This window comes from Rhinolophus hipposideros, assembly GCF_964194185.1.
Source record: "Rhinolophus hipposideros genome assembly, chromosome: 16".
NCBI lineage: Eukaryota > Metazoa > Chordata > Mammalia > Chiroptera > Rhinolophidae > Rhinolophus > Rhinolophus hipposideros.
The window spans coordinates 59,035,210-59,318,006 of NC_138062.1; the positions used below are offsets into that span (position 1 = coordinate 59,035,210).

Below are 282,797 nucleotides of genomic sequence, written 5' to 3' on the forward strand. Positions count from 1 at the left end.
AGATTTTCCAAGCCTTTTTTTTTTTTTTTTTTTTTTAGTGATGGTTGGATTTGAAAAAAGGTGGGGGATGGGAGGTGTTTCTTTTCTCCCCAGGGTACCAGCTGAGGGTCTAGTTGAAATGAAAGGCCTGGGTTCTGTCCTACCAGACTCTCCCTAGGGTCTGCTCCCACCCATCACTCATTCATTCATTCATTCATTCATTCATTCATTCATTCATTCAACAAACATGTATTCATGATTACCATGCCTGCAACACTGAGGGGAGGATAGGGATAAATGGATCTGAACTAGGTCATAGGCCCTGGTCCACCCCGAAGGCCCCCGAGGCCAGCCGGACCTGCCACAAAGCCTCCACCATCCCCAGCCCCAGTCTCCAACACCCAACAGGAGAGCTGTCAAAGCCACCCCAATTCAGACTGTTCCCCGATCTGAGCCCAGGGCTGGGGCCACAGTCCTTGGGCACCTGCTCCCAGCATACCATCAGAGACAGAATCGGGTGGGAGGGAGGCAGGCAGGCCTCCCCAGCCCTCTGCCTCCCCCACTGGCTCGCAGGCCTCCCACGCCTCCCCTGTCCACCCCAGGACCTGACTGTACCAGATGGACGGTCCAGGCTCATCATCATTGGCCTCAGACCTCAACACATTGCTAACAGGCTTGGCCAGTTTTAACTTGAGCCAAAGGTGGAGGCAGGGAGCCGGAGGGCAGAGAAATGGAGGGGGCATGCTCATCCAAACAGAGAGGGTGGGCAGGGGGGAGGGCGAACGGTAGCATTTGAACCACCCAAGGCTGGCAGTGCCCCCAGCCTGGCTCAGCTCCCTGTGCCCCCCAACCCCTCCTGTTTTCTTTGTAGTTACCGATTAGCCTGGGGTCCTGGGCATCCGTGTGTCCCCCGAGGCCAGCCGGACCTGCCCCACCAGCCTGGCTTTGTGAAAATGACCAAAGCAATGGAGTCCAGAGGTGCAAAGTTCCCCGACGGGCCTGGGGAGGCCGAATGAATGGGGGGGGGGAGGGTGGCTTTCAGGCAGCTCCCCCAGCAAAGGGGCAGGAAAGAGGGGTGAGGGAGGGAGGAAGGGGTGGGGGTCTGGGGGAATAGAAGAGAGGAGAGAGAGAGAGAGAGAGAGAGAGAGAGAGAGAGAGAGAGAGAGAGAGAGAGAGAGAGAAGGATGTCAGGGGGGGAGAATGGGAGGTAAAGGGAGATGGGAGAGTAGAGAAAAGGAAAGAGAGAGAGAGGGAGAGAGGATGCCGGAAGGTGGGGAGGGAGGGAGAGGGGGCGGAGGAGGGGAGGGGGCCAGCTCAGATCTGTCAGCTGCACCCCCAGAGAGGGGAGGAGGGGTGGGTGGCAGGGGGGAGGAATGATGCTGTGGCAGAGGCAAGCAGCGGGAGGAGGTGAGGAGAGGAGGCTTGGGGGAGAGAAGATGCCGGAAGGTAGGGTGGGGAGGAGGGGAGGGGGGCGCCCACCTTTGTGCATGCCCGTGTAGGGGTCTTTGAGCACCGTGAGCTCATAGATGCGGCCGAACTGCTCGAAGAGCGGCTTAAGGTCCTTCTCGTCCAGGTTGCGTGGGATCTGGCCCACGAAGAGCTTGATGGCGTCCAGGTCCTTCATGCCGTCGGGCTGCCCCCCGGGGGGCTCCGGCCCACTGCTGCCCACAGGCGAGGGACGAGGCTGCAAGAGCTGCTGCTGCTGCCGGCGCGCCTCGCTCTCCGTCAGGCGGGCCATGGCGGGCGAAGGCGGGCGGCGGGCGAGGGACCGAGCCGGCGGCGGCGGGCGGCGGGCGGACTCGCAGCTGGAGCGACGGACGCCGCCTCCCGCCTCCCTCCCGCCCCGTCCCCGCGCCCTCCTCCCTCCTGAGTACGCCCGCTCGCTCCAGCATCAGGACCACAAAAGGACGGCTCCGCAGCGGCCCCTGGCGGCTGGCGCGCGCATCGCCATCCCGCCTCCCACCTCCCGCGCGCAGCCTCTTCTCCTCAGCCCTCAATCCACATCCGCGTCCTGGCGCCCAGTCCAGGCAGGGAAACTGAAGCCGGCGGGTCCGCACCCCCCGCCTTCTGGGTGAGTGACGGCGGAGCTTCAGGCAGGACAGACCTGGCTTCCCGGTGGCACTGGCTCCTCCCACTGATAACAACAGGAAAATTAATAAAAGCAGTGCAAAGTCCTGTAGGATGCGTAGAAGGCATTTACCGGGCTGCCCTTGGCACTTTTAAGTATACAGCTCATCAATAACAACAACAACAACAATAATAATAATAATAATAATAATAATAATAATTAAAAAAAACAATAATAATAGCAACAAGAAAGAACACTTTGATAATACTATGTGCCAGGCACTGAGCTCAGCACTTCTAAGTTTATAACTTACAGAATAGAAATAGAAATCATTGTGTTATAGCAACAGCAACCAGTAACACTATGTGCACACACTGTTCAAAATATTTCAAAGGATACTGACACATTTGGGCCAACTGCCCTATGAGTATCATATCGCCCCTGCATAAAACTCCAAAATTGTCCTAAAATTAAAGCTCTGTCCTCTGTGCAGTCTTCAAGGTCCTACACGACCTGCCCTCACCTCCTTCCTCTCTCCTCCTCGCTCACTCTGTCCTCACACTGCACGGGCCTCCTCACTGTTCCTCCAACACACCAGGCATGGTCCTGCCTCAGGGCCTTTGCACGGGCTGTGCCCTCTGCTCGGAATGCCCTCTCAAATGGTGCATGGCTCGTTCTCCAAGCCCCATCACTTTCTCTGTCCACCCTCTCTAAACTCGTTCAGCCACCATTACTACCTCCTTTCTCAGCCTTTCTTTTCCCTCCATAGCGTTTACACCCATTTTAATATAATTCTAATATGCTGTATATTCACGGATGACTGATAAAGCAGGGAAATCTTTCTAGGCGCCAGGATCTGTGCTAAGTGCTTGACTTACACAAACTCAACGCACACGACAAACTCCTGGGCTGATTACAAGTAAATAAACAAGATACTTTTAGACTATGATAAATGTAATGAAGGAAACAGAGCTCGGTGAGTGGAGGGAAGCCTTCAACAGGAAAATTCAGGGAAGGCTGCTTACAGAGGGAACTTTGAGCTGGTGAGAATGGAGCAGCAAGTGTACAGGCAGGAAGCGTCCTGGCAAGCTGGAGAAACAGTGAGGATACTAAATTAGGGAGAGGCCCGCACGGAGCGGTGGGGAGGAGCAATCTACCAATCCTGACTTTATCTTAATTTCTAATTTATTTTCTTTATTTTAAAACAAAGACAAAATCCATAACAATGCTGTGTTGACCAAAGAAAACCTCAGTAAGACTGAATTCTATTGAAAATGTTGACATTTTCCTCATCATGGATTTTTTGGCATTAATTTTAATTTAAAAAATGTTGCACTAAAGTATTCTTTATTGTGTTAATTTTAATTTTAAAAACGTATTGCAGTAAAATATTATTTGTCTTGATGACCGAGTTTTTTGGCGCCCCCTTAAACTTTGCTCCCCAGGAAAGCTCAGCCCGGTCCCTGGCCCTTCCTCAATCAACCATTAAGAGATAAGTCTGTTCCTATACTGTTTTGCAGAGGCGCAAACTGAGGCCCAAGTCACCTGTGTGAGTTCACACAGTGAGAGTTCTGGGATTTGAACCCAGCCAAGCCTGACTCTGGAGTCCACACACTTCCCAGCACCGCACACTGTCTTCCCCAATGCACCGCCTTCCACTTTAGGCAGCCAAGCCGCGGTTTCCTTATCTGTCAAGTGGGACTAAAGAGAGACTAGGGTGAAGCTTTCGGCATGGATCCAGTGAGATAATGGGTACCCTTAGCATAGTGCCTGGGACATCCTTAGCGGTCAATAAATGTCTATTGTCATGACTGTTACAGGCAGCCACCTGACTCCACCTCCAGACAGGGGCAGGGTATCAGGGTTAGGTGAGGAGCAGAGCCAGGGTGAGGGGTCATGGCCCCCCAACAGCGCTCCACCCCTGGTCCCTGGTTCTCAGCTAGCGGCCCCAGGCTGAGCTGGCAGAGCTGAGCCGGAGAAAGGCTCCGTCTCCATGGAGACCCAATCAGGATGCTCAAAGACTTGTGGGCTTTTGATGTGCTGGAGAGTCGTTAAAAAGAATAAAAATAAAAACCCACCAGCCCTCCTGTGAGCCAAAGATGAATTTCCTTAGCCTCTTTCTTCCACCCAAAACAAACTGGGGGAAAGGGGCAGGGAGGAGCCTAGTCTAGCTCAAGTGTGACCTCCAGGAACTTAAATTCAGCATCCTACCTCCTGAACAGTACTCATCTCTGGAGTTTATTCCCTGACCCAGCTGACACAACTCAGCAGTATCACGGAATGGGTCAGGGTAGAGAAAAGGGAGGCTGCGTGCCTGACAGTATTTGGAGCCCAGGAGGCCGATTCTCTGCATTATTATTAGCCAGAGAACACCTGGTCACGTCAGCATCATCGTAGGAGGTCCACAGTTTGAGCTGTTACTAAAGAAGCAGTGAGGGTAGGAGCAGAGCCTGTAGGGGGTGCCGGGTCAAAAATTGCTTGGCTCTCTGAACCCAGTTCCTCATTAAACTGCCCCAGGGCCCTTGCACCTCAGTGTTCATCTCCCAGAATGGGGTTTCTCAAAATACTTATAGAAACTTACATAATCTTAAAGGAAAACTGGACATTTGGGGGGTCCTATTGTTCTCTGTGGGGGCACCCTGGGCACTGTAGAGGTTGAGCTGTATCCCTGGCTCCACCTACTTGGTGCCAGGCGCAGCTCCAGCTGTGACAACCACAGATGTCCCCAGACATCGCCCAGTATCCCTTGAGGGGCAGAAGCACCCCAGGTAACAACTGCTGATGTGGACAGGTAAGGCGCTTACCTCAGCAGAGGGGCTGAGTTGGGGACAGGGGCAGGGTCCCCTTACACTTCTCACATATGCATGTGCCAGCCTGGGTATCCTGCTAAGAATGCAGAATCTGATCCAATAGGTCCAAGACTAGGACTTGGACTCTGCATTTTCTCACAAGCCTCCAGGCGACGAGCAGCAAAGTTCTGGGGAGATGTCTGCTGTGTCTCAATCCCAACTTTTCACAGCAAGACTCGTTTCATAGATTATGGGTGTGAAAAGGGCTGAGCCCCACATAGAGGAGTGAGAAATGGTTCCTGGTCCTTTCTGGGACCTCCCAAACCTTGTTCCCCTCTGCCAACACCCTGGCTTTCTGCTTGGGAGGGAGGTCGCAGGGTCAGCGGAGCTCAGGGTCATCTGGGGGGGCAGGGTCAACGGGTATAGGCCCAGCCTGGAGCTGCCCTTGCCGGGGCCTCTGCCCTCTGGGGGTCTCTGTACAGCCAGCCTGAGTGATGGTCACCCTCACCCTGTCCCCTCAACCCTTTAGCCTTGCTCCTTCTGTGCCCCCAAGTCCCTTGCTGCCCAGGCTTTCTACGGCTCTTCTAGCACGTTCCCAGGAGTTGAAGCACCCCCACCCTACCAGGGCCTAGGGGCTCAGGATGTGTCTCCTGGGAATACTACGTCGAAGTCCCTACCCATCCCAGAAGCCTCCTGTCCTCACACATCTACAGACAGAAAGCAGAGACCTCCAGTGGACACACCCCTAATTCTACTGCCTCCCCCCAACTCGGAAGGAGCTGCCTATTCACCCTCCTGCAGATTCTCCCAGGTTCCCAGCCCCACCATTTGGCTTCAGGGATGGGAAAGGATTCCTCATTGGGCCAAGCCCTCACCAGTCCCTCTCTCAACAAACTCCACTCCCTGGACACGGTGTGGGGGTATGAGGTCTGAGGCACAGCTTGGCCACCCCTAAGCCAGCCTGAGGGTTAGGAAAAGGAAGTGAGGGAGGGGATGGAAAGAGGAGAGGAGATCCAGCCCACACCCCTCCCCCAGGGGTCGCGGCCTCTTCTCCTTCCATCCCTCCTTTGACATGGCTCCGCCCCCCAGACCAGGAGTGGACCCCTGCCCTGAAGGGCTGATGAATGCTTTCCCTGGGAACAGAGGAGTGACACCTACTCTCTGTGGGGCTGAGTGTGCATCATATTGAACTTGGGGGGGGGGGGTTCGGTAGGTTTGTTTCCAAAGTTAGGGGGAGAAAGAAACACATTCTCGTTTCTAAGTGAGCCAGCCCTAGTGGGTTCCTGTAACGTGATCAAAGCTGCATGGGCTCATATATCGTATGATTCCATTCACATGAAAGGTCCAGAACAGGCAAATCGAGAGACAAGAAGTGGGTCAGTGGGTGCTGGGAGCTGGGGAGGCGAGGCGGATGGGGAGTGACTACTAATTGGGACGGGGCTTCTTTTTGGAGTGATGGAACTTGACAGACGTGACAGTTGCACAACTGTGAATAGCCTAAAAACCACTGAGTGGTACAACTAAAAGGGTTAATTTCACGGTATGGGAATATATCGCAACAAAGTTGTTTGGTATTTGTTTTTAACAAAAACACTGTGAATGACACTTCTGCCTCCCTTTTGCCACAAGACCTCAAGGCAAGATAGTTCACCTGTCTGAATTTCCCTTTCATCTTCTGTAAATTGGAAATAAAAGCAGGAGTGTAATCCCAATGAATAGATGTACAGGGAGGGATGGAATGAGAAAAACCCCCACGTGGTGACCTCCAGAGTGATCACGGATTCGGGCAGGACTCATTGGGGGGATGTGGAAAACATTGGGGGGATGTTTGAGGAGTAACAAAGTATCTGCCCACAATTTGCTTCTTAATCACCAGAGGAGAGAGCCGGGAGACACGTTCTCCACACAACCAGCGCTCACAGCCCAGGAATGCATACCGAGGACACATCATCACCACTTTCACTTCACTCTGTGATTTGCCCACCCCACCCCCAAATGCAAGCTGACCCCAATCCTATGGAAATACTAGGAAACCCAAAGTGCTGGGCATCCCAGAAAGCCTGCTCAGGACTCGTAACGAACGTCATGACAGTGAGACACGAAGACGGGGACCATTCAGGGTAAAGGCAGCTAGAGAGACAGGACGCGGGATGCAATGCATGATCCGGAGTGTTCTTCACTGTGAAGGATACTGTTGGGGACAAGAGCCAGCATTAAGGCCCGTAATCTGTTAACACTATTGAACTGGTGTCAATTTTCTGACCTGGGTGATTGTTCTATGAGGGAGAAGAATGCCCTGGATTTCAGAAAATACACTTTGGCGTTTTTAGGAGTGAAGGGGGTGGAGAGAGACAGAGACAGAGACAGAGACAGACAGACAGAAGGATAAAACAAAGGTGGTAAAATGTTAACATTTACAGGAGATATGAAGGGTTTAGGAAGTTCTGTGTACTATTCCTATTTCTGACATCGTGTCAAAATGAAAATTTAGAAAATAGAAATGTTGTTTGTGGAATGCTAGGCAATATACCCAATTTCTCCCTTTAAAGCCACACAGGTAAATTGGCCCACAGCCCACCCACCCAGCCCAGCTGTGGGCTGGCATCTGTCTTGGGCCCCAGCTGCAAAGCATCATGGTTGCTTCCCTCCTCCCGGGCAGGCACCAGGCGTGGATTAAGGATGCCACGTGACTTGGGCCAACGGTGAAGCTTGAGCAGCCCCTCGGAACCATATTTCTCTTAGCGCTCCACCCAGCGCTCCTGCTCAATTTGCTCTGGGCCTTTTGTAGGTGTTTAGGATGTTTAGGGTCATTAGTAACTCTCAGAACTGAGATTGAAATGTTTAAAGAAGTCACCAGTGTGTGTCCATTGCAAAATGGATCTGTTCTGCTGTCTGGTAGGGGCCAAAGCTTTTCCACTACGAAAGAAGAAAGAACAGCATAGAATTTTCCTGTAAACAGCGGCGGGTGTGTGTGGGGGTGCGTGTGTAAACATCTCAGGTTTGGTGGGACACACGGTCCCTGCTGCAGCTGCTCAGCTTTGCTCTTGCAGTGTGAAAGCAGCCGCAGAAGATACACAACAGTGGGCGTGGCCACGTGCCAATAAAATTTTATTTACAACAGGCAGCGGGCCGGACCAAGTCATGGGTGGCAGTTTGCTGACCTCTAGCCAAATCCACACTCCCTTCCAACGTGCCAAAAGGCACCTACAAGAGTTTGTGATGACGGAAAGTTGGGCACAAGCTGTGTCCCTCAGGAAGGATTGGACAGGTAACTCAAGGTATTCTCTGAGGAGGGTACTATACAGAAGTGAAAATGAAACAGAAAAGCAAGAGTTAACGCAAGGTAAAGACAGTGTGATGCTACCTACGTTTAAGCTGTACGGAAAAAATGCTGAATATTATCTATGTATAAAAGTATGTGTAAAAATTATTTATTTTAAAAAAATTTTTATTGGGGAACAGTGTGTTTCTCCAGGGCCCATCAGCTCCAAGTTATTGTCCCTCAGTCTAGTTGTGAAGGGTGCAGCTCCCTGGCCCATGCGGGAATCGAACCGGCAACCGTTGTTCAGAGCTTGCGCTCTAACCACCTGAGCCCTCTGAACGCCCCTCCCAATTATTTTAAAGAATGAAAAGGATACAAGTGGTTGATGCTGCCTCTGGGCAAGACGGGGAGAGACCAAGGTAGGTACAAGGGACAGCAGTTTTTGTGTTATTGCCTTCAAACAAAGGCCTCTCCCTAGGAGAGGTCAAAGCCACGGGATGGGACCCCTTTGGGGTCCTGGGGGCGGATGCACTACCCTTTAGAGGACGCCTTTGCCCAAACTGTTCCCTGCCACCCAGGGCTGATGGGGGCCTCAGGTGGTGCTCATGATCCCCGAGGGAGCCCACAGAACGAGCCCTCATGTGTCCGGCATGGGCAGCCTGATTTTATTTCATCTTCAGAATCATCTCTGCAGAGCCAGTGACCTTTCCAAATGCAAGTCAGGCCACATCCTCTTCTCCTTGGGCCACCCCTTGCCCAGTTACCCATCACATTAAGAATAAAATGCAAACAGCTCACCAAGGCCCCTTCAAGCGGCCTGACACCACCTCCCTCTCTCCCCCTCGTCACTCTGCTCCAGCCTCCTCACTGCTCCTTCACCATGACAGGCACCGTCCTGCCCCAGGGCCTTTGCACAGGCTGTGGCCCCTGCCTGGACCACTGTTCTGGATTCCGTGGCTTACTCCTTGTCATTCTGATTTCACTCAAAAGCCCATTCCCTGGGGAGCCATCACTGTCCACCCCCCAGCTATTTCAACTTATTTGTCTTCCCCAGTGGACTGGGAGCCCCAGGCTGGGACAGCATCTCTCATTTTCAGCACATCGCAGGGGGGCAAATATTGGTTGACTTCACAGTTGAATGCGACTAATCTGTAGTGGCACGATCAGCAGTTGCCTGGGGACAAGGACACAGGGAGAGGTTGCAAAGGGGAGTGAGGAAACGGTCACTACCTCGGTATGATGGCGGCTTCAGGGGTGCGCCACACTGCACGCCCCTCATGCCTACAAGGAGCTGTGTAAACAGAAATACTTTAAAAATGTTATGAGTCCTACTTTCAAAATGAGATTGCGTGTACATACATCCACATACACTGGGAAACAGGATGAAAACACTTGGACGCGTTGATGGCGCTGTCTTTGCCAGCTGGGTTCCTGGTAGCTTTTGTTTTCTTGGTTACAATCAATGGAACTTTTTGTGTAAAAAAGGGGCTATCAGCCTAGGTTAATATGAGAAGGCAGGCTGGCCTTTCCTCTGACACGTGGGGAGTTTTACCTGAGTCCATGCTGGGACCAAAGATGCCTTCCCGCCTTAGCTGGTGGGTGGGAGGTTAGGGGGTGGGGGAGGCAAGGCAGAGTAGAGAAGGGACAAGAGGGTGCCATGACCCTGGAACAGGCTAAGGAAACCCGGGAGCAGTCTCCCCTCTGGGTCCAGCCCACGTATGGGTTCCACAATCACCTTTCTAGCCCCGCCTCAGGGCTCTGGGAACCCAACCCCTGCCCTCAGTAATCTGCCCACTGCATCCCCCAAACCCTTCGCCTCCACCTGGTCCATGGGCCCCATCATCACACCTGTGCCAGCAGCCCCCTCCACCCTGCTCACCGGTCTCGTGCCGTGTCTTCCCCTCAGCAGCCACCAGGGGGCACCTATGAGCACCCATGAGGTGCTGTACCCCTCCCTGCCCACAGCCTTCCAGGGCTCTGCCCACACACCCAGGAGCCGCTGGACAGGACACGTGAAGCTGATTGTTCGATATGGCTTTATTTTCTGATCGTCCGACTGTGTCCCACAATCAGCCTGAGCCCTGAACAGTCAGTGGTCCTGACGGGCTGCTCTGGGGAGGGAAGATGCTCGCGCGGCAACCCCAGATGGCGCATCCACTGCTGTCACCCTCCCCAGTCCCTGTGGCATGAGGCCCCAGGGTTGGCCGAGCACTCTGTCAAGTTTCTGGGGGAGTCACCTGGCAAGGCGGAGACAGCCCCCAGAAGAGCCCAGTCCCTCCAGCTAGCTGGCTTCAGGGAGGGGATGGAAGCAGGCTGGGCAGGGGCTGGGAGGGTCAGTCCCCGTCCCTTCCGGCAGCTCGGTGTCCGGGCGCCTGGAGCCCCTTTCTCCTCCGTGCTGGCCCTCCCCTTAGCACGTGACACTTCACTCTTGTATTGCTCATGAATCGGTGCACCCGGGTCTCCCTGAGGCCCACCCAGCACTGGAGGCCTTCTCCCCCGTCTTGAGCTCACACCCCACAAGGCGTCTAGTTTGTGGCGCGACGGCTAGGTAAGGCCTCCGGAGCCCACATCGTCCCCCTCTGGGTCCCATAGTCGTCTCTCTCCAGCAAGCTCCCGCCTGATACCCCAACATGGATGTCGCGCCCCCAGGACACCTCCTCCTCCTCACAGATTAGGAAACAGGCCCAGGGAGCTGGGCTAAGAAGCAAGTGAACTGAGGCCAGTGGCGGGCCTCTCCTCCAGAGCCCCCTCTAGGGGCTTGGAAGCCCAGGGCAGACATCCTTGGGGAGATGCTGGCCATCCTGGGGGAGCAGCGAAAAGAAGCAGAGGAGCCAGAGGGTCCAGTGACGGGAAGCGACGCAGGGGCCGGATGGGAAGGCGGAGTGGGGGAGGCTGCTGGGTCTTCAGGGCACCAGCCATCCAACGGGGCTTCAGGGGAGACGCATCCCTGCAGCCTTGGCCTGAGTGGGGGACAGAGGCTTCCGAGGGAGAAGCTGCAACCCTGGGACCCAGAGGCTGGCGCTGCCCTCTTCAGACAAACAGGAAGAGTATCTGAGTCACCGAGGGGGATCGGACAGCGTGGAGGACAGACCCCAGGGCTGTGCCAGGTGAGTTGCCTTCCCTCCACACTGGCTTAGCACCCTGCGGGCTGCAGGGCTGACCCCTGGGCCAGGGGCTCATCCGTGGCTTGTTCCCAAGTCCGTGGCCTGGCCCTGGGGTGCCACCCAACGCTCCTCCAAGGGAGTTCGAAGGACATAGAACAAGAGTCCCCGAAATCCTCAAGAGCAACACAGAAAAGTTCTGTAATTCGGGATTTCGCTGCCAAGCGAGCACCGCCGGCCGTGCGTTGCGGGCAGCAGGCGGGGCCCCGGGTGCTGGCGGGGCCCCGTCACTGCGTCTTGGCCTTCAGGAGCAGTCTCTGAACTGTTCTGTACAGGAGGTTGAAGTGCTGGGAACAGTGGGAGGGTGCGAGTGAGGGGATGAGCGGCGCCGGGGAAAAGCCCACCGCGAAAGGCCCCCTGGCCAGCTGTGGGGTCCCCTGCATCTAGGCAGGACTCGTCTGGCCAGCCCCCTGCCCCTGAGCCCCGCCTGCTCACCTGGACCGCTGTGTAGGCCATCCCGAGGTAGGCGGTGATGCAGATGGCCAGGAGCAGGTCGAAAATGGCTGGCTTGACCCTGGTGGAGGGAAGGTCAGGGGTCAGGGGTCAGGGGAGGCCATAGGCTTTGGGGTTAGCCAGCAGAGGGGCTATGTCAGCCTCCCACTTGTGGACCACAGCAGCTCACCTGTAGGCATTCATCACCTGCTTCAGCTGGTCGTAGAAGACAAACTCGGGGTCCCTGGGGAGAGAGTGCATTCTCAGTGGGCTCGGCCTGACGCTGGGCCACGTCTGGCCCCCAGACACCAGGCCACCCGGAGGTCCCACCAGCCAGGGACATGGCAGGGAGCACCCCGTGTGTGTCTGTTCAAGGCTGCCACTGTCCCTCCTGCAGAAGGACTGTCCTTTTTTCTGAAATTAACTTCTTTCCTATTGTTTTGGGTGTTTAAAACATACTCTTTAAAAATAAAACAGTGACTAGAGATTTTACTGGTCTAGGAAACATTTCTATAGAGGGAAGGTGACCATGGCCTGGGAATCAGAGACCCAGGCTCCATGGCTGTGGGTCCACTCTGAGCCTCGGTTTCTTCTGTCTAAGCACTGTCTCCCAGGTGCACCACGAATTTGGAGGAAGGTGGAGGCCGAGCGAGGGCACCGAGCCAGACGCCCGCAGGCGCCCCTCCTACCACATGGAGCCCAACTGGGAGCTTGGGAGCTGTGAGCAGAAAAAAGACAAAACCCAGGGGGCCGGCGGTGGGGAGGAGCACCGGAGAATAGACAGGGACCTGGGCGACAAGTACCAGAGGGGCCCAGGGCTGCCAGATAAAACCCAGGCCGTCAGTGCTCTGAGGATTTCATACCAACAAGGAATAGGCTCTCAGTGCACCAAACATTGCATGGGACACACTTATACTAAAGGACAATTTGTTCCTTACCTGGAACTCAAATCTAACTGGGGACCTGCACTTTCTCGTGATCATTTTCCTTTCCGCCCAGTGCTGTGTATTTGCCCCGTCTGGCCCCCGGGGTGGGGGCAGCCCCCGAGAGCCCGCTCCGGTCCCGCCCGAGCCCGGCGGGGGACGCGTGCGCCTCACCGCTTGTCGGCCTTGATGTGGTGCTGCTTCACCTCCTTCAGGTAGCGGCTCAGGTAGTGCTCCAGGGTGCTGAGGAACGTGCCGTCCTTGTCCACCAGCTGGGCAGCACGGGGCTGGTGCGTGAGCCAGTCCATCACTGAGTCCAGCTGTTCCTGCTGGACCTGCTGCGAGGGACGCGGCCGTGGTCACAGGAGCCCTGCCCCCCACGACCCTGGGCCCCCTGCCCATCCGGCCCGGCCGTTACCATCTGTTCCGTGAAGACCGGCATGTCTGGGGGGGTCCCCTGCAGACAGAGGAAGGGACGGGTCCTGAGTCCAGGCCCACCTGGCTCACCAGGTCCCAGGGTCCTACCTCAGGATGGCCTACGCAGCCCAGGGCTGCGACCGCAGCGGGTGTCTCACCTTCTCGGTCAGGTTGTAGATGACTCGCGTCAGGGCCTCCGCGATGAGCCTCGTGTTGCGGGTCAGGGTTTTAGAGTCAACCCGGGACCTTCAAGGGCAGATGTGAAAGAAATCTATATGTATTTGGAGTCAGCATCACTTATAATCACCAAAGCAAGAGCAATCACACATCCAATAATGAAAACAAGAAACGCTGCAGCCTCCTCAGGCAGGGTGGGCACCTTTCTGTATCTCGGAGTCTGCTTTAAAATGGGGGCCCTGCCCTCCTCGGGGGTACGGGGAAGTGGGCCCGGCCCCTGTGAGAGTGACTGGGCCCCTCTAGGCCTCAGTTTCCTCATCCGGAACATGGGATGGGAATGGTCAGGGCACCTACCTCCCTGGGTTGTTGAGGGCAGTCAATGTAACACCCAGTAGTAGGGTGAATGTCCCCCAAATTCACACCCACCCAAACCTGGAAACGTAACCTGATTTGGAACTAATCAATCTTTGCAGATGTGATTAGTTAGGATGAGGTCACACTGGCGTAGGATGGCCCTAATCCAATGGCTTGGTGGTCTTATAAGGAGGAAATCTGGACAGAGATAATCATGTGACAACAGAGGCAGAGACTGAGGTGATACAGCCACACACCAGGGGACACTAAGGACTGCTGGCAACACACACCTAAAAGGAGAAACTTTGGGGGTAAAACATCACTGATCCAAGTGAGTGTGAGGTACTGGGGCCTCCTGGGTAGGGGTGAGTATGGGGGGTGGCTGGGCTCACTCTCTGGACCCTGTGCCTCCTTCTCACCGACTCTCCCTTGCTCTCAGATCCCTCTGACCTAGAATGCCCTTCTAGCTCAGGTACCTCAGCCGCACTGCCACCTCCTCCAAGAAGCCCTCCAGGAAGCCTCCCTGATGCCCCAGTACCAGCCAATGTCCCCCGATGTGCCGTTATCTCTCTAGACTGGGCCCCTCCAGGAAGCCTCCCTGATGCCCCAGTACCAGCCAATGTCCCCCGATGTGCCTGTTATCTCTCTAGACTGGGCCCCTCCAGGATCACCTTCTCACTCATCTCCCCAGCAGATGCATGTCCAGTAGCCAGGCCGATGCCCATGGTTGGCCAATGAGAGGGCACAGGCATACTGTCCCAGGCTCAGGCTTTGGTAGCTGACACCACCATAAAACCCCAGTCCCATGGCTGGGGCTATCATGCCACCAGTGCAGACCAAGGGGACGTGAGGTCCTAAAACAGCAGAGGCTAGAGACTCCCAGCATTACGTAGAGACAGTGAGGATGGAGTGGGTGGGGAGGGCTCCCAAGGAGGCACGAGGGTCCAGGGAGACGGCACAGCTCTCCAGGCCGCACACGGCCGTGCAAAGGCCTGGGAGCAGGAGCCACACGTGAACTGATGTGCTCAGGGTCTAGGGGTCATGAAAAGGGACCGGGGACCCCAGGCCACTTGCCATGTCCTCCCTTCCCCAGCACCCCTTGTTGAGCGAGCCCAAGTGAGCCACCCTTCTTTGTTTCTCAAGCTGCCAGGCTGGCTCCAACCCCTCCCCCACCAGCCACAGAGCGGCTTCATTGCCTCCAGGCGCCGTGCCCACCGCTAGCCCCCACTGTGGAAGAAACGATTTAGGACACGGCTTGTTCACAGGGCACAGCAGACGGGGAGACGGCTGCGGGCTGTGGGGGCCTCGGGGCCACACTCACCGCACATCCATGATGCTGCAGCGCTGGCCGTCGCGGTGGCTGTCCAGATGGGACAGGGTGAAAGCGGGCAGTCGGCGGATGGCAAAGCGCTCATGCTCCCAGGCCAGGATGTCCTCCGCCAGGTTGATCTTCTTGTGTACCATAGAGAAGCGCACCTCCGGGAACTGGTGAGCAGCCACCTGCGGAGGAAGGCGCAGTCAGAGCCCGCCCACTGCTATGGGGGCCAGGCCATACCCTGCCAGGCTGCAGAGGGTCCTCCTCCACCCAGCTCGCTCCACAGATGTCCACGCAGGGCCGAGAGCACAGAGGGTCCCAAGTCCCGCCCTGAACCACCGCATCTGGAAATGGGGAGAAACCCACTTGCCCCCTGGAAACCCAACCGAGGCTCACTGAAGCCCCTGGGGTTTGAAAAGCATCTGGTCTGACGCCTGGACGATGGTGAACACCAGCATACGGACACTGGGGCAGACGTCCCAGCACACCCCAAGTCCCAGAGCCTCAGGGGGCCCATCTGTGAAACGGGCATAGGCCTGGCACTGGGTCGAGCTGCTACCCAAAAGGCTCCCTCGTCCCCAGGAGCACCTACCATCTCCAGCTCCCGCAGGAAGGTGTGCTGCAGCGTCCCCTCCCTGGGCGGCTTGGACACGTGCAGGTGCAGGCTGTCCCCCCGGCCCACGGTGTCCAGGCAGAGGACGAAAGCCACATTGTCCTGGAGCAGGCTGGAATCTATGGGAGCAGCAGGAGCTGACAAGGGGAGGGCAAAAACCGGGGGCCCTCACCCCTCTGGGGCCCCTGACCCCGCGACCCAGGCCAGCTGGGGGCCACCAACCTGTGTGATCTAGGTTGTCTTCCAACCAGCGCTTGGTCCCCTGGTAGTTAAACTTTCCCCCACCAGAGGCAAAGAACAGGAGATTATACCTGGGGGGAGCAAAGGTGTCAGTGTTGGCGGGATGTCCAGGTCCCCGACAAAGAGGCGTGGTCTCCTTCAAGTACGAAATCGTGACCACCCCGTAGGACAGGGCTTCCTCACTGCCCCACCGTTTCCAACAGAACCGGTCACCTCTGTGGGGGCCATCCTGGGCACTGTGGGTGCTGAGCAGCCCCACGCACTCAATGCCAGGAGCTCCCCGAGTTGTGACAACCAAAGATGTCCCCAGACATCACCCTGGGGGCAAAGTCACCCCTGGATGACTGCTCCAGAGGCTTCTCTGAGCTCTCAAAATCGAGATGACCTGGTTTCAATCTACCGGGAAACAGACCCAGGAGGATCGAGAATTAAAGGAATTCAGACTGTTTCTGGGACCGAAGCCAGGGCTGTCACAAAGAATGAGACCTCTGGGCCTCCCCTACCCCCAAGCCCACCCATCCCACCAGGGCCACAGTGGTCCTTACAGGAGAAAAGAGTTAGAGAGAGGACCATGTGAGGAAGGAGGCAGACACTCAAGTGACACAAGGAACTGCGAGGGCTGCAGGTAGCCCCCAGAAGCTGAGGGAGGCAGGAGGGACCCTGCCCCAGAATCTTAGGGGGGACACCAGACCTGACACCTTGATCTTGGACTTCTGGCCTCCACAAGTGGGAGCAGAAATACCTGCTTTCAGCCACCCCGTGTCGGGGCTTGGTGACGCAGCTCTGGGAGCCCGACACTCATCCCAGGGCAGTGCGAGATGTGGAGGAACAAACCGAGAATGACCTGGCCCAGTGTCCACAGTGCCCAGATGGGGAAACTAGTTTAAGTGACTGTTTCTATTACTTGCAGCTGAAAGCATCCCAACCCTTCTCGGGACCAGCAGCATCAGGACCTCCAGGGTGGGGTTCCAGGGAGTGGATGTGGGAGAGGCCTGGCCCCCACAGCGCTCAACACACACACCCACACACCGTTATTCCTGGGGTTGGAACCGCCCCTGGGCCACAAGGCTCAAATGTAACTGGTGTGGCGCCATCAGCATGTGGCTCCTCCCTCCTGGCCATCACTTACGCGGCGTGAGTGCGTTTGTAGGTATACAGCCTAGAGAAGAGGCGGGCGAGCTCCAGCAGCACGGAGATGCCGCTCCCATTGGAGTCAGCGCCATGTGACAGCCACTGCAGGCGGGGAAGACAAAGCCAGCAGTCACCCCCGCGGCCACGCATAGCACCTCGCAATGCCCACCACAGCAGTAGCAGCACTCTGTCCCCAATCTTGTCCCCTGTCCACATTTAGAGCATGGCTGGGAATGCTGCCCTCCCCCTGCTCAGAACCCCAGACTAATGGCACCGCAATGTCCACAGGGCTGAGACCCTGGACACTCGAGGCCCTTCTGGGTCTCCTGGCTGACTCTGCCCTGTGCCCGGCAGTTAGCTGTGCCACCAGGGCAGCCAGCGTCCAGCCTCGGCATGTGCACGGGGACCCGCATGCCCCCACCGTGGGGGGTGTCAGCGCAGGCTCCCTCCACACAGACCACCAGCCTTTTGCGCCGTGAAAGCTCCCCATCTGGGTTCTGACTGGAAACAGTATTCCCAATGGGGCGACTGGTTCTTGGGGAAAGAAAAAAATCTTGGGTTCCATACTGGCTTGGGACCCTCCGAAGGTCACAGTCCACAGACTGACATATAGTGTATCGATGGCATTAAAAATCACAGGGAGGGGGTAATGTAACACTCAGTGAGAAGCCAAACACACAAGGCCACACAGTGATTCCGTTTATGTGAAATGTCCAGATCAGGCTAATCCAGAGACAGGAAGTGGGTTACTGGTTGCCAGGGGCTGGGGGAGGGAGGTGGGGTGGAGGTGACTGCTAATGGGGCCAGGGTTCTTTTTGGGGTGAAGGAACGTTGTGGAATTAATGATGATTATACAACCATGTGAGTATACCACATGGTTCTATAATCACCACGGAATTATATGCTTTAAAAGAGTGAATTCTATGTTATAGGAATTATATTTCAAAAAAAATTTTTTTAATTTCACAGACAGTAAGAAATAAGCCCAAAAAGGTCTAAAAAGGAAGAATGAACAATGGAGAAGTGTGTTCCAAGCTGACTGTTCAGGGCCTGTCTCTGGGCCCCAGCTGGGCCCGCCGTGCTCAAGGATGGCCTTGGCCTTCCAGGTGGTGTGGCCCAGTAACAGCTGTCACCCATTGGTGGCATGGCCAGGTGCTCATGCCAGGCTGCAGGTCCACCCACCATCAGCACCCTGTTTGGTTCAGCTGATTGTTCTTTCAAAGCAAGACTTTCTTGGAGGAGGAGCTGGATCTGCACTCCGGCGTGAGCCCCACCTCACTGGGCCGGGCGGCTGAGAGCACAGCCTCGGGAAGGCCTGCAGCCTGCAGCGGGGCTCAGCGGGCCTCCACTTCTATCCTCAGACAGGCCGCCTCGCAAGGCTGGCCCTCAGCAGTGTCTGGAACCGGACTCTGGGGGCTCCCCGTCCCTAAACGGCCTGTGTAAACACGTGGTTCACGCTGAGCACCCCCTCTCCTGAAGTCTGGGATTTCATATGTGCCAAGCAGAGGGTCCCACGTGACGGGCCCCCAGTGAGCACCCTGGGCACCGCCTGGGTCTATGTGAGCCTGCTGGGGACCTCACACGCTTTGTCACAACTCATTTTGGGGAAATTAAGTGCATCCTGTGGGACTCTGCCAAGAGGGGACAATGGAAGCTTGCCATGAGAATGACTACCGGCTGAGTCCTGGGGTCCTCCCGGCAAATTATCAACCAAGTATCTTGGAGACCCTAACAGACAGCCTGGGTCAATTCCTGGCCCAGCCACCTAGCTGCTGGCTATAACACCCACCCCAGCTTAGCCTGTCTCAGCTCCACGAGGACACCTACCCTGCAGGGTCCTCATGGAGACCTCAGAGGGGCTGCTGCTGTTCTGACCGCAGCCACTGTCCACACAGATGCTTCTGCCACTGCGCTGGGCCAGAGCAGTGTGGGCGGAAGCGTGCCCACCCCCCTTCTCCTACACAATCACATACGTACAGGGGCCACTCCGAAGGCGTCATAGTGGGCCACGATGACGATGGTGGGAAGGTCCTCTCCTCCCAGCCCTGTCAGCCGCCCCTGCGGAAAGACAGCCTGTGAAGCACCTGGGGGCTTGACCACCAGAAATAGCCCAGGCAGCCCCCTGGATGTCCCTGAGGTCCCTCTGAAGACGTGGGAGAAATTCTTTAAGGCAGGGATGGCATCCAGCACTAGGGGGAAGGGTGTACTTTTAGCTCTGCTAGCTCTACGGTCTGTCATGACTAGTCACTCGTGGACGATATGTGAACGAATGGGTGTGGCCATCTGCCAATAAAACTTTATTTCAGGTACAGGCCGAGGGCCGGCCTTGGCCAAGGACAGGTCTAGCTACCAGAATCTGCTCACTCTTCTTCCAGAGTGCTTCTCCCCCTGGAAAACAAACCCATCCTTCAAAGGCTGAGCTCCAAGCCACTATCTCGGAGGGCAGAACTCTGTTGGGGGGGAGAAATAGTGCAATCGGGAATGGGGCCCCAAGAGCACCATGGGGTCCAATCCCAGCACTGGCAGGGGAGCGTGGGAGGGAAGCCGAGCACCCCTACTTCATCCCTGGCCCCTGCTTCCGACGTGAATTACAGGGATGGCAGAGGGCTCACAGCAGCACAGACATTTCTAGAACCAAAGACCATGGTATCTGGGCTGACAGGTTGTAACAGACCCCCAAATGGTGAGAAGAGCCCACAAGACCCTTGCTGGCTCCGTCTGCTGTGACCCCTTGGGAAACCAGACCAATTGCTGCTGAACCCAACTTCTGGAAGCCTGATAACAGGGACTCTGGCTAGTGTGGGTTTTCTCTGCCCAATCACTACGATCTTTTATGCAGTCTTAAAAGATGTATTCATCTGATTATCGTTATCGATTGCTCAGAGGCTACAGTGGCTTCCCCTGAATGTGAATCAACCTGCCCGGCCTGTCTTCTCCGCCTGGTCTCTGCAGGGCAGCCCGCTCCACTCAGAGCCCTGGTCCCCGCCTCGCTGCCCCTGCACTCGGCTCCAAGCCTCTCAGCCTGGATGCCCTGAGGTCCCTCTGAACACGTGGGAGAAATTCTTTCAGGCAGGGATGGCATCTTGCTCACCACAGCCTCCTGCACACAGTGGGGGCTCAAAAAGTACTCATAGAAAAGCATGGGATTCTCGACTGACTCTGTGTAACAGCCCTGAGGCTGACTCACTTAGTATTGGAGGGGAAGGGACGGCTGACAATGTGGCTGCACCCCAACTTCTACCCGAGCCTGCAAGCTGACACGGGGCAGAGGGGGGCTGTGGAGCAGGTGTAGCCCCTGGAGGTCTGGGCCCGCAGGCGCCCCACTGATACTGCAGGCAGTGCCTGGCCCCAGCACAGGGCGGGACGAGCATGCTCGGCTGTAGGTTCTTACTGACGGCCTCTGGGCAGCAGGACGACAGTGGTCTCGGCACTCACCTCCACGCTGGTGATCAGCCAGTCGCTCACGGCCTTGCTCTGGACCCCACTGGTGACCATCTGGAAGCCATTGGCAGTGGCTGTGTGCAGCAGCACTGGGGACAGGAGCGGAGGGGGGTCAGCCCGGGAGTTCTCCGACCAGAGCCAGCACCCCGGACCCTAGGGGTTCAGTCCACACAAAGCCATGTGCAGAACTGACCACGAGGGCTAGAAAGCAAGGCGATGACTGGACACAGGAAAGAACCTGGTATCCACGATGAGAGCTGGTGAGACAGTCACCCTGGGCAGGCAGGGACTGCAGGGGGTGCCCTTAGGGCTCCATTGCAGAATTACACAGGCATGTGCGTGCCCTCTGACCTAGCCTCCCAAGGACCGACTCCGCATCCACCAGACCGTCATCCCAGAGGTGATGCAGAAACAGGATTTTCCCATCGGATGGGCCACGATCCACCAGCGCAGCCCCAAAGGCCAAAACAGCGTGGGCACCCAAAGGTTTGTAACCCACTTGTGACCAGGCAGGAGGCAGAGCCCCCCTCGCTCAGTGCAAGCAGACAGACCACTGTGGATGCCACTTTGTCATTTGGGGACAGGGACTTTTAAAAATGCCTGTGAGTTCTCGGTGTCTTGAGTCCATTTTTGTTCTTTCCACACTTAAAGACACCATTGTAAGGGCTACGTAAGATATTACCATCGGAGGAAGCTGCGAGGAAGCGTGCCCCTCAGGAACGGTAATAGTTTTGCAACTTCTACGTTTTACTCCAAAATAGACAAGTTGTTTCTAAGTGATGATCAACATTTACGATTTTATATCCTGTTTTTTCCACTTACCGACGTACAATAAGCATTATCCCACACTGCTCAAAATTCTACCCCCATGTCATTTTTAATGGCTTTATGATATCCCACGAAGTGGAAGACTGCTCCTCTCTCCTGCTCTAACTGGAAATTTAGGTCTTTCCAAAACCTCACAAGGCAGATGGCTGTTGTCACGACTTTGACCTAGACCAGGGGTTGACAAACTTTTTCTGTGAAGGACCAGAGGGTCTGCCACCACCACTCACCAGTGCTGCTGTAGCATGAAAGCTGCCACAGACAACAGGTAAGTGAATGGACACAGTCGTGTGCCAATAAAACTTTATTAACAACCATAGCTCAGGGCTATAGTTTGCCAACCCCAAACCTAGCGTCCCATGCAGCTAACCACCGAGCCAAGAGGATCGAATCTCTGTCTACAGCGGAAACACGTACCGCCAAACTGTTTCCCCAAGGAGCTGGGCTCAGTCTACCAGTGTGGACAAGCCTGCCTGCCTAATCCACTCGGGTCCGCTCTGAATATTTAATTCCTGTCACATCTGCCGTTTCTATAGGTGAGAACACAGCACTGGGTGGTTCCTTTAGGCTGTAATTCTTTAATTTTGCTATCTAACTTTTGACAGTGACCCACTCCTGCTCCCAGCTCACTACGGCGACCCCAGTCTGTGGGGTGGCAGGAAACAGGTTTTCTCCTCTCCCCAAGAACTCTGCTGACCGCCCCCCGCCCCATCCTAGCATGCAGCAGGTAAAATGGACAGAGAACACCACGTTTTCCATAAACAGCCAAGGGCTGAAGACAGGAAATACCTCCCTCCAAATCAGTGGTTCTCAAGCTTTTGTTTGCCTGGAAATCAGCGGTGGGGCAGGGTGGGGCCGTAAAGTGCAGAGTCCTGTGACACAGCAGGTCCAGGGCAGGGCCAGAGCGCACCTTCGGCGGCGGAGGCAGAGCCCTGGGAGGCGGAGGCGGCCTGTGTCTGCTCATAGATGGAGAGCAGGGCCTCGTCTTCCACAGCGAAGTACACAGGGACAATGGTCTCCATGGCCAGCATCTCAGGCTCAATCTCCATGAATTGCTGTGGAACAGACGCACATTAAGGTGGCATGGGGGGGGGGGATGCCCAACGGCTGTCCCTGGAGGGCAGGGAGGCCAGAACCTGAAAGCACACCTCCCCTGAGGCAGCTAATAAGGCTAAGATTTTGCTGAAGAGGACAAGGCAGAAGGGGGATGGGGAACGGAGGGACAGGTGAGGTGTGGCGATGCCCGGGGCCACCCCGGACGATACGCAGCAGAGAGGAAGTGGGCTGGGAACAGGCACTGGAGCCGGCCACGCTGGGGCAAGGTGTGGCGACACTGTGGGCCAGTCCTGTGCCCACTGGCCATCACATCCTCAGCTCGAAGTGGGCAGTGGGTACTGGCTTCCCAAGCTGGTGGCGCAGGTTGCCACACAGACAGAGGGCATGAACTGCCTGGCACAGCCAGCTTTCAGTAAGCATGGGCTCCCCACACTCTCTTCTCCACTACAAAACCATCTTCACTGCAGGATCTGAGGGGAGCCCATCAGACCCCCATTCATTCAAAGCCGATCTGTCCCCCTCAGCACTGGTGACATCGGGCAGGATCATTCCCTGTGGGGGGCCATTCAGGGCACTGTGGGGGGCTTGCCCCACCTACCTGATGCCAGAAGCACCCCCAGTCGTGACACCCACAGATGTCCCCAGATATCACCGTGTCCCCTGGGGGTGGAGTCACTGAGGCCCAGGGACCACTGACAAAGGGCAAGGGCTCAGGGAGGTGACATGACTGGCCGAAGGCCACACGGCTGACTCCAAACCCAGCGTTCTTTTTCCCACAGAAGCTTCTGGACCTAAGCCTGCGTGGTAAGTGGGGGCAGGGTCTCACCCGGATAACGTCCTGGGGTACGGCTGCTGTGGCCCGTGGCAGGATGATGACCACGGCGCCGGCTGACTGCCGCAGGGCCTTCTGGTACCGCTCGTAGGAGAAGTCCAGCAGTCTCATGAGCACGCAGCGGCGGCTCAGCACGTCCGCATCCATGGTGCGCGCCTCCGTGTTGAGCACGGCGTTCCGCGTGCCTGCGGGGGTGGGGTGGGCTTCCTTCAGAGGAGCAGCAGACCTCGTCCCACAGACCAACTCGGGAACCCCCAGGTCCCACCAGCCTACTGCCCAACGCCCCAACATGTGCCTGCCACGGCCAGCATCCCTCTGTCCACGAATGCAGGGCCCACTTGAACCCTGGACAGTCGCAGGGCCTTTTGAGAACCGAATGAAAGCGGAGACCCTTCCCCCTGGACAAATCCACAGGCTCCCACGGCTCTCAGCCTCCCTGGGGCAAACCCAAACGCTGGCCCCACTGACCTGAGTCCCATGGCCCTCCTGCCCAGGGACCCTCCCCCCCCCACCTCCACTGCTCCAATACGGCCTTCGTCATTTCCCCGGAGCCTCAGCACCACCAGGGATGTTTACAGCTATCTACTCCCCTAACTAAACTGGGGTTCCAGGGACAGGGACCTCGTTCACTGCAGTGTCAACCCAGCATCAACGGCCACTCCGGGCCCAACGGGCTCTTGATGAACGCCAGCCAGGAGAAGGAGTGAACGAATGCCAAGTGCCCAGTGACCCTGTGAAAGCTCCAGACAGGCCAGGGTCTGCCCCCTCAACAAGTGGACACTAGGGTCATGTCACTCTCTGGGGGGGGCTGTCCTGGGCACTGCGGGAGTTCGAGCAGCATCCCTGGTCCCTACCCTCTCAATACCAGGAGCACCCCGTCATGACAACCACAGATGTTCCCAGACATGACCCAGTGACCCTGGAGGCAGTCACCCCAGTGGGAACCACTGCTCTACACCCAAGTGCCATCCCTTGCCTCTCTTCTAAAAACTCGAGAAAGATCCAGAGACTCAGGGAGGGAACCAGAGGCTGGGCCTGGACCCCAGCCACTCACGAGCTTCCTTCAGACAACTGAACCCCTTACCCCCCACCTGACAAGAAGGGGTGCGTGGGAACCCGGATGGCGCAGAGAGCTCTTCTAAGGCCAGCAGGATTCCCTTGGGCACACAGCGCATGAACACTGCTGCCCCAAGGGTTCTGCTGGAGAAAGGCATCCCAAAGAAGCCTGTGGATGTTAAACGCAGAACCGTGAAGGGGCTAATGTAGACGTGTTTCCCACAGGTACATATGGCCACAGCAGCAAGCCCTCGGGGACCACCTGTCCCCACAGACGGGGGGCTCTGGCAGCCTCCCCCACCGCCAGGGCCACCAGCACTTTGCTGGAAAGCTGCCAGAAATCCTGATTTTTACATCAAATTGCCCCAATGGCAAAGGCAAGCAAGGAGACCAGAACACGTCACACGCTGCAGGCCGCAGAAAGCAAACAAATCCTAACCACGCTGGGGCTGGACGGGGCCCCCGGGCAGTGAGCATTCAAAATAAGGACACAGAGAAGCAAGGCTTCCCAAGGGGAGCCAGCCCTCACAGTCCTGCAGGTGGACGCTCAGGGGAAGCGACATCCAGGTACTCAGAAGCAGGCCTGTGCTAGGCTCCACTAAGCCTCAGGCCCAGGGCCAGGAGCCCAGGTCTCTGGCTCTGCTTTCCAGGAACTCACTCTCTGGGAAAGTGGACAGATGGGAGAAGGCTTGCTTCCAACAGAGTGCCCTAAGGAGCTGGTGGGGAGAGGCGGCGGCAGACAGGACACAGACGGGTCAGCGTCCCAGCTGGGAGTGGGGAAGGCTGTCTCTGGGCCAGGGGGCCTGTGACCCAGGAGTAAAGGTGGGCCCTGTGCCCTGGGCTGGGGCAGCTCTGCCTCCACCCGCAATCCTGCGGGGAACTCTGCGTTAGGCAGTCCTCTGCTGGAGCCCTGGCAGGGGGAGGGCAGCAAGGACCTTCAGGATGTCCTTGAAGCTCTTGGAATGCCAGGAAGGCTCCTCCCCCATGTCCCACCTATCTGGGCCCTCAGCCTCCTGAGGGTCCTCAAATGGGAATGTCACCTCAGGGAGGGACATGGAGGGTGGCCTGTGGAGCCTACTGTCTGCATCTTTTCACTGGGCCTGGAGCTCCTGCAGGGCAGGAATCATGACCCCCACTTTCCAGGGGGTGGACGCAAGGCCAGAGTGGGAAGGAGGGGTAAGAGCAAAGTCAGGTGGACGCCAGCACCTTGGCCACCCCCAGACTCTGAGAGCCCTAAGGGCAGAGACCGTGTTTGCTGACAGGAAGCTAAAGCCGCAGAGCCGCCCTCAGCCCTGCTCTACACGGGCAGAGGCCAGGCTTGGCGGGCAGCACTGGACACCTGGGGAGAAGTCCTGCTTCCCACAGTGGAACCAAACTTGAGCGGGGGCTGCAAACATTTCTATCGAGGGCCAGGGGATCAACGCTCTGGCCGGGCTGGCCACACCGGCTCTGTCATGACCACTCAGGGCTGCTGTCAGACACGGGAACCGTGGGCATGGCCGTGTGCACAACTTTATTTACAACAATGGTGAAGGGCCAGTCCCAGGTGAGAGAGCCCTGGCAAGTCTGCCCAGCATGGGCCCTGGGGTGCTAACACCCCCCTCTCTCTAGGGGATCAAATGAGATGGGCATGAGTGGGCCACGAACCACAGCACAAGGGCCCACGGCAAGTGCTGTTAAAGCAGCAGTCACCTCAGGAGGGCCAGAGTCCACCTGTGTGGGGGGTGGGGGGTGAGGCCACACCTGTGGCCCTTACCTGGTGTATTTCCCTCAGCCCAATTCACACCGCAACACAAACGGCACGCCTTTCCTTCCTGGGCAGCTGCCCAACCCTGTTTCTCAACAGGCATGAACAGGAAGTTAGGAAATGACAGCGAGGAGAGGCAGGTCACAGCAGAGATGGGGAGCCTGCGGCGTGCGCTCTGGGGCACAGTGTGAGACCCTGGGGAGACTGAACTCAGCAGGGACCTAGCCCAGCAGCTCTCACAGGCACCACCGGCCGGGAGAGACCCCGCTCCCTGGGACCACAGCAGGCCTTTCTGCGGCTGGAGAACGAGCAGCGATGCCTCAGACTCAGGAGGGGACTCCCCTGCGACAACCAACTCCTCCTCCACAGCAGCGACTATCCCGCCCGCTTCTCCCCAGGCGAGGGTCCACCCCAATCCGTGCTGGGGACATCGCCTGGTGGGACCAGCCTTGGGGGTGCAGACATGCAAGCCCCACCTGCAGGGCCTCGTCCAAGTTTCTCAAGCCAGCAGACAAGAAGCAATTGGCTAAGATAGGTGGGCACCCGCCAGGCTCCCTCTGATCACCCCCGGAGCCCACAGTCGCTACTGATGCCCTGTGTGGGCCAGACAGCATCTGGGTTTCTCACTAGGAGCAACAAAGATGGGGGGCCGGGAAAGAGGGCATGTTGGGGGAGGTGCCAAGTTGGAGAAAAGAATGGGAAGGAATCCCAGGATGGGGGGGGGGGCACAAGACTCAGAACAGAGGGAAGAGGAAAAGAAAGCTGAGGGAGAGGACGGAGAAGTCCGGGGAAAAAGAAGGTGCCCCAAGGATCTGCAATGGAGGAAGAGGGAGAGATCAGAAAGACAGGGCGAGGGCACCTGTCTGCTCGGCAAATTTAGCCAGCATTTCCTGGGCAGGTTTGGAGAGGAGAGGCCAGCCACATCACGTGCAACAGGACAGTGCTGAGTCGGTCAGGGGGCGTTCTGGGGGCATTCAGGCCATTGGATTACGGCTGCCCGCGGGGCCAGAGGGAAGCCGGGTGTGCTGGGGGGCAGGACAGGAGGCTTCTAGCAAGTCTCCCAGTGTGAGTCAGGACAGGTGGCGGGGTGAACGGAAGGAACCAAGACCCAGGATCTGGAGAAACTGGTTCTATCCAGTTCTAAGATCCGGGCCTTCTGGATTGTGGATTCCTCTGGAAACCAACGAAAACTCTAGACCAGGACGGCAGCCACCAGTCACATGTGGCAATTTGAGTTTACTACCATCAAATAATGCTAAAAATTCCTTTCCTGTTTCACGAGCCACGTGTCAAGTGCCCAGTGTGCACCTGTGGCTGGTGGCTCCTGTATCAGACAGTGAAAATACAGAACCCATCCACTGTCGCAGAAAGTCCCACTGGACAGTGATGGTAAACTGTCCAGAAGACCCTTCCCCCAGGAGAATGTCAAATAGCGCACAGAGACGTCCACAACGTTCAGGGCTCCTGGCCGTCCCTCCCAGCCCTCCAGAGCCGGGGCCGTGGGTTCAGAGCCCCTCAGCGCTGCTGCCACTGGGGCGGGATCATTCTCTGGGAGGGCCTCCTCGGCCCCCACCCAGTCAAAGCCAGGAGCACCCCCAGTTGTGACAACTATGAATCCATCACCCAATGACCCCCAGGTTGACAACCACTGCTCTGAACAGAAACAGCGTAACTCTGTGGTGAGCGATCTGAGGGGAGGTGTGGACATGTCTCCAGAGACGGGGGCGCTCCAAGAGCCTCACAGGGGTTGGGGGTCAAGGGGACACAGGTTGGGCCTGAGATGGACTAACAGGAGTGGCCACTCCTAGAGACGTGAGGCGGACCCTTCAGAGATGAGGGGACCAGAAGAACTGGAGAACGGGGGGCGGGGGGGCTCCCTTAGGAGGAAGTCAGGCCTTGGCTTCAGGGGACCTAAGGCACCAGGCTGGAGGAGAAACCAGTGGCCAGAAAGTTCTGGAACACCACATGCAGCTATATAGCCGGGAGGAGACGAGGGAATGTGGGACGACTTGGGCGCTGGAGTCAGACGAGGAAGCAGGGGTGGGGAGCAAGGAGCTATGCACCACCCAGGCCAGGGGTCAGACACAATCCAAAACCAAGTGGAGGTCCAGAAAGCTGGGGGTAAAGAAGCTGGGCCGAGGGGGCATGCACCAAAGGTGGGAACAAGACATGGGGTCCTGGGGACCCTCGGGAAGCTAAAGGCGCGGGGCTAAACCGGGGAGGGGAGGGAACCTGGCGTGGGAGAGGCTGGCCGAGGAGCCCTGCGGGCTCTGGCTCAGGAACTGGGACCGAGGGGAGTTGAGCCTGGGGAGAGGTGGGCCCTGACGCGGGGCCCAGCCCGGAGGGCGACCAGCGCTCCCGACGTGAGGCGGGCACACTGCGCGGCACAAACAGCACCGGGAACGCGGCGCGGGCTGCGCGGCCTGCAGACCCCCAGCAGGGGGACCCTCTGCACACCAAGCAGGGGGAGCTCCGCGCGCGGGGCCTGACCCAGGGAGTGGCGGCACCTGCGCGTCAGCGACGGGCGAAGTGGGGCTATGGGGCGCTGGGGGGCCTGGCGGAGGGTCCGGGGAGGGACGGGGCGCCCCGGCGCGGGGCGGCCGGACCCGGGGGAGGGCGGCAGGCGGCGGCCGGGCCAGCAGCCCGGAGAGGAGGCCAAAGGGACTGGCGGGGACCCGACGAGAGAGGCCGGAGAGCACGCACCGTAGGCTTGCCCCTGCAGGTCGTACTGCTGCATGCGGTAGACGGTGAACTCGTGCGCCGCGTCGGCGGCGGGCAGCGGCGGCGCCACCAGCAACAACACGGCGGGCAGGAAGACGATGAAGCCGAGCGGCAGGCACGACGCCTTCAGCATGTTCTCCAGCACCTCGCCCGCTTCCTCCAGCATCCTGGCTGGCGGCAAGGCCGCGCTGGGCGGCGGCAAGGACGGAACGACGGCGGCAGCTCCCGCGGACTCACCTCAGCATGGGTAGCCGGCGGGGTCCTCAAGACTCCGCGCGGGGCAGCCCGCGCCCACTCCGGGGTCCTGCGGGCACTGCTGCGGACCGCCCGCCCGCCCGCCGCGCTGCCTCCTGGGAAGCGTAGTTCGCACGGCGCGCGCGAAGCGACCTGGGAGTTGTTGACCCACATATTTATTCCCCAATGGAAGCCGCGGTGGGCTGTTGGGCTAACACTGCTGAAGTTTCACATAAACTCGAAGTCAGAAAATACGGAGACTTAAAAATAGAACTACTTGAAGTGAAACTTACTTAAACCTTGTCTTTGTTGCGCGAAGTGAGGAACCGCCTGCTGGTGCAGGATATGACCTTGCGACCAGGAAAAAAGTTGGGAATTGAAGATATGAGGGACCCGTTTAGTGTGCTTGGTCTTCTGGGGATTGTAGTCCAATTGAGCAAACACAAGGCCTCATGGGATTTGTAGTCTTCCTGGAAGAAGTTTGAGAAAATCGGCTTAAAACTCCCAAGGAATGTAGATGTTAAACGCCATGAGGGCAAAGACTTTGGTCAGATTTGTGCGTTATGTATCCCCAGAACCTAACACAGGGTCTGACACATAGTGGGTGGGCTATACAATTTTTAGATGAATGAATGAAAGACGAAATCATGATAGAAGGTTCCTAAAAGGATGACGCAATGGATTATGGGACTTGTAGTCTGGAGCCTGAAGTTCATGCATAATTATGCTTATTCATTTGGGGGCATACTCAGTAAAAAATTATTTGTTGTTCATCAGAATTTTAACTTCAACTAGTGTCCCAAATTTGTATTTTCTAATCTGGCCACCCTAAGAACCCCATCTCAGAGCCAGGGATCTTGAGGGGCATAAGTAACTCACACCCTCTTGTATAGATGGGGAGACTGAGGCATCAGGGTGCAGAGCACAGCAGCCCTGGTCCTCAGCGAGTTGGCATCCCAGGCTCCAATATAGTGGCATTTGTGCTGATTAACAGCACTGAGTCAAGTCTCAGCCCCTCCACTTCCCAGCTGTGTGATTTTAGGCTAGTCACTTCACCTCTCTGAAGATGAAGATTCCTCACCTGCCAAATATGATAAATAATCAAACACGGGGCCTGCCTGGTGGCTCAGCTCCATGCTCCTAACTCTGAAGGCTGCCGGTTCGATTCCCACATGGGCCAGTGGGCTCTCAACCACAAGGTTGCCAGTTCAATGCCTCGACTCCCGCAAGGGATGGTGGGCAGCGCCCCCTGCAACTAACAAAGGCAACTGGACCTGGAGCTGAGCTGCGCCCTCCACAACTAAGATTGAAAGGGCAACAACTTCACTTGGAAAAAGTCCTGGAAGCACACAGTGTTCCCAAATAAAGTCCCCTTCCCCAATAAAATCTTTAAATACATACATACATACATACATACATACATACATACATACATACATAAAATAATCAAACACTCTCCCCCTCCCCTCAGGGGTGTATAAGGATTCAATCAGATAACCCACATGAACTGGCTCAGAAAGAGGAAGGCACACGTGAAGCACTCCTTAGGTGTAGATGTGAAAATACACCCATTTGCTCAGCCTCAGGGCTGTTGTATCTGCTCTGGCTGCAGCACACTCTCCCCCACCTTTCTGCGTGGCTAGGTCCTTACTGAAATGATGCTGGGCATTTCTTGTCTTGGTGTTTGTCACCCCCACCAGAGTGGGACCTTTATGAGGACAGAAACCAGGTTGTTTATAGCTGGAACCTCAGTGCCCAGAATAGAGCCTGACACACAGTGTTTAAGTGAGCACACCAGCCCACCCCTCCCAACTATGTCCCCTGCTTCTGGCCATTCCTCAGGCCTCTCCAGGAGGGTTCTAGGCCCGAGGGGTCAGAAGCAGCCTGGCAGGGCAGGGGAGAGATGAGAACTCATTCTGGTCCACGTACTCTCCATCACCAAACATTTATTACCTGCATCTCCCACCTGCTCCCCATTTTCTCAGGCCAGGCTATGAACATGTAAGACACACACACACTCTCCCGGAGACAGGTCAAGATAAGGGCCTAAACTTGGCTCAGACAGCGACGCTTGGACCCTGGAGCTGCCTATGCCCCTCCTCTCCCAAGCCTTGGTTTTTCTGTCTGCGAAATGAGGAGGTTCAACTAATCCTGCTCTGTGGAGATGAAACCACAGGCAGCCCAAAGAATGAAATGGAACATTTGTTCTGAGTTTTCCAAGGAGGAAAAGAACTGGTTCATTCATTCATTCATTCGAGAGGTAGTAACAAGCAGGGATCAAGAAGCCACTTGCCTGGGTGTGAATCCCAGCTCTGCTGCTTCCCATTGTGTGACTTTGAGTAAGTTACCTAATTTCTCTGGATCTCAGTTTCTCCATCTGTAAAACGGAGTTAATGGAGAAGTTTTGTGGGCATCAAATGAGTTAATACAAAGGTGACTGCAATGCCAGGCACCACGTGATATATAAGCCTTTGTTATTATTATTCATTTAAAAGTATACACATAATAGTTTAAGGGTTTTTCTATGCCTTGCTTTATGAACATCCCAGGAGGGCAGGGCCTATCAATATGCTCATTTGACAGATAAGGAAGCTGAGGTCTGTGGTGTCCAGCACAGCTGGGGAACAGTAACGGGTTACAGAAGCCTGAGCCATCTACCAAGCAGAAGTCAGGATTTTGGGGGGGACAATTCCACCACTGTCAAGGAGGGCTGAGACTCAGTGGAGGAAATGCTGCTGGGTCCAGTGTTTCCAGAGCTCTAGGTCACTGAGCACCTACTGTGTGCTGGGCCCTGTACTGGGTGCTGGGGATACAGCAATGACCCAGACATTGCAACAATCTCCACTATCACAGAGCTTACAGTCCAAAGGAGGAGACAGATGGGTAACCAAGGGTGATCGGAGCTGCACTGGGACACATAGGCAGCTGTGGGAGTCCGGAGGAGGTCTAGGGAGGAGGAGAAATCAGGGGAGACTTCCTGGAGGAGGTGATGCTAAAGCTGAGACCCAAAGAATGGGCAGGGCAGATGGGGCTGTCCAGCGGAACACAGGCCCAGAACACAGGCTGAGAGTTTTGGGGCACCCCAAGCTCCACTCACCCCAAATTCCACCAACTCTTCTCCCCCACCTACTGCCATCCCAGATAAACACACCTGGAACAGGCATCATGAAAACATAAGAAGTATTCCAGCTTATTATGCACCCATATACATGCCAGGAACTCTATCCAGCCGTGTCTGTATCTACAGTGTCCAGAACAGTAGCCACAAGCCACATGTCATCAGTGAGTACTTCCAATATGGTGGCTGGACTGCTATGGGTTGAATATATATAGGTTGAAATCCTAACTCCCCGGATGTCCAAATTGTAAAATGGGGTCATAGATGTAGTGAGTTAAGATGAGGTCATACAGGAGTAGGGTGACCCTGATCCAATGACTGGTGTCCTTATAAAAAGGTGAAATTAGGACACAGACAGGCACACAGGGAGAACGTCATGTGAACATGAAGGCAGAAATGGGGCTGATGCGTCTACAAGCCAAGGGACACTAAAGATTGCCAGCAGCCCTACCATCTAGGAGCAGACGCTCCCTCACGGCCTCGGGAGGAGCCAACCCTGCCGGCACCTGATGTCAGACTTCTGGCCTCCAGAACCAGCAGAGAATAAATGTCTGCTGTTTAAGCCCCGTCGTCTGTGGTACCTTGATGCAGCAGCTCCAGCCAACCGAGACACTAAAAAACTGAATTTTTAAATTTCATTTCATTTTGGTTCATTATAAGTAGCTGCACGTTGCTAGTGGCTGCTATACTAGATGGTGCAGTAAATGGTTTCCAGTCACCACAACCCCCTTCATGCAGACCAAGACCAGAGGTAGGGTGCTGCCCCAAGAACTTGGCAAGATGGAGGCAGAAAGACCCGCAGACAATGGTTCGGTCCTGGGAGGATCAAGTGAGAGAATGTTCTATTAGCCAAAGATGGCCGTGTATTGAGGGTGAGTACCTGCACTGTCCAATACGGCTGTCTCGAGTCCCAAGGGCTATTTAAATGGAAACCAATTCAAAATTCAGTTCTTCAGTTGCCCTGGCCACTTATCAAGCTCTCAGTAGCCATGTACAAGCCTGGACAGATGTAGAGCCTTCAGCCAATGTTGGATGTTTTGTCGGGCACACTGGATGCCATGCACCATGGCAAGCACTGAGCATGTACCAACAACCTTGTGCTGTGGGTTCTGCCTGTTACCAGCCCATTTTACAGATGGGGAAAGGCAAGGCAGTTAGTGCCAAAGGGAACTCTAGAGGAGTGAGTTTCCTGAGGCCAGCAGGACCAGACCTCTGCTGGCTCCCAGACAGGGTTCTCAAGAGATGCAGAGCTCAGACGTGGAGGAGGAAGGCTGCTGGATGGCCCAAGATGACAGATGGGGTAGGGAAAGGGGAAGTGAACAAGAAAGCGCGGGTGTCAACTGTCGCTGCCTGTCCCCCCCCACCTGGCAGCCTTGTAACGCTCACACACTTTGGGCGGAGTGGTCTGGTCACAGACAGGTGTGCACACACATAACCTCAGACACACACAGAGGCCTGCCACACACAGAGATGTCTGTGCACACATAGACATGCCAGCACTTGCACACAGGCACAACCCATTGTGCCCTCACAACCACACCCTCCCAAGCACACAGCCAAGGCCCTCCCTGGCCACAGACATGCCTCCTTGCACCATCCCAGCAAACGCACAGCCCCCATGCCATCGTTCCTCTACACACACATGAATAAGAGGGAGGCTGAGACATCTCATACTATCATTAAACTTCCATGTTGCCAGGGCAGCGACCCCACAGCCTGCCCCTTGCCACCTGGGAGCCCCATTGAGGCCCAGAGAGGGGCCGGGATTTCCCCAGAATTACACAGGAGTCAGGGGCATATGTAGCAACCCCATGTGTCCCCACTCCAGGGCACTCTCTGTTCCAATAAGCGGTCGCCTCCTTCTCTGAGGAGACCATGAAACACCCACTTGGTGTTAGCAGACCTGGGGGCTCCGGGAAGCACCACAGGGCCTTGGGACACCTGTCTGGTTACCCTATTCCCTCCTCTCCATCCCAGCCGCCTGCTGCCTCCCTGCAGGCTCCCAGGCACCTGGCCACCCGTCCTGGGCCTCCTGCAGGCTGGGAGGAGGGCCTGCGTGGGCATGTACTGGCGGCTGGGCCACCCTCCGCAGCTGTGGCTCAGATACTCCTCACGCTGGAGATGCTGGTCAGGGGCTCCCGCATCCGAAAGCTGAACGACCGGGAGCCCCGAAAGCTGTCCCTGGGCCTCAGTGAGCTGTCGGTGGTAGAGGCCCCAGAGTGGGCTTCGGCGGCCTGGGCCAGGCAGTCCCCAGGCCCTCGCAGGCCCAGGCTGAGACACCCAGAGCAGAGGAAGCCCAGCACGGCCCGGCACACCTCCCGGCTACGGAAGGAGTAGATGAGCGGGTTGATGGCCGAGTTGAACACGGCCAGCATCAGGATCCAGTCCATGCCCCTCAGGTACTCCTGTGCCCAGATGTTGGAGCCAAAGATGTCGGCCAGCAGCAGGCCAAACAGTGGACCCCAGCAGACCACGAAGGCCACCAGGATCATGAGCACCGTGTTGAGCAGCCGGCGGGCATTGCGACGCAATGGGGCGCGTGAGGCCGTCTGCCTGTTGGCCCGGACCACCCGGAAGATGGCCCCATACAGCACCGTGATGGTGGCCAGGATACAGCCAAAGATGACCACACAGAAGAGGATGTAGGCCTTGGAGTAGAGCGGGAGCAGGCTCGAGCAGTTCTGGAAGGTACACGTGCAGTTCCAGCCGAGCAGGGGCAGCAGGCCCAGCAGGGCGGCCAGCAGCCAGCAGAGCCCGATGAAGCCCAGGACGCGGACCTTCTTGGTGTTCCCGCTCTCAGCCACTGGCCGCACCATGGTGGCGAAGCGCTCACCGGCGGTAAACAGCAGGCTGAAGGTGGAGGCGGCCAGAGCCATGAAGAGCACGCCCTCCCGCAGGAACCAGGTGGCCGGTGCCAGGTGGAAAGTTCGGGCCCCGGACAGCAGGACGTTGACCAGGTAGGCCAAGCCGGTGAGCAGGTCACTCAGCGTGATGTTGACCAGGCAGTAGTAGACCCAGCGCCGTGACCGCATGCGGGTCACGATGGCTATCAGCACCAGAAGGTTCTCCAGCACCACCAGGCAGCTTATGGCCACGAAGAGCCCCTGCAGAATCCCCAGGCCCCTGTCCTCAGACCCGGTCCGCCCCACCAGCCGGCCTGAGTGGTTGTAGTGCAGGATGATGAGCTGGCTGTGCCCGCCGGCTGCCAGCTGCTGGCAGGCCTCAAGGGCCTCCGCCAGGGACCCCGTGCTGTTCATGGCAGTCCCCCAGGGCAGAGTGAGGCCCAGAGTGGCTGGCCCCAAGCAGGGTGGAGCTGCACACTTGCCGGTCTTGGTTTCCTGTTATTTGAAATTTCCTGTTATGTTCAAGGTACCCCCAGGGTGAGGGTGAGGCCTGGGAGGGGAGGGGCATACCAACGGTCGGCTCCCACCCTGGCCCCAGGAGCGTGCTGCGGCCCCACCTGCTTCAGGACCCCCGCCTCTGTCCCCTCTGTTCCTCGAAAGAACCCCTGCAATTGCACCTGCCACGGCTCCTGGCTGGGCGACTCCCTCCAGGACCTGGCCGTTCCGTCACTGTCTCCCCAACTGCTCTAACTGTGCCTGGCACACAGTAGGTACTTAATAATGTGTGCCAAGTGACTACACACGTGATCCTGAGCGTCACCAGCTACCTTGTCAAAGGAGTGGATGCACACCATTTTATCCCTATGACAGAGCCAGGACACTTGCAGTACACCTGTCCACAGACGGGAAACTGAGGCCTGGAGAGGCAGTACCCACTGTCCAGGTCACACAACAGGAGGTGAACACCCACCTACAGACACACGTGGGTCCCTGGGGCCAGGACCCTCCTTACCAGACTTCAGTTGTCTCTCTTGCCTGCTGAGCTGGCCCTACTAGGAGCAGAGCTGGGGACTCCCACCCAGGGCAGCCTCTCACCTCTGGGGGAGAGGGGCTCACAGGAAAAGTGGGGGTTCATCCTACCCCCCATGTCCATCCTGACCTGGCTCAGGCTGACTCAACCTGAGATGGCTGAGGACTGAGGCGTGGGCTCCAGGTGGGGGTGGGAAGTGGGGGGAATTCATGGAGTAGAGTCGACCCTGGGGGGCCTACAAGGGGAGGCACAGCCCCATCCTGGGGCCTGGGGGGGGCGGACGCAGCCTCCCTCACCAGGCCTGCAAGGGGCACCAGTGTCCCCACGAGAGGAAGGGTAGGAAGAAGGCAGGAGGTCGGCCCCGGTGCCCACGGTCCCTGACCAGCACTCCTCCCTTTGTTCACTGTTCAGCTCTGGGAGAAGGACAGTTACAGGGAAGCTCCGATCGAGGTGCTGCTCAGGGAGGCAGTGGCATCTTGTCACTAGATGTGACCAAGCAGAAACATATCTGAAGGGGAGGTTGTAAGAGGAAGGGCTACACAGGAAGCTGCGTAGGTAGCTGGGGTTTGAGGCCAGGCGTAGGGTGGGAAACGCAGCCAAGTCTTTCCCATGTACCACTCCGCGAAGTAGCAGTAGTCCACCCTCATTGCCAGCCTCACAAGGGACCACCCGACGCAGATTTTATTAGGACAGGGACACACTGCATGTTCTGAGGCTAAGCCTGTGCCCTGGATGGAGACCTGATCCCAGGCTGAGCCCTGATCCTGAGTCCTGATCCCAGGCTGAGCCCTGACCCTAGCCTGAGCTTTGATCCCAGGATAAACCCTGACCCGGGCTGAGCCAATGATAAGCTGACCATGACACTGACCTATGACCCGGGCTGAGCCCCAGCCCTGGACTGAGCCCTGATCCCAAGCTGAGCCCCAACTTTAGTTGAGCCCCAACCCTGACTAAACCCTGATCCCAGCTGAGCCCCTGACCCCAGGTCTGGAAAGCAAATTCAGGACAAAAGTAAAATGCTGTGAGTGAGCAAAGTTTGACTAACGAGGTGGAGCTGTCCAACAGTGACCTCTCCCATCAAGAACCTGCTGCCCAGGAGGAAGGCTATCTGTGCCTCATACCTTATTTAATCTTACCATCAGCCCCAGGCTGCAGAAGAAAAGCCACCTCTAGAATCAGCCCCGGACACACAGCTCTAATAACACAAGCATACACACAGAAGGTTATTCATTGTTATTTGTAAATGCAAAATATTAGAAGCACCCCAAAAGTCTGTATACAGAGAGAAGCTGATAGTTTATGCTGTACCCAGAGTGTAGCACTAAGCAGCCGTGAAGAAGAACAAGGACGATCTCTGTGAATGGAGTGATTTCCAGGTCATACTGTTAAGTACAAAAGAGCACAGGTTGTGTGGTACCTTTTGTGCAATAAAGAAAGGGGGATAAAATATACACTTATCCACTCATTTTTGCAAAAAAAAAAAAAAAGAAAAGAAAGAAAGAAAAACCCACAGGAAAGATAAACCAGGAACCAATGAGATAGGTTACCTACAACAGATGGGTGGGATTGAAATTGAAAAGAGGAGGGAATGATACCTCAGAGTGTCCCTCTTTGCATTGTTTTTAAACTTTGTTAATGCTTCCTATCGTCAACAATAAAATCCAATCAACAAGGATGGAGAAAAAGAGCTTTAAGAATAGGAAACAAATGAACCTAATTGCATTTCAAATGAAAAACATGACTGCACAGACGTAGAAAAGAACCAACCTGGTGCAACTTTTGGACCCGAGCACTCGCTCTAAAGACAAAAGGAACTGCAGAGATTTGGAACTTTGTTTAGCAGACATGTTTTTGGGAGTGGTATGGAGTTAGTGATTCTGAAACTATCGTGTGAGTTATGGGACTGAGCACAGTATCAAGTGTATTGATAGTAAAAGCCAGGTCTTCATTGTAAGAGAAAGATGTAAATATGAAATGGGGAACCGGGGAAGACCCCCCCAGGACTAGAACAGGATGAAAGTGTCAGCGTGGACTCATAATTTAAACAAAAACCTATTTCCTGACTCTGTCCACTGAGACTCCCGAACAGCAATGAGCACATCAAACAGCTAGATCTTGGCTTCTCAGTATCACTCCCTTAAAAAAAAAAAAAAAAAAAAAAAAAGAGGGAGGGAGGGAATGGGGCAGGAAGAGTGCAAGATGAACAGGGTGCTAACACGTTAGTGGGTCAGAAAGGAAGGTAGTGCTCGGAAAAGGAGGGGGACCTGTCAGAGACATCCAAGGGACTCGGGCTGCTGGCCCAACCTGGAGTGATGAGAGTGTCAGCAAGGAATGATCTTAAATCCATAGAGACAGGAGCTGGGGGAATGGGGGGGAGGGGCAACGAAGGGGGAGAGGGGAAGGGGAGGCGGAGTTAGTGTTTAATGGCAACAGAGTTTCAGTTTCACAAAATGAAAAGTTCTCAGGTGGATGTGGGGACAGTTGCACAACAGTGTGAATGTACTTAATGTCATTGAGCTGTGCACTTAAAATGGTCAAGATGGTACATTTTATGTTGTGTGTATTTTACGGCAATAAAAAAAATTGGGGGGGGATCTTTCCATATGACCCAGCAATTGCACTCCTAATCATCTACCCAATAACAGAGTTAGAAAAAAATCACCCTTTTTGTAACCATCATGGCATTAGTTGATCTAGGCAAGAATCAACAATAAATGCTAAAATCATTGGGTGGAAGTTTGCTGGGGAGCAGGATATTTACATAATCTCAAAGTATCTTCCTACAGATTACATATTAATTACAAAGAGAAAAAGATCTTGAGAAACCAGGGGAATGTCCTCTTAACCAAGGGATCCAAGTAAACATCATCCGGAATGCTATAAATGAACATGGCACCCTGAGGACACATCCCTTCTAAGATATTCCCGCCAAAGTGCACAGCCTGCATCAGACCATAAGGAGCCATCAGACAAACCCAGTGAGGACATTCCACAGAATAATAGGCCTATGCTCTTCGAAAGAGTCAAGGTCATGAAAGACTAAAGGAGACCCTAGACTCATGAAACTAAAAGCTGTAAGTGGTCCCCAACTAGGTTCCGGAACAGTAGAAAAGTTTCTGTAAAAGACGATATTGGGACAACTGAGGAAATTTTTCTATGGGCTGTGTATGAGATGATATTACGGCACCAATGCTAGATTTCCTGAACTTGGCCATCGCCTTCTGCTTATATGTTATATAAGAAGGTGTTTTTCATAGGAAATACATGGTGTTTGGAGTAAAGGTTCATGAGGTCTCCAACTTTGAAATTATTTAGAAAAATTAAGAAAAAGAATGTGTATATTCTCTATAGAATATATAATATGCTTTTAGATTATGTTTATAGAGAAATACAAAGCAATAGGTTAACCATGGGCAGATGTAGCTCAGGGGTCAGCAAATCTTTTCTGCAAAGGGCCAAATAATTTTGGCTTTGAGGATCAGACAGTGTCTGTCACAACTCCGCCCTCCATAGAGAAAGCTGCCAGAGATGATATGTAAATGAATGGGTGTGGCTGTGTGCCAAAATTTTATTTACAAAAACAGGCAGAGAGCAGATGGTTTGCTGACCCCTGACCTACATAGGATAGACAAGAGTGCATTGTAATAATACTTTTGCAACTTCTGTAGGTTTGAAATATTTTCAAAATAAAAAGATGAGTGAAGAAAATGTGGATTTCCTAACTTTGTGGTCCGAGTGTCTCTCTAAATATCATCTTCCTTTAAAAGGAAGTAGTGCTCCTTGGAGAAATGGCCGAATGCAGAACTAGGGCTAGGAAAGTATAGGACAAGACAGAAGCATCTAACTTGTGCCAGAACTATGAACTCTTAAGACCACCGGGGTCATGTCAACAGGACTGAAGAACTGACTCGAATTGGTTTCCACGGGCCACCAGCCAAGGAACGCCTGGGGCTATCAGAAGCTGGAAGAGGCAGGAAGGATCCTGCTCTAGAGCCCTCAGAGGGAGTGTGGCCCCGCTGATACCTTGATCTCAGACCTCTGGCCTCCAGAATTGGGAGAAAGCTTTCTGTTGTTTTAAGCCACCCAGTCTGTGGTACTTTGTTACAGCAACACCAGGAAACTAATACAATACCTGACCAGCACTCTTCAAAACTGTCAATCATCAAAAACAGGGAAAGTCAGAGAAACCATCACAGCCAAGAGGAGCCTAAGAAGATATTGATGGCTAAGTGTCATGTGGGGTCCTGGATGGGCTTCTGGGACAAAAAAAGGATATTAGAGGAAAACTGAGGAAATATGAATAGAGTATAAACTTTAGTTAATAATGTGTAGTATAATTATAAATGTCTATTACAGTGTTTTGCACACATGAAACTAATAAAAAAATCATAGGGAAGAGAAAAAAAAAAGAAAACCAAATACCAAACAATGCTGAAACATTAGAAGTATTTCCATTTAAGACAGAAACAAGGTAATGTTACCTACTGTTAATTCTAATATTCAGTACAGGAGATCCAAGATTATGTAATATAGTAAGACAAAAAAATAAATGTAGGCATTGGAAAGGAAAAAATATCTTTATGAAAGAAAAAATACTTTCATTTGTTCTTTTAAATGCTGATGAGAGATCTATTTATAAATCTTATAAATTTCTTATAAATACAAGATCTATTTCTTTTTTATGCAAAATACTTGGTGATCATAGTCAAGTCAAAATACTCTCCATTTGTTCTTTTAAATGGTGATGAGAGTTCTTTTTTTATTTCACTCATATATGGGATCTAAAACTGAAAGCAACAAACAAACAAGACAAACAAACAAAAACTCATAGACACAGACAACAGTTTAGTGGTTGCCAGAGGGAAACAGGGAGGAGGGGAGGTAGAAAAAGGTGAAGGGGTGAAATACATGGTGACGGAAGATTGGACTTTGGATGAACATACAATGCAATATACAGATGATGTATTATAGAATTGTATACTTGAAACCTATATAATCTTATTAACCAATGTTAACCCCAGTAAATTCAATAAACAAAAATAAAAAATAATGTGTCAATGTTGGTTCATTAATTGTAAAAAAAAGTACCATATTAATGTAAGATGTTAATAATAGGGGAAAGTGGGTGTGGTTTTATAAGACAACTCTGTACTACCTTCACAATTTTTCTGTAAATCTGAGACTATTCTAAAAAGTAAAGGTTTTTAAGTTAAAAAAAAAAGTGTTGAATGAATGATAGAATCTTGACTCTGCCGTCCCCCTCTACATGTGTGACCTTAGTCAAATGACTGTTTCTCTGTGCCTCCGTTTTCTCAGCTGTAAAATGGGGCTTGTGATACATAGGGCTTCCCTGAGGATGGTGGGATACCACCATCTGGAGTAAGTGGAGCCATCATCTTCATCTTCATCACAGATGGGTGGAGGCTGCTGCTGGAATTTTGGGTCAGTAGCAACAGAGGGTGGGCTTAAATATGCCACCTGCCAGGGAGGGAGGTTGGACACCACCTTCTGCTCAAAGTGCACACCTCCCCGAATAGCTTTGGGTACTGTGCCCTGCACAGGGGGGTGGACAACAAGTAGAACTTTTCTCCTTCCTTCTCCATGTTTCTACCCCACTGGGGACAGGCGACCTGAGAATGGACTGCGGGGGGGATAAACAGGACACCCCTAAAAAATCATAAGTCTCCAGAATGTCATTTCTTTAATGTCCACCCCGCAGAATATGAGGGAATAAATACAGTAGGTTTTAAGATGCAGTGCGCCCGGCCCCCAGCCTAGGAAGGAGGGGCGTGCCTGTGGTCCTTGGTTTCCCTTGTCTGCAAACCAGAACAGGACACACTATGAGCCGCGAGGCTCTGAAAGGATCACTGTTTTCCAGGGTTCTCTACCCACCCCAAGAAAAGGGAAATCTCTGAGCTACCCAGACCTCAGGCTGGGAGATACCATCTCCTTCCGCCAGGAGGCGCCAGAGTCCGGTGCCTCGTCCTGAAAGTCCACTCCCCCATCCCCGGGGACGTGCATCAGCCCCAGGGGGTTCTAGACTGCTGCCCAGCAGGGGACGCACCCCAAGGTGAGGTTCCTGAGAGAGTCTCATCCACCCAAGTCCTACATCCTCTGCTCTCTTCAGCTTTCCTCCACCCTGGCATCCCAAATGGCCATTATGCTCCCTTTCTGAGGAGGTAAACTGAATAAAGGGAGGGGACCCCAAGGGCTGTCCTGGCACGGGGCAGAGAAGGGAGGGGGGGCGACTGGCCTTCCATTCCCGACTCACTCGTGGCGCTTCTGTCACCTGGGCCTGGAACGACAGGGGGCATCTGGGCTCTCTGAGCACCGCCCCCTCCCACGAGGCCCCGCCTGCCACGCACAGGTCTGAGCCCGGGGGTGGATGGCTAGGGTCTGGGTCACAGCAGGTTGATTTCATCCAGGTAGCGGGCCAGCACCGAATCCCGCACGTCCTTGAAGACCTTGCGGATGTTCTGTGTGTCCGTGGCGCACGTGTAGTGGCTGAAGAGGCGCCTGGAGCGCGAGCCCTTCTTGCCCCCGTCGGCGCCATCCGCACAGCCGGCGTACATGCGTGTGTACATGTCCAGGATGAACCTCTTGGCTGCCTCCGCGTCGCGCTTCGGGCCTGGGGAGCAGGGGTGGGGGTAGTCAAGGCACGAGGCTCCTGTGGCGGTCAGGTGACCCTCCCTCACCGGACCAAGGGGGACTCTGAAGACTCTCTTCCCGATATGGGCGACTTAGGGCTTCGGGGACCCCAGGGACGGCCACAATCTAGCACGCAGATCCCGTCTTTATCTTTTTTGCTGGTCGCATGCCTCAGGCCTAGCTAATGAAGCGTCAGGCTGGAGGTTGTCACATGACCTAGGATGGACCAACGAGCCTCAGCTCTGGGACTCTGGGTAGAACTGTGGTGATGGGAGACCCTCTCTCTTGGCTGGGCTTGGAGCTGGGGGGAATGGGATCCTGGAGCTGCAGAGACAAGCTGGTGCAAATGGGGAAACTGAGGTCAAGAGAAGTAGAGGAGATGGCCGCCCTGGTGAGACACATGGGCTGCTGTGTTGAAAGCACAGAGTGACTTACAGGCCCAATGCCTGGCTCCGCTACTTATTAGTTGGACTGCCTTATAGATTAATCTATGTAAGCTCTGTGAGCTCAGTTTCCTTGTTTGTAAAATGGGCATCAGACTAGTCCCAGGCCTCCCAGAGTTGTGAGGATTCAATGTAATCTTGTTGAGGGCGCTGGAATCAGCACTCAGAAGCCTTCCTGAGTGTGTGCTAGCGTCGTCCTTTCAGAAAGACAGGTTGCTTAGTGGTTAAGGCCTGCCGGCTCTGAAGCCAGAATGTCTGGGTTGGAATCCTGCCTCTGCCACTCACTGGCTGTGACTTTTAGCAAGTGGCACCTCTCTGTGCCTCAGTTTCACCATCTCTAGAGTGGTGAGAAGAATGAGTCTTACTACACAGGGTTTTTAAATGAGGATTAAACAAGTCAACATGCGAGCGTGCTTCCATCAGTGTTACATGTGTTAGTTGTTATTGGTTTATTATTATTATTTATTATTGCCACAAGTTTACTTAGTGTAGAGGAAGGAAGGGCTGAGAGCCAGACGTTGGCACAGGGTGTTCCAGCCTCTTTGGCTGGGAGAAAAGGATGGATCATGAGGGTTCCCCGTGACCTGAAGGGAAGCAAACAATCCTCAAAACTATCCACTTCATCCTTGTTCCCAAACTCTCCAAGCCATGGTCCCCTCCCAGGGCTGCTCAGCTCAGAAGCGGGTGAGGGGTGTCCAGGCCACCATTCTGAAACAAGTTGACATCTGTTGCCCAGACCCTGACTCTTGTGGTTATGATTGACTGGGATTGGTCATGTGGTCTCCGATGAGGTCAGGGAGTCACACCCATGATGACGTCACCACTAAGGGTTTCAGCACTGTTGTTGATTGTGTATTGGGATGAATAGTATTCCCCCAAATTCATGTCCACTCAGAACGTCAGACTATGACCTTATTTGGAAATAGGGTCTTTGCAGATATAATGAGTTAGGTTGAACTGAAGTCATTACTGAATTAGATTGGGCCCTAAATTCAATGACTTGTGTCCTTATAAAACGGGGGGGGGGGGGGGGTGCCGGTTGGCTCAGTTGGTTAGAGCGCAGTGCTTATAACACCAAGGTTGCTGGTTTAATTCTCATATGGGCCAGGTGAAAACAATGACTTGACTTGGAGCTGATGGGTCCTGGCAAAACACACTGTTGCCCAATATTCCCCAATTAAAAAAAAAAAAAGAAGAAGAAGAGACAACCAGAGACAGAGAGAAGGCCATGTGACAATGGAGGTAGAGATTGGCTGAAATCTCTACCAATCAAATTTCAGCCAATCTCTCATTGGCTGAAACCCTGAGACAGCTATGCTATGAGCAGGCCCTGGATTAAGAGATACTAGAGGGAGAGGGGGAGGGGGAGGGGGAGGGGGAGGGGGAGGGGGAGGGGGAGGGGAGGGGAGGGGGACGGAGGGAGAAAAGAAGGAGGAGAAGAGGGAGACAGGAGGAAGGGATGAGGAGGGAGAGGCCGAGGAGCACAGAACCACCAGATACATGATGCAAGAAGCCATCTTGGAAGTGTATCTCCGATCCCAGCCACCCTAGCTGATGCCACATGGATCACAGATGAGCTTTCCCACCTCAATCCTTCCCAAATTCCTGACCCACACAATCGTGAGCCAAACGAAATGGCTGGTCTACAGCCCCTAATTTTGGGGGGAGTTTGTTACTCAGCTGAGATACTTCTAGAAGCTCTCTTTATCCTCACAGTGGCACTCTGGGGAAAGTACTAGCTAATACACCCCTTCCCAGGACCAAAACTCTGTGTCCCTTCTGGAAGACACACGAAATGATGCCCAACACATACCGTACTAATTGGCCCTCGGGTTGCACCCAAAGTTTGTTCCCAAACATGTGGTACGCCTCATGATTAATATACACGAGACTACACAAATCTATCAGTTACAAATGCAACATGAAAGAGGGTTGTTGTAGTTATGAAACTGAGCCATGTGCTTTGGAAAGCCTTGTTCACAGGTCAGTCAAAGATTATTTTAAAAATCACTATCAACTATGAAAAATTAGAAAAAGAAAAGTTTCAAAAATCTAAGCAGATTCTGGAAATAGTTGTCAATGCCTTACGGGTATGGTTTATGTCCAGTAGAGCCACACTCCAAAGATCTATAGTCTCCAGCTTTTCAGAACCCCTTACTTTAAGCAATTGTGAGTATGGAGGCATCTGTTATTCTCTCCCAATTCTAAAGATGGAGAAACTGAGAACAGAGTGAGGTTGGGCAGTGGAATCTGGGTCTGGGACTCAGGTCTGTCCAATCATATTTAAAATTCCACTGACTCTGACCTGGACAAGCATCTCTCTTGGGAGCTGCTTTTAGGAGGTGAAGGGTATAGAAAGTTCTAAAATACTCACCCTGGAAACTGGGGAAGTAGGTAGCCAGGTGGGAGGTGGGGATCTTCTCCTCCAAGATGTCAGTTTTGTTGAGGAAGAGGATGACAGATGTGCTTTTGAACCAGGGCAGTTCCAGGATGGTGCCAAACAGGGCCAGACTCTCTTTCATTCGGTTCTGGGTTGGGAGACACAGGCAAGTCATTGCTCCAGGCGGCCAACTCAGCACAACACAGGAGCCCTCCCCCAACATGGAGATGGGGCTGTCAGCCCACCACCCAGTGTCTTGGGGTGCCCCCCTTTCTGCCCAGCTGAGTCTAAGGGGGTATGGCCAGCTGCCTGTGTGTGCCCACATGGTTTTGTGCCTCTAGTGGTTTGACTACTGTCCCCGTCCCACCCAAATTCATGTCCACCTGGAACTTCAGAATGTGACCTTATTTGGAAATAAGGTCTTTGAAGATGTAATTAGTTAAGAAGAGGTCATACTGGAGTTGGGTGGCCTTCAGTCCAATGACTGGTGTCTTTATAAAAATGGGAAATTAGGAAACAGACATGCAGACAGGGAGGAGGCCATGTGAAGATGGGGGCATAGATGGGGTGGTGTGCCCACAAGCCAAGGAACGCCAAGGACTGCCAGGAAACCACCAGAAGCTGAGAGAGCGTGGAACAGATGCCCTCTCAGTCTCAGAAGGAGCCAGCCCTGCCGACACCTTGATCTCGGACTTGCGGCCTCCAGAACCGAAAGAGAATAAATTTCTGTTGTCTCAGCCCTCAAGTTTGTGGTCATTTGTTACAGCTGCCTGAGCAAACTAGGACGTCTTGTGTGGCTCAATTCGAGCAAGAGCTGTGTCAGAATGACCTCAAACTCTCCTGTCTGATTCAGTCTGAAAGTCAAAATTATAACATCTCCCCCTCAGATGCCCGAAATATCTATGTGAAACTTTAACCACTGAAAGTGCACATGTCAGAGATGATAGTGTGCCCAATCACGTTGGGTGTTCATTAGAAGAGGTCACAAAAGAAGATAGATCCTCATCAGTATTTCTGAAGGAAAGTGTGATGTCATCCAAGCAGTGTGACAATATTCCCGGGATAGCTTGCGTTGTGCTTGCAGGGGGCTGTGTCTCGGGACATGGGTGTCCCTCTGTGTGTGCACATGTGTGTGTCACTGGCAATGCAAATATTTGTGGATCTGAGTCTTGGGGCTCAACGGTGTGATCATGAAAGAGTGAAAGGAGAGGCTCATAGCCACGCCAGACACACTCAGGCCCTCCCAAGAGTCGCACTGGGGCTTCCTGCTGAGCTGTGGGTCTGTGGGTCCCTGGGCCCATGGAGGGTGAAGAGCAGAGGAGACGGCGGCCCCTCACCTCTTGGTTGTTCTCCTCCAGGCACTGGTCATACTCGCTTAGTGAGGCCAGGTAGATGAGAGCGATCACATTCTCGAAGCAGTGGATCCACTTCTTTCGTTCTGACCTCTGCCCCCCGACGTCCACGATCCTACCGGAATTGTCCCCTTTCAGAGCTTAAACCTAATCAGGACCCCACAGTGTGGCACCCCAGACCCCAGTCACATCTGGGACATGCCAAGATCAATATGACTAACAGCAAGAATGGGGGCCCATGCCTCTTATGTGTTATTGCATTTCACCTCCACGGGGCAGGTATCTCCATGACGCCTGTTATACAGATGAAGAAACTGAGGTGCAGAGAAGAGAGGGGACTTTCCCGAGCTTCTACTTCACTGGGCTGCCTGATTTCTACTCCCATAAAGAAGAACAGAAGGTCAGACACATCTGGAGTCTGCCCTGGTTCTGGCTGGGTGGCCAGGGGGAAACTGCAGACCGTCTCCACAGCTCAGTTTCCCCATCAGTGAAATGGGGAAGCTGTATTCTGGCTGGCCAGGGGAGTGTCCAGTGGCCACACAAATGGGCAAATGCCATCCACTCTGTGTGTGACCCATGACAAGGGCCCTGCCTCCACCCTCACACACCACAAAAAAAGCCTGACCCCCTCCCGCCTTCCTGTGCTCTCGTCTAAGAAATGTGGGTCACTGATAAACCAGCCCTAGGGATATGACCGACTGTTACTCAGGCAGGAACAGGAAATGCCAAAAGCCTCAGAGCAAGAAGGGACTTGCCCCACTATACAGGAGGGGAAAGAGGCTGGGATCCCCGAGACCAATCCCTCATTGCGTCAGACTCCCTCAACCCCCCAGAGTGAGATGTGGATGCAGTGGTTGAGAGTGGGGTTCTGGAGAAGGAGACAGACGTGGGTGCACTACTTGCCAGTCTCCCTTCTCAGAGTCTCAGCTTCCTCTGAGCCCTCACTCCACTGATTAACCTCTCTGTCCTTGGCCTAAGAACCTACTCAAGTCTCCCACCTAAACATCCCCTCCCCAGCCCGGCCCTCCCTGTGAAAAGTCCCAGCCTCTACCTTCACTCTTAAACTTGTATCCACCCATCCACCCACACACCTGCACATCCACTGATGTATCCATGTACCTCCCCATCTACCCATCCATCCATCCATCCATCCATCCATCCATCCATCCATCCATCCGTCCGTCCATCCATTCACCCACCTGTCCTTCCATCCATCCACCCATCTATCCATCCATCCACCCATCCATCCACCCACCTGTCCTTCCATCCATCCACCCATCTATCCACCCACCTGTCTTTCCATCCATCCACCCATCTATCCATCCATCCATCCATCCACCCATCCATCCACCCACCTGTCTTTCCATCCATCCACCCATCTATCCATCCATCCATCCATCCATCCATCCATCCATCCATCCATCCATCCATCCATCCATCCCCCCACCCAACCACCCACCCATGCATTCACTCATCCATCCTTTCACCCACCTATTTATTCTCCCATCTTTCCAGCTATCCTCCCACATCTACCAACTTCCACCCTGGCCTTGATCTGATCATCACTTTGAGAAAGGAGCCTCAACCTCAGCCCTTAACCTTGTGGTGTTCTCCATCTAATGCAGGAGACCCACGGCAAACAGATAAATTATGAACCTTCCTGGAAAGGACTATTGCAGAGGCCAGAAAAACATGTTTAGGAATGGGGTGGGGCAGCCAGGGAAGTGAGAAACTCAACACGGTTGGGTTGTACACAACCCGTTTCTAGCCATCGCCCTGCACCCCCCACAGCTGCCTGCCATCAGCCCACAGACACGGAGCTGGCTAAGGTCACCAGTGACTGTGTAACTGCCAATCGCAAAGTCCCTCCTCTCACTGCGTTCTTCCTCACCTCTCCTTGGGCTCTGACTTTGCTCACCACTGTCTGGACACCGTCTTGCTGCTCAGTCTTCCAGCTCAGGCCTGTGTGCGTCCAGCCACCTCCCAGATGCCCCAGACCCCTCAGACTCAATGTGTTCAAGAACTTCGTCGTCTTATCTAAAACCCCCCACCTTACAATCTACCCATTCACCTTGATGGGAAACCTGGGAGTCCTTCTTGACTCCCTACTCTCATTCCCACACTCATCCAGTCCTGCCCATTCTACACCAGAAACGTTTATTGCATTATACCCTCATTTCTATCCCCAGAGCCACTGCGCTGACCCTTACTAATCCTTCCTGCTTGGACCATGGCCCTTGCCTCCTCCTGACCCCTAGTTTCACCCCCTCATTGACTACAGGGATCACTCTCTGAGCTTCCCCAACCCCAAATCCGTCCCTCTGGCACAGCTGTGACCACACAGTCTCTGTTTCCTCCTGCCCAGAAGCCCCTCAAGAGTCGGCACTAGTGAATTCCTACTCATCTTTCAATGTCGTAATGCCAATGTCCCCTCCTCTAGGAAGACCGCCCCTCCTGGAGCTCTGGTGCCTCACTCTGGGCTCTCCATGTCCTAGTCCAAACTGCACAGGGGGCTGGAGGTGTCTTTGTTCAGTTTTGCCTCCTTCAGCCTGGAAGCCCATTGAGGGCTAGGGCTAGGAGACTCCTACTTATCCCTCAAGGCCCCAGCTGCTTTGCCCATCTTCCTGGGAGCCCTCCCCACCACAGGGGCTGCACACTCACCGCAGGTTGGTTTTCTGCACGGAGAAGCAGTACTCATTGATGCCGGTGGTAGGCATACGGCTGCGAAGCACATCCTGGGCCGTGGGGACATAGCCCTCCTCAGTGATGCGGTCCAGGTGCGACAGGTAGCTGGGGAGCGAGGAGCCCTGAGCCCAGCCCTAAAGCCTCCCTTGGCTTCCAGACCCACCCCCCAGGGTCTGCTGGGGGAGGAGAACCCCCCCCCCAGGAGAGGCCAGGATATCTGGGGTCTGCGGGTGGCCCAGAGTACCACCCTGAGGCCATGAGAGCATTGGGGAGAAGCAGCTTCACTCCCCCATGATGGTGTAACCTCAAGAACAGCCTCATGGGGGAGGAGCTGTCACCCAGGAGGGCATTGCCCCCCTGAACAGTGATGGCTTGGGAGCAAACCACCCTGGATGGGTATTACTGTGTCATGATGAGCAGCATCACCCCAGAAATGGTGTCACTGGGGGCAGCATCAACCCAGGAGCTGTCACCCCAGGAATGACATCACCCCAAGAACAGGGTCACTGAGGAACAATGTCACCCAGGGTCAATGTCACTCCAGGAACAACCTCACCCTAGGGACATCACCCCAGGAACAATGTCACCCCAGGGACAAGATCACCCTGGAGCATGACTATTGCACAGCCAGCCTGAGATCCCCTCTGTCCATGTGTGATCCTGGGACTGGGTCTCCGATCACCGCATCTCAGCCTGCAGCTCAGCTCAGTGCTCGCCTGGCCCCCTGCCCCCGCCCCACCCCCCATGCCTGCCACCCACAGACCCAGACTCACTACACGGCTGAGTCAAGCAGGTGGAACTCGCGGCGGCGCTCATAGCAGGCCCGGATGCCAGCGTCCCTCCACAGCCACTGCATGGCCATCGCGTAGCGCTTTTCAAAAGTGGTCACTTTGTAGGGGTCCTGGCTCATGACCAGACTGGCATGGAGCTGCAGGGACAGACAGAGCTGGTCAGACGGCCTCCAGACAACCCAGCAAGCCCCCTTCCCCCCTTTCCCCGCTGCCTCACTTCTATCCCAGAGCCCAGTGGAGTCCGTGCACACCCCTGCACATTCTCACTTCCTCTGCTTCCTGTGATGTGCTCCGTCATTCATTCATGCATTTACCCACAGAGGAAGCACGGAGGGAAAGCACCAGCCCCACTATGAGGGGCAGCAGAGGGCGCAGCTTCTGGAGGACGACACAGGATAAAGACCATCACCCGTGTGCGCTGAGCGACTCCTATGTGTGGGGCACCCCTCCTGCTCTTTATAAACACGGTACCTTGACGCCCAGGAGGCAAGTCCCTACACGTGTCCCCATTTTACAGATTAGGCGACTGAGGCACGAGAAATTCAACAACTTGCCCAGGTCAGCGGGAATGGGTAATGCCTGGGTGTTTGTGAATAGCCCTGTGTAGGATCAATTAAAAAGTCTGCAGCCTGTTATGGGCTGAGTTGTGTCCACTACCCTTGCCCTCTGCAAATTCTGTGTTGAAGTCCTATCCCCCAGGACCTCAGGATGTGTCTGTATTTAGAGATGGGGGTCTTTACAGAGGTAATCAAGTTAATGAGGTCGTTAGGATGGACCCTCATCCAATATATGACTGGTGTCCTTATAAAAAGAGATTGGGGGCCGGCCTGGTGGCTCAGGCAGTTAGAGCTCTATGCTCCTAACTCCGAAGGCTGCCGGTTCGATTCCCACATGGGCCAGTGGGCTCTCAAACACAAGGTTGCCAGTTCAACTCCTCGAGTCTTGCAAGGGATGGTGGGCTGTGCCCCCTGCAACTAAGATTGAACACGGCACCTTGAGCTGAGCTGCCTCCTGGATGGCTCAGTTGGTTGGAGCGTGTCCTCTCAACCACAAGGTTGCTGCTTCAACTCCCGCAAGGGATGGTGGGCTGTGCCCCCTGCAACTAGAAAACAGCAACTGGACCTGGAGCTGAGCTGCGCCCTCCACAACTAAGACTGAAAGGACAACAACTCGAAGCTGAAAGGCACCCTCCACAGCTAAGATTGAAAGGACAACTTGACTTGGAAAAAAGTCCTGGAAGTACACACTGTTCCCCAATAAAGTCCTGTTCCCCTTCCCCAATAAGAGTGGGACAAAAACATGCACGGAGGGACAACCACATGAGGACACAGGGAGAAGACAGCATCTGCAAGCCAAGGAGCGAGGCCTCAGGAGGAACCAACCTTGCTGACACCTTCATCTCAGACTTCCAGCCTCCAGAATTGTGAAAAAATAAATTTCTGTTGTTTAAGCTCTCCAGACTGTGGCACTGGTTGTGGCAGCCTGAGTGAGCTCATACATAGCCTGAAAATGTATTGACTCCAAAGTTTTAAAAAACACAATCAAAATGAATAATAATTTTTAAAGCAAAAATTAAGAGATACATCCTTCTAAAAATTCAGAGTAAAAATTATATTCAGTGAAGGTCCTGAATAGACCTTAATGTGCTTTAAATGAAGTGAATGTGGGTTCTTTGCTCTTAAAAGACGGGAGACTGGAAATGAGACAAAGATGTCCACTCACGCCATTTCTTCCTCTTTTTTTTCCTCTCATGCCATTTCTAATTAACACTGCACTGAGGTCCCAGCCAGGGAAAAGAAATGAAAGGTGTCAGGTTTGGAAAGGAATAAATTACACTGTGGTTATTCACAGATGACATGACTATATGTAGAAAACCCAAACTAGTCTAGAGATAAACTATTAGAATAAACAAGTGAACTTAATAAAGTCCCCAAATGCAAAGTCAATAAACAAAAACCAAATGTATGTCTCTATAATAACCACTAACTGGTGGGAAACTTTTAAAATTTAAGTCCCATTTATAGTAGCATCAAAAGATAGCAAATACCTAGGGATAAATCTAACAATAGATGTGAAACAAAGAAAGCGCTCGTGTCCAAAATATACAAAGAATTTGCTACAAATCAGTAAAGAAAAAAAAACTGAGGAACTATACTTTTTTAAATGAACAAGAAACAAAAATTTAAATAATGGGCAAAGGATTTGGACAGTTGCTTCACAAAAAAAGAATATCCAAGTGTCCAACAAACATAAAAAAGTGTACAACCTCATTATTAATCAGGGAAATTCAAACAAAAACCACAATGAAATACCACCAAACACCCAAAAGAATGTCTCAAATGAAGTGACAGACAGCATCAAGTGTTAACAAAGATGTGGAGGAACTGGAACTCTGCATGTACTGCTGGTGGAACTGTGATTTGCTACAATTACTTGGAAAACAGGTTGGTGTCTCCTACTGAAGTTGATCGTACACGTCCCTTATCATCCAAATCTATTTCTAGGTAAATACCCAAGGGAAATGCATGTATTTGCATAAAATATATGTAGATAACCCAAATGTCAACAACATTAGAATGAATAAACAAATAAAACGTGGCATACTTTTATTGTGAAAATAAACAAATCACAACTATACCCCCCAAAATGGATGAATCACAGACATACCAGCACCAGATGCCAGACAGAAAAGAACATTCTGGAAAAGTCCAGAAAATTTGAGGTAAAAAAACAGGCAACCACGTATGGTGTTGGAAGATGGGATAGGGGTTATCCTTGGGGGAAGCCTCCTTCTCATCTATAAAATGAAGTAATAGCTGAAAGAGGTTATTGTGAAGATTAAATAATCATATCACCTGCTAACACTGGAATGAGGTTACATTCCAAGCACTGTTTTGAAAGCTTTGGGCACTTTTCATTTATTGTATTCTTATATCAGTTCCACGAGGTAGAAACCACCAACCCCTAATCGCTCTTCCAAAGTCCTTGCAAAGTCCTTCCAAAGCTCAGATTCACAAATCAGAAGCTTTCAGATTCTGATGGCTATTATAAGCTATTATTCTGATGGCTATTATAAGGAAGAAAACAAACAAAAAACAGCAAGTGTTGGTGAGCATGTAGGGAAATTGTGCACCGTTGGTGGAATTGCAAAATGGTACAGTGCTGTGGAAAACAGTATGGTGGTTCCTCAAAAAATTAAAAATAAAATCACCATATGATCCAGCAATACTACTTCTGGGTGTTTAATCAAAAAAAAATGAAATCAGGATCTGGAAAAGATATGAGTATTCCACACTCCTTGCAGCAGTATTCTCAACAGCCAAAAGGTAGAAACAACACAAATGTCCGTGGACAGGCGAACAGATAAAGAAAACATGGTCCATCTAGACAATGGAACAGTGTTAGGTCTCTAGAAAGAAGGAACTTCTATAATAGTCAACAATGTGGATGAACCCTGAGGACATCATGTTAAGTGAGACAAGCCAGAAACAGAAAGACAAATACCATGTGACCCCACTTACACCCAGAATAGGCAGAGCCCAGGGAACAGAGCAGAACATGCTGGGGGAGGACGGTTTCCCTTCCTTTGGGTAGATAGTTCTAGAACTCTGCTGCACAACATCCTGCCTCCAGTTAATAATATCGTATTATGCACTTAAAATTTAAGAGGGTAGATCTCATGTTGAATGTTCTCACCACAATAAAATAAAATTAAAAAAAAAATTACTGCAGCCCCTCCCAGCAGTAATCAGTGTTGATACCTCCACCAGGGAACAATCACTCACCCAGGACTCACACCCGCACTCAGTATCATGGAGTCCAAGCCTCAAGCCCTGGAAATGCATGGGGGGAGCTGTTCTTCACAAAGACTTAGGGGTCCAAGGGGACACAGCTGTGCCCTGGGGGTCTGAGGAAACATAGCCTAGACCTGAGCATCCTAAGGGACCCGAGCCCCCAGCGTGGCACCCACATGGCAGCCCTGGGACGCTCACCTTGTTCTCCGGCCTGCTGAAAGGGATCTGCAGCCGGTCCATGGCCTCGATCATGGCCCGCATGGACACGAAGATGTTCTGGTAGACCAGCGGCCGGAAGCCCTTGCGGTCCTCCTCTGAGTAGCCGGCCCCATGGATGATGCGCATCTGTTTGATGAACGTGCTCTTCCCGCTCTCGCCCGGGCCTGCAGGGTCACGCCATCACTCAGTCCCAACCCGGGCCTCCCAGGTTCAAGTCCCTGCTCAGCTAGGGCCACGCTCTGGGACCTTGGGCAAGGAAGTGCCTTCACCACCCTGTGCCTCAGTCTCCCCACCGGTAAACCGTGGATCGCGATAGGCCCTGTGCCTGCTAGATGGACGTGAGAGTGAATTCATCGTAAGGTGCTCCTAGTAGGGGTTCGCAAACTACTGCCCTACAAACAAATCCAGGCCGCTGCCTGTTTTTGCAGGGCCAGAGAGGTTTTACAATTTGTATGTTTTTTCCATTTCTAATACTTTTCATGGTTCCGGTTTTTACACTTTTAAATGGTTGAAAGAAATCAAAAGGAGATTGGTTTGTGACACATGAAAATTATATGAAATTCAGGTTTCAGTGTCTGTCAATAAAGTTTTATTGGCACACAGCCACACCCATTTGTGTACAATTGTCCACGACTGTTTTCTCATTACATGAGAAATGGCAGAGTTGAGTAGTCAGACAGAAACCCTCTGCACACAAAGCTGAAAATATTTACAATCTGGCCCTTTACAGGAAGTTTGTGGACCCTCGCTATAGAGCATGCCTAGACACAGTAAAACCTACATTAGTGGTCACTATTATTAGTAGTATTAGTGTTTGCCATAATTATAATTGCTATTATTGACTATAATAATTTCAGGTAGAAAAACTTTAATGAAGGAAATGAAACAGGACAAATAGATAATGAGAGTTTAGGTGACTACTATGGCTGAGTGTCAAGGAAGGCCCCTCGGTGGAGGTGATTTGTGGGGTTGAGATCTGAAGGCTGGGAAAGTTGCTCTCGCGCCAAGATTTGGAGAAAGGACACACCCTGCAGAGGGCACAGCCCATGCAAAGGTCCTGGGGCAGGATAGTGCCTGGTGTATTGGACAATGAGGAAGCCTATGTGGTTGGAGTAGAGTGAGTGAGGGAGAGGGAGGGAGAAGGTGAAGGCAGGGAGGGGATGGGGGCAGGTCGTGCAGGGTCTGTGCGGAGGACGGGAGGTGGGAGCCCTGGAGGGCTGTGGGCAGAGAAGGGGCTGGACCTGACTCGTGTGCTCACAGGCGCCCTCTGGTGACTGCTTCAGGGAGGACAGACGGGGTGGGGCAAGGGCAGAAGAGATTGCACTGATCCAGGCTGGAGACCATGTGGTGGACCCAAGAGCTGGCCAGATGGGGACATATTCGTGAGATATTTAGGAGACAGAGTCACCACCACTTTGCTGATGGACCAAAGCAGGGAGAGGGCTCCTTGCAGGGTCAGCTGCAGAACTGGCAGGGCCCAGTGCAACACGAAACCACAGGGCCCTTCTAAGGGAGGGGCACTGGGGGGCTGCCGGAGTCGCTAGCACACAAAGCCAGCCCTGGGTTCATGATAACAATTCTGGAATCTTCAAGAGTCTGGGACCAGAAGCTCAAAGACCAAGGCTCAGCTCCCTGCTGTCTGAGCTCTGAAATCTCTCTCTCTGTGCCTCTGTTTTCTGTCTGTAAAATGGGTGTGATAGCCTGGTGGGAAGTGAGGCCGGGAGACTCCTCCAACTTCTGGTCACCTGGCCTGGCTCCTGGGGGCATTGAGGGGGTTTTTCAGGGACAGGAGTGGGCATTGGTGCAGGAGGAACCGGAAAAGCCACAAAAAGGGAAGGGGTGGCCTGGTTGGAGTCCAGAAAGAGGAAATGGGAACAGGGGGAGAAGGAGTGGAGAGTGTAGGGAGCAAAGAGAAGGGGGTGCCATCTTGCATCACCCCCAGGGGCTCCCTGTACCCTGTCCACCCCCAGCACATCTGAGGGCAAGGAGGGCAGGTCTGGGTGGTTCCAGGTGTTATAAGTCCGCTGGAGTCAAGGTCCAAGAAACAGAGAGGCTTAGTGAAGGACATTAGTGAAGGAATGAAATTGGGAACACTGGTGGGAGGGGGTCAGGGGTGCCTGGGCGGACGGTATTCCTTCATGCTCATCACCTGCTTTTGGTCGCGGTCCTGGGGGGGAGGGTCTTTGATTTTTAGTGTCACTCAAACCCACAGAAGTGTTTAGGAGTAAAAGGCATCAGGTCTTCAATTTACTCGCAAACAGTTCAGAAAAAAATAAATATGTATGTATTAAATACATAAATGTATAGTAAATAAATTATTGCTATAATCATGCACTAAATAAAAGTATGTACATACATACTTACACATAACATATACGCGTGTGTATATTTAGTGGGGAGAAGAATAAAGGAAATATGGTAAAATGTTAACATTTGCAGAAGAATCCAGGTGCAACTTTTCTATAAATCTGAAAGTATTTCAAAATAAGCTAACAAAGTATTTCAGAAAAACAACTCTAACTGCAGTGTGAGATCCTGGATTGGATACTGGAACAGAAAAACAGCCTTCGTGAAAAAGATAGTGAAATCGTGAAATCCACTGTCTGGAGTTTAGTTAACTGTGATGTGACGGGAAGGATTCCGTGTTAATTTCTCAGCTGTGACAATCACACTGTGTGCTACAAGCTGTGGACATGAGGCGAAGCTGCTCAGGACTGGGGCGATTCCATGTACTATCTTTACAACTTGTCTGTGCGTCTAAAATTATTCCCAAATAAAAAGTTTCCTTAAAAAAAAAAAAAAGCACCCCATAGGTCCACAATCTGAAGCTCTCCAATGTGGGGCCATATGTGTCTTTGGTTCTGAAATTTCTTGGACTTTAGGAAGGGGACAGGTCGAGCTCACTGAATATTCCAGAAGTGAAACATCTGAATGGCAGTCACCAATATAAACCCACAGCTTCACTTCCCACTGACAAACCTGGGGAGACTGACCAAGCTTAGATGGTTTGGCCGTCGGGGGATAGCAGAGCTGGCTGAGCCTGCATGCCCTAGAGAGCTGAAAGTGTGAAGCACCATCTGAGCCAAGTCTCCGGGCGAGAGAGAAGGCTCTTGGCCCCACTTTTCAGGTGGGGAAACTGAGTCCCAGATCAGTTGAGGAGAGTGCCTTGGGTCATGCAGCTGGCGAGTGGCCAAGCTGGGACTCAAACCCAGTTCTGTCTGAGCCCAGAGCTCATGGGCTTTTTATTCGTCATATGGGGAAGTCCCCCATGTGCTGCCTAAACAATAGCAACAACAATGAAAATACCAATCGTTATCAGCAGCGGCACAGTAAGCCTGATTTAAACTCTTGGCATCAGCCAGGACTGGGGCCAAGGCACTCTGTGTGTGTCCTCGGTCAATCCTCATAAGATTCCTGCTGTTTTCCCATTTCCAGGGGACACATGGAACCTTAAGAGGTGGTGTGCCTTTGCCAGGGTCACATAGCTAGTGGGGACGCAAGGACTAAAGTCAAGCCCTATGGGTCCTTCACCCACAGAACGGGACATGGCCAGTCGGCTGGGTCAGGCGTATCTAAATATCCGTTAATGTGGTGTTTCTACAGATGCTCAGAAGCTGGATGGCGCCTCTGGGTGCTGCCACAGAAGGCGCTGAGACCTACAGCAGGAGACTGCACGCTTTGACCTTCCTCTTGGTGGCTTTCTAACTCTCAGACCTCTGGTCTTCCCAGAAGCATAGAGAACAAAGATCTCAGGAGGCAACAGTTAACTTTGTTGTAATGCACTGATTCTTTTTCTCTTCTGTTTTATTAAAGAAAAAACAATCCTGGCCTCATGAGTGGGTCACAACCTGAACTCTGAAAAACTCCTTGGGTGGAACCCCCTCTTTGTAGCCCAGGCCTGTCCTGAAACCACTAAGGAACCCGGAAACTCTGCAGCTTCCCGCCACCCCACTCCTGGTCTGCTTCAAGAACCACCACCACCACCCCACCCCGGCCCCTTATGGGGCAGGGGGCTGCTGCGGGGAGAGCTGTGTCCACTTGGCAGGGGCCTCACAGCCCAGACAGGAAGTGATACTTCCTCCTGGGGCGGGATGAGGAAGTGGAACCAGCAGAGCCAGGAGGAGCTGGGCCAAGCCCTGGGCATCACGAGACAGCGTGTGGCTTCTGCCACGGAGACAGCCGCCTCAGGCCCCCACCTACCTCAGGAAACAGGGCTTGTGGGGCCCAGGAGCCAGGCTGGGCAGCCAGGCACTGGAAGGCAGGAGGCTCATCTTCTATGCCCTGCTCTGTCTCAGACTGGCCACTGACCCAGACCACTTCTGTTGCTTCTTAGGCCTCAGTTTCCCCATCTGTCATGGGAGTTCTATGGTTTTTCTCTTCCGAGGCATGTTGACAGGTTGGTCAAGCACACAGGCTTGGAACTGGAATTCTAGGCTCCCATCCTGGCTGTGTGACTTTGAGCAAGTCTCTTCAGCTCTCTGGGCCTTGGTTTCCCCATCTGCAGTCACGAGCAGTCCCTACCTCAGGTGATATGGACAAAGCTGGCTTCATTCTGACTTTTTCCCCTCCCCAACATGGTAATCGCTTCCTGTCAGGTTCAGACACCCCTGGCCCCTTGGCCTCCTTTCTTAAAAGGATCAGCAAATCTCCAGGAAAAAAATTACTTTGCATTCAATTCCTGTTTTCAAGAAGGGAGGGAAGTGTGGAGGTGGCCCTTAGGGCTGGGATGGGGGTGATCGAAACCGTCAGTGCTTGGGTACACAGGCAACCTCCTCTCTCCCCTTCCCCTCCCCACACGAGCAGAACAGGCTTCCTGATTTGGGGCTGACTGTGCAGTGGTCAGAGTGGTGTGGGGCAAGGGACGTTCCCAGCTCCAGGAAGATATGGTACAGCTCTGGGGGAAATTGCCCCTGGATCAGGATTGAGTCATCCATTCATTCATAAAGCATGCACTGGGCATCTGATATCTGTTAGTTTCCTTGTACTCCTGGGCTAGATGCTGGGAACACAGGAGTGAATAAGACAGACGTGGCTCCCACCCTTGTATTGTTTGCTATATAAACAGAGTAAACTCTTAAGAGAGTATCAGTGAGTGAGTGCTATGAAGAAAAATTGAGCAGAGAACGAAGAAGGATGGGCCTGTCTTTGCAGGCACGGCATTCAGGGAAAACTCTGAGGAGGTGACACTTGAGCTGAGACCTGCCTTGAGTGAGAATGCCAGCCATGCAAAGGCTTGGGTGACAGTGAGAATTCTTGGCAGGGAGAATGGCAAGTGCAAAAGCACTGAGGCATGGATAAAGGAACATTAATGTGTAAGGAAAAATTACTAACATCGATAAAACCCTAGCCTGATGGATGAAGAAAAAGGACTGAAGACAAAGAATGGGAGAGGGGACATCACTACAGATCCTACAGATACAAAAAGAATGACAAGGGAACATTATAAACAACATTATGCCCATGAATTTGACAACTTCGAAGAAATGGACAAATTCTTTGAAAGACATCAATAACCAAAGCTCAATCAAGAAGAAATAGATAGCTTAAATTGGCCTATTTATTAAAAATAATAAGTGACATATTAACGTCACATATATTATTAATATAATAATAGCCTACCTATTAAAGAAATCAAATAGAGATAGCTATTAAAGCAATTAAATTCTTAATCAAAAAGCTTCCAGGCTCAGTTTCACTGATGACGTTACCAAACGTTTAAAAAAAAACATGAAATATTCAATGAGGAGCAAGGAAGCCAGGTGGTTGCCACTGAAAGATTACAGCCAGTAGAAGGAGCTGGGATCTAAGTAGTCAAGGGGGTGGCAGAGTTTGGATTTATGCCGTGCCAGATTTCCTTGGAGAAGTAAATGTGGGGAGGATTCTTTCACCTAATTCAGCAAGAGGGAGCGATGTTAGAGGTTGGAAGGGTCCTCAGTTAAGGTGCAGCTCCTGGGGGTCCTGTGCTCCCACTTTCTTATCTCTTTCCACTCCTCAGGGCTTTCCACCAAGCAAGGGAAGAGAGAGGTGACTAGACAGATGACTAGCTTCTCTGCCCTGGGCCAGGCAGATGTGACTTCAGGACACCTGGGACCTTCCCCAGCCCCCATTCAGGGCTCAGGGGGTGTGGGTGAGTTTCCAAGGTCAGCATCCCTGGAGCCATACACAGGGCAAAGTGGTTGGGGCCATGGACACATGTGGGCGATGACACCTGAGGTTTCAGAGGTCACAATCTCAGAGCATCACAATCCACACCATCCCCCTACTCCCTCACCCTGTTTAACTTTCTCCTCGATCTTCTGGCTGCCAGAAATTATTTTATCTGCTTTTAGTTTACAGGTTTAATGTCTGTCACCTTCTCCAGAAGAAGAGGAGGCAAGGACAACTTCCATCTCCTATGCTGCTGTGTCCCCAAGAGCTACTCCATACATCTTGAATGAATGAATGAATGAATGAATGAATGAATGAATGAATGAATCAGAGCCTGTTGGCAATGCTCTGCCCTCAGGATTCATGCTAATAAATCTCCAGAATCCATGTCAAGCCCTCCCTTGCTGGCCTGCCATGCAGGGAGAGGGACAGGAAGGCCGCCTGGAGATGGAGGGAGAGGGCAGGGCTCCTGAGCTCATAGTTCCCTTCCCATAACACACAGCCGGTAGGACGTGCTGGGCCTGCCAGGCAGGAGCTGGGCCACCGGGCCACCTCCATTCTTGCAGATGCCCTGCAACCTGGCCAGGCCCACTACGTGCCCCTTTGGACTAGGACTGGGCCTCTCTGCACTTCGGCCTTCTCATCTGGCAAATGGGTGCCCAGGCCGTCCGGACAGGTGGAGGCGAGGACCCCCTCCTCCAGCTCTCCTCCCGCTGCCCATCCAGCTGGACCCAGGGCTCACCCAGCAGCAGCAGCTTCAGCTCGCCGCGGTCCCGCTTCTTCTGTTCCAGGAGGGTCTTGTTGATCTCCTGGTCGATCCGAGCTGCCGTCTTCTCGTCCTCCGTCAGGCACCAGGGGCAGCAGCGCCAGGTCAGGGAGCGGGCCATGGTGTGCGGCTTCAGAGGGCACAAGGAGGCATGGCCCCGGCCCCCAGGGGAGGGCACCCCCACCCCGCCGGCTCCGGGGTGGGCTCCTGGCAGCCGGGCGTGAAGGGGCCTCCCTCTTCTTGGGGGTCACCCCCCCCAAACCCGGGGACCCCTGACTTCCCGGTCTGGGGCACCCGGGTGGCCCAGCTCGGCCTGAGTGCAGGGCACAGGACGGGCTCGTTCGTGGGGAGGAGGAGAGGGGTGCGGAGGCTCAGCGTTCCCCACCCATCTCCAGACCTGCCGGGCCCTGCCAAACAGGTTGATGGTGGCGGCGAGGAGAGGCGGGGAGGGGTGCCCCTGGGGAGGGCGGAGCGGCCTCGACGAAGGGCCCCAGCGCAGTCTGGGTCCCGGCAGCCTGCTGGGCCCTCCTTCCTCATTCTGGAGAATGGGTGTACGCCGTCCTCCCGGGGCCTCTGACCCCGCCCCGGGCTGTCCTCAGACCCACCCCCAGCCCCTCCCCGCCAGGCCTCAGAATACCAGCAGCGGAGGACCTACTGCGGCTCCTACTGTTTCAAGTGCATGCGAGTGTCGGCTTGTTTCACACACATCGCCCCAGAGTTACTGCGATCACCCCCATGTAGATGAGTAAACTGAGGCACACATCATGATGCGACTTGCCCCTGGGGCAAGGCTGGGACCAGACAGAGCCTGGAGCCGGATCTCACCCAATGTGCCCCAGGGTCTAAAAGCTGACCACGCAGCTTTGGGGAGGGGCCATTCATTCTCCCTGCAAACACCGATTGAGCACCTACTGTGTTCGAGGCATTCTAGGCACCGCAAGGAACTAAATGACAAAGTCCCTGACTCCTCTACCTAATATTCTAGTTAGAGAGACAGGTAAGGAAGACATTTTTAAAAATATTCAAGCTTGGTGGATGGTGACAAGTTCTGAGGGAAAAATGAAGTGGCTGCGCGAACTGCGAGATGTTGGGGTCTTGGGCTCTGACTTCACACAGGGAGTCACAGAAGGTCATGCTGACCAGATGACATTTGGGACCAGGAGGAGACAGGGAGCCTGGGCACAAGAGGACCCTGGGAGTTGAACCCGCTGGTCAAGGGCCCCTGCCCTGACCCCCTTAGCCCTCAGGACCCTCAAAGTTGGACAGGAACGCAGGGGGTGAACATGCTGTTTTCTAGACTCTCACAGCCAAAGAGGGGGTCACAAGTTGTCTCTAATCTAGCAGACCCGTGGCCGTGTCTGGGTGCAGAATCCCCTTCAAGAGGTTCTTGAAAGCTCTAGAAAGTTCTGGAACACCTCTCCCTCCTCTCCCCAGATATACATAATACAGGGCTCTGGACCCCTCACAGATAGCACTATCAAGGCTCAGAGAGGGTAAGTGAATGCCTGGGATCACACAGCAGCAACCGTCACCCTCCCCTACACCCCAGCCAGCACGTAGGTGCAGAGGTGCAGTTTTCTCTGCTGTTGAATCATGACCAATGGCAGATGGGAAGTTTGATAGGGGCTCATCAGGTCACTGGGGACAGCAGGCCCTGCCCTGCCCACCCATCTTCCGGCCTCCAACAGGATGGCCCTGAGGAGGTAGGGGTGACTTCCCACTGCTGGCAGGTGAAGAAAAGCAGAAATCAGTCTGGGCTAAGCAGGGCTGGGAGCACAGGGCAGAACAGAAATAACCAGCTTGGCAGAACCAAGCTGAGTCACAGAGCAGAGAGCAAAGGAAAGGAAGTGCAGAGGCCCGGGAACACACAGCCATCCCCTCCGGGCAGCTCCCTGATGCCATTCCCAAAAGGCACCAGTCGCAGCGTGTCACAACAGGACTGGGTGCAGGGCCTGGTCTAACACCTTCTGGGGCTCTCTCTGCTCAGAAAAATGCCCAGCCCCCTCGATCCCTGCCAGGGCCTGGCTTCTGTGGATTTCTCCAGCTTCAAAACAAATGTCCCTTCCAGTTCCTCACAAAAGGGAACTGGTTCTTTTTCACATGTAAGGTGCTCATGGGGACATTTGTCAAGTATTAGTTTATAGGGGAGTACCAGGGTGAATTTTTGTGCATATTTGAAATACACGCATACACACACACACACACACAAAACATGTAAAACATGAATATATAACCTAATAAAATCTTCTGTAACCAACACCCATATGATCCCCAGCCAGGCCAAGATGAAGGATATTGTCAATGCCATGAGGGTCCTCAGATACCCTTCCCAATAGGAACCTCCTCCTTCCACCCCGCAGTCAACACTGCTCTGACTTCCACGGTATTTCTGTTTGGGGTGGCCGGGTGGGTACTTTTTGGCAATAAGATTTATTTCATTTTTCAGTTTTAAATTTATGTGATGTTGTCTTCACTTCTTTGGTGTTCGGTTCTATGAGTTTTAACACATGGAGAGTCATATAAATTATCAGTGAAACAGTTGACAGAATATAGTGCCTTCCCCTGAAAAATCTCCCTCTCTTGTAATGTCAGACCATAGCCCCACCCATAGCCCCTGGAAACCACTGAGCCACTCTTTGTTGCTACGATTTTTTAATCTTTTTGAGGATGTCGTGTAAATGGAATCATACATGATGTGACTTTGGAAACTGGCTTCTTCCACTCAGCATATGAGATTCGTCTATGAAGCTGGGTGAGCCCATCCCTTGCGACTGCTGAGTAGTTTCCTGTTGGGTGCGTGCACCACCCTTCATCCACAGAAGGATGTTTGGATTGTCTGCAGTTTAGTGCTGCTGTAAACACACAAATTCAGGTCTCTAGGATAAATTCCTACAAGTGGGATCATTAGGTCCTAGAATAATTGTGTGATTAACTTGGTAAGAAACTGACAGGCTTGCCAAAGTGGCTGGACCATTTTGCATCGCCACCAGTGATATCTGAGCATTCCAGTTTCCGGCACTTGGTGTTGTCTATAGTTTTTATCTTAGCCATTTGACGGCATAGGTAATGGTATCTTATTGTGGGTTGAATCTACCTGTTTGACTAATGATGTTGACTGCCTTTTCGTGTGGTTTATGTGTCATCCATACCTTCATCAATGAAGCATCTGTCCAAATTTTACCGTTTCTTTAATGAGTTGTTTTCCTATTATTGTGTTTGGAGAATTCTTTATATATTCTGGATACAAGTCCTTTACTGGGTATGTGCTTTGCCAATATTCTGTCCCAGTCATCCTCACTACTGTGTACTTTGTGGAGCCAAAAATTTTAATTTTGATGATGTTCAATTTCTCGATTTTTTTTTTTATGAGTCATGCTTTTAGTGCTGTATCTAGTAACTCTTTGCCAAACCCAAGGCCAGAAAGATGTTTTCTTCTAGGAGTTTTATTGTTTTATATTTTACATTTTTAGATCTGTGATCCATTTGGAGTTAATTTTTTTAGAAGTTTCTTCCTTCCCTTCCTTCCTTCCTTCCTTCCTTCCTTCCTTCCTTCCTTCCTTCCTTCCTTCCCTCTTTTCTTCCTTTCTTTCTTTCTTTCCGCATGTGGATATCCAGTTGTTCCAGCACCCTTTGTTGAAAAGACTGTCCTCCTTTCTGCATTGAATTTTGCCCAAAATAATTTCATTGTATTTGTGTATTTGGTTAATGGTGTTGTCTGTATTCTAGCTAATATTCTGTATGCTCATCCTATCGATTGCTGAGAGGGGTGTTGAAAGATAATTGTACATTTGCCTATTTCTCCTTTCAGTCGTATCATATTTTGCTTCATCTATTTCGTGCACTTGTTATGTCTTCTTGGTGAATTGATTCTCTTATGTAATGTACCTCTTTACTTCCTTGCTTTTCTTTATAAATTTACAACTGAATTAAGCAACCCTAACACTCATATTTAATTTTTGTGGGTTTTGAACTTGCTATAAATGGAATTGCACAAGATAAATTCTGGTGTGTCTGGTTTCTGTCTATTACTCATTATGTTTGTGCAGTAAATCCGCATTGGTGCATGTGGTTGTATTTCTCTAATTCTCATTGCCACAGATGATTCCATTGGTGACCATCCCATCATCGAATCACCCACTCTTTGTTTTTTTACCAGTATTTTCTATTTATTTTTTAAATGATTGACATGGTTTCAGGTGTACACAATAACTCGATATTTGTATATATTATGAAATAATCACCACAATAAATCTGGTTAACATTCAAGACCACACAGTTACAATTTTTTTCTTGTAATGAGAAATTTTAAGATCTACTCTCTTAGCAACTTTCCAAAGCACAGCACAGTATTATTACCTGTCATCGCCATGCTGTAATAGGCATCCATTCTGCTGTTGATGGGCACTTAGTTAAGTTTCATTTGGGGGCTGTAATGAGTAGGGCAGCTACGGACATTTGGTCCATGCCTTTTGATAACCATGTGTGAAATTCTGTGGATAAACACCCAATTGTGGAAGTGCTGGGTTATCAAGTATCCCCGGATATTAGCTACTTTTGCCAAAGTGCATGCACTAATTCACACCCCCACTGGCTCTGGGGAGTTTTTGAACAGCTAAATTTATTCCAACCCAAAGATTCTCCTTTATTCAGAAAAGGTGCACTCCTCAAAGCTTGTTATTAAAAATGGCCCTTCTCTTTAATGAGAAATAGGACATTTACATAGTGTCAAAGTACCTCCCACTCCTCAGTTGATGGAATTATTGGCCACTGAGAGCCACCGCTGCATGCCTCTCTGGACCTTGCCCTTACCCACACCCGAGATCACGCCCACACCACCCCTAGGCGGCACAAGCCTGGGATACAAAGTCCATCCCTCTCCTTTTATTTACTGATGAGTCATTTATTTGGATAAGACAAAAAAGTCTCTATTCAGCAATTCCACCTCTGGGTATCTATCTAAAAGAATGGAAAGCATGGACTCAGACAGGTATTTGTACACCCGTGTTCACAGCAGCACTGTTCACAATAGCCAAAATGTGGAAATAGCCCAAGGGTCCATCACCCGGCCATCAGGGCCAGCTTCGTGATCGTAGGACCCAAGCTCAGAAGGTTTTTCTGGTCTTAAAATTCTCCTAGGTCCCGCCGGGTGGCTCAGGTGGTTGGAGCTCCATGCTCCTAACTCCAAAGGCTGCCGGTTCGATTCCCACATGGGCCAGTGGGCTCTCAACCACAAGGTTGCCAGTTCAATGCCTCCAGTCCCACAAGGGATGGTGGGTAGCGCCCCCTGCAACTAAGATTGAACACAGCACCTTGAGCTGAGCTGCCTCCTCGCGGATGGCTCAGTTGGTTGGAGGCGGGCTCTCAACCACAAGGTTGCCAGTTCGATTGCTTGAGTCCGACTAAGGATGGTGGGCTACGCCCCCTGCAACTAACAATGGCAACTGGACCTGGAGCTGAGCTGCGCCCTTCACAACTAAGACTGAAAGGACAACAACTTGGCTTGGAAAAAAGTCCTGGAAGTACTCACTGTTCCCCAATAAGGTCCTGTTCCTCTTCCCCAATAAAAATCTTTTTAAAAAAATTCTCCTAATTTTGAAACAAGAGCCCTGCGTTTTCTTTTTGCACCTTCCCCCACCTGGCTGGTGACCCAACCGAGAAGCAGTGGCCTACCATCAGGGCAAGAACAGACCGCTCTTTGTCCCAATTTCCTATTTAGAACCGAGATGATGACAGGATCGCTCCCTCAAAGAAGCAAGGTAGAGCCTGCACGTGGATGGGACAGCGAGACAGCAAACTCGGGCTGCTCCAGGTGGACATGAAGGACATGGCATACAGGTGATAACCAGGTGCGTCTGCAGCCTCAATCAGGCTCCCTTCCCGCACCGACCTCCCAAATCCTGCTTCCCAACTCTGCCTTCATTTAGTCCAGTCCCATTAATTTCCACTTGGACCAGTGCAGTCCGCTCCACTCTTGGCCCCCAGCTCCCCCTCTCGCCACCCATAGTCTGTCCTCCTCGCAGTGGCCACCAGAGGGCGCGTGGGAGCGAGTCATGTCCACGTCATCCTTCCCCGCCTGTCCTCGCCGTAAGAATCACCAGAGGGCGCCTGTGAGCATCCAGTTCAGGACCTACATCGCCCTTCCTCAGTCCATCCTCCACGTAACGGTCACCAGAGGGCACCTGTGAGCACCTGACTCAGGTCCCATCCCTCCTGTGCCCACAGCTTTCTAGGGTGACCACCTCCCTGGTGACAAAACCCCAAGACCTCCCAGTGACCCACAAGGCCCTGCTTGACCTGCCCCCGTTCCCTTTGCCCTCACCTCTTCCCTGTCTCCCCCTAACTCACTCTGCTCCAGCCACACAGGCCTCCCAGCTGCTCCTTCAATTTGCCAGGTGGGCCCTGCATGGGCTGTACGCTCTGTCTGGAAAGCCCTTCCCTCAAATCACTGCATGGCCCCTTCTCTTCATGTCTTCCAGGATCCTACTCATAGGCCACCTCTCAGAAAGGCTCTTGCTGAAAAGTCTGCAGTGTCACTATTGCTCATCCCACTACCCTGCTCTGCTTTTCTTCACAGATTAAGTCATGGTGACAAATGCTGTCTACCCCAACCCCCCCACACTGTATCTGCAGTGCCTAGGACAGTGCCCGGCATACAGCGGGCCTTCAAGGCATATCCCGCTGATGAACAAATAAAACTGGAGGATGATGGGAAGCTGGAACTCTTGTGCACAGCTGGAGGAATGTGAAATGGTGTGGCCACTGTGGGAAATGGGATGGCAGTTCCTCATAAAGTTAACAGATTTCCTATGACGCCCAGCAATTCCAAATTTTAGTATTTATCCAATAGAATTGAAAACGGACTCAGAGATTATTTGTATACCTGTGTTCACAGGAGTATCACTCACAATGCACAAAAGGTGGAAACACAGCAAGTGTCCATGGACGGATGATGGATAAACACAATGTGGTCCATCCAAAAAGGGAATAGTATTCAGCCTTAAAAAGGGACATTCTGACACCTGCTATAACGTGGATGGACCCTAAGGAGGTTATGCTCAGTGAAATAAACCAGACACAGAAGGGTAAACACTGTGATTCCACTCACAGGAGGTCCCTAGAGGGGTCAGATTCATGGAGAGAGTAGATGGTGGGGGCCAGAGGCTGGGGGAGGGGAAGGGGACAGTGTCAGTTTAAGACAATGAGAAAGTTCTGGAGATGGATGGTGGGGATGGTCACACAACAGCGTCAACGTGCTTAATGCTGCTGAGCTGTGAATTTAGAAATGGTTAAGATGGTACACTTTATGTCTACTGACCATGATTAATATTTTTGTAAAAAAGGAAAAAAAGATTGCAGAGCCCACTGTCCAACATCCTGTTTACAGACAGGTGGGGCCTTGCCCTCATAGTAGCATCTCCAACAGCGAGTAGCACACCGGTACCCTGCCCCCAATAAGGAGGTGCTTATCTTGCAAGATGCTCCAGCCCTCAAGACAAGCGACTTTGAAGTCAGGGGCCTAGTAAGAGGACCTCAGAGCAGGGGTTCTGGTGTCACGGTCCCAGCCCAAGGGAAGGCGTGGCTCCGGGGAACTCAGACCCCAGCCTGAATGGATGGACTAGGCAACACCACGGGGGCCTTCATGGCTCCTCCGCTGCCCCCCACCCATCGCTGCAGCCAGCAACAAGAAATAAGCCAGAGGGGCCACAGTGTATAGGAACGAGATTTATTCCAATTTAAAACAATTCATTTCAGGAGAAAGATATGAAAAGTCAATTTCCATCAGGTATCTCTGGATTAAGGGGTCAGCGCCCCGACACGCTGAGCAGAACCTTCCATCCCACCCGCCTGGACGAGACAGCCTCGGCCACAGGAGGCTGGCGTCAAGCTAATCAGGCCCACCCCCTAGTGCATACGACAATACATGCATTTCAAATGACAAAAGGTTTAAAAACAGCATTTTATATAATATTCATGTTTTAAATAGGTTAAGGTTTAAATCGTCTGAAATCAGGACTGTGTAATATACAAGTATAACCAGACAGTGTCCACCCTGCCGGCAGGCACAGTTCCCACCCCACCGCTGGGGACATTGGCACTAACACGTCTCTCTCGGGGAGACAGGCACCCAGGGCATTGGCTGCACTGCTGGGCGACACAGTGGGAGGAGCTGGGACGTCAGCACGCGAGAGAAAGCACTAGGAGGGGAGTTCACCAGAGTGGGAAAAGTGACCAAGCTCACAGGGCCAGGGAGGGGCCGAGACCTCCCACCCCAGCTGGCACTGGCACAGAACAGGTCTCAGACCCACCGCGCACAGGGGTGGCCCTGCCTTCAGCTCCTGGGGTGGAGTCAAGCCTCTGGGGTTCCAGGAGGCTGGGCCACGGTGGTTTGGCACTCTAGACAGGCTTAGTCTGTGGGATGCTTGGCACGCTGCCCCCTCTTGGAGAAAAGCTAATACTTTGAGTGTCCCACCCATGCGCTCATGCCACCCCTACAGAGCCCAATCCAGTTCCCTTTTTGTGATCTGGGCCTTTGAGAGGTGCTAGGACGTCAAGATGCCCACCCTACAAGGACATCAAGTCCCTGTGGGCCCACTGCCAGCAGCGTCACCTGCTCCAACTGAAGACAGGAATGGGGGTTACGGTTCAACCCTCTCGAGACACATGGCACAAAAATGACCCTTTTTGGAAAACTGGCTGAAAAGCGAGCGATCCCCAGCCCATTCTGCACTCAGATGGGGCTGATCCCCAGGAATGTAGCCTCCCCCAACTTCTGCCTGCCTTCTACCCCCATCGCCGCGACACCCTCCTGGCTTTGTCCTGCAAGACACCAGCATGTCGTGCCTCCCGACCAGATAAGCTGGAGGGAGGCAGAAAAGAGGAAGCGAGGGCCGGGAGCCCAGGACTGGCTATCTGAGTGGGTTGGATTGATTTTTCAGTTGTTTCTTTTGTTTTTGTTAGAGGCCCCAAAAGCAGCAGCCCACAGACCGCTACCGTGGGGCCCAGGTGTAGTGGGTGGGGCCGAGGCATCGCTGGTGGTCCATTCCCCCTAAGTTTGTGCAAGAAAACCAAAATGAAACACTGTAGTATTCAGCCTACACCAGATGGAAAGCCATCTCCCTCCCCCAAAAAGGCCAGCCCCTGCTTGTTCCTGCCCTCAGAGTCCCTCTGACAGGGGACCCAGTCCCGCAGCTCTGGCTCAGTGCGTGGCCGTGGCTGTGGCCTGGAGGCTGACCGGGGCCGAGGTACCAGCTGCTGGCTCCCCCGTGACTTGACAGCTCCGGGCAAAGGGCACCTGCAGCCTGCCTGCTTCCCGGCGGCTCGGTGCAGAGGGTCAGCAGTACGTGCGACGGCGGCCACCACGCCCGGGAACCAGTGCAGGACACTCCATCAACCTCTCTCTGCCTCTTGGGGACAGACCTGAGAAGATTCTGAAAAAGTCCCCGGCACACTGTCAATGTTTCCAAATTGGTTGTGAACTGGAACAGAAGCAAAAGCGACTGCCATCCAAGTGGGCCCTCTCCCAGCTGCCAGGTGATATGGATGGACTCCCACAGGTGCTGTCTGGCATGGGCAGTGGACACGCCACCCTCTGCTGTGCAGGGACAGGGCCCTAGGGGAGCTCCTGGCAAGCAGATCGCCCTGGAGACACAGCCCAGAGGACCCCTGAAGCCGCCAGGGCTCTCACAGAGGCCGGTGGGGTCTACAGCCACCCAAGGCTGTGAGGCAGGGCCCAGGGCATCTCCTCCCCTGCAGGGGAAACAATATCCTTTTTGTTTTTCCTCAAAAAAAAAAAAAAAAAAAAAATGGTTAGGCACTTCCCAGGGTGGGCAACAGAGGGCGCCACCCACCCCCACTTCTTGGAGTCCAGAGAGCAAAACCACGGCAAAGTCGTGAAGATGTCAATAACTTAAAAAAAGAAGAAACAAAAGTCACAGTCTCCGTCTCTCCACGCCTTCCGTGATTGAGAACACAAGAAAGGACAGGATTGGCAAGTCTGAGGGACCAGGGACGGCAGGTGGCTGTCCCTCGTGGCCCGAAGGCGCCGCCTGGGGCTGAGGGAGGCTTGGAGGTGCCGGGGCAGGGCACTCGCGTGTCTCATCTCCGCTTGGATAATTTTGCTTTTTTTTCTTTCTTTTTTTTTTTTTTAGAAAAAGGCGAGCCACAGTTGAGGCCAGAAAAAGGCAGCCTGTGCCACTGACAAAAGGTGAGAAGGTGCACAAAGTGTAGAAAGAAAGATGTACATCCCCTGATAACTGTGAAATAAAAAACATTTGTTAAAAACAGGAAACAACTCAGCCCCTCGGCGGCAGAGCCGCTGTCACGTCATCCAGGAGGGTCTGTCCCGGGCCCGCAGGTCACACCAGGTTGTACTCCTTCAGGTTGAGCTGCAGGATGGTGTCCTTGACGGCGGCGAAGACAAAGCGGATGTTCTCCGTGTCGGTGGCGCACGTGAAGTGCGAATAGATGATCTTGTCGCTGTCGGGGTTCAGGTCCACGAACATCTTCAGGATGAACTCCCGGGCGGCCTGTGCGTCCCGCTGCGGGCCTGGGGGGGATGGGCGGGTGAGCCTGGCTGGGGCGGGGCAGCAGCGGGCAGGGCAGCCCCCCCACCGCCCACCCCAGTGATGCCCGTGGCCGACGCCTCGTATCCCGGCTGCGCTGTGGCCTCTGTGTGCGCCTGCTGATGTGCAAGGGTCCCTGCCCATCTCACCCATTGGGCTCCGGGCCCACCCAGCCCAGCCCACCCTCGCTGCACACGGGGTGAGGACCTCCAAACGGGCCAACCTTCCTTCCCAGCCTCACTTCACCCCACTCCATTCATGCCGCACTCCACACACATCCCCAATCCAAACAGGGGCACGTGTGCACACAGGTGCACCCCACGCACGCACAGCTGCCACCTCAGCCACTCTCCCACATGGCCTGCTGGCTGTCCATCTGTCTGCCCACACCCCTGCCCAGAGGCTCCCCCCCGACAGTGTCTGTCCTACCCGGCCCATGGTCTGCACTTGCCCTCAAGGGCTTGGTCCCCATCACCTCACTGCTCCCTCCCAGCGACGCTCCTGCTCTCCCCACCACCTGGAGCCCCTGCTTGCTCCGCCCAAGAGGCCTGAGGGCCGGGTGCAGAGCCCAGCACCCTAACCCCCAGGCCTCACTCTGGTCTTTAGAGTGGGAACCAACAGCCCAGATCATGAGGCCTCCCCACCCCCCACGGCCAGTCAGGCCAAGCCTGTCACCCCACACTCGCAGACTGGGCATAGTCTTCCACAGGCAGCACCCTTCCGTGGGGGCTCCCAGCCGGGACGCTCCTCCCCATCATGATCCCTGCTCCTATAAGGAGTGTGGACAGCGTAGGCACCAGCGTGGGCACCACCACCTGCTGTGGAGGGCATAGCCGGGTGCCCTTAGGGACCTGTGGGGCAGCCCCATGCTCACTGCGGGGACAGCTACAGCTCATGCACAACGGCGTGGGGTGGTCCACCCACGAGCTGTCTGCCTTCCATTAGGAGCTTGGGCTGATCCAGACGGGGGCAGGAGGGTAGTCTTGGGTCACCCTTTATTCCCGGCGCCACGCTCCTCCATATGGCCAGGCCACCAAGTGGGGGACTGGAGCCAAGTGTCCCATCACATCTGCTGCTGCCGTGCACCAACCACAGCCCCTCCCCCCAGGGACATGAGGCCTTCCCGCCCATCAGTGGCCTGGGAGGAGCCAGCAGTGCAGCGCCAGCCGGGGAAGCTCTGCTCTAACCGCTCGTGGGCCCCTGGAACCACCCTCCCAGCTGTCAGACGAGGACAGCAAGGCCCAGGGAGGGTAGGGACACGCTGGGGGCAGCCAGCTGGCCTCCCCAATAGAGCCGGGGAGGCTGGGCTCACCGTCAAACTCAGGGAAGTAGTCCACCAGGTGGGAATACAGGATCTTGTCCTCCAGCAGGTCCTTCTTGTTGAGGAAGAGGATGACGGACGAGTTCTGGAACCAGGGGTAGGTGATGATGGTCCGGAACAGGGCTTTGCTCTCCTCCATACGGTTCTGTGGAGGCAAAGCATCAGGGTCGCCAAGGCCTAGGGGTCAGGAGAGGGCTGCGGATGGGGGAGCACGCAGGCTGGGGTCTCACCTCATTGTCCGACTCCACCAGAACTTGGTCATATTCACTCAAGGCCACAAGGAACATGATGGACGTCACATTCTCAAAGCAGTGGATCCACTTCCTCCGCTCGGACCTCTGTCCTCCCACATCCACCATCCTGCAGGGACCAGAGCCCCACAGGGGCTCAGTGCCAGGCTCCACAGATAGCACTGCTTCCCCAGCAGGCCTTCCCCACTGCATGGCCATGTCTGCCAGAGCCATGAGAACCCCAATATGTGTTACAGCCATGGGCCCCCCGTATCTGTGGGAGCTAGTAGAACACCGCACAGGCCGCAGGTCTGGTCTCTGAGCATGACCAGTCCCTGCCCTCCAACGGGAGCCCTCAGCCTAAAGCGCAGTGACCAGCACTCATGAGTGTGAGGTGTGGACACAGGGGACCTGTGACGGGCCCACCCTCAGATCCCACATCGTACGTCTGGAAGCCCCCTCCTCTCATTGGCCAATGTGCAACACTGTCTCTAAAACACTGGCCCATCTTGGCCTCCCCCACAGGGAAACCCATATAAACTGAGAGGCACTCAGGCGACAAACACTGTGTCAGCCACTGTGAGGGAACGGCTGCAGAGAGCATGTCCTGTGACTGGGTGAACACAGCGGGCTGCAAAGTCTGCTATCTAGCGTGAGAAGCAGGTAGGAGACAATAGGCCCAGAAACTGGAGGGCTAGAAGGAGAAACTGGGACAGTGCCTGAGCAACAGGGTTAGTTATGGGGGCTTTCTTCTTTCTGCTAGGGAATTCCCTAACTTCAAACGTGAGGAAAGACACTATTTTTAAGAAGGCAGATAAAAGCGGTTGGTAAGAGAGCAGACCTCAGGGCTCCCAACCCATCCTGGAGAAGGCGGGGGTCGCCGCAGCTGCCTTCCCCCCAACTGCTACATGCAAGGCAGGCCTCAGACCAGAGAGACACAGCCCCAGGGCAACAGGGCGGGGCTGACCCCCAGGCTGTCTGCCTGGTGGAGGGTTTGCAGAGGAGACTCCAGCAAGCTCAGGTGGACAGTGGATGTGCTAAGGTGACTGTGAAGGGACAGGAGGGTGGTGACAGGCCAAGGGCCCTGTGCTCAGATGCCAGGCCATGCTGGCAGCTGCAGCCACTCTGGGGAGAGCCATCAGATCCAATGGCATTTGGAGCCACAGCCTTTCTGGAGCATGAGCCTCCCAGGTATGACCAGGCTGGAACCCAGGATCCCAGGGGCCAGGTCTCCACGTGAGGTCCCCACTTTGGGACCAGGCTCATCTCACTCATCGGGGCCATCAGGCCATTCAATGACACCCGAGCTCCAAATGGAGCCGGGCCATGAGCATGGTGCCAGGGCCCCTGGCCTGCCTTCTGTGAGCACACAACCAGAAAGGGGGCAACTGGAGAAGGGCAGAGCTGGACGCGGGGTCTCTACAACCTCTCCACTGCCCCACAGCACTCCTGCTCTGGCAGGAGCTCCAGACCACCCGCCCCTCCCACAAAAGCCAGCATCCTCCCTCACAGGCGGCCCCATCACGGAGGCCCCACCAGAAGGCCATCTCCCCTAGGCTGCCTCTGGCCAGCCCCCAATAACCACTGGGACATGGCTCTCTCTGAAATTTGGTGACAGTTACTTATTCATAAATCTAATCCCCCTTCCCGGATCAGAAGCTCCCTGAGGGCAAATACCAGCATCCAATGAGCCTTTTGCTGCCCCCACAATGGGAAGTCCAGGTCTCGGGACAAATGGCCCTCACAGCAGCCTCCCGAGCCCTCAGCCTCTCCAGAACGCCACCACCCTCGGGAAACCAGGACACAGGTACCTGAAGATGATGTTCTCCAGGTCAAAAGGGTACTCGATGATGCCAGTGGTGGGCACGCGGACCCGCAGCACGTCCTGCTGGGTGGGCAGGTAGCCCGCAGTGGCGATGCGGTCCACATCGGTTAGGTAGCTGCAGCAGAGCAGGGACAGGCTCTCAGGCCAGGCATCGTGGGGGGACATCCTAGCCACCATCAGTGCCCCAAGCAGCCGGGAGGGGCCCACAGGGGCCTCACCAGCACAGGCTGAAGCAGCCAGGCGGACTCGGGATAAGATGGGACAAAGCGACCCCCATCCCTGACCTGGTCAGGAAGGAGCAGGTCATTTGTTGGGTCTCATGGGACAGAAATGACACTGACTAGGGAAAGCCTTGGGAGGGACCCTTTAATAGAGCTGGCCCAGAATGGCTGCTCCGGAAGGAGAATGGGGACCAGCACTGGGGTTTCCAAGAGAGGCTACTGGGCTGGAGGGGTGACTTTTCAGAAATAAACTTAACTACTTTAGGATCACTTTAGATCTACAGGAAAGTTGCAGAGACAGAAATTTCTAGCACACACCCAGCTTCCCTGCCGTGAATGTGATTACTATTCTAGTGCACCTGTCACAACTAATCAGCCAACATTCAGTGTCATTAACTGAGCCCACCCTTTTTCCAGGTTGCCGCCATTTTCCTTAATGTCCTTCTCTGTCCCCAGACCCCGTCCAGATGCCCTCTGGAGGCCTGCAGCCTGGCCTCCAGTGGGGCGGGTGGCTGGTGCCCACTCACTATTTGGCAGAGTCGGAGAGCTGGTACTCCCGCCTCCGGTCGTAGCACTCCTGGATGCCGGGGTCGTTCCACAGGGTCTTGATGGCACTGACGTACCTGTGCTCGAAAGTCGTCACCTTCTCCACATCTACTTCCCGGATCAGGAGCGCGTTGGCCTGTAAGGGGAAGAGGGGGAGAGGCCATGGGCTCGCCAGGGGGCGCAGTCCTCATCCCGGCACCGGGCTGACCAGATTCAGAACCATCAACTCCAGTTTCAGGTGAATACGCGAGATAAAGAAGCAAGATGGAAGCAGCTCTCGGTACAGGGCCTGCCCTGCCTCCCCAGCCTGCGTTGGAGGGAGCTTTTGAAGGTGGGAGAGGCATGTGCGAATAAAGCTGTATTTACAGAAACAGGCTGCAGTATGACCTCTCTGTCCTAGAGGCCAATGGACACCTATGGTCCAAGTGTGAACTGGACGGGCACTCAGTTGGAAGAGATCCTACACACTAAGTCTCAACAGGCCGGAGACTCAGGCTGACCCCACACGTGGCCCCACAGCCAGGACTCAGGGCCAGTAGGGGTCCCTATCATCTGTGAATTGGGGGTAAAGGGAGGAATGACCCCATCAGGGACGTACCATAAATCTGGTTGACTGATCTTCTTAAGCTTTAAAGTAAATGGATTGATTTAAGCCATATTCAGACAGATTTGGACTCCATGCCATCTGTGTGAGAACCCCCCAAAACATCTACGAAAGCAAAGACAGGGAGGCCACCCGTGAGAGCCACTGGTTCATGGCTGGTGGGGCAGCTGCTGGGGAGAGTGGGCTGTCACCACGTGAGCCTGAATCTCTGCTCCTATGTACACACCCAGGAGAAATGAGAAAAGGTGTGCAAATAACAACTTGGTCACAAATGTCACAGCACCAAGGTTCACAATGGCCAAAGATTGGGAACAATCAAATGTCCATCGATGGGTGAATGGATAAATAAAATACACTGGAATGTTATGCAGCCATGAGGAGGGAGGCGCTGACACTCGCCACAGCGTGGATGGACCTGAACACACGGTGCTCACGAGAGAAGCCAGACACACAGGCCACACGGTGTGTGATTCTATTTACGGGAAATGTCCACAACAGGTACGTCCACAGACAGGAAGTGGGTTCTTGGTTGTCAGGGGCTGAAGGAGGGGGAGGGGAAGGAACTATTATGATTGTTCATGGGGACGGGGTTTCCTTTTGGGGTGATGAGAATGTTCTGGAATTAGAGGTGATAGGTTCACGACTCTGAAAATGTTAAAAGCAAGTGAGTTGCACACTCAGTGGGTGACTTGTATGGTATGTGAATTCCATCTCAACAAAGCTGTTAATAAAGAATACGAGAGGGAAGTGCCAACCCCGTGGGGTCACCCAGAGGGTCAGATATGGTGTGTGAAGCCCCAGTAAGACGCTGGGCCCTCCAAGGGGCTAGGAACCAGGAGCTCGCACTGCCCACCTCAGGGCAGCTCACCGGCCAGCCCGCTTCCTGTCCGTAGCATGGGGGCGCTCACAGCTACCTCATAGGGAAGTCTGGGGCTCAACCAGCATGTGCACAGAGGTGATCAGAGGCCTCCGCCCCCGCCTCCCCTCCTCACCTTGTTCTGCTCGTACTTATACAGGATCTTCAGGGTCTCCATGGCACGGATCATGGCCTGCATGGCGGTGAAGATGTTCTGGTAGACCAGCTTGGTGAAGCCCCGCTTATCCTCCTCCGAGTAGCCAGCCCCGTGGATGATGCGCATCTGCTTGATGAACGTGCTCTTCCCGCTCTCGCCCGTGCCTGCAGCGGAACAGCCCACTGAGATCGCAGGGACCGGACCCCACCCGGCACGTCAGGAGCCCAGGCGCTTAGACGCACGCTCCTGGCCCCAGGTGGCTGGTCAGCCCTCGAAGGGGGCACGGGAAACGCTCAGCCAGCAGGAGGCCAGACTTGGGCATCCCCGTTTTACCTCCGTCAGCCTCCCACGCGCACCCATCCTACACTAGAGGAAACTAAGGTTCAGAGAAAAGAAAGACGACATCTGCAGGGCACTTAGCTCTGACGCACATGACAAGTGGGTCTGTCCTCCCAAGCACCCTGCAGGGTCACAGTGGCAGGAAGTGAGGAGCGTCCTCAGATGAGGGCAGGAAGGCCCATGGAAGTTACATGTCACCACCAGACGCCACCACCGCCTTACCTACGTAGTGGGCCTGACCAGCTACCTTGCCCGTCCAGCCCACCTAATGCTTTCCCTTGCCCACCCTAAGCCCATCTAATCTGAAAATGTCTGCCCACCTCCCACTTCTTCCATGAATCTCTCCAGAGCAACGTCTCCTTTGGGGCAGGAGACTGGTATCTGCATCCAAGGCCACGATGGTGAGGGCCAAACTGAGTCACAGGGCACCGATCGTCACCCGCAACGTCCCCAGGAGCTCCTTTGTCATTCACCCTGAACGTGTAACTCAACCCAACATGACACCAGTCCGGCATACTCCCGTGACCATGGCGCTGTGCTCCACCTCCACCCAGAAGCTTGGGTGTCACCCCTCTGCCCACCACCAGCATGCCCTCTTTTATCTCTGTCCCACCATGCTGACAGGCACGTCACCAAACCCCCTTCGTGTCTCATTCCTTCCTCTACATAAGCATGAGGGGACGTAGCCACCTTACCAGGCTCTTCTAGGGTGAGTGTGCTGACCCCCACCTTGGAGAAGGGCGCTCCGAGGTTCTGTGTGCCTCGCGGGATCAAAAGGATCAGAAAGTCTGGACAACCATCTGAAAGGGACCACTCAGCCGGCGGTACCCTCACGCTAGCCTCGAGCTGCAGCCCTGGTCTCAACGCACACCGTGTGACCGTGGGTCCTCGCGCCTCTGATCCCTCCCAGCCCCACTCCAGCACGAGCACGGCCCCAGGTCCCTCTCCTGCTTCAGCCTATCACTGCCCTGGTCACTCCACTTTCATGTACCCCCACATGTGGGGACAGCAACTGCAGAGGTTTTAATGTGTCCACAAATCTCTGTCACGCCTCCCTCCCTCATTCTCTTCCCTGAGTGGGGCTAGACTCAGTGACACGCTTCTAACAGAACATGACGAATAATGGTGTGTCTCTGCCGAGACCAGTTTATAAAAGGCACGGGAGCTCCTCCTCGCTGTCTCAAACCACTGGGCAAGAGGAGCCAGCTGCCATGCTGTGAGGACGCTCAGGCAGCGCTGTGGCGGCCCCCATGGGGAGCTGAGGCCTCCCGCCAGCAGCCACACGAGGCAGCCTAGAAGGGCCCCTCCAGCCTGGGTCCCGCCTTCAGGTGAGGCGGCCCTGTCCACAGATTGACTGCAGTCTCCCGAGGGCCCCGACCCGGGACTACTCGGATTCCTGACCCTTACAATCTGTGGAGATAAGTGTTTGTGGCTTTCAGCTGCTACGTTTTGAGGTGATTTTATGACACAGCAAGAGAGAACTTCTAAATTCTAAGAATGCACTGTCTCAGACCCTTACTCCATAACCCAACACAAGTCCCCTCCCACGGACTCATCCCTGTGCCCCCTTTTAGGGGCTCAGCACATCCCAAACTCACCTCACCCCGCCCCTCGAGGCTCCTCTCGGCACTCTGTCTGGGACTTGCCCCGCGTCTGTCTGCCCACCTCTGTTCGCCCAAGCTGTGCCTCTGTCCATGGTGCTGCCCACTCACAGCCACCCGTGAGCTGACCTGCGCCCCAGGCAGGCAGCTCCCTCCCTGTACACTTGGAACCATTTCTGCCACCTGTGTGGGGAGTCTCTGCAGGGGTCTACTGCCGGCCTCCGTGACCGGGAGCTCCTGAAGGACACCCCATGGTGACCACACTGTCCTGCAGCCAAGAGGCCCTCAACCAGAGTCCGAGTAACTGACCACAGGCACCTGAGCTCACTCAGGGAGACCCGAGTCACAAATGCGACACGTCACAAAGCAGCGGCCTTGGCTGCAGCCACCTCCGTCTGGTACTTTTATCAACCACCTCACACCCTTTCTGGAATAAACATGACTTTGGTTCTGTCATCAAGTGGCAATTACCCTCACCCCACCCCACATTCGTCCTACTTCAGATAATCACCTCTGCCACAAAATGTACAAGAGGCCAAATATCCACTTGCCCCAAACCCACCTGAGTTCCAGGGGGCCGGAGAGGGTTGTGTGCAATGACCCTACATCTCCTCATGGGGACCCATGCTGCCCCCCGTCACCACACACTGGGGGAGGGGCAGGTGGTGTGCTAGGAAGGGGACTTCTAGTGCATCTCCTCTTGACCGCAGTAGAAACAGTCAAACAGGTGCAGGGATGAAGGCCAACACCCAGCACACCCAGACGCAGCGCTGCAGGGCACTGAGCTGAGCAGCTCCCCCACTCAGGCCACGCGAGGGTGCTGGGAGGGCAAGTGAGGAGTCTGAAAAGCAGATCACCAGCCAGGCAAGGAGGAACTGGCCTCACACTGGCTTTTTAATAATGGAGACAAAAATGACAATGAGAGCCCCCACGGAGCTCTCCAGAGGCAGTGCACGCACACTGGGGCACACACATGTAAACACATGCACACCACACACATACACGTACACACACGCACGGTGCCAATCAGAGATTGAGACAAAGCTTGGGCCCCAGGAGAAAACAGAGGTGTGGGGGTGTGTCCTGAATGCCTCTTCTCGATTGGCGAGCAGCCGGCTGGAGAAGACTGAGGGACAGCCCCAGAGGCTACAGGTCTGGGACCTTCCCTAAACTCGAGAAACAAGCAGCTGGGGGCTCAGGCACAGCATCAGCCCACGGAGGTGAGGTGTGTGGCCACGGTCACACAGGTCCCTCCAAACCCCGTGGCATCCAGTCCGTGAGTCTCCCCACGCTGCAAAGACAGTGGCCACGACCGACCTCCAGAAGAGGCAAAAGGCACAAGTGTGTGAGGCGGTGGATGAGCTAACTAACCTAACCGCGACCACCTCCTTGCAAATACGTACACGCATCAAACCATCATACTGCACCCCTTAAACTCACAGATTACATGTCAACTATATCTCAGTAAAGCCAGGGGACAGCAAAAGGGACAACCCAGGGCAGTGTGGCTTCGGACGTGGGATGGTCAGTGACCCTGGCCAGGGCGGCCAACACTGTGCGAGGAAGGACGGAGAAAGGAGGGTGTGGAGCTGGCGGCTGCAGAGAGGGCAAGCCCGCTGAGGAGGTCACCACGTGTCGCGTCACCTGTGTTCTGGGCCAACAGTGACTGAGCGAGGAGACGCCAGCGCCAGCTCCGAGCATCAGCCTGAGCCAGGAGCAGCGGCATGGGAGGCGGGAGCCAGCGGGGCCCTCTGCCCTGGAACCGGCCAGGCCCAGTTGGCCCGAGAGGTGTTCGGCCACCGCTACCCCCAGGAGGGAGGGAGGGACAGGCTCTGGGTGGTGTGGAGCCGGCCAAAGCCACCCAGGTTTGTTGTTGCAGATGCTTTGGCTGCAGCCTTCATTTTGAGCTGGCCTGTCTCCTGGCCAACTCAGCCACTGCCACATCTTGTCAGCACATGGCACCCGTAACAGAATCTCTGGCCCGGATCCCTCCGACGCCCGACCTGCCCAGAGAAGTCTCCGGGCACAAGGCCGGCCCGAATTTCACAGCCACTTGCCCACACCCACTGGTAGCCGCCACCCAGGTCCTGATCAGCTCTGCCCTCCTGGCCTCCCCGGCCCTCCGCCTCCTGCCTCTAACTCCCCCTGCACAGCGCTGTCATACTCCCCCTCGGAGATCTCGTCACATATGCCCTTCTGGCTCAAAAACCTTCCACGGCTACCCCCCTTGAAGAAAAGCAAGTCCCCTCTTTCAGCGAAAACATGCACGACACCGGTGATCAGGCCTCATTCTGTTCATGTGAACTGGTTGGTCTACAGTACCCACTGGGCCGCCAGCCACACAGGGGGCGGCTGCTCTGGACCCAGGAGCTCCTGCGGGGCGAGGCCTCATCCACTCAGACACCAGCACACGGCTTCCCAGGCAGCTTTTTCATAATGGCCAAAAAGCGTCATCGGCATGATGCCCTTCACTGGCTGGATGGTCACAAACTGCGGCCCATCTGCGCCACAGACCCTACTCAGGATGAAAAGGAAGCCCGTGGACACACACAGTGGCCAATGGACTCCATGGAACTATGGCAAGGGGGAAAAGCCCCAGGAGACTACACACCTTCTGGCTCCATTGAGGAAACATTTCTGAGACGACACAGCTATAGAGATGGAGGACAGAGGGGTGGCTGCTGGGGGGGCAAGAGGGGTAGAAAAGGGTGACATGCGGGTCCCTGCAGTGCTGGGAACACTCAGGACGCTGACGCAATGGTGGATTCAGGCGCCTGCACAGGTGGTCCTCCCTGCACAGAAGCCAAGCGGCTCTAGGCCCTGGCTGCGGTCAGACCTCAGGCTCATGTCCGTGGCCCCCTGTCCGCCCCCCTTGCTTCCTGGGTAACACCACAAGCCCAGCATTTGGAGAGGACGTCCAGCGGCACCTGCAGCTGTTTGGACCACTGCTAAATACAAACCACCCCCACGGGCCCTTTCCCTCCAACCCTACCAGGCTCCCTGAAGAAACCCGAATTCACGTTTTCCAATTAGTGCCTCGCACCCCGACACCCCAGCTGTTGCCGTTACTCAGCGTCTGTGAAGACTGTGCTCCCGGTCTTCCACGTGCTGGGAGCCCCTACCCCAGGGCGGAGCTCTGCCTGTGGCCTCCTGCCCCCAGCCCCTAGCACAGGCCACAGAAGGCACTGCACACATTTTCCCCGAATAAACCTGGCCCCAATCCACGGTGCTGGGTTTGTCACATGCCCCCACAGGTCCCCGAGTCCCCTGAGCCGGGCAAGCCAGACTTGACCTCTGGTTATTCCAAGGAAGGAGGAATACCTGGGGGCGCAACCCCAGCGCAGCTGAACTCCTGGAAGGCAGCTGTGGGACCTGCTCAGTGCCACCTTGGTGCACTGTCCTGAGCGCTGCCCCAGCTGAGACTAACTGGAGAAGAGGAAGGAAAAGAGAAGCCCCTGTGAGGGGAAGAGGCCGCCAACCCAGCTTCACTAGTCGGTGAAGATCTAGGACGGCAGGTCAGGAAGGAGGAGTCTGAGCCCCGAGAAAACGGGGGCTCAACCTCCACAGTGGCCACAGCCTGGAGAACAGGGACATGGTGCTTGTCTGCTATCACTGACGAACTCCAGTGTGCAGGCCATGTGCCCACGGCCGCAGGGGCAGGCGGGTGCAACCTGGCAACAAAACCTGAGTGTTGGAGTAATAATCTGGGGTCCAGGGCTGCTGCCGGGCTATCCACCTCTCTGGGATGTGGGTAGTGAAGCCAGGAACCCCCAAGACCACAGAGAGTACTGCCAGGGACCTGGACTCCTGGAAACGCAGCCTGGAAATGCAACATGGACCTCAGGCTGTGTCAATAGGTCCGAGGTCAAAGCCAACCTTATGCAGGGGGACACAGAAAATGCAAAACCCTCGCTCAGCTGAGGATGGTGATTACACACTCCCCTCGCCCCCACTCACTCATTCATTCACTCATTCAGCAGTGTAACTATCACCCCACCTCCCATTGGAAAGGTGAGGGAACTGAGGCTCAGAGAGGTTGAGCAGCTCTTCTGAGGTCACACAGCCTAGGTAACTGTGGGACCTCAACAGACTCAAGTCTTCTAGCTTCACAACAGCGTCTCTCCCCACGCCAGGACTTCCGTGTCTCCTGATCCACCACCACCACCACCACCCCAGGGAAGTGAGAAAACGCAAGCGTACTGGTGCCTTGGGGGCCAGCAGAGAGAAATCGCACTAGCAGGCACCAGCACTGATAGGGAACAGGAAGGAGAGCAGAAATCTGACAAGCCTTCAATGGCTGCACCCCTTAAAGAAAAGCAAGTCGCAGAGTGGTGGCCTGCTGGACTCATCACGTGTTATCTCCATGCCGAGGCGAAGTCCTGGGACAGGCATCTCCTGCCCTGGAGCCTCCAAGGCACCTCAACCAGAACATGCCGCCTGCTGTACTGAGGCCACTGTGCAACAGCCCCAGGGTGGCATTGGCAATTTTGGTGGGTGTCTCTGAGCCCCCAATTTTGTCCCCACGTGCTGGGTCTTTTTGCAGCCCTTTCCAAAGCCCCCAAGAGTTGGGTGACCTGGCATGAACCCCCCCGTCCTGCCCTACCCTGCGTCCAGGCCAACTGTGGGTGCGTGGGGCATGGGGAGCGGGGATGGACCCCACCCACCCAACCCAGATCAGCAACATCCACATGGCTCAGATGAGAGGACCAATGGGGCAGAGGTGAGGTGACACTCCCACCCACTGGGGCTCTCTGAAGGTGAGGGGTCTGGCCCTTCCGACTCTGCAGCCACTACAGGTCAGCGAGCAGGAACGAAGGCAGGGAGGAGAGCTGGGCCACTCCTCCCACCGTGCACAGCACCAGCCAGGGAGCTGTGGGCCAAAATGGAACCAAGACGGCCGAGCCTCAGGGCTGAGCTCCGGGGACTGCACTGTAGGGCAGGGAAGCCCCCCTCAGCGGCAGAGAGTGGACATCACAAATAAAAATCACACAGATGGTGCTCCCCAGTTTAATACCCATCATATCGCTTCGTCCTCATAACGATCCTAAAAAGTCAGTATGACTATTGTCATTTCACAGAAGGAAAAACCAGGGTTCATGAGTACACAGGGACAGAAATCGCACTCCGGCATTTCCAGCTCAGCCCTGGTATGGACACCCACCTCTCAGGGCTGTTCCAGCAGCTTTTAAATGGCAACTTATGCAAAGCACCCAGTGGGAAGGATAGTAATGACAGGACAAAGCTCCTTCTGCTTGCTGACCACCTACTGTGTGCCAAGAGCCAGGCTAGCATTGCATTTCATCCTACAACAGTGCTGTGGGGGCAGGGGCACCAGCCTCATCCGACTGGTAAAGAAACCAAGCCTGGGAAACAGGTGAGTTCCATGGTCTCCTCTAGCTAGTGTCTCTGCTGCTGCTCGGCGCCTGCTGGCACAGGTCCCCCAAAAAGCCAGGCCGCCTACAGGAAGCCTCAGAGAGGCAGCTGCAAGCTGTGCCCTGGAGTCCCTGTGTCCACACAGTAGAGCAAAGGGCCACAGGCAGGTGGGGCCTCACGACCAGGCAAGTTAGAGCATCAGGGGGGCCCGGTGACTCAGGACTGAATTCAATCACAAATCACAGCACACCTTTCTGAGGCCTGCAGGGCTATGCTCCACCCGTGGGGTGGCGATGGGCAGTGGAGTCACCGTGGCAGGGTGACGGGCCACAACCAGCCAGTTGCCCTAAGGCTGAGAGGCACGAGGAGCCTGCAGACCCAGGGGCACAGGAACTATGAGAAACGCGGGTTGGCTGCACACCCCTCCCACGAGCCAGCCAGCTGAGGTCTGGAGTCCTGGTTCTGTGAGCAGCTTGAGTTCCACCAAAAAAGAAGCCCACCTGTAGGCATGGAAAGAAGCCCATGGAGACGCCCTGACTCCCATCCGCTGCTCAGAGACACCAGGTGAGCAGGCTGCGGAGGCAGACTGTCCCCAGGGAACAGGCCGCAGCTGCCAGCTGGGAAAGGGGTGCCCCGCAGGGGACCAGAGATGGGGCTGTTCCTCCCACTGCTACCCAGCTCTGTTCACCTCATGGGGCTCAGTGTCCCAGACCAGTTGCACCCGCCCTAAGGCCAGACAAAGAAGGGACAAACGCTTCTCTGCCATGGGTCCTCATCTAAGCCTGGTTTCCTGCACGCCGCTCCAAAGGCCCAGGGCCGCAGGCAGCAGTGACCACAACGTGCTCTGGGGCTGCACTGAGGAGGGCTCCACCACAAGCAGCAGAAAGTGAAACCTTCTGTGGGTAAATGTCTGAGGCCAAGCACTTCCTCCAGTCTCACCACAGTGACCGGCACAGCTCGGCACACGCAGGCCGCGCCCGGAAGCACTGCAGTCCGCTCTGTAAATGGAGTTCAGGGCCGGCCCTGGCCCCAGAGCCTGGCAAGACACACCTGGTGAGGCCACGCTCCGAGCTCCCACAGTAACTGTCCTTTGCGGTAGGCGCCCCAGGGGCTCGGCCCTCCAGGCCCTGTAGGAAAGGGACAGAGTCTCGCCCAGGCACTGGTGTCCTCCCCAGACGTGCAAGGAAACCAAGGGACAGTTAGGTCCAAGAGCAGTCTGGGCTCCTGAGGCACTTCCAGGGACTGCACCCCGGAAAGCAGACCCTTCTCGCCAAAAACATTTCATTTTAATTTAGAGCACATAAAACATGCCCTGGAGTGGGTCAAGGTCCTTCCACAGCCCCAGTGGAACGGGGGGGGGCAGATGAGAGGCCACCGAAGGGCGCTTCCTGCTCTCCTGGTCTGCAGGAGACGCAGCCGGGCCTCTCTGCCAGGAGCCAGTGGCCACGCTCGCTCCCCGCCTCCAAGCACTGGGCGGCGCCCTTCCCGCTGGACCACCACACCCCACGCCTGGTTCCGGGCCTTTTCACCGCCCTGTGGGGGCCGGCACTGGCCAACAGGAAGCCTGTGGAACTGACCACCCTGCTTTATTTAGAAATCCCCAGAGCCGCTTGGCTCAGCCTGGCCAGGCCACTGGGACGGGGCTCCCATGGAAGGCCTCGTCTCAGACGGGAAGCTCGCCCGAAGGAACAGACAAGGGGCCCCCTCGGTGTTTTCTACCAAGTGCCAAACATCATGGCAAAGGGCAGCACAGAAGCCAGCAGGCCTGCCCAGGACCCCCACCCCAGGGCTCCCGATGGAGCCTCAGGGTTCTCGTCCGCATGATGGCAGTGACGCTATCCGGCGGCTGGTTGCGCAGACACGCTTGCCATCCGCTCCCGACCACAGACAGGCAGTAACAAGGACACAGCCGGGAACCCCAGATCTCTGACACTGAAGACCTGTATCCGTGCACTCATATGTATCTGCGTGTTGACACACACAAACACACACACACACACACACACACACACACACACACAGAGGGCTTTGGACCCTACAAACAAAAACACACACTTTTTAACCAGTCACAAAACATCTGATAAAACGACTTACACTGATTATACACCAGCTCTGCAACACACATTTTACACCGCGTACCTACCATGGGGCAGAGGTTCTCAAACAGGGCTGGTCCCGCATAGGGGACACCGGGCCATGCCTCGGACATCTGCGGTCACCAAATGGGTGGAACCAGGGAGGCTGCTCAACAACACCCCTTGGGGCCCAGGACGGCCCCTCACAGAGACTGGCCTGGCCCCAATGTCCCCAGAGCCGAGGAAGAGACCCTGCTATATGGAAAAGAGAGGCCTCTTTGAGGAGTTAAAATTCAACTTTAAAAAGGGGCATGAAGGGAGCACTGGGGACAGCACAGGGTGCCCACTGGGTGCCCCACGTCGAGGGCCAGAGCCCAGCTCTGGGAGCTCTACAGGTCGGTCACTCTCACCACCAGGACAGGGCGTTAACACCCACGCCAGGCTGGGAGGCCCCACAGGTCAGGTGCACACAGCCCCGGGAAGACAGGACATGGACGTGGCAAACTAGGCCAGCGCTGCTCCAGTGATGGTAACTCGCTCTGCCTGATTCCAAAACCAGGTGCCAAGGCGGGCACCACCAGAACCTCTCAGAAACAGGACTCACGCCCAATGCCACAGGCTGAGCAGCCCCTTAGCCCAGACCACAGGGGGCAGGGGTGGTGGCATTCCCATGCAGTAGAACCAGATGGCCTACAACTCCCACAGCTGGGAAAGCTGTCTGTCCCTTGATTTTCTCCCTACGAAACGGCGACAGTCCCCGTCCAGTGGCTGGCTTGCTAGGGGGTTGCAATGAGTCCTCCCAGCAGGTCAGGCAACAGGCAGAGGGCGCTCGGTAAGGACGCCCTCCCTGCACTCTCATACCCCACCCTGTCCTCTAGTCATCAAAGTCCTCCCAGCACGGTGTCCTCAACCTGGGAGGATAGGCTGCCTGGGGGGAAGTCTTCCCAGGGTTCCCAAAGTCCCAGGCCCAAAGCCCAAGGGATCACTTGTTCAGGCAGCACCTCAAGAGCAGCCCCTACCATGCACACCCCCTGGGCCTTCGCCCAGCACTGAGGGCTGCCCTCCTCAGGTCAGAACCCTTCACCTTGGACCTGAGAGCTCACATCCTGTCCTATCTGCTCTCCATGCCTAGGACGCAACCTCCGGAGACTGAGCCCAATACCCTTGTCGTCCAAACTGGCAGGGGGCAGACTGGATGCCTCTCCAGGGTTGCCCAGCAGGGGAGAAGTGGAACTGCAGACACAGGTGTCCCTGCAGCTGACTCCCCATGCTCTCTGGCGGGCACTGGCTGCTTCCAGATCCCCTACAGGGCTCTTGGGGGCCTCCCAGCCCAGGGAGACTGCAGACACACAGCAAGGCTGCAGGAGCTTGGGCCACTAACCTGTATGGCCCTGACCCACACATCAACCTGAAGACTGGACATACTCAGGAGAGGAGGCGGGGGCACGCCTGGAGGCTCACGCAGCCCCCAAGTGAGGCCGGCTGATAGTGTGACGATGCCCCTAATTTCTACCCCTCCTCCCAAAATAAGCTCTACAGCTCACTGCAAAAACTGTCCAGTGCCACGGGGTCCTCTCAAGTGCCACTCAGACCCCATTGCAAGTTTCCTCCAAACTTGATGCTTACTTTCCGCCTGTCTTTTCTGCAAAGATGGACTATTTTATAGACTTTAGGTAAATCAGAATACACGTTTGGAAAAAGAAAATAGAGAAGGGAGGGCGCAGGAGGACCCTGCAGGCAGGAAAAGCAATGTGTTCCAGCCAAAACCCACCATCTCCCAAAAGGCCCCCAATGCCACCATGTACCATCAGACTCAGCATCTCTACACCCTTCGCTCCTCCTCCAGCCCCAGGGCCATCAAAGCTACCTCTGAGCGGCTTTCATTTCCAACCCTCCCCACCGTGAAGGAATGAAAATGAAGCAGGGCTCAGGAGAGGGCACGGCCCAGGTTTCTGTTTTGTAAACGACCTCCTTGCCTTTGACGGCAGGTAAGTCCTTCAACAGCCCGTATTTGGGGTGACAACACTTTGCTGGTGGCTAGGCCAAGTCACTCCATGCCACAGGTGTGCCCTGAGAAGGGGACTCGAACAGGACTCTTCCCCCAAGAGGAGGGGGCCCCGGGAAGACGGGCTCCCACCCAGGCAGAAGGAAACGGTGTGCGGAGGGGAGGTGGCGGCTTCTGACGGCCACAACGGTCCTTCGGGCTTCCAGCCCCCCGTGGCCTTCAGCTACAACAGACTCTGGGGAGCGAGGAGAGGCTGGCTGCTCCCCCACGGGGTGCACCCCTCTCTGAGGGACACCGCGGGGCGGCCGGAGCGCAGGGCGCAGGGCTCCACCTGGCGGGGCAGGGGAGACGCGGTCCTGCGAGGAGAGGGGCGCGCCTGCGGAGTCCACCAAGGGTCTGGGCCTGAACGGAGGCTGGGGCCGCGAGGGGGGCACCGTGCGCGGCGGGGACCCAGGGCCGCCCGGCCTCAGACCCCGAGAAGCGCGGAACGTCCCGAGGCCGGGGCCGCGGAGGCCGGGGCCGCCCCTGGAGGGCCCCGGGGCCCGAGCCGGGCGGCAGCGCAGGGCCGACGCCACAGGAAGCGGGGTCTGCCAGGCAGACGGCCGCCGCGGAGGAGGCGGGGCGCCGGGCGCAGCCGCCCAGGGCCGGGCCGACCCCGCAGGTGCCCGGCGGCCCGCAGGTGGACGGCGCGGGCAGGCCGCCCCGGCGGCAGCGGGGCCCGCGGGCATCGGGGCCCCACGGAGGGCGGTGCGGCGCCGCGGGAGCAGGCCCGCAGCCCCGGCTTCCCCGCAAGCACGGCACGGGCGGGGGCTCCCTCCGAGGCCGCGGGCGCCCCGCGACAGCACGGCAGCCCGGACGCCACGGGCACGGCCGGCTCCGAGGCCCTGCCCCGCCGTGGGCAGCGCGGCCACACGCTTCCACCGGGCTCGGCGCGCCGCGTCGGCCGCCCGCAGGCCCCGCGCACTCACCGAGCAGCAGCAGCTTGAGCTCGCGCCGGGCGTCGCGCTTGTCCCGCCGCAGCTGCTTCTCGATCTCGGCGTTAATGCGCTTGGACTCCTTCACCTCATCGCTGAGGCAACACGCCATCATGGACTCCAGTGTCATCGTCCCGGCCCCGGCCCCCGCCGGCCGCCCCCGCCGCCGCCCCCCGCTCCGGCCCTCGCCCGGAGCCGCCCCGGCCGCACCCGCCTGGCCTTCGGCGCTGGCCCCGGGGGCCGACCGGTTCGCTCGACTGCCTACGAGCGCCGGTCCCGCTCCGCCGCGTACTCCCGCCCGACCACCCTCCGCCCGCGCCGCCGCCGCCGCCGCCGCCGCTAACCGCAGCCGCCGCCGCCAACCGCAGCCTCAGCGACCGAGAGACAGCACCGCACAACCTAACACGCGCGGGCACAGTGCCGACGGGCGGGCGGCGCGGCCAATGGGAGGGGGCGGTGGCCCGCGCGCCCGTCGCGGGGGCGGGACTAGCGGTCGGGGTGGGCGGGACGTCGCTCGGGCGGGGCGGGGCGGGGCGGGGCGAGGCGGGCGCGCCCGCGGGTTAGGTTGCGCCGACGTGGGAAGGGGGACGCGCAGCTGGGAGCCGGGCGGGACCGCCCGGGATTGTGGGAATGTGGCGGACTCGGCCGGCCGGCTCAGCGGCGCTCGGCACCGCTCGGCCCTGCTCGACCCCGCTCGGCCCGGCTCCGCCCCGCTCCGCTGAAGAACGGGAGGCAAGGACTGCGGCAACGTATGGTCGCGCCGCTGGGAGACCCCGGCCTAATGGTGGACCCTGGAGTCCTAGCCTTCACGGTTTACCGGGAAGCACCCTGGCATTGCCTAACCGGAAAGAACCTTCCATTCATCTGTTCTTGGAACAAGCATGAATAGAACGCCTCCTGTGTATTGGGCCCGGTGGGCCCCCCATTAATGCAGCGCCTGCTATATGCCACGTATGCAGCAAGCTTTAATGGAGTTCCTACTGTATACCGGGCATGGACCAAACATTAACGCAGCACCAAACATTAATACACCAGGTGTTGTCCAGGCATGAGTGTAGCACCTGCTATCTAGCTAGGCATGAACCAAACTTTAATGTAATGCCTGATACACACCAGACAGGGCAAAAACATTATGGAGTGCCTACTGTGAACCAGGCATTAATATAGTGCCTGCTATCTTCCAGGCAGCAAACATATTAATGAAGTGCCTACTGTATACCAAGCACTGCTTTAAGCCCTTTAAAGCATTCTTGATATTCTTGGGGTATCGCCTCGCCAGTGCATTTACGTATGTATAGAGCTTGGCTGCTTTCACCTTTCACCCACAGACTTGAGTAGTTGGGATAGCTTTAAAATATTTACTATCTGGCTTCTTACTGAAAGAGACCTAGGACGAGGCCCAAACACACAGGAGGTTGCATTCTGAAGAATGGGGGGGGGAATGAAAGCCTGACATGTTCCTAGTGCTGGAAGTCCGTTTTACGGTGGAGGAAACCAAGGCGCCATTAAGTACAGTTCCCTGACTATGGCACCTCTCTCAGCCCTGACCGGGCTGGAACACCCACAACATTCCCCCACCTGGCCCTGCCCAGATCCCTTCACACACCTTCCGAGCTGCACCTTAAAATGGTGTGCTCTCCTGTCTTGAGATAAGGGGTGAGGGGAGGGTCAAAGTCTCCGTTTGTTAGTTGAGAGTAGGAAGATTAGCTCCTTGAAACTATCACCTTGGGGCTTCTATCCCCACCTCAGCCAGGGCAGGAGGCTCCTGGGGTGTCCAACACCGTAAATAGAGGAAAGCTTCACTTGAACAAAGAACCTACAACCAAGGAAATAAAAATGTTGTCCCTCAGGCAGAACCCTCAGGCATTACTTGGGTTCTGGGGCCTCTCCCCTCCTCCAGCATCACTCCTGTGTGCCAGGTGCTAGACTGGATAGTGGAATCGGTCACCCATGTGTGTGAATTCCACGTGTGCAGGGAACTTGGTCTATCTTGGTCACTGTGGCATCCCCAGAGCCTGAAATAGCACCTGGCATACAGTAGGTGCTCGATAAATGTTTGTGAAATCAATGAAGGAACCCAGCTTTCCTGGATGCTTCTTTTCTTTCTCTGGAGTAAACAAATAATAATAATTGCACCTTCTTCCTTTCTTCCCTTCTCTGTTCCTGGTCTTTGCTGTTGTTGGCCTTTTCCTGACGAAGGTCTTAAATCTCAGGGTCGAATCTTGTTTTTGCTGCTTACTCTGGTGTGCACAGTAGACTAGCAACTTAACTTCTCTGGGCCTGTTTCCCCATCTGTAAAGTAGGCATAATATTAGTTATTTCTCAGCGAGCTGCTGTAAATATCCAAGGAGACAGTTCTTGTGAAGTAACCGTAGAAACTTAATGTTTGTTTATTATTTTTGTTAAAATTTATGAAAAGTGATTTTTTAATTATTATTAGTGTCAGGTGTACAAAACAATGTAATAGTTAGACATTTATACCCTTCACAAAGTGATAACCCACCTCCCCCCATACTACCCCTCTGACATTGTATATAGCTGTTGCAGTTCCACTGACTCTATTCCTCATGCTGTACTTTATCCACATCCTGTGACTGTATATATGTTAAATTATATTTGACGTTCAGTATTATTCAGCTTCAGCTTCAGGTGTACACTGCAACGGTCAGGCACCTACACTGTCCATGAAGTGGTCTCCCTAATGAGACAAGTGTCCATCTGACACCCTACAAAGCCTTTACAACATTATTGATTATATTCCCCAAACTGTCTTTCATATCCCCGTAGCAATATTGTAGTTACCAATTTACACTAATCCCTTCCCATTCTCCCTCATCCCCACCCCCTCCCATCTAGCAACCATCATTTTTTCCTGTATATCTGAGACTATTTCTATTTACTTTGCTCATTTATTCAGTTCTTTAGACTCCACATATAAGTGAGATCATATGGTATTTGTCTTTCTCCGTCTGACTTATTTCACTTAGCATAATGTTCTCTAGGTCCATCCATATCATTGCAAATGGTACAATTTCATTCTTCTTTATAGCTGAGTAATACTCCATTGCATAAATGTACCACAGTTTCTTAACCTAGTAGTCTACCGATGGGCATTTCGATTGTTTCCAAGTCTTGGCTATCGTGTATAGTGCTGCAATAAACATAGCAGTGCATAGATTTTTTCAAATTAGTGTTTTGGATTTCTCTGGAAAGATACCTAAGAGTGGACTTGCTGGGTCATAAGGTAGTTCCATTTCCAGTTTTTTGAGATACCTGATTTCCAAAGTGGCTGCACCAATCTGCAATTCCATCAAGAGTGCATCAGGGTTCCCTTTTCTCCACATGCTCTCCAGCACTTGTTTGTTGATTTATTGATGATACCCATTTTGACTGGAGTGAGGTGGTATCTCATTGTGGTTTTTCTGTTGTTGTTTTTTTAACTTTTATTTATTTTAAGTGTATCTTTCCAGGATCCATCAGCTCCAAGTCAAGTAGTTGTTTCATTCTAGTTGTGGAGGGTGCAGCTCACCGTGGCCCAAGTGGGGGTCGAACTGGCGACTTTGTTGTTCAGAGCACCGCACTCTAACCAACTGAGGTAACCAGATGCCCCTCATTGTGGTTTTTGTTTGCATTTCTCTAATGATTAGTGACGTTGAGCATTTTTTCATATGTCTGTTGGCCATTCCTCTTTAGAGAAATGTCTCTTCATGTCCTCTGCCCATTTTTTAATTGGGTTTGTTTTTTTGGTGTTGAGTTTTATAAATTTTGGATATTAACTCCTTATCAGATGTATCATTGACAAATATCTTCTACCATTCAGTGGGCTGCATTTTTGTTTTATTGATGGTCTTCTTTGCTGTGAAAACACTTTTAAGTTTAATGTAATCCCATATGTTTAATTTTTCTTTTACTTCCCCTTGCCTGAGGGGATATATAAGAAAAAATATTACTCAGGGTAATGTTTGCAAATTTATTCCCTATATTTTCTTCTAGGAATTTTATGGTTTCAGGTGTTACATTTAAGTCTTTAATCCATTATGAATTTGTAATGCTTGCTTAATTATTGAAATACTAGGGGACAGTGGTAAATAACTCATAGGATGGCCCCCAGTGAGCCCTGCTGCCCTGGTATTCATGGGCTGTGTACTTTGCCCTGTCTAGGATGTGGGTTGAATTTAGTGTTACACTTCGAACAAATAGGATATGGCAGATGTGACTTCAGAGATTAGGTTATGAAATGTCTTTGGCTTCTGCCTTGGGCTCCCTTTGCTCACTCTAATAGCTATCTTTACAGAAGTCTAGACCATCCTCCTGGACAGCCATGTGGAGTAGAGAGGCCTCCCACCAACAGCCTGTCAGGGAGCCATCCTGGAAGGGGCGCCTTCAGCCCCCCCCATGGAGCCATCAGATAAGACAGCCCCAGCCAGCAGCTTTACTGCAGACTCCTGAGAGACCCTAAACCAGAAAAATCCAGCTAAGTCACTCCCAAATTCCTGACTCTCAGAAACTGTGAGAGATAACCAAGTTTGGGGTGATTTGTTATACAGAAACTAATAGCTAATACATGCACCCAAGAGAAATAAAAGCACATGTCGACACAAGACTTATACACACAAATGTTCACAGCAGCTTTCATCAGTAACACTCGCAAACTGGGAACAACCCAAATAAACATCCACCAACAGGTCAGTGGATTAAGCAAACTGTGGTCCACCCAGACAGTGTAATATTATTCGGCCATGAAAAGGAAAAACCATACAACAACGTGAATGATTCTTAAAATGCCCCATGGGGCCGGCCCTGTGGCTCAAGCGGTTAGAGCTCCATGTTCCTAACTCTGAAGGTTGCTGGTTTGATTCCTACATGGGCCAGTGGGCTCTCAACCACAAGGTTGCCAGTTCGATTCCTTGAGTCCCGCAAGGGATGGTGGGCTCCGCCCCCTGCAACTAAGATTGAACAGGGCCCCTTGAGCTGAACTGCTGCTGAGCTCCCGGATGACTTAGTTGGTTAGAACGCGTCCTCTCAACCACAAGGTTGCTGGTTCGACTCCCACAAGGGATGGTGGGCTGTGCCCCCTGCAACTAGCAACAGCAACTGGACCTGGAGCTGAGCTGCGCCCTCCACAAAAGGACAACAACTTGACTTGGAAAAAAGTCCTGGAAGTACACACTGTTCCCCAATAAAGTCCTGTACCCCTTCCCCAATAAAAGTCTTTAAAAACAAAGATTTTTGTTTAATCTTTAAAAACAAAGATTTTGTTTCACCTCATGCTGAGTGAAAGAAGCCAGCCACAAAAAGGTTGTACTGTATTTGTATGATCCCATTTATATAAAATTCTGGAAAATGCCAGCTATGGAAATATATAGTGACTGAAAGTAGATTGCTGGTTACCTGGGGAGGAGAATGGATGTAAGGAGGGCTAAAGGAAACATTTTGGGGTGATGGAAATGTTAGTTCACTATCTCGATTGTACCCGTGGTTGCACAGGAGTAGGTGTATAACAAAACTCATCAAATTGTACATTTTAAGTGTGCACTTTGTTGCATGTCAATTAACAAAGCTGTAAAAAAATAAATGTTCCAGGGTGTGGTACTTGTAAAGTACATAGTAGGTACTTAATAAACACTTAAATGCTTAAAAGGATGCTGAAATGGGAGCAGGCAGGGTTGGGACTGCAGTTCAGGGCAGAGAAACAAATGAGATGGGAGGAGTTGGTGGGTTCACTCATTCCCCCAAGTATTTATTAAATGTCATCTGTGACAACCGCTTGTGGCAGCTCTGCCCTGGGCATTTGGTGAAGCACTGAGGGGAACAGTGGGGAACAGATTGGTAGCAGTGTCTTAAATCATTCTCGTTCATTCACTAAGGAGATGAGCGGGTGCTAGAGAGGCCCCTAGTGAGGAAGACAGGCAAACTGAGGCCCACTGAGAGATGGTAAACGGCCCCAGGCCCAGCAAGTTGCTACATGTTGCCTTCCCCACCCAGAGGCCCAGAAAGACAAAGTCCACCATGGCCACGCCTTGATGTCTGGGACGCCTGCCTTCCTGGCTTCCTGGGGCTCCTTGCCTCCTCCCAAGGACGTTGGCCGCCATGCCTTCAGGAGTTTGATTTTATGAGGGGGTCCATGGGCCAGGGAGCAAGGCTGTTTCCTGGCACGCAGCTGAGAGCAAAGGTGAGTGGGGCCCAGGGCTGGAAGCAGGCAGGGCAGAGGGGCACCTGAGGACAAAGTGCCAGCCCTGGAATCAGGTGATAGATTCCACTCAAGTTCCGACCCTTCTCCAGGCCTCAGGGCTGAAAATAGGGCTCTCACCACCTGCCCCTGTAAAGAAAATTGGCAATATCACATGGACACAGCATCGGAGAAACTGGAAAAGGGGCTCACACCCTGATCCTGTCTTACTCCCCCAGCACTGTCCCCAACCTGCAATCATAGAGGATATTCACTTCTTTCCTTTTAATTTTAGTTTTTCAAAGATGGTATGACCCAAGAAGACTTAGGGATTCTGGGTCTCTCTAGGTCATGGATCTGTTCTCAGCACCCAATCTTGGGTCTGGTCTATAGTAGATATGCATGAACATTTGTTGTACAGTTCCATAAATATAAGCTTTTACTCTTTACCAAAACAGGACATATAGATGGCCAAGAAGCACTTGGGAAAATGCAAACTGAAAGCCCAGTGAGATACGGTTAGACCAGAATGGCTAACATGAGAAAGTCTGACCATACTAAGTGCTGACAAGAATAGGGGGCAACAGGAACCCTCATGCCCAGCTGGTGGGAATGCAAAACAGTTCAGCCACTGTGGGAAACCATATGGCAGGTTCTTAAAAGGTTAAATAAACACCTACTATCAGATCTGGCCATTTCATTCTTAGATATTTATCCAATAGAAATGAAAACACACATCCATACAAAGATTTGCACCCAGATGCTCAAGGTAGTGCCATTTTGAGTGGCTAGTAGGTAAAAGTCAGGCTGTCTGGTTCTTATCACACATACACTTGCCCCCAAGTCTGTGTGACTTTCAGGAAGTGGCTGTCCCTCTCTGAGCTCCTGTTTCTTCATCTGTTAAAATGGGGTGATGATAAAAATTTCCACGTACAATGAGCACATGAAAAGATGCTCTGCACGTAGTAGATACCCAATAAATGTTGGTTTGTGTGACTTTTTTAAAAAATGACCAATATTATTAGTCATTAGGGAAATGCAAATCAGATCCACAGTGAGGTGCCATTTCACACCCACCAGGGTGGCCAGACTAACTAAGACAGACAATAACAAGTGTCGGTGAGGGCATGGAGGTTCAGGTGTTCAAACGAAAACCTGCACAGGAATGTTCAGAGCAAAATTATCCCTCAGAGCCAAACAGTGGGCACAACTAAAGTGTCCATCCATGTCTGGATGAATAAACACAACGTGGCCCATCCATGTACCAGAATACTACTCAGCCGCGAAAAGGAGGGAGGCGCTGACACTCGCCACGACGTGGATGGACGTGAACACACGGTGCTCGTGAGAGAAGCCGGACACACAGGCCACACAGTGTGTGATTCCATTTACGTGAAATGTCCAAACAGACAAATCCACAAAGACAGGAAGTGGGTTAGCGGTTGTCAGGGGCTGGGGAAGGGTATGGGGAGTGACTGCTAATAGGGACAGGGTTTCATTTTGGGGTGATGGAAAATACTGGAATTAGTGGTGATGGCAGCACAACATAGTAAATATACTAGAAACCACTGAGTTATACACTTTAAAATGGTGAAATTATGATATATGAACTATGACAAAGAAAACACGCCAATGATGAAGAGAAACAAAGAATTCCTACATAGCCTGGCACACAGAAGACATTCAATAAATGTTCAGAATTATCATTATAGTGGCCCAATGGACACAACAGTTTTTTATTCAACAAACATTTATTGAGCACCTACTGTGTGTCAGACATGGTTCTAGGTGCTGGGGACACAACAATGAGAAATCAGACAAAAATTCCTGCTTTCATGGGGCAGATGGGTGGCTCAGTTGGTTAGAGCGCAAGCTCTGGGCGATGGGGCTGCATGGGCCAGTGAGCTGCGCCCTCCGCAACTAGAACGAAGTCAATGAGCTGCCGCTCAGCTCCTGGGTGGCCAGATGGCTCAGTTGCTTGGAGCATGGGCTCTCAACCACAAGGTTGCTGGTTTGACTCCTGGACTCATGCAAGGGATGGTGAACTGTGCCCCCTGCAACTAACAATGGCAACTGGACCTTCACAACTAAGATTGAAAGGACAACAACTTGACATGGAAAAAGTCCTGGAATTACACACTGTTCCCCAATAAAGGAAAAAAAAATTCCTGCTTTCATAGAGCTGGCATTCTAAGTTTGGCAGACAGATAAACAAATACTCTAAAGAAGACATATAGGGTATTAGATAGGAGTAATGCTAAAGAGAAGAAAATAAAGCAGAGTGGGGGCTTGGGAAGGAGGTGGAATTTTAGATACAGGGATTAAGGAGGGACTCTCTGAGGAAGTGAGCAAGACTTTGGTATATCTACAAGAAGAGCAATCCAGACAGAGGGCACAGTCCATGCAAAGGTCTTGGCATGTTGGAGAAATAAGCAGGCTCGTGTGGCTGGAGCAGAGTGATTAAGAGGGAGATAGGGAGAAGGTGAGGGCAGGGAGGGGGCAGGGGCAGGTCATACAGGGCCTGTGGACCACCTAGAGGTCTGAGGCTTTTACAAAACCCAAGGGAGTTGGGAGCCCTGGAGGGCGGTGGACAGGGGCGGCACCTGACTCACATGCTCACAGGCGCCTTCTGGTGGCTTCTTCCGGGAGGACAGGCTATGGTGGGAGGGGCAGGGTGGGAGCTGGGGGACCAAGGCATTGGAGACCGCTGGTCCAGGCAGATGACCCGGGCTGGACCAGGGTAGAGGCTTTGTGGGAATGGCAAGAAGTGAGCTGGTCAATAACAACTCAGACTCTGCACCCACAATTTCTGGGTTCAAATCTCAGCTCCATAACCTTGAGCTGTGACCTTGAGAGTGATTCAACCTTTCTCCATTTTCTCTTTTGTAAAACAGAGATACCATATAACAGTTACCTACCTCAGAGGGTTTAATTTAAGCAAAGTGCTTAAAACAAGGCCTAGTACACAGCAAAGAGTCCTTGCGTGTTTTTTGTTATAATAGTAATAATGATTATTATCGTTTATATTCCAGTAGGGCAGTTGTCAACAGTGATTCACCCCTGAGTGTGATTATGCCCTACCAACAGACTGTCAGTAACGTTGGTGACATTTCTGGTTGTCAGGACTGGGGACGCGCCTGGCTTCGAGTGGAAGGGGCCTAGGGATGATGCTCAAGCCCCCACAGTGCCCAGGACACCCCTCCCCCACTCCACAGAGAGTGCCCTGACCCCAAAGTCCAGGTGCAGAGGGGGCATCCTGGGCTAGACTGTCTGGGGCTCTACGCAGTGCCCAGCACAGAGCTTGGCCACGGTGGGTGCTTCCCAAGGATGTGCAAGCTGAGCGATGCGGTTCCCTTAGCTCAGCCTCTGCCCGGGCGCTGGATCCTGGGACATGCTGCCCCCATGTGGACGGTCGTGGAACCGCGCCCACCGGCCGGGGAAGATCGTGCCGCCTGCAAAGCGTGAAGGGAAGGGTCTCCGCCAGCGCTGCCCACAAGCACTTTCTGCCAAGATGGCACTAGTCTAGCTCGGGGCTGTCCGACATGCCAGCAGACTGCGGCCACTGAGCCCTTGAGATGTGAGTGTCAGGGCAACTGAAGAGCTCAAATTTTCATTTCCTTTCAATTAACTTACATTTAAATGCAAATAGCCCTATGTGCCCTGTGGTGACCGGGCTGGACGTTTTTAGAGAAAAGCAGCCACTCGTCCTTGGGCAGCAGGAGTCCTAGTGTGTGTGCCTCTGGGTTGGTGGACGTGTTTCTTTTTATGACCACTTTTTAAAATTAGTATATATCAAGTGCTTACTGGCATCAGATCTTGTTCTGAGCACTTGACTCCCATCCACTAAAGTCTTTGACTCAAGCACTTCATACAGGTATATACTGACTTTACACCCATTTTATAGAAGAAGAAACGGAGGGTCAGAGCGGACAGTTGCCTAAGTGTTCTTACTCTATGCTAACTCCCAGCTAAAGGACCCTCATGTTTGATTTTATTCCATCTTCACAATTTTCTGGAACTGTTAGTACCCCCATTTTGCAGGCAAGGAAACTGAGGCTCAGACAGAGGCCGCACCTTGATCGCAGTCACTAAGTGAGTAGAGTAAGGATTCAAACCTATATCTGTCTATTAACCATGAGCCTAAACTGCTTCCTTAGAGTGGTTTGCAGGGAGGGCTGCAGGCTGGGGAAGGTTGGGGAGATAACGTGTGGGACTAAGAACTAGCCAGACTCGAGTCTGAATCTTACATCTGTCAATCCTGGCTGTGTGATCTTAGGGGGGTGTCTTGCCCTCTCTGAGCCTCTGGGGCTCCTTAGCTATAGCAACTTCCTCCTGGAGCTATTTTGAAGATTAAATTACATAACTCCTTGTCTTAGTCTGCTCAGGCTGCCATCACAAAATACCACAGACTGCGTGGCTTAAACAACAGAAATTTATTTCTTGCAGTTCTGGAGACTAGAAGTACAAGACCAAGGTGCCAGCAGGGTCAGTGCCTGGTGATGGCCCTCTTCCTGGCCTGCAAATGGCTGCCTTTTAGCTGTGTCCTCACAGAGTGGAGAGAGAGCTCTGGTCTCTTCCTGTTCTTATAAGGGCACTAATCCCAGACAGCAGAGGTTCAGAGAGGTCCAGACACTTGTACAGAGCCAAATAGCCTACCAGTTGCAAAGCTGCTGCAGGCACCTGGCTGTTGGGTGTCTCAGGAGAGGCAGCAAGAGCTTCTGGAAGGCAGGCCAGGTGGGCAGCCGTGCCTCCCTGTTCCCCACAGTCCCCAAATGTCCCTAGGTGACCCAGAGACAGCCTGCTGGAGGTGGCCTCCAAATCACCATGCCTAATTAGCACACAGCTCCAGGGAAATGCTGGGAATACCTTTTAAAGGCCTTTAAATACCCCAACAGCAGCTCCCAGCAGGGGTCCCAAGTGCACAGCTGGAAGCTCCCAGGAGAAGAAGAAGCAGAAAGACAAAACACATTCATTGTCAAGCACAGCCCTAGGTGGTGGGGTCAAGGTTTAGAGACGGGTTCGCAGCCCCTTCCAGGCTGGGGGTCCCCAGCCAGGCCACACTGTCCCTGAGCCTCTATTGTGCCCATTTGCAAAATGGGTTATGAATGAATGAATGAATACATAAAAAAGACTTAGAAAAGCTCATAGGAGATCCCATCAGCATCATCATTATTGCTGTTTGTTCATTTATGTGTCCCGGATTTTATGAGTTGTGGACAGAACATGCGACGGCTGTGGGAACAAAGCAGCTGCTTTCTCCACTGCAAGGCTGGACTAGAGAGAGAGACAAGTGAGGTGCTTACTTGGGGTTCAAAATTTAAGGGGGCTAATAACTAGTGCTGGTGAGGACATGAAGAATTCAGAACCCTCAGGCATTACTGATGGGAATAGAAAAACATGCAGCCGCTGCAGGAAAGCGTCTGGCAGTTTCTCAAAAAGGTAAACAGAGAGTTTTCATCTGACCCAGCAATTCCATCCCTAGGTATCCACCCAAGAGAAATGAAATCCTATGTTCACATGAAAACGTATACATGAATATTCATAGCAGCTTTATTTATAATAGGCAAAGGCGAGAAGAACCCAAATGTCCATCAGCTGATGAATGGATAAGTAAAATGATGTGTGTGTGTGTGTGTGTGTGTGTGTGTGTGTGTGTTGGAATATGAAAAGGAGGGAGGCGCTGACACGCTCCACAACGTGGATGGACCTTGAACACAGGGTACTCAATGAGAGAAGCCAGACACACAAGGCCACACAATGTGTCATTCCATTTATATGAAATGTCCACAATAGCAAGTCCACAGAGACAGGAAGTGAATTTGTGGGTGTTGGGCTGGAGAAGAGGGATGGGAAGTAACTGTTAATGACTGTTAATAGGATGGGGTTTCTTTTTGGAGTGCTGAATGTATGAAATAAGCCAGCCACAGGGGGATCAAATATATGGTGACGGAAGGAGAACTGACTCTGGGTGGTGAACACACAATGGGATTTATAGATGATGTAATACAGAATTGTACACCTGAAATTATGTAATTTCATTAACAATTGTCACCCCAATAAATTTTAAAAAGTGGGTAAAAAAAAGTCAAAAAAAAAAAAAAAAGAAAAAGAAAGAAGCCAGTCACACAAGGACAAACACTGTGTGATCCCACTCACAGGAGGTCCCCGAGGAGTCAGATTCACAGAGACAGAGAGTAGATGGTGGGGCCAGGGGCTGGGGGAGGGGAGGGCAGCGAGTGTTTAATGGGGACAGAGTGTCAGTTTGGGGAGCTGAGAAAGTTCTGGAGATGCATGGTGGGGACGGTCACACGACGGTGTGAATGTGCTTAATGCCACTGAGCTGTGCACTTAAAACTGGTTAAGATGGTGAATTGTGTTTCCCCATCATTCATTGATGGACACTTGTTTCCACTTTGGGCTGTTGTGAATAACACTGCTACCTACATTGGTGTACAAATATCTGTTGGAGTCCCTGCTTTTCATTCTCTGTGGTGGATACCTAGGAGTGAAATTGCTGGGCCAGATGGAAACTCTATGTACAACTTTTTGAGGAACTGCCATCCTGTTTCCCACGGCGCTGCCCCCTTTTCCACTCCCACTAGCCGTGTACAAGGGTTTTAACTTCCCCACGTCCTCACCAGTACTTGCTATTTTCCATGTTTTGATAATAACCATCCTCATGGGTGTGAAGCGGTATCTCATTGTGGCTTAGATTTGCATTTCCCTCATAATTAGTGATGTTGGGCATCTTTTCCTGTGCTTCTTGGCCACACGTATGGCATCTGTGGAGAACTGTCTGTTCAAGTCCTTTGCCCATTCTTGAATTGGGTGGTTTGTTTTGCTGCTGTTGTTGTGCAGGAGCAACTATTTTCTCCCATTCTGGGAGCTGTCATTTCATTCTCATGGATGGTGTCCTTTGATGCACACGTTCATTTCAGCGTCATCCACTGTATCTCCTTTTCCCCTCCTTGACATTTTTGTGGGTGTTTCACAGGGGTCTCAAACCCAGCTTCTCACACCCCCTCCTGGCCAGCTCCCTTGCCACCGCTCCCCCTTGCCATCCCCATCAATGCTGAATCTCGCTGGAATCTGGCCTTTCCCTCCCCGCCTAGCCCCCACCCTGGGCCAGCCCCCACCCCATTTCCACATCCTCTCTGCTCTCTTGAGCTTGTTCCTACCAGGGCCAATGTATCCACTGGGCACAGTGTCCAAGGCCCACCATATTTTGGGGGGCTCATGAACATGTTTTAATTTCCTTTAAACTGGAAGAAAACAGTGAATATAATAATCACAAATATATCATCATACATCCAGTCTGGATGATATCTGCTTGGATTCCAACACCATCGTAAAATATCTTAATATAGTTCAGAGAGAAAAGTACCCTTAAAAATCATAACACTGCCCTGCCTCCTGCAGTCAGAGGGAGGTTTTGAAAGCCAAATCAGACCGTGTGGCCCTCTTTTGACCCTCACAAACCTTCCGTGGCTCCCCACACCCTCCGAATGAACGCAGCGTCCAAGCAAGGCCTGCTGATCACCCACCTCACCTTTCCCGTCTCCGCCCCTCCCCTCCTTGCCCACTCCCCTCCATGCTCCCCCATCTTGGCAGCTTTGTCCCCTCTTCTGGGCTTTTGCGTGTGTAGTTTTCTCCAGCTGGATCGGGTGTCACCTAGGCAACCCCGACATTGCTCATTTCAGGGGAAGCCCTCCAGACCGAGCCTCCCGGCCCCTAGCCAAGGTCAGGTTCATTGCATCACGGTCCCTTCTTCCCACTACTGGTATTGGGGCCGGGTCACTCTCTGTGGACATCTATCCTGGGCACTGGGGGGTGTTGAGCTGCATACCTGGCCCCACCCACCTAATTCCTCAGGAGCATTGCCTCAGTGTGACAACCACAGATGTCCCCAGGTGTTGCCAAATGTCCCCTGGGGCAGAATTATCCCTGGTTGGGAACCGCATTAGAGTGGCAATCAGATAAATGCCTTCCTCCCCAGCTATGCGTATGCCAAGTGGAGCCAAGAGCCTGTCCTCCTTGGCCCTTCCTGAGTGGCCAGGGAAAACACTATGGGCAGAATAGACAGCACTAGTCAGTCATTTCCCAGGAAACTGCATCCGGCTGAAAGAGCAGATAGCAGTAGAGTTGTGCTAGGAACTGAATTGTGTCCCCCCAGTCTCTGTGTCGAAGCCCTAACCCTCAATGTGATTGTATCTGGATATGGGACCTTAGGAGGTAAAGCTTAAATGAGGTCATAGGGGTGGGGCCCTGATCTGATAGCACCAGTGTCCTTATAAGAAGAGAGGGAAATCTCTCCACGGGCACTCACTGTGGAAAAGCCACGGAGGACAGCGAGCAGGCGGCCGTCTACAAGCCAGGAAGAGAGGTCTCACTAGAAACCGAATCAGCTCACACCTTGATCTTGGACTTCCCAGCCTCCAGAGCTGTGGGAAATAAATGTTTATTGTTTAGAATCCACCTGGTCTGTGGTGTTTGGTTACAGCAGCCCGAAGTGACTCAGCCACATTCTGCTTTTCCTGGGCAGCCTAATCCTGACAAAGATGATTTTTATATCAACCAAGACTCATTGAGCACCTACTGTGTGACAAAGGCTGTGCAGGGAATGAAAAAGAGTAAATCCCTGCCTTGTGGAGCTGACACCAGTGGGGGTAATAAGCACATAAATGGAAATACAAAGACAGATATTATTATAAAGAAAAATAGAGAAGGGTGACTGACAAGGGTGTGGGCTATTTTAGGTAGGTCCATGGCCGCCTTTCTGAGGAGGTGACAGCTGAGCTGGAGGAAGTGAGGTGATAGTTAGAGAAAGATATTGCAAGACAAAGAGCACAGCTTGTGCAAAGGCCCTGGGGCAGGATAAGGCCTGGTCTGTTGGAGGATCTGTGAGGAGGCCCTTGTGCCTGAAGCAGAGTGAGCGAGGAGGAGAGACGACTGAGGTAAGGGTAGGCAGAGAATGGGGCAAGTCAGGGGGCGCCTTGTGGGGAGGACTTGGGCTTTTATCCCAGGGAGGTGGGAGCCCTGGAGGGCTGTGGGCAGAAAAGGGGCAGGATCTGAGTCAAGTTTTGAAAGCCTGTCAGCTCAGCAAAGGGAGGGATTTTGGTCCTCCCTAGTCACAGCTCTCAGTCTCCACTCAGAATCATGCCTGGCACACAGTAGGTGCAATAAATATTTACTGAGGGAATGAATGAATAATACCTCCATTTGAGAGTTGGGGGAGACCAAGAGTGGTAAAATCACACAGCCCCAGCTCACCCAGACAGATTATAACAGACCAGGGGCTGACCCCAGAGCTGGACAGCTGAGGTCCTGGCTCCGACAGGCCTATCAGAGGGAGTCCCCGTGCCCACACTGCGGCCACCTGTTTCCTCCCCTGCCTGTGATTAATGGCCACGCAGCCCCATCCATCACGCGCCAGCCAGCGACTGGCTCTGCCGGGAGGCCATGGGGCCCAGTGCTCATTTGTAAGCTGGCTGCGAGGCTGGTCTCAGCCGGTTGCTGACATGAGACAGATCCCCGCCTCAATTTGGCCTCAGATGTGGCCCTGAGAACCCCAGGGAAAGGCAAGACCAGGATGTGGACCCAAGGAGTTGAGGATGAGTGGGGGCTGAGGGGTGTGGAATGGCAGCTACCCAGAGAGTAAGATCTTGGAAAGCCCCAATTCCTCCCAAATTAATGACATAATGAAGACTGTTCCCTCCGGGGTTGCAGTGTTCCGCCCTGCCTTTCCCTTCCTGCCATGTTCTGTTCTTTCCACCCACCCATCCCCAAAAGCTCCCGGGGCAGTGGGCCCAGCCTAGCCTGCCCCTCTCCGGAAGCTCAGGTTGGACATCCCCCTGATCTATGGGCCTCCTGCCTTGCCTTCCCCCATTGCTACTACCAGCAAAACCTTCTATCCCCCGGCCCTGGCAGTCTCTCTCTGTTGCTCTAAGCCAGGGCTTCTCAGCTGGGGGGAGTTTTGCCCCACCCGCACCCCCACCCCCTGGGACATTCAGCAATTCTGCTTCTCAAGACTGGGTGGGAGGTGCCCCTGGCATGGAGTGGGTGAGGCCAGGGAGGCTGTTCAACAACCCACTGTGCCCAGGACGCCCCTCCCCCCAGAGAATGATGCAAGCCAGCATGTAAAGAGGGCAGACAGAAATCCTCCTCTAAACCCTCCCATGGCTCCCCAGTGCCCTCCAGGTAAAATCCTGTCTCCTCATCCAGAAGGCAGGCCCTGTATCATGCTGGCCCCCAAGCCCTCTCCAGCCAGTATCCCCCACACCCGCCTCAAGCCCCATCCGGAGGGGCAGTAATGCATACTGGTCTAGGGCCCAAGTACCTGGGTTCACATCCTAGCACTGCCACCTACCAGCTGTGTGATTTTGGGCAAGTCACTCAACCTCCCAGTGCCTTGATTTCTCCATCTTTAAATGTCATAATGGCAGTACCTAGGGTTAAAATGCTTAAGGTAGAGGCTGGCGCATAGTAAGCACATATACAGGTGGGTTCATTTACTTTATTCATAGGTTGGGTCACACTTCTGGGCTTTACCACATGCCAAAATTTCAGTAATTTTCCTGAAAATTACTTTTTTCCAATTACTCTCCTTCAAAGGCAAAGCCCTGAGTCCGCCACTGTGGCCTAGTCCTGACCCCACTGTGCTGGGGGTATCTGTGTACAGCTCTGGGGTCTGTTCACACAGGAGTTTTTGGTCACCGAGTGCCTGCCCAGGTGACAGTCAGATGCAGGTGGCCTCCCAGGAGAATGGGTGTCTGGTCCCTGTGGTATGTGTGTGGGGGAGGGATATTGGGGGCAGGGCCAACTTCACGGGCAGGTGACTCATGCACTCATAGCGGACCCCATGCTCTCCAAAGGAAGGACCCTGAGCTTGGTTTAACGCTCTGTTGCCACCATATTGAAATTCCTAATCATTTTTGAACAAGAAGCAATGCATTTTCATTTTGCCCTGAGCCTTGAAAATTCTGTAGCCTGTCCCAATTGGGGACTCTCGTGTGATGTGTGGGGCCTGCGCATTCCACAACTCTACAGGGATATTGAAGAGCTTTCCGAAGTTTGCTCCTTTTCTCTTACAGCGTCAAGACTGGAAAGGCCCTGCATTTTGGTTAACTCATCTCCAGCTCAGTCGGATCCTGTCTTTATTTAAAAGGCTGACATTTTGCTCATTATGCATTTTTATTAAATTTATTGGAGTAACATTGGTTAATAACATTAAAGGTGTACAACTCTATGTGTGATACCTGTATACTCTATGTGTGCTCACCACTTGAAGTCTAGTCTCCTTCCATCGTGACTTTTTTTGGCATCAATTTTTATTTATAAAAATAGTGCTTTAAAGTATTATCTTGAAGGGTATTTTTAATTTTGTTTTGTTTTTAGGGTGAAGGGGGTCTTTAAATTTTGTTTATTCATCTCACCTTCATCCTGGCCCCTCATCTGCCCAGGAAAAGTGACCAGGGTCCTAACTTTCCATTTTATAGATGGGAAAACCTAAGGATCAAAACAGGTACTCATCTGGAGGGGGCAAGCTGCATAGCTGATGTTGATATGAGAATTAAGAGGCTGTGTATTTAACACTTGCCAGGGGTTAATGTGCATTATTTCAACAGCTTCCTTGAGGCCTGAACTCCACATGGCAGCGAGAGAGAATCTATCAAAATCTGAGTCCGGTCCAGCCCCTCCGCTGCCTACAGCCCTCTGTGGCTCCCACCACCCTCTGGGTAAAATCTCAAGTCCTCCCTGTGGCCCACAAGGCCCTGCACCATCTACAGAATTTGCAGTCCCAATGCAAAATGAAACTTTGAGGCCCTCTTGATCAAAAATAATTAGGAATTTCCAGACCACAACTGTAGATCATGAACCCAAGCACAGGCCCTTCTGGGAGCCGGGCCCCAGTTTGAATGCTGGAAGCTGCTGGCCCTGCCTCCCTGCCCTCATTTCCTCCTAGGCTCCTCCGAGGAAAAAATGGGGCTGCCTCCAGGCCTTTGCATTTGGTGTTCCTGCCTCCTTGAATAAGCCACCATACCCCATACCTCTGTTGGCTCCCTCTGTCACCTTCAGGTCCTGTTTGCAGGCGAGGAGGCCCTCTCTGACACCATCTCTGTTTAAAATTGCACCTTCCTGGCCCTCCCCCCGGTCTATTTTCTCCACAGCTGCTACTACCCTCTGACCCGCCAGAGTTTTGGCTTGAGTATTTGTCTCTTGCCTGTCTCAAGTCTTCTCCACCAGGGTCGATACATTGTACATCCCAACCCCACCTCCACATCCTGGAGCAGGGCCTGGCACACAGTAGGCGCTCAATAATATGTTTTGGAGGAATGGCTCTCAGGAGGCCAGCTGTGTGACCCCCGCTGTTCTGCAGAAGAGGAAACCAAGGCTCAGAGAGCACAGCCAGAGAGCCAAGGTTACAGAGCATGTCCCTGGCACGCGTCCAGGTCGCGCCATGACAGTGCCGGCGGTTTAGATGGGGGCCGCCGGGCCCCTTTCTTTGACAGATAGGGAAACCGAGGCCCAGGCGGCCGCTAGGGCCACCCAGCCCGGAGGGGCGGCGTCCCGGCGCGCCAGGCGGGGGCTGAAGCCCCGGGCGGGGGCGCGCCGGGCCCAAGGTCACCGCGCCGGCGGCCCGCGGGAGGCGGGCTGGGTGGGGATCCGCAGGCCTCCCCGGGCGCGCGCCCCCCCCTCGGCGGCGCGCACGGGGCCCAGGCTGCAGCGGCAGCGGCAGCAGGTGGAGCCGGAGCTTCCGCGCAGCCGAGGCCGCAGCCACTGCCGGCGTTGCCGCCATTAGACAATAGGAGCGGCGGCCGGGCGTGCGGGGAGGCGGGCGGCGGGAGGGGCGGGGAGGGGCGCCGGGCGCGCAGGAAGCGGGGCCCGGGGCGCGCCGGGGCCGGGCGCGCAGGGAGGGGGCGCAGGAAGCGGGTGAGGCCGGGCGCGGGAGGCGGCGGCAGCAGCCCCGGGAGCTGCCGATCGGCGCCGGGACAAAGGCGCGACCGCCCGGCGCCCCGAGCCGCCCGAGCCTGGGCGCACAGCCGGGGCGCAGCCCGCGCCCCCCGCGGCGACTGACATGATGTTTCCACAAAGCAGGCATTCGGTAAGCGGGGACCGCGGCCCGGCGTCCCCCCCTCCAGGTCTGGGCCCTGCGCGTGCCCCAGCTCCTGGCCGGGCCATTTCCCCCCATCCGCTCTCGGCCCTGCGGCCCCCCAGATCCGCGCCTGGCACCCCCACTCCGGGTCCGAGCCCTGCGCCCCCCAGTTCCCGGGTCATCCTCCCCCCAGGTCCAAGCCCTGCTGTGCGCCCCCCCCAGGTCCCTCCTTGCTCGGCACCTCACCCCAACTCCAGGGCCCGGTCCCCTCCAGCTCCGGGCCCAGCGCTGCTCTCCCCCCCCCCACACCACCTCCCCAGATTTCCCCCCCACTGTAGCTCCTTGTACCCCTCCAGCTTCCAGGCCCGGAGTCCCCCAAGCTTCCAGGCGGGGTCCTCTCCAGCTCCCGGCCCGGACTCCCCCAGTCCCTGGGCCCTGCGGCCCGCCCCCCACCGAGCCAGGCTGGGCCTGGGCAGCCTTGGCCTCGGGCCTGGGGCGCCCCGGGAGCCCCACCAGGCACCTCTAACGCCGGGCTGCTTTCGGGGCCTGGGAGTGGGGGTAGATCCGAGGCGCATCTCTCCCGGAAGAGAGTGGCCTGTTGGGAGGGTACTGGGAATCTGGGATGGGACCCCCACGGAAAATTTCGGGCGCTGAGAGGGCCCTCTCTTAAAGGACTTTGCAGAGAAATCTCTCTACCCCCCAGTTGGGGAGGGGGACTCTCTAGGACACGTTGTCCCCTCCCCGAGGCACTTGGGGCGCTCGGATGTGCACCCCCCGGAGCTTTGGAGCGGCGGTAGAGGGCGCACCCTGCCCCCCACCAAGGGCGGGCCTTGAAACGCACCCCCACAGCCTGGGGGTGGCGAGGGACGGAGCAGCTCCGGGCGCACCCACCCCCTCCGCTTCCCCGGGAGAGGCGGGGGCAGGAAGCGAGGGCGGGGGCCGCGCCAGGGGCTGTAAACAGGGGCCCGGGAAATGGGGCGGTGTGGGGGGGCCCTGCCGCTGACCTGGCCGCTGCCTCCGGGCGCCCAAGAGGGAAGTGAACGGCCGACCCGGCGGCCCAGCCCTGACCCGGGACGCCCCCTCCTCGCAGGGCTCTTCGCACCTACCCCAGCAACTGAAATTCACCACCTCGGACTCCTGCGACCGCATCAAAGACGAGTTTCAGCTGCTGCAGGCTCAGTACCACAGGTGAGCTCGGGTCAGGGGTCTCTACCCCGTGGAAGGTGGAGCCCCCTGCGCAGTTGGCTGGAAGAGTGGAGGTGGCGGCCCCTGCTATGTATACAAGTACTTGAAAAAATATATTTAATTTTGTAATACAAATTGTATGGCAGGCACTGGCCTGAGCACTTTATCGGTATTAAAATCGTGTAGTCTTCCACACAGCCAATTTCACAGAGGAGAAAATGGAGGCACAAAATTAAATGATTTGCCTAAAGACTCAGCTGTATGGCTTCAGAGGGCCGCTTCCCACCCCCACCCCAAGCCCCACAGGATTAAAAACCTCCTAACAACTGGAGTTGGGAGATAGACCCCCATACCTACCAAAAAAAAAAATAATCGAAAAAAATTCCCGTTCTCTCTCTCTGCCCAGTTCTGGGGAAAGGGTTCCTGGTCCAACTATCTCAAGGATGGGTGTTGCAGAATTGAACCTTTCCAAAGGGCTTGCCATGTGCCCTGATCTAAGGGGAACAAACTGTTACTACCTACGTCTTATCCTTGGAGAAACTAAGCCCAGAGAGCTTAGGGATTCCTAGGGGGTGCACAGCAAGGAAGTGGCAGCAGACTTGAGATTTGCACCCAATTTCTGAGTTGAAGAATGCAAATTCTCAAAGGCTCTGCTTTGGAGAGGGGTTTGCCTGGGGATTAGTAGGGGTCCCTGGCCACCAATTTCAGGGAGGTCTTGGGCTGCCTGTGAACCTCAGTTTACCCATGTAAAAAGATCTTGGGTTTTCTCCAAGAAGAAAATGGGAGTAGGGGTATATATTCTTTTTTTTTTTTAACATCCAACCTCTTGGGGTACTTCCCATGCTCCCCAAGTGTTAAATACTGAACATTTTTTGGTTTAATCTTCCTTGCTGTCTTATTATTGTGCCCATTTCAAAGATGAGACAGAGACACTGATGGTGGAAGGGCAGGCCCAGGAACTTTGTTCTGGTCCTGTGATGTGGAGGGTTAGGGGCTTTGCCTGGCAGATCTGGCCTTTCTGAGCCCCTGCAGTGGGTCCTCCCCTTCCTGCCTGGCCCATGCTCACTTCACAGTGAGCACTGGGGCTGCCAATCCCTGCGATCATTGGTCAGAGTGTTGTTCTAGTGCTGTGTGTTCGGGTAGGCCAGCCCCCGCACCCCCCCCCCCCCCGAGCTTTGGGGTCTCCATCCATTGTGCCTGGGCTTCCTACTATACAATGAAGAGTCCTACCATGTTGGCACACAGGATCTGCCAGGCCCTCAAAAAAGGCCAGAAAGCCAGAGTTTGGGATGAAATTGCTTGTCTGTTCTTTCTAATGGCGGCAACAAATGCATATTTTTTAAAAATTAGAGAAAAAAACCTCAAGGGGGCCACATCAACCCCAGCTGTGACTCACCTGTGAATTGGGGTGTAGTTATGGTCAGTCTGGCCGAGTGAAACACCAGGTTCCGGGGTGACCATGAGCGCAACAAGAATTTATTGGGTGCTTACTATATGCCAGGCATTATTCAGAGAGGATTTCTGGTCTCAATTCATTTCATCCTCATCACCCGACCCCGGGAGGTTGGTACTTAACAGGCACAGAGACTGAGGCCAAGAGGGGTAGAAGGGTTTGCTCAGAGTCACACAGCATCAAAGTAGCAGGGCTGAACTTTGAACCCAGTCTGTGTCTCTTGAGTCTGTGCTGTCAGCTCTCTCTACCTGACCCCTCACAGAGGTCTTAGAAAAATGCCCGCAACTCTTCCTTGCTGGGGGAGTCCGAGAGGCTAGGGGGTCATCTATCACCCAACAGTGGAACTTTTATCCCCTAGTGAAATAAAAGCTCACAAGAGGGGCTGGGCCCCTTTGGAGATTCCTCGGTGAGTCCAACCAGAGCCGGACCACCTAGTTCCACCAGCCGTCTCCTGGGCCCCTTTGCAGCTTCTATTTGTCCTTCCCCCTTGGAGAGTTTTTCCCAGCGGTTTGACAGTATGATTGTGAAGCCAGCTTCTTGGCTGTGTGACCTTGAGCCATTTATTTAACCTCTCTGGGCGTCCATTGCATCATCTGTAAAATGAATGATGCTAACAGACTGACTTCATCGGGTTTCAGGATGGATAAAAGGTTCTTTGAATCCCTTGCTGACCCAGAGTCAGGGCATTTGCTGTGACTTACTTTTATTATTATCATCATTTTCTCCACCTACTAGATCTGCAAGGCTGGTTTCATAATCCCCATTTTAGTTAGGGAACCCGAGGCTCCCCCAACCTCATCTTCACAGAGGAGGTCTTATTTTCCCATCAAAGTTTGGGGCTCAGCCCAGTCCCTGCCCCTTCTCCCCTTGTTGTTCTTCAGCCTGAAGCTCGAATGTGACAAGCTGGCCAGTGAGAAGTCAGAGATGCAGCGTCATTACGTGATGGTGAGCCGACCCGGGTCCCACCAAACCCCAGCCACCTCCTTTGGCAAGTGTGAGGATGCAGGGTCTGCCTTGCTGGCCTGGCTGCCTGCCCAGGCGGTGGCAGAGGTGCCAAACCACCGGGTTGCAGCCTGGGCCTGCCAGGTCCCCTGGCTGTCCTTGGCAGCCAGCAGAGGAGGCAGCGACTGTGGAAGCCAGGAACTGACGTGGGGGGGCAGCAGGATCCCTCCCTGGCATCCCAGTGCTTAACCCCTCCTAGCCCAAGTTTGGGAAGAAGACTCTTGGGGTGGGGGGAGCAGCAGGAAGCTGACACCCTTTGAAGTTGGTGGGAGGGAGAGTGGTGACAAGGCATTATTTGGCCTGACATTTGAGACCCTGCCCATCCACACTGCCAGAATCACTTGCTCGGTTTTGTACATCAAAAATCCTTACCTTGGCCCAGCCCCTAATCCAGCTCTTTCAGGCTGTAGGGGTGACAGAGCCAGACGCTGACGCTCCCAGCCCCAGAGGGAGGGGGCTGAGGCAGAGAGGGACCCTACAGGGACTGGGGGACTTCAGAGGGGAGCCACTGCCTGAGGAAGGCTCCATGGAGCATGGGGCATTGCAGCTGGGGTCTTGAAGAATAAGTAGGAGCTTGTTAGTCAGGGTAGGGGGACCAAGCAAAGGCCTGGGAACCACTTAGCTTTGGGAGGGGTGATGGGGAGCCATGGGAGGGTATAGAGCACGGGAGGGGGCAGGGTCAGACCTGGGGCGCGGGAGGGGGGGCAGCTGCTGGCCCCAAAGCCAAACTCAGCAGGCTTTGTTTATCTTCCATTATTTATACCCAGGAAGGCAAACTTCCCTGGAGTCTGGGGCCACCCGCAGACAAGACACATAAAGATAAAAGATTAGGAGCCCTGGAATGTGTGTTGAGGGGAGCAGTAGAGCTCCATAATTATTCCAGAAGCCCAGGAGTGGGGCTGGGGCCCTAGAGCTCCCCCAGCTCCCAGCAGCCCGTCCAGGCACCTGGGCCCCTGTTCCTGCTGGGGGTGTCTTTCCCCCTCCTGTCTCTCTCCCATCTGTCCTTTTTCATCACTCCCTGCTCTGTGTCTCTCTTTTCCCCTTCTCTGCTCCTCCTCTTTGTCTCTCTCTGTTGCCCCCACCTCTTTGTCTCTTGACCCCCCCCATCCTTTGCCCGCCCCCAATTCTTTCTTCTGTGTCCCCCACTACAGTACTACGAGATGTCTTACGGCTTGAACATTGAAATGCACAAGCAGGTACGCCCCCTTCCCCTCCCCTGGGCACCCCAGGCAGGTAGGAGCCTGCCCCTTGGCTAAACAGTAAGGCTGCCCTGTGATCCTGTTCCCTCCCAAGTCCCCCCTTTTTTCTCAGGTGTCCTTGGGAGGTTGTTCTGCCTGAGGGAAAGGGGCAGAGGCCTTTCCTGGGACCTGCCACCCCCACCCTGTCATCTCCCCTTTGTGTCAGTGGGGGAGGGTGACGTGGGGAGGGTGATATGCCCACACATGGTGTGACCCTCAGGAGGCCACTATCAGGGATGTCACAGAATAATGATGCTACTGCCCCCATCCTCTCTCCCTCCCATGGAGTGCTCACTAGTGACCAGATGCTCTCTGGGTGTCTCTTCCCAGGGCCACCCAGACCCCGAGTGGCCCAGTCTGGATTTGGGCCTGTGTCTGCACTATTAGCTGCAGGCCTGAACACCCACCTCAGATCCTGCCTTTGCCACTGATTGGCTGCCCGTTGGCCCCTGTGTCGGTCCCACCCTGGAATGAGCTGGTAGATAGAACCCGTCTTAGATAGAACCCCAGGTCTCCTGGGCTGGGCTGCACCTGTCCCCTCCGCCTAGGGGGACTGAAGCGTCTGTGTGTGTTCTAGGCTGAAATCGTCAAGAGGCTGAATGGGATCTGTGCCCAGGTCCTCCCCTACCTTTCCCAAGAGGTGAGTGGTGTCCCCGACCCCATCCTGCAGAAGGCTGTGGGTAGGAGGGGGTAAATAGACCATGAACTTGCCCCCGGTCCTCCCCACTTCAGCTATCTGGGGCTGCAGCGTGCTGGGTTCCCCAGTGCACACGCCTCCCCTCTGTGGACCTCCCAGCTACTAGCCAGTGTGTGCAGAAGAGTCCCCAGACTGGAGAACCCCCAGAGGTTCAGGGCAGTGGAGGAAAGGGCCTCACCCTGCTGTGGAATTCCTGCCTGAGTGAGTCATATCATCTTAAAAATGTCAGCTACACCAAAGGCTGCACCAAGATTTTGTTTTCCCTGTTTTGCTTTCACCTTTCACCCTCCTGGGCATTCACCTGTGGGCTGCTTCGGGCCAGAAACAAGGGCGTATGTGGGGAGGGCACTCTGTACACAGATAAACATAAATGTAACACATGCACGTGGCACACACACGTACACACAGATACACATTTGTGCAAACATGTAGAGGCGCACAGATACACTGTGGACGCCGACACACACAACACCGCCGACAGCTTCGCAGAAGAGACACTTGACACAGGCACACATGGGCACATGCACACGTTCAGGGCAACCAGACGCCCAGCTCTTCCTCGTCTGCTCTTTCGGGTTCTCAGACTCTTGGTGTGAGGCCCACTCCACACACACCCCACACCTGCACCTCGCCAGCCCATGTAAGGCCCAGCTCCTGCTCTCTGTTAGGTTTACTGTTGGTAATTCATCATTTCCTCTTTAATCCCTACCCATATCTCCGGGTCCTTTGGGTGATGTGCGTTCCTAGGGACCACACCTGAAGGACAGCATGAAAGCCCCAGAGAAGAGGGTTCTGGGGACCCTGCAGGTGTAGACTTGTGCTTGCTTTTCACGACGGGCTTCCCAGTAGCCAAGGCAAAAAGGGAGATGGCAGAGTCTATCATCTGATGGCAGGAGAGACTGACTTTGAGGGAGGGCTGACTCTGTGGGAGCTAGACCCTGCACCTACACCATACCCCAGCCCTACCAGAATTCACTGGGCTTTCCCCAGCTGTGGAAGGACAGGAGCTTGGATTAGCAGATCTCACAGCACAGTCTGTGAGCTCTTGAAGGATCAGGACTTCCCTGTACAGTTGGCCAGGTTGTTCACTGTACTTTTGTTTGCACCTGGCCTAGGCTAGGTCATGATCCAGGGTTTCTCTCTGACTCATCTAAAGGCCTTTTCCTAAGTATCTGGCCCCAACTCTTTTGGGTCTTCTACGCATCTCTCTTTGTCCCCATTTTCCAGATGAAGCGATTGAAGCTTGGTGAAAGGAAGCAGCTAGAGAGAAAGGAGGCTTTCTGGTGGGGTGGGAAGCCATGGGGGTTGGGAGGTCGTGCTAGCAGGTCAGATGGGAGTAGGGCTTCTTCTGGGCTCTGCCACAAGCCACGTGTCCTCTCTCCTTCCAGCACCAGCAGCAGGTCTTGGGAGCCATTGAGAGGGCTAAGCAGGTCACAGCTCCTGAGCTGAACTCCATCATCCGAGTAAGTCTGGGATTTGAGTCTGGGGTGGATGGGAGGGGAGATAGGCGGCAAGTGGGCCCATGGCGGCTGACACCCCCCTCCCTCTGCCCTGCAGCAGCAGCTCCAGGCCCACCAGCTGTCCCAGCTGCAGGCTCTGGCCCTGCCCCTGACCCCACTGCCCGTGGGACTGCAGCCACCTTCACTGCCGGCAGTCAGCGCTGGCACCGGCCTCCTCTCGCTGTCGGCACTAGGCTCCCAGGCCCACCTCTCCAAGGAAGATAAGAATGGGCATGATGGTGACACCCACCAGGAGGATGATGGCGAGAAGTCGGATTAGCTGGGGGCCGGGACGGGGAGGGTGGGGGACCAAAGGGAGACATGCACAGAGAGGAATGTTCACCGTAAGACAGTATAGCTCGGGATTGGCTCAACTCCGGTATTATTTATGGTAGCGCCTGCTGGGGCCTTAGCCCTGCCTGTGTGCCACCCCATAGCTTTATCCCAGCTCCCGGTCTCCCTCCTCCTCTCCCCTATAGCCTGAATGGGTAAATACCTGCTCATAACACAGATAAGGCAAGCTGAGTCCTGGAGGCGCAAATGGGAGGCCAGGTTAGAAGAGAGCAAAACCTCGAAAAGTCCAACACCCCCTGTACTTCCCCATTTCGCACACGTGTAACTGACAGTCGCCCGCCGGGCCCCTCAGGGCACACCCCAGCCTCCCACCCTGGCACTGCATGCAAACACAATGCTAGCTGCCCCTTCCTGCCCTGGGCACCTCTGTCTCCCCCTCCACCTCCTGCCCACACTAACTTCCTCCACTAGTTCCAGACGCCCATGCCCCCCTGGTCCTCTCCTCGCCTACCGAGGGACATGAGCTTAGCCGGGGTGAGCAGGGTGGGGGTGGGCGACCCAAGATTTCCCTTCTCCCTTTCCCGAATAAAGATGAGGGTACTCGAGTTGTCTTGGTTTTTATTTTATTTTTTTCCTTTTTCCAGTATACTAGCTTGTCTTTTAAGAAGGGATATTAAAAAAAATGAAAAATGTTTAAAAAAAAAAGCAACACCCACACCTGTGTCTGTATATAGCCTTTTAGACTGTCAGCTTTTGTTGTGTTCAGTCGTTTGAACTCTGCAGAGAGAAGTGAAAATGCTGTATCGAGGGTGGGCTTAGCTGTGCCTTTCAAATAAAGACGTGAGAAGGTTGGCTGCTGTGTTCCTGCCTCTATGTTGCGGGTTGCCCATGGTGCCCCCCTTTCTGGGGAGGAGGGGACTTCATATCTGGGCTCCCTCTTTTACAGGACCTGATATTGAGAGTCCTAGGTAAGTCCATCTTGTAAGTTATCTCCTGAACTTGATGTGTAGTCCAGAGAGGGTCAGCTGGAGGCTCTAGGTCACACAGCATGGCCTAGGTGCTGGAGGTTTAGCAGAGCTGGTTTCTGAGCCCCAGGCCAGAGGGCCCCTAAGAGACATTCCTTTCCCTTAGAAACAGAAGACATTGAGGCTGCAGAATCTACCCTCACTGTGCGTGCCCATGGACCCTTTTTCCAGATCAGAGAATGCAGACCCCCAGTTGAACCTTGACCCTCCAAGGAAGATGTTGAAGGCCCCCTTCCCCACCACACCCAAGCTGGGCCACCCTGAGGGTAGCCACAAGGAAAGATTTCCCCAGTGTACCTGGCATGTAGGCTAAGAGGACCTCAGGCTGGACACCCAGGAGATGGGGTGGGGTGGGTAGGCACCCATCCTGACTAAGATCTTTGCAAGGGCTGCATGACACACAAATCTCACCCTCGGGGAACTGGAGCACCCAGGGAACTTGAAGTGCATGAAATTCTCACCTGCCTCCCAATTCAATGAGTTCCCATGGCGGAGGGAGCGGACATCCAAGGGCACAGAGAAGGGAGGGAGGGAAGGTTGGTGATGGCCAGCTGGCCTTAGGGAAAATGTCCCATGTCCCTAAGGAAAGGAGGCTGAAGACCTGTTAGTCATACCAGCCTCCTGCTGGGTCCCACCCCTCCCCCACTGCAGCCAAAGCACCTCTAAAAAACGCCAGTGTGATGGGTTCACTCCCTGCTTAATATTTATCCTTGTATTGAAAACTCAAATTCACCTACCCCACTGGGGATTGTAAATTGTTACATCTTCAGAAGGCTGTTTGGCACCAAGCAACTCCCTGCAATTCCCCTTCTGGATCCATCCCCCAGCAGACATGCCACTTGAGTCTGCCCAAAAGACAAGAGTGTTCAGAGACATAGTTTGTCATCATTGCCCCAAAAGAAACTACCAGCTGTCCAGTAACAGCAGATAAGTTGTGACCTGTGTTGTGGGACACTACAGGGCTATGAAAAAGGAGCCACTGTTAACAACACCATGCATGTCCCACACCTAACACTGAACCAAAAAAGCTGGGTACAAAAAGGTAAATATGGTGTGATTCCATCCATATAAACAACAAAACCAGGCCCAAGTGACCTAGAATGTCAGACATGTTGGGTTACCCTTGGGGGAGGGGGTGAAGGAGGCTTCTAATGGAGATGGTCATGTTTCATTTCTTGGGGGCTGATTACCTGCGTATGTTCACTTTGTGATAATTCATCAAATTGTTCACTTAACAATCTGTGTGCTCTTTTGTGTCTTATATTTAACAATTAAAAAATATATTTAAAAAATAGATTCTCTTTGGCCTCCATAGCCCTGGAAATACATTCTAAGTCCTTCACCTGGGCCCACCAGACCCTGCAGACCCTCCAATCATTCCTCCTCAGCAGGCTGCAGCCAGCTTGAAATTTCTTGCCCTTCCTTGCCTAGAGGCCTTAGCAGTTGTCTTTTTACCCCCTCCTCTGCTTCTAATCCTCCAAGACTCCCAGAAGTCACTTTTCCTTTTCCGAAGGCTTCCCCTGTCCCTCCACCAAAGGGACTGACACACACTGGGCCTTGGGAAGTGCTTAGAACAGAGGCTGGCACATCCATTCATTCATTTATTGAGACCCAACTCTGAGCCCCAGGGACACAGCAGGGAACAAAACTGACACAAATCCTTGCCCTCATGGGTGGGGTAAACAAATAAGGAAAATATAAAATGTATCAGCAGGCTTGTTGATAGAGAACAAGGCAGAGAAGGGATGGGGATGTCAATTGCATTTGTTATTTATTTTGAAATTTGCATGCAGAAGCAACTCAGTATGTGTTAGCAAATTTATCGAGGGCAGACGTGGGTTTGTACCCGGCTCCTGCCCTAAGTGGTGATTTGAGGCATGAAGTCACCTGTCTGATCTCAGTTTCTGGGAAACTGTTCTGAGAATTAGCAGAAAGCCTACAAGGGCTCACTAGCTGTCAGCTGATATTGTTATTATTACTGATGTTGCTGGCTGATGAAGGGTGCTGTGGGGGGGGGCGGGGGTCACAAATCCGACAGCCCCCACACAGAGGTCTTGGCCTAGGAAGGTGGGTTCCTGCCCAGCCAAGGTCTGTGACTTCGGGTGTCCCTCTGGGTCTCGGAGCCCCCATCCTGCCCGCGGGGCTGGGTCCCCCGGAGGTTTAGAGAGGGTCCCGGAGCCCACGGGAGGGTGACAAGAGAGTCCTGGGGGTACGAGTTCTCCGCCAGGAAGCCTGGCGGGCGGAGGTGCCATTTCCAGAGCCCCCTCCCTGCCGTGGCCTCCCGCGCTTAACGACGCGCCGCCAGCGACCTCGGCTAATTGATCCGCTAATGGGCCCCGCGCCGCGGCCGCGCCTAATGAGGCGGGAGGAAGGGGAGGGGGACGGTGGGAGAGATAGAGGGAGGAGGGGGGTTAGGGACGGGAGGAGAAGAGAGAGGGGGGAGGGGGAAAGAATGGAGGAGGAGGGCTAGAGCGGGGAGGGGGAGAAGGGAGGGCAGGAGGGGGAGGAGAAGAGAATGAAAGGGAGGAGGGGGTAGGGAGAAAAAGGGAGGAGGGGGAGGAGAGAAGAGGGGACATGGAGGGGGATGGGGAGAAGGAAGGGAGGGAGTTGGAGGAATAGAAGGAAGGGGGAAGAGGCAAGGGGGAGGGGTGGAGAAATTCGGGGAGGGGGCAATGGGAGGAGAAGGAGGGGGAGGAAAAGCGATGCTCCCAGCTCTTTGGGCACCGGACTTGATGGGAGGGGAGCAGCGGAGACTGGGGTGAACCCACCCCTTTCTGACTACTTCGACCCCCTCTCAGACCTCGTTCCTCGGGGAGTCCCTTCTCGAAGACCCCTTCTCTTCTCAGACGCCTCCCCTCTACCAGCCCCTTCCCTCTTTCCAAGGGTCTTTCCAGCATGGGGTCTGTATGCAAAAAGGGTGCCTCAATTTCTCCGTCTATACAATGGTTCTAATATCAACGTTGGAGAATCCCACAGGCCCCTGTGGCCTGAGACTGACCCAGCCCCTGTCCCCACACATCCATTCTGCACCCCCAGGGATGCTCCTGGGAATAGTGAGCACCCCAGAGTAAGGCCCACCTCCTGGGGTTTGGCCTCCAGGGCTCAGCAAGAGCTGGAGGACTTCTGGATTTCCCAGCCCAGGAGAAAAACACCCTTGGAAAATGAGCTATAACTAGAATGTGACACATTGAACATTCACAGTCCAGGCTGGCCAGGTACATCTGCTACCTGAAATATTTACGTGGCCTTCCTCCTTGGTGAGTCGTCTGGGTGTTTGCAGCTTGAACGTGGACTTGGAAGAGAAATGAAAAGGAGCTATGTTACAGTGACGGTGAAATCAGGGACCTCTAAATGATCTCACAATCTCCCCATTATGCAGAGGGGAAAACTGAGGCCTGAGGAACGGCAGGAAGTAGTCAAAGCCACAAAACAAGGCAGGGCACAGCTGGTCTCCTGCGCTCAACTGGCAGAGCTCTTGGCCCCACTCAGAGCAACCAGAAATAGTCAGGACAGGAAAGCAAGTCACCAGGATAACAAACAGCTGCGATCTGCCTAACACCTGTCACGCACCAGTCTTGGCGAAGGATTTCAACTGTCTCTCAATTCTTGAAAATGCTGGTGAAGGAAGTACCATGTCACAGATAAGGAAACTGAGGCTTGAAAGTCAATGTGACTTGCCCAAGGCACACAGCCATGGACTCTGGCTTCTGATGCATGAAGGTCCAAGTTATGGCGTCCAGGATCTTAGCCATTTTGTGGAAGAGAAAGAGAAACTTCTGGACCCAGTTCAGATGGAAAGATCTGTGCTGCCGACCCCTAATCCTCTCGAGGCCTTTACCCTAACCATTCCTGGCCTCTTTTCCATGCCTGAGTGTGACCAAGCCGTGCCCCGCTCAGGGCCTTTCCCTCTGCCTGGAACACACTGTGTCCAGAGCCACCTCACTCTCTGCTATCACCACCCCCTCTCTTTCCTGCTTGCTTCATTGTCACAGCATTGATCACTCTGCACAACTTAAGTCAACAAAGATTCCCTTGTTCTCTGATTTCCCCACTCTGATGTAAGTCTCTTCTGTGACAATAGGGATTTGGTCCCTTTTAGTCATTCTGTAATTCCCAGGGCTTAGTTTAGAATTGTCTGTGTTACACAGTAGGTGTTCAGGGAAGACTGAGGGAGAAAGGAAATAGCAGAGTAGCCAGTGAGATAGGTGGGTCTGGGCCTGCCCTGCAGGACCCTGGACATCAGGTGGGGGAGCTGGGGCCTCGGGGAGCCATGGGAGGTGTTTGAGCTGTGTTTGAGCCGAGAAGGGGTGCACGCAGAGGTGCAGTGAGCAAGATCTTCCCAGGAAGGAGGAGCCAGGCGGGAGGAGAGACAGGCAAGGGCTCAGGAGGAGGCCCGCGGGGGTACTTAGACATTTACTGACATTTGGAGCTACAGGAACGAGCTGCATGCACCCCAGCCCCTTGCTCATCACCAAGGACGCCCCTCTGAGGGTCTCTCCTGGCTCTCTGCCCCTCTGATTATCTCTCCAACCACTCTGCCTCTGGGGGTCTCTGATCTCTCTCTCTTCTTTCTCTGATCTTTCTCCCTCAGTCTTTCAAGGTCTTTCTGGATCTCTCCTCCCTCTATCTGTCCCTCCTACTCTCCGCGTCTGTCCCTGCTCTGTGCCCCCCTCCCTGCCATCCTCGCCTCTCAGCCGAACTCGCTGTTCTCCCCCCTTCTTCCCCCTACTAGATTCTCCAGCCACCCAGGCCCCCTGGGCCCGGTTGCTGGGCGCCTGCCAGGCCTGGAAACCCGCCCCTCTCACGCCCTTGACCCTCGAACCCCTCCGCCCTCTTCCCCTCCTCGCCCTCCCCCTCAGCCTCCTCCCGCTTGGCCCCCCGTTCCCCTCCCTTCTCGGCCCCCGGGGTCCCAACCCGGGGAGGGGCGGAGCCCGCGCGCCTTGTCCCCTGCTGAGTCTGAACCCGCCTGTTGTTGGGTAACGCACTGGGCCCGGCAGCTTGGGTAATGGGGGGTTGCCCCACAGCGGCTGCTGCAGGGGAAGAGGGTGCGAGCGACCTGGCTCTTTGCCCGGCCGGCCGGGCCTGGGACACGAGGAGGGGGTGGCCCCAGGGCCCCTGAATGGCAGCTGCCGATCGCCCACCCAGAACACAGGACTGTGTGACCTTGGACAGGTCCCTAGGCGTCTCTGAGTCTTTGTCCCTCCCCCCAGCCAGACCCCCAGGCAACCGGAATATATTGGGTACCTGCTGTGTGCTAGATACTGTGTTGAGTGCCTGGACACCCTGGCATAGCCCCTTTCGACCCTCCTGGAGCCCACTGGGTCTTGGGGGGACTGACAACAAATAAACTAGCAAAGATAATTTCAGAGAACAGTGGAGTGCTAGGAAGAAAAATCCAGCAGGGGAAGGAGACAGAATGACAGGAGATAGGAGGCCCCTCTGAGGAAGTGACATTTGAGCTGAGAACTGGATGACAGGAGGAGCCTGCCTCTCTGGAGGAGGTGGCTGCCTGGAGGGAGGGTGTTCCAGGCCAGGGAACCTGGAAGGCAAAAGCCTGGAGGCAGGACTGAGTATTCTGTTGTAGCTCCTCAGCCCCAACTTTGAGGCCAAGTGACAAGGTAAGTGGATAAACCAGCCAGCCAAGGAGTAACAACTGTGGCAGGCACCAAAATCACCTTTTCCAGACGAGCAAAACTGAGGCTCAGAGAGGCCTCAGCACAAACCAGAAGCTGTCCCACCTACACGTATGTATCACACAAGGAGGATTCCAGGACAAAGGGTACAGAGGTGAGGCCTGGACTTGGGATTGAGGGGGGGCATGGTGGTGTGGGGTCTGGGATAGAAGTGATTACCCAGAGACCATGGGGCTTTAAGAATAGCAGATACCTTTGGTGCCAGCTCCAGCCCTACTCCCCCCACCCACACACACACTCTCACACAAATCATAGCTAAAGCCAGTTCATCCACGGAGTTATGAAGATATTTCTATCACGACCCCCATTTTACAGAATCACAGTGACAGAGCCGTCAAGGTGGGATGTGAACCCAGGGCATCTGGATAGTGTGACCTCAGATTGCAGCAGAACCCTGCAGGCTGTGTTGGCATTGGGCAGGTTGCTAGGGGCCCTGAAGCCCTGCCCCACATGTTGGAGGATCTGGGCGAGGCTCTGGCCCTCTCTAGACTTACCACTTTATCCTCCCCACAAATATGTGGGGTAGGCATTGTGCTGGGCCTGGGCAGACCATAAACCCCAGAACAAATAACATAGCAACTGTTCAGCGTCACGAGGCTTCTGAAGGTAACGAAATGAGAGAAGCTAACCAGGCTAGGAGTGGTTTGATCCAAGACTGGAAGGAAGAGAAACCATGATCCAGGCAAAGGCAACAACAGCACATGCAAATGCCCTGAGGCAGAAGCTGATGTTTTGGAAGATCAGGGAGGAAGCCCAAGTGCCAAGCGCTACGGGGAGGGAGTGAAAGGGAGAGAGGGAGGGATCATGTAGACTGGGGTTGAGAGTTTGCATTTTATTCTGAGGGTAATGGGGAACTATGGAAGGTTCTTGAGAAGAGGAAAGGTTGGTATCTGATTCACATTTTAATGGGTGAGCAAAGATGTGGGAGGAATGGAGAAAGTGTATACCCCAGCTGTAGGGTGTGAGGTCAGGTGGGAGAGGAATGCTCTTCGGGGTATACTGGCACCCTTTGCTGAACCCTTACAATGAATTGTGTTAAGTATTTTATAGGCTTTAACTTATTTAAGATTCTATAATCAACCTAATTTCCGCCAGCCGAGGTCCACACCGGGCTCCTTGTCACCCTTTCTTTTCTCCCATGAGCTGCCCAGTTCTTACCCAGAGAGGTTGGAATGCCGCCTGACTCTGAGCCTATGTCTATGTCAACTTTACAGACCTCAATGTACGTAGGCAGAGGGGCCTACAGCCCATGCTGTCCACTTCCCCCCATTTCACAGCCAGGTAATGCTCAGAGGTCCATCAGCAAGGCCAGGAGTCAGAGTTCATGGCTCCTTAATCCCAAGGGAGGACTTAAGGTTGCCCCATCTTTTCTCTGTCTACTTTGAGTTAGGGTAACAGAAATACACTCCTTTAATGAGGTAACTCCTATGCATTCTGCAGAACTAGTTTAACCCCCCTCCACCCCACATCTAGAAAGCCTTCCCAACTTTCCAAGCAGGGACCTCACTCCTGGCTTGGCCCCCACCCCCACTCCCACCTTAGTTTCTCCCTCTTCCCCAGCCCTAACCATAGCGGGCTGAGCTGAGAGTGTTCTGCTTGGTCTCCCCCCATTTACCCAAACTTAGGGATCCTCCTTGAGTCCCCAGCATACGCTAGTCCTGGCTGCTCACACGTGGGACAGCAAAAAACACTGGTTGCATGAGTAAGTCTTGTCCAACCATCTCACTATACAGGTGAGTAAACTGAGACAGAGAGAGGCCCTCCAGAGTCTCAAGGGCACATGAGGCAGTGGGGGGCGCTAGAACACAGCGGGAGGGTTCCCAGTATTCCTGGGTGGAAGGAAACGTGTGTGTGATTTTTCCGGGGGGCTCACCGCCAACCGTGGCAGAGAACCGAGCCTCTGAGGTCACCCGCGAGCCCTGGCCTGCGGGAGGGGACAGGCCTGGCTGGTGGCCCAGCTGCTCTGCTGGGGGGGCGGTAGGCAGAGGTTGGAGATGTCGGAAGCCAAAGGCTTGGCCTCCCCGAGGGAGCCGCTTTCCCGGCCCGGGTCGGATCAATGGGCTGTAATTATACCGCACCGGGCCCGAAGCCGGCGGGGAGGGAGCGGGAGCTGGCAGAAGCTAGGCGGAGGGCGGGGGAGCCCGGGTCGGAGAGGAACCCACGTTACTTTGATTGACAGTTTGGGCGGGCGCCGCGCAGGAGCTTCTGGGGATCGTAGTCTTTCGGAGAAGCCCTGCTCTCATCTCCTCTTCCGTTCGCGCTCGAGGAAACTGAGGCACGGGCCCAGCACAGCCCCCCTTCCCGCCCACACATTGGCCTATTCTTCCCTCACTTGACTTGGGGACAAATATATCTGTGTTAGGAGCCTTCAGGCTCCGGTGAGAGTCTCAGCTTTTCCCAGAGGGGGTCTAGCGTGACTTCACATTTCTCTACCTCAGTTTAGCTACCGGTGAAATAGGGCGAAAGGCGCCCAGTCGGCCCCGCTTCCTGGGCGGGGTTTTGCAAGATAATCTGTTGGGCGAGGGGCTCTTGTTTTTAAGGGGAGACCTACCAGGCTCCCGGGGTGTCTCGCTCCTGTGTTTTATGGATAGTAATCGAGCTGGATCCCTCACTCTAACCTAGCCAGGCTGGGGCGTACACGAGGGTCTCAGCTTCTCTTAGGGAGGAAGAAGCTACACTCTGCATATCCCGCTGGGAGCGCCTCGCCGCCTTCCGATTGGCCTAGACGATCTTAGTGCCTCCCGTTATTGGTTGCCAGTTCCCTGACTCCCATTGGCCAGCGCCCATTGTGACGTCAAGGACCCATGTGGGAGCGCCGTGGGCGGATTGGCTGGCGCGTCCAGCCAACCACCACAGAGAAAGGAATTTCCACAGTAGCTGGGACTGCGGGGCTGATTTAAGGTGGTCTGAGCAATCCCAGGTCCCAGCGCTGCTTCTCAGCTTTTCCCTTTAAAATAAATAAATAAATAAATAAATAAACCACATCCACATCATAAAAACCCAGCCAGGAACCGGGGCTGAGTCTTTCTGTATAGTGGGAGGGGAGAGATCGGAAGCTAAGCCCCTTCCTCCATTTTGCAGTTTCCTGGATTTTGCAGATGGGGAAACTGAGGCCCAGAGAGATGGAGCTTGCAGCTAGCCTCCCACCACCAGCACCATGGGAAACGAGTTAGCTGGGGAATTGAGAAGGTTGTGCTAGACTGCCCAAGCTGTAACTCAGGCTTTGCTAGGCCTTTCCCTGCCTCCTGCTCTGGGTGAATGTGGGACTTCAGCGAGTTATGGACTAACAGGCTGCCTAGGGGTCCTCCTAGCTCACAGACTACCCTTAGCTGAGCCTTCCCAAATTCTCAGGTGCTCCCAAGCTGAGGTTGCTACTGCTTAGAGCAAACCATCTCTTCCTTTTTGGCAGATCACACACACCAAGAGATGGTGTGTGTGTGTGTGTGTGTGTGTGTGTGTGTGTGTGTGTGTGTGTGTGGTCTTGTGGCTTCTCAGGCAATCCACAAATCTGTATTTACCCTCCTCAGTGGAGTGTGCCTGGCTGAGAAATCTAAAGACTGGTAGGTAAAGGTCCCCTCCTCCAGGAAGCCTCCTGTTGACTCGCCAGGCAGAGACCCTGTTCCATCCAGCTCGGAGTGCTTCCGCCCTGGATCTGTCCCCCTGTTCTGGCATTGACTACGTGTGCCCTGGAGTGTGTCCTCAGTTCTGTCTTTCCCCATCCAGCTACCCTGGGGACCTTCCCAGCAAAGCCGGAGGCTGGGTCCTTTCTAAGGCCCCAGCGTCTTCCAGCATGAGAAGGTGGTTATTGAATAAATATCTACTTATCTACCAACTTTAGACAATCTGTATTCAATGTGTGTGTGGAGGGGAAGATGCCTTTTGGAGGAGATGCCTGGAGGAGGTGCCATTTGGGCTGGGCCCTGAGGGAAGGGATTTTGACCAGGCAGAAAAAGAGTTGAGGGAATTCCAGGAAGAGATAAGCAAAAGCCCAGAGGTGAGAAAGAACACAGATTAAATAATCCAGCTGGTGTGGCTGGAGCAGCGGGAGTGTTTGAACTGATAGAGGGAGGTGAAGCTGGGTCAGGCCAGGAGGTGAAGGGCATCCATGCTAACCTGAAGATCTGGGAATTTGTCCCAAGGGCAATAAGGAGCCATGGGAGGGCTTTGAGTGAGGGAGGGCCAGACTCAAAGGAAGGTGATGAGAGTGAAGGCTGCTCAGAGCAGTGAGGTGGCTTGAGATCAGATGGGAGAGGATGAAGGGCTGGTACAGGCAGGGGGCTGTTGGGAAGGGGAGCAGAGTTGCATGGCAGGTGAGGGGGAAAGAAGAAGCTAGGCTGATGCTCTATCTTGGGGGGCTCAGGGTGGGCTGTGGGGCCTAACAGGTCTGGGAAAGATGCTTTGTCTAACGGCCTGGGGATGTCCAGGGGAGATACCCATTTGGTGGCTGCACCCACAGGGCTGGGTCTCAGGGTAGGGGCCAGGGGTGGAGCCAGAGCGTGCAGCCATCCTCATGAGTGTTCAGGAGGGCATGGGGACAGGGGGAAGAAAAGCTGCCTGGAAAAAGTTTTTGAGGACTTCACACACCCTCTCCCCCCAGAACCAGAATAACAATCTCCTAACATTGTGGAATCCTGGAACTCCCTGCTTCTGAAAATTTCCCAGCAGGAGTGGGGCCAGTGATTACCACCTTTAGTTGCATCAGCTGTTTCTTCTCATCCCAAGGCCTATTTTTTTATTGAGCACTTACTGTGGGCCAGCTCTGCAGGGACCAAGACAGGCTCTGTCCCTACATAGCCTAGTACTAGGGGGAAACAAATAATGACTAGAACAACCCACGAAGCAACATAATCACGTCAAAAACAAAACCTCTGTTAGGACCTAGAAAGAAAGAATAGGATGCGGTGTTTAAAAATAACAAGGTACAGTGGGTGAACGCTGCTTCAATGGGTGGCCAGAAGGGGCCTTTATGAAGAGGTGACATTGGAGCTGAGATCTGAATGATGAGAAGCAAGGGGACCAGTGTTCCAGGTAGAGGGAACAGTCAGTTCAAAGGCTTTGAGGCAGGACTATGCCTGATGAGTTGGAGAAACAGAGAATGGCTGGAGCAGAATGAATGAGGGTGAAAGTGAAGGGAGTTAGGATCAAGGTGGGGAAGGTGGGGAGGGGGTTTGTGCAGGGCTTTGTGGGAAGAGGGAAGAGTCTGGATTTTATTTTGAAGGCAATAGGAAATCATTGAATTCTCCCTTCATCACACACACCGATAACACTCCCAGGATCTCTCTTTACCTCCCCTCCCATGGTTTCCTGTCTTTCTCTTTCAAGTCTCATGTCCAACATTAACCTCCTCAAAGAGGCCTTTCCCAGACACCCCAGATAAGTAGGTTCCCTCTTGTCAACCTTTTCCACTGCTCCCTAAACTCTTCTCTTGTGCACACAAATAATTCCATTGTTACCAAGCTGTGATCTTGTCTCCCAAACTGAGAGAAGGCAGGAATCCATTCTCCTTCATCCATCCTTGTATGCCTGGAAGGATGTGTGGCATATAGTAGGTACTCAATAAATGTGTTGACTGGAAAGTGATCCTTTTAAGTTTAAGGACATTTGTACACTTTCACTCACGCACCTACTGACATGGGTGTAGACATTAACAACTGGCAAGAGTTTTCCTCTGTTTTGTTCCCTGTTGAGAGCCCCAGTGCCTAGAGCAGGGTCTGGTCCAGAGTAGGCACCCAGTACGTATTTGTTGATTGCCTTGATGAATGACCCTGAGGTTTCTCACATGCAAGATGGGACTAAGAACATCCCATCTCCCAGGTGAATGTGAGGGACAGTAGCTGGATGTCTGAGGTCCATGGTGGGGGTTGGAGCCCCTGCCCTCAGAGAGGCGGCAGTCTGAAGGCAGAGATTCCATTCCCATTCTCACTGGGACTTCTGCCTTCTACCGTGTTTCCCCAAAAATAACACCTAGCCATGAGACTGAGTCTTATATTAATTTTTGCTCCAAAAGACACATTCGAGCTAATTGTCCAGCTAGGTCTTATTTTCAGGGAAACACAGAGTCTCCAGTCTGCTGGTTGTGGCAATTGGAACACCAACTCCCATACTGTTTGCCAGGCCAGGCTGAGGGCTGCACATGTACCATCTCGTAAAAAACAGCCCCTGCCTCTGCCATTTTCAGAGCATCCTGAGGTCCAGGGTGGGGGAGAGCCTGGCTCCGTCCTCCACCTCTTGCCCTCCTCTGGGCCTCTGCCCGGTGCTATTCCATTTCTCCTGGGGGAAGGCTTCCCTGCCAGCACTTGATAAGGCTGCTTCCTCCTTAGCCTTAAGTCTTAGCCCACATCCTCAGAAAGGCCATTTCTGACCACAAACTGCTCTCCTCCCCACCGTGGGCCGCCAGGTATTTGTTTCCTTGCTTTTTTCTCTCTGGGTCCCCCTGGGGAGGGAGGGAGTGAGCGAGGACCATGTTTGTGGGACTGGACTCAAGCTTCAGTTTCCCCACTGGGCACTGGTCGAAGGGACGGCTGGGCTCCCGGAGCTACCGCTCCAGGTTGGGGGGGAGCCGGGTGGGTGGCGGGCGGGCCGGGTGGGCGGGCCTGGGGGGCGGCTGCGCCACCTTAAGGCAGCTCTGCCCGCGGCTCCCGGCCGAGCCCCGCCGGAGGGAGGTGGCTCCGCGCGGGGCCCGCCGCCCGCGCCTCCGACACCCGGCCGCGGCTCGCCGACCTTCTGCGCCCACCGCCCAGCGCCCCTGCCCGGGGGAGGGGTCCTCGTTGTCCCTCTCCCTCCCCGCGACCCTGCGCGCGCGATTGGGGGACGTGGGGACTCCCGGGTCTTTTGCCCCACGCCGCCCGCCCCCCGTCTTCTTTCTCCGGGCAGACCCCCGCCCCCAGCCTCTTTCTCTCTCCCACTCCCTCGCCTCGACCCCCCCACATTGTCACACTCCGGCGCGAGGGGGGCTTCCCAGATCTGCAGGATGTACCCTCAGGGAAGGCACCCGGTGAGTGGGGGCCTGGGCTGCGGGGGTGGGGGACCCAGCGCCCGGGAACTCAGACCTCAGACGTCCCCCCCAGACCCCGCTTCAGTCCGGTCAGCCCTTCAAGTTCTCGATCTTGGAGATCTGCGACCGCATCAAAGAGGAATTTCAGTTCCTTCAGGCTCAGTATCACAGGTGAGGGGGGGGCGGGGCGCCCCTCCTGAGGCACCGGGAAGCTCACCTGCGAGCTCACCTGGGAGCTCAGGGAGAGGGGCGGGGCGCTTGGGACCGGGCCAGGCGGGGGCGGGGCCTCCAGGGTGCTGGGAGTAGGGCGGGCCCCCAGAGGTGAGGGGAGAGCTTCCAGGTGGAAGCGCAGGGTGAGGTAAATGGGGACAGTGGGTGCTTGGACATTTTGAGTCTGGGAAGGCGGGTTTGGGACCGGGACCGGGAGCGGGGGTAGGGGGTGGGGGGATAAAGAAGTGGGGAGGAGGAGTGTCAAACCCATCATTTTGGAAACTGGCCCAAATCGGGTATCCGTGGGGTGTCCCGGTTTCCCTGAGTCTCCCTCTGGGGGTCATGGAGAGTGGGGTACCCATGCCCTTTCTTCTTCCCAGCCTCAAGCTGGAATGTGAGAAGTTGGCCAGTGAAAAGACCGAAATGCAGCGACATTATGTCATGGTGAGGAGGTTAGCATGTCAGGGTGGGGGGAGTGGGGCACAGGGCTTGGCCAGGAGTGAAAACACGTGGGTTGTGAATCCCAACTCACTGGGCCACTCTGGGTAAGTCCCTGCCCCTCTTGGGGCTTCATTTTCTGTATCTGTAAAGTCTGCTGGGTGGGATTCCAGGCTGTTTCTCCCAGGACCCTCCCAGCTCTTAAGAACAATGAGACAAGGATGTCTCATCTCCTCATCTCTGGGCCAGGGTCTCGGCACCACCACCTGCCCCACCTCCTTGGAGAGAGTGGAACGGGGCGCTGCTTCTCCCTAGGGGGTCCCCATGGGTTCGGGATGATCTGTGCCCTGCGGTGACCTCCCCAGCCTGAGGGCTCCTGAAGACCCAGAGTCACCCAGCACAGGGCTGGACATCCATCGGCACAGTGGACGTTCCCAACCGGCTTTTCCTTTGCAGTACTATGAGATGTCCTATGGGCTCAACGTTGAAATGCATAAGCAGGTAACTGTTGGGGGTAAAAGTGTGCAGTAGGTAGGGTGGGGGTCTGGAAGCTGTCAGAGGGTCTCAACACTAGGGCAGTCTGGGGCAAGGCAGATCCAGGCAACAGGAGTCTAAACCTGAAATCTTTGGGACCAGCGGGGCCAGATTTCAGCCTCTGGATAGGAAAATGATTCTGAATTTCTAGAGACTTTATCCAGCAGAGGCGGGTGGTAGGCAGGGCCAAGCATCCCTGTCAGGGGTGGCTCATAGCAGAGGCTGGCAGCCAAGTCGGGGAGGCTGTGGAGGTGACTTCTGTCCTGGAAAGGGGCCAGATGAACAGTCTCGGAGGTCCCTTTGAGCCTGAGGGTCTGAGATGGCCCCAAGCTTCTGTCAACTGTTTTGCAAGGTCTGAGATTGACTCTAGTGCTTTGAGGTTCTGAGAGTCTCTTGTGCTTCTGAGTGTGGTCTCGAGGTACTGAGTTAGATTGGAAGGTTCTGAAATTGACTCCAATTGTCCAAGATTAATCCTGAGATCCTGAGACTGATGTCCAGATTCTCTGATCGCTTCTAATAGGATGGAGATTCTGAGATTAAGAGAATCTTAGGTTCTGTCCATCCGAATATTAGTCAATGCGTGGAGCCTAGTGTTGGGTCTTCCGGTGGGTGGGCTGGGAATGTAGTGTGCAGGGGGCATGCTCCCTGGCATGCTTTTCCATGTATGTGTGGGCTCTGCTGGCTCTGGGGGGGGGGCTGGGAAGGATGTGTCTTTCTGGAGCATGACATGGACTCATGGGTATATGAAATAGAACCCCTCATGGGGTGGCAGGTATGGGGTACGGCCTGGTCCTTGGGAGCCTGGTTCTGCCCTCCTGGTGGGAACTGCCCCCAACACACTGCACACAGCGTGCCTGTAACCCAGGCAGAGGCAAAAGGATAGGCTTCACTGCACACACATGCCTTTTCCCAACCAAAAGGCTTCTCCTATGTTCAGTCTCCATGGGGTACCCCCGGTCCAGACCTATCCGGGATGAAACCTACAAGTAAGCCACTCTGTTTCCATTTGCTATATACTTCCAACACTAAGTGTGGGTTTCCCCCACACCAACCAATTCTCCAACTCTTAACACCCGCCGGATGTCCTGCAATTCAGCTCCATTCTGACACTTCCTGCCCCAATTTAGTACAGACCCCACAGATTCAGGGCTCAGCCCCACCGGACTGTCCCCACTTCAGATGGGGACATTGCAAGTCTGGGCTTCCTGCAGTTTTGACGCACTGGCTATAAAATCAGGGGTTCTCATCACCCCTTCCTGGGCTCAATAATTTGCTAGAACGGCTCACAGAACTCAAGAAAGCTCTTGCTTACTATTACCTTTTCATTATAAAGGTTATAACTCAGAAACAGCTAGATGGAGCAGAGGGCAAGGTATGGGGAAGGGGTGCAGAGCTTCCATGCCCTCTCCAAGCACCACTCTCCCAGTACCTCTGTGTGTTCAACTACTCAGAAGCTCTCCAGACCCTGTATTTCAGAGAATTTTTTTAAAACGTCACAGTTATTTAATCTGCACATGTTCCAGAGAACCCCCTCCCTCCCTTTCAGCCCTCCACCGTCCTTGGGTCCCCAGATCAGCCCAGGGGGCTTTTAGGGACTGGAAGTGGCTGGGTCCTCAGGCAGAACACTAATCCCAGCCCGGGGCCAGGACCAAAGCAGTGATAGCAGCTGCCTCACCCTGATTAGCCCACTGTTAGTGGGGCCTGAGGGCTAGCAGCCCCGGGAGGAGGTGGCTCGGAGCCTCTGAGGTCATAGGGAGGGGCCTTGGTTGGCCCCTGGTGTGCCCTGCAGTGCAGGGCTGGGCTCTAGGGTAGTGGGATGAGGCAGACCCGAGAGGTGGGCCTGAGCTGAAGGTAGCTCCCACCATGTCATGGGGAGCAAGGTCTGGAGGGGCCTGTGGAGACACTAGGTACATGGCAAAAGCCAGGAGACTAGGGAGCAGAGTGACGCCGGCCAGATCCAGAGCAGCAGCCACAGCAGTCTGCCTATTTCCAGCCTGGAGGCTCCTGGCTTGGACCCTGGTGGGCAAGGGGTGTGTGGGAGACCAACTGGGGTGGACATGTGGCAGTGGAGAACACAGCTGGGAAGGAGGTGAAGGCTGCCTAGGGTCTGGGTGTTGTCTCCCAGCTGTCCCCTTTGGTAGATGAATTGTATTTGCTGCTCCCAGTCTGGAAGCTGGGTCCTTTTCAGGCAGCCAGTGGTGTTGTGGGGGCCAGACGCAGGTCACCTGCTCTGAATTGTTGAGGAATTTCAGCTATAGTACTAGGGGGTCCTGGCAGTGTCGCTGAGAGCCCTGTGCCAGGCTCTGGCTGTGCAGCCGGACTTCTGTGTCTCAGGCTGGGGGTCTCGGCTCCTGGGGCCTCCCTCTGACGTTGTCAGTGACTGCCATGGCTTTGCTGGGTTGTGCTGGTGTCAGGGTCCCTGAGGGCAGTGGGGCAGTGCCCTCCGAGGTGTGTGAGACCCAGGCGGGAGACAGCACCAGAATGCATGCAAGCATTCAGGGACGGTCGCTGCATCACTCACCCCTTCACTCAGGGCCATGGCCCCCGCCCTGCCTCTGCACTACTGGGCATAGGTTCCGACATCTCCACAGCAGGCCCTTGGCACTTCTGGGCAGGCGGAGGTGCCCACCCTTCTCCGCCGCCCAGAGATTGTTTCTATGGAGGCTCCCTTACATCGGCAGGATTAACACATTGGCGCTGGTGGCTTATTCAATTCCCAGTCCCCCTCCCCTCCCTGGAGTTCAGTGGATGGGGCGAAAAGTTCCAACCCTCTCATAAACTCAGGTGTGGGTGAAAGGGGCTTATAAATAACCAAAAATGCTCCCTCTACCGGTTCATTCAAAAATCCCAAATATATTTATCATATCACAGCACCCTTCCCCTGAGTGTGGTGTACTGGGACCTCTACCTGGCTGCGGCCCAGGAGGTCATGGGCCCAGCCAGGGCTCGTACCTGGGGCTCCCAGCAGAGGCTCCCCCTCCGAACCCCCTCCCGTTGTTTCCTGCCAGGCTGAGATTGTGAAGCGCCTCAGTGGCATCTGTGCTCAGATTATCCCATTCCTGACCCAGGAGGTGAGTAGGCCTGGTGGGGGCGGAGGGGAGCTGCAAGAAGATTGAAGGGGGGTGGGTAGGGCTGGATGCCACAAGTAGTGATTGTGATGGGTGGCCTGGGCACCTGGGCACTGGCTGGGGCAGGGGCTTCAGGGCTTCAGGGAGGTGGTGGCTGAGGGTTAGTAGTGGGGCTCAAGCTCTACAGCCAAGCTGTCTGGGTCCGAATCCTGGCTGTGTGGCTTTGGGCAAGTTGCTTGCCCTCTCTGTGTCTCTGTTGTGAAGTTTAGAAGAGCTGATACATACAGGGTGGTGAGGACGATGCTTGGGGCTTAGTAAGTACCCAATAAAAGTTAGCCCTTATATCATGCTCAGTGAAATAAGCCAGAGATAGGACAAATACACAGAAGGATATTCGTTTATAGGAGGTCCCTAGAGGAGTCAGATTCATAGAGACAGGAAGTAGATGGGCCACATTTCAAGTACTCAGTAGCCACACATGGCTAGTGCCTTCTGTATCCAACAGTGCAGATAGAGAATATTTTATCACTGTGGAAAGTTCTACAGCACTGAATGCCAAACACAGCACAGCCATCAGCTGCACCACGCGTGAGATGAAAACAATGTTGAGGGGAGGAAGCCAGACACAAAAGAACATAGGGATCAAGCCATAAAATGGTTCCAAATGGACAAATTTAGGCAGGTTTGGAAGGCAATGTAGGTGGTAACAACATACAGAAAAACAAAAGACTTCTTGTGCGAGGGTGAGGAAGGGAGGAGAGGAGGGCCCTAAGATGGGTGGAGTGTGAGGGGGCTTCAAGGGGCTGCCAGTTTATATTTTCTGACCTGGGTGGTTGGTACATGGGTGCTGATTACACGGTTCTTTATTGGGTGATTCTGCCCACAAGGGACACTGGGCCGTGTCTGGGGACACCTGTGGTTTTCACAACTGAGGATGCTCCTGGCATCGAGTGGGTGGGGCACGGGGATACTACTTAACCCCCCCAGTGCCCAGGATACCCCCACAGGTGTGACCCGGCCCGATGTCAGCAGTGCCGAGGTGGAGAGCCTGATTCATGAACCCCAATTTATAATCACTAGTGTTAACTGCATTTATATGCTAAGTTTCTTTTTCTCTGTTTCACAATTTAAAAAGGAAAAGGAGAGAGGGAGAGAAGGAAAAGAGAAATAGCAAGTTCCAGGGCAAGGATGAGGGTGGGAGAGGAGAGGGGGCCCCAGAGGGCATTGCCTGGGCAGATGGGGGCTCTGGGCAGACACGGAGCTCTCCCCTGAGCACCCTTTTCCATAACCCCACCTTCCAGCATCAACAACAGGTGCTACAGGCGGTGGAGCGTGCCAAGCAGGTGACCGTGGGGGAGCTGAACAGCCTTATTGGGGTGAGTCATCCTGCCCCTGCCCTGCCATCGGGGGACCCCACCCCCAGGTCCCTGCACCCAGTAGGTACTAAAACTGGGGGTGCTGGGTGGGCAGCTGGCCTGGGATCTGGCCACTCTGGAGACCCCAGGGGCGTCCCTCCGCCCAGACCCTGTCTCCACTCTCCACGGCCTCTTGGGCCAGGGGTACTGCTGGGCACCTGCCCCTTGCCCGCCCCTGGCTCACCCCTCCTCCTTTCTAGCAGCAGCAGCTCCAGCCACTATCCCACCATGCCCCCCCTGTGCCCCTCACCCCTCGTCCGGCTGGGCTCGTGGGTGGCAGTGCCACGGGGCTGCTGGCCCTGTCTGGAGCACTGGCCGCCCAGGCTCAGCTGGCTGCTGCTGCCAAGGAGGACCGAGCAGGCGTAGAAGCTGAGGCGTCCAGAGGTAAGTGGGCAGTGCAGGGTAGCATTGGCTGGGGGTGTGGTGTATGGCAGGAAAGGACTGGCAGGCTGCCCTGCCCGAAGCACCAAACTCACCTAAGTGTGAGGGAATGAATGAGGGGAGGCTGCAGGAACCCTTTACTCCCAGTTAGCTGTGTGGCTTTGGGCAGGTTACTAAACCTCTCTGGGCATTTATCTAAATGGTATGCAGAAGGGATAATCCATTCTTTGTGAGGGTGTTGGAAGAAGGGAGATTCTGAGCTGGGAAGAGGGCTTTATAAACTGTGGTGGACTGTGCCACATGTGGCACAGTGGGGGACGAAACCCTCATTCATTTTCTCTCTCTCTCTCTCCCAACCTGCCAGTAGAGAGAGCCCCGAGCAGGGTAAGTTGAGTGGCATCTGGGGACTTGCCCTCTTATATAAAACATTTGCCTTGTATTCCCATGTGGCTAACTTTGCTTGTTCTGAGCTGATAGGAGCCACAGAAAGAGGCCCACATCCAACTTCCAAACTGTGTCGCTTGGGAGAGGCCTATAGGCTAGTGTTTTATTTATTTAACATTTTCAATCTTCAGCTGTTTTTGCAATTAAATAAATGAATGCATGCTCATGGTAGTGTTCCATGCATTCTTCCATTCATTAATTTATCCATCATCCATTCGTTATCTACAAGAGAGCTGCCCAATAGAAATATTATATGAGCACTGTACGTAATTTTTTTTTAAAAATTAATTTTGACATAATTATAGATGCACAGGAAATGGCCAAGAAATGTACAGAGAGATCCCATGCACTCCTCACACAACTTCCCTCCGTGATAAAATCTTATAAAACTAAAAGTATCTAATCCAGGAAACTGACATAAGTACAAGGGAACTTACTTAGACTTCAGTTTTACCTGCCTTCCTTGGGTGTCCGTAGTTCTATTCAGCTGTATCACCTGTTTAGACTTGCATCAAATATTGCCACAATCTCCTATGCGATTGTACATTTCCTAGTAGCTACATTAAAAAAGTTAAACAGGCGGAATTCATTTCAATAATGTTTTATTTAACACAATCTTTCCAAAATGTTTCAACTTCTAATCAACATAAAAAACGAGGAGAAATAGTTAACATTCTTTCTATTGCACTAGGTCTCTAAGATCCAAATGCATTTTGCCCTTAGAGCTCATCTCAACTTGTACTAGTGCCCCCTAGGGGACCCTGGACGATGTCTGGAGACATTTGGAAGGTCCCATTTCCCAGAGGCTTAAGGCACAAGTCCCAATAATAGCAGTGGGGATGCTCAGTCTTGGTTGGGCCAAGATGCAGTCTCGGGGCCCAGGACGCTGACCCTTCTTTCCTCCTGGCCCCTGTCTTTCTACAGAGTGCATCCCCCTCACCCCCTGAGAGTGTGGTGGAAGACGAGGGAGCAGGTGGCCTGGGTGGCAACGGGAAGCAGCAAGCTGAGGAAAAGGATCTGTCCAGACCTTATGTGAGTGGGAGCAAGAGGAGGACTGGGGTGGGCAAACATGGCCTCGACCTGCCCCTGGCCCTGCCCCTCAGAGACTTCCAAAACCCAGCTCTGTCCATGACTCTCACTCCAGAGCCTTCCATAGCTCCCCGTTGCTCTTGGAGCTCTGGCCAATCAGAAGACATCCTGTAGCACCAGGCTTAACTCTTTAATTGCTTAAGTCCCTGTAGCCTCTGGACTATTTTCCCACCTCAAGGCTTTTGTTTGAGCTGTTCCCTCCCCTATAACCCTCTTCTCATTGCCTCTCAGAAACCAGTTTTTTCATCCATGCATAACCCCCCACCCCCAGGAAGTTATCCCTGACCCCCTCCTGAAGGGCTGGGACCTCATTGTCAGAGTAATTGCTGCTCCTGTTGTTTCAAACTCTAGTGCCCCAAGGGGCCAGGCTGAAAGTGGGGGTTGGGATTGTGGCCAGCTGGGGGAGCACTTGTTCCAGTTAGGGGGCAGCTTCAGCCAGGTCCCAGTTGAATAGTGGCCCCCAGTGTTGGCCAGTCCTGGTGTTTTTCAGAGAAGCCTTTAATCTTTAAAAAAATAATAAATAAACATAATAGCTTGTTTTATGTCAGCAGCTACCGTATTTTGCCATGTACAATGTACACTTTTTTGCCAAAATTTGTGAGGGAAAAATAAGGGTGTGCACAATATATGGGTAGTATTAATTCCATATCTATATAAATGTTTTTAGTTCTTTTATTTATGCTCATGCGTTAAAAATGTAACTGTAGAAATCAACAATGATATCCGTATGGAAAAATAATACCCGGGAATACATAATCAATTTTGTTGAACTTGTGACAAAGTTGCAACCACGAAGAGTTCTTAGCCTTCTATGATGTGTAAATATTGTAAATTTGTTACCGGTACATAAAATTTCTTGTACCTGGTATCTGTTCTTATGTTTTGTCATTATTTGTTACATAACATTTCTTGTATCATAATATGTCTAAAAATGAATGCTAAAATTCCTTTATAATACAAAAAATCAAATACCTAAATGTAAACAAATAAAAATTTGAATTAAAAAATTAAAACGAAAGAGTTTTCCCCCTGAAACTTTGGGCCAAAAATGTGGGTGTGCATTACATTCGGGAGCACATTATACATGGCAAAATACAGTAATTTTGTCTTAAAGAAGAAAACTGAAGATAAGGTCAAAGAAAACCCAGCCATCAGGTGGATATGGCCTCCGAGCTACAGGCAAACTTTGGTCTTCCTTTGGTTTCCAGCCAAACAGTTGAGCAGCCCAATGTGTGTTTCTCCCTTGGGCAATGGGGAGCTGTAGAAGGATATAGAACAGACATGGGGATAGGTCTTAGAAAAATCTCTCTGGGGGCAGCTTGGAGGGCTACCTGGAGGAGGCAAAGTAGCAGGCCAGGCTCCCAAGGACAGGATAAGGCTGTTCTGGGGGCATGGGGATGGGGTGGTGGGCAGACGGATGGGTGAGAAGGAGGTACCTAGCAAGTCTTGAACACTCAGCCCTGAGCCCTCCCTTGACTGAGCAAATGCGGCCTCCCTTCTGAACCACGTGAATGAGCTGCTGTAGCCCCAGAATCCCAATCTAACCTGAGACCTGCTGGGTGTATGCTCCCCCTCCCGTGAGGAGATGTAAGGGGGTGTGGAGGCAGGGGCCTGGTCAGGATGAGCTCTTTCCCCATGTCCCCCAGGAAAGCGACGAGGACAAGAGTGATTACAACCTGGTGGTGGATGAGGTAAGTTGGATTCCAGCTGCCTCGACCTCTGACCTCCCAGACTTAGAGGCAGGGAACTAGGTCTGCACACTGAGCAAGTGGTAGGTTTTCTGGAGTTTGAGGAACCCAGAGGGAGTGGGAGTCCTGGTCCCCTCTCTGGGATGGCTGGGGCCAGGGGAAGTAGAGGATACCAGTCACTTCAGGCCAACATCCTCTCCATAGGCCCAGGACACACTGGAGATGGGCAGCAGAAGTGGCTTCAAGCCCTGGCTCACTGTTTGACTTTGGGGGAGTGACTCCCTTTTCCCTGGCCTCACTTTTCCCCATCTGTCCAGTAGGGGAAAATAAAACCAAGCCCTTATAAGTAAGTCATTGCTGTGTGTGTGCTTATGGAATAGGTCCCATAATTAAATCCATTTTACTGATGAGTAAACTGAGGCACAGGGAGGTTTCATAATCCTCCCAAGGTGGGTCACAGGTTGGGGTTGTGTTCAGGGGGATATAGAGAGGGGTTCTCCTTCCTCTTACCTACTTCACCCCTACTCAACATTATCTCCTCGAACCCAGGACCAACCCTCAGAGCCTCCCAGCCCAGCTACCACCCCATGTGGAAAGACGCCCATCTGCATCCCCGCCCGTCGGGACCTTGTGGATAGTCCAGCCTCCTTGGCCTCCAGTCTCGGCTCACCGCTCCCCAGAGCCAAGGAACTCGTCCTGGTAGGGAGTAGGGGAGGCTTTGAAACTCAACTTTGTTCATCCTGGGGGCCTGGAAACAGATGGCACCCCATTTGACATGGGGCAATGAGAAATTAGCCAGGCTGTTGTGGTCCGCCTTTTTAACCCCCCCCCCTTACCCAATTCAGGTAATATTTCCTAATTCCATTCACTCTGGTTGCACCTGAATAAATATTAAAAGGCAACTTTGTAAGTAAAATTTGTAAATACACATTAAAAGGCAACTCACTAACTTATGGAGAAACCAAGTACTTACCTCTTGCAATAAATCCCCTGGAAATAAACAGGGGTGAAAATGTAGAATGGGCCACTCCCGAGGCAGACTCCAGCCCTGCAAGTGTTAAGACCTTTGGGAGGCATTGAAGACATACCAGCCGCAACCTGAGACGCTATCCTCACAAGGAACAAGGATTAATATCAGAACAACTTTCTCCCTGCCTCTCCCAAGGTTTAATGCCAGGTGTAGGAACCACTTAAGAGCACTGCCCTGGGGAATTCAAAATTCAGCTCCATTTGTCTCTCCCTGTCCCCCCAAATCTTCCCAGACACCTGCTCTAAATCTACCCTGGGAGCTTCCTGACAGTTTCTAGGCCTTCCCTCCCAGCCAGTTGCTATGGCAACCACTGAGTTTGGGGTTCACTTTGCCTCTCACGAGCCCTCCCACGCCCTCCTCCCACGCTGAGGAGACCGGAGAGGGGGAGGGACAGCTCTGTTCTAATGGAGAAGGCCTCCCTATCCCCATGGTGTCCCTGTCCACTCCCTCGTGGATATGTGAGTGTGGCTATCACAATACGTGTCACTGTGTGATGGAAAGGTAAGATGTAACCGACACAAAGCAAGGATGTGAAGTTTCTTGAAAGGTAAAGGAAGTGCTGGCAGAAAGCTGAGATGACACACACGCGCCTGTGTGGAGTCCAGTTTCCCCTCTCCTCCAGTGTCCTCCAGTGTCCCCATGGGGAGAGACAGCAGGAGTCTCCCCATTTGGAAGAAGGAGTCCACCAGAACTAGGTGCTGTTCCTTCTGCTGGGAGGACGCAGTGTGCTCTCCCGTCATCCCAGAGTTTCTTATTCCTTGTCCCCAAGGGATCTGATGGCCTCCAACTTTGCCTGTGACCTTCTGTGCCCCCCACTCCCTGCAGGGTATGCCCTTGCTGTGGGCCCATCTCACATCATCTTGTCTCCACCCGCGTTCCTGACCGGGTACCCGCACTACATACCTTAGCAGATGCATGTGCAGTTCTCGCCATAGATGTGCGAGTTGGTTCCCTTCATCGTGCATGTGTGTGCATGTGCCCAGGTGCCCACCCGGCTTTCCCAGGTGTGTAGACACATGTCTCCTGTGCCCAGAGGATCAGCCATGGGCTCCATTCCCCTGGTGTGTCGTGTCTGAAATTGCAGAGGCACACGGCTTCTGTGAGCCCATGGGCTCTGGCCCACCTCAGCTCTACCTGCTCCCTTCTCCCATCCATTTCTGACCAGGTCCTTGGGCTGCAAGGCACCAGGTGCCTGCTGGTGCTCAGTCCTGTCCTTTCTCCCCAGAACGATCTTTCCACCAGCACTCCTGCCTCCAAGTCCTGTGACTCCTCCCCACCCCAGGATATGTCCACCCCCGGGCCCAGCTCCGCCAGTCACCTCCGCCAGCTCGCTGCCAAACCAGCACCTTCCACGGACAGCATTGGTGAGCACCCACTGGTGCCTTCCAGAGCAGGTCTCTTCTTGGGGGGAGTTTCTAGAAAATGGTAATGGGATGGGGGAGGCAGGAGGTTTGGATTCCATCCCTGGCATTGCCTTGTTTTTTTCATGACTCTGAGCTGGATGCTGCATAATTCTGGGCCTTGGTTTCCTCATTGTCTTGGCTTGATGGGTGGGGAAACTGAGGCCCAGAGAGGGGAAGTGACTTCTCGGGGGCTTTTGTCTGGTATACTGGAAAGACAAGTTTTAGAGTCAGACAGGATTGGATTTGAGGCCAGCCTTGGACACTTGCCAGCGGTGTGACCTTGGGCAAGTGACCCAACCTCTCTAAGCCTCAGGTTCCCCATTAGTAATACAGGGGTGACATTAGTAATATGGGTGTGACACAGTGCTCTTCTTTCCTGTCTAATGACTAGGCTCTGTGTTGGTTATGGGGTCTCAGAAAGAAGTCAGCCCTGGAACTTCCCCTCAGGGAGCTCCCAGATGGTGGAGGAGAAGACACAGACCCCCAAACTCCTAGCCCTGTGTGATCACGACTGGGGTAGAGGGTGGGATCCAAGATGTGCAAGATTGGAGACTAGGGATAGAGTGGGGAAGCTCAAGGATGAGATGTTGCCAGACATTGTGTCTAGGTTTTGAGGGATGAGTAGGAAGTCAGAAACTGAAGAAGGAAAGGGAAAAGCATGTCAGCCAAAGGGAACATTTGTAAATGTCTGGAGATATGACAGGGTATGGTGAATGTTGAACCAGAGCATGGGAGCCCTGAATGATAGGCCAAGGCGTCAGAACCCTGCCCCTCAAGGCAGTGGGAGGCAGGATCTGGTCCAAGATGCCTGAGGACCCATTGTTGTCTCTTCTCATTTAGCCTTGAGGAGCCCTCTGACCCTGTCTAGTCCCTTCACCACGTCCTTCAGCCTGGGCTCCCACAGCGCTCTTAATGGGGACCTCTCTGTGCCCAGCTCCTATGTCAGCCTTCACCTGTCACCCCAGGTCAGCGGCTCTATGATGTATGGACGCTCCCCCATGGTGAGTCCTCAGGGTGGGAAATGCCAGGAGGTGTCAGCAGGGCCCAAGAGCTGGGGGCTAGAAGGAGAAACCAGTTACACAAGGAGAAACAAAGGAATGAGGAAAGGGCAGGGAGTCCTGGCTTGGCAAGTGTAAGTGGGAAGATGATCTGAGGGTCTCAGGAGCCCCACAAGCTTAATACAAATCTGCACCTGTTACTGTGGAAAAAGCAACTGTGATTATGCTAGGTTAAGAGGAATAAAGTGCCCCAGCCATGGGAGGTGAGGATCCCATTCAGCCTCCTGGCAGAAGCTGTACAGTTTTAGCCCTGATTTTTAATGGCCTACAACACTTCTGGCAGATTATAAAGGAAGGACTAGCTGAGGGAGAGGACTCCTTCAATTCCATGAGGAGGAATTGAAGGAATGGGCATGCGACTCCCTGAGCTGGGGCAGAGGGATCACACGGGCTGTGTGGGCTCCAGAGGCCAGTATGGGACAGATGGCTGATAGAGTGAGCTGTCCCAAAGTGGGTCAAGATGGAATAATTACTCCATAGAGAATTAAATGCCTGTCACTGGAGATACCCAGGCTTGAGGCTGGGTGGGCACTTCGAAGAGATGTCATAGAAAAGGGGTCAGCAAATGTTTTCTGCAAGGGGCCAGATAGTAACTATATTTTTGGCTTTGCAGACCAGTTGGTCTTTGTCACAACTACTCAACTCTGCCTTTATAGCTCAAAAGGCACCATAAACACATATAAATGAATGAGTGTGGTCATGTGCCAGTAAAACTTTATTTACAGAAACAAGCAGGGAGCCATAGTTTGCAGACTCCCGCTGAGCATTGGATGGAAGGTTGTTCAGGATCCTTGCAAGTCTGGGGCTCTAGGATTCCCCGGACAGAGACCTTGGGTTGGAGTTACCTCCTATGAAAGCCTCTGTTCTCCCATGTGTAGCATGGGAGAGGAGAGGACATCCATGCTTTCTTGGGGAGGGGCTAATAAACATATTGGAGTCCCTCTGATAAACAGAGGGATATGACGGGGAGCATGGGACAGAGCAGGTGCAAGTTTGAGTCACCTGCCCTGTTACACCCCCTTTGGCATTTTGGCAGATGACATTTGAGTCTCATCCACATCTCCGTGGGTCATCCATTTCTTCCTCCCTGCCCACCATCTCTGGGGGAAAGCCGTGAGTACCGGGTGGGGCTTCATGCCTTCTCAAAGGAGCTTACGTGGTGGGATGGGGATTGAGGTTCCCTGCTGCCTTTTCCCTTCTCTTCTCTGGAGAGAGAGTTAGGTAACCAGCAAAGGTTAAACCAGTGGTTCTCAACAGGGATAGATTTTGCCCTCCCCAGAACATTTGGTGGCATCTGGTGATATATTTGGTTATCACAACCAAATGCTTCCAGCCTAGTGGGTGGGGGCCAGGGATGCTGCTCAACACCCCACAGTGTCCAGGACGGCCCCCCACAGAGAATGTCCTGGCCCCAAGTGTCCACAGAACCATCTGCTATGAGGGGAACATTCTACATCTGCTGTTGGCCAATCGGATTGCTATAAGCTACTTGTGGCTTTTGAGCATTTGGAATGTGGTCAATGTGACTGAAAAACTGAAAATTTAAATTGATTTAAATTTAACTGGCCACCTGTGGCTGGTGGCCACTGTTGGATAGCATTCTCTGGAACTCTTAAGGCATTGTAATGGATAAGCATTTACCAGGTGCTTGTTGACCATGCGACACGCCACTCCCTGGGCGGACCCCTCCTGTTTTGTACCACGCTGACTGTCCCTTTGATCATGTGGTCCCCTTCCCTAAACACACAGGGCCACCAGACAGGGCGGAGGCACCCCGCCACCCTGGAGAGTGAGGGTGTGGAGGCGCCCCCATGCTTTCCCGGGCTCCCCCCCCCCCCATGCATCATGCCCACCTTCTGTCCAGGGCCTACTCTTTCCACGTGTCTGCCGACGGGCAGATGCAACCGGTGCCCTTCCCATCGGATGCGCTGGTGGGTGCGGGTATCCCGCGCCACGCACGGCAGCTGCACACGCTGGCGCATGGCGAGGTGGTCTGCGCTGTCACTATCAGTGGCTCCACACAGCACGTGTACACGGGCGGCAAGGGCTGCGTGAAGGTGTGGGACGTGGGCCAGCCCGGCGCCAAATCACCTGTGGCCCAGCTCGACTGCCTGGTGAGGCGGGGCGGGGCCTGCACACTCACGGAGGCGGGACTTGCAGGCCAACTGGGTAGGGCTTATAATCCAACAGGGGCGGGGCTTATCAGACAATGGTGGAGTGTATAGGCCAACCAGGGGCGGGGCTTATAGGCCAAGGGGGTTGGAACTTACAGTCCAATGGGGCAGGACTTCCAGGCTAACCAGGGGTGGGGGTGTGCTTATTTGACTGGGTTCCTAGAGGCAAGGCTTGGGGGCCAACCCCACACCTTGGTTTCTCTCCCCTCCCAGAACCGGGACAACTACATTCGCTCCTGCAAGCTACTGCCGGATGGCCGGAGTCTGATCGTGGGCGGTGAGGCCAGCACCTTGTCCATTTGGGACCTGGCAGCGCCCACCCCCCGCATCAAGGCTGAGCTGACCTCCTCGGCCCCTGCTTGCTACGCCCTGGCCGTCAGCCCCGACGCCAAGGTCTGCTTTTCCTGCTGCAGCGATGGCAACATCGTGGTCTGGGACCTGCAGAACCAGACCATGGTCAGGTAGGTGATGGGTGCCCTGGGATCTCAGGCAAGCCCTTGCCTCTTTCCCTTTTGTGCTGTAGGGGTGGAGGAGTGGTCTTGGAGGGTGCTGGAGCAGCACCAACTCCAGGATGGATGCCTGGGCCCTTTTCCCTCCAGGCAGTTCCAGGGCCACACGGATGGTGCCAGCTGTATTGACATTTCCGACTATGGCACTCGGCTCTGGACAGGGGGCCTGGACAACACCGTGCGCTGCTGGGACCTGCGGGAGGGCCGCCAGCTGCAGCAGCATGACTTCAGCTCCCAGGTGTCCCACGGGGTCCTGCTGGAGGGATTATAGAAGCTCCAGGAATCCTGTCTCCCTTCCTCTCCCCCTGAGGCACCTACTTCCAGATGCTGGGTGGGACCAAATACCTGCTATCTGTGTCCATCTTTCTTGTCCTTCAGACATAGGCCTTTCCCTTTGTTCTCCAAAGACAGACACAGGGAATCACAGAGTAGCTGATTCATATTATAAGCTGTGGGGCTGCTAAGACCCTCAGATCAGCTTCCCTGATGCTCTTGCCAAGTCATGTCCCTATTCCTTTGCTTCTCCTGTGTAGCTGGTTTCTCTACCCAGCCTTCAACCTTTGACCCTACTGAGCACTCCTGACAAGCCCGTACCCCAGGACTCACTTTGGGGAGCTGCTGACCTCAGAGGACAGGTAGAGGTTGAGATAGGAGGTCTCTGTTGAGGGCCCTGTGGGAATCCAGGCTGGAAGATGAAGGGGCTGGACTGAATCAGGGGCTTCTCAGGGCTAAACAAAGAGTCAAGGACAGGTTTTCAGATACCCTGGGCCGAGATTCTTTTTCCCCCCCTTTTACCTCCCCTCTCCCCTCTCCGGTTCAAGCCATTATTTCTCAGTCTAGTTGTGTAGGACACAGCTTCCTGGCCCATGCTCGTATTATGAGCTTTGCGCTCCCCCACTCCGCGTTCTCCCCCCCCCCCCCCGCTGAGGTCATCGGTCACCAGTCATTGATCAGTCACTCACGGCAGCTCTCGCCAGCTGCTGGCTGCTCATGCTGGCTGCCGGCCACTCACACTACACTGACCACCGACCACTCATGGCAGTGCAGGGCAGCACACACACAGCAGCCCATGGCAGTTCACGATGGTTGCTGGCCACTCATGCTGGCTGCCGTCCACTCGCGCCAGCTGCCAGCCACTCACACTGGCCACTGGCCACTCATGGTGGCACATGGTAGCCCACAGCAGCACTCAGCAGCCCACGGCACCTCATGGCAGGCAGCTCACGGCAACTCATGCCAACCACCTGCTGCTCAGGGCAGCCCAGCTCCAGGGAGAGCTGTTGTTCACAATCTTAGCTGTAGAGGGCGCAGCCCACTGGCCTGTGTGGGAACAGATCTGCTGACCTTGGTGTTAGGAGCACGGCGCTCCAACTACCTGAGCCACCCAGCCTACCCCACCCTCGGTCCAGATTCTGTCTCCCACAGCTTTAGGGGCAGAGTGCAAGCTCCTTGGCCTGTTATATAAGGCCTCCATGCTCTAGTCTCAAACATACTATGACCTGTGACACCTCTAGACCTGACCACCTATTCCCTCTGACTGACATGCCTTTCCCTTCCTTTCCAATTTGTAAACTCCTATTCATCCTTCAAACCCCATCGGATTTGCCCCTTCCTTTAAGCTTGGTGGGGAGCTAGCTCCCAAACTCTTTCTGTTCTTCCTTTTCTTTAGCTTGTAGTTTTCCTTGATAGGGAGATTGGGGTTGTAGGTGGATACAGTTGTCCATCCCCTGCTCCCGAAACTTAGATGGGTTGCGTACATATCAGGATTTCATGGTGAGTGTCTCCCATCCCACTGGGTTCCTGGTCCAGGAACACTTCTATATGGCCAGGAGAGAATATGTGAAACCTTCCAGTCTTCTCTGCTGTAAATTTATGGTTCTTTCCACACGTGTTATTTGTCAGTAAGACTTGGAGAGGTTTAGGATGGAAGAGGGCTTTATTCCTCTCTGTGCCTCTCTTGGGGTGGGCACAGAATGACGAGGCCATCAAGTCTTTTAAATGAAAGTAAAAAGAAGTGTTGGCACATGGGGAAAGTACCAAGCTGGGAGTCAGAAGTCCTGGTCCTTCACAGACTTGCTTCATGACCTTGAGCAAGACGTGGCCTCAGCTTCCCTTCCACCATCTGCTCAAGGGGAGCGACTGTCCTCGCTGTTGTGTGTTCCGAGCAGATAATGGATGTGAAGCCCCAGGGTTCCGTGTAATGCTGATTAATATTAATGATTTGACATGCAGTTGCCTGCTGCTTCCAGGCCTTGGGCCAGCTGCCTCCCCACGCGGGGCCACAGTGGGAGAGGACAGGACCTCTTACCTCCCCCCAACTCCTCTTCTGGGCATCCCCCACAATCACAAGGGGTTTTTGACCCCACCTTGTCCCTCTTCACCCCCAGTATTTTCCCTGGGCCATTGCCCCAACCAGGACTGGCTGGCCGTCGGCATGGAGAGCAGTAACGTCGAGATCTTGCACGTCCGCAAGCCAGAGAAATACCAGCTGCACCTTCATGAGAGCTGCGTGCTCTCCCTGAAATTTGCCTCTTGTGGTGTGTCTGCCCCGGGCTGGGTGGGACTACGGGCCACTGGAACAGGCTGCCAAAACACAAAACAAAAACCCCACACACAGGCAAAAAAACTCTTTGCCTCTTTAAATTTGAATCTTAGATAAACACTAAATAATGTGTTAGCGTAAGTATGTCCCAAATAAAGCATGGGACACACTTATACTAAAAAACAATGAATTTGTTCATACAATATATCCCAAATATTGCATGGGGGGCCAGCCCGGTGGCTCAAGCGGTTAGAGCTCCAAGTTCCTAACTCTGAAGGCCGCCGGTTCGGTTCCCAAAAAAAAAAAAAAAAAAAAAAAAAAAAAATATATATATATATATATATATATATATATATATATATTGCATGGGATATATATTGCATGGGATATACTAAAAAATGATTTTTGTAGTATAAGTATGTCCTAAGTATTTCACGAGATGTACATATACCAAAAAAAAAAAAAGAAAGAAATAATTGGGACACATCTACACTAAAGACTGAAATGTAACTGGGCACCCTGTATTTTATCTGGCCAGCTCTCTCCTAGAGGCTCCCCTTCTTGAAGGCCAGATGGAGTCCCTGGGGCCTTGACTTCACCATCTGGAAAATGAAAGGAAGGATCCTCAGTTCCCTAAGGGGCCTCTTGTCCTCCAAATGAGGGTAGAGGTGCCCAAAAGGGAAAGGCCAAAGCCGCCTGTCCCACCTCTGCCTGCAGCTCATAGCCCCAGGATTTCTTCAGACCCCTCCTCGAACTCTCCTTGTTCTCCTTCCCCAGGGCGCTGGTTTGTGAGCACCGGGAAGGACAACCTGCTCAATGCCTGGAGGACGCCATATGGCGCCAGCATTTTCCAGGTACTTGGTGGTCTGGAGCTCCCACACCGGCAGAATGCCATGTTCCCAGGGACCGCAGGTTGCCACACTGGTGGTGAAACAGGAGCCTTCCCCGGGGTCCTCCAAGCCTTTCGCCTGCCACTTGTTACTAAAGCAGGGTGGGCAAACGTCAGCCTGAGGGCCACATCTGGGCACAGCTTGTTTTGCTTTTAATTGTGGTAAAATACACATAACATTTGCCATCTTAACCATTTCTAAGTGCACAGCTCAGCGGCATTAAGCACGTTCACACTGTTGTGCAACCATCACTACCATCCATCTCCAGAACTTTCCATCTTCCCAAACTGAAACTCTGTCCCCATTAAACACTCCCCTCCCCTCCCCCAGCCCTTGGCTCCACATCTGCTTCCTGTCTCTATGGATTGGACTCCTCTAGGATCTCATATAAGTGGAATAACAGTGTTTGTCCTTCTGTGTCTGGCTTATTTCACTGAGCATCATGTCCTCCAGATTCATCCACGTTGTAGCAGGTGTCAGAATGTCCGTCCTTATTAAGGCTGAAGAATACTACAGTGTGTGGATGGACCACATTTTATCCATCATCTGTTGATGGACACCTGGGTTTTTTTCACCTTTCGGCAATTGTGAATCATGCTGCTGTGAATGTTCACATACAAGTTTTTGTGTGGACCCATTATCATTTCTCCAGAGCATATGCCTAGGAGTGGAATTGCTGGTAACTGTTTAATCTTTTGAGGAACTGCCAGACTATTTTCCAAATTTTTCATTCCCACCAGCACTGTTATCTTTTTTTTGTTTTTTAAATGTTGTTATGTCTTTTTTATTGTAGTCATCCAAGTGGGCGTGGAGTGGTTTTTATATTTTTGAAAGGTGATAAAAAAATATGTGATGTTGATTTATTTGGCCTCTGGACTTAATGGCTAAATACTTATTTGGACTTCAGGCAAGACCTGAAAATTTGCTGTTGGGCCCTTTATAGTAAGGTTTGCTGAGCCCTGGGGTAAGCTTAGCCTTCTACTGTGCTGTGTGGCCTTTTGCTTGGTGCACACCCTCTCTGAGCTTCCTAGTAAAGGGCAGTTCTCCAGTTCCATCTCTCTTGGTGTCAAGATAAAAGAGGTCCCTCCCTTCTCAGGAGCATCACACCTGTCCAGAAAGGCTCCTTTCCAAAGGGACTTTTTCTGTCTCACCCCCACCTTGACCATATGCTCATCCTTGGAGGCTGGCACAGGCCCCAGTGACCTTGTCTCTTCCCTCTGAACGTCATGCAGGTGGTCAGAAGCTTGCACCCACCAGTGCCAGCATTGGCCACACTTCACCTCAACTTTCTCTCCTTCTCCCATTGACAGTCTAAGGAGTCATCCTCTGTGCTGAGCTGTGACATCTCTGGGAATAATAAGTACATCGTGACAGGCTCGGGGGACAAGAAGGCCACTGTGTATGAGGTGGTCTACTGAGAGAACCCCCCCTTCTTGCAGCCCTACTCTGGGGGGAGGGGTGTTCAGGACAGAGATCCCAACACCCCCCTCTCCAGGTGTACCTGTGGGTACCAAATCTCATCTGCTTTTTGGTCGACCCCCTCATATCTTCCTCTGCCAGATGTGGGGCCAGCTGGGCAGGGGGACTTTGGGGAAATAAACATTATTTATCACAACTGTCTTTCTGTCTTGGGCTGGGGAATGGGGCACCATTTCTTTTCATGGGCAACTGTTATTGAGGGAAGGTCACTTTCTCGCTGTGTGACTGGGCGTAAATGGTTTTCCTTTTTCCTAATCTGGACAAATGAGGTCATTCATTTTGTATGAAATACTGTGGGGTCTACCACGAGAAATGAGTGTTGTATTGGGCATTGTGGCTATGCTACGTAACAAATAGCCCCCAGGTCTCGGTGGCTGAACATGATACATTTTTCCTGCACGCCCAATAGGCATACAGGGGTTGACTCCAGGTAGATGCTCAGGGATTCAGGATGGTGGAGGTTTCATGACCTCGATATGTAGCTTGATGGTCCAACATAGCAGGGAGACAATCACACATGGCTTTTAAATCCCTGGCCCAAAAGTTTCACATCTTTTAGTGCCAGCCCTTTGGACAAAATCATCCTCAGACACTGCCCCCGAACAAAGGATTGGGGATTATAGTGGAGCACATATGATGCCTGGCCCACTGTCATTGTCACAGCAAAAGTCTCAGTCCCAGGGGAGGAGGCGGCTGAGAGCTAAGGGAAGGGTCATGAAGACAGAGGGATCAGCATGTGTAAAGTCTCAGAGGTCCTTAAGGAGCTTGGCCAGATGAAGACCAGGAGGGCAGCAGCGGTTCCTCTTCAGCTACAACAGGAGAAAGGTCTCCAGATTAAGCACAGAGAAAGCCCATGGAATTGGGAGCCAGACTGGGATGACATAACCCTATGACAGTAGGGTGACATAACCACATCTGGTTTCTGGAAGCTCCCATGGGTTGCCATGAAGACCATGGGTTAGAAGGGCTGGGGGGCCCCAAGCAGAGATGCTGCTGGGACCTTCTGGAGGGAGATGGCAGTCGGGACCCCTGCTGGAAACAAGCCACACCCAGGTAAAGTTTCTGAAAGCCCCTTTTGGAGAAATAATTCTGGGGTTAAGGAAGCAACCCATTGATACCACCTGGGTCGCTTCTTATCCCTGGAGGAAAGGTGAGCAAATGGTAACCTCAGAGTCCTACTGAGGGTGGACCTGTCATGGCCTAAACAAATGGTGTTTTGGGAAGGACCGAGAACCCCATCCCTGGAATCGTGCAGGAAGTGGCTGGAAAACCTCTCTCCATGAGATGCGGAGATTTTAGCTCAGGACAGAAGGCAGAAGTGCCCCACATCCATTCCCTCTCCCAACAGTTGGGGTCAGTGGCTTTGATCAGATTCTCAGAGAACATAGACTTAAAAGGCTCAGAGACTCAAGTTGGACAAAGTCCTTACCAATCTCCATGAGACAGCCAGGGCACGATGGAAGACCAGATCACCTGTGTTTTCCCCCCAGTTGCTTTATTACACGTGACAAAGATCACCAGCCCCTCCACCACGCCCCTCCACCACTAGCCCCCTTCGTTGGGGGAAAGAGAGGAGGAGCCTGAGTTGGGATGACAGTGGTAAGGCCCTCAGTACGTGATCTGGTACACTGAGGCGTGGTCCCTGGACCCCGTGACGATCAGCCGGTTGTTAGAGGACACATCACAGCACATGACTGAAGAGGTCTCGGGTACCTGGGAGGGTTGGGCAGCACAGCAAGGGGGGGCTCACTTGCCCTTCCCCCTAAATCTGCCTGTCAGTTCAAATATGGTCCCTGTGGGGCCTCGGCACTGGGAGCCCTGGCCTCAGCAGCCCCTCGAGCACTGCCTGCCCCACCCGCGCCCACCCTGGTACCTGGAACACCATGGACCCAGTGGGCATGCTGTAGATGCTGACCAGGTTGTCCATGCCAACGCTCACCCACCACTGGCCTAGAAGGAGGCAGAGGGCCACACCCCTGGGAATCTGGGAGACAGGGAGTCCCCTCCTCCCTCATGCCCTGCGGGCAGCATCACTGAGGTTCCTGTTCATGAAGACTGTGGGAGGGGGCTCAGGAAGAGTTAGGAAGGGTTGGGCCCAGTTGACCTGAGGGGGGAGCCCTGTGGGAGGCTGAGGGCCACAGGGGACTCCCCCACCTGGTACTGCTGCCCACTCACCGAAGGGAGAGAATTTGAGAGCGAGGATGGTGCTGTCTTTACAGCCCACCAGGTGCTTCTGGCCCCCACGGGTGGGCTGCAGCCATTGCTGGCCATTGGCTGTGCCCACCAGAACCCAGTCCTCCCGAGGGCTGGGGGAGAGGCTTATTATCTGGGGGGTAGGTGGCAGGAAGGAACTTGGTCAAGGCCCAGCCTGGCCTGGGAGGTAGGCAGGAGCACAGGACCACCTGCCCATTTCCTGGTTACGAGTCCCCAACAAGCAACTTTACATCTCTGGACCTCAATTTGCTTGTCTATAGAATGGGTTGGTCCTCTACTTTGTGGGATCACAGAGACTAAATGATAAGACTATGAAAGTATCCAATGCTACTCCTCCCGGCAACACCAACACGTGGGGTGCCAATACCGCCCCCCCCCCCGCCCCAACCCTCGATGTCCACCTCCTTATCTAGCCCAAAGCCCAGCCACTACCTGGCTAAGCAGGCCCATCCCAGCCCCCACACCTGAGACTCAAATTGGTATTCCTGAGGCTCCCCAGCATTCCTCAGGTCCCAGCATCTCAGGCAGGCATCCAGACCACCCATCCAGATGTTCTGGCCTTTGACAGCAATACTCTTGGCTCCATTTGTGGGTCCTGGCAGGTCCCTGGCCGGGAGAGGCATCAGGAGAGGGTTGGGGCCAAGACTCTGAGCTTTGAGGCCCAGGACCACCACCCACCCAACCACACGTAGTTGACAGATAAGGAAGTTGAGGTAAACAAAAAGTACCAAGATGGGGCTTTGAGGAAACAGCCCAGTCAACATTTGAATCTGGGTCTTCAACTCTCTCAAATCTGAGTTCAAGCAGGCAAGAGGCTTTAACCTGGAGACTGCTGAACGCCAGCTCAGGGCACGAGGTTGGAAGGAACTCTCAGGGTCCCCCCGCCCATTCCAGGGCCACACCTGACCACACGCTGGTTCCGCAGGTCCCAGATCCTGATGGTGCCATCAGTGAAGCTAGCGAAGGCCAGCTTGTCCTCCAGCTTGGCAGCCAGGGCCTGGCAGGTGAGAGCTGCACAGGGTAGCTCATCTCGCACATAGAGGGAGGGTGCCGTCAGGTCCCACACACTCACCCCGGCCAGGTTGTGGCCTCCCGTCAGCAGGGTGGTGCTGTCTGAGGACAGCAGGCAGGTACGCAGGTAGGCCCCGTGGGTCTGGGGTGGGTAGAGGTGCAGGTAAGCTCCCTCCCCGGGAGGTAGCTCTTCCAGCTTGCACAAGTCCTGCCCCTGGAGGCAGTTCCAGCCTCACCTGTACACACAGGTGGCTCACAGGGAGCCTGTCCTCCACCACCTGGCCAACCAGACACCACACCTTGACACCACCCCTGCCACAGGTGAAAGCATGCCGCATGAAGCTGCTGACTGCTATGGACAGCACGGGCTCCCCATGTTTTAGTGTCCGCTTCTTCTCCATTCTGTATGGGGTGGCCAACTTCCTGGAATGCCGGGGCAAGAAATCCGGCCTCCAGGCATCTTTGAAGTCCTCAGGGTCCCAGCATCTTAGGAGGGGACACTTCGGGGTCACCAGCCTGCCTGTGAGCCCCTCTGCCCGGAGAGGGCATCCATCAAGCCCTAGAGGGGCTTTGTTCTTTTTCAGATGTGGGGGTTTCCCCATTACACTATACCTCCTCTAATCTCCTATCCACAGCCCTCCAAGTATTTTCCCTCTTCCATAACCCACCCCCCTCCACCAGCCCGGCTTCTACCTAGAAAACTCATACTCATCTTTCAAGGTCCTAACCATTAGGCCCCTTCCTCCAAGCTGTCTCTCTCTCCCCTGGGCTCCCCCAGCCTCAAACCATAAGGTTGGGAATACCTACATTGAGCTCTGACCTAGCGCCCCTCTCTCCCCATTCCACGTGAGTTCTTTCCCCCAATTCCTTGAGCCTGGGGTGGGAGGGGCAGTGAAGATCACTGCCTACCCACATCCCTACTCAGACCCCTCATCTCCATTTATGAGGACAGCACCGTGATGGTGATGGGGGACACACCTACACCTCTGGTTCCCTCTACCTCCTGGGGACCGCGGTAGAGAGAGGAGGGACAGTGCCTCCACTTACATGGGCTTCAGAAAGTGACAGTCTCTCCTAGCAGGCACCTGTGGGTGGACCAACATCACAGCTAAGACGTTTTGGCTCCCTCTGCCCCAGTCCCCGCAGACTTTCGGGGTGGGGTGCCAACTCAGACTGATCTCACCTGGGCCACACGGGAAAGCATCCCCCCTGCTGCCATGCCTGGCCTTGCGCGCCCTTCTTGGGAACCTACTGGGGAGCTGTGGGGGGGTTCTAGAGGGCTGAGGACTGGGCAGAGATAAGAATAGATAAGCAGCAGAATGCCCTCCCCACGCCCACTCTCGCTCCCGAGCAGGCCACCCCCCTGCCCACTGAGATTACCCAAAGCATCTTTAGTACACGGTTCCACTCCAGAGGAGTGTGGTCCTGGCTCCTGGCTTTCCTGCCCATGAGAAATAGGGCAATCTGGTCAGACCAGAGAACCTGCTTAGGGTCTGTCTTAGAACCAGAAAACCCTAGGGAGGCCCAGACAGTAAGGACAGGACTCGGGAAACTGCCGCTAGTCCCATCTTCCCATCTGGGTGGAGTTGTAGACAGTCTTGGGGAACAGTCCTGAGTCCTTGGAGGGCATGCAAGAGCTGGAGGTGGTGGACCAGTCCCATGGGAACTTGCCAGGATAACCCCCAGCGCACTTACTTACCAGGCCTGGCACCTGTTCTGTCACTGCCAACAGGAGGGGAAGAAAGTGATAGAGACAGCAGAAAGACAGGGTCAGCCTGTGCCGTCTTCCATGTGCTCTGGCAGGCCGCCCCCTTCCCACCCTCAGAAGACTCACGCCTGTGACTCGGCTGGTCCACCTCACAGTAGGTCCCAGCAAAAATCTGCCAGAGTTGCTCGGTCAGAACATCCTGCCAAAATAGGGGCTCCGAGTCCCAGGACCGCTGCGGGTCTAGCTGGCGGACTGGGGTTTCGTCCACTCTGGAGGGCTGCTGGAGCCAGTCGGATGACCTCATGGCCATGACGTCTTCAAAGTCCAGCCCCTGGAAACTGGAGGGCTGCGGGGGCTTGACCTCTGGGTGCCGGGAAGCCTTGGGGCTGGCCGGCCCCCAGGAGTCCTGGTCAGCCTGTTCACCAAGCGGGGGTTGGCTGCAGGTCTCCATGATCCGTAGGAAGTTTTCTGCCTGGAGGGGGGAGCATCATCCCAGCTAAGGCTTTGTGATTGGACAGCCCTGGGCACAAACCCCCTCCTACAAGCAGGTTTCCCCGTGTGTAAAACGGGGATATACCACCCACCTTGAACGTTTGGGGTGGTTCGCCATACCCAGAGGCCAGCCTTGGCAGCGGGTGATAAAATCTAATCCTAGAGGCCAGTGGCCATTATAATATGGTAGAAAGTGGAGATCTGGGTGTGTCTCCCAGCTGCTTTTCTCGGGATGTTTGAAAACTAAAACCCGAACACCACACTTTTGCTTAAAATGGCTCCAGAAAGCAAAGCAATATGTACATACGTCCCTTTGTGTGGGGCCGATATTTGAATCTTCTTAAACATTGGCAAGACACCAAGAAACTGATGGGTACCTCTTGGAGAGAAGGACCCACAGCAGGATAGTTAGGAGAGTCAGTGGGAGGGTCACTTACATTATTTTATATTTAAAATTGAGCGACATTCCAAATTTAAGTTCCAAGTTTCTATGGACACAGAAGGGACTGAATGATCTATCTCCAATTTTCCTTTTCTACCCGCCCACAGGCTACCCGTCTGCTCTTTCAGGGTGCGCTCCTCCCTACTACAAAGCCTGCTCCTTTCCTCTGTGGCACTGACCCGACACAGGCACTGAGTGCATTTTTAACCTCTCCTTCTACATGATTGTGCCGCCTCGCACAGTAACCCCCGGCCACCAATGGCTATTTAAACATAAAGTTAAGTACAATTAAAAATGACATTCTTCTAGTTCCAGCGGCCATATTTCAAGTGCTCAATAGCCCCACGGGGCCAGCAGCTGCCAAAGCGGACGGCACAGGCACCGAGAACCAAGGGCAGTGGTTCCTAGAACATGCCAGGCGTCCAGCTGAGGATACAGCAAACAAGGCTGGAACCTCCTGGCCAGTATTCCCAACAATTCGCAGTGGGGAGATCCACCTTCTTGGCACGATAAGGAACTCAGTGGGAATGGGCATTAAGTGCCGCTATATATAGTCCAGTGCCAGACTAAACATAGTGACAGGGAATTGCTCTAGAGCTGCCTAATGGGGTAGCAGCTAGTTTCACGTGGCTATCGAGCACCAGAAATGTGGTTGGTAACACTTGCTTAATGTCAACGTAAATAGCCGCATGTGTCCCATGGCTACTGTTTAGGATAGCATGAACTTGGTCTTTGGCTCTAGAGGCAGATGCACACTTCCCTCCATGGTAGATGCTTAGAAGCTCCCCAGAGTTGTCTGGCCCAGAGCAAACTCCAAAATCCTGTGAAAATGTTCTGATTCACAAAGAAAGATAATTGATAAAGAAATGCAGTATAAACGCCAAGGGTCATCAGTTCTGTTTAACAGGTACTACTGGCATTCCCATTTTGCAGATGAGAAAATGGAGGCCCAATTTCCAAAAGTCAATTTCCAAAAGTCAGAGGAAACATGGGGCCAGGCAGTGTTTACCTGTTTACCTGCCTCTAGGCACAGCCTGGTCCCTCTCCTGCCTGTTGGGCAAACAGGATGGTGGTGGGTGGGGCTGGGATGTGGGGACCCCCTCTGAGCCCTCAGCCTCTGGGCTGCTGTCTCCTGGGACAGTCAGTGATGGATTCCCCAGCTGGGCCTCCCAGCAGTGCTAAGCCCAGGAGAGCCTTCCCCAATTCGCCCTGGCTCGTTAATGCGCAATTTACTGGCACTTTAATGCACTCAGCATGAAAAGTGCTGCTCCCTCCTGTCTGCTAGCTGGCCCTCCCTGGGGAGAGCTGTGTGTAGGCAGGCAGCGGGGAGCAGGGGGGCTGCCTGCTGCTGTGGGTTGGGATTTTAAATGCACAGCAAGGAGGCTGGGAAAACAAGGAGGGGGAGGTGGTCTGTGTGGGACCACATGCCTTCAAGGCTGCTAGGGATCATCTCCTGGGTGGGGGTTGGGGGAACCCGCCTGGGTCGAGCAGCAACAGAAGTAGCCCATCTTGGGGCCTCATTCCCCACATCGTGATACTCAGCAAGAGCTGTCAGATTCCTCCCCAAAGCACGACCAAAGTCTGATCATTTCTCACCACTGAACTACTCTAAGTGACCAGCACCCCACAGCTGGACGGTCCTCAGTGGTCCCCAGGCTTCTGCTGACCCCCTACAGTCCATCCTCCCTGTAGCAGCTGGAGGGCGCCTGTGAGCACCTGAGTCAGGTCCCGTCCCTCCTCTGCCCACAGCCTTCCCTTGGCCCACAAGGCCCTGCATGACCAGCTCCCTCCCTCACGCTCACTCTGCTCCAGCTCACTCTGCTCACACACCAGGCACGGTCCTGCCTCAGGGCCTTTGCATATGCTGTTTTCCAGACACCCTCATGGCTCCCCTACCTCCCCTCCTTTGAGCTCTCTGCTCAAATGTCACCTTTTTAGTGAGTCCTGCCTGACCACCCTGAATTACAACTCACTCCCATCCTGGCCCCCCACATCCCCTTGGGGCTGCTCTATTCCACCCCCACCTTGCCTGGCCTTCACCATCTGACACTTCTGTTTACCAAGCTCCTCTCATCCCAAAGGCAGGGGTTTGTGTTCTCCTTTGCTATTTCCCTGGCGCCTACAACAGCACTTGGCAAGGTGATGGATAAATATCTGTTGAATGAATAACTGTTCTGGTTGCTTCCTGCCCCCCCTACAGCTCTGTCTCTCCCTGTTCCCAGAGCTGCCCACCCCAGCCCCTGCTAAATCGCAGACATGGCCCTGGCCCTCTGCCAGTCACATCTGGCACAGACAGCAAGGCCTGCCAGCTCCCAGGAGAAAGGGGCCAGGTGGCAGGAGGACAGGCAGGGGTGGAAGTCGTGCTTCAGCTTGGGCAAGGCGCCCTGTGCAGGGAGCCAGGGCCCCCGGTGCAGACCTGCCCCTGGCTCGCGTGAGCCGGGCCCTCGAGAACTCGCAGACACATGGAAGATGCAATCTGGGTGTGCCGGGCCCACAGAGCAAGCCCGTCAAAGCTGAAGCCACTGACCTACAAAGAACCGAAAGGCCCCAGCGTCACCTGAGCCACGCAGGGACCCAAGGAAAAGGCCAGAAGATGCACTCCCAAGATGTGGGGACATGCTGATATCCTGGGGGATTACAGGTCCTAGCTCTCCTCTGCCCACAACCCTTCAGGGTCCCCATCTCCATGGGGTCCTCCAGAGGCCCACAGGGCTTTCCTGCCCTCCCCTCCCCCACTTGTACCCTGCCTTTCGAGGGGCAGCCGTACCTGAGTCCCTGGTCACTCACTCACCTGTCTGTGATGTTCCTGCAGACTCTGCCGGACCTTCTGGAGCTGTGAAGTAACAACAGGGGTCACAGTGGGCAGTGCCAATGGAAGTGGGCAAGGGTCTGTCATTTGAATGCTGTGCATGTTTCTCCCCAGCTGTGTGACATTGGTAAAGTCACTCTATTTCACTGGTCCCTACTCTCATTAACAGGATACCACTTCATACACTCAGAGTGGGTGCTAATTAGGGAGACCCCTGGATTCCATTCTAGATGTGAATTGAACGTCAAGGGCCTCCCCAGAGACCCCTCCCCCTTGCTCACTCAGCTCCCACATGGGCCTCCTCATTGTTCCTCCAACACACCTGCCCCAGGTCCTTTGTACATACCCTGCCCTCTGCCTGAACACCATTCCCTGTTCTCTCTAGAGGTACCAGGAGCCCCTTCTCTTCTGCAAACATCACTTCCTCTGAGACCTTCCTGATTGCTCTAGCTCAAAATCTTTACTCATTTTTCATTTCATCACTTTCTATTTTCTTTATAATGCTTACATGTTTGTGAATCTTGTTTCTCAATTTATTTGTCTCTCTCCTCCCCTTAGAACTGCTCAGTCCAATGAGGTAGCCACTAGTCAAGTGTGGCTATTCAAATTTAAATCAGTTAAAAAACAGATGCTCAATTGTCACATGTGGCTAGCAGGTGTCTCATTGGACATTGTTGACATAGAACATTGGGAAAAGTTCTAGAAGATATCAGCACATTAGAACATACATCCCTCAAGGGCAGGGACTCTAGTCATGCTCTGTGAGCTGAATAAACAACTCCTTTAAATATGGGATTTCTAGTTTTCACAGCAAGGTTATTACAAAAAACTTGGGAGAATTTGAGATCTTGCTCCTGGGCATATGTCGTCAGTTTGGCTCAAATAAACGCATAAAAATTCTCAAAAAAAAAAAAAAAAAAAAAAAAGAAGGAAAGAAAGGAAGAAAAACTCACATGAAGCTGGGCCTCAATGGGTTAACTCACTTGCCCAAAGTTAGCAAAACAGAGAAGAGGGTGTCCCTGAAATCCTGCTCCTGGGGCCTAACAGAACCACCTTTCTAGGATGTTCTGGGAGGGGCTGCTTGGTTTGTGGCTCACCAAGTAGTAAATGCTCTCCATCTGTGCCGGCAACTGAGGGGGGAACCTGTGGGGGAAGAAAGACCAGCTGGAAGGGGAGGGATGCCCTCCTTCCCCAGAATGAACCTCTCCCCATGGTAGGGTGGGAATGAAGGTCCCCTTCAAAGGAGCCACATTTAAGGCAGCCTCAAGATGAACATGATTTTAATGCAGCATTTAAAAAAATATAATTGAATGCAAGCAAATGCACGCTGAACAACAAAAAATCAAACATTTAAATATAAAGCCAGGGTCGGTATTACTGGTTTGGTTTTCCTTCTGTTTCAGGCTCCCCCTATTATTAGTCCTGTCATTTGGGTCAGGGGCTTCTGAGCCAGCAAGAGACCTGAAATCTTTCCCTCAGTGGAATTTAGGGTCACAGCAGGACCCCTGTGAATCATCCTCACCTGGGGAACTGCTTCTTGAGCTGCTCCAGCATGCCCTGATAGTTCAAGGCTGGAAGGCTGGCCCCAGGATGAGCCTAGAAAAAGGTTCAAGAGGGTGAGGTAGGACTCCTAAAACCTGAAGGTAATTTGCCTTCTCTCTTGCTACTTAAGTACCCACAGAGTATCTTCTATTTTGCATCTTGCCTTAAAAATATAAACTATTCCCTCTCTGGTCCTTTACGGAAGAAATTTGCATCCCCCCCCCACCCCTAGCCTAAACTGTTAGCAATGGTCATATCTGGGAAGTAACGTCTGGAGGAGGGGGCAGTTTGCTTGTAACATATTAACAGATGATGTAGTCATGTTTTACACCTGAGTGTTAAGTAAGTTTAATTTAAAAAAGCAAGTGCCTTGGCACTAATCAGTAGGTATGTTGGGTTAGCCTAGCCAGCCCCTCCCAAGTCCTTCCATCAGAAGCAGGAGAATTAGCTATGAGCCCGGTCCCCAGGCTCTTCCCCCCTCCCCCAGAGGTTCATGGCCTCCTCACCAAAGTTCCTGGGGGCCTTACCATCTTTGGAGGTTGCCCCTGGGAGCTGAGATGGCCCCAAGAGCTCATCTTCAGGTAGTAATCACAAGGACTCTAAAAGCAACAAGGATATGGCAGGTCCTGAGGGCAGAAGGCTAGGCAGTGGCAGGGACAAAGCAGCCCCACCCCACCCCTGGGCCTTCTACACCCTACACCATGGTCTCCCCTCCAGAACCCAATCCTGGATCCCAAACCCCGACTGACCTCCAGCATCCCACTGCTTTCCCTACGGCCTATATTCATTCATCAAACACTCTGGTGCCTGCGGTAGTGCTGATTAATAGTGGGGACCCCCAGGGCGAACAGTCAGGGCTGGGGGAGTCCAGAGAAGGATGCCAAAGCTCAACCTTAGTTTTGAGACCAGTTTTCTAAAGCATGGGAGAACATCATTGGAAAAGGGTTTTGAAGGATGAGTAAGAGTTGTTGGCCAGGTGAATTAGGAGGAATTTCTCAGGCAGAAGAAAAGAGACCTCTTCATTACCACAATCACAATTGTGCCACCAAACTATATTCTTTGCTTGGCTTCTGCCTCTCAGCGCCCCTTCAGCCTCCTCCACCGCCCGGGGACCCTGGGATCCTCCAGCTGACCTGAGGCCTACCCACCTTCCGTAGAATAGAGGTTCAGAAGAAGCAAGGAGGTAGCCGCCCGGGTGGGCCAAGTTCAGGGAGAAAGAAGAGCCTCCCCTCACCTGGGGGCCATTTGACCAGTCGGGCCCCGCCCCGGCCCGCCCTGGTCCCGCCCCGGCCCGCCCCGGCCCCTCCTCACCGCCAGCTGCACCGCAAAGTCAATCAATGAACAGGCAGCAGCTGCACGTGGGCTCAAGCTTCGGGGACGGCAGACAGAGGCATTGGCCAATGGTGAAGCCGCTTGCCCACGTGGGCCGTGGCCACTGTCTCTGATTGGCTGAATCGCCCCAGCCGCCGCCGGGCTGTCAATCAGAGCACAGGGCGCTGCTGCTTAACCCTTGCGGTCCCGCAGCCGGGAAGGGCAGCTTGCAGGGCCGCAGGCAGTTTCGGGTGCTGGCGGGGTCGAGGATATTTACTTGGGCTTGGGGCTTGGGGTCACAGGGTGCAACCTGGGGAGGGGCCGAGCGGCGTGTAGTTGTATTGGTTGGAGAGAAGCTTGGTAATTTTTCTCCATGCTCTGGAGAGGTTTATGGCGTGGGATGGGAGGGTGGGGGGCTGGGACTTCGGGTGGAGATCTCTAGCACTCTCATTCTGATCCTTAGATATGGGCTAATAACATTTTATGATGTTAAATAACGTTCAATGAAATGAAGCTTCAAGCCCCCTTTCTGGGGAAAACTTACCATCTCCCTTTTAGCCATGCTGTCTATGAGCCAAGCCCCAGGCTACACATTTTATCAAGGTGAATTTTCCTAACTCCCCTCCAAGCCCAGGGAGAGAGGATGTTAGAACCTAAAGCTTCTAGGTACTGAAAAGGCCTGGAGGCTGGTACTTTTTTTCCAGGTTCAGGCAAATTTAGGATGGGGTGGTGGGTAATTCAGGCCTGGGAGGATGTCAGAGATAAGTGGGTGGGGGATTGTAGGGGGCTGTTGAGGGATTCAAGAGTTTCGTGTTTGCCCAGTTTGAAATGCCTACTCAAGTTGTGAAGTGGTCAATCTGGAATTTTGGAGTGACAGGCCAAGTTTCTGGCTACCCCAGGACCTTTGCACTAACTATTCTCTCCACCAGGGATATTCTCCCACCTGACAGTCACTGGCTTACTCCCTCACCTTCAGCTCTGGCTCAGAGGGACCTCCATTTTCCCTTTGTTATTTCATTTTCCTCCAAATGTGGTTTGAATTGGAGCTGATTTTGTTTTAATCTCAGTGGCTCAAAATTCATATAATGCTGATGGGATTCTAATACATTCTCACAGCTGGCCATAGGCTCCTGGGCCGGTGTCTGGCTTGGGACCCACACAAACCAGAGACCTCTTCATTTCCCCTGATCTGTGCTTTGTCACTGTGGGGTAACTGAGGGTTCGGATCTTGGGATGCGTAGCCCCCAGTGGTTCTGATGTAAATATGTAACTTGTATTTTGTGGCTGGTCCGTGGAGGAGAAAGTGAGGGCTGCTGTACATGAACCATAAAAAGAGGGTTTTCACCCATGATCCTTCAACTGGCCCTTAATTGAAATGTATTTTATTTATGATCCGGCCTGCTAATTGCCTCCCTCTGTGGACTTGGCTCTCCTCTCTGTGGTTGTAGACTTTCATCTGGGCGCACCAGTTCATCCAAGGTTGGCTTGTCTCGTCTGGTTTCTGCTAGATACTTGTGGCTCTTTACAACGAATTGAAATTAAATAAAATTTAAAACTCAGTTCTTCAGGCCCTCTGGCCAATTGTCAGTTGCTCAGTGGCCACATGTGGCTGGGGACTGTCTGCCCTGGACAGCACAGATCTAGAATGTTCCCATCATCACAGAAAGTTCCACAGGACGGGGCAGATCTGAGGTTCTTCAAAAAGAATTGTGGGTCCATGTGGAAATCAGAAGCATTTTATGGCAGCCATTCCATTCTCACTTTTTGAAAACTCCGGCATGGGGGGGGGGTTGGGTAATATTTGGTACTTTTGCTGGTATGTGCTCCCCACTGCTTCTTTCTTTTTCTGTCCCCTGCCTGCTCCAGCCTGGCCAGCAGGGACACAACCCCCTTGAGCCCTTGGAATGGGGATGGATGACACAGCAGATAGGAAAGGAGGAAGCACAGATTTCCTTCTTGGCTCCTGAGCAGTGCTTTACTTGGTGGAAATCCAAGGTCTGGATGAAAGTTTGAGAAAAAAGAGGTTTACATTTCCAAAGCTTTAGAATTCCCTGGGCCTGCCCTGGAGACCTCAGGCCGCTTCCCCAGGGGCCCCAGGGTCACCTGGGTTGGGTGTGGGCCAGGCAGAGGACTCAAGAGAAAGCCCAGAGTGGAAAGGGGGCTTTGGAGTGACCACAGGGAGGTAATAGTAGGGAGGTGGTGACAGGCTTCAACTGTCTCCTTTTCTCCCCCATCCCCAGAACTTCCCAGTGGCCCACAAAGCAAGAGACAATAGCCAAGTGTTAGAAATTAGGGAGGAGCTGCAGAAAGTCTGTAGGTACAGGGCATGCCCTGGTGTCTGGCAGAGGAATGAATGGCAAAGAGCAGCAGGACAAGGACCTTCTGATGTTGCTGGCCTGGCTGGGAGATACTCAGAGGTGGGCTGCTCCCCAACTGCCCCCACTTTTGAACGCCACATGACAGCCCTTGAACCTAGACCTGGCCCCAGGAAAAGTGAATTTATCGAATTACCTGGCATTGATTGAGGTTTGCTCTCTGCCACCTGGTGGAAAGTGGCTTGCATTCCTTTCCCCTGGGCCACTGTAACAAATGACCACAAACTGGGCGGCTTCAAACAACAGAAATCTATTCTTTCACATCTGGAGGCCGGAAGTCCAAAATCAAGGCGTTGGCAGGGCCAACTCCCTCCAAAGCCTCCAGGGGAGGGTACTTCCTGCCTCTCCCAGCTTCTGGTGGTGGCTGGCAGTCCGTGGCCCTCTGTGGCTTGTAGACACATCATTTTCATTGCTGTGTCTGTCTTCATGTGGCCTTCTCCCCTGTGTGTCTCTGCATCCGAATTTCACTCTTATAAGGACAGCAGTCATTGGATTAGGGTCATACTTCAGTATGACCTCATCTTAACTAACTACATCTGCAATAACCCTGTTTCCAAATGAGGTCACGTTTGCAGGTGGTGTGGTGGAGAGAGGAGGGAGTGGAGGGGAGGTGGGTTAGGATTTGAAGGAATCTTTCCGAAGGACACAATTCTACTCTGTACGAGGCTCAAAAGGGAAATTAAGTCCTACAGTGACCCACTCAATTGTCTACGAATCCTGATATCTCCATTTTATAGAGGAGAAAACAGAAGCCCAGAGAGGTCAACTGACTTGCCCAAATTCACAATTACTGAATGTCTAAAGTAGGATTTGAACCCGGGTCATCTTGTTTTAGGCTATAGCCTTATAACCCTTATAACATAACTCCCAGATCTAAACTAGGTTTCTTCCACTGAATTGCCCACATAGTGGCAATAGTTGGGCCACTCCCTGGACTCAAGCTTGGAGGAAGGCATATCCATTCCAGAGGTGGATTTTCGCTCTCGCTTCTGAAGAAATCCAGACGTATTAGCTAGTGTTACAGAACAAATTGCCCCCAAACTTGGTGGCTTGAAACAGTAAGCCTTTATCATCTCACAGTTTCTGGTGGGCAGGAATCTGGGGGTGGCTTTGGTGGTTCAACTTTGGGTCACCGATGAACACTGATCCACGTTACAGCCTTTCTTTCTCCTCTCTTCACAGTGAACACCTTCTGCCACCAGAACTCAATTGAAAAATCTCTTCTCAGAGAGGCTCGGTCACTTTCTCTTATGTGCCCCGAATCCTACTCACCACCCTGTGATATTTTTTGTTTTGTTTAATTCTTCCTTGTCTGTCATGTTCGTGTGTTACCAGAAGGATGACTGCAGGGACACATGTTCATGCACGTGGATTTGTGCGTGTGCTTTTTTGTGTGTGCTTATTTTCCTAGGATGCCTGTATCTCAGTTGGGGGTCCAGTGTGGCTTTGAACTCTCCAGGGGGTCTTGTATGTTTTTGACACTGTTCTCAATTGGGCCTGGGCAGGATGGGAGTACTGAGGTTTTTTGATGGTCAAGCTATGGCTGTTTTAGGCTGTTGAAAGCTTCCCAGCAAATTTGCAGTGGACCAATTGTTATTCTAAAGGCGTCAGTGAATAAAAGCAGTGGATTTATCCCAGTGAGACCGCCCTGCCCTCAGTATGGAGAGGCTGCAGAATCCTTTCTTGAGGGTCCAGTTCATTCGTTCCAGGAGGTCAGAGGACGGGAAGGAAGTCTACAAATCTGACATAATCCGGTAGGCTGGTTCTGATTTGAACTCATGGTCTCTGGCCCCCTCTTCTGGTGAAACTTTTAATTACAGCTTCATTTAAGTATATTTTGCATAACAATGAAGTCATCCATTTTAAGAATAGTGCTCGATGATTTTTAGTACACTTGTCCAATTGTACAACCATCACCACAACCCGATTTTAGAACATTTCCATCGCCTCAGAAATGTCCCTCTTGTCCGTTTTGTCAATCCTTTCCTCCCATTCCTAGCTTTCTGTCTCTGTAGATGTGCCTTTTCTAGAAAAGTCATACAAAGACTCACAAAATATGTGGTCTTTTGTGCCTGGCTCCTTTCACTAAGCATAAGTTTTTGAGGTTCATTTACGTTTTTGTGTGTGTCAGTACTTCGTTCATTTTTATCCCCCATTGGTATTCCATCACACGGATGAACGGCATTTTGTTAATCCATTCTCCCCTGATGGACATTTGGGTTGTTTACAGTTTGGAGTAATCATGAATAAAGCTGTAATGAACATCCGTGTACAGCTCTGTGTGTTGGAATTTGCTTTTATTTCTTGGGTACACACCTATGAGTTGAATTGTTAGGTATGGTTATGATAATGTGTCTGTTTAACTTTTTCAGAAGCTGCCGGGCTGTTTCCCAAAGTGACTACATCATCTTCTATTCCCACCAGCAGTGTCTCAGGGCCCCAGTTGCTCCACATCCTCACAGTGGAATCACTTTTGAATTAAGGGATTCATGGTGGCTATAACTTTATAATACACACTGGGAACCAATTTTGGGGTAACTTTTTATTTTGATATAATTTCATACTTATAGACGAGTTGCAAGAATAGTACCAGTCCAGTTTCCCAATGTTAATATCTTGTCCCTTTTTTTAAAAAAAAAGATTTTATTGGGGAACAGTGTGTACTTCCAGGACTTTTTTCCAAGTCAAGGTGTTGTCCTTTCCGTCTTAGTTGTGGAGGGCGCAGCTCAGCTCCAGGGGGCACAGCCCACCATCCCTTGTGGGAGTGGAACCTGCAACCTTGTGGTTGAGATGACACACTCCAACCAACTGAGCCATCCGGGAGCTCAGTGGCAGCTCAGCTCAAGGTGCCGTGTTCAATTTTAATTGCAGGCACTGCCCATCATCCCTTGCGGGAGTTCAGGAGTTGAACCGGCAACCTTGTGGTTGAGAGCCCACTGGCCCATATGGGAATTGAACCGGCAGCCTTCGGAGTTAGGAGCATGGAGCTCTAAGCCACCGGGCCGGCCCTATCTTGTCCCTTTTGATCCATCATTCTTTGTGTATACATGTATATGCATATGTAAATTATAAATATTTCCCCCTGCATTTTGGGCACCTTTATCCCAAAAGTCAGTCGGTATTTCCAAAGAATAGCGAACTAGGAGGTTTTGAGAGTGACGAGGGGTTCTGTAGTCATGCTTTTTCTCACATTGAAATAATTTTTTATTCTGGATACAATGATTTTGTCAGTATGTGTTTCACAAATATTTTCTCCTTGCTGTCACTTGCTTTCTTGTTTTCTTCACAGTGCTTTTCAAAGAGCCAATATTAAACATTTTTAACGACCCACTCGATCTTTTCTTGGTGTGTATTTGTCACATTTTCTGTCTATCAAAGAAATCTTTGCCTAACCCAAGGTCACAAAGGTTTTTCTCCTGTGTTTCTTCTAGATTTTTATAGTTTTAGCTCTTCCATTCTGGTCTGTGATTCACTCTGAATTGATTTGTGTGCAGTATAGTATGATGAAGTTATTGATTCTGAATAGACAGACATGTCCGTAAAAGGAAGACCTGTAAGAATTTTCAATTGTCTTTCAATTGAGCCTGTTAACTTAATGCAATTCCAATCAGCTGTCCCAGTCCATCTCCCCAGCCATCCTCCACACCTGAGCTTCTCCAGGTCCCTGAGATGGCAGCTTCCAGCCAGGCGTTGCCCACGGAGTCCCAGACCTGCCCAGCCCCCTCTCAGTCACCCTGGGCCAGCACATCAGTATCAGAAGCATCTTGCCTAGAAACTGGAAAAAGCTGGGGCTGGGTCCCCAGGAGGGGATGTGGGGCATAGTAAGGGCATGTTAGAGGTTTCCTGTGGATGATGGAAATCAAACAGCTGTGCTGGGTTTGGGGCGACAGCAGAAGCGACCAGCGCTTGCAGCCGCTTCCCCGTTCACATTGTGATATGGTATATTTATCACATATGCTATTTATTAATATGGTTAATAGTTTTGGTCCCTCCCAACCAGAATCTTAGGATGAGAGCAAGGATTTTTGTGTTCATTATTGCTGTATCTCCCCCGTGCAGAGAACAGAGTAGAGAATATAGAAGATGCTTAATGAGAATGTGTTTGAGGAATCCACATTCATTTTCCCTGCATCTATCCAACGCACAAAAACAATATTCACAAATGTGAAAATATGAGCTACGTCGCCATCCAGTGGTCAGGACAGGATATCACAACGCATTTATTAGTAAGAAAAGCCACATGTAAGAGAAGCACAAAATATGACCCTATTTCTGGAAGAAATGAGATTTTCAAGGAAGAAACATTCCAACAATGGGAATATCTTTTTATAGGAGTGTGTTAGCACGAGGAAAATATTGGGGGAAATAGGCATTTATCGTTTATGTGAATTAATCGCTTCTCGGCCTTTTGGCTCAGAGCAAGCGTAGTATTGTTTATGTGAATTGTTACGTGTGTCAGGGTAACCTAGGCGCTCAAGGATTGCACGGTGACCACACCCCCAGCTTCACACCTGGTCCTTTTCAGGTCCTAGCCACGCCCCCGGGGCTGATCCAGGATAAGCCACGCCCACAGCGCTACTTTCTGCTTCAGAGACGCCCTAGAGGGGAGGATCCAGCCCCTGGGCCCAATCGCGTCCCAGCTCTGCTCAGCGATTGGAGGAGGCGGATCGCCCCGAGGCTCCACCAATCCCAAACTCAAGGCCCGCCTCCTCTTCCGCTTCCGGCAGTCCCGGAACCGGAAGAGAAAGCGCGGATAAGGGAACCTGCAGCCGCGGCAATCGCTTTCTCCGCGTTAGCACGGAATGAGAGCCGCTGGTGGGTACGCAGCGGAGGAAGGAAGAGTCCCTGCCTTACGGTGGGCATCCCCCTCCGTAGGACAGTGCCCACACCAAGAACCCTGTGTTTTTTTTTAACTTCAAAATAACTATAGTTTCTCGGAGGTTGTAGTACTAGTACCCTTGGCCCAGCGTCCCCCAGCGGTGACATCTTACAGGGCTGCAGCACAGTGTCAAAAGCCAGAGGGCGACCTTCGTACAGTCCAAAGGTCTTACTCAGATTTTGCCAGTTTTGCATGCACACGCGTATGTGTGTGTTTATGTGTGTGACATATTATGACATGTAGATTCGTGCGACTGCCACCCACATCAGGACACACAGATGTTTATTACCACGAAGATCCCTCCCGAAGCCATTGTTTTAGGGATGCTTGGAATCCCTGATGCATGTGGTTACGTTAAAGTTAAATTCCCTGTATGGGTTTGTCCCGGATGTGTATTTTCTAGTTGTTGGTTTAAGAGTTTTACTCATATGTAAGTATTAGCTCACGCTATGAGACAACCTGAAAAACATCCTTTTGTAAAAGAAAAACTAATTTTTGATTGCCGGAACTCTGTTACTCAGATTTGTGCCCCAATCTCCCATTTTGATTGAATCTTGCAGCTTCTCCTTTAATTCTTTTTTTTTTTTTTTTTGCTTACAATATTTTGAGGCCAAGTTACTAGGTGCATACAGATTTAGAAATTATATGTAGATCCACAGACCCTTGTCTGCAATTCCAGAAGTCTTAGAACGTATCCTTTTGGTAACTTGTTTTGCAAGAACGTAAGACCATATCCACATTCCTTTTGGGGGGAAAAGCTGACCCTGACTTCTGTGCAGCTCTTTGTAGTATTTAGTTACCTCACTTAGCGTGACTGTTTCTACCTTCCAGGGCAGAACTATTATGTTTGATTATGGGTTGCTACCCTGGACCCTGCTGGGGGGGTGCGGATGGGTAGTATGATAATTGCCTTGAGAGGTACCTTGTCATCTTTCAAAACAAGCCAAAATTTAAGGCTTGCATTGTTTCTATGAGTTCAGATGAGGGCTGGATGGCCTGTATCTTTGTATCGGTATGGTGGGTTATTCCTTTTCTCTCCGTACGGTGACAGTCTTTTCCCACTATTAATACCTTCTAATTCATTGACTCCACCCTTCGTGTGTTGAGAGTCCAATGGTGATAGATAATAGTCTCATCCTTCCAGTTGCTTACATTCTAGTGGACAGAGATGGTTGGTCCAAAGGAATAAACAAGTAACATCATGTATCTTGCCACGTGGGATACCATCTGTTTTAATCGCCTTCTTTCCACTCCATTGGTGAAGGAGTGATGCCTGCCCAGGGTGGACCGACACTCCACACCATTCCACACTGGACAGATAAAAAGGATAGCGGTTTATTTGTCACACAGACTCACAGCCTGAGGTAGGAGGACACTGCACACCCCACAGAGAAGTGAAATCTGTTTCTGGGGATAAACAGGAGCTGTATCTGTTCACCTGGGTAAGGATGGTTGTTTGGTGAGAGGACTTTTTTCTGCAGGAGTAGAGTTGGGGGGAGGGGAGTGATGAGGCCATTCAGGGCCCTCCTGCTTTTCCCAGATCAAGGCACATAATACTGAGCCTTAATTTTAGGCCTTACCCCACACCACCCTAGGATACAAACCTCCACATTGCACGTGAGACAGTCCTTTCATTTCATTCTTTTTCTTAAATAACAGCTTCACTAAGGTATAATTCACACACCGTGCAAGTCAGCCGTTTAAAGTGTAGTCTTAGTACATTCACAGTGTGTGCAACCATCACCACTATCAATTCCAGAACACTTCCTTTACCCCATAAAGAACCCTTGCCCCGTCCCCATTAGCAGTCACTCCCCATCCCTTCTTCAACCCCCTTTTTAAAACCACAAACCCACTTCCTGTCTGTGGACGTGCCTGTTCTGGACATTGCACATAGATGGAATCACACACTGTGTGGCCTTGTGTGTCTGGCTTCTCTCACTGAGTCCCGTGTGTTCAACGTCCGTCCATATTGTAACGAGTGTCGTGCTCCATTCCTTTTCATGGCCAAGTAATACTCCAGCGTGTGGATGGACCACACTTTATCCATTCATGGATTGACGGACACTTGAATTGTTCCCTGTGAACATGCTGCAGTGAACATTGATGCACCGTTATCTGGACACCCATTTTCAGTTCCTTTGGTTATATACCTAGGAAAGGGATTATTGGGCCATGTGGTAATTCTCTGTTCAACTTTTTGAGGAACCACCAAACATTTTCATAGTGGCTGTACCATTTTACATTCCCACCAGCAATGTACAAGAGTTAACATTGTCTCCACATCCTCAATACATCCACCATGAATTACTCATGCTTTTTATTTTCTTAATTTTGATGCATTGACATTTTGGTGCCTCAGTGATCCTGGAGGGAAGGTACCTTCCAGAGTGGCCAATTCCTTGAGACAGTAAACAGCTCACCTAAGAGCCTACTGCCTTTCAAAGGCAAATCAGTCAACCCAGAGCCTACTCCCCATCACCTCCCTCTCCAGGGGCTCTCACACTCCAGGTCACTGTCCCTCTGCCCTAATCACCCCAGGGCGAGGTGCCAGACTACAAGGGCCACCCCCTTGTCCCAGAGCCCCCTGGAATTTTTCAAAGCCTCCAGTCCTAAGCCTGCCTACCCTTCATCAGCCAAATAAAGGCTTTTGCCTACATTTCCCCCTTCATCCCTCTGCCTCCTGTCCAACTGTGGTGCTTCCTAGAGTGGCGTGGCCCTGTGTATGGCGGGTGTGCCTCTGGGGAGTTGTGAGTAACACAATACCTTTTCAGGGGCACTTGCCTTCTCTGTTGGCCTCAGCATACCTGGATAGTTAAAACCGACGTTTCAGAATAGCCAAGACTTGTTATTTTCCACTTTTTGTATTATGGCTTGATGAAATCTATTTTATCATTCTCCTCCTCCCCGCATTGTGGTGCATGCTTTCCGTGTCCTGTCCAATAAATCTTTGTCTAGCCCTAGATCTCAAAAATAGGCTCTAATGTTCTCAAAGCTTTCTGTTGTAGCTTTTACATTTAGATCTATAATCCATCTCAAAATAATTTTTGTTTATAGTGTGAAGTTGAGATTTGAGTTTATGTTTACATAGATTTCCAGGTGTTCCAGAATCATTTTCATCTTGAATTACCTTAGCCCCTTTTGGGAAAATTAATTGACCACATATGTGGGGTCTGTTTCTGGATTTTTAAAATCCTTTCCATTGAGCTGTTTGACAACCCGTACACCACTCCAGCACTGTCTTAATAACTGCGAATTCACTTGCTGGGGCCGCCGTGACAGAATAACAGACGGGTGGCTTAAACAGCAGAAACGTATGCTCTCACTGTTCTGGAGGCTGGAAGTCAGGCATGTTGTGAGCAGGGCTGGTTTATCCCGAAGCTTCTCTCCTTGGTTTGTAGGTGCCGTCTTCTCCATTTCCTCACATGGTCTTCTGTTTGTGCAAGTCTGTGTTTTAGTCTCTTTTTATAAGGACACCAGTCAAGATTGGATTAGGACCCACCTCAGTGACCTCATGTTACCTTAATTACCTCTGTAAAGATCTGTCTCCAAATACAATCACATTTTGAGGGGACGTGACTCAGCCCATAACACTATACTTATACTAAAATCCACAGAACTGCAAACCATGTGAATAGTCACTTTTACTCTATAATACTTTATTTTATTATTATTTTTTTGCTATTTATTTATTCCCCCTTCTTTCACCTCCCTCCCACTCCAGTTCAAGCCGTTGTTTCTCAGTGTAGTTGTGTAGGACACAGCTCTCTGGCCCATGCTGGTGTTATGAGCCTTGCACTCCCCCGGCTGAGGCAGTGGGTTCCCAGATGTAGGTCTGGCCACTGTCTGGTAGCACTCAGCAACATAAGGCAGCTCACTCCAACCTCCGCTGCTCACTGCTGCTCACTGCTGCTCACGGCAGCCCAGCTCCAGGGAGAGCTGTTGCTCACAATCGTAGCTGTAGAGGGCGCAGCTCACTGGCCCATGTGGGAATCGAACCGGTGACCTCAGCGTTAGGAGCCTGGTGCTCCAACCACCTGAGCCATTGGGCCGGCCTACTCTATAATACTTTAAAAAGAAGAGATGCAACACCAGGTTTGCATTGCATCTTGGTTAGGACAGCCAGCTCTGAAGAACATTTTGGGGATAAAAGAAATGTAGACATACTATTTCCCTGAAAATACGACCTAGCCGGACCATCAGCTCTAATGTGTCTTTTGGAGCAAAAATTCATGTAAGACCCAGTATTATGTTATAATATACCTATCTTATATTAAAATAAGACCGGGTCTTATATTAGTTTTTGCTCCAAAAGACGCACTAGAGCTGATGGTCCAGCTAGGTATTATTTTAGGACTAAGTATAAAGAAATATAACAAAGCACAGATGCGCACACTCTGGCGAAGGCTTGTCAGTATGATTCCAGTAATCCTCATTTTCTGAACTGGCAGAATTATACCAAACACCTAACCACAAGCTTCAGGGGGGTGATTAGGTCTATGGGCCGGAGGGTGCTGAGTCAGGGTGGGGCACCCCCGAGAGACGAAGCTGCCCCAGTCTGTTCATGAGTGTGGGTGCCCAGTCAATATTATTTCTTAAACTTATTATTATTTTTATGATTTCTTAATAATAAATAATTTCTTAAACTTAAACTTAACATAATTTTTTACTTAAAATTATTAAACATAAATATTTAGTGTAGTGTTTTCTGAGTATGACGTACTTTGCAGTTGAAATTTAAGCATGAAAAAATAGACAATTTTCAAATATTTATTTTACCATGTTATGTGACCACCTCCCAGTTTTGATATGAGTCTAAGTTCGGAACAAGTTCTCAAAGCGTTTATACTGGATCCCTTGAAATTTACCTTTTTTATAGATGCAAGGGCAAATCAAATTAAGAATAAGAGCCTTAATTCTCCCTGTCAAAAATAGATTTCTCCCTCCTTTTTGTTAGAGCATTTTCTTACCAGAACTTGTAGTGACTTCTCTGCCCTTTGAAATGTATGTAAACCTCTTTAAAAGCCAAATAAGGCTCTTGCCAGCTTTACCACCCAAGAGTCTTTCTGGAGGAGCTGGGGGCCATCTCTTTGAAATGCAGTCATCAGAGGAGATGGTACCCTTCTCCCAGTTTCTGTGGGAGGCTAGGAGCCTACCTTCTGCAAGTGCTTCTCTCTAGGTTGCAAAACAACCTGCTGTCATAAAGATATTAAATGTTTTCCTTTTTTTTTCTTTTAATTTTTTTTATTGGGGTGTGGTGTTTTTCTCCAGGGCCCATCAGCTCCAAGTCGTTGGACTTCAATCTAGTTGTGGAGGGCACAGCTCAGCTCCAAATCCAGTCACTGTTTTTCAATCTTTAGTTGCAGGGGGAGCAGCCCACCATCCTTTGCAGGAATTGAACCCCGCAACCCTGTTGTTCAGAGCTCTCACTCTAACCAACTGAGCCATCTGGCTGCCCTGGAAACGTTTTCCTTTTGATAAAGCCAATTAGCTAACAGAGATAATCACCCACCAGGAGCATTGATGACAAACTGTGTGACCCATGCTGTGGGCTGTCACTTGAGGACTGGTTATGTTGCATCTGCTTGGCTATAGAAGGGGCCAAGACTTCTTTGTCTTTGTGACACACAGACACCGTGCCAAAAAAATGTATACACATTTTAAGAAAGGAAAATTATGAAAGTTGTAATAATATATACCGATAACAAAAGATGAATACAAGTCACATTTGACTTCTGCAATTACAAGAGGTGCTCAAAGTGGTTACCATCAGCGTCCAGACACTTCTGATTACAGCGAACTACTGCTTGAGCAACGTTGACCAGTGTCCATTTGTCCCGTCCCAAGCAACAAGGGCAGTGAGGGTGCAAGAAGGGGTGGTTTGGGTTAAGTTTTTAAGCAAGAAACAGAGACTTCATGCAGTTAAATCTCTCCGAAGGCCAGGGGTCTCTCAGTCTCAGAGGGCTGGAGCCCAGAATAAAGCTGGCTGGAAGTTTTTATTGAGAGGTTTGCAACTACAAGAAAGCAACATTGTTTCTTACACGGTCTGTGAGGATCAGACTTCATAACAGAAAATGTTTATTTCAATCACCCTTTGTCTGTACACAGCGGAAGCACAAGGTCCCAGAATGTTTTGTACCTAAAGTATGTACCTTTTCAAGATCAAGTCTTTCATATTGTAACAACTCCGTTAAGAGAAGTGGAAACAGGTGCAAGGGGAAAGCCAGAGCCAGCAACAGACTTTCCCAAGCAGGGGGAAGGGGAGGCAAGGCCCCTTCCCATACCTGTCCAAGGCAGCTCGTTTGGGGTCCCCACTCGGTTCCGCCTGGCTTAGGTTGTATCTCCCGTGAGATATCTTACCCGTCTTTGGCTGCAAACCATCTTTTGGGGACCAGACAGAGAGAGATAAGGTGTAAACACAAGGATGGAACAGAGTCCCAGAAAGGCACAATCTCATAAACTCTTCTTTCCTTAAGGAAAGACATGAAGGGACAGTTGGCTAGGCTGTTGTATGACTACATCCATTTGTATACATTTTTTTGGCACCCTGGTATATAGTTTTTGTCTTTGCAGTTTCTTAGCAGATTACCTGTAATGCATGTCACATTCTGGTTTAGTGCTGATTTAGTAATAAAACTTTTTTTTAATGTTTCTGTCTTTGTGAAAGGTTTTCTGGATTGGCAGGTGGTTTTGTTTTCAATTACACTTCCCCAACATAGAGCAATATTTGAGTAGCAAAAGATTGGAAATAAGCCCAGTGTCTAAATATTGAGAGGAACTGGTTCATAAACTTGTATGGTCTTACACTCTTTATAAAGATTAAGGAAGACATCTATGGAGATGAAAGAGTAGTAGGATTTATTTTTCATTGAACTAAAAAAGCAAATTGTATTGCTGTGTGTACACCATGTTACTCTTTAATAACAAAGTTAAAGCAAAGCATTTAGATGAAATTGCCCCCTTTTACATAAATGCTGAGCAGATGTACAGGAAGTTCATGGAATTGGTAACTACGGGGGTCGGGGTAAGTGGACATGAGTGCTGAGGATCCTGCTATGGGCACGTCTTCGATTTTTAGTCTCAGGCTAGACTTGTCGAAATGCAGCATTGTTGATTCACAAAAAGAAAAGTATTAACCGTATTTTTATTAATAGTAAATAGTGTATACATCAAAATTAATTTATTTTTAATTGGAAGTATTTTCTACTTAGGAAACCAGTCTTAGATTTGTTCCCTTAAACACTAATTTTTATGAAAATGATTAAAACCTACTTTCAGACTTTGGAAAATGCATATTTATAATTATATTCATAAGTAAAATTGTTATGATATTGGAGTTTATACTTTGACTCTGTCCACAGCTGGAGGGTATTTTTGAAATGAGCAGGCATAGGAAATGTTCCAGGTGTTTTGGTCCAATTTAATCAGTGTATTAAGAGTTTTCAGGTGCAACCCAAATTTATTTAGGCTTTTTTAGTTTTTCCTTAAATCGGTTAATATAGGAGTACAATTGCTTTAGGGATACCACAGCCTTTTATATTCCAACATTATGTAGAGACACACTCAGTAACAGATTTAAAGGACATTTCATTGCAGTGTAATATGCACACCTGAGAACATCTGATCGTAACATCTGATCATAACACCTGATCATAACATCTCACACCTGAGGCTACGCTGAGACAAGTCCTGCGAGCAGGCTCAGGGGAGGAAAGGGCCCTGGGCGCTGGGTTGTAGACCCCAGACTTGGGGGTGGGACAGGAGAGCGGGTCTCCGTGTCAAAGGTCACACGGCGAACCCACCCCACCCTGCCTCGCACGAGATGACGTCACTTTTGAGTGTCTTTGTTCTTACACAGGGGCACAGACCTATGGTGACTTCGTCGCCGGACGACCCCGACCCCGGACATCACCGTGCCCTGCTGTCCTGTTCAGGCTCGGATCCAGGGGCAATTCGCAGAGAAACTGAGTCAGGACTTCACGGTCCAGGAAGAGGACGCCAGGCGGGCTGTGGAGCTCCGGAGCATTGTCCAATAAGTGCCTGGGGCGGGTTTCAGAGAACTGTCCATTCAGTGCGCGAGGTTCCCGAGCACCGTCCAATTAGCACTGGGGGCGGGAGCGCTCGCGAAGTGGACTTGGTTTTATGGTTCCTAGGCAGCGGGGCGGAGGGGAATTAGCCCAGGAGACGGGAATCCCCCTGGAAGATGGTGAGTGCGCGAGGCTGCGGCTGGAGCCGAGACAGGGAGGGGCTGGTTCGAACTGGCCCGGGCCCGCGCGCGTTCCCCCAACGCCCGCGTCCCTACCTGAGTTTCCTTTTTCTGCAGTGGAGTGGGGTCCCACGGGTCCCGACCAGAGTGTCCGCGCGGGGCCTTGGGTGGGCGTCCCAGCATTCTGTCTTCCCGTGCCCCTCATCGCCCAGGTCCAGAGCCTAGTCCTTTTCCAGGCAGGGGTCCGAGGGAAGACAGGACGACGATAGGCGTTGGCAGTCAGGGGTTCCTTGCGTGGGGGGCGGCCAGGTTGGGGAAACCGCCCTGGACCTAACCGAACAATCAAATCAGGACTTGATTAAGGACTTTATTCCTGTTAATAAAACAAAATCCAGCTGAGTCCATTTAAAGATTTAATTGGCTTTATTTAATGATTATTAAATGGGGAACAGCCAATCCGGCAGGTAGAAAGGAGCTCCAAGGAGCTTTAGACTTACAGGCAGAGGGGAGCAGGAACTAATACGGTAAGAAGTACTAGCAAAGAGCAGATTGTGCAAGGTCACTTTCCTTTAGGGGGAGGTGGGGCCTATCAGGCAGACAGCTCACTAGTGCTGACCCAGTAATCCTGATTGACAGGCGTAAGATTCCATTCCTGGGATGGGCTGAAACTAATTAAGTCTAGGTTTGGTGACTGGGTTTAGAGTAAGTGACCCCATTTGGAGTTTGTTGTCTTGTTTTTAACATTCCAAGACTATTGCAGTCGAACATCTGCAGCTCACATCTCAGAAAAAGGCTTTTCTGTGGAAGGAGGGGGAGCAGGAAGGCTGTGTGACAGGAAGGGCCTCCGTGTGGTCAGCACGCTGTGGGCTCCGGTCAGCAGGGCCTCGTCTGCATCTCAGTGCTTGTGCAGACGGGGTGGGGACAAGGTCTGTGGGGAGGACAGCAGCCTGAGTAAAGTTTGGGTGAAAAACATGCAATTGTGATCATTTGGTCCAGCCTGTGGAAAATAAAAATACAAATTTCCTAAGGAAAGACTTAGAAAGAAATACTGCAGGGGTGGGGAGAAAGGGCTGTGCAGAAGGGAGAGCGCTCTGACCATACCATCTATGAGCGGCTCAAGAGTTGGGCTTTCTGAGTGTTGGTTTTGTAGAGAGGGGTCAACAAAAGTAGGAAGTACCAGGTGTGGTTGGGATGGCAGGTCTCCATGCTAGCCTGTCCTCAGGAGGGCTGTCTGGGGACTCAGGCTGAGGATAGGTCAAAGTTCAGGGGTCTGGACCAAGGAGCGATGCTGGACCAAGTCTGGCCAACACGTATTTGCTCTGCTTGGTCAGTGTTCATGAGTTCATCTAATAATGATGAGGTACAGAGCAGGGATTTGGGGGTGGTGGGGGGTGGTGGTGTCTGTGTCCGGCCTTGTCCTGGATAAACAAGGGAGAGTGGAGTTCCTGTAGCATGTTCTTTTCCAGAACAAAAGACGGGGTGGGGGTGGGGGTGGGTTCCCTTTCACTGCCATCCGTGATGCCAGGAGCACAGGGCTCAGAGGATTCAGCATTGTCACCTGCCACCTGTGAGCAGCCTCCCCTGTGTCCAGCTCAGCACTGAGAGCTTTCCCTCATTCCAGACTCCAGTTTCCACTGATGTAAAATGACTGAGTTCTTTTTGTCTACTTTCTTCTTCATAGTGAGGGTGGTGTCTCAGGTCTTTGTCCTGCTGAATCCTGTTATTATGGGGCTGAACCAGAGATCCCACTGAGGAAAACTGACACAATACAGAAAATGTTTTCTTTTTCATTAAAATTATGTAGGAGATAAGCACAGTTCCACACCTTCATGTGAGGTGAGTGGAGGTATGGATTAAGCTACTCATAAAAATTGTAGTGACTTTTCGATTTAAGGTACAGAGTTTGTGACATTGTGTGATCCTGTCCTGCTTCCTGGTAACAGTTGATATCAAAGATTAATGCAGATTCTGAGAAATGTGATTTGTGAAACTGACATGTGTTCAATTCTGATTAGTTGGTTTCCAGTTTGTTATCCTGAGGTTAATAGTGAACTGACATCTGTTTTCTGAAAGAGCTAAGCAGTTTCCAGTTATTTAAACCATAGAAGTGCCCTAGAATTCCCTCCCCCACTTTATCCTTGAATACAGGTGGAAGCAGTGATTCTGCGGGTCCCATTTACACACGTCACGGGGTCCTTGTGTCATCTGAGTGACCCGCGGTGTTTGAAGCAGGTGCATCACCTGGGAGGGGACAAGCTGTGGCCAAAGCTGGTACTATGTGGTAAGTGAAGGCAGGTGCAGTGGGTCTTGCTGGGCACCTGGCGCTGCAGGTGGCCTCCAGCCCCCAGAGCCACCCAAGAGTTTGTGGTGCTGAGAGAGGTCACAGAGCCTGTGCAGGACACTCACCTGCACGTGGGCTGGGGCACTTTGTCCTCTGGGAGGTATATGGTGGTAGCCTTGGGGCGGTTTCCAAACCTTTGAAAGAGTGGAGTGTGGGGGATCCAGAGTCTGATTTCAGGGGGTTCAGAGTTCCATCACTCCTTTTAAAAGAACAGCCACCCTGGGCTACCTGTGAGCAGGGAGAGCCCGGCCCCCCACCTGGGAAGGGCTTTGACCTCTGACTTGGGTTCGCTTGTGCGCTGTGGGAAGCTGGCTGAGGGTCTGAGCTGGCGCACACTGGGCTGCTCTTCCCTCTTGTCCCCTGGACAGGATCTGGCTGCCATGTGACTGCAGTGACACTGTCGCATTCATTGAAGGTGTGTGAATTTTGTTTTCTTGGTTGGTTGTAAGATCCACCAGTGCTGCCCTCAGGGTGACCACTATCCCGGTTCTCACTGTTACTCTTTGCAGCTTACATCTGTTCATCATCACCCGGCAGGGTTTTGTTTGGTTTTCCTCTGCTGAATTTGCTGTAGTGACTGTTACCAGTAATATGATACCATCAAGGTCATACGGGGGCTTCTCGGGGCTTTTCAGCCTCAGTCTGTTTCACAGGAGCTGGTGTCTGTGTTCAGGTCACCCGCTGAACTCATCCACTGCAGTCGTTGTGGGCTGTGGGTCGTCTCAAGTTCATTTCTTGCTTTTGTCGGCAGTATTGCTACAGTCATTCTTGTTTTCGTCTGCAAGCGCAAATGCATCAAAAAAGTTTACACCTTGGAGAGAAGTTGAGGGGTTGCAGGTTTTGGACGTGTTCAGATTTTCCAGGAAGTGCCGATGGAGTGTGTCAATCGAGTCTGTCACTGTTGCATGTAAGTGTTTATACCCGTCCTTTCCAGCACTGGAATTACCTAACTGTCTGTCTTAAGGGTGTGACGTGGATCTCCTTGTGATTACATGTTGGTGTTTCCAGATCACCCTTGTGGATGAGCATTTCTCATTTGGTGTTTCATCTTCCATAAAGTAGTTTTCAGGCATTTTCTCACTGTGAATCATTTGTACGTTTATTTTTTTATTTTTATTTTTTTTAATTGGGGAAGGGGAACATGACTTTATAGGGGAACAGTGTGTACTTCCAGGACTTTTTTCCAAGTCAAATTGTTGTCCTTTTAATCTTAGTTGTGGAGGGTGCTGTTCAGCTTTAAGTTGTTGTCCTTTCAGTCTTAGTTGTGGAGGACGCAGCTCAGCTCCAGGTCCAGTTGCCGTTGCTAGTTGCAGGGGCGCTGCCCACCATCCCTTGCCAGACTCGAGGAATTGAACTGACAACCTTGTTATTGAGAGCCCACTGGCCCAGGTGGGAATCGAACCGGCAGCCTTCGGAGTTAGGAGCACGGAGCCCTAACCGCCTGAGCCACCGGGCCGGCCCGGGCCTGTTGTTTTTTTTTTAAAAAATCTTTATTCTACATTTTGATGGACACTTCTTAATGTTAATACACTTGAATTTTTCCATTTGTTCCTTTGCTCTTTTTTTTCTTATATAAGAAAACTCCCAGCTCTTAAGTTGTAAACATGTTTGCCTATAACTTCATCTCAGTGTGTCCTTCTGTCATCTGTCACAGTTCAACCTATAGTGAGTTGGTTATTGTACCTGAAATTGATAAGGACGGGACTCATTCCCGGTAGGTAACCAGTCATCACTGTCCCACGGGTCAAAATATCACCTTTCTACCACTGCCCCGGGGTAGATCCACTTGTATAGAACTGTAGGACTGTCACTCCACTCGTTTCTTTCCATTAGTGTAACTGTCCATCCCTCTGTTAAGGCCATTCTATCGTAATTACTACTCTTTAAAAGCTTTGATGTCTGTTTAGGAAAATCCCACCATGTTGTTATGTGGGGACTCTTGGCTATTCTTATTTTTGTCTTCCAATTCAGTTTTTAGAAATAGTTTTTGTGAAGTTAAAACAAAACAGAAATTAACCAAAAGCCCAAACAAACCTGGTTGTAGATTTCATGGAATTTGCTTTAAAGCTCTTGTCCTGTTTGGGAGAGCTGGCCTGGGGGTGACATTGAGTCCTTTTACTGAGAATACGCACCTGTAAGTTTTTCATTAAATTATTTTGTATCCTTCATTAGACATATTTTAGGAACCTAAAGAAAATTCATTTTAATAGCAATTAGTTTAAGAGGCTATTTTAAAAATTTACTTTTCAACTACTTATGTCTAATGATTCAAAATACAGAGTTATTTATTTTTATGAGTTGTCATTCTAGAAACTTACACAAAATCTGAGTCTATGTATGAGTATCTCCTATCTTTCTCTATGTTCCGTACACAATCATTTGAGCTATTAATAAAGGAGAAATGGTTTTTCTGTGACAATACATTCCTGGTGAAAGGACACGATTAGTTTCCTCTTTCATGATTTTTAAAAACCAAGGTTGTTCTGAGGATCCACATTAGAAAGATTTCTTTGTCTGTTGTTACCAAGAGCTCCCAATGAGAAGTACGTCTGAACACTTGAAAACACTCTGAAAAGAAGTGGGACATGAAATGTGGTTTTATGTTAGGCCACTTAGAAGACCTCAGTTATCATTGCACTGAAAACCCAGAGTAGAAGATAAAGGGGAATTTCTTGAACTCATGGTCACTGATCTGACGACACAGAAGTGACATGCTGATGCCTCTGTCACTCCCATCCTGGTCTGTGCAGCACAGGCCCAGGTTGTAAATAGGAACTGGTCCTTCTCCTCAGTGCTTTGGGCAGAGGTATTTTATATTCTCCTGCTCTACACGCTTTGGAAACTCTTAGGACCAAGCCTACAGAAAGGGATGAATACATTTGTTTGCTACAGCGGAGCCATTTATATTTGGAAAACAAATCAGAACCACAGAGGATTATGTACACATTTCTGGTGTTTAAATTTGTCTGAACTGAATTATGTTTTCATAATTAGGGGAAAGACCAGATGAAGACTCGATTTAAGATGAGATGTCCATTAAGGTGGATCATTGGTGGGATAACTGTTCTCTCAGTATTTTGCTCTCTTGGGATGAGTTTGAAAGGACGTTATATGTCTTTAAGAAATGTTACATTTATAAGAATAAGATCCTATAAATGAACACTGATTATTCTGCATGTTTGTCCATTTTCAAAGCTCAACAGGTTTCACAAAGTAAAGAGTGACATGTTCACCTTTTATTATGGCAGGTTTGTGAAAATTTAATACACCCACATTTCTTCACAAACTTGTCAGGTTACATTGTATTTTACCTAAGAAACGTACTGAAATTGTGTTTTATAAAGGCTACTTCCATAGCAGGAAAGTGTCTCGAGGATTTTGAATCCAGTTATTTTTTAAGAAAAGTTCTTTCCTCGTCTCAAATTCTGCACTCACTTCATCATTTTTGGAGCCAGTTTTATGAAGAGGCTTCATTCACCACATCCACCCACCCCGTGTGCCTCGGTGATCTCTTTTATCTGCCAGCTTATGATTCCGGGATTTTAAAGCCTGTTCTTTTTCTGATTTGGTGGACCATGTTAAGAGATTCACCAAGATTTAGCTGATGACTGTCACAAGATTAACGGGACAATTGTCCTGGAACTGTCCTTGGCAGAGTCACACGATACCCGGGTCATGGTGGTTCCAAGAGTAACTGCGCTGCTTCCTGGAAGCTGGCTGACATGCCCTGCATTACAGTGACACGGTGGTGTTGTCTGGGCTGTGTTTCTGTGCAGGTGGCTTGTGATCACCATTGTACCCTATATGAAAAGTTCCCACAAACTTTCACTTTAGAAATGGAACACAATGCCTCCAGTTCCATTGTTGGCGCTCATGGTGTCCTTGACAGTTGGAGAAGGCAGGTGGGGCACCCAAGCATCTGGGAAGAAGGAGACTAAATGGTTTCTTTCAAGATATCATTTTCTCCCTGTCACTGTACATGGAACTGAAATTAATTTTTGAATATTATACTTTAACCAGCACCCTTGCTATGATCAGTTATATATATATGCGTATTTCACAATTTGTCTGCAGGATTTGGGGCTTTCTAAATGCTAAATCTTATCGTCTGGTATGAATGAAGTTTAGTGTTTTGCTCTTTGTAAATCTTTTTCCACTTTCTTGTTTTCCACGGCTGTACTGGCAGACCTTCACAGGTGTAGACTGAGTCCATGCCCATGCTCACCTTGTTCCCTGTAACATTTCACCGTTAAAGAGGAAGTTGGCTCTGGGTTTTATGTAGACACCATTTCTTTCTGATATGCGTGTTCCCTTCTCGTCTTTAAGTTGTGTTGTCATTAATGAACAGTGACATAAGACAGGCGTGTCCTCAGCATCTGTGGCTCAGAAGCCTATGGTTTGTGTGTCTTTTTTCCATTAATGGAGGAAATTGTACTCATTGAACAACCAATATTTAATCCATCTTTCTGGAATGAAATGAACTTGGTTTTGACTTACGCATTTTATACGTTTATGTGTTTGATTGCCTTTTAAAAAAGCTTTTGCCTTTGTATCTGTGAATGTTGTCTTTGAATATGTTTTGAATTGTTCCTTTCTGGTCTTGGTAATATCCTGCAATTTCTTCCTACAATTTGGAATCACTGACTTTTGAATTTTGTTCCCTGGCCTAGGAACCTTTTGAGAACTGCATTTGTAGTGTGGAGGTATTTGAGTTGACTGATTGTGTTTCTGTAGTGACCATGGACATTCTCAGATGTTCTGTTTCCTTGCAGCATCCCAGCTATGTTTACCGATGTCTAGACAGTTACCCCATTACAGGTAATCTACAAAAATCTCTCCCCATTGTGATATCTCAGTTTGCTGAATCTCTGAATCATCTGTATTTGATTCCTTTTTCACATTTTCTTTTATTTGCCCAACTTGTATTCTTTTAAAATATATTCATAATTGCCCTTTTTTTTGAATTCTCGGCACTCACTTAATGATTTGAAGGCCCTGTTGGCTTGATAGTTCTTCAGGAATCAGGCACTTCTTTTAGCAGCGGGTATGCCAGGCCCTGGCCCTGGTCTGAGTCTGTGCCCACAGTGTCCCCCTCATCCTGGGAGGGGTTGTGTCTCTGTCTCCGTCAGATAGGAGGGGACTAGACCAGCTCCTCAATACTGATGACTTCCAAGGTCAAAGTTGTCAGCGCTCTGTTCACATCATCCTGACATTCTGGTTCCAGGTCTTGGAGCTGACAGGGAAGTTACTTCTGATTAAGCCAAGTACTCATTTCTTGTTATCCGAATGATGATTTCATTTTTTACTCTTTACCTTACCCCAGAATTGGCTCCATCTCAGGAAAAATCATTTTATAATTATTTGAGGAGAAATTTTTATCAGTTGTTGTTACACTGAGCTTCAAGGTTCCAAGCACTGACCATCCCTGAGTGTCCTACATGTGGTTTGCTTGCTTATTGTAATTTCCCATAAGGACGTGAGCTCAAGTGTCCTAGGAATTGAGTCCCGGTCCCTGATGGTTAGCCTCCCCCATCCTCCTGCACACATTGGAGAAAAGGAGCCTTGTTGAAATAGAACATGTGAACGTTTCAGGACACGGTGGTCTTTGTGGCTGTGGCTGTGAACTTCTCCCGGGAAGAGTGGGCTTTGCTGGATGGTGCTCAGAGGAAGCTCTACAGAGAAGTGATGCTGGAGACCTGCCGGCACCTGGCCTCAGTGGGTGAGGATGGCTTCATTCCTTCCCTTATTGTAGGGAAGGCATATTTCTTACGATTTTTATTTCTTATCGAGGCCAAGGAATAAAAATATGTTGAATAAAGGACACTATCCAAGCCTTCATGGACGCTACCGAGAGTCACCTGGCTTTTCCGTGATAACAGAGTTTCATGTATTAATCTGACTATTTATTACTCTTGATCAAAAGTCTGTGGTTGGTTCCCTATTTTTACGTGTGAGTGTTGTTCCTGTGTTACTTGGACCTGTGAGAGCAGATTTGTGGTTTCCACCCCTGACAACATTGCACTCTGGTTAATCCACGTTTGACAAGGTGATGTTGCTGCAGTTACACCCACACTTACCCAACATCACTGGCCTTGAAAATCATAGTATCGGCTTCTCATGGAATGTCGGTTGCCCTTTATCCTCCCCTTGAGGACCCTCCAGGAGCAGGGTAGCACCTCACCCACTATCCAGTGGCAACTGGGGCTGTGAGAAAGGCTGCAACTAGGGCCTCTGTGTCTGTGAACACCCCGACAGCAAGAACCCTCAGGAGGAATGGGTTCTGGGTAGGGGATGATATTTGTCCATGAGCATCAGAAATATGACTCAATCTCTGTTTGAGAAGGGTGATGTGTGTCATGTCCCTGGCCTCCCTGTTGGACTTGTCGTCCATCCTCACTCACTTGGGAAGACGTCCTTATGTCACCTCTTGTAAGGGGAACATTTGGGCACTTGCATTTTCCCCACTTCCTTCCTACTTTGCATTTGTATAATATTTATCTCAACATCAGGGTACATCTCTTTTGAAGTATTTCTTAGTGAACAGGCTGCCATTTTGACTCATTTTACCTGTTATTGAAAAGTCCCAAGTAGCTGAGGTCCTCGGAGATTTTGTTTGTTCATATGTCCAATCCTTCTTATAAAATTTGTTTACATTTGGGACCAATATGTGAGCAAAAGTCCACATAGAGTCTATTTACTTTCCTCTATCCCAGCATCTTGATCTCAAGAAATTAAATATGGTGCCATTGTTGCAGATTATTTCACACAGAAAACCAGTGGATCATGTCCTCAGAGAAACATTTTGGAGAATGAAATACCCAGTGAAGAGGAAACAATTAGATCCACAGGAAATGACTACTGGTCTGTTTTTAGAGAACACTGGGTATTTCATAACATTGGAGATCAGCACGAAAGGCAGGAGAGGCATCTGAGGTGAGTGACACTCCCACAAGGTGAAGGAGGGTCTCAGCAGCATGTTACACTTTGAAATTTATGAAAAAGTGTAAACCAGCTAATCAGTAGTGTACTGAGAGAATGCTCACCAGACAGTATTTTCATAAATGTGATGTAGATATTGAGCATCTGAAATGGAGTTCAGATGGAAACTGTGATCAGGAGAGCCCGGGTATAAGAAAGATGGAAAGATATTTCTTTGTGTGACCCCTCAGCGTGAGCCTTAAGCTTGTTCCATGTTATAACAATGCAGACAGTGCCGAAAACATATCCATGCCGCAAAAATGCAAAGACATCGTCAAAATAATCATTATTAATCAATTATTATCCAACACATCACTTTTAATCTTCAGTCCCTAACAGTGTGCTTCCCATTTGAACAGGAGTCATTGTGTGGAGAGTCCCTGGGAAGGTCATGGAGGTGATCGGTGTGCACACACCCTGACCCAGGTCACAGAGCTGCCTGTGCCTGAGCGACATCCGACTGGAGTTCATCCCTCTGACTGCACTGTGTGTGGAAAAGCCTGCACGGATTCTTCCTGAAGAATCAGCCCAGATCTCCCAGTGGACACAGCCCTCATGTGTGTGAGGAATGTGGGCGAGGCTGCATGTGTGTCTCGTGCCTGAGCTCTCATGTGGGAACAGACCTTGTGGGGAAACCCTGCACATGTCAGGATCCTGGGACAGCGCCTAAGAGACATGTGAGGACTCTCAGTAGTAAAAACTCTTGTGAGTGTAAGAAATGTGGAAAAGCTTTCATGTGTCCCTCATCGTTTTGGGAACGTTTGAGAGGTCACTGTGGACAGAAAATCCACGCATGCAAAGTATGTGGGAAAGCTTCTAGGTATTATTCCTACCTTACACGACATGTAAGAACTCACACTGGAGAGAAGCCCTACGGATGTAAGCATTGTGGGAAATCTTTCAGCTGTTACGCCTACCTATGAGAGCACATGAGGACACACACTGGGGAGAAACCGTATGAGTGTATAGAATGTGGGAAAGCCTTTGGTTGTCCCAAATACTTTAGAAGACACGTGAAAATGCATAGTGGAGTGAAACCCTATGAATGTATGGAATGTGGGAAAGCCTACACTTGTTCCCCCTCCCTTTGGGAACGTGAGATCACACAGTGGGGAGAGACCCTATGAATGGAAGGTGTGTGGCAAAGCGTTCAGGCCTTCTCGATATTTTCAAAGGCACGTGAGAATGCACAGTGAAGTGAAAGCGTATAAATGTAAGGAGTGTGGGAAAGCTTACAGTTGTTTTTCCTCCCTTCTTGAACATGTGAGAATGCACAATGGGGAGAGACCCTTTGAATGTGAGTGGTACGGGAAAACCTTCAGTCAGTCTTTGCTTCGGGGACATGTGAGAACACACAGTGGGGAGAAATATGAATGTACACAATGTGGGAAAGTCTTCAGTTGGTCCTTATCCTTACAAAAACACGAGAATGCACTATGAAGAGAAACCCTATGAATGTCAGCAATGTGGCAAAGCCTTCTGGTATCCTGCCAACCTGCGAGCACATGTGAGGATACAAACTGGGATGAAAGCCTGAATACAAGGATTACGATGCCCCTTCATTCGCCCTTAAAAGCTTGTTGTAAATGTGAGCAAACACATTGGAGAAAAACCTCATGACAGGAAAGAATGTGAAAACTTCAGATGTAGCACTTCACTTATTTTGTACATGCAAATTCAGGGCTGGACATATCTTCTAATTGTTATAAATATGGTTTTATCTGTGTAAGTGTGTGTGTGTTTCATGCTGTTGTGTTGGCTCCTTCTCTGGCGACTCCATGAATGAGGCACGTCCACAGTGCCTTGTCCTCAACAGCCCTGATCGGCTCCTGTATACTCATGTTTGTGGCTTCTTTTACTGAGTTAATCCATCCTCATGTTTGATCTCCCTCTTTTCCATTTTTCCCAGCATTACTGTGGTTTTCAAAGAACACTGCCTTCTCGTGCTCTGCCCGAAGTAGGACACTTGAGTTTTATCATTTTTGCCTGTTGTGACATTTCAGGCTTAATTTGCTCTAAGACCCACCTGTTCGTCTTTCTGGTGGTCCAGGGTATGCGTAGGGCTCTCCTCCCATGGCATATTTCAAATGAATCGATCGTTTCCCTATTGGCCTTCTCCACTGTCCAGCTTTTGCATCTCTACATAGTAACTGGGAATATGAGTGTGTGGATGGTCTCAGCTTTGGTCTCTAATGACACGTCTTTGCTGTTGGTGACCTTTCCTAATTCTTCCATGGCTGCCCTTCCAGGTCTCAACCTTCTCATGATTTCTTGGCTGCAGCCTCCATTTGAATTGATGATTGAACTAAGGTCAGCACAATCTTTAAAAATTTGTGTCTTCATTGGCTATGTTAAAGTTATTTATTCTATAGTCATGATTTTTGTCTTATTGATGTTCAAATGCAGTCCTGCTTGTCTCATTTTCCGTTACAATGTCTTTTGGACCCAGGGGTGTGTATCGATAAGTATTATTGATTGCTGTGCACAGACTTATTTTCAAGGCCTGATACGCAAGACACACCACCACAAGGCGGGATGAAGGGGTTAAAGAGTTTTATTACAGAGTGAAAGTAAGTAAGACAGGACAGAGATTAGGGGAATATATCATCATACCACTAACAAGCAAGGAGGCAATTCATCATGCCACCAGGGCCCAGTCAGTTAGAGTCGTAGAAACAGCAACGGCCTTTCATCAGCATGGCAAAATCCCAATCGAGTAAAGTTATCAGCACGGGCGAAACATGCGCAGAAACAGCACCGGTCGTTCATCAGCACGGGTGAAATACCTTGCAGTAGCCCAGGCGGCCGGAGAACAACAACTACTGCTGTGCCTGCCTCGGCTTTCTGGGGTTTTGAGGACTTCACTAACAACAGTGGCAAGGAGCCAATAAGCATACGTGTTAACAACACAAGGAACTGGTCTCGGATCTGGCTAGGAGCTGGGGCCAGTCCTTGGTACGAGATTAGATGTATCAGAGCTCGGCCCACCTGCACCAAGGCGAAAGCCAGGCTCCATATCCTGTAAATATTTTCTTGGTCCTTGGGAGGGTAGCCAATCCTTCCAAGGCCAAGCACGTATCCCAGCCACTGTGAGAGTTTACATCCCCAAATGTTCCCAGGCAGACCTTCATATATTCTATTCCTTACAGGGTGATAGTGTGTTTTGCTTTTTGTTTTCTGTGCAACTTGGTATAACTTTAGATGAAAAATTTCTGATTCCTACTTTCCGTTATGTTCTTAGTATGTGATCATGATTTAACACTTATATTGTTGAAATTTCTGGTCCACTGCTGCAGATACTGGAATTTTTTGACTTGATATATACCCTCCCTTCAGTCTTCATTACTGAGAGAAGTATCTTTCACATTGTTGTGAGTGGATGCCATACGTGTTCTGCACAGAAATTAGTACTTGTTGAAAGATTTTGGAAGAGGACAGTCTCATCTGATTATGTTCATGATTTTGCCTCTGCTCATTGTCCTTGATATTGGTTGGAAATTGGACACGATGCATTGAGTGTGTAGAGACCTTGTGAAATGAAGATAAAAGCTGGTGTCCAGAAGTTTCCATGAATAGTGTCATCAACTTTGGTGAGGTGGTAAACTGTATCCCATTGTCCTTCGTTTGTGGTTCTGAGGTAAAGGTCATGACAAGAGGAAGATGCATGAGGTTTGGAAGGCAGAAGTGAAGAAGCCATGACTCTCAGACCTTCTGTACCGACAAGAGACAGAGATGCGTGGGGATCCAGTGGGCCTGAGTTAAGCATATTCTTATGACGCCTGGCTCTGCCCGTCTGGAATGGCCACAACCAAACACACGTTTGACGTTAGTTCCCTCTTAGACAGCACAGTCCACAGACTATTCCAGAGCCTCTCCCATCATGGACCCTCTGTTTTTCAGGTTCACACAGATCCTTGCATTTTCTTGTAGCTCTGATGTCCAATCAGGTCACTTCTTCAGGTTATCAAACTGTGATCTCTCATTTTCTATCCCCCTTCTTCTCTGTTTTTGCTAATAACATTTCTGTAGGAAGCATCTTGTTCCTTTAATAGTAGACCTGTTTCCTGCCTCCACCTGGACACTTCTAACACTGTAGCCACAAATGCAGGGAACTTACTTTCCTGATTATGTGTTAAGAGGCTGTACCGACCCTGTGTTTCTCTTTTCTGAACACTTCTAGGGTTGAAATAAGCATTTGTTAACATATTCAGCAGTTTATGGGTTTTCTCTTACAGCTGAATTGTCTCTAAATGATAAACCCAGTATGTTTAATTTCCTTTTTTGTATGTGAATACCCAATGTTTCATTTTTTATGTGTTTCTAAACAATGTACTTTTTGGTCAAATACAGTTTTCTACATTATTTTATTTTTTTTTAATTTTTTAAAAAAATTTTTAAAGATTTTATTGGGGATGGGGAACAGGACTTTATTGGGAACAGTGTGTACTTCCGGGACTTTTTTCCAAGTCAAGTTGTTGTCCTTTCAGTCTTAGTTGTGGAGGGTGCAGCTCAGCTCCAGGTCCAGTTGCCGTCTTCTAGTTGCCGGCTTCTAGTTGCAGGGGGCACAGCCCACCATCCCTTGCGGGAGTCGAACCGGCAACCTTGTGTTTGAGAGCCCACTGACCCATGTGGGAATCGAACTGGCAGCCTTTGGAGTTAAGAGCATGGAGCTCTAACCGCCTTAGTCACTGGGCCGGCCCCTACATTCTTTCTTATGAAGATATTATTACTTAGGTTTTCAAATCAATTATATGCTAACATTATGTTTTATGTTTCATTAACTAAGGATATGTTAAAATGTCCCATTCTGGAGGATTAATTTATTCTTGTAATTATATCAATTATTTTGTTGATCTTACTGATTAAGATAACTCACCACAATAGCACATTTAAAAAAACTGTCTCAAATTATTTCAGTAAATGCAGAAAAAGCATTTTACACTATTCAACATTTCTTAGGAGTTTAGAAATAGATAAGAACTCTCACAACTTAATGAAGGGTGTCATAAAAAGAAATGTTTATGAAAGAACACATATATAAGTGGTCAACATTCACTTGTCCAATAAAATTATATACAAACAAGAATATCTATCACTTCAGTTCCACTTCAGCAGTAGACTAGGTATCCTAGCCAGCGCCATGAGAAGTAGGTGTAAGTTTTATAAAGGAAGAAAAAGTAACATATTGTTCAGGGTTGAAACAATTGCATTTTTAGAACTTCAAAAACTACATATGGATAACCATAGACAAAAGGTTATTGACAGCTTTTCATGTAAAGTGGAAATTTCATTACCTTAAAACTTCATTGTCTTTCACATTAAAAAATTATCTAGGGATGTGTGTTTTACCAGGAGCTTTCCAGTTCCAGGACTTGAACATGGCTCTTCTGAGAATCCCCACCCCGCAAGCAGGTTGTGCTGGGTAACCCAAGAGTGACAGAAACAGATAAATTTTTATGAACTCACATTTGGTAATGATTTCTTAAATATGACACTAAAAGCACAAGCAATACAAGAAAATATAGATAAATTGGACTTCATCAAAATTTAAATCTTTTGTGCATCAAAGGACACTATCAAGAGAGTGAAAAGACACCTCACAGAATGAACATATTTGTAAATTGTGTAGGTGATAAGGTTTTATTACCCAGAAAACCTAAAGAACCTTTCCATCTTGATAACAAAAATGTAAAGAACCCAGTTAAAAAAATGGGCAAAGGACTTGAATAGAAATTTCTTGAAAGATGAAATACAAATGGCAATAAACAGAAGATTCTCAACATCACTAATCACCAGGGAAGTGCAAATCAAATCCAAAAGATGATACCACTAATCCTCATTAGGATGTCTAGAATGAAACAATTCAGAAAAGAGTGTTGATGTGGAGAAATTGGAATCTGTGTATGCTTCAGGGAATGTGAAACGGTGCAACTGCTGTGGAAAAGAGCTTGGTTGTTCCTCAAAAAATTAAACTATTACAGTATGACCCTTCTATTTCCCTCCTACCTATGATGAATCATACTCAAATATGTTACATGAACGTTCCCTGTAGCACTATTCGAAATAGCCAAAAAGCGGACATATCCTAAATGTCCATCAATGGATCAATGTTACCAAACAGAATTTGTCCACCAGCGCTAGCAGAGCCAAATACTAAACACCGACAATCGCAGTGGAGAAAGATTGGCAGTTTTATTAGGAATGGTGCCACCCAGGAGAACTGAAGAAGCGAATGCTGAAAAGCCTGAACTGCTGGATGGCTTACGGACAAGGGGTTTTATAGAGCAATATCATGAGGCATCATGAATAAGGGGGCTGGGGTTGTGGGTCTTGCTGATTGGTTAAGAGTGAGGTAAGGGCAGTAAATCATAATTTCAGGTCTTGAGGTCAGCTTTGGAGTCCCTCAGTCTGGTTTCCTGAGGATGTGTTCAGGTTTGTTCTGCTTCAGGGCTCAGGAGCTGAAACACATTTGGGCTGTGTTGTTATCTTTTAGCTTAACAGAAACCCGTACTCAAGACCCTTAGTCAAGACCCTGTTTCTGGCTGCCTCAGGGTTAATGACTAGTAAGGGAAAGGGCTAAGGCTTAAAGGGAATTATGTGAAGAAAATGAATAGAGGGCTGGGTCTACATATCAAATCAAAGTCATACATTAAATCAGGACCCTTGGTTTCCGTTGGTCGTTAGTTTTGTGGGCTGTAAAACAACAATGCCTGTCACTAGGTTATGTTGATGTACAGGGATAGAAGCTGTACATCTTGTGACTCTTATTATATACTATTTGTGGGGAACTGATGCATAAAGAGTTAAACTAAATGAGTCAAGCACAACTTAGCAGTAGTAAATCCCAAGGGGAGCTTATCTAAACACAAGAAACAGATAGAAAACATCTGTTCCGGGGAGAAGGATTTGTCTAAAGGTGGGAGTACAGTCAGGGCCAAACATCAAAATACAACAAGGTTACTTTGTAGTTGCTGTATCAGCCTTCTACTGTAATCTTACTGTCTTTGTGACCATAAAAGAGAGCTGTAAAATAAAGCAGGCGCGGCAGTCTAATGAGAACTGCTTGTCCTCCCGATCCCATCTTTGTCTCTTGTCTTCTTTTTTCTCAATCCTCGCTCCCCACTTCAGGACTGTTCGTCTCGTCGGCAGGCTCCGACAACTATTATTTCTGCTCTCTTGGTGATTTTTTCTGGAGTTTACAAGCCCTAGACCAAGCAATTTCTATAATGGTTAATAGGGTGCTATGATAAAAGCGAACTGGCACTTTAAGGAAGTGGAGCAGGGAGTGGGGAGGTCTATGGCAGGAGCTGGGCTTCCTGTTACTCTCTAGTCCCGACTTCCTGTTGAACTTTATGGTTCTAACTTCCTGTGGGGAGGGCCTGTGCTTGGCCAGCCGGAAGGTGCATGTTCCTACACTGCTGGGGTGGTTTTGTTTTCTTTTCCCAAATAAACTCACTTTTTGATGAACTATCTAAAGGTTATTTTTGTCCAGTTAACAGCTAGTTGACTTCCTTCTTGTGGCTTAGTCCAAACTAGTATACAAACCTTTTTTTTTTTTTTTTTAGCTTTTATTTAAGTGTGTTTTTCCAGGACCCATCAGCTCCAAATCAAATAGTTGTTTCAATCTAGTTGTGGAGGGCGCAGCTCACAGTGGCGCATATGTGGGGATCGAACCGGCAACCCTGGTGTTATGAGCGTCTTGCTCTAACCAACTGAGCTGACTGACCGCCCCCATAATTTTCAATTAAAGATATTTTCTGATGAGGTCTTAACTCTTCAGTTTTATGAATGGATAAACCAAGTGTAGCATATACGTGGGATGGAATAGCACTGAGCCATGAAAAGGAAGGAAGCACTAACACGTGCTGCAACATGAAAGAGCCTTGAAAATATGCTGAAAGGAGCCAGACACAAAAGGCCACATAGTGTATGATTTGAATTATATCAAATATCCAAATAGGCAAATCCACAAAGTATTCGGTTGGTGCAAAAGTAATTGCGGTTTGAAAGGTCAAAAATAACTGCAAAAACTTCAATTACTTTTTCTCCAGCCTAATATCTTAGCTGGGCTAGGACGTAGGGTTATTGAGGCTATTATGGCCTTTACATTTGTTTTAAAAACTGGAAATGTAATTTATTCACATTTTTAAGTGTAAAACCCAGTGGCTTTTTGAACATTTGCAAAACTGAGCAATATCACAATACAGAGGGTGCCAAAAATGTACACATTTTAAGAAAGGAAAAAACTATTAAAATTGTAATATTCGGTATAAACCGACAACAAAAGATGACTACAAGTCACGTGTATACCTTTTTTTGGCACCCCCCAATATAAATAAGGAAATTGTCAACTGGAAAACAATATCGACTGTTTTTGTAACCAAAAAGGATTTATTCTGGGAAAAAAAGATTACAACCCAGTGCATGCAGACATGGCAAGCCAAGTGCACATACTGAACTCTGTGCTTCTAAAAGTGAACTGGCATCTTAAGATGATTAACCATAGAGCTGGAAAGACTATGCGTGGAGCTGGGCCCCTTGTTGACTCTCTAATCCTAACTTCCTGTTAAACTCTGTGGTAACTTCCGGGGAAGCGGTGCTAATAAAGAAGCCATTTTGGATTTGGGATGTTTGCGTGTGGGTGGCTGGTTGGAGCACCGGAAGTGTGCATTCACACACTTCTGGGGTGACCTTGTTTCTTTGTCTTTTCCCCAATAAATGGTTCTTTTGGTGGATTTTTGGAGAGTTATCTTTGGCCAGTTGACAGTGCCAAGTTGGAGACTACAGAGAGGAAAAAAGGAAGCTAAGCAGAGGGGCTGTTACTACTATAGAGCTTTATTGTAAGCATAGACTTTTTCCTGTTAAGTTCTCCCGGTGTCATAGTATGGGAGAACTTCAACACTGCAAGGAATCCCACAAGCCCTAGCTCCTCCCAACTGACTGTTCCTTTAAAGTCTCAATCTTTATCAAAATACAGCTTTTTAGATTTCAAAACTCACAGGAGCTAAAAGCCTGATCTCACACCTGTGGCTGTGCTGATGCGAGTCCTGCACAATGGCTGGGGCCACAGGGTCCAGTGGGGCAAAGGACTCAGGGCCAAAGGCAGCTGACTTAAAGTCCAATATGGGGACTGGGAGCTGGGCGGGGCCTCACGGTGTCAAAAGTCACACGTGGAAAACCTATCCAGACCTTGCCTGCACCAGGTCACGCCGAGCCTTTGTTCTTAAACAAAGGGCACAAATCTACGGTGTCCTCGCCACCACGCCAATTCCTGACCCTAGAAGTCACCAGGCTCTCCTGTTGGGACCTGTCTGCCCCCCCCCCCCGCCCCAACACACACATGAAAATCCACGGGAAAACTGAGTCAGGACTGCCCACTCCTTGAGGAGGACAAGGTGGTGCCCATGAATTGCGGGTCGAACCGGGGTCCACCTGCTGGGTGCGGATTCAGCTAGGAGTCCACATTCACCGCCGCCGAAGGACAGCTCAGCAGAAGATGGCTGGCAGGGAAACTCGGCAGCCGACAACACGCACTTGCGCCGCGTTCAGCCCCGCGACCTCCGCCTCCGCCCATCACTCAAGCTCCCTGGCCCAATGAGGAAAGATGGAGGCGGGGCCCAGAGCACAATCGGGACTGCAGGGGCGGGTCGAGGAACTGCCCAGTCACTGGATAGGATGAGGGTCTCAAAAACAGGGCAATCATGGCCTGGTGGCGTGACAGAGATTTGTCCAATCAGATTCTTTAGAACGGGAACGCCTGGAGTCCCGCCCAATCACGTCGCGGGTTCCTGAGGCATTGTCCAATCAGGGTGCGAGGGACCAAAGCATTGTTCGTTCACCGCGAGAGGCGGGCGCGCTCGCACACTGAGTTGCGGTCTCTCTCGGCCGGTGGAGGCGCTCTTGCGCACCTGCCGGAAGCGGCCTTAGGTGTCCTGTCACCTTCGCTCTCACCTTCTGGGGCTGCTGCAGAGCCGCGGGGAGGACACTCTGAGAACCTGGAGCGCGGCCGCGAGATGGTGCGTGCGCGGGGTGGGCTGAGACTGGGAGGGGCTGGTTTGAACCGCCCAGAACCGGCTGGAAGCGGCGCGCGGCCCGCGTCTCCCTGCGGGGTCCCGGCCGTAGTCTCCGTCCTCGGCCGCGGGGTTGGTCCCAGCGTCCTGTCTCGGCACTCGTGGGGGTTTGAACCCGAGTCCTTCGCCGGGCGGGGGGCGAAGGGAAGACGAGACGCCCACCGTCGCGGGCAGTCAGGGCTGGGGGCGGCGCGGGCGCGGGCGGGGACCCGCTCTTCCGGACCTGACAGATAACGTCCATGCGGACTTGGTAGGAGACTTCGTTCCAGAGTCTGGCGCAACAGGGACGAGACTCGGATCTCAGGGCTGTGCCGGCCTCTCACGTCCGACGGGAAAGGGCTTTTCTTTCCCGGGGAAGGAGGGGGAGCAGGAAGGCGGTGTGACGGGCCGGGCCTCCGCGGCCGCACCCCGGGCTCCGGTCAGCAGCGCCTCGTCTGCGTCTCAGGGCTCGTGCAGGCGGGGAGGGGACAGGGTCTGCGGGGAGGGCAGAGCCTGAGTAGGGTTTGCGTGGAAAACACGCCATTGTGGTCACTCGGCCCAGCCTGTGGAGAATAGAAAGTCAGAACTTCCCAAGGAGGGACTTTCGCTGAACGCAGTTACTGCTCTGGTCACGGGATCCCAGAGCGTCTGGAGAGTTGGGCAGAAAGTTTTGGCTTTAAAGAGAGGGGTTGTCTGCGGGCTCCGGCTGAGAGCGGGTTGAAGTTTTGGGGTCTGGGGGGAGGGGTGAGGCTGAACCAAGGTCGGGCCGACACACGTGCTCTGTCTGGACGAGCCGTAAAGCCGATCACGGAGCACTCAGCGAGTGGGGTCTGCGGTGTCTGCCGCTGACCTTGTCACAGTAAATACGGAGCACACCTGACAGTCTCATCTCTGTCACAGGATGAATTGGGCTTCTTGCCGCAGGCCCTGGTTGAGAACAAATTACAGGGGTGGGTGGGGTGGGGTCGTTGCTGTCACCGCCATCAGTGCTGCCAGGAGCACCGGGCTCAGAGGATTCAGCGTTGTCGCCTGTCGCCTGTGAGCTGCCTCCCGAGTCCAGCTGCACTGAGAGCTTTCCCTCAGTCCGCCTCCGGTCTCGGCTCATGTAAAACGACTGAGTTCTTTTTGCCTTGTGTCTTCTCCGCAGTGAGGGTGGTGAGTGTCTCAGGACTTTGTCCTGCTGACCTGTGTTATTCCAGAGTTTGTCCAGAGACGCTGCTGGGGAAAAGTGTTTCATATTCAGAAAATGTCCTCTCTTTTATTAGAATTGTAGGGAAAATGAGCACAGTGCCACACCTCCATGTGAGTTCAGTGGAGGCATGGATTACAAAGATTCGTAACAATCATAGTGACTCTCCCATGTAGGGTGCAGAGTTTGTGACACTGTGTGATGCTGTCCCACTTCCCGTTAATAGCTGATGGCAAAGATTAATGCAGATTTTGTGAACTGGGACCTGGGATGGTTGGTTTGGCATTATCCAGAGTTGTTGGGAGTTAAGTGTGATTTGTGCAAACGGAGTAAGCCTATGAAGGTCAGACTCAGGGAGTGAACATTTGGATTTTACTGTTGGAGGGAAACTGATGAATTTGAAAGTTATTTTGGGTCAGAATTAAACTGATTCTAGCTGTGTTTCCTCCTTATTGAGAATTGAGGCCCTGGAGGAGGGGTGTTTCCACACTGAAGTGATAGAGCAGGGTGTGTGGGGACCCAGAGTTCAGTTTCCTGGGATTTGGGGTCCCCTCACCCCTTTCCTGGGAGGGTCCAACCTGGGCGACCTGTCCACAGGGAGATCCTGTCCCCCCACCTGGGAAGGGCTTTGACCTCTGACTTGGGTTCCCTTGTGCGCTGTGGGAAGGTGGCAGAGGGTCTGAGCTGGCACACACTGGGCTGCTCTTCCCTCTTGTTCCCTGGACAGGATAGAAATTTCTATTAAGGCAACTTTGGGCTCACTGTTTTCATCCTATGTTGATAGGAAACCGGAAAATTCCCAGAAGCTTTAATTTCCTCTAGAAATAGAACACAGTGCCTCCGGTTCCATCTCCGGGTCCTTGTTGGCACTCATTGTGTCCTTGCACCCGGTACCTGGGAAGAAGGAGACTAAACGGTTTCTTTCAAAATGTCATTTGCTTCTTGTCACTGCACATGGAACTGAAATGAATTTTTTTTCTTTTTTTAAGGAGGGCGCAGCTCACAGTGGCCCATGCAGGACTGAACTGGCAACTTGGTGTTATTAGCACCATGCTCTAACCAATTGAGCTAACTGGCCACCCCTGAAATTAATTTTTGAATATTATACTTTAACCAGCACCCTATATATGTATATACACATACATATTTCACAATTTGTCTGCAGGATTTGGGGCTTCCTAAATGCTAAATCTTATCGTCTGGTACGAATGAAGTTTAGTGTTTTGCTCTTTGTAAATCTTTTTCCACTTTCTTGTTTTCCATGGCTGTACCTTCACAGGCGTAGACTGAGTCCATGCTCACCTTGTTCCCTGTCTCAGAGGGAACAGGTGTAACATTTTACCGTTAAAGAGGAAGTTGGCTCTGGGTTTTATGTAGACACCATTTCTTTCTGATAATGCGTGTTCCCTTCTCGTCTTTAAGTTGTGTTGTCATTAATGAACAGTGACATAAGACAGGCGTGTCCTCAGCATCTGTGGATCGGAAGCCTATGGTTTGTGTGTCTTTTTTCCATTAATGGAGGAAATTGTACTCATTGAACAACCAATATTTATTCCATCTTTCTGGAATGAAATGAACTTGGTTTTGACTTACGCATTTTATACATTTATGTGTTCGATTGCGTTTTAAAAAGGCTTTTGCCTTTGTATCTGTGAATGTTGTCTTTGAATATGTTTTGAATTGTTCCTTTCTGGTCTTGGTAATATCCTGCAATTTCTTCCTACAATTTGGAATCACTGACTTTTGAATTTTGTTCCCTGGCCTAGGAACCTTTTGAGAACTGCATTTGTAGTGTGGAGGTATTTGAGTTGACTGATTGTGTTTCTGTAGTGACCATGGACATTCTCAGATGTTCTGTTTCCTTGCAGCATCCCAGCTATGTTTACCGATGTCTAGACAGTTACCCCATTACAGCTAATCTACAAAAATCTCTCCCCATTGTGATATCTCAGTTTGCTTAATCTCTGAATCATCTGTATTTTGTTCCTTTTTTGTATTTTTATTTGTTCTAGTTCACTTGTGTTTAAATAAAAATGCCATTAATTTAAGAAAGACATATTTTTAGTTTGTCTGAATTTTTCAATATCAGATTTTATTGAGGTATAATTTACATACCATAAAGTTTACCTGTTTAAAGCATAAAATTCAGTGGTATCTGGTATATTTACAGAATTGTGTAGCTACCCTCATATTGTAGTTTTGGAACATTTTTATCACCCCAAACGACAACTTGTGTCTACTGCCTTCACCCTGCGTTTAGTCCCGCACCCCAGGCCTGGTTCCTGGCAATTTATTAATCTACTTTCTATCTCTATAGATTTGCTTCTTCTGTACATTTCATGTAATCAATTTCATACTCAGTGTGGTCTTTTGTGAAGCCTGGTAATGTCCTTAAGGTTCAGTAAGTTTGTGCCAGGAATCACTACGTCATTCCTCTTGTTGCCAAATAATGTTCCATTGTGTTAACATCCCGCATTTTGCTTATCCAATTCAGTTAATGGACTTTTAAATTGTTTTCACTTTTTAGATATTATGAATCACGCTGCTATGAATACATTTAAATAGTCATGTGCCACTTAAGCATGGATACATTCTGAGATATGCATCCTTAGGGGATTTCGTTGCCATGCAAACTGCTTAGAATGTGCTAACACAAACTACGTGGTATAGCCTAGTGCATGGTATACCTACATGGTACACCCTAGGCTATGGGATACAGCCTACTGTTCCTCAGCTACAAGCCTGGCATGTGCCACAAGGCTACAAGCCACTTGTGTGTGTGTGTGTGTGTGTGTGTGTGTGTAACATATATGTATATGTTACCTGTGTCACCTTTTTGCTGCAGAGATGCCATCTTGCTGTTGCCTAAGACTCTGCTTCTGTCTGTAAGATCCCTTAATAAACTTTTTGTTTAATGTTGGAGTTGTCAGTCTCTTTTTTGGTCTCTTGGGACCTTGGGGAGTTTTCCCAATGATAGTAAATACATAAAGCAGTGACATAGTCCTTTATTGTCATTATCAAGTATTATGCACATTATTGTATGTGCTGTACTTTTATATGACTGGTGACACAGTATGTTTGTTCACACCAGCATCACCACAAACGTGAGGAATGCGTGGTGCTATGACATTACGGTGGCTACAGTAGGAATTTTTCAGATCCATTATAGTCTATGGGACCACTTTCATATATGCGGTCCATCTTTGCCTGAAATGTTATTTGACACATGACTGTACTAGTGCTATGTTGATATTTGTTCGATTATCTTGGGTATATAGACACCTAGGAGTGGAATTGCTGTGTTATGTTGTCACCATGCTCACCATTTTGAGGACCCGCCAGGTTGTCTTCCAAAGTGGCCTTCCCATATTACTTCCCGTCAACTGTGTGTGAGGGTCTTATCGTCCTCATGTCCTCGCCAGCTTTTGTGTGTCTGCACAGCCATACTAGTGGTGTTAATGGGAATCTGCTTTGGTTTGATTTGCATTTTCCTGATGACTCATGTCTAGCATCTTTCATGTGCTTACTTGCCATTTATATTTCTTCTTTGGAGAAATGTCTGCTCAGAGTCTGTGCTCATTATTTAATCATATTATTTGTTACCTTTTATTTTTTATTGTTGTCATATGACTTTTTCTATATATAGAACACAAGTTTTGTGTCAGATGTGTGATTAGCAAATCCCAGTTGCAACCCTGGTTGAAGTAGTGTTGCTTTTTCTGTAGCCAATCTAGTTGGGATGTTTTCTTTTTGTGAGATTTTGAGAATATATATATTCTTTTAAAATCTCAATTTTTAAAATAATTGCCTTTTATTTCATTGGTGTGATGTCATCCATATTCTAAAATATGCATGATGTGGATTTTTCTTCTCTCAGTTAAAGTCACATTTGTCTCTTACCATTAGATTGCTCAGTGATTCTTCTTTGTGGGGCCATTTTCTTAAATTCCAGGCTCTTAGTTATTGATTTCAGAGGCCCTTCTTGCTTAACAGGTTCTTCAGGAACAGGCTCTCCTCTTACCCAACAGGTGCTCCAGTTCCCAGGCCCTGGCCTTTATCTATGTCCACAGTGTGCACCTCATACTGGGAGGGGTTGTTTCTCTGACTCTGTTGAATCTGAAGGGACTAGACCAGGCTCCTTGATGCTGACAGCTTCCAAGGTGAGAGGTGTCAGATCAGCAGCCTTGGAAATCTCAGTGTTCATGACATCCTGATATTCTGGTTCCAAGTCTTGGAGCTGACATGGAAATAAATTTTGAATAAGCCAAGTATCCAGTTCTGTATTACCTGAATGACAAGTTCATTTTTCAATCTTTACCTTACCCCAGAATCTGCTCTATCTCAGGAGAAATCATTTTATAATTATGTGAGGAGAAGTTTATATCAGTTGTTGTCACACTTTGCTTCAGGGTTCCAAGCACTGACCATCACCGAGGGTCTCTCACCTGGTTAGCTTGCTTTGTTATCATTTCCCATGAGAACATGAGCTCAGGCGTCCTAGGAATAGAGTCCAGGTCCCTGACTGTCGGCCTCCTCCACCCTCCCACATGCATTGGTGAACAACTGCCTTGTTGAAATAGAACATGTGGGATGTTTCAGGAAATGGTGGTCTTTGCGGATGTGGCTGTGAACTTCACCCGGGAAGAGTGGGCTTTGCTGGATGGTGCTCAGAGGAAGCTCTACAGAGAAGTGATGCTGGAGACCTGCCGGAACCTGGCCTCAGTGGGTGAGGACGGCTTCATCCCTTCCCTTAGTCTTTTAGGGAAAAAATTATGTTTACAATTGTCCTTTTTTATTAGGTTCAAGGAAGGACAATGTTACAAAAAAGACAGAGGCAATCCAAGCCTTCATGAAACCTACTTAGAGTCAAATATTTTTCTCATGGTAACAAAGTTTTATGTGTTAAATTGACTTATTTATCTTGAACAAAAGTGTGAGGATCCCTGATTTTTTAAGCATGAGCATGTCTCCAGTTCATTGTGGGGCAGCAAAAGCAGTTTTATGGCGTTTACTCTTGAGAAAGTTACATTGAGGTTAATACATATTTGACATGGTCATTTTTCTGCAATTAATCTCACACTGTACATTATCACTGTCCTTGAAGCCCTAGTATCGGCCCTTCTCATAGAATGTTTGTTGCCCTCCACCCTCCATCATGAACAGGGCAACACCACACATACTATCCAATCAGCCGGTGGCATCTGGGGACCGTGAGAAAGGCTCCATGTAGGGCCTGTGTGTCTGAGAACTACAGGAGAGTAACAACCCTCAGGGAGCAACAGGCTCTAGATAAGGGAATGACGTTCGTCTATGTGCATCAGAAACATGACTCAGTCTGTGTTTGAGAAGGGTGACGTTTGTGATGTCCCTGGCTTTCTTGTTGGACTTTTCTTCACTCATTTGGGAAGACTGTCTTTATTTCCTTTTGTAAAGGTAGAATTTGGGCATGTGCATTTTGCTTAGTTCCTCCTAGTTTGCTTTTTTTTTTTAAGATTTTTTTTTTAATTGGGTAAGGGGAACAGGACTTTATTGTGGAATAGTGTGTACTTCCAGGTCTTTTTTACAAGTCAAGTTGTTGTCCTTTCAATCTTCGTTGTGGAGGGTGCCGTTCAGCTTCAAGTTGTTGTCCTTTCAGTCTTTAGTTGTGGAGAGCGCATCTCAGCTCCAGGTCCAGTTGCCGTTTCTAGTTGCAGGGGGCAGAGCCCACCATCCCTTGCGGGAGTCGAACTGGCAACCTTGTGATTGAGAGGATGCACTCCAACCAACTGAGCCATTCGGGAGGCAGCTCAGCTCAAGGTGCCGTGTTCAATCTTAGTTGCAGGAGGCGGAGCCCACCGTCCTTGCGGGAGTCGAGGAATCGAACCGACAACCTTGTGGTTGAGAGCCCACTGGCCCATGTGGGAATCGAACCTACAGCCTTCAGAGTTAGGAACATGGAGCTCTAACCGCCTGAGCCACCGGGCCGGCCCCTAGTTTGCATTTTTGATACTATTCAATCTCCATCTTTTTTGAAATATTTCTTCAAAAAAAGCTGCCATTTTGACTCACTTTTCCTATTATTGCTGAAGCCTCAAATAGCAAAGGTCCTTAGAGTTTTTCTTTGTTCACAAATTTATCCTTCTTTATAAAATTTGTTTACACTTTTGGATCATTATATGAAAATCCACACATTGTTATTTTGTTTTTTTCCTTTACCCCACCATTTCTTTCCCAGAAAATTTAATTGAATTATGCTATCAATTGTTGCAGATTGTTTCACTCAAGTTAAAACCAGTGCATCATGTCCTCAGCAAGATAATTTGGAGAAGGAAATATCCAGTGAACAAAAAATAGTAAAGTTCACAAGAAATGATTTCTGCTCTGTTTTTAGAGAAAACTGGACAGTTTATAACATTGCAGATCAGCACCAAACCCAAGAGAGCCATTTGAGGTGAGTGGCACTCCCACAGTGGAATGGGGAATATCGGCAGAGTGTTAGATTAACTTGAAATTAAAGAAAAAGTATAAACCTAGCAATAGTGTATGCAGAGAATGCTCACCAGACACTATTTTCATATTTTCATAAATGTGATGTAGATATTAAATATCTGATACAGATAATGCATGATTGAAACAGAATTCAGTTAGAAATAGTGATCAGGAGACCATATAGATAAGAAACAAGGAAAGTTGTGGTTCTATTTGAGCCCAGCTAGAGCATTAAGCTTGTTCCAGGATGGAACAATGCAGACAGTGCTGAAAATATATCCATGACATGAAAATGGCAAAGACATCATCAAAATAATCATCATCAGTCAATCATTAACCAACACATCACTTTTAATCTTCAGTCCCTAACAGTGTGCTTCCCATTTGAACAGGAGTTATTGTGTGGAGAGTCCCTGGGAAGGTCATGGAGGTGATCGGTGTGCACACACCCTGACCCGGGTCACAGAGCTGCCTGTGCCTGAGCGACATCCGACTGGAGTTCAACCCTCTGACTGCACTGTGTGTGGAAAAGCCTGCACGGATTGTTGTTTCCTGAAGAATCAGCCCAGATCTCCCAGTGGACACAGCCCTCAAGTGTGTGAGGAATGTGGGCGAGCCTGTAGGTGTGTCTGTTGCCTAAGCTCTCATGTGGGAACAGACCTTGTGGGGAAACCCTGCACATGTCAGGATCCTGGGACAGCGCCTAAGAAACATGCGAGGACTCTCAGTAGTAAAAACTCTTGTGAGTGTAAGAAATGTGGAAAAGCTTTCACTTGCCCCTCATCATTTCGGGAACATCTGAGAGGTCATTGTGGACAGAAAATCCACGCATGCAAAGTATGTGGGAAAGCCTTTATGTATTACTTTTACCTTACAGGCCATGTGAGAACTCACAGTGGAGAGAAGTCCTATAAATGTAAGGCATGTGGGAAAGCTTTTGGTAGTCCAAAGTATTTTAGAAGACACCTGAGAACGCACAGTGGAGTGAAACCCTATGTGTGTAAGGAGTGTGGGAAAGCCTACAGGTATCTCACAAACCTGCAAGAACATACAAGAACACACAGTGGGGAGAGACCCTATGTATGTCAGCACTGTGGGAAAGCCTTTAGTCGTCATTCCTCCCTTCGAGGACATGTAAGGACACACAGTGGAGTGAAACCCTATGAATGTCGGCAGTGTGGGAAAGCCTTCAGGTATCTTGCAAACCTGCAAGTACATGTGAGGACACACACTGGAGAGAGGCCCTGCCAATGTCAGCACTGTGGGAAAGCATTTAGGTATGCTGCATCCCTGCGAGTACATGTTAGGACACACACTGGGGAGAGGCCCTACGAATGTCAGCAATGTGGCAAAGGCTTCAGTAGTCACTCTTACCTTCAGAAACATGTGAGAACACACAGTGGGGAGAAATCCTATGAATGTAAGGAGTGTGGGAAAGCTTTTAGGCAGCTTCAACATTTTCAAGGTCATATGAGAATACACAGTGGAGTGAAACCCTATGAATGTAAAGAATGTGGGAAAGCCTACAGTTTTCTCTCATCACTTCGAATACATGGGAGAACACACAGTGGGGAAAGACCCTTTGAATGTCAGCACTGTGGGAAAGCCTTCAGTCGTCTCTGTTCTCTTCGAGGACATATGAGATCACACAGTGGAGTGAAACCCTATGAATGTAAGGAGTGTGGAAAAACCTTCAGGTATCCTGACAACCTGCGAGTGCATGTGAGAACCCATACTGGGGAGAAACCTGATGAATGCCAGCACTGCGGGAAAGCCTTCCGGTATCCAACATCCCTGAGAAAACACATGAGAACGCATGGTGAAAAGAATACCTATGAATGTCAGCAGTGTGGGAAAGCCTTCAAGTATCTCGAATCTCTGCAAGCACATGTGAGGACACACGATGGACAGAAACCGTGAATATAAGGACAGTGGGAAGCCTTCATTCTTCCTTAAAATGTTATTGTAAATGTGTGCAAACACACTGGAGAGAAACTATGGATGGAAAGAATGTGGAAAGCCTTCATATGTAACACTTCACTTATTTTGTACATGGCACGAGCAGGACTGAAATCTATTTATTATAAATATGGTTTTTCCTTTGTAAATAGCTCATTCTTCATACTGATTTCCAGTGTGTTAATTTCTGTTTCATGTTGCTGATATGAAAACTTAAGATAATAAATATTTCTCTATGTCTCTTTATCTGGACTACATACATTTTATTACCTTGGACTTCAAAAGTACAGTTGTATAAAACTTGTCTCATTTCCATTACAATGTTTTTTGGACCCAGGGGTAATAAGTGGTTTTTGTTTTTCATGTGAAGCTTGATATAATTTCAGATGAAAAACTTTTTTGATTTTTACTTTCTATCATGTTCCTACTGTGTGGTCATGATATGAGATCTATATTGGCATTTCTGTTCTGTTACACTGCTACAGGTACTGGAATTTTATGACCTGATATCTACCCTTTAATCTTTATTATTGAAAGATGTGTGTTTCATGGATGCTACATCTGTGTTCCTTATAGAAGTTAGTAATTGGGTAAGGTCTTCTCTGACTATGTTCATAATTTGATCTCTGCTCAATTTTTTTTTTTAAAGATTTTATTGGGGAAGGGGAATAGTGTGTGAGTACTTCCAGTACTTTTTCCCAAGTCAAGTTGTTGTCCTTTCAGTCTTAGTTGTGGAGGGTGCAGGTCAGCTCCAGGTCCAGTTGCCTTTGCTAGTTGCAGGGGGCACAGACCACCATCCCTTGTGGGAGTCGAACCGCCAGCCTTGTGGTTGAGAAGATGCACTCCAACCATCTGAGCCATCCGGGAGCTCAACGGCAGCTCAGCTCAAGGTGCCGTGTTCAATCTTAGTTGCAGGGGGAGCTGCCCACCATCCTTTGCGGGAGTCAAGGAATCGAACTGGCAACCTTACGGTTGAGAGGATGCACTCCAACCAACTGAGCCATCCAGGAGGCAGCTCAGTTCAAGGTGCCGTGTTCAATCTTAATTGCAGGGGGCAGAGCCCACCATCCCTTGCAAGACTTGAGGAGTTGAACTGGCAACCTTGTGGTTGAGAGCCCACTGGCCCATGTGGGAATCGAACCGGCAGCCTTCGGAGTTAGAAGCATGGAGCTCTAACTGCCTGAGCCACCGGGCCGGCCCTGCTCCATGTTTTTGATCTTCGTTGAAAAATGGGCACGATGCATTGAGATGACAAAGAGTGACCTTTTGATATGACAATGAAAGTTGGTGTCTAGATGGTTACATGAATTGTGTTATCAGCATGAGTAAGGTGGGAAACTATATAGCCCAGAGTCCTTCTGGTTGTCATTGTGAGTTAAAGGTCATGAATAAGGAAGATGCATGACGTTTGGAAGGGAGAAGTAAAGAAGCCATGAATCTCAGACCTTCTGTATCGACAGAAGACAGAGATGCCTGGGGATCCAGTGGGCCTGAGTTACAGCATACTCTTCTGACGCCTGGCTCTGCCCAACCGGAATGGCCACAACCAAAAACACATTTGATGTTAGTTCCCTCTTAGACAGCACATTCCAGATTTCTCCAGGCACTCCCGTCATGGACCCTCTTTGGTTTTCAGGTTCATAGAAATCCTTGCATTTCCCTGTAGCTCTTTGATATTCAACAGGCCACTTCTTCAGGCTATTGAACTTAGTGATCTTCTCTTATTCTGTCACCTCCTTTATCTGCAATGTGTCCCCTGATTATGTGATTTTTATAGGAGGCATCTTGTTCCTCTATTGGTAGGTCTGTTTCCAGGCTCTACCTGGACAGATTGAATGCTGCAGCAAAATGCAGGAGGTCCTTCTCAGGTCGCCCTGTTGAGAGGCTGGACTGACCCTGCATTTCTTTTTTCTGGATAATTTCATGGTTGAAATAAGCATCAGTGAATACATTTGGCAGGCTGTGGAAGTTTTCTCTTATAGTTGAATGCTTTCTAAGTGATAAACCCAGTATGTTTAATTATGTTCAATTTTTACATGTGATTACTAAGTATTCTTTCATTTTTTAGATGTGATAGAAACAATGCATTTTTTTTCAAATGGACTTTTCTACATTGTTTCTCAGAAAGCTATTTTATTCAGGTTTTCAATGTATTGTATACTGACATGTGTCATTTTGTATTATGTTTCATTAACTGAAAGGATATGTTAAAATAACCTATTCTAAGGAATAACTTATTGTTACGATTTTCCATATGTATTCTGAGGTAATAGTATTAAATAAATACATCTTTTGAAAATTTTCTCTGGTATGTTTTTCCTTAATTTTTATGCAACTGACTTTTTTTAAAGTAAAAATTGGTTATTCCTAATACTGAAATTCATTCCTAACTATTGCTTATGTTAATGGTCTCCAATCAGAGATCACCAGGAGTTACGCTTCTGTAGCTCAACAATGTGGGAGTGAAGGCAGATATATATGCTCCCTAGTTGTCTGTGGACAACTGGGACAAACAGTGTTCTAGGTGAGGTGAGCACTTCACTGTCATGGGAATGAGGGTGGAGACAGAGCTTCCATTTATAGACATAACTGCCTTGAGTAAACTCTCCTAATATTTGGAAATGCTGCTTCTAAGTGTTTGTTTTCAAATAGTTCTTAGATGATTACTTAAAATCAATACCAGAACAGAAACATCTCCGACTTCTCATTGCTGGTAATTTTGCTGAATGTCTACAGGATGTTTCTTCCCATGATGGATGGTGATTGATAATGCCTACTGCCTACTGGTGGTCTTTTGTGTTATTTTTGAGGAAAAAATGGATTGTGCATTTCTTTTTTCATCAGACTGCTTATGGTTCAGTTGATCTGCCCTCAAGGAACAAAACTCAAGTTTCTGTCTCTGTGTCAGGTGGCCTCCAGTGATGCTTCTCTGCCCTTGTGCATGGTGCATGTATTGTCGTATTTCATGTGGACTTGGGTGGGACATTAGGTCTCAGGTGTCATGCAAGGTGACTAGTCCCTCAGGAACTTGAGAGAGGAAATGGTCACTAGATACCTGTACTACCTTTCCAGAGAGGAAGCTTGTAACTAAGCAATTCCAACCAGTGTCAGAATGGCCTTTGCTCTCCAGTATCATTGATTCGCCAATCAACATGTGCCATGTTTGTGGACACGGACACACTAATAAGGCTCACCATAGCTGCACTGACCTGTCACAGCATGGACGGTCTGTATCAGAAGCGCACTGTGAGATTCCAGCACCAGAGGAAGAGTTCACCCTTCACCTTTTTCATGGGAGTCCTGCCTTTTCACATCACGACCATGAAATTCCTGATTTCAAACCTTCTGTCCACATGGTTATCCCTTCTGCACACCCAGAGGGTGTTTTCCTCATGAAGATAGGGTTCGTTCACATCCACTGCTGTTTGGAGTGTGACTCTGAAGTTGTGGAGAGACGCCCACCGAGTGCCTGTGGGAGAATATGCGTCCACACCTGTTCTGTGTGCCTTTAGGGGACGGCCAGTCATGTGCACTGACACGAGGCGCCACGGGAGGGTTCAGGAGAACAGCTTATTATACTGAGGTTCTAGAGCAAATGTCACTGCATGCTGAGGGGGGTGACAGTGGGGGACCCGCATGTCTGAGGAACAAGGGAGGGGTTTGTGAATAGAGCATGAGGCTGCTTCCTGGAGCCTGGTTGTGGCGTCATGCCCAGACTCGGTGGACTTTAGTGTGATTTGTGCAACTGAATAAGTGTGAAGATCAGACGCAGGGAAGTCTCCTTGGGTTCAAGTGCTGTTGACAGCGTTTGTGCATTTGAGGGTTTCCAGGGGTCAGAACTTAACTCTGAGTGAATGTCATGCACACTTATAGGGGGTGATAACTGGACTAGCACCAAGGTAGTGGGCGCAACTGAGCAGGTGGGGGGCAGAGAGCGTGACCCGTGGGCAAGTGCCTGCAGTGCGTATGCTCATGTGGGCTGCGATCGTTGGTGTGGAGCCTAAAGTGTGACACGTGAGGGGTGCACAGCATTTAGCACTGACATCAGTGTGAGCTCTGAGGAAGACAGGCTCGCTTTCATCTTCATCCATATGACTCTTGTAGAGTTTTGGCCTCTGGGAAATTACCTGCAGTCATAAGTTTCAGTTGATTCATTGAAGGCAATTAAGTATCCATGCTATAAACTTTGTAGAAAGGGAACTGAATTTACTTATTTGAAAACTGAGTCACTTCATAGAAAACATTTACAATAGTTTCTGATCCATAGTAACAGATATGTCAATGTTTGCGACATAAATGGGAATGGCAAAGGCAGCCCCAGCAACTGGAAGCTGGCCTGGCAGTCACTGCTGTTTTTCTCATTTAATACAGAAACAATTTCATCCGAAGGTCATTAGATGAGTCAATTGCGTGACTGTGGTGGGTCCAGACAAGAGGAAGAACACATTATAATTATGTCTTTAAAAAGGCTAAGAATCTAAGTGTCAAATTGACCAAGATCACCACGCATTGCCACTTCTTGCTAATGTGACTACTGCATCTTCATGAATTAGTTTCAACTGCACTTCATTCTTTGCTTTCTAGATCAGAACGATTAATATATCCAACCATAGGGGCAGCTGGATGGCTCAGTTGGTTAGAACAGGGGCTCTCAATAACAGGGTTGCTGGTTCAATTCCCACACGGGATGGTGGGCTGCGCCCCCTGCAACTAAACATTGAACATGGCAACTGGATTTGGAGCCGAGCTGCGCCCTCCACAACTAGATTGAAGAACAACAACTTGGACCTGATGGGCCCTGGAGAAACAAACTGTTCCCCAATATCCAATAAAAATAAAAGAAATACACACACACACACACACACACACACACACACACACAAAACCATAAAGGTATGTTTGCTTCCTGACAGCATCAAATCCAGAGGAATGGTACACTTTGTGGAACAGTGAAGTCATCTAACATAAGTCTAAATGCTTGACATAATGTGCAAATGTGTCCTAACGTCATAGAGGTCACAATATGTCCCTCTTACTGACACCATGGCTCTGCATGAGTGCTCATCCCCAGTGCTCTCAACACCTTCCCAATACTCTGAATACCTTCTCTTTGAGCTACTAAAAGTGTGATCTGATGGTCTTCAGCTAGAGAGCATTTTATTTTTCTTTGATTTAATTATTTACTTTTTTAAATGAAAGTTTATTGGGGTGACAATTGTTAGTAGCTGCATAGATTTCAGGTGTGCAATTCTGTAATACATCATCTATATATCACATTGTGTGTTCACCACCCACTGGAGAGCGTTTTCAAAGCCATTAAAATATTTTATTGACAAAAGTTTTAAATATATTAGAATAAAGTAATTTATGGGAAAGAAAACTCCCCAAACTTGTAAGCACCTGATACTACTGATTAAGGATGTATAAGAGTATTGACTAAGAGTTCTCTGAATTTGAAAAATTGCAAGGCTGACTGACAGCCCATACTGTGACATCCAAAGCAGAAGCAGCAGAAGAAACAATACATGACACGGACTTCATCAAGTTAAAAGCCATTTGTACATCAGAGGACTCTGTGAGGATAGTGAAAGACACCCCTCAGAATGGGAGAACATATTTGTAGATCATATATGTGATAAGGTTAATTGTCCAGAATACAGACAGAGCACTTGCATCTCAATAGCTGAAATGCAAAGAACCCAGGTTAAAAATGGGAAAGGATCAGAATAGACAGGATAGAGGTTGTGGAGAAACTGAACCCTCATATACTTTTTGGAATATAAATATACTCATAGCTGTGGAGAAAAGCTCGGTGGTTCCTCACAGAGTTACCCATAGGGGTCCCTACGACCCAGCTATTCCACTCCCAGCTACACTGAAATCGCTACACTCAATATGTGCACAGGAATGTTCATTGTAGCAATATTATAAATAGCCCACAGGTGACACGTCTACAATGTCCACCCATGGCTGAATGGATAAACCAAGTGTACCATATACACAGGATGGGATATCGCTGAGTCATATAAAGGAAGGAAGCACTGACACGTGCTGCAACATGAAAGCCTTGAAATAAGCTGAGTGAAAGCAACTAGACAGAAGGCCACATAGTGTATGATTCCAATTATATGAAATATCCAGAATAGACAAATCCATGGCAACAGAAAGTATCTTAGTGCTGGCCAGGAATTTGGGGTATCATGGTATTGTGGCCTGTAATTTTTTTCCCCACATGATAGTTTTATTTTTATTTTTTTTATGTAACCTCCCTACTATTTTTTACAGTGGATGTGCCAATTTACACTCCCACCAACAGTGCATGAGGGTTCCCTTTTATCCACATCCTCGCCAAGGCTTGTTGTTGCTTGTCTTTTTTTTCTGTGGTTTTTTTTAATTATTAGTTTCAGGCATACAAAGCAATGAAATAGACATTTCCCCCCCCCTCACAAAGTGATAACCCCCCCAATCTCCTACCCCTCTGATGTTGTATATAGCTGTTAAAATACCATTCAGTATATTCCCTATGCTGTACTCCACATCCCATGTCCATATGTGTATTTAATTGTAGTTGACATTCAATATTACTCTACTTCACCATCAGGTGTCTAGCGTATTGGTCAGGCATCTACACAGTCTATGACGTGATCCCCCTGAGAAGTCCAGTGCCCACCTGGCACCCTACATACAATTTTACAACATTATTGATGATATTCCCCATACTGTATTTCATAGCCCCATGACTATATTGTGGCTACTAATTTCTACTTTCTTTTTTTTTAAATTTATTGGGGTGACATTTGTTAGTAAAATTACACAGATTTCAGGTGTACAATTCTGTATTATATCATCTATAAATCCCATTGTGTGTTCACCACCTAGAATCAGTTCTCCTTCCATCACTATATATTTGATCCCCCTTATAATTTCTACTTTCTAATCCCTTCATCTTCTCCCCCATCCCCACTTTCTCCTGTCTAGCAACCATCAGTCCCCCCCCCCATATCTCTGAGCCTATTTCTGCTTTGTTTGCTTGTTTATTCTGTTCTTTAGATTCTATATATAAGTGAGATCATAGGGTTTATGTCTTTCTCAGTCTGACTTATTTCACTTAGCATAATATTCTCTTGGTCCATCCATGTTGTTGCAAATGGTAAGATTTTGTCCTTTTCTATAGGCTGAGTAGTACTACATTGTATAAATATACCACAGTTTCTTAATGCACTCATCTATGAATAGGCATTTCAATTGTTTCCATATCTTGGCTATTGTGAATAGCACTGCAATAAACATAGGGGTGCATATATTTTTTCAAATTAGTATTTGGATTTCTTTGGATAGATACCCACCAGTAGAATTGCTGGATTGTAAGGTAGTTCCATTTTCAATTTTTTGAGATACCTCTTTTCTATAGTGGCTGTACCAATCTGCAATCTCACCAACAGTGCCCTGGGTTCTCTTTTCTCCACATCCTCGCCGACACTTGTTGTTTGTTGATTTATTGACGATAGCCATTCTGACAGGTGTGAAGTTGTATCTCATTATGGTTTTTGTTTGCATTTCTCTAATGATTAATGATGTTGAGCATTTTTTTCCTTTGTTGGCTATGTATATGTCCTCTTTAGAGAAATGTCCCTTCATCTCCTCTGCCCATTTTTTAATTGGGTTGTTTGGGATTTTTTTTTTTTTTTGGTGTTGAGTTGTATGAGTTTTTAAAATAAATTTTGGATATTAACCCCTTATCAGATGTATCATTGGCAAGCATCTTCTGTCATTCAGTAGGATTCCTTTTTCTTTATTGATGGTTTTCCTTGCTGTGAATAAAACTTTTTTCTATCTTTTGTTTATCTTTCCTTTGCTTCCCTTGCCCAAGGGGATATATCAGTAAAAATATGACTAAAGGTAGTGTCTGTGAATTTCCTATATTTTCTTCCAGGAGTTTTATGGTTTCGGGTTTTACATTTAAGTTAATCCATTTTGAATTTATTCTTGTATATGGCGTAAGAAGGTGGTCCACTTTCATTTTTTTGCATGTATCTGTCCAATTTTCCCAGCACCGTTTATTAAATAGACTGTCTTTACCCCAATGTAAATTCTTGCTCCCATTGTCATAGATTAAATCGCCATGTAGGCATGGATTTATTTCTTGCTTCCCTATTCTGTGTTGATCTATTTGTCTTTTTACGCCCATATCATGCTGTTTTGAATACTATACTCTTATAGAATGATTTGATGTCAGGTATCGTGATACCTCTCACTTTGTTTTGTTTGTTTGTTTTTTTTTATTTTTATTGGGGGATATCGGGGAACAGTGTGTTTTTCCAGGACCCACCAGCTCAAAGTCAAGTTGTTGTTTTCAATCTAGTTATGGAGGGTGCAGCTCACTGGCCCATGTGGGAATTGAACCAGCGACTTTGGTGTTATGAGCACTGCACTCTAACCAAATGAGCCAACCGGCTGTCCTCACTTTGTTCTTATTTCTCAAGATTGCCATGGCTATTCAGGGTCTTTTCTGGTTTCATGTAAATTTTAGGATTTTTTGTTCTAGATCTGTGACAAATGTCATTGGTAATTTGATAAGGATTACACTGAATTTATATATTGCCTAGGTAGTATGGACATTTTAACTATATTCTTCCTGTCCATGATCATGGTATGTTTCCATTTATTTGTATCTTCTTTAATTTCTCTGTTCAATGTCTTATAATTTTCTTTTTTGTTGCTTTTTGTATTTTTATTAAAGTTTATTGGGTGACAATTGTTAGTAAAGTTACATAGATTTCAGGTGTACAATTCTGTATTACATCATCTATATATCACATTGTGTGTTCATCACCCAGTCTTATAATTTTCTGAGTACAGGTCTTTACTTCCTTGGTTAAATTATTTTTAAATATTTTATTGTTTTTGAAACAATTGTAAATGAGATTGTTTTCTTAATTTCTCATTCTGACAGTTTGTTATTGGTGTATACAAATGCAACTGATTTCTGAATATTAATTTTGTATCTTGCCACTTTACTAAATTCGTTTATCTATTCTAATAGTTTTTCGGTGGAATCTTTGGGGTTCTGTCTATAGAGTATCATGTCATCTGCATATAATGACAATTTTACTTCCTCCTTTCCAATTTGGATGTCTTTTATTTCTTTTTCTTGTCTGATTGCTGTGGCTAGGACTTCCAGCACTATGTTGAATAAAAGTGGCAAGACTGGGCATCCTTGTCTTGTTCCTGATCTTAAGGAGAATGCTTTTAGCTTTTCCCCAATGAGTATGATGTTTACTGTGGGTTTATCATATATGGCCTTTATTATGTTGAGATATGGTCCCTCTATTCGTACTTTGCTAAGAGTTTTTATCATAAATGGCTGCTGGATTTTGTCAAATGCTTTTTCTGCATCTATTTATATGACCATATGATTTTTATCTTTTGTTAATATGGTGTATTACATTAATTGATTTGCAGATATTGAACCAACCTTACATATCAGGAATGAATCCCACTTGATCGTGGTGTATGATATTTTTTTAATGTATTGCTGAATTTGCTTTGCTAACATTTTGTTGAGGATTTTTGCATCTGTGTTTATTAGGGATATCAGCCTATTGTTTTCTTTTCTTGTAATGTCTTTGCATAGTTTTGAGATAATGGTAATAAGGGCCTCATAAAATGAGCTTGGGAGCCTTTCCTCCTTCTGGATTTTTTGGAATAGATTGAGAAAAGGTGATAATTCTTTTTTTTTTTTAAACAGGACTTTATTGGGGAACAGTTTGTTTTTCCAGGACTTTTTTTCCAAGTCAAGTTGTTGTCCTTTCAATCTTAGTTGTGGAGGGCGCAGCTCAGCTCCAGGTCCAGTTGCCGTTGCTAGTTGCAGGGGGCACAGCCCACGATCCCTTGCAGGAGTTGAATCAGCAACCTTGTGGTTGAGAGCCTGTGCTCCAACCAACTGAGCCATCTGGGAGGCAGCTCAGCTCAAGGTGCCATATTCAATCTTAGTTGCAGGGGGCGGAGCTCACCATCCCTTGCGGGATTCGAGGAGTTGAACCAGCAACCTTGTGGTTGAGAGCCCACTGGCCCATGTGGGAATCGAACCGGCAGCCTTCAGAGTTAGGAGCACGGAGCGCCAACCACCTGAGCCACCCAGCCAGACCGATAATTCTTTTTTGAATGTTTGGTAAAATTAATCTGTGAAGCCATCTGGTCCAGGACTTTGTTTGGAGCTTGATTACTGATTCAATTTCATTGGTAGTAATCCCTCTGTTCAGATTTTCTGTTTATTCTTGATTCAGCCTTGGAAGATTGTATGCTTCTCGGAAGTTATCCATTTTTTCCAGATTGTCTAATTTGTTGGTGCAAAGCTGCTCCCAGTGTTTTCTTAAATTTTTTTGTATTTGAGTGGTGTCTGTTGTCACCTCTCATCTTTCTTTTCTCACTTTATTAATATGGGTCCTCTCTCTCTTTTTCTTGATGAGTCTGGCTAAAGGTTTGTCAATTTTTTAAATCTTTACAAAAAAACCAGCTCTTGGTTTCATTGATCTTTTGTATTGTTCTTTTGGTCTCTATTTTATTTATTTCCACTCTGACGTTTACTATTTCCTTCCTTGTACTCACTTTGGGTTTATTTTACTGTTCTTTTTCCAATTCCCTTAGGTGTAAAGATATACTGTTGATTTGAGATTTTTCTTGGTTCCTTATGTAGGCTTGCATTGCTATGAATTTCCCTCTTAGGACTGCTTTTGCTGCATCCCATAGATTTTTGGTCATTGTTTTCATATTCATTTGTCTCAAGGTATCTTTTGATTTCTCCCTTGATCTCATTGTTGACCCGTTCATTATTTTGTAGCGTGTTATTTAGTCTCGATGTGTTTGCGTATTTTCCAGTTTTCTTTTTATAATTGATTTCTAGTTTCATAGTACTGTGCTCAGAGAAGACAATTGATATGATTTCAGTCTTCTTAAATTTATTGAGACTTATTTTGTGGCCTAACATGTTGTATAACTTGAAAAAATATACCATGTGCATTTCAAATGAATGTATATTCTGCTGCTTTGGGATGAAATGCTCTAAAAATATTCATTAAATCCAACTGGCCTAATGTGTCATTTAAGGCCACTGTTTTCATAATGATTTTCTGTCTGGAGGATCTGTCCATTGGTGTCAGTGGGGTGTTAAAGTCCTCTACTATAATTGTGTTACTGTTGATCTTTGTCTTTATGTCAGCCAATATCTGTTTTATATATTATAATATAGGATATTTATATCCTATATTGGGTACATAGATGTTTACTAGGGTTATATCCTCCTGTTGGATTGATTCCTTTATTAGCATGTAGTGCCTTTCTTTTTATTTATTTATTGATTGATTGATTGATTGCAGTTCTACTATTTTTTTGTTAGTTTCAGGTGTACAAAACAGTATAATAGACATTTACACCCCTCACAAAGTGATAACCTCCCTTCTCCCAATCTACTACCCCTCTGACATCATGTATAGCTGTTACAATTCCATTGATTCTATTCCCTATGCTGTACTCCACATCCTGTGACTATATGTATATATGTAAATTATAGTTGGCATTCAGTATTATTCAGCTTCAGATTCAGGTGTACAGTGCAGTGATCAGACACCTACACTGTCCATGAAGTGGTCTCACTAATAAGACAAGTGCCCATCTGACACCCTACAATTATAGTCTTTGATTTAAAGTCTATTTTGTCTGATATAAGTATTGCTACCCCAGATTTTTTCTCATTTCCGTTTGCATGAAATATGTTATTCCATCTTTTTACTTTCAGTCTGTGTGTGTCTTTTGATCTGAGGTGGGTCTCTTGTAAACGATTTATGCATGGGTCTTGTTTTCTTATCCACTTAGCTAGTCTGTGTCTTTTGATTGGAGTATTTAATCCATTTACATTTAAAGTGATTATTGATAGGTATGTAGTTATTGCCATTTTGTTATTTGTGTTTCTGGTCTTCATTAGTTAGATTGTTTTCATCTTTCTTCTGCTTAAAGACATTTTTTTAACATTTCCTGCAATGCTGGTTTGGTGGTAATGAATTCCTTTAGCTTATTCTTTTCTGGTAAGTTCTTTATCTCTCCTTCAAGTTTAAGTGATAGCCTTGCTGGATAAAGCAATCTAGGTGTAGGCCTTTATTTTTCATCATTTTGAATATTTCCTGCCATTTCCTCTGGCCTGCAAAGTTTGTGTAGAAAAGTCAGCTGATAGTCCTATCGGAGTTCCCTTAGTAAGTAAATAGCTGTCTTTCTCTTGCTGCTTTTAGGACTGTAAACTTCTTTTTTAAAATGGAAATACAATTAAAATATCCTAACTTTCATAGTTTTACATGTAAAACTCAGTGGTTTTGTACATTCCCCAAACTGTACACTGTACAATATGAATAAGGAAATACAGTCTTTCATATTTCAAAAATTCTCTGGGGACTGACTGAAATGTGACCTGACACATTTCCTTGCAGCAAAATGCACAAGTGAAGAATTCTAGCATCTCACACCTGTGGCTGTGCTGAGATGAGTCCTGCGCAGCCTGGGGTGAGGGGTGTCTGTCGCCAGAGGCTCACGGGGATGTCCAAGAGAATACTCAACTCAGAGCAGTGGTTACAGGATTCTTGTCTCTGCACAAGAAAGAATTCAAGAGTGAGGGAGATGCAGGAAAGTGGAAATGATTTATTGAAAAAGAAAGTACATACTGATAGGTTGGCCCGTAAAGGAACACGCATGGTCAGGCAAGTTAAAGTTTTTATTGTAAGAGAGCAAGAGTTTATCGGGCTGAACCAATGATGACTACAGCCCAGGCTGCATGTCTTAAGGAGACTTGCAGCCCCAAGGAAGGGGTGAGGAAGGTTTCATAGGGGCTGTGCTGACAGGGTAGTGTTGTTTGAATAGAAAATGCTGCCTTCCTGCAAGCCAGTAGCTGTTTTCTGGCATTTTGTATAATCACAAGTTTGGCTCTGTCTGCAGGTGGAGGCCAACAGACATTTTGTTGTTTTCTTGCAGACATAGCTCTGTCTGTAAGTCAAGGTCTCTGAGACCTAACATTCAGAGACCTAACATTATGTCAAGGTCTCTACCATTCAGAGACCTAACACATACTTAAGAGGAAAACGTGGGGGAACTCAGAGAATGATTCAGTGTGAGGAAGTCAGGATCAGGGATATTTATCTCTCCCAGGGCGGGAAGTGGTGATGTCCTAATTATATGGTTCATTCTTCTTCTCCCATGGTCGGGACCCTCCATTTCCCACTTTTTCTTCCTTATGTGGTTTTTGTGGAACTCTCATGGTGTCTGATGCATGATGGAGGTCATAGTGACCGCAATGCAAATGAGATTATCAGTATCATTTGCTACATTCAGGTCCCTGTCATAGGGATCAGCCTAGGTGGAAGAAACTGGTTCTTGTTTTTCTCCAGCTGCAGGTGCTGGATACATTCACTTTGTTACAGGTGTAAGCAGTGAAGCACCTCATGTGTATCCTGGAGAGGGTTGTCAATTTCCTAGACTACATGTCCTGCCTTGATTTACAAGATCCGCCCTGAGAGATTTTTGGAGCTATAATCATATGGGTTGTTGAGAGACTGGAGGTGAGACTTCTGTAGCTGCTTCAGGCTGAGATGGGGCATCAACCCTACTAGCCTGGAACCGAACATCTCTACCTGCCTGTCTAAGGGGTCAAGACCTCCCTCCACTGTGGTTTCTGTTGAGGGCACCGGCTGAAATCCTTGGAGAACCATCATCTTTATGTAGAACTGCTATAACCTGGAGGACACAAATTTGACAAGAAGGTTAAAAAGACGTGGTCTGAATAATAGTGGAAGTAGTTTAAAGGTCAATGGTCCTAGCAGGGGCAGAAACCAGGTTATAGAAGGCAAAACACTTTTACAGCCTACCAGATGGAGTCAGCTGTTGGGTTTCCCTTTGCAAAATCATGAAGTCATTTAGCTTGATCATGTATCTTTTTAACATCTTCCTTTTTCTCTCCACATCCTTCTAAATACATTTGCATTCTCAGTTCAGTCCAGACCTTCAGATTCCTGTCACTGGCCTCAGCTGAAATCCATCCCATTAGACTCTTCAACCTTTCAGTCTATATTGGTCATACTTGTTACTTCAATAAGATTCCCACACGGCACTCCCTCTTAACACCAGCTTTTATGTAGCTATTTTCTGTCCCTCTTTAATGTCCTTCCCTACTCACACCTTAATCAGCCTCCTTATGAATTTTGTTGTCACTGTGGGGACAAAGCCCCAAAAAACAGTTTCCAGGCTCTCGGCCTCACAATAGAAAGGTGCTGGCTTGGGTAGTAAATGGCCATCAACTGTGATCAGATGGCCAGCAGCTGTGGCTAGTTGGCCGTCAGCTGTAACCCGTAAGCCATTGGCCACTAATATAACGGTTGTGGCTACGCTAGCAGAAGGAATGGGGGCTAGCAAGAAGATGGTGGCTGGCAAGCGCGGACTGCTGTTAGGCAGATTATGTAGATCCTGCTTCTTGTGTCTCCAGCCCAGCTGCCAGCGAGAATATATTGGTTTGACTCCCCTATCTATGGCTCCGTGGGTGTTCCTTTTTGGCCTTACCGTGTCCTGCGTTCTTGGGCGGGGAGCGGGAGCTGAGACCCCACCTGCCACCCTGCATGACAAATGGCGCAGCGAGCAGGGTGCCCCGCGTGACAGTCACCCAGCTGAAATGGGACTTTAGGGAAACTGATCAGGCTGGGAAGTCTGTGGGAGGAGCTGAGGTCATGGAAGTTCATGAGCCCCCCCAGTCAAACTCTATGGGCCTAATTTCCTTTTCATAAAACTCTGGTTCTTACTTCCTGTCTCCTTGCCTTAGACATCCTCCATGTTAGCACACAAGGCCGTATGTGCACGTGTTCTGCCAGGTCTGCACGTACAGGTGCTGTGTTGCAGCCCTTTTTCCTTTTCGCGAAATACTTTTTGGTGATGGACTACCTGGTCAATGGTATTGTTCTGTCTACATTTTTTGTGCTCAGCTGGGATCCAGAGAAGAACAAACCCCAATGTCTTTGGAGCAGGTGAGCAACCAGCTGCTGGCGCCTCACATAGAGCCATTTTGGCTCATTGCTTCCTCTCCAATTTGGAAGCCTCGGGTGAGTTTTCTCCTGGATTCAAGCTAACGTTTCTTGTATTTGATGCTCTCTGGGCTTTATTCAGGAATTGTTTCTAGGTGTGTGTGTGTGTGTGTGTGTGTACATGTGTGTGTGTTAAAAAGTCTTTCTTGATTGTGATAATAACAAACACACTTTAAGAGAACTGATTCGTAAGTTGGGAGATCTATGGACCGAGCTGGGCTACGTGTTACTCTCTAGTCTTGACTTCATGTTAAAAGTCTATGGTTCTGGGGCAGCTGGATGGCTCAGGTGGTTAGAGCACGAGTTCTTAACAACAGGGTTGCCAGTTTGATTCCCACATGGGCCAGTGAGCTGCGCCCTCCACAATTAGATTGAAGGACGACTTGACTTGGAGCTGATGGCTCCTGGAAAAACACACTATTCCCCAATATTCTCCAATAAAAATAAATTAAAAAACAAAACAAAAAACCTCTATGGTTCTAACTTCCTGCTTGGGGAGGGGGGCAAATATATATAGAAGCCATCTTAGAAGGGGACAGAATGCTGTAGGTGGGAGGCTAGTAGAGGTATGAGTTTTCACACGACTGCAGTACTTTTGCTTTTTTCTTTTCCCGAATAAACCCTCTTTAGCAGACCCCCTGGAAATTATTTTTGTCCAGTCAACGTTTTGGGGGCTTGTTTGGGATCCAGAGAAGAAAAAAACCTGACACCTTTTGAACAGTGAGAAAACTTGCTTAGGTGCCTCACAGAGCCAATTGGGGTCGATGCTTTTTTGCTCCCTGTCTTAGAGGCCTTGGGTGAGTTCTCTCCTGGATTTGAGCCAACGCCTTTGCGCCAGACGCTCTCCAGGCTTTATTTGGGAATTGTTGAAAAAAATAATTGTGTGGGGCCGCCCGGTGGCTCAGGCGGTTAGAGCTCTATGCTCCTAACTCCAAAGGCTGCAGGTTCGATTCCCACATGGGCCAGTGGGCTCTCAACCACAAGGTTGCCAGTTCAATTCCTCAAGTCCCGCAAGGGATGGTGGGCTCCGCCCCCTGCAACTAGAAACGGCAACTGGACCTGGAGCTGAGCTGCTCCCTCCACAACTAAGACTGAAAGGACAACAACTTGACTTGGAAAAAAGGCCTGGAAGTACACACTGTTCCCAATGAAGTCCTGTTCCCCTTCGCTAATAAAATCTTAAAAAAAATATGTGTGTGTCTGTGTGAATGCATTAAAGGCCTGTTTGTGTATGTTGTCTGAGTATCCACTGTGGCACGTCGGCTTGAATTCTTCAGAAAGCAAGCTGTCCTTTGAGACAAAATCCGGCCTTCACCTCAACTCCTTTTGGAGGTAGAGATTATTTCAACTGAAATTGGACACTTTGGGCTGGTATTAGACTGTGCCGTCTCCTTGAGAAGCTGAGAAGAGTGTTACCCAGCTCAGCCTGTACCTTAACTCCCTGAGAGTTGGTTATTTCCCTGGAAATGGCTCTCAGCCTTTGGCCTGATTCTCAGTGATCGAACTGTTCCAGAGTGAGGTGAGCTGGAGAACTGCAGGTTGCTCGAGTTGTGAAGTGTTTAGGGCCCGGTATTGAAAATGGGATCTCCGCTGTCTGAGCCTCTAAAACTGTCTCTCCAACGGAGACATGGGCTGAATATATATTTAAAACCTGTGGGAGATTTTTATGCACCTATTTAACAGATCTCACTAAGAGTAATGTAGAAAATCAGGGGCTACTTTGGGGAACTTGGAAATTCCCAAACTTGATTTTCTTAAAACTAAATTGGATAATAACAGTGGTATAATTAAGAAAGAGAAATGGAATGCCTATTTTGAGTGGTACTCTGAGGCTTCCAAATAAGATTATGAATCTAAAGTTGCCCATTTACCAAATAAAGTCTCAACGTTCACAAGGGCTGCTAAAAATTCAAAAAGAGACAAAATGGCACCCGAAACCTCTTGCATGTCCTCTGGAGCACTGCCTTGCCCTTCCCCCACTGCTCCTTTATCTCAAGCTCCGCCTCCATCTCTTTCTGTCTCTCCTGCCTCTTCCACTTTCAGCTCATCCCCCAGAGGCAACTTCTTTTTTTTTTTTTTTTAAACATTTTCTTTTTAATCGAGGAAGGGTAACAGGACTTTATTGGGGAAGAGTGTGTACTTCCAGGACTTTTTCCAAGTCAAGTTTTTGTCCTTTCGATCTCAGTTGTGGAGGGCACCGTTCAGCTCCAGATCCAGTTGCCCTTGTTAATTGCAGGGGGCGCAGCCCACCATCCCTTACAGGAGTCCAACCGGCAACCTTGTGGTTGAGAGCCCACTGGTCCATGTGGGAATCGAACCAGCAGCCTTCGATGTTAGGAGCATGGAGCTCCAACCACCTGAGCCACTGGGCCGGCCCAAGGCACCTTCTCTTGAATCTTCTCCTTTTTCTCCTTCCTCAGAACGTATTAGCCCTTTCCCATTTAAAATTAAAGCCTCTGGAGATCCTAATGAGCCCCACATCTCCTATATTCCCTGGACTCAAGCTGAGTTAAACGAGCCAATGTAAAGAAATTCCCTAAGGTTACTGAGGACAGTAACAAATTTGCTGAGGAAATTGATATTACTATTCAGGCCCATCAGCCTGGGTTTTCGAATTTGTATCAACTAATCAATATGTTAGTTGGTGAGGGCCAAGCTTGACATTGGATGAAGATTACCAGATGGGAGTATCCTGATAGACATTTAAGAAAAGCAGACGTTCAATTATTGGGAGGAAGGCAATTATTGCTCCAATTAGTAGTAGTGCTTGAAAACTACATGAAGCAATTCCTGTCTCCCAATGCCCAAACCGAAGAACCAATTGCGACGTTTTCTTGGGCTAATAGGCTACTGCTGAAATTGGATGCCAGATCTCTCTAGTGGCAAAACCTTTGTATGTCCTACTAAAGAATGACAGTCCCGATGCAATTTCATGGAAAGGACAGGATGACAGCTTTTAAAGCCTTAAAGGAGAGTTTAATAAACTCACCTTCTCTTGGGCATCCTAACTATCAGATTCCCTTTGTCCTTTTTGTGAATGAAAAGGAAGGACATGCCCTTGGGGTGCTCATTCAAAAACATGGGATCAACATAGACCCCCAGCACACTAGAGTCAACAACTGGACCCTGTGGCTCGGGGATACCCCTCCCCCCTTTGCCTTAGAACCATTGCGGCTGCTGCCCTTTTGGTTAAAGCCACAGAGAAGGTGTCGGGGATCCCATCTAACCATGGTTGTCACTCATATATCACAAGCTTTCCTGTTTTCTCATCACACCCAGCATCTTTCAGTCCCTAACTTCCTATGAAATGAATCTGTATTTATAACCCTTTTATGTTGTAGTAACCTTACTCCAGCTACTTTTTTTCCTTCTTAGACTGAGGAAGCCCCTCAGGACTGCTGACACTCACAGGTCACGTCCTGACTCCTCGTGACGATTTGCAGGAGACTCCTCTAGGTAAAGCTGATCTTTCTTAGTTTACAGACGGTCCACACTTAACAAAATGAAAACGTAAGTAATGAGCTGCTTATTCTGTTGTATCTCCGTCTGAAGTCATCGAGGCAGCACCTTTGCCTCTGGCCCCTTCAGCACAGCAGGCTGGATGATATGCCCTCACTGGAGCTTGCATTTTAGCCAAGGGGAAAACTATCAGCATTTATACTGACAGGCCCCTTCAGCACAGCAGGCTGGATGATATGCCCTCACTGGAGCTTGCATTTTAGCCAAGGGGAAAACTATCAGCATTTATACTGACAGGAGATATGCCTTTGGAGTAGTTCATGACTTCATATATGGAAACTTTTCATGTATGGAACACTGTGCTTTCCTTCCCTGCAATGGAGACAAATTACTAATGATCCCCATGTTCAGGGATATTGGACACTATGGTTTTCTCTGATGCTTTAGCTGTTATTAAGATTCTAGGACATTCTAAACTTGACCCCTGGAAGCTAAAGGAAATCACTTTGCAGATATTTCTGCTAAGAAGGCATCAGCAGCTGTCACACCCCTGTCATGGTTCAAAGAGATGTTTCTCCAGTTGCTAACGTAGAAAAACTGGCCCAAAAAGCCCAATAATGGGCTTCAGAAGAAGAAACACAAGATTGGAAATCCAACAGTTGCTGCTTTGGTAAGGAAATAAGCTCTGGTTTGGACCAAATAACCCAATGCTACCAGAAACTCTTAAAATTCCCACTCCTAACTATATGCATTAAACCACTGGTCCCCTGACAAAATGGTAGCATTCATGGACCAATATGGTGGGGAGATATTAACAAGGATAAAAACAGTGCCCACCTTACGTGTCCCACCTGTCGAAAGTATAACCCAGGGAAGCCTGTTCACACTGCCCCTGGACAATTTCAATTGCTGAATGGGCCTTTTGAATTCTGGCAAATAGATTTCATAAAGTTCCCCCATCTCATGGTTACAAACACGTTTTTGTCATGATGTGTATGTATTCTCACTGGACTGAAGCTTTGCCTCGTAGACAAGCTAATGCAGCTACAGTGGCTAAAGTCCTGTTAGAGAAGATTATTCCCGCTTGGTGAACTCCTGTCCAAGACCACAGTGACTGAGCAACCCATTTCACTGGTCAGGTGCTAAAGCAAGTCTGTGCTGTTTGGCCAGTTCTACAACATTTTCACTGTGCTTTACCATCCTCAATCTTCAGGTTTAGTTGAATGAGCTAATGGTATTATTCAAATTCAATTGGCAAAAATTGTAGAAACTCTTCAAATACCTTGGCCGAAAGCACTGGCATGAGTCCTTTGAGATCTCAGGTCTACCCCTTTTCGGACTCCAGCTTTCACCTATTGAGATATTGCAGTACACCACATGCATTTGGCTCCTGGCTCTTATCATTCACAGTTGGTAAGAGAGACATACTTCGATATTGTCAAGGCTTAATTGCTTCTATTGACAATGATCATGATTTGGTACAACAATCTTTTTACACAGTGCACTTCAGGGAAATGAAACACTCACAATCCGCACTCCACAACCTGGAGATTTTCTTTACTGGAAAGACACCTCAAAAAAGTCTCCCTCCAGCCTCGCTGGAAGGGCCTTTACTAGATGTGGTTGTTGCACAGCAGCCTAACCGTTTGTCCCCTCCTGCCTTTCCCTAAGAAAGGAAGGATTGTGGAACTGTGCCTCTTTGGGATTAGAGTTTTATGACTCATGTCTCTCTGTCTGGTCTCCAGAAAGAAGGGTTCGCAGTCGAAAATGAGTAAGATTCCTTACGGAAGGAACAACTCAAGCCAGACGGGACCCCTTTGAGACCCTTGTTGAGCTTCTGTAAAATAAATGGAAAGGAGCCTTGTCTCCCTTCCCCCTTGCTTGAGAAAAGCAGCTGCTGACTCTTGCTGCTCCCTCTCACCTAATCGTGAGAGCGGTCCATTAGAGCGATAAGATCTCGCCCTTACTGCTCAGCTCATGGAATGGCTCATCACAAGAGACTTTCTCCCCTCCGGGAGGTGCATAGCACACCTTAGATATCATGGGACTATATGCATCCCTTGCTGTGGGACCTACAATTGGGCTCAAAAAGTATTTTTTAAATTTTGCAAGAGTTTCACAGGCCGTGCCTAAAATCATATGATTCCTTTGTTTGTAATCAATAAATACCCCAGTCGACCTTATTCGGTGCTCCAGTCTCTTGAGGCTGCGAGTCCCTTGGTCCTCTGTGGTTTAACTGTATTTGAGTCTCTGTCTCTTTATTATAGTTTAACCCTCGCCGTCTCCCTTGTCTTCCCACGGCTTGTGTTGTGCAGGTCGCAACAACTAGATATCCTTGACTAACTCCTGTGCCGCTAAACTGCAGGGAGTAACTCTTGGATATACTTGTCACCTAAAGAAGGCGGCACCTGACTGGAATTGCGCACTGTCTGATGGTCTGAATCCACACCTGTCAAAAATTAAAGCAGGTGGCCTCTGAAGAAAACAAATTGTCACACGACTGAACCACCCTGCACAGCTCTTCTTACTACTGATTCTTACTTTACCTTTCTGTTTTCCATGGAAGGAATGTGCAATCGTTTGCATTTACTCTGCTACTGTGAAAGAGGGGGAACCTTTATGATCGTTGAACCTGTTACCCAGAACTTTGATCTACTAAGATAATAATGGTCTTTGTTTCATTATCCACAGGCTTGAACGTCTGGGATAAATCTGTCAAATAGACTATGTTGTGTTGTTCTAATACTGTTTTTTAAATTCTTATTGTTATTAAGCTCTGTACCTGTTGTCTGTTAACCCTGGACACGAGCTGTTCCCCATCCATGCACTTTCCTTGTGATGTGAGAGATGACACCCAGAAGTCCTTCCTGACATCGAGGGATGAAAAGAGTGAAGACAGAAGAACCGACTGTTGATCAATGATGCTTTTGGAGAAAGATCTTCATCAGAAGGTGGGAATGAGAAAGATGAACTTGGAAATTACGGAAATTAATCAGGCTAGGAGGTGTGTGGACAGAGCTGGGCTCGTTGAATTGTATGGTCCTAACTTCCTATGCATAAAACTCTATGGCTCTAACTTCCTGTCTCCCTGCCATATATGTACGTATATATCCACCATCTTGGCGTGAGGCAGATGTGCACATGGCACGTCGGGTCTGCATGTTCTCCTGCTGCTGCAGTACTTTTTCCTTTTCCCTAAGAAATCCTTTTGGTGACGGACTACCTAGTCCACGTTATTGTTCAGTTGACAAGGCAAATCCATAGCAGGAGAAAGTATGTTAGTGATGGCCAGGAGGTAGGGGTATCATGGTATTCTGTCCTATAAATTTGTTTGTAAAAGTAGAAACACGCTTCACGTATTCTAACGTTCATAGTTTCACATGTGAAACTCAGTGGTGTTTGTATAGTCACAAAGCTGTAGAACAACACTACAATGTAAATAAGGAAAGACAGCCTGTCATATGTTGAAATTTTCTGGGCACTGACTGAAACATGATCTGACAAATTTCCTTGCAGCAAAATGCACCCCTGAGAATTCTCGCCTCTCACAACTGTGGCTGTGCTGAGAGGAGTCTCGTGCAGGCAGGGGCGAGGGTTCCCACTGTCCACAGAGCACCATGGATGGTTACCTTAAGCACCTTTGTGGGGGTATAGATGTAGGACTGATCCTCCAGACGTCAAAGATCATAGATTAACACCAAACCATCGTTACATGTAGTCAGGTCACTGTCGAATGTCTTGGCCTAGAATTAACCACTTGTCGTTCGAAGTGCGTGACAAGAATTCACGAGAATCTACAATGTTGGAGAGCAAGAGAGCTTTGTTGAAAAGTCAGGCAGAGAGAGTTCTGTTTGGAACTGTCAAAGGAGTTTTGCCAGAGAAGCGTGATAGAAAGAGCTGCTCAGACAGTAGGGTAAGAGAATACTGGCAGGAGAAATCTGCCAGGGCAAAGTCTCATGAAGATGGCTGTGGTGATGAGGAGTGTGGGGTTTTACATTTTTACATTCAGGATGTAGGGTGCTTGTCAGCTTGCAGGGGGGCTGCCGTTGCAATTGTCATATCCTGGGAACTGTCCTCTTTCCAATCTGTGATGGATGTCTGCTGCAGGGCATTGCTTTTGAAATTGGGAACTGTTCTGTTCCCACCTATGATGGATGTAAGATGCTGGCAGCCTGCAGGTGCAGTGCTAGCCAGGAGATTCAGAGCCAAGTGGTTAATTTTTAAGCTCCTTCCTGACAACTCACAAACTCGCTCCTGTTAACTCTTTACATGTCTCACCAGTGAATGTTTCTAAAGGGAACAGATCCACGGTGACCATACCACCAGCCCACACCTGACCTTGTACGTCACCAGGCCTCCTGTCCATTCGGTGAAAAGCTGTGATTTGTAGGAATACTACGTAGGGACTTCCTAGTTCAGGAGCAAGCCTCAGCAGGGACGACTGGCCTGTGGGTTGATGCCTGGTCAACCCTACACTAAGCTCGTTGTTTTCTGCACCCTCCTTACTGGTCTGTACTGGTCTGCAGAGAAGGTGGGGCAGGGAAAGGCTAACGATCAGAAAAGGATTTTCTGCAGGGTTCCTCCAAGTGGACTCGCTGTCTGCCCGTTATGCAGGCCCCTTGGGACTGCACCTGTGCTCAATCAGGTAACACTGGGTGGGGACCCGACACAAATCAGGAACACTGGGCGGGTTACCAGGCAACTACCAGCCCAAGTGTGCACGGAAGAAGCTGGAAATCTGTCCAATCAGGGCCCTGTGCGTGCCGAGCTCCTGTCCAATGAGACTCTCCGGCTGGGCGAGTGACTGGTCTAATCAGAGAGCGGGTTCTTAGCGCGCCGTCCAGTCACATTCGGGGGCGGGCGCCTCGTGCGCTCTGGTGGCGTTCCTCTCGGGGCCGCAGATCGCGTTCTTTCCTGTTCCCGCGCCGTCCCGAGTCTGCTCGCTGCGCCCTCAGCCCCGGGCCGGAGGGGCCGAGACTAGGGCGCGACAGTCTGGAGCGGGGCGGGGAGATGGTGAGTGCGCGCGGGCGGCCGTGGCCCCGATGGGGCCTGGCTGCTTTCCAAACGGGCCGGGGGCCGGCACGGCGGGCGCTCCCAGGGCCGCCGGGTCTGACCTGAGGCCCGGCTTCCACCTCAGGCTGGGGTCCCGTCCCCACGTGCGTGTCCAGGGGCCTCCGACCCGAGTCTCCTTGCGTGGCGAGGTGCCGCCGCGCCGTCCCGTGGCTCCTGGGAGTCGGGGGGGGCTGACCCACGTGTGGGCGCGGCCGTGGGTGGGCGGGGTGGTGGGACCCGAGGGATGCGCGGCCGGGGCGTGGGGGCGGTCTGCAGGGACGGGGCGCTGGCCTCAGAACTGTGTCGTGTCTGCATCGCGGAGGGAACCCGCCTCAGAGGAAGCCTACGAGAGTATTTGACCAAACTGACGATTGCTGGGGAAGAGAAATCTCAACGGATTGAGAAAATCTCTGCGAAGTGGTGGTTTGCAGCTTATTTAATGCATAGAATCGAAGGAGGAGGGTTACGTGAAATCCACTGGTGACAGATTAAGGGGGTGGGAGAGCGCAAAGCGGGAAATCTGTGGGGTTGGATACAAGTAGATTGGAGAGATTGGTACTTCTGTCACATCGGTGGTGTAGGATAGTGATATTCTCATAGGGACGTTAATCAAGGGACGAGATTAATGATGAGGGATTCTGTACTTTCCTGTTCTGGTGGGGGGGGGGGCGAAGGGATTACTGACTCCAAGGAGGTCAGTTGAGGTGCAGAAACACGATAGACAGGCCCGCTTCAAGGCACAGATTAACTTGATGAAGGGAGCTAAAGCTGTGACTTCCCTCCATGGCCCACTGAATTATGACATTTTGTATGCTCACGCCATCTTATGTGGTTATTTTCAGTCTCCTGAGCTTGTGGCCCCTTCATATTTTCGGTCCGCAGAGATCAGACAGAAAAGGGCTTTTCTGGGTAGCAGGGTCAGCAGGAAGGCGGTTGACAGGGACCGTCGTCTGTGTGCTGAGCAGGTTCTCACTCCGGTCGGCAGGCTCTGGTGCATCTCAGTGCTTGTTCAGACCTGGGGCTGGCGGGGAGGACGGAAGGCTGAGGACAGCTTAGATTTAAAACATGCGGGATTGTGGTCACTGGTCAAGCCCGTGGATTATGAAAATTCCAACTTCCGTGGGAGTTTCATTTAAAGGAATTACTGCAAGGGTCTCAAGAACTGGGCAAAAAGGTATTTCCTTTGATAGACAGGAGTCAACAAAACGGGAAGGACCGACCAGGTGGGGTTGGGATGGCAGGTCCCGAGGCCACCTTGTTCTCAGGGGCTGGGTGAACGTGGGCCAAAGTTCAGGACTGTGGGGTTAGGAAAGAAGCTGAAGCAACATTTGTTCAATAAGCATTTGCTCTGGTCACTGCAGTCGGGCAGTCACCTTACCAGAGAGGAAACTCAGGAGTGATGGGGGAGGGGCAGTGGGTGGGCCCTGGCCTTGTCCTGAGTAAACAGTGGGGCAGCTGTGAGTCTTACCTGACTTGAATGGGAAGCGGGGTACCTGCAGAGTTCCCTTTTCCAGATCAAAAGGGAGGAGCCTTTCCTTTCAGGGCCATCAATGATTCCAGGAGCACAGGGCTCAGAGGATTCAGCATTGTCACCTGACGCCTGTGAGCAGCCTCCCCTGTGTCCAGCTCCACTGAGAGCTTTCCCTCATTCCGGCCTCCGGTTTTGGCTCATGTAAAACGACTGAATTCTTTTTGTCTACTTCTTAGTGAGGGTGGTAATTGTTTTGGCTGTTCGCTCGCGGGTTGTGAAAGAAGGTAGGAAGATTTATTAAAGTAAGACGAGGGTTGGTTGGGCAGCCTGCTGGAAACTACTGCAAGTAATGCCTGGAATCTGCGTTTGGGCTCAAGTTTTATATTTTCTAACCAGGATGTAAATTGCTTCTGCCTCTGGTGGAATTTTCTGTTGTGTTCAGCTGTGTCCATTGGGGTGGCGGAAGGTGCAGTTCAAGTGGTTATTGCAACCTCTGGATGTGTTGTGTAGATTTAAGTTGGAGCCAGGAGTGGATGCCATGCAGATGCAAAGCTTGTCCCAAGTCACCTGACCAGCCCTGGGGTGAAGTAAGTACAAACTTTGAAGCCACTATGCACAGTAAACGTACAGCAAGCAGAGTCATTAAGGCCTGCCGTAAAGGAAGTGGAGAAAGAAAAGCTTTCAAAAAGTCTCAAGGTAAATTACACTTGTGAAATCAAATTATACCAGAGATCCAAATCTCAAAATAGAAGACATATAGTGCCCCCATTACAATCCCCCTGTCTTCACAGTAATGGTCCTGGGTCTTTACCCATTCTTCTCACTTTTGTTTTTCTGAGTAGTCTGAACCATAGATAGAGCTGGTGGAAAGTGTCTCAGGTACTGAAAATATCATATTTTCAATTAGAAATGTGGGGAAAATGCATGCAGTTCCACACTTTCATGGGAGGAGGGTTGAGTTTAGGATTAAAACATTGATAAAACCATAGTGACTCAGATGCAGGGCTCAGTGTGTGACCCTGTGATCCTGTCCCACTTCCTGCTAATAACTGGTCCTCTCAGGTTTATGCAAATTTCACTAAATGGGACTTGGGAAACTGACTTACGTTCAATTCTGATTAGTTGATTTACAGTTCCTTACCTGAAGTTAGTACTGAACGGACAACCGTTTTCTGAAAGAGCTAAGCAGTTTCCTATTCTTTTAAACCAAAAAAGTGCCCTAGAATGGCTTCCCCCACTTTATCCTTTGTGGACGGAAAAGGGGCCACATGTTAAACCTGACAAGCTCAACAGACTGAAAATAACTACATAAGATGGTATGAACATAACAATTCCTAACCAAGGTGGGCCATGGCAGGAAGTCACATCTTTAGTCTGTAGCTTCCTTGACAAAGGTCAGTCTATATCTTAAGTGAGCCTGTCTGTTGTCTTTTTGCATCTAGGATAACATTCCCTTGGAATGTCAGTAATCCCTTTTTCTGGACCAGAGCTGGAAGCTATAGAATTCCTTATCATTATTCTAGTCTCCTGATTACCGTCTCTGTGTGCTGTAAAATTGAATTATTAACTATCCTGTACCCAACTGTGTACGTGTCTGTCCAAACTACTTTTGTCCAATCCTAGAGATTTCCTAGCTTTTGCTTTCTCCCACCCCCTTAATCTACCACCAGTGGATTTCATGTTAACTCTCGTCCTTTGATTCTACATATAAAATAGGCTGCAATCAGCCATTTTGTGGAGCATTTTCTCAATCTGTTTAGATTTTGCTTCTTAGTAATTGTCAGTTTGGCTCAAATGAACTCTTGTAAGCTTTCTCATAGGCTGGATGTTTTTTCCTCAACACCTTGAACACAGTTGGAATTAGTGATTCTGCGAATCTCAATCTCATTTACATATGTGACGGGGGTCCTTGTGTCATCTAAGTGACAGCCTGTGCTTGAAGCAGGTGCAACACCTGGGAGGGGACAAGCTGCGTGCAAAGCTGGGCCTGTGGGAGGTGAATGCAGATGCAGTGGGGCCTTGCAGGTCACCTCCACCTATAGGCGCCCCCAAAATTACCCAGAAGGAGTTGGTTGATACTGAGAGACGCCACAGAGCTTGGAATGGGGGGACCCCCCCCCCCCGTACGTGGGCTGGGAGGTTTGTCCTGTCTGAGGTGTACAGTGTTTTCCTTGGGGCTGTTTCTAACCCGATGCTTGATTTTTGCATTCAGATTTAATAATAATAAAAATAATAATAATATGAACACGTGTGGCCTCACCGCCAAGGTGAACAGTGAGGCCCTGGGCGGTTGTTAGCACCTCCGTCTTCCAGGTGCTTCTGCCAGGTCTTGTTTCCCTCCCGTGGTCATGGTGACCACTGTCCTGCTCTTATTATTATTATTATTTTTCACTTTTTAAAGGGAACAGGAGTTTATTGGGGAACAGTATGTGTATCCGGGACTTTTTATTGAGGAGCAGTGTGTTTTTCCCAGGACCCATGAGCTTCATCCCAGTCAAGTTGTTGTCCTTTCAGTCTTAGCTGTGGAGGGCGCAGCTCAGCTCCAGGTCCAGTTGCCATAGCTAGTTGCAGGGGGCGCAGCCCATCATCCCTTGCGGGAGTCGAGCCGGCAACCTTGTGGTTGAGAGAACGCTCTCTAACCAACAACTGAGCCATCCGGCTGTCCCTGCTCTGTTATTCTTCATACCTTTGTCACTTCTCATTCATCGCCCAGCAGTGTGTGGTTTGATTTTGCCTCTTACATTTCCAGTGACTATTACCATCAGTACATCAGTAATGTCACACAGAGGCTTCTCTGTGATTCTCACTGTGTCACATGTGCTGGTGTCTCAGGCTCGTCCCCCTGCTTAGTCACTTATTACAGTGCTGTGTTTCCTGGGTGCTGTCAAGTGTGTTTCTCATTAGTCAGCAAGGCTACTACAGGGATTCTGGGGTTTGTCTCCAAGTGCAAATTGCATCTCAAGTTTTTGCAGGGTGGGCTGGGTGGTTCAGGTAGTTGGAGCGCCCAGCTCCTAACACCGAGGTCACCGATTCAATTCCCACATGGGCCAATGAGCTGCGCCCTCTACAGCTAAGATTGTGAACAACAGCTCTCCCTGGAGCTGGGCTGCCATAGCATCCGGAGGTTGGAGTGAGCTGCGGTGGGCTGCTATGCGTGGCCTACGACTAGGGACCCACTATTTCAGCGGGGGAGGACCCCCTCCCCCAACAAGGCTCATAACACCAGCATGGGCCAGGGAGCTGTGTCCTACACAACTAGACTGAGAAACCACAGATTGAACCAGAGTGGGGAGGGGAGAGGCGGGAGAAGGAGCGAATAAATAGGCAAATTGTGAGTTTGTAGATTATGGACAAATTTAAATTTACTAGGAAATGATGGTAAAGGGTGTGAATTGACTCCCCCCAACACCTTTTCTTCCTAGGTTTCATTCTTTCAAGTAAGTGCCCGCATCTAAATTACAAACTTTGTTTTTGTCTTTCTGATGTGTGACCCAGATCTCCTCTTGCTAACATGGTTTTTACTTATCACGACTGAGGCAGACCTTGTGATGTTTCATCTTCTGGGAAATAGTTTTCAGTCGTTTGGTCGCCTTTGATTCACCTGCATGTTCACTGATTTCTGTGCTCGGGCAGGAGTCCCTATTCATATGCAGACACCGTGCACGTTTTCTCTGCAGTGCGGTTATCTTTTCACTCTCTTTACTCTGTGCTGGTGCATGGACTCTTAATACTTTATCCGTCCTTGTCCTTTGTAGCTTATTCTTTTTTTCCTTATATAAGAAATCTCTGTAGTCGGAAGTCATAGAACACTTGACTCCAGCTGGTTCTGAAAGTTCTACATTTAAATCTGCATCAGGTTGGTTATTTTCCATGAAGTCGATGACAGGGACATTCACTGTCCCCTGTCGCTAACCGTTCCTCATCCCCCATGTGTTACAATGTTCCTTGTCCCCACCCCGGGGCAGTGCCTGCTCTGGCAGAGATTCAAGCCCCACAGAGGGTCCCATGTCACAGACTCCCATTCTTATCCGTGGGTCCCTCCTCCTGCTGTGCTGAGCTGTCCCAGTCACTCTTGTGACTTAGTGTCTTGATGAGACGTGGGGAAGTCCTTCCACCTGGTTCTGTAGAGAACGTGGCTATTCTTAGACATTTGCTTTCTGTTTATTTTTAAGTAGCATTTTTTCATAAATTGAAAATCAAATAACCCCGTGGTGGTTTTGAACATAATGTTATTCTATTAAAATTGTGCATTAATTGGGAGAGTTAATATCATGGTGGCGTTGAGCTTGCAGTCAGAGAACATGCGCCGTCTTTCTGTTTCTGTGTACTTGATGTCTTTCAATAAGGTTTTATGATTTTTTCATTGTGATCATTCTGTATCCTTCATTAGACATTGCATTGGAGAAACCTTGAATTCTCCTCCTGTGTTTTTCTCCTTTACTTTCATGAAGAAATTTTAGTTCTGACAGCTTTAGTTCTCAGATAATGGAGCGTTTCCTCACAGCAAGCAGTGCTGTGACACCAGCCAGGGGTCCTAGTATTTGTGTCAATGCTGACACTAGATAGTAGTAGAGGTCATCAGTGGGGTTAATTAATTATTAGGTTGGTGCAAATGAAATTGCGGTTTTTGCATTGTTGAAATTTGCCATTTGATATTGGAATACATTCTTAAATAAATGTGGTTATGTTATACATCATTTTAATGTACAGTTCTCGCTTTATGTTTTTTTGCTAATGACTTATTACTTGTTGTTTATTTTATATTTATTTTAGACTATGGAAATGATGTTAGACAAAAAGCAAATTCAAGCAATTTTCTTTTTTTTAATTAAAGTTTACTGGGGTGACAGTTGTTAATAAAGTTACATAGATTTCAGGTGTACAATTCTGTATTACATCATCTATAAATCTCATTGTGTGTTCACCACCCAGAGTCAGTTCTCCTTCCATCACCATATATTTGATCCCCCTTACCCTTATCTACCATCCCCTCCCGCCTTGTCCCCTGGTAACCACTGAACTATTGTCTGTGTCTATGAGTTTTTGTTTCTCATTTGTTTGTCTTGTTCTTTTGTTGTTTTCGGTTTATATCCCACATATCAGTGAAATCATATGATTCTCTGCTTTTTCTGTCTGACTTATTTCGTTTAGCATTATACTCTCAAGATCCATCCATGTTGTCACAAATGGTCCTATTTTATTTTTTCTTACCGCCGAATAGTATTCCATTGTGTATATATACCACAACTTCTTTATCCATTCATCTATCGAAGGACATTTTGGTTGTTTCCAAGTCTTGGCCACCATAAATAAAGCTGCAAGGAACATTAGTGCACATTGTCTTTATGGATAAATGTTATCAGATTTTTGGGATAGATACCCAGGAGAGGGATTGCTGTGTCATATGGTAATTCTATTCGTAATTTTTTGAGGAACCTCCACACTGCCTTCCATAACGACTGCACCAGTCTGCATTCCCCCCAACAGTGTATGAGGGTTCCTTTTTCTCCACAGCCTCTCCAACACTTGTTGCTATTTGTCTTGTTGATGATAGCCATTCTGATTGGGTTGAGGTGATATCTCATTGTGGTTTTTACTTCATTTCTCTGATGATTAGTGATGTTGAGCATTTTTCATATGTCTTTTTACCATTTACATGTCCTCTTTGGACAAATGTCTCTGCAGGTCCTCTGCCCATTTTTCAACTGGTTTGTTTTTTTGTTGTTGAGTTGTTTGAGTTCCCTGTGTATTTTGGATATTAGCCCCTCATCGGAGGCACTATTTGCAAAAATCTTCTCCCATTCAGTTGGTTGCCTCTTTATTTTATCGATGGTTTCTTTTGCTGTGCAGAAGCTTTTAAGTTAGATATAGTCCCATTCATTTATTTTAGCTTTTACTTTCCTTGCCTTTGGAGTCAAATTCATAAAATGCTCTTTGAACCCAAGGTCCATAAGTTTAGTACCTGTGTTTTCTTCTATGCAGTTTATTGTGTCAGGTCTTATGCTTAAGTCTTTCATCCATTTTGAATGAATTTTGGTACATGGTGACAGATAGCAGTCAGGTTTTATTCTTTTGCACGTGGCTTTCCAATTCTGCCAGCACCATTTATTGAAGAGGCTGTCTTTTCTCCATTGTATGTTTTTTGCTTCTTTGTCAAAAATTATCTGTCCATATTTACGTGGTTTTATTTCTGAGTTCTCAATTCTATTCCATTGGCCTACGTGTCTGTTTTTCTGCCAATACCATGCTGTTTTGATTATTGTAGCCCTGTAGTACAAGCTAAAGTCAGGGAGTGTGATACCTCCAGCGTCGTTCTTTTTTCTTAAGATTGCTTTGGCTGTTCGGGGTCTTTTGTGGTTCCAAACAAATCTGATGTTTTTTGTTCTATTTCTTTAAAAAATGCAATTTTTTTTGATGGGGATCGCATTAAATCTGTATATTGCTTTGGGTAATATGGTCATTTTAACTATGTTGATTCTTCCAATCCATGAGCACGGAATGTTTTTCTATTTCTTAGTGTCTTCTTCAATTTCTTTTAAAACTGTCTTGTAGTTTTCAGCATATAGGTCCTTCATATCCTTGGTTAAGTTTATTCCTAGGTATCTTACTCTTTTTGGTGCAATTGCAAAAGGAACTGTTTCTTGTATTTCTTTTTCTGAGATTTCATTGTTAATGTATAGGAGTGCAATGGACTTTTGTACGTTGCTTTTATAGCCGGCAAGTTTACTGTATTCGTTGATTGTTTCTAATAGCTTATTGGTGGAGTCTTTATGGTTTTCTATATATAGCATCATGTCATCTGCAAAGAGTGATAATTTAACTTCTTAATTCCCAATTTGGATGCCTTTTATTTCTTTCTCTTGCCTGATGGCTCTGGCAAGGACTTCCAACACTATGTTGAAAAGCGGAGGTGATAGGGGACAGCCCTGTCGTGTTCCTGAATGTAGAACAAAGGGCTTCAGTTTTTCATCATTAATTATGAGATTAGCTGAGGGTTTGTCATATATGGCCTTTATTACGTTAAAGTATTTTCCTTGTATACCTATTAAGTGTTTTAATCATAAATGGATGTTGTGTCTTGTCAAATGCTTTTTCTGCATCAATTGATATAATCATATGATTTTTGTCCTTTATTTTGTTTATATGATATATCACACTGATGGATTTGCGTATGTTGAACCATCCTTGTGCCCCTGGGATAAACCCACTTGGTTGTGGTGAATAATCTTTTAAATGCGTTGTTGCATTCTATTTGCTAGAATTTTGTTTAGGATTTTTGCATCTGTATTCATCAGAGATATTGGTCTGTAGTTTTCTTTTTTGTGTTGTCCTTACTAGGTTTTGGTATCAGGGTAAAGTTGGCCTCATAAAATGAGTTAGGGAGTACTGACTCTTCTTCAATTTTTTTGGAAGAGTTTGAGCAGGATTGGTATTAGATCCTGTTTGAAGGTTTGGTAGAATTCATTAGTGAAGACATCTGGTCCAGGACTTTTGCTTTTGGGAAGTTTTTGGATGACTGATTCAATTTCGTTACTGGTGATTGGTCTGTTTAGATTTTCCAGTCCTTCATGGTTCAGCCTAGGAAGGCTACATGTTTCTAAGAACTTGTCCATTTCTTCTAGGTTATTGAATTTGGTGGCATATAATCCTTCCTAGTATTCTTGGATGATCTTTTGTTTTTTTGTGGCATCGGTTATAACTTCCCCTTTTTCATTTCTGATTTTGTTAATTAGTGTCTTCTCTCTTTTTATATTAGTGAGCTTAGCCAAGCATTTGTCAATTTTGTTAATCTTTTCAAAGAACCAGCTCTTTGTCACGTTAATTTTTTTCTGTTGTCTTTTTATTCTCTATTTCATTTAGTTCTGCTCTGATTTTTATTATTTCCTTTCTTCTGTTGACGTTGGGTTTCATTTGTTCTTTCTGTAGTTCTTTAAGGTGTAACGTGAGGTTATTTATTTGGGATTTTTCTTGTTTCTTGAGATAGACCTGTAATGATATAAATTTCCCTCCTAAAACTGCTTTCGTTGAATCCCAAAAATTTTGGTAGGATGTATTTTCATTCTCATTTGTTTCTATATATTTTTTGATCTTTCCTCTAGTTTCTTCTTTGACCTGGTCGTTCTTTAAAAGTATGTTGTTTAATCTCCATTTATTTGTAGTTTTTCCTGCTTTCTTTTTGCAGTTGATCAAATCTGCTACTCTGCCTGTTTATTGGTGAGTTCAGTCCATTTACATTTAGGGTGATTATTGATATGTGAGGATTTCCTATCATTGAATCTTTAGTTTTCTGGTAAGATTGTGTCTCCATGGTTTCTTTGACTTTTTGTTGTTGTCTGTGATTTCTGTGTGGTGGTATTCTATGATGTATCCCTCTGTTTATTTTATTACAGTATATATTTCAGTGCTGGATTTTTTTGAGTGGTTGCCATTAAGTTTATGTAAAAGAAAGTTTGATATTTAGAGTGTTTCATTTTCTTCAGCATGCTTATTTTCTCCATTCCCATGTTCTGGTACAGGCCTTTACTCTCCCCCTTTTTATGTTTTGGTTGCCATAGATTGTCCCTGTTGATGGTGGTCAAATAGCCTCTTTTACTATTTCTTGTAGTGTAGGTCATGTGTTAGAAAATTCCCTCAGCTTCTGTATGTCTGGAAAGGTCTTTATTCCTCCTTCATATCTAAAGGATATTTTTGCGGGGTATATTATTCTTGGCTCATAATTTCTCTCTTCCTATAGTTTGAATATTTGGTTCCACTCCCTCCTGGCTTGTAGAGTTTCTGCTGAAAAATCTGATGATAATCTAATGGGCTTTCCTTTGTAGATTACTGTCTTCTTTTCTCTGGCTGCCTTGAGGATTCTTTTTAAGCAATTTTCTTATTCGAGTTCAAAATAGGTTGTAAAGCAGTGGAGACAACTTGCAACATCAACAATGCATTTGGCCCAGGAACTGCACATACAGTGCAGTGCTGGTTCAAGAAGTTCTGCAAAGATGATGAGAGCCTTGAAGATGAGGAGCGTAGTGGCCAGCCATGGGAAGTTGACAATGACCAATTGAGAGCAATCATCAAAGCTGATTGTCTTACAACTACACGAGAAGTTGCTGAAGAACTCAGTGTGGAGCATTCTACAGTCTTGGCATTGAAGGAAATTGGAAAGGTGAAAAAGCTTGATTGGTGGGTGCCTCGAGAGCTGACTGAAAATCAAGAAAATTGGCATTTTAAAGTGTCATCTTCTCTTATTCTACTTAGCAACATGAACCATTTCTCGATCGGATTGTGACTTGTGATGAACAGTAGATTTTATACCACAACTAGTGATGACCAGCTCAGTTGGACCAATAAGAAGCTCCAAAGCACTTCCTAAAGCCAAACTTGCACCAAGAAAAGGTCATGGTCACTGTTTGGTGGTTTGCTGCTAATCTGATGCACTATAGCTTTCTGAATCCGAGCAAAACCATTACATCTGAGAAGTATGCTCAGCAAATCGATGAGATGCACTGAAAACTGCAACACCTGCAGCCGGCATTGGTCAACAGCAAGGGCCTAATTCTTCTCTATAATAACACCCGACCGCATGTCGCATAACCAACACTTCAAAAGTTGAATGAATTGGGCTGCGAAGTTTTGCCTCATCCGCTATATTCACCTGACCTCTTGTCAACTGACTACCACTTCCTCAAGAATCTCGACATCTTTTGGCAGGGAAAACGCTTCCACAACCAGCAGGATGCAGAAAATGCTTTCCAAGAGTACGTGGAATCCTGAAGGATGGATTTTTATGCTACAGGAATAAACATAGTTATTTGTTGTTGGCAAAAATGTGTTGATTGTAATGGTTCTTATTTTGATTAATAAAGATGTGTTTGAGCCTAGTTATAATGATTTAAAATTTACTGTCCGAATATTAATATATATTAATATTAATAATAGCAATAGTAATAGCAATAGTAATATTAACCCATTTCCCACCCTGTGCCTTCCCTGGGGAATGTGATTAGGTCCAAACAGGCCACCCTTCTAATATTGTTTGGATTCTTCTGGTGACAGCCCTGCAGGAGCCACCCAGAGTCCCCTCATTAGAACAAAAAAATTACAGGGGTTTTAAGACCTTATGCCAAAATCCAAGGGCGGACACGTATAGTATTATATCAGAGATGTACAGTAAAACGAAATTTGTAATAACTATGAGGTTCTCATCAGAAATTGTTTTGGGGGCCGGCCCGGTGGCTCAGGTGGTTAGAGCTCCATGCTTCTAACTCCAAAGGCTGCTGGTTCTATTCCCATATGGACCAGTGGGCTCTCAACCACAAGGTTGCCAGTTTTATTCCTCGAGTCCTGCAAGGGATGGTGGGCTGTGCCCCCTGCAACTAGCAACAGTACTGGACCTGGAGCTGAGCTGTGCCCTCTACAACTAAGACTAAAAGGACAACAACTTGAAGCTGAATGGCGCCCTCCAAAACTAAGATTGAAAGGACAACAACTTGACTTGGAAAAAAGTCCTGGAAGTACACACTGTTTCCCAATAAAGTCCTGTTCCTCTTACCCAATAAAACCTTTTAAAAAATTGTTTTAATAGTAATGTTTAAAAATTTCTCAATTGTTGTGGGTAGTGATTGGAAATGAATTGTGATTTCTTTTTATATCGCCATAGCATTCTGGAAACTCCATGAAGATTTTAATCTGTGTTTCTTGTTCTTTATGGATCTTCCATAATATTTCCTTGAGGTATAAATATGGGCAACTTGTTTTTCTGCCACAATTCTTAGGCGTTTGTCTCCAGTGACTCTGGGTGGGGCTACGAGGAGAGAGGATTTGTCCTCTGTGATTTACCTACTGTGGGATTTTCATCAGTGAACATGTCTTTCTCACGTGTCCTTTCTCAGACTCTGCAGGGTCCCACCCATTCCTCACCTGCTAAAGGATGTTGTGGGGACGCCCATGGACTAGGACTCATTTGTTTTTTATTTATTCAGGTGTTGTGATGTTTTCCCTTTAAGGTGGTATTGTGATAAATTTAACTGGTTTTATTGTGTTTAACTGCATAATACAGTGTATGTAGAAAATGCAGAAGCTAATGCACGACCACCTACACAACCTGAAGTGACCGTCCTTTAAGGACAGCCAGGCCAGGACTGGACCAGGCCTCACACCAGACACCCCACTTGAAGTGACTCCCCGGACAGGCTTCCCCTGGTGGATCACGTGTGTGCTCCCCAAAATCAATGGATTTGTTCCTGCATGTTTTCTTTTGAGTGCATGTGGCATGACATCGGATGTCCGATTGTGTGTCAGTTTTCTGTGGTTCACAGCTCTGTACCTTCCCACGGAATGGTGGCTTATTCACTTGTGTTGTTCCCTAGTTATTGATTCTATTGTTACTGTCCACATGGGTGGCTTCAAGTTTCACTAATACAAATGCTTTTAAGCACAATATTGCGTATCTCGTGCATTTGGGTGTCCTAGGCTCATCTCAACATTTCTCACACTGGACCCCGTCCTCCCCCAAAGCCATGTTGCATGTGTGCCCTTGTGTTCTGTGGTTGTCCTTTGTGCCTGCATCCACCCCTGATCCTCAGAAAATGGGTTTGGACGAGACGACGATGCCACAGGAACCAAGAGGATAAGAAAACAGTCCTCAATCTGTGGAGATCAAGGCAGCTGTGAGTTCTTGCAGGAGGCCCAGGGAGAGTGGGAGGGACTCTGTTGTGCCTGGTGATGGGGTGTGAGCTTTGACCTTCCCGACCCCGGGATCACATGACGTGTGTCACCTGTGGGCTTGTTACCAGTTTGCCTGAAGTGGCCCAAGTAGGATAGTGGGAGGGGATCTGAGACTGTTCCCAGTCAGAGCACAGATCACATCACAGATGGAGCCAGTCTCTTCATGAGAACTCACTGTGATGTTGGCCTGAGGCCTGGCATAGGTATCCTCTCCCGTCACTTAATATGAATTTGTCTGGGTGTGGATTTTGAAAGCCACGTGTCCTCAGGACGTATCTTAGGACCAGCAGGTGTTGGAACCTGCTCTCCCAGGGTTTCGGAGAGAAGCAGGAAATATGTCAGGAGTCCGGCCTCTGCTCTAATGTTTCAGCACCTATTACCAGGTGTAATGTGTAAGCTGCGTCACGGCTGAGGTTTGTGCAGCCCTGTCATTGTCCCCTCCAGTGGTGGGAGAGATTGGATATAAATAAAGAGGAGAAGTTGGAGCTCAGGGTTACTGATGAATAAATGGTTATGCGATGAGGGGACCCTACTGTTACACTAACACCTGGAGAGAGCCTCAGAGCAAGCGTAACGTTTTAGCTCAGTTACACCAGATGCCGGAAAGGGTGCAGTTGTGTGTTGCTGGAACTACAGCTGCTTCTGGAACTTGACAAGATCAGGAGACACCTGCAAATCTGAGTGTTGTCACCCTGGGAGACATTTCCATGTGATGTGACGACAGACTGGATAGTTATTCATGACTGATTGAGATTCTAGAAATGTCAGTATCTTTCCACTGTGTGATTGTTTTCCTGTAAGGACTTTGTGTTCGAATACCTGTTGGGGCCTGTGATATTGTGGTATAAGAAATATATATATTTCATCATTCAGATAACACAATGTATTTCCTGTGTTTGGGCTTGATCCACAGTTCTGGCTCACAGCTCCCCAAACCCTTGGAATCTCCTAGTGTTGACTGTACTGAAGGATCCTTTGTTATGGTAATGAGGTGACTTTTCCAAAGCCCCTGAGGATGGGGCTGGTGGTCAGCAGAGTCAACCTGTGTTTAGAGGGTTGGACCTTTCAGTCCCACCCTCTGAGCTTCAGGGAGGAGAGAGAGGGGAGAGATTGAGTTCAGTTACCGATGAGCAATGATGTAAACAATTGTGACAACGTCATGGAACCTCCATAAAAATCCAAAGCACAATGCAGGGACAGTGGATGGGAAGGGGCTTGGAGCTTCCATACCCTCGGCGGTGCCCGTCTCCCCACTTCTGCACGAGTTCTCCGACCCTGGAAGCTGTCCAGACTCCTCCTTATCCCTTGTCTCCGCATCTTTTCCATGTCCTGTTTCTGAGTTATAACCTCTTATACTAAACGGGTGACCTAGTGAGTAATGCGTTTCCCTCAGTTCTGTGAGCCTGTCCAGCAAACTAACCAAATGCAAGGAGAGTGTGTCCTGAGAACTTCTGCTTTAGCGGTCAGACGTACAGGTGACAACCTGTCCTTGAGACGGGCCTCTGAAGTGGGGGTGGGATGTGTGTGCTGTCTGCTAGTACTGAACCCTCAACGTGTGGTGTCTAATGCTGTCGTAGATTGTGAGAATAGAGTTGAATTCTTGACACTGAGCTCTGTTCTGACAATTGCCTGGTAGAGGTGTGCTTTCCACCCCCACAGTCAAAATTGAGTGTCAGTACAGTTTATATCTAATCTAAAAAGGGTCTTCTCTCAAGTTTGTAAAATCTCAACATGCTTAATCTCTGAAATATGTAATTTTGTTTGTTTTTTTTACACTGTCTCTACTTGTACAAGATCTATTTTTTTTTTAATAAACTAGCTATTTAAGAGGGGTATATCTACTGAGTTTATTTTTCTACTGAGTTTATTTTTCTATTTTTCAGCAGCTTTAATTGAGGTGTAATTTAAATATCCCAAAATTTACTTATTTGAAGTATAAAACTTAGTGTATTTGCAGCATTGTGCCCCCATCCTCATGTTCTCATGTTAAAACATTTTCATCCTCCCACAGAATCTTATATGCACTGGCACTCACTCCTCGCCCAGTGTGCCTTTCCTTGGGTTCTAGGTTTTCTGTCGATCGACTTTGTACAGATTGGCTTTTTCTGGGCATTTCATGTAAATAATAGTACACTACTTGTGGTTGTTGTGAAGCCTGGTAATGTCCTTAAGGTTCATTAATTTCATGTCACGATCGTCATTTCATTCCTGTTATTGCCATATATATATTATTTCATGAATATCCCATGTTTTACTTACCCAAAGGCATTGGACTTTTGAGTTATTTCTGCTTTTTGTCTGATGAATCACGCTGCTGTGTGCGTCTCTGCATTAGTTTTTGTGTCGGTGTTAGCTTGCTGCCCCTGGGTACGTGGACACATATGAGTGGAATTGCTGTGTTACGTGGTCACCATGCTCACCATTTTGAGGATCCGCCAGGCTGTCTTCCAAAGTGGCTTCCCCACATTACTTCCCGTCGTGTATGTGTCTGTGTTCTGCCGTCCTCACGTCCTTGCCAGCACTTGTGTGTCTGTCTGCACAGCCATCCTAGTGGTGTGAACAGAAATCTGCTTTTGTTTGATTTGCATTTTCTTGATGATTCATGTCTAGCGTCTTTCACGTGTTTATTAACCGTTTGTATTTTTGAGAAACGTACACTCACATTCTGTGCCCATTATTCAATTACATTATGTGCCTTTATATTGTAGTCTTTTAGTTTTATTGTCCTTATAAGCTTCCCAAATGTATTTAGAATAAAAGTTTGTAGCCATTATGTGCTTATTAAACTGCTGTTGGCAACCACTGTTGAAGTAGCATTGTGTCTGTAGCCGTGTTGACTTTTTTTCTGTAGATTTTAAGAACACATTTTTGTTTAAAAAAGCTCTTTGTTTTTCTGGGCGGGTTGCCACCCCATATTGCTCTAGATAGTGATTAGCTATGTTTTCTCTTTGTTATCGTCACATTCGTCTCTATTACCAGTAGATCTTTCAGCAATTTTACTTTGTGGAGCCATTTTCTGAAATTCTGGGCCCTCAGTTTTGTAACAGAGTCCCTACTGGCTTCACAGATTTTTCAGGAATCAGCTATTTTTTTTTACCAACAGGTGTGCCAGGCCCAGGCCCTGGCCTGTGTCTGTACCCACACTGTCCCTCTCATCTTGGGATTGGTTGTGTCTCTATCTTTTGTGCGTGTGGGGACTCGACTAGGTTCCTTGACCCTGATGACTTCCAAGGCAAGAGGTGTCAGGTCAGCAGCCCTGGAAATCTCAGTGTTCATGATATCCTGACCTTCTGGTTCCCAGTCTTGGATTTGATATGGAAATAGCTTCTGAGTCAGCCAAGAACCCATTCCGTGTTACATGAATCATGAATTCATTTTTCAGTCTTTACGTTACCCCAGAATCTGCTGCACCTGAGGAAACATCATTTTCTAATGATGTGAGGAGAAGTAGATGTCAGTTAACAAACTTTGCAGGTTCTAAACACTGACCATCACTGAGTATCCCAAATGTGGTTTGCTTGCTCGTTGTAATTTTCCATGAGAACATGAGCTCAGATGTCCTAGGAATTGAGTCCGGGTCCCTGACTGGCGGCCTCCCCCATCCTCCTCACACATTGGTGAAGAGCAGCAGCCTTGTTGAAATAGAACCTATGGGATGTTTCAGGACATGGTGGTCTTTGCGGATGTGGCTGTGAACTTCACCCGGGAAGAGTGGGCTTTGCTGGATGGTGCTCAGAGGAAGCTCTACAGAGAAGTGATGCTGGAGACCTGCCGGCACCTGGTCTCAGTGGGTGAGGATGTCTATCTCTTTCATTAGCTTTCAGAGAACAAATCTTTTCTACAATTATAATTGTTCTTTCTTCTGAAGACTGTGTAATGAGAATATTTGAACAAGGGCATACACACTATGAGCATTCATGAGACAACCTAGAGTCAGATTTCCCATGAAAGCATGGTTTCATGTATCAAACTGACTGTTTATTAATCTCCATCAAACGTCTGAGGCTTCAGACTTTTACATCTCCAGTTCTTGTGGAGCTGTGAGAGCAGCTTGGTTTCCACCCCTGAGAAAGTTACACTGTGGTTAATACACAGTTCAAGTGGACATTTTCCTGCAATTAATCACACATGTGACCAACATGAATGATTCTTAGAGACCTAAGTAATGACTCATCTCATGGGATGTTTGTTCCCCTCCTTCCTCCATGAGGACCTTTACTTCAGGAGCAGGGAAGCACCACACACACTATCCACTCAGCCAGTGGCAATTGGGAGTGTGAGAAAGGCTCCATGTAGGATCTGTGTATCTGAGAACTGCAGGAGAGTGACAACCCTCAGGGAACAACAAGTTCTAGATAAGGGAATGACATTTGTCCATGCACATCAGAAGCATGACTCAGTCTGTTTGAGGAGGGTGACGTTTGTCATGTCTCTGGCTGTCTTGTTGGACCTGTCATCCATCCTACAACACTTGGAAAGACTTTCTGTGAGTCCTCTTCTACAGGGAGCACTTCGGCTCATGGGTTGTGCCCATTTCCTTCCTACTTTGTCTTCTGTGATAATATTTATCTGAACATCAGTCTCCCTCTGTTTTCAAGTATTTACTAAAAAAACAGGTTACAATTTTGTCTCATTTTATCTGTTTCTGCCACAGTCTCCAATTGCTGAGGTCATCAGTTTTCTTATTGCCCTGCATGTTGCTTCATTCGTACATTTGTTTATATTCTATATCAATATACGAGAGTACACAGAATATCTCTTTTCTTATGTCCACCATTTCATATCCATGAAAATAAGTTATCCTCCCAATTGTTGCAGATTATTATGGTCAAGTTGAAACCAGTAAGTCACGTTCTCAGAGGAATATTTTGGACGACAACTTATCCAGTGAAGGGAAGACAGTGAGATTTATAATTGATTCTCAGTCATTTATTGGAGAAAACCAGTCGATGAATAATAATGGAGATCGGCACCTAACCCAGGAGACTCCTTTTCGGTGAGTGACCCTCATTCAGGAACAAAGGGCATATTTGCATAGTGGTAATGAATGGAAAAATTATAAAAAGCATATAAATTTTCCCAAACAATGGAGTAGCCAGAGATTTTTCATAAGAGAATGTTTTCATAAACGTGATGTAGACATTGAGTCTCTTTAAATGATTCAGTGGAAACGATGACGAAACCCCAGTTGTAAGAAACACTGAACGTTGTGTTCCCATTTCCACCCTTGGCCACAAATTTAAGCGTTTTTCACAGTGTAACAATGCAGACGTTGCCAAAAACAAACCCATTCATTGAAAATGCAAATATTATTCAATGTAATGACTTATGTCATCAATCAATTAATAAAGAAGTCACTTATAATCATTAATCCCTAATTGTATGTTTAATGTTTTAAACAGAAGTCCTGTGCCGGAGAGTCTCTGTGAAGCTAATGAAGGTGATCAATGTGGATTCACCCTGAACGAGGTTACATCTCTTTCTGTGCATGAGAGATGCCTAACTAGAGTTAAACCCTTTTCCACTAAGTGTGGAAATGACCTGGAATGTTCTTTCCTTCAGAATCAGGAAAGATGTCAAAGTGGATACACACTTCATCCGTGTGAAAAACATGGGCAAACCGGCGGGTGTGTGTCATGCCTAAGCTCTCATGTGGGAACAGACCTTGTGGAAAAACCCTGTTTAATTCAGGGTAGTGAGAGAGTGTGCAAGAAATATGTGAAGAACCTCAGTGATAAGAAATCTTTTTTCCAGTGTAGCAAATGTGGAAAAGCTTTCAGTTGTTCCTCCTCCCTTCGAGCACATGTGAAGATGCACGTTGGAGACAAACCCTATGAATGTGACCACTGTGGCAAAGCCTTTAGGTTTCCTTCAGTCCTGCGCGAACATGTTAGAATCCACACCGGAGAGAAGCCGTATGTGTGTAAAGAGTGTGGAAAAGGATTCAAGATTTTTAGAGTATTGCAAGACCATATGAAAACGCACAGTGGGGAGAACCCCTACAAATGTAAGGAGTGTGGGAAAGTCTTCAGCCTTTCATATTGTCTTCGAAGGCATTTGATAACACACAGTGGGGTGAAATCCTATAAATGTAAGGCGTGTGGAAAGGCCTTCAGTTTTCAGTCCACCCTTCGAAGACATGAAATAACACACTCTGGGGAGAAACCATATGAATGTGAGCAGTGCGGGAAAACCTTCAGTAAGCTATGCAGCCTTCAGTCACATTTGTGGACATACACTGGCGAGAAGCCCTATGAATGTAAGGTGTGTGGGAAAGCATTCAGTTTTTTATGTTCTCTTAGAAGCCATGTGAGAATTCACAGTGGGGAGAAACTCTATGAATGTAAGGAGTGTGGAAAGACCTTCAGTTATCAATATACCCTTCAAAGACATGAAATAACACACACTGGGGAGAAACCCTATGAATGTGAGCAGTGCGGGAAAGCCTTCAGTCAGCAATGGATTCTTAAATCACATTTGAGAACACACACTGGGGAGAAACCCTATGAATGTGAGCAGTGTGGGAAAGCCTTTAGTCAGCGCTGTGGCCTTAAGTCGCATTTGCGGACACACACCGGCGAGAAGCCTTATGAATGTAAGGAATGTGGGAAAGCATTCAGTTTTTCATGTTCTCTTAAAAGCCACGTGAGATTTCACAGTGGTGAGAAACCCTATGATTGTAAGGAGTGTGGAAAGGCATTTGGTTACTTATCCATACTTCAAAACCATGCAAGAACACACACTGGGGAGAAACCCTATGAATGTGAGCAGTGCGGGAAAGCCTTCAGTCAGAGATGCAGCCTTAAAACACATTCGAGAATACACACTGGGGAGAAACCCTATGAATGTCAGCAATGTGACAAAGCCTTCTGTGCGCTATCATCCCTTTATAGACATGTGGGAAAGCACAGTAGGGAGACCGCTATGAACGTCAGCAATGTCGTCACAGTGTCAGCTTTCACTACTCCCTTAAAGAACATGTGAGAACACACAGTGTGGAGAGAATGTGGGAATGTCGGCAGTGTGGGAAAGCTTTAAATTGTCAGTCTTCCCTCAAACTACATGTGAGAATGCATAATTGGGAGAAACCTTATAAATATAGGAAACGGGAAATTCTTCAGTCATTTCTCCCTTCAAAAACATACAGGAACACACCACAGGGAGAGGCTTATGAATGTCATCAAGGAGGAAAAGCTTTAGGTATTCCACAACTTGCACTCGCAGGAGGACACATAACAGCAAATGTCGGAACACAAGAATTGGGAAATTTCAGTCTCCCTTAAAACATTGTCAACTTTTGGAGATAACTGAGAGATACCCATAAATATAAAGAATTTGGGAAGTTTTTTGCTTACGTGGTACCTGATAGCTAAGAGCAGGATGGACATTATACACGTTACAAATTTGGTTTGGTTTGTGTAATGTCTCATTTTTGTGTAATGTGTCAGTAGTGATCACAGTATACTAATTTCTAGTTCATGTTCTGATATGAACACTTGAGGTCATAAATATCCTTCTATGTTCCCTTCATCTCTGCTACACATTTTAGTATCTCAGATTTGAAGTAATTGTACAGTTATATAAAACTTGTCCCGGGCCAGCCCGGTGGCTCAGGCGGTTAGAGCTCCATGCTCCAAACTCCGAAGACTGCCGGTTCGATTCCCACATGGGCCAGTGGGCTCTCAACCACAAGGTTGCTGGTTGGACTCTTTGACTCCTGCAAGGGATGGTGGGCAGTGCCCCCTGCAACAAAGATTGAACATGGCACCATGAGCTGAGCTGCCGCTGAGCTGCTGCTGAGCTCCCAGGTGGCTCAGTTGGTTGGAGCACGTCCTCAACCACAAGGTTGCTGGTTCGACTCCCTCAAGGGATGGTGGGCTGTGCCCCCTGCAACTAGCAACAGCAACTGGACCTGGAGCTGAGCTGTACCCTCCACAACTAAGACTGAAAGGACAACAACTTGAAGCTGAACTGCACCCTCCACACTAAGATTGAAATGACAATACTTTGACTTGGAAAAAAGGCCTGGAAGGATACACTGTTCCCCAATAAAGTTCTGTTCCCCTTACCCAATAAAATCTTAAAAAAAAAAAAAAAAAGAAAAAAGGAAAAAAACTTGTCTTGTTTCCTTTACAGTGTGTTTTCAAATCATGGGTAATAAGTCGGAGTTTTTTTTTTAATGTGAAACGTGATATAATTTATATGAAAAGTTGTGTGACTGTTTCTTTTTATTATGTTCTTCATTGGTGATCATGGTAGAGACCTGAATTTTTGAAATACTTCTTTTGATCCAGTGTCTTCCATAGTGGAATTTTCTAACTAGATATATACCTTTCCCTTCTGTCTTTTCTATTGAAAGATGTAAATTCTATATTCATTTGTTTTTAGTGTATATCATACTGTGTTCCTCACTGGCTGGAAAGGGGATGTGATGTATTGAGTTACAATTAGAGATTTTGTGGCGTGATGATGAAAGCTTGTATCCAAGTTTTTCCAGTAAATTGTGCTGTCAGCATTGGTGAGGTTGGAATTTTTATCCCAGAGTCCTTGTGATTATGCTTCTTCTGAGGTTTTGAGAATAGGAAGATGCATGAGGTTGCAAGGTGAAGTGAAGAAGCCATGAGTCTCAATTCTTAACTGTCGGGAGACAGAGATGCGTGGAAACCCAGTCGACCTGAGTCACAGAACATTCTTCTGACTGCTTGCTCTGTCTGTCTGGAACATTTGAAACCAAATACATATTTGATGTTAGTTCCCTGTGAGGCAGCAGATTCCTCAGACTTTTCCATGAGTTCTTCCATCATGGAGTCTCTTTCAGGATCACTACATTTTCTTGTAGGACATTGGTGTCCATCATGTCACTTCGGTATGGTATTGCTCTGAGGGACCTTCTGTCATGCTGTCATCCCCCATGTCCAACACTTCTAAGTACGTGATTTCTTTAGGAAGCATCTTGTTCCTTTATAGGTAGGTCTTTTCTCGGCCTCCACCCGGACACATTTAATGCTGCAGCAAAATGCAGGAAACTACCTATGCAGGTTGCACTGTGGAGAGGCTGCACTGACCCTGTGTCACTTGGTGTGGATTTGTCCATGAGTAAAATAAACTTTTATGAATATATTTGTCAGTTTCTGTAAATTTTCTTTTATAGGTGACTGCTTTCAAGGCATGAACCCAGTATTTTAAATTACATTTAATTTTGATGTGATTACTTAGTGTTTTATTCTCTTTTTTATGTGGTTAGAACCATGTATTTTAGTCAATATCATTCTCTACTTTGTTTTTATAGGAATATGTTTATGTTCTCACCACAGTTGTATAATTGAAAGATTATTGTGTTTTACATTTCATTAATGAGAGGATATGTTAAAATATCCTTTTCTGGAGGAATAATTTATTCATGAATTCGTGTCATTATTTTCTATACATTCTGAGGTTATAGTAATAATATCAAGCACATTTTGACATTTTTCATTCTGGTGTGTTCTGTAATTTTTATTCAGTTCCCATCCTTTTTTCATGACAGTGTTTGAGAGTAGAGGTGATACTGATTCTTTTGACAATTCTCTCAGCAGGAGGAGGATGTTTGAAGGGAAAGCACGTACCCTAGAAAATTCTGAGTACTTGACTTGGGCAATCTTGCTTTTCTGTCTCCAGACTGCATAGTTCTGCCTATCGTAAAAATAAGGAGCGCTCTCTTGTAAAGGGAATTTTGAAAGTGACTTCTTAGTACTTTCTTTTAAAGATGAGAGACATGCCTTTCACATCCTCTTTAGCTACTAAGGTTGGAAACTAATAAACTTTCATTTTGTTTTGCCATATGCCATTGACTGTCACATTTCACAAGTTAGGAGACATGTTCTTCATTTAGCCGGTGTTTAGTATTCTTGGGATAGAAATTGTATATGTAAGTTTGAGTGGAAACGATTTAATCTGTTTCTCTTGGTGTCTCTAGACTCAACCTAACTCCCGTTTCCTTTTTCCTCGTTGGTGAGCAGGAGAATATGTTCCAGATTCAGGAAACTACAGATTTCTCAGCATATCATGTTAAAGACTTTCCAATGTAGAAGGAAGTTGCCCTAGAAATTTTACCTCTTGCTTCACTCTTGTTTGGAATTTGCTCTCTCAATACAATTACTCAACTCTAAAGGAGCCATTGACCTTGTGCTTTGGACGTTTCCATCATTGCAATCATACTGTGCCTGCAGGTCTCTTGTTACCTTCTACATATCAAACATCCACCTCCTTATAACACAGGTTACACTGGATGTGTGCATTGTGCACCTGAGGTTGACGGTTCAGGCAAATCCTTAGACTGTTTCTCTCCCCAAGTAATTTGCCTGATTTTATGGGTTGTTTTCTGGTCAATAATGGAGGTCAATTGGGGCCTAGAGGTTGTGTTAAAGAAGAGGAAATCGGTGGACCAACTGGATGCTTTACTGGTGAGTCACTGGTGTTTTTATGAAGACATTTACATTTTGTCTCATATAGTGTAAGGAAGTCTAGATGCTGTGTTTTAGGTCCATTTAAATTATTTTTATCTTCAGGCTGCCGTAATTCATGGATTATACCCTATATTTTGGCCAATTTATACCCTGTATTTCAGCCAATTATATATAAATATCCCATGTAGGTATATATTGATTAGTACATATATTTATTTTGTTTTTTAATTTTTATTGAGGGGTATTGAGGAACTATTTTTCCAGGACCCATCAGCTCCAAGTCAAGTCATTGTCAATCTAGTGGAGGGTGCAGCTCAGCTCCAAGCCTAGTCGCCATTTTCATTCTAGTTCCGGGGAGAGGAGGGAGTAGCCCACCATCCCGTATGGGAATTGAACCAGCTAATTTGTTGAGAGATCACGCTCTAACCAACTGAGTCAGCCAGCCGCCCACTGGCAGCTCAGCCGCAGCTCGTTGTCTTCAATGTAGTTGTGGAGGGCACAACTTACTGGCCCATGTGGGAATTGAACTGGCAACCCTCTTAAGACCTCGTGCTGTAACCAGCTGAGCCATCAGTTGCCCAGCATATACATTTCTGATCACTAATAATTAAATGCATTAAAGTCTTCACTAGCTGTCTTCTAATTATCTGGCGCCATTCCCCCCTTTTCCAAAGCTTCACTTCCCAATCAGCATCCCATGGAGCGTTCATTCTGGAGGAGGATAGTGAGTTACCAAAAAGGTGTTGGGGGCTCCCTGTTCAAATATATTTGGAGAAAGCTAGATGAAACCAAGTCAAGCCTTTGTTCTGTCAAATGTATCTTTATTTTCCAAATGACTCCATTTTTCCCACACTTATGGGATCAGGCAGGTCTGATCATCTCCTGAGACTAATGAACCTTGGAGTCCAACTAGGCAGGTACGTTTTTGGAACTACATACCCAGTGTCAACATTCCTTTGATTTCATCCTTACATTCGGACCTCTCTTCTTTCTAGAAGGTCTATGAGCTGCCCCTGCAGGGTTTCTCAAGACATGCAGGACATCAGTAAGGCAGAAGTACAGTCCCCTGATTCATAACCTCATAAATGCTCACCAGGAATTTGCTTCTCTTTGTATCCCACTAAATTCTCCTGGACTTCCTCTACAAGCATGAAATGATGGGGGCACAGTCTGGTACGTAAGGATTTGCGGACATTTTAACCCTCACTACTTATACCATTGAATCTAAATTAGTATATTGCAGCATTTTGGTGAAATCCAGTTCTTTGTCTCACTGATACGTCATGGCCAACTGAAGGAACAAAATCAGTTCTGAGATCTGCAAATATTTTGGTTCTAGTCTCCCGCATAGTGTGGTGATGGATACTTGAGAGTATTGTCATAGAGTGAACTCAAATCAATCCTCACTGAGAATTTCTTACATGACCTGAATTGAGATAGGTAGTGGGGAAAAGACAAAAATATATGACATGATTTCTGCCCTCAAAGATAAGACTAATGCATCAATGCCTGGTGTTCAGTATAAGATGGTATGTTGTTAAAACCAAGCTGACTAGAGAGTAGACTCTAGACATTTAAAAGGGATTAGTCCAGAGATGTGGTGGAACCCCCGATGTGTACAATTTTTTCAAAGTAAGTGAATGAGGGCAGCAACACTGAGTGAATGCTGATTAAAGGTTTTGCTCACTCACCAGGTAACGGGGGTTCCTTCACAAGAGCCCTGCTGAGCTCCAGCTCAGAATGTCTGCCGCAGCCAAATGACCAGGAATCTGAACTGGACATTTTGAAAAACTAGCAAATAGTCTAACCAGGACATTAACTATGTGAATGCCTGTGTCTACTGCAATTGTGTGGACACATATCTTATGCATAATAGATACATATTATGCATGGCTTAGAAATTGGGAAGGTCATTTTGAGGTAGAAGTATCTGGCTATATTAATCAAAAATGGAAGTCAAAACAGACTGTAAAATATTAGTAGAATTAGGAATTCAGCACAAGAATATTCCAGAAGATTGAAAGGAAATGCGGTAGATCTGAAACCTATCATAGGCTAGCAGTGGGCGTCCAGAAAGCACTTACAGTATCACAGGTAATCCATGTCCTCTCAAACTGGAGGCCCTCCTCTGACCTCAGACAATTATAGTGAGTCTTTTTGTCAATTACAGCTCATCTCCCAATGTCTGCATCCCATCTGCCAATTGAAAATCTGTCACTTCGTCCAATGCTCCATATAGATATGCAGATTGCACTCTGCACAAACATGTCATGTCTAAGGGAACAACTCTCATAGTTAACACAACAGATTGGTAAAATTACTGTGACACTTCTGCAGATGGCAGAACAATCAATGTATAGTCCTTTTTATAGTGTATTTATACACTGTAAAATTATAGTATATTTACAGTGCAAATACTGTTCTTTTCTGAGCCATGGAAATAAGGCATCTTGAAGGAAGAGGTCATTTTCTAATGTTCACAGAAGTACTCCATGGGCAGTTGGCAATGTCTGTTGTGTTGAGCGGTCAGAATCATGTTCGGGGTGGGGAGCTGTAGTCTGGACTCTCCAGGTTTGTCAGACAACGTGAAAGAGGGAGAGCAGCCTTTTGCCTTTATTTACAGGGTGAGACTATTTGCCAGCTTTTGTGTTCTTCATAAAAAAGCTTGGAAGGTCAAGCAAGCATCTTGTATAATCATCTGTATAAACCACCTATCTCATAGATAAGTAATTCTGTATTATGCATTATTTTCACACTTTACAAGTTTATCTAAATGTACATCTTTTCTTTTAAATTTACTACAGCTTTGGCATTGTTTATTCTTTGTTTAGATGACATTGAAACCTCATAGAGAGAGTGGCTTCTAAAACTCAGTAGTATTTTGTTGCTCATACACCTTCAAATGAGCCATTGCTCGTCTCCCACCCCACCCTATGCCAGCCAGTTCTGTTCGTCACAGCCGTCCAGTGCATTTGAGGACCACAAAGCAGGCTTCAGGTCCATTTCTGAAAAGCAGATTCTCTAAATGACCAATCTCTCCAATTACCAAAGTTACCAAAAACTCAGACAAATACCCAAAACCAGGTCTAAAAGAGTCAGCCAGGCCATTCGGCCACAGGCATTTAGCAAAGACCAGCCAAAGTTTAGTCTAGCCGATACCGTCCTGTTCCTCTGGCCCTCTGAATTTTCAGAATGAAAGCTTTTGTATTCTGAATTTGGGCAATGTGAGTGTTGTGAGTCCAGATTTATAAAAATGACTGCATGAGGTTTCTTCTGAAGCCTTTTTGGAGTCCAGTGTATTGCATTTTCATCTCAATTCAGTGAGTTGTTAAACTAACTTGATTAAATGTGTGTGGAATTCAAATTTCAGAAGTCTAAACCATTCAGACAAAAGGGATATCGATGCCTTTTAAATGCAGTGCTATGTTAATTTGCATCCTTTTTGTGTGTGTGTGGTCTTGATTTCCTTCCCAAATGGTGGCTTTATGTGCTTGTTAATTTTCACCAATCTATGACAATTTTCCTAGTTGCTGAAACTAAAACTTAAAAAAAATCCTCAAAGCCTTGTAGAAATCATTTTACGCAATATGAGTTCTGCAAACTTTACAATTTGATGAGTGGATTGTTCAGAATTGTTCATTTAGCACATTGGTCTGTTTCCCATGGAGCAGTTAGTTGTCCAGAGAGCTTCCCAGCTCTTCGATCCCAATGCACACACATTCTCCTGCCCTCGTATGAAAACAAGACCCTTCCTGATAAGGGTTGTGTTGTGTGGGACTGGGACCACAGCAGGATCTGGGCTGTGCCACTTCTGTTGCTGCTACATGGGTCACTTTTTAATTTTTATTTTAGATTTGTTATTGGGGAAGGGAACAGGACTTTATTGGGGAACAGCGTGTACTTCCAGGAGCTTTTCCAAGTCAAGTTGTCCTTTCAACCTTAGTCGTGGAGGGCGCAGCTCAGCTCCAGGTCCAGTTGCCGTTGCTAGTTGCAGGGGGCACAGCCCACCATCCCTTGCGGGTGTCGAGGAATTGAACTGGCAACCTTGTGGTTGAGAGCCCACTGGCCCATGTGGGAATTGAATCTGCAGCCTTTGGCATTGGGAGCATGGAGCTCTAACCGCCTGAGCCACCGGGCCAGCCCCTACATGGGTCACTTTCTGTGTTGTCACTGAGGCTCACCACTAATGTCCCCAACATCGCTGACACAGGTCCACTCTCTTTGCTCTGCTTTCTTCTATCACTTCTAGCACTGGGCACAGCTCAGGTGCTGCTTTGTTCCCAAAGTCAGTGACCTCTGTGCTTGTCAGACCTCCTGAATGTCACTTCAGTGAACTGCTGCGTAGTGGTGCTTCGAGGGAGATTCCTGCTGTGTCCATTAAAAGTCTTTTTTTACTGCTGATCGTCCAAGAGCTGAGCTTGCTTTTGACGTTTGTTTCTTGTCAACTTTGGAGTTTGCAGCTGTAACAAAGTAGCAAAGGAGTCCTAGTAAGGTTGTCTCTATGCCAGCTCAAGAATGGAATGTGCAATAAAGCCTCTGATACCTGGTGGAATTGGAGTCATGCTCATTAATCTAGAATTCTGGCCATTATATAGTCACCATAACCATTATATATGGATTATCATTTTTCAAAGGCATAAAGAGACGTCATTTCCTGTAAAAGTAGATAAAATAATTGCACCTTTGATAGTCCAGAATGTACTTTGAGAATTTATGAGACTTCAAAGTCCTTTTTACTTCCATCATTTTTGAGTTTGCCATGAAAGTATGGACATTTTTAAGAGTTTTAACTAATAGGATAATGAATGATAGAGATTTGTGATATGCTGATTTTCCTAAAGGTATCTGATTCTTTAAGATCTCAGATCTCTGCTCTGTTTTGCTTGGGGGGAAGGTTGAATTGGGGTAGAAAGGAAGAAATGTACCTCACCAGAGCATAAACATGGTTATAGTTTAAGGGCCTTTGCTTTGCCTATTTTGGTCACATTCATAAGGGCAGTTATTTCTGCCAAGTGGAGCTACTTTTATCTTCTCAAGGGGAAACAAATGCAGCCATCTTTCTGGAGGAAAAACCTGAGTTGAAAGACATGCCTGAGACCCTCTGGAAGAAGCTCACACTGGGCAGGGCTTAGCAATTAGCTCTTGGCTTATTTGACCACGAGTGGATTTCCCTTTCCAGAAACTGAACTTGCCTGACCATTGACAGAAACCTCAAGACCTTCTCCCCGGCCTTTTGGTGTGTTTCCAGCAAAGTTCAGGGCGCCTGTATCTGCCAATTGGCAATCTAGGCTGTGTTGCTGTCAGAAATGGCTCAGAGGAAGGTGGGGGTGTGATTAGTTCTAAATGAAGTTCTAAACCACTGGTACATTAAATGAAACTCTTTTTTTTCTCTTCTTCCCCGTTCTTTAACCTGAGCTGCTGACGTACGTGCCTCTAATTTACCTTCTCTGAGAAAGCAAAGCAAAATAAAAGGAGGAATGACAGAAAGATCCCTTTACGAAGTGTAGTGCTTCTGCTCCTGATGGAAAGGAGTCATTTGCAGCTTTCATGGTGTCCATTTTAATTTTTAAGAAGTTGAAGCCACTGCTAATTTATTTACAAAATAATCTTGCCCAGGAGGCGGGCCTACCAAATACCCGCTCTGGGTTTGATAACTATTCTTAGGGAAAGAGGCGGTGGTCAGTCTTCTGCAGCTGCTTCAGGCTGGTTAGAGATGTGGAATGACAGCCGCGGAAAACCCAGGCAGCCTCATGTATTCCATCCAAGGACCAAAGGTGGTTATACAGTTGCTCGGCATGGGCTGGAAGCCTTGTATAAGAGCCATCTGTAGCTTAATGGACTCCATTCTGGAAGAGATCAACTTGAAAAGCAGGTTATAAAGGCAAGGTCCAAATCAGAGGAGCCCAAGGATAATGAGAAGAGGAACCAGTAAAGGTGAGAGAAAAGTCCACTGCCAGGACCCCCAAGAAAGAGGGACACCTGGTATTAGCTGATCCCGTAGTAGGTCTAGATAAGAAAGGCCTCCCACAGAGGAGTTCACAGGGGCTCAGGTGAGCGTCTGAGTGGGGACTGACCCTGAGACTAGGAGTGCTAAAGGTGAAAGCTGGGTCCAGGATGATTGGAGTTCCTGGGTGAGATCAGTGAGATGTTTCTTGAGACGCCCATTAGCTCTGTCTACGTTTCCCAAGGACTGGGGATGCCAGACAGAGTGTGGGGACAGAGCCCCAGAGAGCAGTTTCCAGGCTCTCGGCCTCACGTGGAAAGGTGCTGGCTCAGGTAGTAAACGGCCATCAACCGTGATCGGATGGCCATCAGCTGTGGCTAGTTGGCCGTCAGCTGTAACCAGTGAGCCATTGGCCACTAATATAACTGCTGTGGCTGAGCTAGAAGAAAAATGGGGACCAGCAAGAACCGATTGCAGAGCGGCGGATGCCGCCGGCGAGAATATAGTCATATGACTCCCCTACCTATGGCTCCGTGGGTGTTCCTTTTTGGCCTCATCGTATCCTGCGTTCTTATGTGGGGAGCGGGAGCTGAGACCCCGCAGGCCGCCCCGTGTGACACAGAGTGTACATGGTAAGTAATCTGAAGGGCTTCACAGACTTGCTGAGTAAGCTGAGAGCAAAAAGCAGGCCTCTCGTCACTCTCCAAGGAGCGAGGCAGGCCAAAGAGGCATTATTTCCTCGAGTGGGGCTGGGGGAACTTCTGAGGCCTTCTTGGTCTTAGTGGGGTAGGCCTCTATCCATCCGGTAAAGGTGCCGACAAAAACGAGAAGATACTGATATCCTTTGCAGGGGGGCATACCAGTAAAGTCTATTTGCCAGTCCTCCCCCAGGGACTGCCCTCTCCTTTGAACCGCCTCTAAGAGTGAAAGGGGCCGAAGGTGTCCCTCTAGATTAGCCTTGAGGAAAACAGAGAACGTCTTAGAAATGCTTTGGAGTTCCGAGAGGATATTGTGCCCTGTACAGTGGCGCTTAACAATCTCAAGTAAAGCCATAGCGCCTAGGTGAGTAGAATGATGTTAATTGTAAAGAAGCTTCTGCTGAGAGACTCGGATTGAGTTTTCCTTGGGGGTCTGTGCGCCATCCCTGAGGGTTAGGGGCAGGGGTATACCCTTCCCTTTTTGCCTTTTGTCTTTCCTTAGGGGTATAGACAGGTTGGGAAGTAAGGTTTATGGGTAAAAAGGGACAGAGCCTGTGAGGGCACTCTAAGGAATATGGCCTAGGAGAGTCGAGAAGAGTGTCCGGCTCCCCTGTTTTGATTTCATAACCTTCTGTACAAAAAGCAGCTGACTTAGCCATACAGTCAGAAAAATTATTTCCTTGAGGTATTTTGTCGCTACCTGATTGGTGGCCCCAGCAGTGAATGACAGACAGCGACTTTAGTAGGAGCCTGGACTGCCGCAAGTAACTGTGAAATCTCTTCTTTGTGCCTCAAGGGGCTATTCTGGGCAGTCAGATGGCTGCCAGATGGCTGCATGGGCATGTAGGACATGATGGGCATACTTTGAATCTATAAATGATGTCTCTTAGGTCCTTAGCTAGGAGTAAGGCACTGGTTAATGCTATTAATTCAGCCTTTTGAGCTGAAGTATGGGTAGGGAGAGCCCCATCTCTATTACCATAGTGGAAGAAACAACAGCATATCCTGCTCTTTTCTGCCCTTGGGATATAAAGCAAGTCCCATCTCTGAACCAGATTACATCAGGGTCTGGAAAGGGAGTGTCTTCTAAATCCTCCTGAGCAGCACGGGAAAAGTGTTGGGTTGGGGAGGAGGGATCTGGCACAAGGTAGAGGGGTTCCCGGTATTGCAGGGCTCGACAGTTAGGTCTGGGGAGTCTAAAAACAAGATTTGATATTGGGCAAGCCTGTTGTTTGACAGCCAGTGTGATGCCTTGTAATTAAGAACATCTGTGGCCTGATGTGGGGTAAAAACAGAAGCTGATTCAAGGTGAACTTCAGAGCCTGCTTTAATAGGAAGGCTAAAGCTGCAAGAACTCTGAGGCAGGATGCCAGCCTTTTGCCACTGTGTCTAAGGTCTTAGGGAGATAAGCATTGTGTTTGGGATCAGAGCCCAGATCCTGGATGAGGAACCCTAAGGCAATTCCACTCCTCTCCAAGATACAGAGTGAGAAGGGCTTGGAGCGATCTGGGAGAGCTAAAGCAGCAGCTTCAGTGAGAGCCTTCTGAAGGACATGACATATGCATTTGAAGTCTGCAATTCAGTCTCAGGGCTCTTGCTCTAGACCCTGAGGGCCTCATCCAGAGGCTTTGCTACAACCCCTGAATTGAGGAACGCAGGTGTGGCAGCAGCCGGCCATGCCTAAAAAATGTCCTTAGCTGTTTCTTGGTAGTTGGGGCTCTAGGAAGGTGATGAGTTCCTTTCTCAGTACTAATCTGTCATTACCCAGGTGAAAGGATAAATCCTAAACAACGTACTTGTGTTGGAAAATCTGAGCCTTGGGGGCCGATACTTAGTATCCCCATTCTGAGAAGTTTAAAGTTATTGCACATTGATCTGAACTTTCCTTGTCCAGGCTACAAACAAGGAGTTCATAGACATATAAGAGGATAGTAGCCCTGAGGAGGGAAAGGTCCTTTAAGTCTCCAGTTAGAGCCTGGCTGAAAAGGTGGGGACTGTCTGGAAGCTTTGTGGTAGGACCGTCCAACGACATTGGCTGCGGACCTGAGTGTGGGGGGTCCGTACAGGTGAAAGTAAATGAAAATTGAGATTGAGGGTGTAGCAGAATGCAGAACAGTGAACCATTTAGTTCCCGGAGGGATTAGCCCCAATACGGTATAAGGCTTAGGAGCTAAAGTATGCATGCTAATTACTGCCTCATTAATAATTCTTAAGTCTTGAACTAACCGGTATTGCCCAGGTGGCTTCCTGAACGGTAAAATGGTGTATTGCTGGGTGAGTTGCAGGGAATTAAAAGCCCAGGCCCGAGGAAATCATTCCTGATTGGCTGAAGCCCGAGAAGAGCCTCCCTGCTAATGGGATTTCGGGGCTAACAAGGAAAATACGTAGGGTCATTCAGCCTAATGTATACTAGAGCTAGATGAGACGCTGTGCCAGGAGTTTCCTGAACCCATACAATGGGGTGGACCTGTTTTCTGATCCAGGGAGGAATTGTAGACAGATCAGGGTTAAATGCTTGAGAAGGGAAAATAGGCTGAAGAGCAGCTATTAGAGTAGGGTTAGGAGAGATTTGGAGGGAAGTTTATAGCTTCTGCATAATGTCTCATCCTAAAAGGGGTATAGGGCACTGAGGCATAATTAGAAAGCTACGTGTAAAAGCAAAGGACCCAAAGCAACAGGTACAGGCAGGGTCTGTCTGCAAGTGGTGGGATTACCTTCAATACCTGTTAGGAGGAGGCTGGAGGGAAGTGGAGAGCCGGGGAGATGAATTAGAGCAGAGCATGTGACTCCCATATCAAGAAGGAAGATGACGTTCTTAGCTGCCACGTGAAGCCTTACACTGGGCGCGGCCTCTGTGGTGTTGAGGCGGGGAACATGGACGAATCCTGGGGCCCATCATTCGAGGTGGCAGTTGTCTGGCTCATAGTCAGCGGTGACTGACATTGGAGGAGCCATCCTTTTGGTCTTTTAGGAGTTGGGATGGTCTCCCTCCTTAAGGGGAGAGGGGACAGCCCTACTTCCAGTATCCTTCCTTTTTGCAAAGGGGACATGGGCCAGGGCACATTTTCTTGGCCAGGTGAAGACAAGCCTTATTCTAGTGTCCTTCCTGATGACAGTTTAACAGGTGTTTAACAGGTGTTTGTGCCTGTCTTCGGTGTCCTCTCTCCTTGTGGGCCCAAACCCGGGTAAGACTGAAAGGGCAGTGGCCATTAATTGAGCCCTTCTCTGACCCTGTTCCTCATCCCTCTGTGCCCAGTCTCCCTCTATACCTTGTCCCTGTTGTTACTTAAAGGCTGTATCTAGGAGTGCCGGGGGCAGAGTCTGGGGACCCATCTCTAATTTCTAAAGCTTCCATCTGATATCTGGAGCTGATTGCCCAATAAAATGCATGTTAAGAATAGTTATGTCCTCCGTGCTAGATGGATCTAGTTACTATATTTTCAGAGGGCATCAGTCAAGTGGGATTGAAAGAGGGCCGGGTTTTCATCCATTCCTTGAGTAATTTCCTTCATCTTCTCATAGTTCATTGCTTTAATAATGCCTTTTTTCATGCCCTCAATAAGACAGGTGACCATATGATCTTGTCTGTTCCGGCCCTGTTGGCCAGCTTGAAAATTCCAATCAGGATCGTGACTGGGAATAGCCTTGGCCCCAACCCTGTATCGTCCTGGGTTCCGAGCAGCTTGCTCATCTGCGTATCTTTGGGCAAGAGCCCAGATATGGTCCTTTTCTTCTAAGAAGCAGTAGGTGGTTAAAGTGACGTGAATTTCCTGCCAAGTAAGATCCAAGGCCTTGGTTATGCCCTGGAATTCCTTAATGAACTTAGAAGGGTCTTCAGAATAGGTTCCTAATTTTGTCTCTTATCTGGGCTAGACCTGCCGTGGGGAAAGGCACAGGAACCGTAATTGTACTGGCCTCTCCGTTTGTGAACTCCCAGAGGGGCAGCAGGGAGTCTGCCTTAAAATGAGCTCCACGACATGTGGTGCCTGCAGGATTGGGAACTGGGGTAAAATAGGAAGTGGGAGCTGAAGGAGAGGTGGAAGGAGTAGAGGAGTTTGAAGGAGAGGTAGGAAAGGTAGGAGGTGGGTTGTGAGGAGGTCTAGGAGGGACCTGAGATATTTTAATTGTCCTTAATAGAACAGTTTCAAAGAGGCTGGAACAAAAGGGTGGAGATTTGGCTCAAGAGATTAGCTGCTTGGTTCCTTTTTATAAGTGCCTCTTTTTTCTTCAGTTACCTCAGCCTCAGGCTGTGGCAGCAGCAACTTTCTTTATATTTCAGATTATCTGTAAGGTCTTGAAAGTTACTGAGAGTTGGAAAAAGCTTTTTGAGAGGAGAGAGGTCAAATTTTGTCCAATTCTTAAGAGAGAGACAGCCAAGAGAGTTGAGAGGGACAGAGGAGCTACCCATGGTGCTGGGGATGGTGATTTTGTGATAGCTGGGCTACGAGATCGAGGGGCATTCCCCCAGAGAGCCTCTGAACAAGTCTCTGACCCAAGAGTTACGGAATTAGTGTGCTCATTACCGTGTACTCTGGGGAAAGAGAGGAAAGAAATGACCATTAGTTGTGAGGGTGTCCCCTGCACACCTATGGTCGAGGGTTGTAGACCCGGCCCCTGGAAAACCCGGCGCATCACGGAAGTCTCAAGGCATATCACTTACTGACCAAAGGCCTGTTGACCGTGGAGGTGGCAACGGAGATCCAGAGAAGCAAAAAAAGAATGGGGATTGAGTCACTGAAAAGAATGATAGGGAGTATCCAGTGGGGAGGGAGCCTGTGTGTCTTAGACTCGTGAGCCTGTCCAATGAGTGGGTCTTTGACTTGCGCCGGGCGGGACCTACTCCTAGAGTCCTGGAGCGTTACCAAGTCATCCTGTCATGGGAGACTACTTTCAAGTGGCAGGTGCCCTAGGGGTATTTATGTGTCCATCCCGTGCCCACTAAGAGTGCAGCCAATGTGACTTGCCTGTCCCCCGAGAAATAGAAAGGAGCCTTACACCGTGTCCAGCAATGGGATTCTAAACCAACAGAGAGGTCAGACTTTCATTTCCTCTGGAGAGCAACCCCAGCCTAAACCGTCAATTTCCAACCCTCAAGCGAGGGAATCTGTGAGAGATTCCCGAGAGCCGCCAGGAGAAAACCCTGGCGGGGGAGAGAATGAGGGAGAGTTATACACCTGGCGAGGAGGAGGTACAGTTCAACTCCTGGGTTTTGGCACCAAAATGTATTGGTATAGAATTAACCCCTGGTCATTTGCAGAATGTAAATGGATTTATTAGACTCTACAAGAGTAAGAAAAGATTTATTGAAAGGAGAGAGAGAGAGAGAGAGAGAGAGAGAGAGAGAGAGAGAGAGAGAGAGAGAGAGAGAGAGAGAGAGAGAGAGAGAGAAGACAGCGAGAGAGACAGGGAGAGAGAGAGATCTGTTTGGAACTGGCAGAAGTTTTGCCAGGGCAGTCAGAGAGAAAGAGCTGCCGAGACAGAGGGGTAAGAGAGATACCAGCAAATAGAGTTGTGCCAGGGCAGAGTGCGATGGAGACAGCTATGGAAGATTTTGAAAGTTACTGGCAAAGGGAGTTTTTTGCCAGGGTAGAGCCCAGGAGGGACAGCTGCACTGATGAGAAAGAGTGCTGGGGTTTTACATTTTTCTAAGCAGGATGTAGGATGATTGTCAGCTTGCAGGGGGGCTGCTGTTACAATTGTCTTCTCCTGGGAACTGTCCTGTTCCCATCTATGATGGATGTCAGGGGGTGGCTGTTTCCATTGGGAACTGTTCTGTTCCTGCCTATGATTGATATAAGTTGCTTGTCAGTTTGCAGGTGCAGTGCTAGCCAGGGAATTCAGAGCCAAGCAGTTAATTTTTAGCTCATTCTTGTTAGTCCACAAGTTCGCTCCTCTTAACGCTGTGCCTGTCCCATCCTGTCTCTCACAAGCCCACTCCTATTAACTCTTGATTTGTCTCAACTTTCATGAAATATAACAACATTTTTAAGGATAAAACAAATTTGAAAACCTAGGTAATAAGAGCTTTGTAAGAAATAATGCAGAGAACTATACTTGACAATAATGCACATTGGTTTTGAACTGCATATAAAAAATGAAACAATTAAACACTATGGAACTGCATAAAAATGTGTAAGAATTGAACATAGTAGGCTTATCATTTAGGTGGAAGTCAACTGTAAAAGGAAACTTCCTCGATCACCAGATGTACTCAGGTACTTCTTGTAATCACAGGAGTATCCACAGTCAAGAAATGCAGGCTCAGTGCAGCCTCTCAACAATGCAACTGGGGAAGTAAGTTTCTTGCATTTGTGGCTACAGCATTAAAGGTGTCCATGTGGAGGCAGGAAACAGACGTATAGAGGAACAAGACGCCTCCTACAGAAATCAGGTATTGATAGAATCATTGAAGATGAGGGCGGGTGACAGCATGAGAAAAGCTTGCCATCTCACCCAGGCTGACAACAGAATTCCATGGAATCTTGTGGACACCAGCTCTTACCTTACACGCCAGAAAGTCTCACTTTTAACTCAATGCATTGTGTCCAGTGCCCAACCAAGATCAAGAACAATAGGCAGAGGCCAAATATGAATATAATCAGCTGAGACTGTCCTCTCTAAAATCTTTCCACAACTTTTAAGTTCTGTGAAGAACACATGAGTGGCATGCACCAGCAACAAATGTGGAACACTCGTCTTTCAGTGACAAAGTCTAAAGGGGAGGGTAGAGATCGAGTCTGAAAACCTTGTATCTGCTTTAGTGGACAAGAACAGAATTCTCAACAATATAGGACTCATATCATGATCCTAGAAACATAATAGAAAGTAAGAATCTAAACAATCTTTTCTCTAAAATTATATCCAGTTGTACATGAAAATGAAAAGAAAAACTGAAACCCACTTATCACCCTGAGTTCACTGACACTGCATTGGAATGAGAAAAGTTTTCTATAAGTATACAATTATTTAAACAAAATATATGTCGTATAGACGAAAGGAGACTGGGGGATATTTGTATCCTAAGAGCTCGTATCAGCAGCAAAACATAGAATACCGTGGGATTCCTACTGACAATGAAGCATTTACAAAGGCAAAATTACATTTGTAACAATTAGAAGATTTCTGTCCTGTTCTGATTTTCCATGTTGAAAATAAGTGAAGTCATGAAGGTCATCCCAAATGATTCTAGCCATAAGATTTATCTCCTTCATGATGCTCAATTTCTAACAAGAGTTCAAATGAGAAAAAGCTGTCCCACAGGCCTTGTGTTGTTTTCTGTGTGGATCCTCATGTGTACTCGCAGAACTATGGAATACGTGAAAGCGCTCCCACACTGCTCACATTCAAAGGGTCTCCCCAGTGTGTGTTCTCACATGTTTTCAAAGGGTGGGTTGCATACTGAACACCTTTCCACACTCCATACACTCACAGAGTCTCTCCCCAGGGTGCATTTACACAGGTACCTGAAGATAGTGGAGAGCGGTAAAGGCTTCCCCACACTCCTTACATCCATAGGGTTGGTCCACACTGTGTGTTCTTGAATGTGATTGAAGGCTAGCTAGGTGACTGAAGCTTTTTCCACACTCCTTACATTCACAGGGTTTCTCTCCACTGTGTGTCCTCAAGTGTCTTTGAAGGTAGTAGAAGCGTCTGAAAGCTCTCCCATATTGTTTACACTGATACGGTTTTCCCCCAGAGTATATTCTTGAATGTATTTGAAGGTATTGCTGGTGACTGAAGGCTTTCCCACACTCCTTACATTCATAAAGTGTATCTCCACTGTGTCCTCATGTATTCCTCACAAGAGGAAGAACAACTGAAAGCTTTTCCACATTTCTTACACTCACAAGAGTTTTTACTACTGAGAGTCCTCGCATGTTTCTTAGGCGCTGTCCCAGGACGCTGACATGTGCAGGGTTTCCCCACAAGGTCTGTTCCCACATGAGAGCTCAGGCACGAGACACACCTGCATTCCTCACACACATGAGGGTTTGTCCAGTGGGAGATCTGGGCTGGTTCTTCAGGAAACAACAATCCGTGCAGGCTTTTCCACACACAGTGCAGTCAGAGGGTTGAACTCCAGTCGGAGGGTTGAGCTCCTGTGCTCAGGCACAGGCAGCTCTGTGACCTGTTCAGGGTGTGTCCACACTGATGACCTAACAATGTCCTAGGGACTGAAGATTAAAAGTGATGTATTGGTTCATGACTGATGATAACAATGGGACTAGGTATTTGCCATGTTCACCCCATGGGAGTGTCACTCGCTTCAGACACCTCATTAGGGTTTCGTACTCATCACCAATATCATAAAATAGGGGGTTTTCTCCAACAACAGACAGGGAATCACTTATTCTACATCTTCCTCTTTTCTCTTCATTGGACATTGCACTGTCCAAAATATTCCTCTGAGGACATGATCCACGGGTTCTCACTTGAGTGAAATAATCTGCAACAATGTGTAGCATACTTTATTTTCTTGGAAATAAAAAAGTGGGATAAAGATAACAAAATAAGTAGACCACATGTGGAATTGTTTTTATTAATAATATATACTGATCAAAAAATGGAAACAAAGTTTGTAAGTATGAACAGACATGAGATTTTAAAAAAATGATGACCGCGGTGTTTGAAGACTCTGTGAATAATGAGTACAACGAGTCAAAATGGCAGCCTGTTCACTAAGTATAATTAAAAGGAAATGGATTCTTATGTTCAGATAAATACAATAAAAATGCAAACAAAGGATGAAGCAACTGGGAAAAATGTTCCTACCCATATGCTCCCCTTACAAGAGGAGATACAGGACGGCTTCCCAGGTGAGTGAGGGTAGATGGCAAGTCCAACAGGGAAGCCAGGGACATGACACACATCACCCTCTCAATCACAGACTGCCTCATGTTTTTGTTACAAATGTCCGTATATATCATCCCCAACCCAGAACGTAAGCTCCCACAGTTTGGGGCTCGCCTGCTGTTTGCAGGGGCCGAGGCCCCACCTGGAGTCTTTCTCACCGCCCCAGCTGCCACTGGGTAATAGGACAGTGTGTGCGGGGCTGCCCTGCTCCTGGAGGAAAGGTCATCATGAGGGAGGATGGAGGGCCAAACCTTCTATGAGAGGGGCCGACACTTGGGCTTCCAGGCCAGTGACCATGCGTAAGTGTGGGTATAACTGCAGCAAGATCACCTTGTCAATGTGTAGTCTCCAACTGTAACCTTCTCAGGGGGGAAAACCACAAAGCTGCTCTCACAGCCCGAAAGTGACACTGGAGACAATGCTCACACATAAAATCAGGGAGCCCCAGACGTTTGACCAATAGGAATAAATAGTCAGATTACTACATCACACACTGTTTTCCGGGAAAAGCCATTTGACTCTAGCTAGCATCCATGAAGACTCGGACGATGTCTGTCCTGTTTTCAACATATTTTCATTCCAATTATTGATTTGGTAAATAATATCCACCAGGCAGTCTGTCACCAAAAACACTTGTGGAGAAAAGAAAAGGAATGCAACAGCATGAGAACACGCAGCTCCAACAAACCACATACACATTCTGATGATCATCCAAGATAGTGGATTTATATATTGGACAGGAGGTAGAAACATAGAGTTTAATAATCAGGAAATCAGAACTAGAGAGTTCAAGGAACTTAAAACTGAATTGAAGGAATTGAAGGAAGCTCAGCTCCTCCAACAGACCTCTCAACCTGACCAGTTTCCTTAAAGCCCTAGTTCATCTTTATCACTTAGCTCCAGTAAGAAATAAAGGTTGTAAGTAATATGCCTTCCCTAAAACCTAAGGGAAGGGATGAAGCCGTCCTCACCCACTGAGACCAGGTGCCGGCAGGTCTCCTGCATCACTTCTCTGTAGAGCTCCCTCTGAGCACCATCCAGCAAAGCCCACTCTTCCCGGGTGAAGTTCACAGCCACATCCGCAAAGACCACCGTGTCCGGAAACATCCCACAGGTTCTATCTCAACAAGGCTGCTCTTCACCACTGTGTGCGGGAGGATGGGGGAGGCCGCCAGTCAGGGACCCGGACTCAGTTCCTAGGACGCCTGAGCTCATGTTCTCATGGAAAATGACAATGAAACTGGAGGTCAACCAAGTCCGGATCTTGTGTTGCCTGCGCTTTAGCCAATAGACCAAACAGGAGTTGGGCTATTCAGAATAAGTGTTTATTTTCAGAACACCAGTGATCTGAGAAGGCATCAGGTTAACACCTTCAAAACTGCCTTAACATTCTCAGACCAGTGTAGGGTATTTAAGGGAAAATCGGGGCATTCTTCCAGAGATTGCATGATGGTCCTGGAGCTCTGTTCCTCTTCATGGTACCTCCCTGTGTCATCCTACCTCTGGTGGCATTAGCAATCCGGGACGGTGATGGGAGTAGACGGTGATGGGAAGAATGCTGAGCGATAGAGTTTGTGATCAGCAAGCATACGAGCGTTAATTATGTGCTACAAGGTAATCCTCTAAGACAAGGAACCCTGATGGAGAAAGGGCTCTCCAGACTCACTTTGAGCTCAATCCACAGGGGGTGATTTATTGTTTAGCTATAGGATATGCAAAGGTGAATCCACGGACTCAGCGAGGCTCCTTTTACAAGGGTCCCAACTGGGCCCCTGCTTCAACAACAAGCAAGCAAACCCCAGGCTGTACACTCAGTGATGGTCAGTGCTTGGAACCCTGAAGCAGAGTGAGACAATTCATACATATATAAACACGCATAATTAAACAGAATTCTCTTTGTCCACTGTCTTCTTAGCAGCAAAGTTACAGGCCATAAGGGAGAAGCAGGACACTTAACGTGCTGAAACAAGGGAGCCTACAATCTGGAAGAATTTACCCGACTAGGTTATTATTCAGAATTAAGGGAGATATAAAGAGTATTTTGGATAAGGAAAACTAAAGGAGTTCATTACCATAAAACCAGCTTTACAGGAAACGTGGAAGAATCTTATGGTAGCAAAAAAGGAAATGCCATACAAGAAAGAAGAAACTATGAGAAAGGGAAAATCTTACAGGTAAAACCAAATATCTGATAAGCACAGTGAATCAGACATTTAAAAAGCTACTAAGAAGGTTAAAGAAAAAGTATCAACTTCAAACACACTAAGTAGTTAGGTGATGCATAACATGGAAAGATATAAAATAAGACATGGAAAACAAAGTGTGAGAGGAGAAATAACAATGTAGTCCTTTCAGATTACATTTTACCTTTAATGCCTGCTGTACACCTGGAATTGTCACAGTGACAAGCTTCCCTCTCCCTCCCTACTCAGTCTGGCAACGCCTGTTGTAGCGATGCTGACAGGTGGAATTCCTCTGCAGGCTTGAATACGCCTCCGAAACAGCGCCTGTCAGGAGTCTTCCCTGAGGAGGTGGGGAAGTTTGTGCCAAACAATGACTGCTGACCAAAGCCGCACGGGAGTCCCAGGACAGGAATCTGATCAGCAGGGGACCCACTGGGACAAAGAGATGTGGAGATTTCAAGCTCTTCTTTAGATCCCACCTCTTCTCGCCCCTTTCTCCGTTCCCTAGGTATGTGGAGTGCTGGAACCCCCGCGAAGCCCCCGTAGGACCTTGATGGTATCATATTACTGGTAACAGTCACTACGGCAAATTCAGCAGAGGAAAACCAAACACAACCCTGCCGGGTGATGATGAACAGATGTAAGCTGCAAAGAGTGACAGTGAGAACCGGGATAGTGGTCACCCTGAGGGCAGCACTGGCGGATCTTACAACCAACCAAGAAAACAAAATTCACACACCTTCAATGAATGCGACAGTGTCACTGCAGTCACATGGCAGCCAGATCCTGTCCAGGGGACAAGAGGGAAGAGCAGCCCAGTGTGCGCCAGCTCAGACCCTCAGCCAGTTTCCCGCAGCGCACAAGGGAACCCAAGTCAGAGGTCAAAGCCCTTCCCAGGTGGGGGACAGGGCTCTCCTTGTTCACAGGTAGCCCAGGGTGGACCCTCCCAGGAAAGAGGTGAGGGGACCCTGAATCCCAGGAAGCTGTTTTGTCATTGCAATTAACCCCCGTTTGTGTGCAGAATGTGAAAGCATTCATACAATAGTCATTACAGTGGGAGAGCAAGCAAAGATTTTATTCAAGTTAGGAAGAGAGAAATACTAGCAAACTCCTTTGCTAGGATAGAGTCTGATAGACAGCTGCCCCTAACTTCAGTTTAGCTTTTTCTTATATAGGAAAGGGTCAGAAAATGTTGTTTTAGCAGGAGATGTGGCATATGGACTGAGTTCATTTGATTGACATGTGTTGGTTATGTACCTCATTATTTTCTGCACATGCTGTGCCCTCGAATGCACACAGAAAACTCCACGCAGGGACCATGGCTCAATGTTTATTTTATTTTAATTGTATTGTAATGAGACTAGAGTTCAAATAACAGACAGGTTTCTGCAGTTTGTGCATGTGTCGGGAACCAGCTTACTCAAGTTAGGATCTTATCTCCCCATTTTAAGGGTGTTTGGACATCTTGATTTACTTCTAGGGGATGGGCCTGGGCAGGGCCTGGGGAGGGGATGCAGGCCTGGGAGGTCCTCCTTCAGGCTCACTTATATTAACTAATTTTTTGCTTCATCAGAACCAAACTTTGGCTCCCCCCCACCCCGCTCTCTTCCTCAGTGTGGAAATGCCCCCTCCTCCAGGACCTCAATTCTCACCAAGGAAGAAATACACCTCTAGAATCAGTTTGATTCTTACCCAAATCAACGCAAATTCATCAATTCCCCTCCTGCAGTAAAATCGAAAGGTTCATTCCCAAATTCTAACCTTCACAGACTTATTCAGTTCGCAAAAATCACACTTAACTCCAACAAATCTGAGTTACAGCAAAACCAACCTTCGGAAAGCAGCCCCAGGGCAGCCACAAACCCGCACAGCCCACGTGCAGGTGCGGCCCCCTACTCGGGCTCTGTGGCTTCTCTCAGCACAAGCTCCTTCTGGGTGGCTCTGGGGGCTCGGGGCCGCCTGCAGGGGGAGGCGCCCAGCAAGGCCCTACTGCACCTGCCTTCACCTCCCACAGGCCCAGCTTTGGGCAGCTTCTCCCCACTCAGCCGTGGCACCTGCTTCAGCACCTGGGGTCATTTGGACAATCAGAGACCCCGTCACGTGTATGAATGGGACCCGCGGAATCTCTGCTTCCACCTGCGTTCAAGGATGAAGTGGGGAGGATATTCTAGGGCACTTCTATGGTTTAAATAACTGAAAACTGCTTAGCTCTTTCAGAAAACAGGTATTAATGATAATAGTGATAATGATAAATTGAGAACTGAACACAGCTTGCTTTTACAGGTCACATTTTACATTATTTACAGAATCTGCATTAACCTGAATCCAGGTATAAAAAGGAAATGGAACTGGATCACAGGGTCACAAATTGCACCTTTATGGAAGTGTCACTACTACTTTAATGAATCCTGAATTCATCTCACTTCACTTTAATGTGTGAGTTTCTGCATTTTCCCCACAATAGTAGTGAAGGGAGGGCATTCCTGTCACACTTTCAAGATGGTGTTACCAGGAATCAGGGAGCTCATCCCTTGTTACAAGGGTGGAGCCTGGGGTTGGAACCCTGGGAAGGGGCCCAAAGAGAAGCAGGCCACGCACCACATTCAGCCAGAATCATGTGGTTGGAACCAGCCCTTCCTGGCCCAGTCCTGAGGCACTCACCATCATCCTGTGTCACGTGGGGATGGCCTGAGAGATCTGCCATCCCAACCAGTCCTTCCTACTTTGATTGACACCTGTCTGTAGAAGCAACGCTCAGAAAACCCAACCCTTAAGACACCAGCAGATCCTATGATCAGAGTGCTCTCCCTACTGCACAGCCTGTTCTCCCCACCCCTGCAGTAACGCCTATGAATGAAAGTCTCTCCTTAGGAAATTCTGACTTTCTATTTTCCACAAGCTGGACCAAGTGAATACGGTTGCCCGTTTCTTATGCAAACTTTACTCAGGCTCCTGTCCTCCCCACAGACCTTGTCCCCACCCCGTCTGCACAAGCACTGAGATGCAGACGAGGCCCTGCTGACCGGAGCCCACAGCGTGCTGACCACACGGAGGCCCTTCCTGTCACACCGCCTTCCTGCTCATCCTTCTACCCAGAAGGAGAAAACCTTTCTCTCTGATTTGTGACACTGGCACAGCTCTGAGATCTCAAAGTTCTCGGTATTGCAACAGGCTTTGGAATAAAATCTCCCTAACATCTTCCGGATTTGATGTTATCTGTCAGATTCGGGGCAAGTGCCCAACCCGAGTCCACCCCCCCTCAGTCCCACCCACCCCAGACGGCCCACTAAGGTCCTCTCTTCCTACCATGGACCCAACTTAGTCGCAGACTCAGGTAGAGACCCACGGGTTCCCAACAAGGGGGCCGGAAGGGAAATTGGGTCCCATCGCTGGGCACCAGGGCGGAGATTCCTGGGGACACCTGGGCCCAGCACTGCTTACATTCAGATCCTGTCACAAAACAGCCGCTCACGGGGTCGATCCGTGACCCATGCACTCACCATCTCTCCCGGCTCAGGACTCTCCAGGACCTGCACCCAGCGGCTCCGTGGACGGGAACGATGAGCAACAGGGACAGCTCACCAAGGACCCAGCCTAGTAGTTACCGCACAACGACCACTCCATGCAGAGTGACATCCAATGCAGAGAACAAACCTGCCCGGATATGATTGGACAGCGCTCTGGAACCCAAAAATTGATTGTGGAATACACATGTCACTCCCTGAATAGAAAAAAGGCCACACCTTCCTACCTGCCCTTGATTGGACAGTTCCCCCTCATTAGACAGTTCTTCTATCCTCCTCTTTATTCCCTGGTAGGACAGTTAGTCCTCTGAGCCTCAGTGATGAACCCAGAGTGACTTCATGTGACCAAGCCGGATGGAAGCGCCAGTTCGAGGCCTCAGCCCTTCCCTGCCCGGTCTCCTCTGCTGACCTGGACCTGCTGGTCCTGAACGTTGGTTCCAAGCAGAACCTGCTCCCGGCAGGGTGAACACGTCCTGGGCCCATCGGTAGGGCCACCCCACCTGAGTCCTCCTCCTGGAGCGGGAGCACCCCTGGGAAAAGCCACTGACATCTGTCAAGACAGGACTTCACAGAATGTCCTGGTGACTTCCTTTGCAGGGGAAAGGTTTCTGAGGATTGGTGTCCTTTACAAGTGAGGCCACTCACCAGGGACATCACTGCTTGCAATTCACTGTCAAGATCAAGTAGGACATATGACCTTTGACACTGGGAGGCCAAGCCCTCCATCCTGCCCCCCGTTGGTATTTGAGGTAACAAATCAGTGTTGGTGGTCCTTTGCCCCCATGGGAAATGGGACCTTGAGATACCAGGCTGCCTGCAGGACTCCTCTGAGCACAGCCACAGGTGTGACATTTAGAATTCTCAGTGTTCATGTTACACTGCATGGACATTTATGTCAGCTCAGGTTTTCAGTCCACCCCCAATTTGGAAATGGAAAAGGCTAGATCTCCTTACTCCGACTGGACAGTGATGTTCCACAGCTTTGTGAATTGTTAAAGAGAAAACCAGACCCAAAATGGCATCACGCAGCTAAAAGCCCAAGATACAAAACCTAGATTTAATGCCTGATCTAATTGCAGTTTCAACCTGTCCCAGAAACATAATCTTAACCAGTCTGGAATTTTCTGGTCAACCACAGATTATCTGTCAGATTATCTGTCATTTGGGACCTACCAATCCCTCACAAAAAGAAAGGGCAATCTGCTTGGTAAAAGAACGTTTCTTCTTTTCTCCCAAAGAAAAGGTGTCCTGGTCCTGAAATGATCATTGGTGATCCTTGCTAGGTCACTTTCACACCCTTCTTACTATAAAAACCTTCCATTTTCTACAACCCGTGGGAGTGTCCTTCCAGGTGGGATTAGGTCAGTGCAAAAGTAATAGGTTTTTGCAATTGTTTTTAACCTTTCAAACAGCAATCACATTTGCACCAGCCTAATAGGATGGTGTCAGATTCATAAATCACTTTAAAAAACAAATTACAACTCAAATTTACTCAATTGATTTTTTTTTAAAAAAATAGAATTACAAAAAAACCAGTTTTACACTTCAAAATGTAAACTTTATAGGATGTGTATTATGATTTTTAAAACAAATTTTCAGGCCTGCAGAGCCTTGGTAACTGCACCATCTCATGTTCCCACCAGTCACTGACAAGCTTCCAATTTCTTCACATTGCCTACAACACGTGTTCTCTCATGTTTGGGTTCTTGCCATCCTAGTGGGTGTGAACTAGCATCTCCTTGTGGTTTTGATTTGTGCGTCCTAGCATTAGTTTTATGGAGATGTTTTCATGTGTTTATTGGCCATTTAGATTTCATCTTTGGAGAAATGTCTACTCAAGCCATTTTCCTGGTTTTTAACTGGGTTGATTGCATTTTTGAAATTGAAGTGGAAGTAAAAAAAAATCTTATTACAACTAGGATTTACAAAAATGTTCTTTAGAAATACATGGGTGTCTTTTCACCCTTATGATAGTGTCCTTTGATGCAGAAAGGATTTTATATTTGATGAAGTCCAATGAATTTTTTCTTAGGTTTCTTATACTTTTGGTGTTATATTTAAGAAATCATAATCAAACCCATGTTTGTGACTATCCGTGTTATTTCATGTCCTGGAACTGGGAGGAAGCTCCTCATGAAACACAAGTCCCTAGTTAATATTTGAATGTAGAAGGACATGAAATTTAAGGTAACAGAGATCCTACTGTAGGTAATAGTTGCACATTCCTATGGTAACACAATAATATTATACACGTACGCATTCCTAATTATGCTATCAACACAACATTTTCTAATGCTTGGTCATTCTACAGCAAGTCACTCCACCTTCTTATTTAGAAAACCACATCCACTACTAAACATTTGTTCTCATTTGTAAAATTTACCAGTGCAGGGTTTGTGAAGTTCCAAGAAAAACTGGGTTGAACTATTAAGGGTATTTGATCAATATGATAGAGCCATTGGTTCTTGTGAAGTTAGTAAAAGGGAAACCACATTTTACATGGAGTCGAGGGCCAGGAATTTAGAAGGCTCACACATAAAGTGGTCGTATCTAAAATTGTACACAAGCAATGTTACCCTACTCCTCCTCCATAGCTGAGAGGTGATATGCAAATGTCCCTTTGTAGTCATGGGTTTTCAAATCAGTCCTGTAATTTCATCAATTTCAGAGATTTCACAGTCAACATTCTTCTGCATTCCTAATCAGTAGTTCCAAATTCATGCAAGTTCAGGGAATTTTTTTCGTTCAGCTAAATTAAAAAATGTACATACTTAAAATTGTCATTAAAGTAAAACAATACATAAATAAGAGTGAAATCACGATTTTATCCATGCTCTGTAGCCAAACACCACCAGAATGTAACCTGTAGTGTAAGAAACTGTGGGGAACTGATGGAGAGCACTGGGGATGAAAGTCCTCATGCAGGACTGGAGGGTGTGTCAGTGAGGACATAGTATGACATATGCCTTAAAGACATGTTTTGAAATACATTCAGCATTTCGACCCATGTTAGATGATTTGAGTGTTCGAGGGATTGTTCCCATACTCTGGATTAGATGCTGTCAGGAGGTAAATGCAATTGGATATCCTTTTTTCTTTTCTTTTTTTTTTTAAATTGGGGAATATTGGGGAACAGTGTGTTTTTCCAGGATGTCAAATCGTTTTTTGGTTTTTTTTTTCAATCTAGTTGTGGAGAGCACAACTAGCCCATATGGGACTCAATCCGGCGACCTTGGTGGTATAAGCACTGCACTCTAACCACCGAGCCAAATCGTTGCCCACAGGAAGCTCAGCTCCAATTTCAAGCCGTTGTTTTTCAATCTAGTTGTGGAGGGCGCAGTGCACTGGCCCATGTGGGGATCCAACCGGCGACCTTGTTAAGAGCTCGCACTCAAATAAATTCGGCCATCCAGCCACCCTCAATTGGACATCTTAACGGTTCTAATGTAGAAAGCAGAATACAATGCAGCTAAAACTAATTGGTAAAGTGGCACCACTCACATTAGCAAAAAGTGCCCATGTTTGATCATCTTTGTGAATTGGACTCAGGTTTGATTTTTAGCCATTTTAAGACATGATTATAACATGCTCTGCTGTGTGTCTTCATCCATCGCTGTCACAAAACTGCATCTGATGGCCCTTACATGAAATTGCTTCTGCTCAGGTGAGAAAATCACAGCCCAGCAGTGAGGGCCAGGGGAGCTTCCAGTTGTCAGATTACCCCCTTGTCATTCTTACTTACAGGGAGAATCTAGGTTTATCGATCAGGAATTATTTTATGTTTTCTATGAAGTGACTCGTTATCAAACACATGAACTCACTTACTTCTCACCAGCAATATAGTGTTGATACTTGATCACCTTGGATGAATTAACTGAGACCTATGACTGTAGATAATTTCCCTGAGCCCATAAATCTATGAAAGAGTCTCACAGATGAAGATGAAAACGAGCCTGTCCTCCTCAGAGCTCACACTGATGTCAGTGCTAAATGCTGTGCACCCCTCACGTGTCACACTTTAGGCTCCACACCAACGATCGCAGCCCACATGAGCATACGCACTGCAGGCACTTGCCCACGGGTCACGCTCTCTGCCCCCCGCCTGCTCAGTTGCGCCCACTACCTTGGTGCTAGTCCAGTTATCACCCCCTATAAGTGTGCATGACATTCACTCAGAGTTAAGTTCTGACCCCTGGAAACCCTCAAATGCACAAACGCTGTCAACAGCACTTGAACCCAAGGAGCCTTCCCTGAGTCTGATCTTCACACTTATTCAGTTGCACAAATCACACTAAAGTCCACCGAGTCTGGGCATGACGCCACAACCAGGCTCCAGGAAGCAGCCTCATGCTCTGTTCACAAACCCCTCCCTTGTTCCTTCAGACATGCGGGTCCCCCACTGTCACCCCCCTCAGCATGCAGTGACATTTGCTCTAGAACCTCAGTATAATAAGCTGTTCTCCTGAGCCCTCCCGTGGCCCCTCGTGCCAGTGCACATGACTGGCCGTCCCCTAAAGGCACACAGAACAGGTGTGGACGCATATTCTCCCACAGGCACTCGGTGGGCATCTCTCCACAACTTCAGAGTCACACTCCAAACAGCAGTGGATGTGAACGAACCCTGTCTTCATGAGGAAAACACCCTCTGGGTGTGCAGAAGGGATAACCATGTGGACAGAAGGTTTGAAATCAGGAATTTCATGGTCGTGATATGAAAAGGCAGGACTCCCATGAAAAAGGTGAAGGGTGAACTCTTCCTCTGGTGCTGGAATCTCACAGTGCGCTTCTGATACAGACCGTCCATGCTGTGACAGGTCACTGCAGCTATGGCGAGCCTTACTAGTGTACGACAATTCTTCAGGTACTCAATTTTTGGAGTAATTTATATACTTAAAAAATTTTTCAAATACTATGCAGATATCCCCTTTCATCCTGAGAGATGGTCACTCACCTAAAGGGCATCTCCTGTGTTAAGTGCCAACAGCCATCGTTATTGAATGACTGGTTTTCTCTAACAACTGAGCAAGAAGAATTTATTGTAAATCTTAATGTTTTGTCTTGACTATGTTATTTGTCAAAATATTCCTCTAAGCACATGACTCACAGGTTTTAACTTCACTGCAATAATCTGCAGCAATTGGGACGATGACTTAATTTCATGGAAATGAAATGGTGGAAATAAGAAAAGAGATAATCTTGCCTGATCACGGCACTGCACACCTGAAGCTGAACAATAATGAATGCAACTATAATTATATATATATATATACACATATATATGTATATACATGTATGTATATACTTATAAGAAGCGGAGTACAGCATTAGGAATAGAGACAGTGGAAATGCAATGGCTGTGTGCGATGTCAGAGGGGTAGCGGATGGGGGAGGGGGATTCACACAGTGTGAGGGATATAAATGATAAACGTCTAAGTATTACTTTGTCTTGTGCACCTGAAACTAATAAAAAAAAATAGTAAAGAGATAACCTGTGTATTTTTATATATTGATATAAAATATAAACAATTGCTGTAGGAATGAACATTCATGGAAATAAAAATAAAAACTGATGACCTCGGCTATTTGGGACTCTGGCAGAAACAGGTAAAATGAGTCAAAACACCAACGTGCTTTTTGTAGGAAATATTTCAAAAGAGATGGAGACTGACATTTGGGTAAATATTATCAAAGAATGCAAAGTAGTTAGGAAATGGGCACAATTCATGAGCCCAAGTGCTCCCTGTAGAACAGGACCCACAGAAAGTCTTTCCAAGTGTTGTAGGATGGAAACAGGTCCAACAAGACAGCCAGAGACATGACAAACATCACCATTTCTCAAACAGACTGAGTCATGCTTCTGATGCGCATGGACAAACATCATTCCCTTATCTAGAATCTGTTGCTCCCCGAGGGTTGTCACTCTCCTGCAGTTCTCAGACACACAGACCCTACATGGAGCCTTTCTCACGGTCCCCTGATGCCATTGGCTGATTGAATAGTGTGTATGGTTTTCCCTGCTCCTGGAGAAAAGGTCCTCATGATGGAGGATGGAGGGCACCAAACGTCTCATGAAATGGGCCATTACTAAGGTCTTTAAGACCATTGATGTTGGTTACATTCGGGATTAATTGCAGGAAAATGACCATGTCAACTGTGTATTAACCACAATGTAACTTCTTCAAGGCTAGAAAAAGTTACAGCAACTGGAAACGATGGTCTCACAATTAGGGAGCCTTAGACGTTTTTTTAAAATATTAATTATTTTTTTTAGTTTCAGGTGTACAAAGCAATGTAATAGACATTTAAACCCCTCATAAAGTGATAACCCCCCCCAAGTACCACCCCTCTGACATCTTATATAACTGTTACAATACCATTGACTATCTTTTCTATGTTGTGCTCCACATCCCGTGACTATATATACCTATATATTTAGTTATAGTTGACATTCAATATTATGCTACTTCAGCTTCAGGTGTACAGCGCAGTGGACAGGCATCTACACCGTCTATGAGGTGATCCCCCTGAGAAGTCCAGTGCCCATCTGACACCTTACGTGATCTTTACAACATTGTTGATTATACTCCCCATACTGTATTAACTACCAATTTGTATTTCTTAATGCCTTCACCTTTTTCACCCTGCCCCCAACCCCATTCCCATCCATCACCCTGATAGATCTAGTACATATCCGGCACCATACCTAGTTATTACAATATATTGTTCACTATATTCCTTATACTATACCCTGTATTCCCATGACTACTGTGCAACAACCAATTTGTACTTCTTAATCCCTTCTCCTTTCACACGTCCTTAACCCCCCTCCCATCTTAAGAAAGTCCCTAAGAGTCCTTGTAATACTGGTTTGGTGGTGATGAACTCCTTTAGGTGTTTCTTGTCTGGGAAGTTCTTCATCTGTCCTTTAATCCTAAATGACAGCCTTGCTGGGTAATCTTGGTTGTATGTAGTTGCTTTTCATCACTTGGAATATTTCCTGCCACTCCCTTCTTGCCTGCAACGTTTCTGTTGAGAAATCAGCTGCCAGTTTTATGGGGGCTCCCTTGTAGGCAACTAACTGCTTTTCTCTTCCTGCTTTTAAGATTCTTTGTATTTAACCTTTGGCATTTTAACTATGATGTGTCTTAGTGTGGGCCTCTTTGGGTTCATCTTGTTTGGGACTCTCTGTGCTTCCGGCTTGTTGGTCCATTTCCTTCACCAGGTTAGGGAAGTTTTCTGTCATTATTTCTTCAAATAGGTTTTCAATACCTTGTTCTCTCTCTTCTCCGTCTGGTACCCCTTTAATGTGAATGTTGGTATGCTTGATATGGTCCCAGAGGCCGCTTAAACTCTCAAGTGTTTGGATTCTCTTTTTTTTTTCCTGTTCTGGTTGGGTGTTTTCTGCTACCTTATCTTCTACATCACTGGTTGGATCCTCTGCTTCATCTAATCTCCTGTTGATTCCCTGTAATATATTCTTTGTTTCCATTATTGTATCCTTTATTTCTGACTGGTTCTTTTTCATGGTTTCCATCTCCATTTTTATGAGATCATTGAGCATTCTTATACCCAGTGTTTGGAACTCTGCATCTGATAGAGTGCTTCTCTCCATGTTGCTTAGTTCTTTTTTTAGAGCTTTGTTCTGTTCTTTCATTTGGGACACATTTCTTTGTCTCCCCATTTTGGCTGCCTCCCTGTGTTTGTTTCTGTGTATTAGGTGGGGCTGCTATGTCTTCTGGTCTTAGCAGAGTGGCCTTATGTAGTAGGTGTGCTGTGGGGTTCAGTGGCACAATCTTTGTGGTCACCTGACCCACACACTCCAGGTGTGTCCCTTGTGTGGGTTGTGTGTGCCCTCCTCTTGTAGTTGAGCCGTGGTTGATAACTGCACATCATTGTGAGGGTCTGACCCTGGGCTCACTGGTTGTGAGGACTGGCCTTGACTACAGTGGAAGAGTTGTTGTGCAGGGGCTGATCCTACGGAGCAGGGTCAGCCTCAGCACA

The 282,797-nt window shown here is 49.6% G+C and overlaps 10 protein-coding genes, 1 long non-coding RNA gene and 1 pseudogene across 38 annotated transcripts in view; 5 read left to right on the forward strand and 7 right to left on the reverse strand.

Moving 5' to 3' along the window:
- Positions 1-1,808, reverse strand: part of CELF5 (CUGBP Elav-like family member 5) — a 45,252-nt gene extending 43,444 nt beyond the window's left edge. For 8 of the 17 annotated variants that reach the window (XR_013995177.1, XR_013995178.1, XM_081077197.1 and 5 more), the window contains exon 1: positions 1,459-1,801. Coding sequence is in view for 14 of the 17 variants with exons in the window: in XM_081077197.1 (XP_080933323.1) it covers positions 1,459-1,717 (259 nt within the window). In the remaining 3 variants the exon portion in view is untranslated. Of the gene's footprint in view, positions 1-854; positions 979-1,458 lie in introns of all 17 variants that reach the window. The other 9 variants (XR_013995179.1, XM_081077202.1, XM_081077200.1 and 6 more) reach the window with 4 other exon arrangements.
- An 8,309-nt stretch (positions 1,809-10,117) lies between these two features.
- On the reverse strand, positions 10,118-28,872 carry NCLN (nicalin). Of its 3 annotated transcripts, none has more exons than XM_081077951.1 (15): positions 28,522-28,872; positions 23,010-23,200; positions 22,038-22,182; positions 20,297-20,391; positions 18,839-18,919; positions 16,860-16,963; positions 15,713-15,801; positions 15,470-15,609; positions 14,884-15,062; positions 13,190-13,277; positions 13,033-13,071; positions 12,789-12,949; positions 11,882-11,935; positions 11,695-11,773; positions 10,118-11,546 (listed from the first exon to the last, which is right to left on the reverse strand). In XM_081077951.1, exons 1-15 carry the CDS (start codon positions 28,703-28,705, stop codon positions 11,487-11,489), a joined length of 1,689 nt encoding a protein of 562 aa, XP_080934077.1. In that variant the 5' UTR covers positions 28,706-28,872; the 3' UTR covers positions 10,118-11,486. The 3 variants fall into 3 exon arrangements, with proteins under 3 accessions (XP_080934077.1, XP_080934078.1, XP_080934076.1); XM_081077952.1 differs by having other exon boundaries at positions 10,118-11,058; positions 12,789-12,952; positions 28,522-28,871; XM_081077950.1 differs by having other exon boundaries at positions 12,789-12,952; positions 28,522-28,871.
- A 5,118-nt stretch (positions 28,873-33,990) lies between these two features.
- Positions 33,991-35,163, reverse strand: S1PR4 (sphingosine-1-phosphate receptor 4; the record flags this gene model as incomplete). Its single annotated transcript, XM_081076964.1, has 1 exon — positions 33,991-35,163. Exon 1 carries the CDS (start codon positions 35,146-35,148, stop codon positions 33,991-33,993), a length of 1,158 nt encoding a protein of 385 aa, XP_080933090.1. The 5' UTR covers positions 35,149-35,163.
- A 5,036-nt stretch (positions 35,164-40,199) lies between these two features.
- Positions 40,200-61,530, reverse strand: GNA15 (G protein subunit alpha 15). Its single transcript, XM_081076826.1, has 8 exons — positions 61,387-61,530; positions 60,966-61,119; positions 54,056-54,240; positions 50,046-50,200; positions 49,249-49,377; positions 46,573-46,702; positions 45,230-45,383; positions 40,200-42,392 (listed from the first exon to the last, which is right to left on the reverse strand). Exons 2-8 carry the CDS (start codon positions 61,108-61,110, stop codon positions 42,166-42,168), a joined length of 1,125 nt encoding a protein of 374 aa, XP_080932952.1. The 5' UTR covers positions 61,111-61,119; positions 61,387-61,530; the 3' UTR covers positions 40,200-42,165.
- A 7,169-nt stretch (positions 61,531-68,699) lies between these two features.
- GNA11 (G protein subunit alpha 11) lies at positions 68,700-90,088 on the reverse strand. 2 transcript variants are annotated; one of them, XM_081075578.1, is made up of 8 exons: positions 90,023-90,088; positions 89,673-89,773; positions 77,291-77,475; positions 75,676-75,830; positions 74,914-75,042; positions 73,103-73,232; positions 72,864-73,017; positions 68,700-71,535 (listed from the first exon to the last, which is right to left on the reverse strand). In XM_081075578.1, exons 3-8 carry the CDS (start codon positions 77,435-77,437, stop codon positions 71,345-71,347), a joined length of 906 nt encoding a protein of 301 aa, XP_080931704.1. In that variant the 5' UTR covers positions 77,438-77,475; positions 89,673-89,773; positions 90,023-90,088; the 3' UTR covers positions 68,700-71,344. The 2 variants fall into 2 exon arrangements, with proteins under 2 accessions (XP_080931704.1, XP_080931705.1); XM_081075579.1 differs by lacking the exon at positions 90,023-90,088 and having other exon boundaries at positions 89,673-89,839.
- An 18,479-nt stretch (positions 90,089-108,567) lies between these two features.
- TLE5 (TLE family member 5, transcriptional modulator) lies at positions 108,568-117,160 on the forward strand. The gene is made up of 7 exons (XM_081076548.1): positions 108,568-108,949; positions 110,031-110,128; positions 112,460-112,523; positions 113,732-113,776; positions 114,396-114,458; positions 115,904-115,978; positions 116,073-117,160. The coding sequence occupies exons 1-7, from the start codon at positions 108,923-108,925 to the stop codon at positions 116,292-116,294; spliced, it is 594 nt and encodes a 197-aa protein (XP_080932674.1). The 5' UTR covers positions 108,568-108,922; the 3' UTR covers positions 116,295-117,160.
- A 12,516-nt stretch (positions 117,161-129,676) lies between these two features.
- TLE2 (TLE family member 2, transcriptional corepressor) lies at positions 129,677-150,504 on the forward strand. The gene is made up of 21 exons (XM_081077409.1): positions 129,677-130,020; positions 130,094-130,191; positions 130,611-130,674; positions 131,125-131,169; positions 134,211-134,273; positions 135,572-135,646; positions 135,886-136,069; positions 136,431-136,450; positions 137,435-137,542; positions 139,246-139,290; positions 139,837-139,986; positions 141,543-141,681; positions 142,561-142,721; positions 143,815-143,891; positions 144,643-144,892; positions 145,166-145,413; positions 145,552-145,699; positions 145,995-146,096; positions 147,503-147,998; positions 148,781-148,857; positions 150,204-150,504. Exons 1-21 carry the CDS (start codon positions 129,997-129,999, stop codon positions 150,309-150,311), a joined length of 2,682 nt encoding a protein of 893 aa, XP_080933535.1. The 5' UTR covers positions 129,677-129,996; the 3' UTR covers positions 150,312-150,504.
- Positions 133,106-133,744, reverse strand: LOC308508969 (transmembrane and ubiquitin-like domain-containing protein 1; annotated as a pseudogene). The gene has a single exon. The product of its transcript is annotated as a transmembrane and ubiquitin-like domain-containing protein 1 (transcript).
- Positions 150,505-151,854: 1,350 nt separating the features above from the next.
- TLE6 (TLE family member 6, subcortical maternal complex member) lies at positions 151,855-160,638 on the reverse strand. The gene is made up of 12 exons (XM_081077410.1): positions 160,571-160,638; positions 160,146-160,191; positions 159,031-159,072; positions 155,432-155,777; positions 155,297-155,319; positions 154,978-155,038; positions 153,834-154,129; positions 153,489-153,739; positions 153,051-153,192; positions 152,548-152,698; positions 152,246-152,322; positions 151,855-152,085 (listed from the first exon to the last, which is right to left on the reverse strand). Exons 1-12 carry the CDS (start codon positions 160,600-160,602, stop codon positions 151,981-151,983), a joined length of 1,572 nt encoding a protein of 523 aa, XP_080933536.1. The 5' UTR covers positions 160,603-160,638; the 3' UTR covers positions 151,855-151,980.
- A 16,619-nt stretch (positions 160,639-177,257) lies between these two features.
- LOC308509595 lies at positions 177,258-188,407 on the forward strand. 3 transcript variants are annotated; one of them, XR_013995215.1, is made up of 6 exons: positions 177,258-177,361; positions 179,510-179,642; positions 184,475-184,520; positions 185,295-185,421; positions 186,458-186,635; positions 187,040-188,407. It is a non-coding gene; the product is annotated as an uncharacterized lncRNA (long non-coding RNA). The 3 variants fall into 3 exon arrangements; XR_013995216.1 differs by lacking the exon at positions 184,475-184,520 and adding an exon at positions 179,043-179,197 and having other exon boundaries at positions 177,260-177,361; XR_013995217.1 differs by lacking the exon at positions 184,475-184,520 and having other exon boundaries at positions 177,260-177,361.
- Positions 188,408-196,547: 8,140 nt separating this feature from the next.
- LOC308508977 (uncharacterized protein) lies at positions 196,548-208,648 on the forward strand. 2 transcript variants are annotated; one of them, XM_081076493.1, is made up of 4 exons: positions 196,548-196,696; positions 202,518-202,644; positions 204,168-204,348; positions 204,779-208,648. In XM_081076493.1, exons 1-4 carry the CDS (start codon positions 196,694-196,696, stop codon positions 206,304-206,306), a joined length of 1,839 nt encoding a protein of 612 aa, XP_080932619.1. In that variant the 5' UTR covers positions 196,548-196,693; the 3' UTR covers positions 206,307-208,648. The 2 variants fall into 2 exon arrangements, with proteins under 2 accessions (XP_080932619.1, XP_080932620.1); XM_081076494.1 differs by lacking the exon at positions 196,548-196,696 and adding an exon at positions 196,985-197,000.
- A 12,699-nt stretch (positions 208,649-221,347) lies between these two features.
- On the forward strand, positions 221,348-251,231 carry LOC308508978 (uncharacterized protein). 5 transcript variants are annotated; one of them, XM_081076495.1, is made up of 6 exons: positions 221,348-221,470; positions 224,828-224,908; positions 227,686-227,862; positions 246,814-246,940; positions 247,968-248,145; positions 248,552-251,231. In XM_081076495.1, exons 3-6 carry the CDS (start codon positions 227,830-227,832, stop codon positions 250,131-250,133), a joined length of 1,920 nt encoding a protein of 639 aa, XP_080932621.1. In that variant the 5' UTR covers positions 221,348-221,470; positions 224,828-224,908; positions 227,686-227,829; the 3' UTR covers positions 250,134-251,231. The 5 variants fall into 5 exon arrangements, with proteins under 5 accessions (XP_080932621.1, XP_080932622.1, XP_080932623.1 ...); XM_081076496.1 differs by having other exon boundaries at positions 224,828-227,862; XM_081076497.1 differs by having other exon boundaries at positions 221,369-221,395; positions 224,828-227,862.
- The last annotated feature ends 31,566 nt before the right edge of the window (positions 251,232-282,797 follow it).

Bases quoted from the DNA above. Each gene is read 5' to 3' on its own strand.
- NCLN (XM_081077950.1), bottom strand. From the start codon at position 28,705: ATGCTGGAGGAAGCGGGCGAGGTGCTGGAGAACATGCTGAAGGCGTCG. The intron at 13,072-13,189 runs GTGAGACACCCG...CTCTGTCTGCAG, and splicing joins TCTACAACCTGACCGAGAAG to GGGACCCCCCCAGACATGCC. The intron at 11,774-11,881 runs GTGAGCTGCTGT...TCCCTCCACCAG, and splicing joins CAGGTGATGAATGCCTACAG to GGTCAAGCCAGCCATTTTCG.
- GNA15 (XM_081076826.1), bottom strand. From the start codon at position 61,110: ATGGCCCGCTCCCTGACCTGGCGCTGCTGCCCCTGGTGCCTGACGGAG. The intron at 46,703-49,248 runs GTGAGTGTGCAG...CAATTCCGGTAG, and splicing joins GTGCAGAAAACCAACCTGCG to GATCGTGGACGTCGGGGGGC. The intron at 42,393-45,229 runs GTGAGTATTTTA...CCTGCTCCCCAG, and splicing joins CTACTTCCCCAGTTTCCAGG to GCCCGAAGCGCGACGCGGAG.
- GNA11 (XM_081075579.1), bottom strand. From the start codon at position 89,808: ATGACACTGGAGTCCATGATGGCGTGTTGCCTCAGCGATGAGGTGAAG. The intron at 75,043-75,675 runs GTGAGTGGGCAC...GCTCTGCTGCAG, and splicing joins CTCTCCGACTCTGCCAAATA to CTACCTAACCGATGTGGACC. The intron at 71,536-72,863 runs GTGAGCCCAGCC...CATCCCCCCCAG, and splicing joins CTACTTCCCTGAGTTTGACG to GCCCGCAGCGGGACGCACAG.
- TLE5 (XM_081076548.1), top strand. From the start codon at position 108,923: ATGATGTTTCCACAAAGCAGGCATTCG. The intron at 110,129-112,459 runs GTGAGCTCGGGT...GTTGTTCTTCAG, and splicing joins CTGCAGGCTCAGTACCACAG to CCTGAAGCTCGAATGTGACA. The intron at 113,777-114,395 runs GTACGCCCCCTT...TGTGTGTTCTAG, and splicing joins ACATTGAAATGCACAAGCAG to GCTGAAATCGTCAAGAGGCT.
- TLE2 (XM_081077409.1), top strand. From the start codon at position 129,997: ATGTACCCTCAGGGAAGGCACCCG. The intron at 130,675-131,124 runs GTGAGGAGGTTA...TTTCCTTTGCAG, and splicing joins TGCAGCGACATTATGTCATG to TACTATGAGATGTCCTATGG. The intron at 143,892-144,642 runs GTGAGTACCGGG...CCTTCTGTCCAG, and splicing joins ACCATCTCTGGGGGAAAGCC to GGCCTACTCTTTCCACGTGT.
- TLE6 (XM_081077410.1), bottom strand. From the start codon at position 160,602: ATGCTGGAGCAGCTCAAGAAGCAGTTCCCCAG. The intron at 159,073-160,145 runs GTGAGCCACAAA...GTTACTTCACAG, and splicing joins TGGAGAGCATTTACTACTTG to CTCCAGAAGGTCCGGCAGAG. The intron at 152,699-153,050 runs GTGTGGGGGCTG...CCTACCCCCCAG, and splicing joins AATACCAATTTGAGTCTCAG to ATAATAAGCCTCTCCCCCAG.
- LOC308508977 (XM_081076493.1), top strand. The intron at 202,645-204,167 runs GTGAGGACGGCT...CAATTGTTGCAG, and splicing joins CCGGAACCTGGCCTCAGTGG to ATTGTTTCACTCAAGTTAAA. The intron at 204,349-204,778 runs GTGAGTGGCACT...CCATTTGAACAG, and splicing joins ACCCAAGAGAGCCATTTGAG to GAGTTATTGTGTGGAGAGTC.
- LOC308508978 (XM_081076496.1), top strand. From the start codon at position 227,830: ATGATGCTTTTGGAGAAAGATCTTCATCAGAAG. The intron at 246,941-247,967 runs GTGAGGATGTCT...CAATTGTTGCAG, and splicing joins CCGGCACCTGGTCTCAGTGG to ATTATTATGGTCAAGTTGAA. The intron at 248,146-248,551 runs GTGAGTGACCCT...TGTTTTAAACAG, and splicing joins ACCCAGGAGACTCCTTTTCG to AAGTCCTGTGCCGGAGAGTC.